Consider the following 288,358-nt stretch of genomic DNA (forward strand, 5'->3'; position numbering starts at 1 on the left):
ATACGCAGTTGGTGCATCATCTTGAGGTTAACTCGGACACTGAAGTTGTAAACAGATTAGTTTAGTGTCAGACAGCTGCCAAGGAAAAGGACAGTGCAGGTAGCTAGAGACCAGATTTTGGAGCAGGCAGTGAAAACAATGAATTCTTCTCAATATTTAATTAAAGGAAATTTCTGCTACTCCTTTATTGGATACCAGAGGAACATTCTGAGAATTTAGCAACAGGGGGAGAGTCAAGACAGGTGAAGGTAAGGCAGAGCTGGCTGCTGTCAGCAAGTTTGTCCAAGTTAATGCTGTGTGTTTAGATGATGTCACAGTCGGGCAACATGGAGATAAGAAGTATGAGGCAGTGAGCAAAATGTTCAGATCTTGACAGGATTCAGTGTAATGTAAATGAACACCTGCAGAGGGAGTACTGGGTCACTGTATGGAAAAACAAAACTTGATATACATGAAGTTTAATGGTCCACGGGTAAGGTTTAAAAAAACTCCAGAAAAGTACAGAATTGAGTTATACTGTAGAAATATTTAGCATCTGAGTTCATTCTAAATGAATCTCTAATGTGTCAATTTGCAGAATAATGAATTCAGTTTGATGGAACACCCTTTTAGTAGCTTTCCCCATTCTGCAGTGACTCTGCCCTTCCCTTGATAGTCAGATATCTGTAGGTATTTGGAACAGATTTTTAAAAACAAATGCATACTTTGATGAAAAATAATCACAAATCTTAGCTTTTCTGGCCTCTCTGTCTTTTTCACCTTTAAAATGATCTTTAAAATTTACCCCATTGAGTGAGCCTTTGTACCTTAATACCTCCTTACTTGGCTCAGTGTCAAATTTAGTTTAACAAAGCACCCAATGAAGTGTGTAAGAATGGTTCATTCTATTAACAATGTCCAATGGTTCAAAATAATTTACGGAATGTCTAATAATAGGTTAATAATGTTGGCGCTATATAAATGCAGGTGAGTTTTTTTCAGTTTCCTTAAGGATAATGCACATTTACAGGTAATTTTAAATTCATTACAAAATATCGTCAGGATGATAACAAAGTGAAGCAGCTTCTATATTTTTTGGCCAGTCTTCTCACCAAAAGTGCAGTCAGAGAAAGTGTGGAGGTTTTATTGTCAGCACACCTGATGGGCTGTCCCAATGTGTTTGTTGGAATGAAGGCTCACAATCCAGCGCCACAATGATTTTGCTTGCATTTGAATAAGCGCCGGAATCATCTTACAAATCAGGACTGTCCAAATAAGCGTGGGTCAAGATTATAAACCAAAAGCATCAGGTTATTAAAGTTAGCCTGTAGCTCCCTTATATACGCTAATAGTCTGCATCTTTGCTTCAGTCGCATGAATTTTCCATTTGCTGCACTCACACTGCTGAGTGGAAATGATCATTTTCTGGAAGACCATCCTGACCAGAAATTGTTCAAACGGGTTTCATGTCAGAACATCAAAGCTGCAGGCTGCACTGCATTCTGAGCTGTAAGAATCTTCAACACAAAGCGCTCAGTCTGCAGTCTCAAATATTGGGATGGCCAATTAAACAGAGTGACATCCACAGCCTTGACTCTGTTTTATCTCTTTTTTATTGATCCTTTTGAACTTCATGCCATACAGTGGGATGTACTTTGTCACTGCAGCTGTATATTGACCAGCAGGAGCCCAAAACTATTGGCACAGCTCATGTTTGTCCCCTTAACACAGTGTTCTGTTGAGCAACTCAGATCATGAAGAAGGAAAGAATGTGCCCCTCTCTCGTCCCTGACACACACACACACACACACACACACAACTACTTGTGACTTGGAGATGTCGGTGTTGGACTGGGGTGTACAAAGGTAAAAATCACACAGCACCAGGTTAAAGTCAAACAGGTTTAATTGAAAGCACTAGCTTTCGCAGCGCTGCTCCTTTAGCAGGTGGTTTCTCCAGTACTTGCTGAAGTATTTTGTAAGGTTCTGGGTTTTTCGATGTATATGTTGCATTCTCTCAGCTCAACAATGACAATGACTTGTTTTTACATCTCACCTTCAAAGCTTCGGTTCAAACACATTTTGACGTTCAATCACACAAGGAGAAACCGGGACAGATGACCAAAGGCTGGGTCAAAGAGACAGGAGTGAGGGAGAAGACAAGAGAGAAATTTAGGCAAACAATATCCGATTAAGGGTCCAGGAAGCTGGAGACAGGTGTGCCACTAATACAATGATTAAGATCAGGGAATGACAAACTATCAGAATTGATGAAGTGCAGACATCTCAGGCAGGAGAAGATTAAAATTACACAGATTGGAGTGAGACAAAATAGATTTTTAAATAAAGTTGAACATTTACAAATAGCGGTATTGCTGAACTAAGAGCCAATGTAGATCAGTGATGATGGTGAATGGGACTCAGTGCAACCTAGGACCAAGGACAGCATACTCTTGGATGAGTTGCAGTTTCTGAAATCTGGCCGCTCAGAGGGAAATTGTCAAGTATACGAGTAATAAAGGAGGGTTTCCCAAGCAGATGAGCTGTCACAAGTGTGGTCAGGTGCTGCAAACTCTTCCCTGGATTGAAGAATCTGCCACGGTCCAATAGTTTGATTCTGCCTCATTCAGTTACAGATAGACAGATGGAATCAGTGGAGTTTACGGTGATTACCAAAGACAATAGTTTCAGTTCTATCAGTACTCTGTTGGAGGATATTCCTGCTTCTTCAGTACTAGATAGATACAATGGAAAGTTTGGCATTCTGTGATGATGAGCCTTCGGATTACATGTGGAAGTGGACATTGTGTTTTTGGATGATGTTGCCAAGGGAACATGTGGATGAGATGTAGGAGGGGGGTGGAGGTGTGGGGGTTGGGGAGGTGGCTGGGGGAGTACGTTGGGGCTCGCAGAAATAATGCAGTAGTGCTGAGAAGGGAAACCAGTACAGGTACTACTCTGGCTGTGACTGGATAAGACTCAGGCATTTTGCAGATGTTGTTGATAAAGTTATTGTGCAAAAGGTCAAAGCATGGTAAGTCTTGGCATGTACAAAGTGAGCCAAGGGGCCTATAGTTAGTGAAGATTGAGAAGTAGAGAAATCGTCCAGGCGCTGCCTCTGATTAATAATCAGGATCTCGATACCTATTCAATGTTTATCATCAGACACAGTAAATAACTGCACCTGAAAATGACCAAATTCCAGACAGCGTAAAAATAAAAAGAGTTAAAATTGGAGATGCTGTCAATATGAAATAAAAACAGTAAATGCTGTGAAGGCCAGATGAGTGAATGGATTAGAATTCACCCTTTGACATGGGAAATGGAAGTCAGTCTGTGACATTGCTTCATTCCACCCGCTGCTTCACCTCACAGCCTCGATTAGGCAGAGAAACGTTAACTCTTGACTTCTCTCACCAGATGTTGCCAGACCTGCTGAGGCCTGACTCCACACCTGCTTCCCCCATGGCATCACACAAGAAGCCCACTCACCTCACCGAACATCTCAAACTCTGTTACATTCAAGTTTGAAGTGGGCATTAATGTGAAAGGTCTGATGTCAGCGTGGGTGTATGGTGAGCTATGACCCACAGTGGTCAGATTGATCCCTGATGAGAATTGCAGCATGGGTAGGTTTGACCCCTCTCCATCTGTGGTTACCTGACCTGGCCTTGACTCATGTTTCGATGGCCTCACAGTGTTGCCTCACAGTGCTGGACAGCAGGGTTCAATTCTGAAGAATTCATTCCTGAAGAAGTGCCCATGCCCAATACGTCGATTCTCCTGTTCCTTGGATGCTGCCTGACCTGCTGTGCTTTTCCAGCAACACATTTTTCAGCTCTGATCTCCAGCATTTGCAGTCCTTACTTTCTCTGACCTGGGTTCAATCCCTGTCTTGGGCAACTGTCTGTGTGGGGTTTGCACATTTTCCCTGTGTCTGTGTGGAGTTTCCTCCCACAGGTGGATTGGCCATTCTAAATTGTCGCATAGTGTGAGGTGCATTAGTCAGGGGTAAGTCTAGGGTAGGGGAATGGGGTCTGGGTGGGCTACTTGGTGTGGACCTGTTTCCATACTGTAGGTAACCTAATCTAAATCAGTTAATACTTTGCTTCATCATAATATGTCAAATGTTTTCATTAGTTGTGAAATGTTTTGGAACATTGTGAAAGGTGCTATACAAATGTAAGGTTTTATTTTAATTCTTCAGAGGAAGAAAGAATAAAAGGAAAAGGATAACTTCTGGAAAATTAACTTGTTCTAAACAAGGAACAATTCTTTCATACATGAAAACAAACAAAAGTTGTACATCTAAACTCCATATTCATGTTCAATTTTACTGTAGGTTGGTAATACCATTGAAGTACATTACTTAACATGTGTAGATAATGGAAACAATGTTGATTGTCTTTTTCTAATCCATCAACTACTCCAATTTGGACCAGTTTGATGCTGAAATACACTGAATATTTCAGGAAAAAGTAACTCTACAGCACACTTTAAAATAAATATACTTTATTCTTTTGCCAGGAAACTTGATGGAAAAGGTAACAGTATATGAACATAGAAAGCATTGTTAAACAATCTCAATGTACAAACTGAGCCAGTTGAAGTACAGAGCAGCCCTAACGCTAGAAAACAACATCCCACTAGTGCTTCAGACACTACAAGAATGATTCAATAAACTCAAATTACTGTACTCAAGAACAAATCTACGATAGACCACGCTTCTGCAGAGAGATATAATGTGTGTCAGCCACCAGATGAAATTTACTTACTGGCTCATGTACAAGCGAATAAAATAACAAAATAACACTGAAAAGTGTTGTGCCTTGGAGGCTATCTTTACTGCAAACAACATGCAGTGCTTTACTTTATCTCTTGATATGTTGCTGAACATGAAACGAATCTGCTCAGCTAAAATAACTAAACAAAACTTTTTTTAACTAGCTCTTTAGGCTAGCACAAAGCCAGTAGGCAATGAGTGAACCCTACCACAAAAAAATAATATGTTCGGACTAAATGTACGCAAAGAATTGCTTTTCTTTTTAAAAAAAAATTCTGTTACTTAAGTGCTTGTGAACTGTAAACATTCATACAAACAACATGGTAATGGGTAGGCTAACTGTGCCAGTGGGAAACGATTATTACCAGCACCAAAGTGCTAGCATTTTTTTTAAAAAAAGTTAAATCTTAGACTTTGTTTATCATTGCAAAAAGAGATGGAAATATGTCCTTGTCTATTTGACAAAATTGAATGCTGGTGCACTGAGGATAAAATCCTAATCTTCAGGTATTTTTTTCACTAAGAAATACAAGAGAATGCAACAGTAACATTGAGAATAATAATGGATGTCCCATGTTGTCTAAACCAAAGAATTCTGTAAGCATAACTCACCTGATTTATGTACTTAGGCTTTGTTCCATAACTTGGTGTATGTGTTTAGACATGATATGCAAGGCAATGAGAAAGCACCAGAAACTCCAGCATAGAAATTTAGAATACATTGAGGAGTAACTCTGCAAAATAAAGTAATAATCAGAGTTCGACATAATTTTCCACAGCTTCTTCCCAGCATGCAATAGTGGACACAGATTAGCTTTACCAGACCGCAGGCTTTGAACATACCGCACGTAACCCGGGAGGCCTGCCTCTGGCCTACAGAGTTTCGGATTCAGCATTCTCATGTCCAGAAGTCCATTGGAGTCCTGAGCCTCCGTGGTGTCAGTGTTGGAAATACACTTATCAACCTGGTCCTTCAGAGCTTGATGTCTCAGAGCAAAGGAGAGAAGAAGCTATCACATTTGGGAATGGTTGTGGTCACTCGCCATTTACTGTGTGTTGGGTACCTGGCTGTTTGGTCCATGGGCTGCACAGCTGGGAGACACACTGGGGCTGGAAGTTGCTTCTAGTGCTAGACCACTGCTCCCATTAGTTTCTGTGCTTGTGTCTGCTGTAGGTGCAAGGGGATCGTGGCCTTCTGAGTTTTCCAGCATTTCTTGAATAAGGGGTGGCATCGATCCAGGGATCTCCAGCTTGAGCGTGATGACACGTTCTGCACCTGAACAGGGAGAGAAATCTCCTCTTAGTTACTCTTGGTTAGTTTACCTTTATGAGATGCTGTCTGAGAATATTCCCAATTGACACTCAATTTACTATGTGAGTGAATTAGTATCTAACAAGAGTACATTCAGACTGTAATTAGTAAACCAAGGAGGAAGAGACCTTGTGCTATTTGTACAGAAGGCAACACTTCAAACACTGTACATAGAACAAACAGATGTACAAGTCAGACACTGGGAAAGGTTTGGGACATTTGACACAGATTTTGAAAAGCTAATGACTGCACTGACTTCAAACGGACCAGATTAAGTTCCAGAAAGACATAGCAAAATTAATATCAAAAAACCTCAACTCCAGAAGTAACATTTAAAATAAAATAGAATAACTAAAAATTAAAGCTTTCTAGTAGCGCATTTTGCAGTTTGACCCAGTGATGACAATGTTGGCTGAAGTGTTCAGATTATTATTCTGTGTGAAGCTGTTTTGGAGGTTAGGTACAGATTGGAGAAAAGTGTTAAGATAGTAGAGAAAAGTTTGTTCAGAATGCAGTAAATGTTCATAGACTATCACTAACAGCAATTTCTAACACATTATCTTGTAAGTGACATTGAAAGGGTTTCATTGCTGTGGTCAGGTACTGTTGTCACCACTTGCCATTAGAGAAACAGGAACCAGAATGGCTTCTTCAACCCAAGGATTCTGCATGGCTACCTTTTTAGTTTCACTTTTTTCCCTTGATATCCTTAATGCCCTAATTTGCAAAATATTATTTGTGTACATTTCATCTGCTTCTGCAGGTTTGTGTCTAAGTCAAAACTTTTTTTTCTCTCTGAACTTGTTTGAACTGGCTTAGCTCCAGATTCCTCTGTTAGTTCCCTTTGTCATTATAAAGACACAGTCAGATCCGCCTTATCACCCCAACTGCCTCACTGTAGCTCAGAGCTGACCGTAAACATCACCTTGGTGTGTGAATCACCACTACATGCTCTGCAAGGGCAGTATGTTATTCCTGAGATGTATTCCTGAGATGTGGAGATCAAAAAACTGATGGCAAATCCACCTCTGTACCTCAAATAACTGCTCCCGACGATGCAAAATTAAGTTTCATGAAAGTCATACCATTAACTTGACAGAAATGAACCAGAATTGAAAAAGATATAACAATAAAAATGTTCTTGTTGTGGTACCTTTTGCACTGATGCTGCGCAAGTCTGTGATTTTCATTAATATCTTTGGGAACATATGGGGTTTATTGGGTCTTCTTTTTCTGATGTAAATCTTTAAAGCTTCCAGAAGTGGTTCCTGTAACTTGTCCACTTTTCCTGCATCCTCTAGATCTTGGCGGTCTGAAAGAAATGAATTTAAATGGATTTGTGCAGTGTCAAAGCCCAAAGCCCAACTCCTCCAGTGATTGATTTTATATTCCTACTCCTCAAAGTACCCACCCTTTGAATACAACTCACTTCAGGCAAAGAATAGGGGGCGATTGAAACAGGACACACCTACTACATAGGGAGTGTATACAGTCAACAGGACCATTGGAATTCTCAAACTATGGGGTCTAGGATTAAAGGGAACACTTAATTAAGTCTGTAAAAGGACTCTACTGAAATGGGGGAGACTGCAAGGTCACTGGACTCACAGGGACAACAACACAACAGGATGGGGGGTAAGTTGTGGGTCACAGGCAGAGCGTGCAAGTCACTGACATGAACATGAGGTGGAATCTGCCATGTCTGATTGAAAGCTGCACAGGAACCACACAAAATGGCTGCCAGCGCATACAAAATGGGTGGGGTGAGGGGTATGTTAGAGATGTTTTCTTTTGGAATAAAGAGCTTAGATTTTGAGGCCTTGCAAGGGACAGACATCAAGTCTCGACTGGTTAAGTAAAGTCACCCAACTGGTTTCAATTTGCACTTCATCGATGGGTTTTTCATTGTTCAAGGATGTAGTACAAATTACCGTAATAAATAAACATGAGTATTACATTGTGCATATTAATTACCTCCTTGGCATGAGAACAAGGAACCCAGAAGTGGAACCTGAAGTTCCTCTTTCATAACCACATTGGAGAGCAAGCAGTGATGTGAACACTACACATCTGTCAGATCCACCCAGTGAGTGACAGTATGGGAGCACAGGGGCTGGGATGTCAAAGGGACCCTTTTCCTGGGCAGCCCACTATGGTGTGGAGGGGCGGTAGGCGGTGGCTTATTAGTGGAATTCTACTCCCAGAGTAGCATGAAAATGTTGGTTATGCAACATTCAACTAGACAGGATACTTCTGAGCTCCTTTCAGAGGCATTCCAATGGCTTCCTTGGGAAACCTCCAGGCCCCACTATGTGAGGGCATGAGTCATTCATCAATGTGATGGACAAGGGTTGAGGAGTTCCTTCAATTCAACTGTGTTGTCTTTCTGATATTTTCCACAGATTATTGGCTCAAATTCTTCCAAGGAGAATACCCTCATTCGAGTCATAGGATCATACAGCACAGAAACAAGCCCACCATATCGATGCTGACTAACAAACACCAAACTACACTCATCCCATTGACCTGCACTTGGTTCACAGCCTTCATGTATCCCATGTCACTGATCTTTCTCCAGAATAACGCCGTTCACCTTCTTGCCCCATGATAACTGGACAGAAGCAGTTGGGGCTGGGGCTCTCCATCATCACTGGTTCTCCTCACCCTCCCCCTGCCTCCCACCCCAACACTTCCTCCTCTCCTTTCAGGGACAATGATGCCCAGTTGAGGTGAAAAGCAAAAGATTGCCATGAATTTCATTCAGCAGCACACTGTAAATGCAATGGGAAACCTCAGCCCAAGGTCCTCTGGTCTTCACCCGACTGGATGAGTACTAAGATTAGACCTTCTGAGTCAGCATTCCCTGAGACTGATCACATATTCTCTGTGAGTGAAATCTAGATGTAAATACATTTGTATTTCTCTCTTGATTTGCAGAGATTTGGAGGTAACATTTCTCAAAGGTTCTCCTGGGCTCCTGCTCTAACATCACTTGTAATTGCTGTAAACCTTTCATTGGCCAGGAAGGGGCGAAACTTCTCACTGGTCAATGATGCCTTGTGACAGGGTTCCCGAAACTGGGAATTTTTACCGCACAATTAGCAGCCTGACTTCGGATGATGTATTCCAAAGCATTGAGGTCTGCAGCCCAGTGGTCAGAGTCGATTCAGTGAAGTACCCAGGTTCCTAACAAAGGAGGATAGCGTGACAGAAACACATTGCCACTTGGTTCATCAGAGGCTGAGGTAGTTAGTGCCATCATGGTGAACGCTGGGCAACTGTCCTTCCCCCTGCTGTAGCCCCATTCTCCAGATAGTGAACACGGGGGAATGACTACAGTGGCGTGGGTCAGGCAGGTGTTACAGGGATGGCACTCACATACCCCCTGCCTCAGATAGAGAGCTGCCATTATTGACCAGCGCAGTCAGTGAGTGAAGTTTGTGATCATGCCCTCAATCTGTGAACACTGTAATCTGCAAAACAGAAATGGACTTTGTTTTCTATATTCATTCCCTGGTGGCCTGGCAAATATTTCTTCCTTGTAAGCAGCAGTGAGGATGTCTAACCTCCACCCCAGTTCTCCATCGGTTCCCAGATGGATGATAATTCCAAAGTGTGATCAGCAGAATGTCACATGTCAGAACTGGATCAATCAGTTCATTGAGGTTATTTGGAGCTTTCTCTGTTCCCTCTGACATCTTGGCTCCACCTCCACATGTTCCCAATAAAGGCTCTCAATGTGTTTGTTGGCTTCTCAAATGAATATTCTCCAGTTTGCATTGTCCCAAGCCAGGAGCACCCGTGAGCTGGCAGGGAAGACTGTTCCCTTCAGGAATGTTTGGAGGACATTCCTAAAACACCTCCATGTTCCTCCTGGGAGTCTCCTGCTGTGACCGAGTTCTGGTTTGAGCATCAGGCATATGACAAGAGCTGAACCTCAGTGATGATCTCTTCGATGCTTGGCAAGTTAGGTTGGGACTACCCTCCTTGCCACTGGTTTTGGAAGATCTTTCAGAGGTGTCTCCCGAGTGATTTAAGTATCATTGATCTGTCCAAGTCAGTGAAGCAGACAGTAGTGTGTGGTCCTTTGCTGCCCTATGAACCATATCCTAAGCCTGGTGGCTGATATTCTGCTCCTCAGTCAACTGAAGGCAGGGCTGACAGGCTTGAGATGATGGCTCCCCTCCATTGAGAGAAAAGATGTCTAAATCATGGGAAATGGCCTACATTTTCCAGGGTTGTGCCAAGAGCTGTGAGTAAAGAGCAGGCAAGGCTTCTCGTCAGGCAAAAACATTCTGGATGTAGGTTTGCTTGCTGAGCAGGAAGGATCATTTCCAGATATTTCTTCACCCTACTAGGTACCATCTTAGTGGGCCTCTGGGTGAAGCACTGCTGATAATTCCTGCTTTCTGTTCATATGTTTGGATTTCTTTGGGTTGGTGATGACAATACCTGTGGTGATGTCATTTCCTGATTTTTTTTACAGTGGGTGGTAGATGGGGTCTAACTCGATGTGTTTGTTGATAGAGTTCCGGTTGGAATGCTATGCATCTAGGAATTCCTCTGTTTGGCTTGTCCTAGGATGGATGTGTTATCCCAGTCAAAGTGGTGTCCTTCCTTAGCTATACGTCAGGATACTATTGAGAGAGGGCCATGTCGTTTTGTGGCTAGCTGATGTTCATGTATCCTGGTGGCTAGTTTTCTGCCTGTTTGTCCAATGTAGTGTTTGTTACAGTCCTTGCACAGTATTTTGTAAATGACATTAGCTTTGCTTCTCATCTGTATAGGGTCTTTCAAGTTCATTAGCTGTTGTTTTACTGTGTTGGTGGGTTTGTGGGCTACCATGATGTCAAGGGGTCGGAGTTGTCTGGCACCATGGTAGCCCACAAACCCACCAACACACTAAAACAGCAGCTAATGAACTTGGAAGACCCCATACAGACAAGAAGCAAAACTAATGTAATTTACAAAATACTGTGCAAGGACTGTAACAACACTACACTGGACAAACAGGCAGAAAACTAGCCACTAGGATACATGAACATCAGCTAGCCACAAAATGACAATGACCCTCTCTCATTAGTATCCTGACATACAGATAAGGAAGGACACCACTTTGACTGGGACAACACATCCATCCTAGGGCAAGCCAACCAGAGACACGCGAGAATTCTTAGAAGCATGACATTCCAACCAGAACTCTATAACAAACACAGAATTAGTCCCCATCTACCACCCCCTGAAAAAAGTAACAGGAAATGACATCACCAACACAAAGAAACCCAAACATATAAATAGAAAGCAGGAATTATCAGCAATGCTTTGCCCAGAGGCCCACTGTAGATGTTACTTAATAGGATGACAAAACGTCTGGTAATGAACCTTCCAGCTCAGCGAGCAAACCTGCATCCAGAACCTCAACCTGAGCTACAAATCTTCTCAAAACTCGCTAAGACAAAAGTGTTCTCCTCATTTCCCTCTCACTTCGACTGATGTGAATCAATGTGATGGAGGGTTATGTTGTATTGTGGGAACTGGCTAGAGCTTTCAGGTGTTTATCAGAAGGCCCGGTTCCCTCTGATGTTTCTGGGGAGGAGTTGGCAATGACCCTGATGCTCAGTCTGTGAGTGAGTGCACTCTAGTGCCATGTGTACACTGCGGCCCAACAACTGAAGCTGGAAAGGTTTTGATTTTGGGCTGAATCCAGCATTAGGTGGAACTCTTCTGCAAAGGATCTCCAGCCTGTGGGTAATATTTGCGATCGTCTATGATCACTCCGCTGTTTGTGGGAGCTGGGGTGCACAGACTAGCAGCTGCATTTTCCTACACTGCTACAGTGAGTTGAGTTTGACCATCTTTAATAAGTGGTGAAGAGCTGCAGGACAGCTTGCAGAGATGAAAACCCATATTGAAGTGTCAGCTCTCAGTTGTGCAGGTTATATATCAAAATAAGCAAAGCTGCCAGGAGGTGGCAGCATCACAGCATAAACACAGTCATGTTTCATACTCGAGGGTTGGTCAGATATTGGAAAGGCTGGGCCACTAAGAGTCAGATTCATACTGCAGTTCCTGTTCACATATGCCTTGATCACTCTGGAGCTTTGTACCAGTCTTCCTCAAAGGTTTGGCTCCCAAATCAGTGGTGCCTCCATCTGGGTCAACTTCATGTGCTACAAAGTGTCTGGAGACCTTCTCGAGTGACTCTGGAAGACCTTTCCTTTGAGGGTTTGGCCAGGAGTGTCACCGCTCTGTTCGGCAGGGTCCACTCAGCGACTCAGTGTATGTGTATACTCCTGGCCAGGTGACACTCCTGGCCAAACCCTCAAAGGAAAGGTCTTCCAGAGTCACTCGAGAAGGTCTCCAGACACTTTGTAGCACATGAAGTTGACCCAGATGGAGGCACCACTGATTTGGGAGCCAGACCTTTGAGGAAGACTGGTACAAAGCTCCAGAGTGATCAAGGCATATGTGAACAGGAACTGCAGTATGAATCTGACTCTTAGTGGCCCAGCCTTTCCAATATCTGACCAACCCTCGAGTATGAAACATGACTGTGTTTATGCTGTGATGCTGCCACCTCCTGGCAGCTTTGCTTATTTCGATATATAACCTGCACAACTGAGAGCTGACACTTCAATATGGGTTTTCATCTCTGCAAGCTGTCCTGCAGCTCTTCACCACTTATTAAAGATGGTCAAACTCAACTCACTGTAGCAGTGTAGGAAAATGCAGCTGCTAGTCTGCTCTCCAGGGTGAGGGTATCCTCTGCAGAAGAGGCTGTTTGCGACCTGACACTTCGGTAAATGGACTGAACTTTACTGTAGCCTGGCTGCAGGTCAGTGCTCACATAGACAGGCTGCAGGCTGGAGGAACCCAGCAAGCCAGGCAGCGTCAGGAGGTGGAGAAGTTCATCGTTTCGGGTGTAACCCTTCTTCAGGACTAGGGATGGGTGTAGGGGGAGCTGCAGATAAAGGGGAAGGCAGGGGTAGGGTGGTGAAGCGGGCGTAGGTGAAGACGGGTAGACGGTACGACCTGATGGGTCAGTGGGAGGGATGACTCCTGCAGGTTGCTCGGGAGGAGTGGAAGGGAGGGGGAGGGAGTCAGGGATGGGAAGGGAGGTCTTTTGAAATTGGAGTACTTAATGTTAAGTCCTCAGGCTGTAGGCTGCCTAGGGAGAAGATGAGGTGATGTTCCTCCAATAGGAGCTGTGGTTTGTTTTGGGAATGGAGGAAGCCAAGGATGGTCATATTAGAAAGGGAGTGGTTGGGAGAATTGAAATAGGTGGTGACTGGGAGGTCCGGTCGGTCCCTGTGGGCCCGGCTGCGATGCTTGGTGAACCGTTCCCTAAGTTTACGTTTGGTCTCCCCAATTGGGAGCATCAGATACAGTAAACTAGGTTGGAAGAGAGGCAGGTGAACCTCTGTCTCACCTGGGAGGTCTGTTTGGGGCCCTGGATGGAGGTGGGGGCTGCTGGTGTATGGGCAGGTTTTACACCTTTTCCGGTTGAGGGTGAATGTACCTGGGAGTTTGGGGGGGGGGGGGGTCAGTGGGGGAGAATGGTGGAAACCAAGGACTGTCGAAGGAAGTCCTTGTGAAAGGCAGAGAAAGGTGGGGAGGGGAAGATGTTCTTGGTGGTGGGGTCTAGTTAGAGTTTGAGGATGATACGTTGGATAAGGAGACTGGTGGGTGGATAGGTGAGGACAATGGGACCCTATCTTTATTGGACTGTGCGGGGCTGTTAGAGCAGTGGAATGGGGAATAGAGGTGGTGTGGTGGATGACTGTCTGGATGACAGAAGGAGGAGGAAAAGCACGTTGTTCAAAATAGGTGGATATCTGGGATGCTTGGGAATGGAATGTCTCCTTGTCTGAGCAGATCCAGTGGAGGCGGAGGAACTGGGAGAATGGGATGGGAGGAGGTACAGTCCAGCCAGGCTTGGTGCTGGGGCAGGGTCTGAGCTGCAGCTCAGGTCCAGTGATGAGGCTTCTTCACCAATGTTGTGCTGCTGCTGTCCCTCCATGCCCTGAGGATGCTGTGCCTGAACAAGCGGATCTTCCAGGTGTCTGAAAGCAGGTGGTCCGATGGGAAGGTCATGCAGACGGAGGTGGGGAGCAGGGGGAGATGGAAGTCTAGCGTCTGACCAGCAGCAGCTTGATCACCATCTCAAGGCTGAGCAGGGAGTTTGAAACAGTAGGAGCGTGCCATTAGGAGATAGCCATGTCCTCCCCATCCCTGCTCCTTCGTGTTGCAGGACACACTGTCTTGCAGGAAGAAGGGGTTTAATGTACGTGACAGCGTGTAGCACTGTCTCAGCAATCTGCCTGTCGTAAGTGGAGATGTACAGAGGCAGGGAGAAATGGGTGTGAGGTTGACAGTCTGGGTATGTGTGTGAGAGTGAGGTGGAGTGTCGGCACCTGGCAGACAGGAGCTGCTGCTGGAGGGGAGACCGGGGTGTGAAGCATTAAGCAGCATCAGAAACTGGTGAAGTAATAGGTCAGAGAGATGTCATGTGAAGGTGTATTCACTGACTACAAACAGCTGGATAAGTTTAGAAGACCCCTCGTGACATCACTGCCAGCTCCTGGATTCCCAGTTCTGGGAATTAATCTCCCTGCTTACCAGTTCCCATGCCTTTTTGATGTCGTTCTTGAGGGTCTCTAACACCCCAGACACTTCTTTTCCATCAAATTGCAGCAACAATGCCCCAGGCTCACATCTGGTCCTCTCTCTCTCTCTGATCTGGTATTCACTTGGCCACTGTTTTACACACCAGCAATTTTCTTCAGGGAGGATTCCCCCCATAAAAAGGAGACAGACTCCCTTTTCCAAACAGCATGTGAACTGCACTCCATACTTTCCAAACAACGATGCCAGGATGTGATGCCGGATGTCCGGTCGGGAGATGAGGCCAGTCGAGGGGTCACTCAGTCGGGGGCATGGCTACACAACATTTTATGGGGAAGGGGAAGTCATGGGTCACAGCCGCGGTGTCCAAACAAAAAAAGAGGGCTATATCAACTCTAACCCAAGGTTACTTAGGATAGCGACAGTATTTCCACCACATTTCTGAGCAAAGGTCTGCAACTTTGACAATAAGCTGTCTTTTCTCTTTTCAAATGTCAGGAGGTCTCCTGTGTATTGTTTAATTTCAGTTTTAATATAAAACAAAAGTATCAGTACCTTGCTTTTGGAAGCCAAAAGCCTGCTTCGTTATTCAGTGAACTACTATCATAACTGGGAAGGGACAATCAAAAAGGTCACCGACTCCCTCCAATGTTGGTACTTTCCAGTGTTCGATTACACCACTGATTTACTCCCTGGACAGAGTGGGGAAGTTTTGAGGTGTCAGAAAGTGACCCACCCATGACAGGAAGTCCTGATTCAATCCAGTCCCTGTGTCAACAGAATGGTCCATCTCTGCTTTCACTCATGGTGCTGGTGCTGGGCCTCTCAGCATTGATCGTGCCTTGGGAAGCAGCAGCTGAGCACTAATATTTCTGACCATCACAGCCTGGCACTGATGTGGCTGAAATGTGACCCGCCACTGGTATGGGGAGTGACCACATCTTGCTGTAAGCTGGCACAGGACGTTTCATTTGGAATAGTGAATGGAGCTGGATACTATAGATTCTTCAGGTGAAAGCAATACACTTGACCTTTGGCTTATGACCTCTTAAACATATTTTACCAGTAATTTTGACTTTACCCATCCAGAAGCAAACACAAAGCTGAAAATGTCCCTCGGCCTCCCTTAGTGTTCCTGTCACACTGGAGCCTCATGCCACAGTGAGAAAACTCAAGCTCGTTGGTGGGAACAGATCTGCAGCTTCATTTATTATGCCCCAAGGACCAATTAACATCTCCGTTTCCTGCTATTCACATTGCTATTTGCTTTGCTGGGAAATCAAAATGGCTGAAGGTCTTGCCCCTTTTGCCTGTCAGTAATTGATTTGCAGGTTGGGTGACTTATCGAGTCAGAAGCCAATGTAAGGAGGTGCAATATTTACTCAGAAAGAAGACCGACCTACCCCCACAGATCAGACAGATGGCACTGAGAAGGCCAGTCTCGGTGTCGTCCATCTCAAGTGGCAGGAGCTGGTTGGCAAAGGTAAAGACGAGGTCAGTGAGGGGGCCGAACCCCGCATTGTGCATCTGAATCCTGTTCAAGGTAAGGCCGTCAGAGAAGGTCATTGTGTCTTGCTCAGGCGTATACCGGGTACAGATTCGGAGAATCTGAAATAAAAAATGGAGTATCCTGCTTTAAACAGTGTTTGTCACACCTCTCAAAGGAACACATTGTCACAGAAAGGAAAAACCAAATGAGAAATTTGGTATTCAAATTTAAAAAACACTTAAATTGACAGGTGAAAATAATGCTGGAGTGAGCGAGGGAAAAAAAGGACAATAAACTACCCTACGTTTGGGCTATAACAATTGGAACAGCACTTGGAATATAGTTCATTGTATGAAGGACACTGGGATATTTCATCTGGTTAAGAAGTTGTCTAAGTAGAAGCTTGCTAGAGCAGATGCCCATCTCCGTTGAACGAATGTTGAAGAAACGGAAAGTATGATGCCAGGATCTTGACCATACATTTGGACTGTAACGCTCAAGAACAGTAGGAATCGTGGCCCAGCAGATCTGCCTCCTTTTGTGCTGACAGGTATCCACACAATGAATGAACCAATTGAATGAACCACACAATGAATGAACCAATTGCATGTCTCCATCCACAAGATGCAACTTCCTGTGATGCTGATGTGCTGGGACATGGCTCTCATTCTAACACACTGCCATTCCTACTCCCAACTGCTCTGAGATCAGAACAAGGTGACCCGTAACTCTGACCAGTGTTCCACCTGTTTTCCTGGGTTTCAAATTATACTGGGAGCATTGATTGCTGGAAAATAAAACACTTTATTCATCAGTACGTTTCTGTAAAGATGGTCACAGGCCAACTACAAAATAGACCCATTTCTCTCAATAAAAGGTCAACTACACTGATGTCAAGGCTCATGTGGCCATAAATGGACTATTAATCTTTACCATAACTGCAGGAAAAGGTGTCACATTTTACTAGGGCAATACTTTTTCATGTTGCCATGATTTCTGAGGGTAATTGAGAAAAATTGACTTGTTCCACAGGGCATTTACTTTTGACTTGATGTATTAGTCCACTGTTGGTTATGAGATTTGGCAGACATCCCTTTTGTAGGCTGGAAAGAATCAGTTGAGTAAACATTTAGAGCACTGGTCACCTTGAAAACTACTGGGAGCGTGGCCCATGTCCTAAAGCTGAAGATCCAAAGGCCTAATGATTTGGGCACTGACTCTGTGAATCAGCATCTCAGGCTGATCTTTCTGAGATCACATACCTGGGCCTGCCAATGCTCAGGTAAAGACAGGCAGTGGTATGAACATTCAAACTAAAAATACACCACCTCCAACAGAACCAGTAAATACAATGGTACGTTTAGCACAAAATTCAGGGTGAAAATGACAGTTATTCTGAACAACTACACTGACCAAAGGTAATTTACTGCTGTGAAACGTTTTATGATAAGAGTGTTAATTGGTTGACAAGTAAGAGATTGTGGTTATTGTCAATGGGAATATTTGCTGATTGGGATCTGAAATGTGTGAGTAAAGATTGTGATAAATGGAATTAAGAGTGGACAGGCGTGGATATCCACTTTGGATTCTGAAAGATAAATCAGATTTTTAAAAATGGTGCTGTTGAGAACCAGAGAAAAGGAATTTAGCTTTCTGCGAACCACGAGATGATAGAGCACAAAGTATAACTGAAATGGAGAATAGAATAATGTCCTTTATCTCAAGTGGGCTGGAGATAAGAAAGAGGACGTGATATTTTCATTGTATAGAACCTGTGGTCAACCTCATTTGGGGCACTGCATTCATTTTGGTTACTGCCCCTCAGGAAGACTATACTGGTCTTGAAGGAAACTAAACAGCAGATTCACCGAAGTGATACTGAACTAAAGGTTTAGATAGGAGCTGTGTTGCATGAAAAAGATGAAGTAAAATTTCTGGATTAAGTTTTCAAATGCGAAGTACACCAATCTTAAAAAGTGATCTTTTCCCCTCCCAACAATCCATTAAAACCCCTTCACATAGTGTTGAATGCAATTGTACAGGTGTTAGAATATTCTTTTAAAAGTCGCTTTCAAAGTATTCTCTGTGAAGCTTAACAATAGTAAGATGGTATGTTTTGATGATGACAACTGAACATCAAATTATTACAAAAATAATTATTTTATATCAGTGCTAATATTCCACCTGGAGTTAACCCAATTTTAAATCTCTGAAGGTGTTTTAATGGACAGAATTAAAATTCTGGACTTCTAAAATATGCAGGATTACTTTCTGATTTGATTGAGGTAAGGTGGTCAGTTCTTTGGTTAATTGAAAAAGAATCAAAACTTTCAAGATGTATCTGTTAATGTCTTAAACCGAAAGGCTCCGGCTGAAGTTTGAGAGTCTCCGCAAAGAAAACACAATTAATGGAAACTGCTAACGATGGTTCATTCATCATGGGGCCTGGTGAACTTTATAGAATGGGGACATTTCTAGCACAATATTTATAAATCTACCGCAAAAGATCGTAGAAAACTGAGTTGCACTGAACTGTACCATCATCAAGAGAATTGTGGTGAACAGACTTCAGCACAACTGTGCAAAAACCCCAGACTTGTGTGTATTCCCTAGAATTTAATATATTGTGGGGGCCTGAGGTCAGGGTGATCTCGGCATACAGTATCTCCATTTGCAGGTGAAACCAGAATAAAGGGCCATAAGTGCAAAATAATCACTTATACACCTCTTCCAGGTTGAAACTTCTTTATTCAGAGAGTGGTTAGAATGTGGAACTGGTTACGACTGGAATTATTGGGGTGCATAACGTAGATATGTTCAAGGTAAAGCTGGATAAATGCAGGATGGAGAAGGCAATAGAAAGGACTTGTTATCAGCTTAAATAAGGAGGAGTGGGAGAAGCCTATTCAAACTTGATACAGTGGCATGGAGGAGTTTAGCCTAATAGATTGTTTGGCGCTGTGCATACCTTGTAAGTGAGTGGGTTAAACTGATAAAGGAGTTTAATTGGTAGATAGAGAGAAACTATGCCCTCTGGTGGAGGAAGCATGGATCACGACAGTACCGATGATGAGGATGGCTGTGTGTGAGAACAGAAACCAGCTCAGCCTGGAGAGCAACACAGGACGGAGACATTCAGTTTGTGGACCTTCGCACTAAGTGTGAACAACACAGTGTGGACTACCTCATTCTAATGCATTTCCATAGCTTATTCTTCACATAAGAGTAAAAAATGAGGTCTGCAGATGCTGGAGATCACAGCTGCAAATGTGTTGCTGGTCAAAGCACAGCAGGCCAGGCAGCATCTCAGGAATAGAGAATTCGACGTTTCGAGCATAAGCCCTTCATCAGGAAGGGCTTATGCTCGAAACGTCGAATTCTCTATTCTTCACATAACTTTGGTTAAGAAATGGTGTCCCTGCTATTTCATCAGGGTCTCTGCTGATCTTCCAACAATCTTATGGCAGTTTGGGAAAGCCACAATGGAAATTCAACTCCTAGGTTTGTTTGTATAAGTTGCACTTTTTGACATGGCTGATTATTGTATCTCATGTTTATGTTCACTATTTCAGAATTAAAATTAATCTGTCTACATTTAAGTGTTGAGGAGCACAACAATTATTTGAAACACGATTTGATCACAGGACACAAGCCTGCACTTAGCTCAGTAATAAAATTGAGAGGGGTGGGAGGGGGATTTGGTTGAGTAGCAGTATGTCTGGTGGCATTGCAGAGGACAAGTCCCTTTGGACAGAAAGCATTGTGGTCCTTCTCCTGTAAGGCCCACCTGGTATTCTTCAATGAGATCAATAAGGAAGCCCTTGTACATAGTGGCTGACAGTGTGGTCTACTCCCCCTGGTGGAATTGGCATATCTCTGCACTACACAAACAAATTTCTCCCTCCACTAGTAGTAATTGGTAGTAATTGGTAGCTCAAGCCTAACAGGTTTCTGTGAAGGAGGGTACAGGTTCTGAATTGTAGAATACAAAGTCCTGTTATGGAAATTCGTGTCAGACCACACAGAGGCAGATCAAAACTAAAATCATTGATTTATAACACTTAATCCATGAAGATTATTTATTCACTTTGCCCCTTTCAAACACAGACTAATGTTAAGCTTATTAATATCAAAAATTATCAATGTTGTACAAATGTCCAAACACTTACCAGTGACTGAGGTCACCTTATAACCTTTACACCCAGCTAGCAGTGGTGCTTTAATAGTGATAATAATTTAATTGCACAGCAAAGATTAAGGGAGGGTGAAACAAACTCCTTCAATAAAGCCTGGCTCAAATTTCTCCAATAATTATGAAACTTATACAACATACAAATAATTCCTACCACTTGTAGACAGATTTCCTGAGTACCCGAGAGCAGTGCTATGAGTACTCACCTTTGGTGTTAAAGAGCCATTGAATAACAAAGTAATCTCACTGATTCTCTTCCTGTAAGTTTCATCTCTACACTAGAAATTCTACTGGGATGAGAGTCAGGAGTCTGTCTTACTGCCCAAAATAGCCATTTGGTGGTGTGACCTGAGAGTCACAACAATATAATCCTTTATTGCATGTACTGAATACTCACATATCCTTCCAGATGGCAGGTGGACAAACAATATGAGTGAGATCAGGTCAACCGTAAATAGCATGATGTTTAATCTACATATTTTATAATAATGAATAAAACAACACTTTTCCCCACTGTTTCTGGGATACAGAAAATAACAAAGTAGATCTGTTTATGTTCAGTTTGTACATATCCATCCCTGAGACCTGTTGGATCTAACCGAAGGATGAATGGGGTCACTGTCTCCAGTAAGTTCCCCTTCCACAGTCAGGACCAACACCCTTTGTCCACACAAAGTAGAAAGTCAAATTTGGGATTTTTGACTGTCCCCCAGAACTCAGTATTAAGGGTTAGATTTTTCAAGTCTGTTATCATCTTGCTGAGTGAAGGATCTGAAGACATTCCATTTCATTGCACTCAAATTAATTAACCTATTCAAACCATTTGGATTCCTTTTAACAGTGTGAGGTAGCCAGGTTTGATTCCAGCCTCGGGAAACTGTCTGTGTGGAGTTTTCACATTCTTCCATGTCTGCGTAAGTGTCCTCCAGGTACTCTGGTTTCCTCCCACAGTCCAACGATGTGCAGGTTAGGTGGATTGGTCATGGTAACTTTGAGGTTGTGGGGATACGGTAGGTAGCTGGGTTTGAGTGGAATGCTCTTTGGAGGGTCGGCGCAGACTCAATGGGCTGAAAGGCCTCTTTCTGCACTGTAGGGATTCTATGATTCTAAACTGTACATGCTGGCTGGAAATGAGGGGCTGGATTTTACACTGCTGTCCCAGGGTAGTGCTCAAATGCAGTGGTGTATTTAAAATCCAGTGGGTGACCTTTCTCAATGTCTCCCCATGTGCTCCCGGCCTGTCTGAAATTTCACAGGGGGCCCGGAGCCATCATGCAATCTTATTGAGCACTTTAATTAATGACCATTTAAATGCCCCGTCTAATAATTTAGCCACAGTGAGCGGGGTCCACATTATGCATCTCTTAACTGTGAAAGCTGATGTCAGGCTAGGGTGGGTGGTACTGCCTTTGGTCTGCTTCCAGACAAAGATCATTGCCACACCCCACCCCCATCTCTTTTAGCCCTAGCCCCAGACCTCTTGAATGAGCTAGGCTTCTTAGTGTGGTGAGAGAGCATGTAGGCCAATATTGGCCATCTCTCTCCCTCTGGCAACGCAGGGACTACCTCCTGGCAGGACCACTTCCTGTAGTAGCAGGCTCCCCTTACAGTAATGAATGCTGCTAGCAGCCTTTGCAGCTGGGCTGGGGCAGCAACTTCAGTCACCTGTAAAATTCAGCTCAAGCTGTGACCCTGACCTCTCCTCTCAAACCACCGACATAGTCTGTGGGCTGATGAGGCAAAATGACGCCCACTAGGCAATGTGTTCAAGAGCATTCAGTAAAACCTGGTCAGAACAGTAGGACAGTTCTCCCTCCTTCGAGGTAAGTGCAGAATTTCCTGTTGCACCTTTGATAAGGTGCCACACGGGAGGCTGCTGAGCAAGGCGAGGGCCCATGGTGTTTGAGGTGAGCTACTGGTATGGATTGAGGATTGGCTGTCTGATAGAAGGCAGGGAGTTGGGATAAAAGGTTCTTTCTCGGAATGGCAGCCGGTGACAAGCGGTGTCCCGCAGGGTTCAGTGTTGGGGCCGCAGCTATTCACATTATATATTAATGATCTGGATGAAGGGACTGAGGGCATTCTAGCGAAGTCTGCCGATGATACGAAGTTAGGTGGACAGGCAGGTAGTACTGAGGAAGTGGGGAGGCTGCAGAAGGATCTAGACAGTTTGGGAGAGTGGTCCAGGAAATGGCTGATGGAATTCAACGTGAGCAAATACGAGGTCTTGCACTTTGGAAAAAAGAATAAAAGCATAGACTACTTTCTGAACGGTGAGAAAATTCGTAAAGCCAAAGTACAAAGGGATCTGGGAGTGCTAGTCGAGGATTCTCTAAAGGTAAACATGCAGGTTGAGTCCGTGATTAAGAAAACGAATGCAATGTTGTCACTTATCTCAAGAGGGTTGGAATATAAAAGCACCGTTGTGCTACTGAGACTTTATAAAGCTCTGGTTAGGCCCCATTTGGAGTACTGTGTCCAGTTTTGGTCCCCACACCTCAGGAAGGACATACTGGCACTGGAGCGTGTCCAGCGGAGATTCACACGGATGATCCCTGGAATGGCAGGTCTAACATATGAGGAACGGCTGAGGATACTGGGATTGTATTCATTGGAGTTTAGAAGATTAAGGGGAGACTTAATAGAAACTTACAAGATAATACATGGCTTGGAAAGGGTGGACGCTAGGAAATTTTTTCCGTTAGACGAGGAGACTAGGACCCGTGGACACAGCCTTAAAATTAGAGGGGGTCAATTCAGAACAGAAATGCGGAGACATTTCTTCAGCCAGAGAGTGGTGGGCTTGTGGAATTCATTACCGCAGAGTGCAGTGGAGGCCGGGACGCTAAATGTCTTCAAGGCAGAGATTGATAGATTCTTGATATCTCGAGGAATTAAGGGCTACGGGGAGAATGCGGGTAAGTGGAGTTGAAATGCCCATCAGCCATGATTGAATGGCGGAGTGGACTCGATGGGCTGAAGGGCCTTACTTCCACTCCTATGTCTTATGGTCTTATAGCCGAGTGGAGCAGCTGCTTCTGTCAATGAACTATCGACTCTGCAATCTTGTACAGAACAAAGGGGGTGTTCTTTAAAAAATATTTTCATTCATAAAACTCCATTATGTAACATGAGAATGATGTGCATTTAAAGAACTAATTTAGTTCTCGAGACACTGCTCACATTTTTTTATGTTAATTGTTCTTTTAACCAGTGTAATTAGCAAACACTCAAAATAATCATGAATTGTCTTATTTTGCAAAAAATAGCATTTTAAGTGGACTCTTGCTGAGAGCACAGCCCTAGTTATTGTCAAAATACAAAAGTCACCACAAAACATTATTCATTTTAATACAATTGGGAGTCTATTTCCTTATCTGCTGACTTTGAATGACTTTAAACATGTGATTTGAAGAACTGAAATGTTTCACTGAAATGTTTTATTTGCAGTCAGTCTGTAGCATGGATTGTAAATGGGATTGCCTTCAGCAATCAACAACAGTGTAGATTATTTTCCCGACCTCGTGATTATTATAGCAAGAGTGAAACAAATTGTAAGAAGTAAATGCAAACTCCATGCTAACAGGGCACGGCCACAATTAATTGTACTTTAGGAACCAAAAAAAGTGGAAATTAAGGTACTTGATTCCTGTTAAACTGGCATTCACAAAGGAAGAGATCATTAGAACATTTAATGACTGTGAGATAGTAACAATCACCAATCAAGATATGGAGACCAGCTACAAAATGAGACATCACGACTTTCAGATAGAGTCAGGCAATCCTAGACAGCATTGAGATAATTGTGGAAGGCATGGCTGAAGAACCTGAGTTTCCGTAGTTCTGAGGTCCTGGAACAATAGAAACATAGATAATAGGAGTGGGAGTAGGCCATTTGAGCCTTCAAGCCTGCTGTGCCATTTCTTATGACCATGGCTGACATCCAACTCAGTAACTGGTCCCTGCTTTTCTCCATATCCATATTTGAAAATCTCTGCATTTGTCATCAAAAGATTCACCAATATCCAAAATCTGCTCTAACATCACAGCTATGAAGCTGTGAAATGAAATCTCATACTTGATCTTATTCTACAAACCAATCTCTGTTATATGCTGAAGCCTAAGATCAGTTTTCATGTTCCTATATTTAATCACCTGCTTCTTCTTTTATTATTTAGTGGGATGTGGACATTGCTCTTTTGGTCAGCATTTACTGTCCATCCCTAGTCGCCCTGGAGAGCTGCCATCTTGAATTACTGCAGTCCATGAGCGGTAGATACATCCATACCACTGTTAGGGAGGGAGTTTGACTCAGTGACAGTGAAAGAGTAGCAATATTATACCATGCCAGGATAGTGAGTCTCTTGGAGAGGAACGTGCAGGAGGCGGTGTTCCTAAGTGTCTGATGCTTTTGAATTTCTAGATGACACGGGTTACAGGTTTGGTAGGTGCTTATACAGAAGCCTTCGAGAGTTGCTGCAGTGCATCTTGTGGATGGTGTACATCACTGCAACTGTGCGTCAGTGGTGGAGGGAGTGAATGTTTGAGGTGATGGACAGGGTGTCAATGAAACAGGCTAGTATTGAGTTTCTCCAGTGCTGATGATGGTAAAGTTGCACAGTTAGACAAGAAGAGAGTATCCATTATCATGCCCAGCCCCTAAGCTGCGCATGTAGATATGATAAGTGTATGATTGGTCCAGTTCAGTTTCTAGTCTGTAGAAAAATTGAAAACAGGACCTGGAGTAAGCCATTCAGTCAATGTGATCATAATTGGTCATCCAATTCAAAACCCTGCACATGGTTTCTCCCTTTGATCTCTTTAGCCCTAAGAACTATATCTAACTCTTTCTTAGATGTTTTGTCCTCAACCTTTTTCAGTGTCAGAGACTCATCACTCCCCAGGTGAACAAACTTCTCCTCATCCCAGTCCAGAATGACCTATCCCGTATTCTTAAACTCTGACCCCTGGTTCTGGATTCCCTGGTCAGTGGGAACATCCTTCCTGCATGTTCCCTGTCTAATCCTGTTAGAATTTTATAGGTTTCATTATTTAGCTGAACTCCAGGGAATATAATTCTGATTATTCAGTCTTTCTTCACATGTCAGTGCTGCCATCTTAGGAATCAGTCTGGTAAACTATTGTTGCACTCCCTCCATAGCCAGAACAGTCTTCCTCAGATAAGGAGATCAAAACTGTATACAATACTTCAGCTCTTGCCTCACCAAGTCCCTATTCAACTACAGCAAGACATCCCTGCTCCTCTCCTCAAATCTTCTCATTATGAAGGTCTATATGCTCCCATTTGCCTTCTTCACTGCCTGCTACTCCTGCATGCTTTCTTTCAATGGCTCCCCATTCCCAATCTGTCGCCACTCAGATAATAATCTGCCTTCCTGCTTTTGCTACCACGTTATACTTCGTCTGCCATGTATTTGCCCACTCACTCAACTTGTCCAAATCCCAATGAAGCGTCTCTACATTCCCTTCACAGCCAGCTTCGTGCCTCCTGCAAACCTGGAGATGTTACATTTAGTTCATTAATATAGATTATGAATAGCTCTGGTCCAACCTATTATCCGTGTGATAACCACCAGTGCCTGCTGCTCAGATAAAGATCAGTTTATTGCTACTCTTTGTTTCCTGTTTCCCAACTAGTTCTCTATCATGTAGACTTATCTCAATCCCATGTGCTTTAATTGTACATGCCAACCACCTATGTGGGATCTGATCAAAGCCTGCGGAAAAGTCCAACTCTACTCGTTACATCCTTGAAACATTCCAGCATATTTGTCAAGCGTGTTTTCCCTTGCATAAATCTACGATGAATCTCTTTGACCCTGTCACTGTTTCCCGCATGCTCTGTGACCGAATCTTTGAATTCCCAACACTAATGTCAGGCAATCCCTCTGTAATTCACTGTTTACTTTCTGCTTTCTTTCTTTCAATGGCAGGGTTACGTTATCCATAGGAATTATTCAAAACTCTGTAGAATTTTAAAAGATGGCCAGCAATACACCCTCAAGTTCTCGGGATGTACTTCCTTAAGTACCCTGGGATATAGATGATTGGATCCAGGGGATTGATTGGCCTTTAATCACACCAATTTCCCCAATATCATTTCCTTACTAACAATCACTTCCTTCAATCTCTCCCTCTCGGTGGACACTGTGGTGCCCTACAGGTTTTGTTTCCGTCTTTGTGCAGACAGAACCATTATGTATATTTAATTGGTCTGCCATCTCTTTTATTCTCCATTGTAATGTCCCCTGTTTCTGATCTTAACTCAACTTATGTTTGGTAAACCCTAAATACACGAGCAAATGGTGCTATTTTACAATTCTAGCACCGTCATTCTCAACATTGAAGTACGAATAAGCCTCAATAGTACAATTTAACATCCCACAGACTTCATTCTGGGACACAGCATCTAAAATGATTTCATGTCAGAACATCAGACTCTTTCACTTCATTCCTTTAAATGTTTATGATTGTTTTGAAAAAAATGACAGTTGTCATTTATCACTATCATTTGTCATAAGTCCTATAAGCGATATTAAATAGAACATGTCTTTGTTACATCTTTATCTCAAAGGAGCAGGAATACAAATGGTGGACAATACGTTTTGTTCATATAAAAATCTGGCTAGGCCACACTTTGCACATTCATTTTCTGGAGACAGTACCTCGAGAGAAGTATTCATGATAGGATTCCCAGAACAGTACCAGAGCAAAAAAGGATACATTCCGAGGACAGGTTACATAAACAGGTTAAGCCTCACAGCGCCAGAGACCTGGGTTCAATTCCCGCCTCAGGCGACTGACTGTGTGGAGTTTGCACATTCTCCCCGTGTCTGTGTGGGTTTCCTCCGGGTGCTCCGGTTTCCTTCCACAGTCCAAAGATTTGCGGGTCAGGTGAATTGGCCATGCTAAATTGCCCATAGTGTTAGGTAAGGGGGTAAATGTAGGGGTATGGGTGGGTTGCCCTTCGGCGGGTGGGTGTGGACTTGTTGGGCCAAAGGGCCTGTTTCCACACTGCAAGTAATCTAATCTAATCTAATAAACGAGTTTTATATGCCCATGGAGAATAGAAGAGCATTCAAGATGATTCAATGATTTAAAAGGATAGCTAGAGAGAGAATCGCTCTGTTCTGATGATAGAGCCAAAAAGAGTGGGGCACAACCTGAGCTGGACCATTCAGGAAGTTGTCATACACAGTGCAGTGGAATGTAGAGCTCTCTCCTCTGGATATATCGGCGAAGCTAGATCAATTGCAAGTTTCAGAATTAAGATTAATTAATTGTGTTAGCTAAAGATATTCAGAGTTATCATTATGGAGTTGAGATACAAATCAGCCATTACATGGCAAAATTGGCTTCAGCAGTTGCTTGGCTGGCCCCTGGCTTATGCTTTTACGCTGTTATACTTAAATGTAAAGATATTTCAGCAGAATGCTCAGTTCATTCAAATCTTGACACCACTTACAAACACCAGCAGAAGAAAACCCTGGGCTCCACTGAAAATTTGAAACTGTCAACTTCTCAAAGATAAGTAACACTTCGCTTGAGTTTTGTTATGAAAGGTTATTGCTATTACTTGCTCCTGATGGTACTCCTTATTTCATGATTTATTTTTATCATAGTTGATATTGTCAATCCACACTCCAATGTGTCCAGCCTAATTGTCCTGTTCTTAATTTGACGAATTAATTGCTCAATAATTTTGGACCCAAATTAATGCATTTTGCATGAGAGACAGCAACCCTCAGCATGGCATTGCCATGTTATTTGCTTTGCTGTGTTTCCTGCCACACTCCAGTTACTATTCCTCCTCGTGTGGAGATGGCTGGACTTATTTACTTTTGGTGAATTGGATAGTTAATGGCTTGTTTGTTCAATGGAGTCACAGCTATTAACCTGCAGGGAGCTGTGCTTTGATAGTTTTTGGCCCCAGTTTGTTTTAGTCAAGTGGCTTGTGAGATTGTTGCTGAAATGCAAAAGTATTGCCAGATTCAGAGGCTAAAATGCCACATGACAGACATTTACTAGACCAAAGCTTTGGTAGGATAGAAGCTGTTATAAAACAAGTGTGTAGAAACGGGAGGGAATTATTACATTAATTACACTTGACAAACTTTTCTGCAATTCTTTCTTTTATGTTTGGTGATGCATTGGGCATCTTGGAAAATTGAATAAAGTCTACTGCAGCATTTTTCAGCTGACTTACATTGATTTTCTTCTCTTTGCAACCACAATAAATTTAAAAAGGTGCTCTGTTTGTTTGGTCTTATTAATTTTCTGTCTCACATACTGGCCATCAGGTGAGCTGCTTGAGTCCAAACTCTTCCTCACCCATCTGTCTGCCAACGAGAATGCTAGTGGAAATGAGGTGCATCCCTAGTGTGGAGGACTGTAGCATGTAGGACAGGTAAAGGAAAATCTAACAGCCCCAAACCAGACAACTTTGAGTTGCAATGCTTCCTCAATAGGAATTTGTAACACAACTTGTAACTACATGGTCTGGCATAACTCTCACTCTGTGATTGCCAATCTAATGTAGGGAAGCTCTGTAGTCTCACCCTATTCAATGTGGACAGCTAAACATCTAAGACAGGAAGGATGTTCCAAGAACACAGACCATAGAACATTACTGCGCAGTACAGGCCCTTCAGCCCTCGATGTTGCGCCAACCTGTCATACCAATCTGAAGCCCATCTAACCTACACTATTCCATGTACATCCATATGCTTGTCCAATGACGACTTAAATGTACTTAAAGTTGGCGAAGCAGGCAAAGCATTGCATACTCTAACTACTCTCTGAGTAAAGAAACTACCTCTGACATCTGTCCTATATCTATCACCCCTCAATTTGAAGCTATGCCCCCTCGTGTTCACCGTCACCATACTTAGAAAAAGGCTCTCCCTGTCCACTCTATCTAACCCTCTGATTATCTTATATGTCTCTATTAAGTCACCTCTCAAACTTCTCTCCAACGAAAACAGCCTCAAGTCCCTCAGCCTTTCATCGTAAGACCTTCCCTCCATACCAGGCAATATCCTAGTAAATCTCCTCTGCACTCTTTCCAAAGTTTCCACATCCTTCTTATAATGCGGTGACCAGAACTGTACACAATACTCCAAGTACGGCCGCACCAGAGTTTTGTACAGCTGTAGCATAACCTCATGGTTCCGGAACTTGATCCCTCTATTAATAAAAGCTAAAACACTATGCCTTCTTAACAATCCTGTCAACCTGGGTGGCAACTTTCAAGGATCTGTGTACATGGACATTGAGATCTCTCTGCTCATCTACACTACCAAGATTCTTACAATTAGCCCAGTACTTTGCATTCCGGTTACTCCGACCAAAGTGAATCACCTCACACTTGTCTGCATTAAACTCCATTTGCCACCTCTCAGCCCAGCTCTGCAGCTTATCTATGTCTCTCTAACCTACAAAATCCTTCATCACTATCCACAACTCCACCAACCTTAGTGTCGTCTTTCTGTAACTTACAACATCTTTCGTCACTATCCACAACTCCACTGACCTTAGTGTTGTCTGCAAATTTACTAACCCACCCTTCTACACCCTCATCCAGGTCGTTTATAAAAATGACAAACAGCAGTGGACCCAACACCGACCCTTGCGGTACACCACTGGTAACTGGACTCCAGGATGACCATTTCCCATCAACCACCACTCTCTGTCTTCTTTCAGCAAGCCAATTACTGATCCAAACTGCTATATCTCCCACAATCCCATTCCTCCGCATTTTGTATAATAGCCTACTGTGGGGAACCTTATCGAATGCCTTGCTGAAATCCATGTACACCACAATAAACAGTTTACTCGCATCTACCTGTTTGGTCACCTTCTCAAAGAACTCAATAAGGTTTGTGAGGCACGACCTACCCTTCACAAAACTGTGCTGACTATCCCTAATCAAATTATTATTTTCTAGATGATTATAAATCCTATCTCTTATAAACTTTTCCAACACTTTACCAACAACCAAAGTAAGGCTCACTGGTCTATAATTACCAGGGTTGTCTCTACTCCCCTTCTTGAACAGGGGAACCACATTTTCTATCCTCCAGTCTTCTGGCACTATTCCTGTAGACAATACGATTTAAAGATCAATGCCAAAGGCTCGGCAATCTCCTTCCTGGCTTCCCAGAGGATCCTAGGATAAATCCCATCCAGCTCAGGGGACTTATCTATTTTCACACTCTGCAGAATTTCTAATACCTCTTCCTTGTGAACCTCAATCCCACCTAGTCTTGTAGCCTGTATCTCGGTAATCTTCTCGGTAACATTGTCGTTTTCTAGAGTGAATGCTGTCAAAAAATATTCATTTAGTGCTTCCCCTATCACCTCTGACTCAACACACAACTTCCCACTACTATCCTTGATTGGCTCTAATCTTACTCTCGTCATTCTTTCATTCCTTAAATACTGATAGAAAGCCAACAACTTCTCATGTCATAATAGAAGATTTCCATCCTCTATTATGACAGAGCTCAGCACAAGTATGAGAGACAAGACTGAAAATGTTGTTGGCAAGGGTAGCTTTGTGCGTGGGAAGTCAAGTCTCACAAACTTGAGTTGAGTTTTTTGAAGAAGTAACAAAGAGGATTGATGAGGGTAGAGTGCTAGATGTGATCTATATGTAAGGCATTCCACAAGGTTCCCCTTGGGAGACTGATTAGCAAGGTTAGATCTCATGGAATACAGGGAGAACTCACCATTTGGATATATAACTGGCTCAAAGGTAGAAGACAGAGGGTGGTGGTGGAGGACTGCTTTTCAGACTGGAGGCCTGTGACCAGTGGAGTTCCACAAGGATCGGTGCTGGGTCCACTACTTTTCATCATTTATATAAATGATTTGGATGTGAGCATAAGAGTTAGTAAATTTGTAGATGATTCCAAAATTGGAGGTGTACTGTACAGCGAAGAAGGTTATCTCAGATTACAACAGGATCTTGACCAGATGGGCCAATGGGCTGAGAAGTGGCAGGTGGAGTTTAACTTAGCTAAATGTGAGGTGCTGCATTTTGGGAAAGCAAATCTTAGCAGGACTTATACACTTCATGGTAAGGTCCGAGGGAGTGTTGCTGAACAAAGAGACCTTGGACTGCAGGTTCATAGCTCCTTGAAGGTAGAGTCGCAGGTAGATAGGATAGTGAAAAAAGCATTTGGTATGCTTTCCTTTATTGGTCAGAGCATTGAGTACAGGAGTTGGGAGGTCATGTTGCGGCTGTACAGGACATTGGTTAGGCCACTGTTGGAATATTGCATGCAATTCTGGTCTTCCTATTGGAAGGATATTGTGAAACTTGAAAGGGTTCAGAAAAGATTTACAAGAATTTTGTCAGGGTTGGAGGATCTGAGATATAGGGAGAGGTTGAATAGGCTAGGGCTGTATTCCCTGGAGCGTCGGAGGCTGAGGGGTGACCTTATAGCGGTTTACAAAATTATGAGGGGCAGGGAATATACAAAGTTTTTTCCCTGGGGTGGGGGAGTCTAGAACTAGAGGACATAGATTTAGGGTGAGAGGGGAAACATTAAAAAGGGACCTAAAGGGCAACCTTTTCACGCAGAGGGTGGTACGTGTATGGACTGAGCTGCCAGCGGAAGTGGTGGAGGCTGGTACAATTGCAACATTTGAAAAGCATCTGGATGGATATACGAATAGGAAGGGTTTGGAGGGATATGGACCAGGTGCTGACAAATGGGACTAGATTAGGTTGGGTTATCTGGTCAGCATAGATGTGTTGGATTGAATGGTCTGTTTCCACGCTGTACATCTCTATGACTCTATGACTGAAAGTATTGCGTGAACTTCTTCACTTTTGCTGAGGTCCCCACAGATACTGGATTCTGAACAATTACACCCACCCAGGTGACAGTAGGCAAAAGCTAATGAGCCATTTCTACATCTTGGTTTTTGTACTGAAGGCCCATGCACCAGAACAAGCTGCTGTCCTACCCTAACTATTGCAGTACAGCTATAATACTGACATCTACTCAGCAATGTGAGGACATTTCCCAGGTATGCCCTATCAAGAAAAAAACCGGGTCAATGTCATAGGGATCATTGTTCTGTTAATCTTGTGGATGGAGTAACAAACGATACTATCAAATGGCAAGAACTAACTCACTGCTCGGTGATGGGGTCAGTTTGACTTCCACCAGAAGCATTCAGCCCCAGGCATACAGTGTGTGAAGCATTACATTTCAACCCAAGTGTGTACCACCAATGAACCCTAAAGAGAAGATCTTCCAGCCAACTGGAATCAGATCTCATGATGTTGTCAAATGCCAGCCCTCACATCCTCAGGAAATCCTCTGTCCAACTACCTTTAAGTGCTTTGGCGATGACTATCCCTCTATCGTAAGGTTAGGAATGGGGCTCTGTTGATAATTCAGTGATGTTCCACTCTATTCACAACTCCTCTGGTAATGTGCTATCCTATAATATTGTGTGGACAGTATTCAGGTTTGAGTGGACAAATGCTGGAAATATCCATGCTAGATAAACGCTGAACACGAGCAATTCCAGCCATTTCCCTCCGACCTTTGACAGCACCCTTAATACTGAATCCACCATCAAAATCATTCTGGAAGCCACTGCTGACCTGAACTGAATACCCATTCACCTGGATTGGTGTGGTAAAGCAACACTCAAAAACCTCAACATTAGCCTGGAAAGAACAAATTGCCACCACAGCAGTCAACGTTTATCCATGTGGCTATAGTTTACATGGTTTACAGGATTAGATTACCTACAGTATGGAGACAGGCCATTCGGCCCAACCAGTTCACACCAACCCTCCCCACCCAGACCCATTCCCCCCTGACTAATGCACCTAACACTATGGGCAATTTACCTGACCTGCACATCTTTGGACTGCGAGAGGAAACCGGAGCAAACCCACGTAGACAGGGGGAAGAATGTGCCAACTCCACACAGACAGTCGCCTGAGGCTGGAATCAAACCTGGGACCCTAGTGCTGTTAGGCAGCAGTGCTAACCACTGAGCCACTGTGTAGCTCACCAAACTGACTTCAACAATCCCAAATTCCATGGCAACGTCAACCAGCAGAAGATTAAGAGCATCAATTGAAGGGGAACAGTGTTACCTGGCTCCAAGATCCTCACCCTATTGTATATCATCCTTCATTGAGGCTGATTCAGCATTTTGCAGTTCAGGACCTAATACCATTGAGGGAGCACCATTGTCACAAAGATTGCAACCTAATACTGTGACCCTGTTACTGCAACCCACATGCTGAGAAAACATAATAAGCAAGACCTTCTCTTCTTCACTCGCATCTGGGTAAACACAAATTTCATCAAAACAAACAAATAAAATTAGAACTTCCACTGTATAGGGGCTTGATCAAGATTAAAAAAAGAGACATTCTGAAAACAAAGTCAGAAAACTTTCCACGATAACAATCAAGGCATTAAAAGCACTGCTTTAAGTAATGTTCCGGAATGGTAGGTATTTGATGGTGTGAAGGGTGGGTCTACAAAGCTCATCTGAAAGGAATTCTCTGACAGAATCTTCTCACTAATTTCAGTGAATTTCCTTCAAGCAGTCCTGGAAGGCACTGCTGGCTGAGGGTTCTTGATGGAACTGTAGGAATTAGCTTGTCATGTTGGAAGAAACAAAGTAGTGATTCCCCGAACTAAAAGGTGGCAAAATTCAGATAAAGCTTTTCAATTTACCGAAATATCAAAATATCAAAAGCAGAATTGATAGTACTGTACATCTTCACATTGTCTCGCCATTTTGTGGATGTAACTTGAATTTCTTTTGATGAATAGAATCATAAAACTTGCCTCTAAACTTTAAGTTTTCTATCTAAAATAAGTCAAGATAATTTTAAGCTCATTCCAGAGAGAGGAGAACTGTAGCAAAATATAAACTACAATGCAGCGCGGATGTGTGATATTGGTCACCAGGAGGATGAGCTTGTGAGAATTGGTGCAGTGCAGGCTGGGATTGGGTGAGAATAGAGGAAATTGAAACAATATTATCATAATTCTGGAAGTTTTTATTTCTGACACAGGATGCAGACATTGAACAGAACTCCATTCCATTCCATAACATACCATGATAACGCCAAAGTATCCCTGGAGGTATCTAACTGGATAAAAGTGAAAGTCTATTTTCTTTTCATAGGAATCACTGAAAGATAAAACCACTATGTTATTCAGGAAGGAAGGTCTTGGACTAGCATTTGAAATGTTCAATATGACTTCAACGATGAAATGGTGATGGAAGCAATTTTCATACAGGAACCTGATAAATACTTGAACGGATAGATTTCCAGAGCTATTGGAAAGAGCAAGATATGAGACTCATTCGAAAACTCTTTCATTGAGTTAGTACAGGCACAAAGCTCTCCCTTTTCTGATGTATAATTTGATGATTCTATTAACATTAATTGAAGAGGTCAATGTGAGGGTAGTCAAAAATTAGTCCAATGTCACAAAACCAGTAAGAAGTGGGCTGCAATCAGGCTTACTGCAAGATAGGCCAACTCTCACACTAACAGCAACCCTCAGCCACACACTTTGACTGAACCCTGGGCAACTCCCTATGGTACAGTCCATTTGATGACACATCAGCACAGTAATCTGAATCAGTCTTCTCAGTTAACAACAGGATTAAGTTAGTTCTAGAATCTATATCAAACTCAAGCTTTTCATGCAGTAGTTTCTAATGTTTTACTGAAGTGCACACGAAGAAGAAAATGTTCTCTCCACGATTAAAATGATATTTTAAAATCTATGCTGAGGAATAGAAACCTGTGGACATTTATGAAGTTCAGCGAAGGTAGTGGCCCTATTCCTGGCAATACATACTCTGGAAATCTACAGACACTTTAAAATGGCAATAAGGAAATAATACAAAGAATTAACACTCATGAAGCACTGAAACTTTGTGAAGGCACTGAACAGTTGCATGTTCTGTCAATTCACCCATTAGCAGCTCCATTAAAGATGAGATTTAATTGGTGCAAATCTAGTGAGCTAGCAGCAAGAGGTACAGATAGCTGAGTGTTATCAGAGGAAGTGACAGCTCCATAGAATTATATGAGAACTATAACGTGAACAAACTGTACTGGTTGGTAAAACAAAAGAAAAGGGCTGCGGATGAAGTCAATGAGAAGTGAAAATTCGATGGTTTCATTAAGCCACAGTTGATCCTCAGCATCAATTTTACATCTGACAGACAGGTTAAAAATGCAGACTGTGGTCCCCACCTCAACCACTGAGTGTATGAAGGGAAAGATCACTAGCATTCCGAACCCACCGAATCTGTTCAGACAAGCTCATTTTCCAAGTCATGGCACGGTGTTTAGCTCAGTTTACTGATGCAATGTATGTACTATTAAACTCATTTTCAGACTGTTTTCCAAAAAAAAACTAACTGTGCGAAATTGCAAAATGATCCTTTAAATATAATTAATGCGTACCTAAACAATTTATTTATTTTTACATGCTAACCAATACTTAAAGTGTTGGCACTTGGAATGAACATTATTCCTTATCCTGGGGCGAAAGTGTTTAGGAAGACTCTGTACCATCATTATTCCTTATCATTTTCTGCTGTTAACCACAGTAAAACAATATGCGTGTGACTTCTAATAGGAGGCAGTTCTTTTCCAGCTGAGAATTCCATGCATAAAGAAGCTCTGAAATCCCTTGAGCAAGGCACAGTTAGTTATAGCTGAATTCTGGGATTTCCTGGATGAACTAAGCTGTCTCAATGATTGAGTCAGTGGCAGGGCAACTGGACTCACTCCATATATCAAAGTCTAAACTCTCGCAGTGTCCTCAGCTGGTTTTGACAAGACCAGGAGGTGCAAACTCCTAAGGTCAATTATAGGCAATATTGTGTGACGGAGAATAAATCTTGTTAATGAATGTGTACCTACCAAGATGTCCAGGCAGGCAGCTTTCAGCAGAGTGATCTGATCTGCAATGGTCAAGCTTGTGAAGCCGGGCAGTCGCTTAGCAAACTCCACTATTTTGATAATGCACTTTGTGGCAAGTTCACTGAATTTGTCCCACAAACCCAGGTCAAGTCGTACCCGGTGGTCAGCACTGGAATTCTGTAATCAACAAAATCAATGAATGTATAATCACTGTCAATCAAATGCAGATATAAAGTGTAGTCCCCAGTGGGGCTCACTGAGTGATGCAATCCCATGAACATCAGTAGTGAAGCTACATCAAACCGGTTATTTTATAAATCCAATCATTTGTCATATAATAGAATTAAGATGTAACTGTTTATTTGAACTGATTTTAAAAGGTCTGCACTCTATTACCATTAATAAAATGCTTTCAGAAAAGTAAATTCTCCAGGCTGGTATATCAGAGTTTTTAATAAAACACTACTGGTAAGCAATTAGCAAAGTTTCTCTTGAGTTTACTCCCAGGGAGGTAATTTTGCGAGTTCATATTGATGGCAAGCATTTCGAACGCAGGCTGTGCAGACTGGAATATCTCTGGGCACGCTGCCTCAGGTTGTCATTATTCACAACTTCCTGCTTTCAGCCTGGACTTGGAAAATTATCCCTGTGCAAATGTAACGTTAATAAATGTAAGCTATTACACACTGGATGCAAAAATGTGAGACGCATGGTTACGGTCAATGGAATTGAATTAGCACCTAGAGACGTAAAGAGCCTCTTAGAGTAACAATGGCCACTTCATTTTCACTGCCAGTCAGGAAATGGTGAGTTTGCTTTTCACAATTTTCAGTCAACTTTCCAATATGTGTTCCAAATGGGCAAAACGCCACGACTGTGTTGGGAAAGTCAGCCTTGTTATGAAATCATGCTTTACATCAAAAATTATTTTTTAAGAATTTGCTGGTTGGAAACCCCTAATTGAATTCTTATTTTAAAAAAAACTGAGGCCACATTCCAATGATTTGAAATCATTGCAGCAAGGCAAACATGGCTGAGTTTTTGCAACACTACTTCCGACATTCCAAAGCCTTTGAAGTGAAGACAACATGTCTGCTAAAGCCTCACTAGGGACAATTATCTTAAAGGAATGTGAATGGGGCTCATCTCGCACCCATGAGCAAACATGCCGACTATCATTTAGATGTTCACCTAAATGGTGTTAAACCATTAGATATAACCACTGGAGTGATGAAAGGAATAGGGCCAGGTGGAATTCAACAGTGTAAACCAGGCAGCTCGAATCCACCAGCCATGACTATATTTGGGTCAAGGTACAATTGGAAAGACAGCAACATGTGACAACCCAACCAACACTCTTGCCCCCACCTTACAAACTCTGGACCCTATATTCATTTTTTTTTACTTTTGTTTACTTTTATTTTTTCTTGGCATTTGGGTTTTAGAGAGGAAAGGTTTCAAAAATCTTAGGGACTTGGAAGTCCTAGTTCAGGGTTCTCTGAAGGTTACATGCAGGTTCGGTTGGCAGTTAGGAAGGCAAATGCAGTGCTAACATTCATTTCAAGAGGGCTCGAATACAAGGTCAGAGATTAGATTAGATTTCCTACAGTGCAGAAACAGGCCCTTCGGCCCACCATGTCCACACCGACCCTCTGAAGAGTAACCCACCCCGACCCATTTCCCTCTGACTAATGCACCTAACATGGTGGGCAATTTAGCACGGCCAATTCACCTAACCTGAACATCTTTGGACTGTGGGAGGAAACCAAAGCAAACCCATGCAGACACAGGGAGAATGTGCAAACTCCACACAGACAGTTGCCCGATGCTGGAATTGAACCTGGGACCGTGGTGCTGTGAGGCAGCAGTGCTAAGCACTGAGCCACCGTGCTGCCCAAGGAGCCGTTGAGCAAATAGCAGAGGATGGCTTCGATCCATTGACCACTGGGTTATGGGCCATGTACTGCTGAGACTGTATAAGGCTGTGGTCTGACTGCATTTGGAATACTGTGAGCAGTTTTGGGCCCAATATCAAAGGAAGGATGTACTGACCTTGGAGGGGGTCCATGGAAGATTCACAAAAATAATCCCGTGAATGAAGGACCTGTCTTATGAGGAGTGGTTGAGGACTCTGGGTCTGCCTTGATTGAATGTAGAAAGTTGTGGGGAGAGCTCTCATTGAACCTTACAGAATAGTGAGACATGAGTGAATTTGGAGAAGATGTTTCCACTAGCAGAAGAAGTTAGGACCCTTTGGAACCGAGATGAGGAGGAATTTCTTCAGCCAGAGCTTGGTTAATTTGTGGATCTCATTGCCACAGAAGGGTGTGAAGGCCAAGTCATTGAATGTATTCAAGACAGAGAGAGAACAGGTTCTTGATTAGTAAGAGAATGAAAAATTATGAGGAGATGGCAGGAGAACGGAGTTGAGGAACATTCCTGATGAAGGGCGTATGCCCGAAACATCGATTCTCCTGCTCCTTGGATTCTGCCTGACCTGCTGTGCTTTCCCAGCACTACACTCTCGACTCTAATCTCCAGCATCTGCTGTCCTCAGCCATGAATGAATGGTGCAGCAGACTTGATGGATAGAAAATCTGTTTTTATGTGTTACAGTCTTATGACTATTTGAAAGTGCACTGGAAGGGATGAGCAGAACTGGAAAGCTTAGCTGGCTGAGCTGAAAGGGTCATGGAGCTTTTATTTAGAGGGATGAGGGGATAGTCGGGCTGATGACCAACTGATACTCATGGTGTAGAGGACAACCTTATTTGCCTTCCTTGATTTCTCGAGTGCGAAATGGGAAATGGCTGCTCCCATGCTTGCAGTCAGTTTGCTCTTCAAAGGTGTGGGCTGCATGTTTGAGGGACGAGAGGTCTTTCAAGTGGCAACTGCATCAATCATGTACCAACAGAGTTCAGACTATAACATTTACAATCACAACATTGTGGATGTGAAATGCATGCAGTTTCCAAAGGTGTGATGCAAATGTTGGTCACAGACAATGTTGATCATGTGACTGGTCCTTGCAGATTGCTGATAGACCTCTCTGTGAAGCAGAAGTAATCCCTGGCAACCTTAAGGCAAGCAGCTGAAGTTAACAAATCACACGGTTCATTCAGGACCTTATAGACTTCACAGAGGCTTTGGATTAAATCCCACTCAAGCTGAACTGTGAGCATAATGCAAGACTCTTATGGAGGCAAATGAGGACTGCAGATGCTGGAGATCAGAGTTGAGAATGTGATGCTGAAAAAGCACAGCAGGTCAGGCAGCATCCGAGGAGCAGGAGAGTCGACGTTTTGGGCATAAGCCCTTCTTCAGGACATTCCTGATGGAGAACTTACGTTCAAAGTCAACTCTCCTGCTCCTCGGATGCTGCCTGCAAGAGTCTTATGTACACTGATGCCTAATAAGGGTGATGTGGATCTAGAAGGAGAAGGGATCAGTGCTCATTCAGTGTGTAGACTCTCCATGACTACATTGCCATATGATTGGATGTCCACTCATCAGAATAAGATCCGATGTTAAACTTCATGGAGAGTCATTCCATGGCCCTCCCTGTCAAAATGGCCCATGTTCCACGACATGGACGGGTATGCTAAACTGTCAATTAAACACCATGTGAATACTAACTGCCCACATTGATGTTTCCTCTCGATCCAGGAAGACTTCTAATTCCCAGTGTTAATGCCTGATTGTACAGCAGCTCATGTGAGTGGGCTGTCCTCCCTTCAGTAAGAAATAGATCAAGTCCTAGAAACTAAAGGAGTCAGTGGTCATGGGGGGACAGCAGGGTGTTGAGATAGACGGTCAATCATCGTCACTTTGAATATTGGAAGGGGACCTCAAGGGGTTGAACGGTCTATTTGGTATCCTATTTTCTACCTTTCTATGTTTAGTGGCAAGATGATTGGCTGCTGGATGGGCCGAAAATGTGGCTGGTGGTGCGGGGGTGGGAAATGGGTGGTCCCGTACACGGTCAAGCAAGGGTTGGCCCAGGCATTCTGAGCCATTGCTAGTTCCCCACAACCCTGATCAAATCTGCTCACTGAGGTGCAAGTCCAACCCCTTTTACTCTGCACAATCTCTGGAAAGCAAACTGCTGTATATTTGCTCTACCTTTTATCTGTTTTTTTTTCACAGCAAGATAAAGCTCCATCTGCAATAGCATTGTTTATGGTAATTTGTAGTAAATCAGAAAAGATATAATGCAAACCAATGGAACCACAATCTGGATTGCAGTGAATGCAACTTTATCTTTTAAAATTGACTTGACTGAGGAAGGAAATGTAAAGTCCTGTTTTTTTTAAACTGTCTGGAAGTCTGTGTGCAGCATGTACTGACAGGTGAAAGGGCTTAAATAACCGACTTGAAGAATTTCAAGAATGGTTGCATAAAACAGAACGCTGCAGTACTGTAAGAAATAGCAAGCTCATCTGGAATGCAGATTGCTTTCAATTCAATACACATGTGAGTAACATCTCCCCAGGAGCATATTTTAACAGTAAGATACAAAGAGTTGAGTTATGATTTCCCATTTCAACTCAGTCTTTAGATAATTTTTGGCATTTACATTTGTCAAACTGACTGCAAAATTATTAGAAATTGATCCAGTCACAACACAAGGCAGTACTGGCTCAAGTTCCTAGTTTCTATAATACACTTCACATTTTCAGAAATGTAATGCATTACAGAAAAAAACAAAGCTTATTCTTCATACAATCGTTGTTTCACTCCATTTATATTCAGGATCTGACATGTTTACAACCTTTAAAGGTCTCAGAATGGAGTGCAGTCAATAACTCAGAACTTCAGCTTGTAATGAAGCATCAAGCAGCAGACATTACTCCAGAGCACATGTTCTTAACTTGATCTCTGAAGTGATTAAATGATCAAACAGGCATTAAAACCAATGCATTTCCTTATGCTTGGCTTTTAATTTCACAAATGTCTAATCCTGTTTTTCATGAAATGATGTTTATTTTTTATTTGACTCACTCAATGTATAAGCTTCAATAAAGATGCAAGAAATCAATTTCTTGGAAACTGTTATTATATCAGATTCATATAAGCCAGAGGCAGAGAAGTATTAAAATGCTTCAGGTAACTTCAATGTGTTTCCACTTACACGCGTATGACCTTTCCCTGAGGTTTTAATGTTCAATTCGACAGAACTGTCAGGTATTAGTATTTTGAAGAACATTGGAAAGATTACTGTTTCCAGCTAGGATCTGATAACCTGAATTTTACAAGCTCAGAGGTCAGGCGACACCAGGTTATAGTCCAACAGGTTTACCTGAAGTCATCAGCTTTCGAAGCATTGCCCCTTCACCATTTCACCTGACGAAGAGGCAGTGCTCCAAAAGCTTGCGATTCCAAATAAACCTGTTGGGACTATAATCTGGTGTTGTCTGGCTTCTGAGCTCGTTCTACCCCAGTCCAGTACTGGCACCTCCACATCATCAATTCTACAACGCAGGCCACCGAAACTGGTTTAAATGGAAAACAGATGGATTTTTTTTGGATGCAGTGGATGACTAATCTGAGACACATGCAGCAGGGCCTGGGAGGAAGAGGTGAGATTGGATTTACCATTTCAAAGTCTTCTCACCACTGAGATTTTTGTGACTTCTGAGTCTGTTGTAGACTAATTCATTAAGATTGAATTTTGTGCTTATCTCTTTATCAGGCGGTTACCAGAAAAGTGGAGGCCAAACTAACTCTACAATTCCGATGTTCATTTGCAATTTTCACCCCATGGACAGAGAGTACTACAAACCAGAGAGTACTCACGGCTCTATCTTACGTTTAAGGAAATCTAACTAAAACTACATGATCCACATGTTGAGATAGCATTGTGACTATGAGCCACAAGAGAATATAGAACTATTTTGCTACAGTTCCTAAAATGGTGGCAGTTCTACAGCAGAAAGTAGACAATCAGTATATAGCTAGCAGTCTTTGAAAAGCACAGAGAAGCACAGTTAACAGCAGACAGCATGACTATAACACCAGTGCACTTTTACAACTGCCCTTCCCATAAGACAAGGACTCTGTTTCATATTTGTTCAGTACAATCTACAATAACTTGCATGTTACAGATTTGTCTCTCCCTCGTCTCTCAGAATTAGCTGACAGTGTAAGAGGTCAGTTCCTGAGACACTGGCAGCTTATGGCAGTTCTTCACTTGTGATTCCAACAGTATGATGCTGACAGGTCATTTGACTGTGGAAAGAATCACAATCTAGATAATTTTGATTGGCTCAGTGATTAGCACTGCTGCCTCACAGGGCTAGGTCCCCGGATTCGTTTTCACCCTCAGGCGACTATGTGTGCAGAATCATAGAATCCCTACAGTGTGGAAACAGGCCATTTGGCCCAACAAGTCCACACCAAACCATTCCCCTACCCTGTTATACTCCATTTCCCCTGACTAATGCCCCTAACTTACACATCCCTGAACACTGTGGACAATTTAACATGGTCAATTCACCTAACCTGCACATCTTTGGATTGTGGGAGGAAACCAGAGCACCCGGAGGAAACTCACGCAAAGTTTGCACATTCTTCCTGTGCCAGTGTGGGTTTCTTCCCACAGTCCAAGGTTGTGCAGGTTGGGTGGATTGGCTATGCTAATGTGCAGGCTAGGTGGTTTAGCCATGGGAACTGTAGGGTTATATGTGGGGAGGTGGGACTGGGTGGGCTGCTTTTTGGAGGTAAAAACAATGACTGCAGATGCTGGAAACCAGATTCTGGATTAGAGTGGTGCTGGAAAAGCACAGCATTTCAGGCAGCACCCGAGGAGCAGGAAAATCGATGTTTCGGGCAAAAGCCCTTCATCAGGAATAGAGGCAGAGTGCCTGAAAAGTGGAGAAATAAATGAGAGGAGGGTGGGGGTGGGGAGAAAGTAGCATAGAGTACAACAGGTGAATGAGGGTGGGGATGAAGGTGATAGGTCAGGGAGGAGGGTGGGGGAAGGTAGCAAAGAGTACAACGGGTGAATGGGGGTGGAATGAAGGTGATAGATCAGAGAGGAGGGTGGGGTGGATAAGTGGAAAGGAAGATAGGCAGGTAGGACAAGTCATGGGGACAGTGCTGAGCTGGAAGTTTAGAACTAGGGTGAGGTGGGGGAAATGAGGAAACTGGTGAAGTCCACATTGATGTCCTGGGGTTGAAGTGTTCCGAAGTGGAAGATGAGGCGTTCTTCCTCCAGGCGTCGGATGGTGAGGGAGCGGCGGTGAAGGAGGCCCAGGACCTCCATGTCCTCGGCAGAGTGGGAGGGGGAGTTGAAATGTTGGGCCACAGGGCGGTGTGGTTGAATGGTGCGGGTGTCCCGGAGATGTTCCCCAAAGCTCTCTGCTCGGATGCGTCCAGTCTCCCCAATGTAGAGAAGACCGTATCAGGAGCAATGGATACAACAAATGACATTGGTGGATGTGCAGGTAAAACTTTGATGGATGTGGAAGGCTCCTTTAGGGCCTTGGATGGAGGTGAGGGGGGAGGTGTGGGCACAGGTTTTGCAATTCCTGCGGTGGCAGGGGAAGGTGCCAGGATGGGAGGGTGGGTTTTGGGGGGGAGGGGGTTGGTGAGGGCCTGCCCAGGTAGTCACAGAGGAAAGGAGGAAATGGATGGGGAGGGAAATATATCCTGGTGGTGGGGTCCGTTTGGAGGTGGAGGAAATGTCATCGGATGATTTGGTGGGGCAGGGTGGACTCAAAGGGCCAAATGGCTTGCTTCCACACTGTAGGATTACGATTCTGTGATTCAGCTGTGTCAATACAGCACTGAACAGGAATTAGGACTGGGAATTGTGGCTAATGAATTCTCTTTGTTTACCCCAGGAACACCAGGAGCGACTGTAGCTCTTCTGCTGCCAGGTTCACTGAGACCAGCTAACTTAGCACAATTTGGGAAGCAAAAATGGGATTTTTTGACACTGTCTTAGTTTGATATTATCTCTTATGATATCTGCACTGCTGCTGAAAATAACAAAGTGGTTAAAGTTGATTCACACTTGATATTTCCTTTATTTGTAAAGGACAATGTATGCAATATCAAGATCTTCATTGCAAAACTGCGAAGGGATAAACAGGGGTCAACTCTTGACTAGCCAAGCTTCTGCCTCCTCCTTGTTCTCAAACATTGCAGATTTCCAGTTGCTCCTGTTAACAGCAACCACACTCTTATTTTAGTAGCAAACCACAAAAGATCCCACATTGTGCTATCAGTTTTCAAAAATGCTGCTGGCAAAAGTTCAGAGGAACGTTTCAAAGGCCACCTGGGGGCAAACAGACTGCTCTTTATGTTTAGAAACAAAAGCAGAGACCCTGCGATGCCATGATTGACATCCCGCAACGCGACTGACAGTCACTCACTCACTAACTGCACCGACACAGTCAATATTGATCTGTCAGTCACAGAAATGCTACGGTGTTCTTTTTCAAACTGAAACATAATGCTTACAAAAAGAACACCACAAGTTTAAACAACCCACTGCTTTTTTAAAACTCCATCCTTGGAAACTTCACTTCTGTGGCAGACTGAGGACGAGAGAAAGTAAACCCATAGGTTTTTGGGGAATTACAGGTGAATCTGTAAGGTTATGTTAAACACCACTTGGAAGAACTGCTGAAGATAGTAACGGGGAAGGGCAAAGGTCACTCATGCTGCTAAACATCATTCTTCAATATCCCAGTCTTTTCATTCCATAAAGCAGCACATTGATACAACGTGGGTGTCTCTCCAAGAGGTGCAGCCCTGGTATTGTTTTGGATAAGCAAGTTTGCTAAGTGGCTCTAGCACCCTCTCCAATAGCAAAACACGTCTTTAAAGGTAAGAGGTGACAAAACAGGCCAACAAGCAGTACACTGCAGGTTTACCAACAACACCGAGGCTTTTTAAGGATTAATCTATGAAGTCAGGCTATAAAGGGATCGGGAAGTCAAGTTGATAAATGGAGTTGAGGTACAGGCCAGCGGTACATAACCTTACCGAATGGTGATTTCCAAGGCCTGAGTGAATCGCTCCAACTCCTACGTAAGTATACACAGACACTTCAGCCATTTCTATCTCTAGCAACACAGCTTGGATAGGTTCCTGAAGCCAATATTGCACTTTTCAATTTTAGTGGTTTTCCTGACTGCCCTGGATAACCCAATGTCTCTGCTTGCTCCTGCCCCACCAAACTTTTCTCTTCATATCTCGACACTGTCCTGTCCCCCTTGGTCCAGGATCTCCCCACATACGTTCAGGACACCACCTATGCCCTCCACCTCCTCCATGACTTTTGTTTCCCCGGACCCCAACACCTCATCTTTACCATAGACATCTAGTCCCTGTACATGTCCATCCGCCAAGGTAAAGCCCTCCAAGCCCTCCATTTCTTCCTCTCCCTCTGACCCAACCAGTACCCCTCCACCGACACTCTCATTTGATTGGCGGGACTGGTCCATATCCTCAACAACTTCTTCAAATCCTCCACTTCCTTCAGACCAAAGGGGTAGCCATGGCCATCCACATGGGCCCCAGCTATGCCTATCTCTTTGTCGAGTATGTGGAACAGTCCATCTTCCACAGCTACAGTTGCATCATTCCCCACCTTTTCCTCTGCTACATTGATGATTGTATCGACGCTACCTCACGCTCCCATGAGGAGGTTGAACAGTTAGTCAAATTCACTCACACTGTCCGAGTTCACCCCAGACATCTCCCTCCCATTCTTGGACCTCTCCATCTCTATCTCCAGCAATTGACTCAACACAGACGTCTATTCAAACCCATTGACTTCCACAGCTACCTGAACAACACTTCCTCTCACTTCCCCTCCTGTAAAAATGCTATGTATTATTCCCAATTCCTCCGTGTCCGCCACATCTGCTGCCAGGAGCAGCAATTCCATTCCAGAACATCTGAGATGGTCTCCGGACCGCAAGTTCCCCTCCCACATGGTCAACAATGTCCTACAGCGCATCTCCTCCACCTCCCCCACCTCTGCCCTTGAACCCCACCCCTCCAACCGCAACGAGGATAGAATCGCCCAGTCCTCAGCTTCCACTCACCAATCTCCAGATACAACACATCATCCTCTGCCATTTCCACCATCTATAATCAGACCCCACCACCAGAGATATATTTCCCTCCCCACCCCGACCAGCATTCCACAGAGACCATGTCCTCTGCGACTCCCTCATTAGGTCCACATCCCCCACCAACCCACCCTCCACTCCCAGCACCTTGCCCTGCTGCTGCAAAGGGGTAAAACCTGTGCCCACAGCTACCCCCTCACCCTGATCCAAGGTCCCAAAGGATCCTTCCACATCCGGCACAGATTTTCTTGCACATCCAAACACGTCATCTACTATGTCCGTTGCTCTCGTTGTGGTCTCCTCTACATTGAGGAGACAGGATGTCAACTTGCAGCACGTTTCAGAGAACATCTCTGGGATACACATACCCAACAACTCCAACACCCTGTGGCCAACCATTTTAACTCCCCCTCCCAGACCACCAAGAACTTGCAAGTCCTGGGCATCCTCCACCATCAAAGCCAAGCTACCCAATGCCTGTAGGAAGAATGCCTCATCTTCCATCTTGGGACCCTCCAACCACATGGGTTCAATGTGGATTTCACCAGTTTCCTCATCTCCCCTTCCCCCACCTCATCCCAGATCCAACCCTCCAACCTGGCACCATCCTCTTGACCTGTCCTACCTGTCCATCTTCCTTTCCACCTATCTGTTCCACCCTCCCCTCCAACCTATCACTATCATCCCCATTTCCATCTATCTATCACCTTCCAAGCTACCTTCCCTTCCAGCACCCCCCTACCCTCTTAAGTATCGCTCATCCCCCTTCCCTCCCTTACATTCCTGACGAAGGGCTTATTCCCAAAACATCAAATCTCCTGCTCCTCAGATGCTACCTGACCTGCTGTACGTTTCCAGCAACACACTCTCCACTCTGATCTCTAGCATCTACAATCTGAACTTTCTCCCAGTTCTCTCATCACCCACTGCAGGCTAAGGCTGACAGATATGTCTTTCAGAACTCACTCAGCTCAGTCAGGAGTGGCATTACCGAAACACTCACAGACAGTGAAGCCGCCAAACAGAATATATTCTGTCCCCTTGCTACCTACATGCTTCCTCCAAATGGTGTTGAAAATGGAGCAGCATTGATTTATCAGTCGAGGAAGGACAGTTGCGAATGAATATGATTCTTTTCCTGTGTTTGACATTACATCATAAAAATTGATAGGCTGCAGAGTCAATGTTGAAGACTCCCAGGGTAACCCCCAATTGTCTGCCACCATGCTGGGTCTATCATGCTGGTAAGACATGACAGTTGCAGTTGGACAACCCAGTTGGATTTCTATCATCTCTTTCTAATACAGTTTGCTAGAATTTTTAAGAGGTTTGGTGGAGTCACATGTAGATGAGGACAGGCAAGGACTACAACTTTCATTCCCTGTAAACTATTTGCAGAATTGTTATGGTGAAGAGGAAGGCCATTTGGCCCATCATGTCTGCACTGACTCTCTGAGCATTTTTAATTCGGTCCAAATTCCTGCCTATTCCCCATGACTCAACATACATTGATTCTCCTCAAATGAGAATCCAACGCCCTCTTGAATACCTCAGATGAACCTGTCTCCCTCAGACTTCTAAAGCAGAGCATTTCGTATCCAGACTGCTTCTGTGACCTAGATTTTTTTTTCTCATGTTTGCGTCCTCTGCAAAACATTTTAAAACAGTGCCCTTTGGTTCTCCCCCTCTACTCTGTGCAGACAGCTCATGATTTTGAACTTTTACCTGTAGAGGTAGAACATTTCAAAGACATTCGGACAGGTGCATGAATTGGAAACATTGAGAGGGATACGCACCAAATGCATGCAAACGGGGCTGGTTGGGTCCTGGAAACCTGGGGGGTATGGATGAGTTGGGCCGGAGGGCCTGTGTAACTCTGTGACCTGTCAGCCTGTTCCTCTGCAAGGCAAACAGTCCCAACATCTCCAATCTATCTTCAGAACTCCTGTCTCCCATCCCTGGAATCATTCCCTGCATTACTGAACCAGATGCAGGTTTTTACGGCAAACAGTGAATATCGGGGTTATTTTTAATAGCAGAGTCATTTATTAATTCAATTTCAGTTTGTCCCAGCAGTGGTGAAACCTCAGCTTATGCCTCTGAGTGACTGACTGCCCATGGTGTAACACTGGGCTGGATTATAGCTGAGGGTGGGCCTCTCTATCACATCAACGTTGGGATGGGTCGGCCTTCCTCTGGGTGACTTGGCCTGCTTTACCTTGACAATCAAGGGCCTTTTTGTTATTGGGAAGTGAGGCTCCTGCTGCCATGGGGCAAGTCTGGCTCTGAGCGCTGCCAGGTACAGGGCTTACGTGGGTGGCACGGTGGCTCAGTGGTTAGCACTGCTGCCTCACAGCACCAGGGTCCCAAGTTCAATTCCAGCCTCGGGTAACTATCTGTGTGGAGTTTGCACATTCTCCCTGTGTCTGCGTGGGTTTCCTCCAGGTGCTCTGGTTTCCTCCCACAGTCCAAAGATGTGCAGGTAAGAAGAATTGTGTTAGGTGAATTAGTCAGAGAGGTGTGGGTTGCTTTTCGGAGGGTTGGTGTGAACGTGTTGGGCCGAAGGGCCTGTTTCCACACTGTAGGGAATCTAATCTAATCTAATCTACTGTTGGGACTGGAGGAGACCCAGGAGGGAGAGCGATGTCGAGGGACCAGCCCAAGCTGAACTTTGGGATCTGGTGGGGTGGACAGCGCTGGATAGGACAGAGTGGGGGGAGAATATATACAGAGAGGGAAGCGGTACAGAGTGAGCTGGGGGCTTTGCACCTTCTCTTTACAGAGCCTGGAGCCCACAGGGGCCAACCCTCACATGGGTGCAGACCTATCCCGCAGTGGAGGGATGAGTGAGTGTTAGTATCCTACTTAAAGGCCGCAAGTGGCAGTCTGGTGGTTCCCCTCAAGCTTACCTCCTGGTTTATAAGATTGCAGAGGGGTGGGTGGGCAGGCAGCGGGCACTGTTTCGTTGGCACCACTCCCTGTTTCCAGGTTCATCACCTGCCTCACTCCCATGTTCCCCAGTGTTCAGCCATGGGTGATCAATAAGCTACCATTCCCTCATTTTAAAAATGGCTCCATTATGGTAATGTCTAACCACTAAAGCACTGATTTAATGAGCCATAAAACGAACAAGTTAATTTCACCCACAGTCTAACTTTTTTTAGATTTCCCCATTATTATTTTTCCTTCCCTTTGAAGTGTTTGTTCACTTGAGGTTAACTTTGTCGCTGTTGCACTGACTCCTTTTCTCTTTCGACTTTGAAAACCAAACTTTAAAATCTTTCCCTCGCCTTGTTTGTTCTTTGCCTTAAGTCTCACTGTCAATCTTGGAGCCAAGGTCAGCTTTTCAAAAGAACTTGCTCTGTTTGATGTGTAAAACATGTTCTATATGGAAGTGGATGTCAGTGAATAAAGCCAATGGGGATCCCAAAACCCAATAATGCTGAGGTCAGGAAATTCACCCACAGCTCCCAAAAGGTTCGCACAGTATTATCAGCTCGACCAATTTAGATTATTAAGGCTCTTCCAGCATTTAAGTAAATATTGTGGGAAGACTAAATTTGGATGGGAAAAGTATATATGCAAGAACAGAAATACACATTTAAAGAGCTACACTTTCAAATGTATCTTTTTTTGAATTTCGAAAATATAGTTTATTCATAAAAATGATTTATAAGTATATACAAAGGTTCTAAAATCTGTTCTGTACGGTCTTTACAGACAAAAGAAATCACTGGATTTTTGACGTTTCTCAGAGCTTCTCGACAGTTGCAAAATAAAAGGCATTTCCGACTTATTTGCAAACTATTTATGTGCATTTTGAGGCTGCAGGGAGGGTCTGATAACTGAATGGACCCTCGTTCTTTTTTGGCAGGAAGAGCTCAGACAGTGGTGTTTCCCCACTGTGCTCTGACAGCAGCTACCCCTCAGTACATAGTCCTGGACCTTGGACTATATAATATTTGGCTTATTTTCCACATCAAAAGTATTCTTGCCTTCCTGAGCGCTGGGCCGCTCATATCAAACTCGTTTTGCACTCATGGTGAGAGTGTGCTTATTTTATTTGGGGTGACTGAAAACGCTGGAAAGAGTGGAGGGGACGCAGGTGGGGTGTATCACAGGTGGCCAATCCAGCACAGTAGATGCAACAATAAGCTGCATTTATGTAGCACCAACAGAGCAGCAAAACATTCAGGATGCCTCAAAGTGACAGATCACAATGAGACTAAGCCAAAGGAGGATACGTGAGAGTAAATGGTCAAAGTGAGAGGTTTTACAGAGCATTTTACAAGAGAAAACAGACATAGAGATGCCGAAAGGTTCAGGGAAGGAGTTGCGGAGCTGAGGGACTAGCTGGCTGAAAGAAAATAAACCAGTGATGGGGTGGCACGTGCTGGGGCTTCACAGGAGTCAGTCATAGACTAAAGATGGGGGATTACCAAATTCTGTTCTTCTCAGTCTAATCTCCTTACCATATGTGAGTGTGAAATTGTGCAACATTGAGGAGATCGAGCTGAATGTGGCAGCAAGAGAGGACCCCAACATCGATAGTAGGCACCCCTCGGGGTGGGGGGAGTAGGAAGAGGGAGCAGGCAGCCACTAGGAGGTGGGGTTGAGAGAGGGAGCTGGGGGTGGGTGGGTGAGGCAGTGAGCAGGCAGCCCCCCGAGATGCCCTGGTCAAGCCCTTGAGAGAAATGCGAACCCAGCATGGCCAGGCGCTTAGGAATGTGATGGTGAAATATTAACTGGTTTTTCTACGTTTTAGTAAGAAGGGTGGTAATGTTTAATTTCTTAACACGCTTTCTTAATATTTCTGGTTTGTACCAAGATTCTGTGCCTGGGTACATTTGTCCCTAAGATAGTGCCATAAGTGGCAGCTTGTAAACTTCTTACTGCACTCATGCAAGTAAATACATGTGACAATAAAGTAAATTCGACTCAATTAGAATTCTTAGGAGATTAAAGAGCGGGGAGATATTATATATAGAGTCAGGAGCGAGGCCATGAAGGGATTTGGACATGAGGATGATGGTTTGAAGGTAGCGAACCAGGACACAGAGGTTTGAAGCATGGGAATGGCAGGAGCTGGTTCCAGCCTGGCATAGGCCCATTTATTCTGTGGGACTCGGAGGAACACTCTGAGACTTTATGATCCCATTGACTGTGGAATTGATCGGCAATACATTACCCAAATGTTGATCTGTTGTCTCGGATAATGACAACGGCTGCTTGCATATTGAAAGGAGCCCATGATAAAAAGCATTTTCGTGAGATCTCACTGTTAAAACACCCATGGGTCAATTGTCAATATTAATGAGGTGATCACTCCTCCAGACCTAGAGACCATGGTCTCCACTAATCCCGATTATAGCAAGTGAAAATTCACCTCTGTATCTTTCCATACCATTTCTTCTGCCCTTTATGTGTCTGTATTTCTTCACTGATGTACGTTCCTGGTTTCCAGTCAGCATTTGCAGGTTATGTTCATTCACATTAGGTGATTGCTGTGGGACTATTTTCTCACTCTCTTGTGAGACATGGCTGTCGTTGGCTGCACCAATATTTATTGCCCGTTGCTAGTTGACCTTTAGAAAGTGTTGATGAGCTGTCTTTTTGAACCACTGCAGTCCACAAGCCGTGGGTTGACACACAATGTGCTGAGGAAGGGAATTCCAGGATTTTGACCCAGATACAGCGAAGGAACACCGATACATTTCCAGGCCTGGATGGTGAATGGTTTGGAGGTGAAATTCCGAACAGTGGTACTCCCATGTATCTGCTTCTCTTGTCCTTTGAGATGGAAGTAGTCATTGCTGTCTATGGATTTCTGGTGAACCTCTGCAGTGCATCTTATTGATAGTACACAATGCTGCAACTGAGCATTGGTGACAGAGGGAGTGAATATCTGTGCCAGTCAAGTGGGTTGCTTTGGCCTGGATGGTGTCAAGCTTCTTGAGTGTTGTTGGAGCTGCACCCATCCAGGCAAATGGGGAGAATTGTATCACACTCCTGATTTGTATCTTGAAGATGGTGGACAGGCTTTGGCGAGTCAGGAGGTGAGTTACACACTGCAGTGTTCCTAGCCTCTGATGTACATTTATAACCGGTGTATGTATGTGGTGAGTCCAGTTCAGTCTTTGATCAATGATAGCCCCCAAAATGTTGACAGAGGGGGATACAGTGATGGTAATGCCATTGAATGTTTTGGAGCAATGGTTAAATTGTCTCTTATTTGAGACGGTCATTGCTTGGTGATGTATGGTGCAGATTTTACTTGCTGCATTTCAATCCAAGTCTGGATATTGTTCCATTTGGATACTGACTGCTTCACTATTTGAGTGGTTTTCAGTGGTTCTGAACATTGTGCAATTATCAGCAAACATCCCCACTTCTGATCTTATGATGGAGGCAAAGTCATTGAGGAAGCAGCTGGAGATGGTGGGGCCCAGGAGTAAAAGGTTGACTATGCCTATAATAGCTCCTTACACACATGCTCAATAGCTATGTCAGAGTGGCCTCTGATCAGATGGAACTGGGACCCACGTCTCCGTAGGCTTCCAGAGTAGCCCTCTTGGCCATCTCTTACAGTCACTGAGTCATAGAGATCAACAGCACAGAAAAAAAGCCATTTAGACCATGCAGTCCATGCTGGTCATACACAACCATCTAACTATTCAAATCCACATTTGCCAGCACTTGACCCTTAGCATATATGCCGAGGCATCACAAATGCACATCTAAAAACGCCTTAATAGAGTCAGAAAGATGTACAGCACAGAAACAGACCCTTCAGTCCAACTTGTCCATACCAATCAAATATGCTAAATAAATCTAGCCCCATTTGCCAACACTTGGCCCATTTCCCACAAAACTCTTCCTATTCATATACCCATCCAAATGCCTTTTAAATGCTGTAATAGAACCAGCCTCCATCACTTCCTCTGGCAGCTCATTCCATTCACGCACAACCCTCTGCATGAAAGAGTTGCCCCTCAAGACCCTTTTAAATCTTTCCTCTCTCACCCTAAACCTATGCCCTCTAGTTCTGGAATCCTCCACCCAGGGAAAAGATTTTGCCTATTTATCCTATCTATGCCCCTTATAATTTTGTAAACCTCTATAAGGTCACCCCTCAGCCTCCGATGCTCCAGGGAAAACAGCCCCAGCCTGTTCAGCCTCTTCCTAGAGCTCAAATCCTCCAACCCTGGCAACATCCTTGTCCATTTTTTCTGAACCCTTTGAAGTTTCACAACATCTTTCCGATAGGAAGGAGACCAGAATTGCACTATTATGAGGGTTTCTGCATCTACCATCCTTTCAGACAAGGAGTTCATGATTCCCACATCCTGTCTAACCCTTCTGCTCCTTTCCTTAAATCGATGCCCCAGTCACAGATCCCTCCACCAAGGATAAATGCTTCTTCCTCTCTATTCTTCTTACTCCCCCCCATAATTTTATACATGTCCCCTCCCCTCAGTCTCCTCCGCTCCAAGAAAAACTACCCTTGTCTTTTCAGACTCTCCTTCTAACTAAAACTGTCTGGCCCAGGCAACATCCTGGTAAATCTCCTCTGCCCCCTCTCCAGTGCTATCACATGTATCTTGTATTGAGTTATGTTCAAAAATGTTGTTTTTTAGTGTTCGCTCAACTATGTGTAGTCCTCATCTTACTACATGAGAGCAAATGATAATCTGAGCCCCAGACCTGGCTGGAAATGATGATGGCCAGCTGAACTGAAGTTCCGTGGCTGTACAGTGCTGTAGATAAAGGATGAGACCAGCCCGAGCATCTGACCACGGAAGTGAAGAGAAGCCGAGCAACAACAGGGAGCAGTTGCTAACAGATTTCAAGGGTGCACAGGCACTGGACTAGGGAGAGGTGAACCCCACAACACACTGACAAAGTATGGTGGCCGCTCAAGGCCTCAAATACAGCATGGTACAATAAACATCAGTCAAACACATTGAACAATACATGTGTGCAAATTGGAGATTAGATTAGATTACTTACAGTGTGGAAACAGGCCTTTCGGCCCAACAAGTCCACACCGACCCGCCGAAGAGCAACCCTCCCAGACCCATTCCCCTACACCTAACACCACGGGCAATTTAGCGTGGCCAATTCACCTAAACTGCACATTTTTGGACTGTGGGAGGAAACCGGAACTCTCAGAGGAAACCCACGCAGACACGGGGAGAATGTGCAAACTCCACACAGTCAGTCGCCTGAGGTGGGAATTGAACCTGGGTCTCTGGCGCTGTGAGGCAACAGTGTTAACCACTGTGCCGCGGTACCGCCCGCTCCGAGAAGGAAGAACAGAAGAGAGGAAACCCACACAACACTGAAAAAGGGCAGAAAAGCAAAGGCGTTTGGTAGGTTACTTAGCAAGAACACCCAGCAGTGAAAAAGTCTTGTCTTTAACAAGAACCCCGAGACCATGTGGAGGGCCCTGATGAGACTGGTATTGATAAACTAGCTCCAGAATGTTAGCACAGACCTCAGTGCCTCAGGCCTTGGATAAAACACCAGACAAAAACTAGGTCAGTGTATCATTGTGAGCCATTCTCATTATACAAGTCAAGACGAAGAGACTGCAAAATACACCAATGCAAGCCTTTGACTCCTATTTTAATTTCAGACATAACACTCATTCTAGGCGGGGCAAAGATTAAGTTCTGCAACCACCAGCCTGGAAAACCATTTATAAATAATTGCACATAACTGCCAATGGAAGTTTGAGGTTTGAGCTCACATGGGAGCACATCAGAATGGGATGCTGGATGAAGCTCTATCGGACTACTTACAGTCTTAAGAAGATCTTGCATTAGCAAATTCAATGCAGTTATTAAGGCAGGCTGAAATTCACAATTAATTCTGGACACAGAGAATTTTCCTGAGATTTGACCATTCACTCCGACTCACTGCTGTTTGTTAATCAGAGTGGTGCCCAATGCCAGTAAGACAGCAGCCACAATGGGAAGAGAGTATAGCTTCCACCATTGCTTCTTGTCCACAGTGTGAGGGGCCACTCTATATCAGTGCCAACCCAGCCAACCATTAATGCATGCCATTAGAAAGGCCATTTTCAGGAGGTTTCCCTGAGCAGCAGTAAGAGATTTCCATCAACAGCACAGAAGTTTAACAGAGACCACTCCAATCCATAATGGTCTAAGGAGTAGATGAGACTGAGGGACTGGATGCTGTCTTCTTGAGGAGAGTAGGAGCTCCATAAGGACCATCTCAGGGAAACAAACATCATGGTCAATGGCTAGAAAACTAACTGTAATTTAGATATGGGGCCAATGTATCCACTGGTTCACATTCAACACTACGGGTGAAGCCCCTGTTTTTCCACTGTCTTCCATCAAACTTGGTGGTGCAGGAGGAAACACAATAAGGGCATGAGGGTGGATTCAAGCTCCCCTTCACTGCAAGCAGATGGTTCATTGATACTCTGTATGTTATTTCCTACCAACATTGTTCTGTATTACACCAAAATGCTGAGCAGCTTCATATTTTCTATAGTCCCCAGCTACATCAGAAACTGAAGTTGACTTATTGCCCTGTGAGCAAGTCTTCATTTGAAGAAATACTGTCAATGGGATCACAGCTGGATATTGCAGGTCCCTCACTTATCTTCAGAGAAAGGTTAGAAGCTGGAACAGACTAATGCTGACCAGCAGTAAGGTGATGTTCCAGTATTGTAATCTTTCAGGAATGAGTGAAAGGTGTAATCTATTTGTTAAAGAGGTCCTGGATCTTGCTACAATCTTTGACTATGATGCCAATGATGATGGTTGTCCATTTGAAGATGCTCACCCTTCTGTTGAACATGGTGAGGAAGAGATGAATTTGCCTGCTTATTTCAGTGAGCCCACCAATGGCCTCCAACAACCACAATAGAAAAACTGGTGAAGAGCTATTCAAGGAGAAATCCACTGCCAAAATCCAAATTGGATCAAATCAGTAATGAATGTTCAGACATTATTAGTCTGCATAAAAGTCATCTGAAATTTCCATCCGGGTGGCATCAGCAAGCCATAGAAGAACTCAAGTTTTCTTTCACTAACAAAGCAAAGCCCCAAGGTACAGGACTGCTAGAAATGAAGTCAAGCATCAAGGTGAGCCTTTCTGATGACATTCCTCGTCATCATTATCTACATCACAGCAGCTTCATACTGAAGACAATGTGGACTGATACTACTGCCAACAGAAAAACAAATACTTACTCTAGAAGTAGTTGGGACGTTCTCATTTTCTTGTCGAACAAACTGTCCCTGGATGATCTTTTGTTCTGTTTTTCATCATCCAGATTCATCCCTGAATCAGAGCGCAAAGCAGGTCATTTTGAAAAAGGTTCGACTGTTCATCCACCAAGGATTCTCTCTTGAATTAGTTATCTCTTGATTTCTAACCCTGTAACATTCAGGTGTTTGGAAGGGTCACAGTCCAGCAACCAAGTGTTACTGAGAGAAGGAATTCTTCCTCGTCTTTGCCTTAAATGCGTGATCCCTCTGATGAAGCCCTCTGGTCATGGACCTTCCCACAAGGGGAAACATCCACATCTACCTTGTCAAGTCCCGTAATAAGCTTGCATGTTTCAATAAGCTTGCCTCTCGTTCTTCTTTATTCCAAAAAGTACAAGCCCAATCTACTCAACTTTTCGAAACAAGACACTCCCTCTATTCAGGGATGAGCCTAGTGAACCTTCTCTGGACAGCCTCCAATGCCAGTGTATCATTCCTTAGATAAGGGCTCAAAACTGCTCAGCATTCCAGCTGAGATCTCACCAGTGCTTCACATAGTTTCAGCAAAACCTCCCTTTGAAACAAAAGCTAACATTCCATTTTCACTCCCTATTACCTGCTGAATTGAGATGCTAGATTTTTGGATTCATGGACCAGGACTCTGAAACCCTTCTCTTCTGATGCTTTCTGTAGTCTTCCTCCATTCGGCTCCTCTATTTTCCCTGCCAAAGTGCCTAATGTCACATTTCCCTCCATTAAATTCCAACCATCAAGCTTTTTACCACTTGCTTCACCTGTCTATATTTCTCTGTGGATACTTTGCATTATCCTCACCTCTTGCCTTCCCACCTATTTTTCTGTTACCCGTAAACCTGCTCGATCATATTACATATTTTGAAATGCTCTGCTATCACAACCCTTATAACAGACTCTAATATTTTCCCAATAACGGATTTTAAACTAGCCAACCAACAGTTAAGTATAAAATAAAATGGCCTACGGGTACTTGTGGTTTTCCTCCACACCTTTTTAATTGGAGCCGTTACGTTGGTAATTTTCCAATCCTCAGGGATTTTTCCATGATGTAACGAGTTTTTGAAGATTACCATCAGTACATCCACTAACTCTATAGCTAACTTCACTTAACATCTTCGGATGCATCCTATCTGGTCCAGGGACTAATTTAGCACCATTACTCTGCCTTGCACTTTTTCCTCTCGTTATAGTTATTGTATTTATCTCCTTTTGCCCCATTTGTATATGATAATTTTGAAGTTCTGTTACTGTCTTCTACAATAAAGACTAATGCAAAGTATTAATTCAATTCCTCTGGTATTTCTTGGTTCCCCAAGACTGACACTGATTTGCTGATAACTTTCAAAAGGGAATTGGATAAATAAGTATGCAGGACCTCAGGAAAAGAGCAGGGAAGGAAGACTAATTGGATAGCTTTTCCAAAAGGCAAGCCCATGCAGAATATGCCTCTTCAATGCTGCACCATGCTGGGATGCTATAGCACAGTGAGTTAGTCTACAACTGACCTTACCAAAGGAAGAAATTAGCCAGCATGCCGAATCCATCAGCGCTTCTTGTAAAATGCATGAGTGCAAAGCTTGGGTGAGAAGGGCATTGGATTTTGTCATTGACAATGACAATAGTTCATTTCCCTTCCCCATTTCAATCAAAGATGACCACTTTGGCCTAAAGATGTGTTTTGCTGCACGAAGTGCAGATATTCCTAGGAATGGAAAAGAATTTAAGAGCAGGGGTAGCCATTTGGCCTTTTGAGGCCATTCTAACATTCCATAATCTGATGGCTGATTTGGTTAGTTGATCCAGTCCACTCTACTGTTGGCACCCCATAGACTCTAACACCCTTGTTTCTCAAAAATCAATCTAACTCAGCCTTGAACAAATCCAAAAACTCAGCTTTATTACCATCTGGGTATCAGAGTGCCACAACCCAATGACGTTCTGAGAGAAAGGAATTCTCCTTGTCTTTCTCTTAAAAGGGAGGTCACCTATTCATAAATTATATCCCGTCATTTTATTCTCCCTCACACTTGGAATCATCGTCAGGTTCTGCACCCTATCTGGTCCATTCAGGATTTATATATTTCAACAACACCACCTCTCATTCTCCTAAAGTCCATCAGATACAAGCAAATCTGGTCAATGTTTCTTCATAACATACCCCAAAAATGAGCTGCGTGTACCTTCTCTGAACTGCTACTAAAGCAGTAGTAACTTATTCAAATAAGGAGACCCAAATCTGTACACAGAATTCCAGATTACAAGGGTAGCACAGTTACACTGCCAGGTTTGTGGAAGGATTTGTAGTTCAGGTGCAGGCTGTCGTAGTTGTGGGTACGTTCACCGAGCTGGAGAGTTGATTTGCAGACATTTTGTTCGTTGTCTAGGTGACATCTTCAGTGTTTTGGAGCCTCCTGTGAAGCGCAGGTGTACTGTGTCTTCTGGACTTTATTTGGTTCTGTTCCTGCTGCTTCCAGTTGACAATTCCAGTAGTTCGTTGCAGTGGCCGGTATACTGAGTGGAGGTCTATGTGCTTGTTGATGGAGTCCGTGGATGACTGCCATGCTTCGAGGAATTCTCGGGCTGTCCTCTATTTGGCTTGTCCTACGATCCCAGTCAAATTTGTGGCCCTTGTCATCTGTGTGTATGGCTACAAGGAACAGCTGGCCATGGCATTTAGTGGGGTGGCACGCTGGCTCACAGCACCAGGGACCTGGGTTCGAATCCGCCTCGGGTGATTGTCTGTGTGGAGGTTGCACATTCTCCCTGTGTTTGTGTGGGTTTCCTCCGGGTGCTCCGGTTTCCTCCCACAATCCAAAGATGTGCAGGTCTGGTGAATTGACCATGCTAAATTTCCCATAGTGATAGGTGTATTAGTCGGGGTAAATATAGGGTAGGGGAATGGGTCTGGGTGATTTACTCTTCGGAGAGTCAGTGTGAACGTGTTGGGCTGAAGGGCCTGTTTCCATACTGTAGGGAATCTAATCTAAATGGTGTTCATGGATGCGGATTGCTATTTGTCTGCCAGTTTGCCCAAGCTAGTGTTTTGTGCAGCCTTTGCATGGAATCTTGTAAATTATGTTGGTCTTGCACATGATGGGTATTGGGTCTTTTGTGCTGTTGAGTTGTTTTCTGAGCGTGTCTGTCGGTTTATGGGCTGTCATGAATCCCAGTCGTCAGAGAAGTCTGGCTGTCAGTTCCGAGACATTTTTGATGTAAGGCAGCGTGGCTAATGAGTCAGGTTGTGGCATGTCCTCATCATGTTATGTGTCTGTTAGGCATCCGCAGATGAAGTTGTGGGGATATCCGTCCTTGGCAAAAAGAGGTGTTCTTCTTCACTTTGTGGGTCAGGAGTGCCGCAGTGTGTTGTAGCCCTTTTGAACAGGGTCGTACTGCAGCTTCTCTTGGGTGTGCTTGGGTAGTTCTTGTTGTAGTGCAGGACCTGGTCAGTGTGTCTGGCCTTTCTGTACACTTTTGTGGTGCATTCACCTTTCTGTGTTCTTTCTACCATCGCATCCAGGAATGGGAGCTGATTGTTGGATTCCTCCTCTCTTGTAAATCTGATCCCCGTGAGCATGGTGTTGGTAATCTGTGTGTATTCTCGATTTCTGTTCTCTTAATGATAACAAAAGTGTCATCCACATATCTGATCCAGAGTTTGGGTTGGATTTGTGTAGGGCTGTATGTTCCAACCTCTGCATCACTTCTTCTGCAATGAGCCCAGAGGTGGGTGAGCCCATAGGTGTTCCATTGATCTGTTCCTATATTTGGTTGTTGAGTGTGAAGTGTGTCGCCAAGAACAGGTCTAGTAGTTTGAGTATACAGGCCTTATTGATAAGTTGCTCGTTGTGTTGTCCACTCCGCCTGTCCAGGAGGATGGCTATTGTCTCTCTGGCTAGAGTTTTGTCAATTGAAGTGAAGAGTGCTGTTACATCAGTTGAGACCATTGCTTTGCCCTTGTCTATGTTTATGTTCTTGATGTTGTCTAGGAATTCCTGTGATGATTATGTGGAGTGTTTGGATCCACTGATAAGATGTTTTAGTTTTTGTTGAAGTTTTTTTGTCAGTTTACACGATGGAGTTCCTGGGAGGGCGACTAGCAGGTTCCGTAGTGTGTCGTTTATTCTATTGGTTAGCTGTGGTGTGGGGTCATACTCCCTCTGTAGGTAGGTGTCGGTATCTGCAAGTAGTTTCTCTGCTTTCTGAATATATTTGGTCTAGTCCATGATAACCATCGTTCTGTCCCTGTCCATTGATACTATGCTTTTGTTCTTCTTAGCCAGAGGTGAGCCAGAGAAGCGTAGCACTCATTCATGGACTCCATCAATCAGCACATAGACTTAGACCCAATATACCAAATAAAGTCCAGAAGACAAGAGTATAGCAGCGCTTCATAGGAGGCTCCAAAACACTGAAGATGTCACCTAGACAGGGGATGAAACATCTCCTAATCAACTCCCCAGCCTGGTGAACATACCCACAACTATAACAACTGTACTACTTTTATGTTCCATTCCCTTTGCATCCAAAATAATAATACTCTGAACAATGGCAATACCAAAAATAAAAAATAAAACTTTTATCATCACAATTTACAGTGATTGAAAAACCAGCACTGTGACACTCTATGTGACAAAACATTTGTTAATATTATCCTTTTACTGCAGTGATTGCATTAAGAGGTTTATGAGATATTTAATTCTGTTGTCATAAAGAACACTGGAAATCTGAATAAAAAAGATAATGGGGGAAGTGAGTGAAAAAAAATTTCTTCCAATTGGGAAGTTTATCCTGTATGTCTTTCCTGAAGCGTACTAAACACATACCTCTCTTTTGCAAGAAAATGACAACTCGTATTGTTAGAACTGCACTTGTTCAGGAAAATCAGCTAACTCCCTACAATGGCTTAGATATGGTGACTTCCTGTTTTGCGGCCCTGCATGGTCATTTGAGTTTAAACTGTAATTATTTTAATTAAAAGAAATGCCTGAAGAAAAGTACGTAAGGATTTTATACACAGACATCAACTTCAAACACAGTGACAGAGAGGAATTAATCTTCCTCTTGTCATCCGTTTTGGCACAAACAGGATAGTAGTGAGTCCTGTGCCATACTCACTGTCCCACTTCCGTTTGGTCCCAGCCTCCCGTGATTATGAAGCAGACCAGGCAATAAGCATCTGGTGCTCCCATCTAAAACCGACAGAAGTCTCATTAATCTTACAGAGTTCAGAATCCCGTAATATAGAAAGGATCCTCAGTGAAATTTTCATGTTCCAACAGGTGGCATATCTGCCTTTGAGGTTTAGTCTGAAAGTGGCCTAGTTAATTTCATTAACAAATTTCAGTATGACTGTCCATGTCACCAAATCAAACTACCTGATACCGGACCCTATGTAACCACCTCAGTAATTTCATGAGTGTCTTCAGGTTATCTATTGCCAGTTTGGTTCCAGAGACAAACAGCTAGATTTTTCAACTCTGAAGCACAAGTACTTGTTCAGTAATGCATTGACGCATTATTAGAAATAGGTAAATGATCAGACCTTCCACTATCATGAAACCAAAAGCCCCATAAACATTAATGCTCCCTTGCTCCACATCCAAAACTAAATGGACACTATCAATGTGCTAATTTTCCTGAACATGTACAACTCTCACCTTGCATGCTCAGCTTTCTAATATTCTTTGACAACTCTCTCACAGAAAATAACTAGTAGCTCATGAAGATTAAATAAATAACTACTTCAAGTTAAAAAAATATACGACATCCAGTAAAGAAGGTTACCTCAGAGTATAACGGCATCCCGATCAGATGGGCCAATGGGCTGAGGAGTGGCAGATGGAGTTTCATTCAGATAAATGTGAGGTGCTGCATTTTGGAAAGGCAAATCAGGGCAGGACTTATATAATTAATGGTAAGGTCCTAGGGAATGGTGCTGAATAATGAGACCTTGAAGTCCAGGTTCATAGTTCCTTGAAAGTGGAGTTGCAGGTAGATAGGATAGTGAAGAAGGCATTTGGTATGCTTTCTTTATTGGTCAGAGTATTGAGTACAGGAGTTGGGAGGTCATGTTGCACTGTATAGGACATTGGTTAGGCCACTTTTGGAATACTGTGTGCAATTCTGGTCTCCCTTCTATCAGAAGGAGGTTGTGAAATTTGAAAGGGTTCAGAAAAGATTTACAAGGATGTTGCCAGGGTTGGAGGGTTTGAGCTGTAGGGAGAGGCTGAACAGGCTGGGGCTGTTTTCCTTCGAGCATCAGAGGCTGAGGAGTGACCTTGTAAAGGTTTACACAATCATGAGAGGCATGGATAGGATGAATAGCAAAAGTCTTTTCCCTGGAGTGGGGAAGGTCTGGAACTAGAGGGCATAGGTTTAAGGTGAGAGGGGAAAGATTTAAAAGAGACTTAAAGGGCAAACTGTTCATGCAGAAGGTGGTGTGTGCATGGAATGAGCTGCCAGGGGAAGTGGTGGAGGCTGGTACAATTACAGCATTTAAAAGGCCATCTGGATGGGTATATGAATAGAAGGGTTTAGAGGAATATTGGCCAAGTGTTGGCAAATGGGACTAGATGAATTGGTCAGCATGGACGAGTTGGACCGAAGGGTCTGTTTCTGTGCCTTACATCTCTATGACTCTATAAAACTTCCGGGGAGAAATCATAGCTCCAACCACTCATCTTTGCAAAATCTTATTGATTAATTACATGCACATAATAGATTATTCACATGTTCCCTCAATGCAAAGCCAATATTGATTCACATTTAAGGTTTGTTACATTTAGTTCAGGTTTATACGACATTCTGCAATCAAACAGAAGAATTTTACCAAATTTATATGTGGGTAGGGGTAGATTTCTGAGACAGTGTAAAATGGACGACAGCAAATCTGCAGCTTGTTTAAAAAGAGCTAAGCACAGTACAGAGATTTCCTGTTTCTGTCACTGTATGATATAAACATGACACAAAATGGAAACAATAGTTTATTGAAACAAGCTTCCCTGAGTCTGGTTTGTGACTCATTTAGAAGCTATCCAGGCTCCACTGGGAAACACTGCTCTGGTTACTTTGTGCAACAATATTTTAAGTGCATAAACACAAGTCTTTTTCTTTTATCATAAAGATTTGTCTTGGTTGGTATTATTTGAAAACATTCTTTATTGATGATTTTTGGAGCAGTACTGACCAGAGGAGATTGCATTAAGTCTCCCTTTAGAAAACAATTCGCAACTGGGTTGCCCTAATTGTACCAAGCTTTCTTTCTGGTATATATATATATATATATCTCTCTCGTGTAGAAAAAAATAACATTGTAGCAACAATTTCCAAATGACGGCTGAGGTAGTATTTAGATTAAGTTTTGACAAACTTGTCTTTGTGACCCATGGCACATTGTGACTTCCACCTCCCCTTCACTGCTTGGCTTCTAAGTGACAATTCTGTTCTTCTCGTAAAGAATAATATTGGGCGCAACTTCAGAGTCTGTCTGAAGCTTTTAGAAGGTGAGGAGGGGGTTAACTTACTTGAGTAGGAGGCAAAAAAGATCAGTTTTGCATGGTGGGTGCTGAAGTTTATTAAGATTTCAGAACTTTTCAGGGGGGGTCGGTCTTCCTGTACATCATGGTCAGGGACCCCTATTGTACTGAGTAAAATGTCATTGATATGTACTCATGAACACTCCAGCCTGAAGGATACACAGAGATGAGCACAATCGTGCTCACTAAAAATACAGAACGTACGTGTTCACAAGGCTGAATACAAATATGGGGCGTGTACTTGTCAGGGCAGACGTTTTTTTTCCTCAAAGCTCCAGTGAGTACAAAATTCTTCACCAAGTCGGATTCTTCAGAATCCAGCTCTTTCTTTGACAGTGTAAGGACAAAAGAGCGATCAAATTCTTGAACTTGACCAAGTGAGGGGAGACAAGTGATGCTCCACTGAAAAGGACCCCAAAATGAAAAAGGGTCGCAAAAAGGGAAAGGATGTCAATAGAAAACCTTCACAGAATAAGTGGGCAAGATAGAAAGGAATGAAAGGGAATATCACTTAAAGGAGATGGTTGTCACAGCAACCGGATGTATCCTGAAAAATGGAGGATGCAAACTGGGATACGGAAGGGACAGTCACAGTGATAGGAGTGAAGGGAATAAGGAGGAATGCAGGTTGCATGTTTTGGACAGGAAATACAATGAGAAGTGCTGATGAGGAGAAACAAGTAAGTGAGCTGAATAAGGGCAGCATTAGGGCTAAGACTGGGCATGGGTATCTGGATAAGTGTGAGATCAGAGGGTACCGCAGGAATATCGAGAGAGGTAGTGACAGGGTGATTAGTCACAGGAGCGACTGAAGAAGGACAAAGAGGATAGCAGAGGAAAGGAGAAGGCCATTTACGGTGACGAAGATCTGGTGGAGAGATGGAGTGTAGAGGGTGAGTAACTTGAAGGAATCATTTATGTCAACATCTTTCTCGAAATTAGTTTTCAGAAAAAGACCTCTCAAAGCATGCACAATGCAAACGGGAGGAGCTGGAAAATGTTTGCACATGTTCCTGTACAATGAAACACATCCAACTGAGGGAATGGAAAGAGACTGAAGCATTCCACAGTCTATCACTCAGTTTCACACTGAGGGAAGTGCTCACTGCAGAATCAAGGTGAAGAGGATCTTACAAGTACCAGGGACTTGGAGGGTGGGGGATTGTGTTATTCCAGATGTAGCCATGCAGGAACATTGACAGGCTCGGAACGGTCAGGACAACGGAATGAAACATTACAAAGGCTGGAGATGCGGAGCTCTATCACAGGGGAGAATGACCACCACCAAGAGTCAGACTGAGCTAATTGCTGCATACAGGAGAAAGCAAACCTCAAGGTCACAAAGATCTTGTGGATTGGCAGAGTGAGGAAGGGAAAACCCAGTCCAGGGTCATGAAGGATACACCTCACCTCATCTTACGTCGAACTGACAGTGTGACTGGCGTTCACCCAGTGCACAAGCAACCTGCTGAGGTTCCAAAAAGGAACATGACTCCATCAAAATCTCCATGGGAACTAAACACCTCATTCCAGACAGCTCTTCACAGATCAGTGCTTCCATGACGAAATACTTAAACATCTGAACCCAGCCGGTGTATTAACTTCATGTTGTCAGATAGTACACCCCCGCAGCTATCTCTCTGTCTTCATCAGTTGGGATGGCTTCTTGTTGCTATCCATAAGGAAAAGAAACTTGCGTTGTCTCTTGGACAGCCAGGAGGCTGGAAGAACACAGCAAGCCCGACACCATCAGGAAATGGAGAAGTCAGTGGGTGGAGGTTGACTGATGCTCCTGGGTGGGAGAGCATAAACCGCTTTGTGAGTGGCCTTTAAATACAGAGGCAGGTAGGTCCCTGGGAAGGGCAAAACCTCCGGCCTACCTGCCTATAAAACATGGCCTTCTCCCCACACAGGAATGAGCAAGAAGAAAGTAATCTTGACATAAACCCTGACACTTTGCCTGGGAAGGATGTCCCTCCCACATTTAGACTTGTCTCCCTTAGTCTCAAAAAAGAAAGAGTCCACCCAAGGCTTTCATTTTAATCGCAGTAGATTCACACTTCACAGATTGTCTGCCTCATTCTGTCAAAACAATGTAAAACACACCTTCAAGTGCGAGAAGGGAAGAAATTCAACACTTAAAGGGTTAAATGTTACATGTGCTGATGAAAAATAAAAACATGTTTTAAGATTACAGTACAAGTAGCTGGAGACTGATGACTAAAATCGAACAAAAGGATGCATTCAGAGGCTATCAACAGAAACTTTGAAATCTTGGCAATGTCTAAGGATCCCAGGACAGCCATGGGAGAGTCAGTCATGACTAGACTCCCTTTATTCATTGTTACTGAATTTAAAGCAGCTCTTAAACTAACCTGTCAATTTTATCCTCAAGCGAAAAGCAACAACAGTACTTAAACCGTCTGAATAAGGGAACAGCTATACAACACTTTTTCTTTAAAACAAGAGAAACCTAGAAACGAGTGGAATAAATCCCAAAGCGGTAGTTAGACAGCAAACAGCATGGGATTAAAAACGTGTAAATTATAGGAGGAAAGAAAGAAGGTGCTAAAATTTCCCACTGTTCAGAGGTCCCTGAGAAACAATGAGTAGGAGAATGACGCTGTGCAGTGAGTTTCAATTTCAACCCAGTGAAGACAGAGGCTAGAGGAGATGTAAAAAAGATCAGTGTATATGTGGCTTGGAAGGAACAAGAAAGGCAAAGTTCAGAGGAGCACTCACAACAGTTGTGAAATGCTCCATTGTCAATAGTATCCTTTTTGAAAGCTGGTTTGGAGAACCACGGGGATTCCTTATGACATACTATGCAGTTTGTCATGCAAGTTTGCAATCTGCAAATATGCTTCAAATTGACCTTGCCACACCTTTACTTGACAGGAGCAAATTTTACGTAGAGTAGCTTTTTAATTTGCCGTGTCTACATATACAACTGATACAGTAAAAACGAGACAGCGTTCCTCCAGGACCAAGGGTGCTACATGGACAGCACAAACTACACAATTTTACACGGCATAAAGTGAATAAGAATTGCAAAACACGCAATTTCTGACGCTGCTGCCTCACAATGTCAGAGACCCGGGTTCAATTCCCGCCTCAGGCAACTGTCTGTGTGGAGTTTGCACATTCTCCCTGTGTCTGCGTGCGTTTCCTCCAGGTGCTCCAGATTCCTCCCACAGTCCAAAAACAGTGCAGGTTAGGTGAATGGGCCATGCTAAATTGCCTGTAGTGTCACGTGAAGGGGTAAATGTAGGGGAATAGGTCTGGGTGGGTTGCTCTTTAGAGGGTCGGTGTGGACTAGTTGGGCCGAAGGGCCTGTTTCCACACTGTAAGTAATCTAATCTAATTTTTCCTCAGAAAAAGTAATTGGATATTCCTTTATGATAGTAACTCGCATAATGTTACAGCTGGAAATTACAGCACTTCCTCTTTTCTGGAATCACTCCATGCATCAGGCACTCTTTTTCAATTAGTCTATTATAGTGGAAAGCTCAGGACAACACCTTCTCCTGCATCAGGACAACATTTTTAGTTCCTGTTCTTGCCTTGCTGTGCTCTCTCTAATTGGAGTTTCAAATTTGATATCAATTAGCATCAAATATGGCGCACATTCTCTGTCCAAGCACATTTTGTATCGAACATCCAACAAAAGACAATAGACATAGGAAGGATGTTGTGAAACTTGAAAGGGTTCAGAAAAGATTTACAAGGATGTTGCCAGGGTTGGAGGATTTGAGCTGTAGGGACAGGCTGAACAGGCTGGGGCTGTTTTACCTGAAGCGTCGGAGGCTGAGGGGGTGACCTTATAGAGGTTTTCAAAATCATGAGGGGCATGGAGAGGGTAAATAGACAAAGTCTTTTCCCTGGGGTCGGGGAGTCCGGAACTAGAGGGCATAGGTTTAGGGTGAGAGGGGAAAGATATAAAAGGGACCTGAGGGGCAATGTTTTCACGCAGATGATGGTGTGCGTATGGAATGAGCTGCCAGAGGAAGTGGTAGAGGCTGGTGCAATTACAACATTTAAAAGCCATGGTGTGGAGGTGTCAGTGTTGGATTAGGGTAGACAAAGTTAAAAATCACACAACAACAGGCTATAGTCCAATAGGTTTATTTGGAAGTACTTCAAAATAAACCTATTGCATTACAACCTGGTGTTATGTGATTTTTAACATTTAAAAGGCATTTGGATGGGTATAATTGCACCAGCCTCTACCACTTCCTCTGGCAGCTCATTCCATATGCACACCACCATCTGCGTGAAAAAACTGGAGGTGTAGTGGACAGCGTAGAGGGTTACCTCAGATTATAGCAGGATCTGGACCAGATGGGCCAATGGGCTGAGAAGTGGCAGATGGGGTTTAAGTCAAATAAATGCGAGGTGCTGCATTTTGGGAAAGCAAAGCTTAGCAGGACTTATACACTTAATGATAAGGTCCTCAGGAGTGTTTCTGAACAAAGAGACCTTGGAGTGCAGGTTCATAGCTCCTTGAAAGTGGAGTCACAGGTAGATAGGATAGTGAAGAAGGTGTTTGGTATGCTTTCCTTTATTGGTCAGAGTATTGAGTACAGGAGTTGGGAGGTCATGTTGCAGTTGTACAGGACATTGGTTAGGCCACTGTTGGAATATTGCATGCAATTCTGGTCTCCTTCCTATTGGAAAGATGTTGTGAAACTTGAAAGGGTTCAGAAAAGATTTACAAGGATGTTGCTGGGATTGGAGTATTTGAGCTACAGAGAGAGGCTGAACAGGCTGGGGCTGTTTTCCATGGAGCATCAGAGGCTGAGGGGTGACCTTATAGAGGTTTACAAAATTATAAGGGGCATGGATAGGATAAATAGACAAAGTCTTTTCCCTGGGGTCGGGGAGTCCAGAACCAGAGGGCATAGGTTTAGGGTGAGAGGGGAAAGATATAAAAGAGACCTAAAGAGTAACTTTTTCACACAGAGGATGGTACCTGTATGGAATGAGCTGCCAGAGGATGTGGTGGAGGCTGGTACAATTGCAACATTTAAAAGGCATTTGGATGGGTATACGAATAGGAAGGGTTTGGAGGGATATGGGCTGGGTGCTGGCAGGTGGGACTAGATTGGGTTGGGATATCTGGTCGGCATGGACCAGTTAGACTGAAGGGTCTGTTTCTGTGTTGTACATCTCTATGACTTCCAAACCATCATTCCAGGGCAGCACCGTGCCTTCTTGATGCCGCATCTACTTCCCAGATGGGTTATGATGGATATGATGGGTCCCAAACTTTAGGGAACCATGGTCTCTAGGTTGCCTGTCGCCCAGATATTCAAATTCACATCATGGTGTTTCAATTATATTGTAACCACACCTCCGCCTGTTTAAATTCCATCTGTCTAACAGCACCCACCCTCTGTGAAAGACCCCTTCCTCTGACTCCACCCTCTTGTGCATTCCCTTTTCTACCTTCACACAATCTTATTTACTGCATTTTCAACCACTTTGTCCATGGAATATGTCACTTCTTCCCCACCTCCATCTCCTTTTAGGTTTTAAACTCAGTTCTTTAACTAAGCAGTTGGTGACTCCTAAACATTCTTTCTTTGGTTCGACTTACCCTTTTGTAAAGTGATCTGAATCATTTTTTAGATATTAAGTATTCTATACAAACGTACCATCACTTCATTTGAATGTCGAACACTGATTGGGATGTGGCTACTTTAAAACTTGTCAACCCAGAATTCAGTGACATGTGTTCAAACGTTTTAATGTGTTGTTTGCTGGAGAATGAGTCACAGAAGCACAGGAGATTATACGGCAATTGACACTGGAAAAATATCAATAAAAAGTTCACATACTTGTGAGCCTTTTTTACGGAGTGCTGTCAGTGGACTGCTTCAATGACAGTTCAGCAGGACACGTGCATGACTGGGTTATGAGGTGAGGGGTATCTGCCTAGCTCTTGTGCTGTTTCTAAGACTGATGGACATCGTTCAGTGTAGCCTGCGAGCGCAAGTAATGTTAGTGCAGTCCTGATGGTTGACGTCGAGCTAGGGGTGTGATTTGAAAAAAAATAGCTTTGAATTATGTTGAAAAGCATGAGATTCAAAGCAAGTTTCTGACGCTCTTCACCAGCTGACTCTTATCAGGAACAGAATCCAGAATGCAACAGGGGCCCTGAGGGAGATGAACGTGCTTGGCCACTGCAACAATTCCTGTTATTTAGCCGAATGCCTGCATTGATTGTTTTGACTATGGCAAACAAGGGCAGGGACAAGAAGCTACCACCAGATGAGCACGTAGCCATGTGTTTTCTTCCAATACCAACAATTTTCACATTGCTTTCAAAAATTGAAAACAGCTTTTTTAAATTGTCCATCTGTGGGAAGCTATTACATTGTTTAAAATCTAAACATAAACACAAAGCATGTGTCTGTATTCCGACAGAATGAAGGTTTTTTAAGCCTCCTAGTAATGTTTCTTTCTTGGAAAATTTATTAATTTGAACTAGAAGAAGGACTTTTCAAAAGGGCACTATATTTAGTAAATGTCATGTGATCCACATTTCCTTGCTCATTTTCAAATAGCACAAATGCCAAGGCAATTAACCCTTTGTGTGCCAACTTATCATGTTGGTTGCTATTTGTTCTATTGTGAAATGAGTTGGAACTTGAAGCAAAGTTCATAAGCTGATAGCTGAAAGAGCTATTCAAGTGATAAAACGCCAGCATTAAAATGTTAGCAATGTATTGTCTTCATCAATACAATAAGGTGTTTTATCCAGAACTGCGCCTTGCTTATGCTCACCCTTTAATTATTTAATATATAGAACATACAACTGGGACATACTCATCTAAGACAAGGTGATAGATGCATAAAACAGTTAACTTTTCATATGTTCGACCTGATGCTGAAGATATTATTAAAGATTCAGACTCATTGGTCTCAATTGGCTATACAATTGGCACCAAATTACAGTTTATCAGCCAATCAAATGTCTTTTTTTAACATTGCAATGAAAAATAGAATCATTTTTAGTGAGCATGAAATGTAACTGCAATGTGAATAATTCAATATATTAGTTTTATATAAAGTCAGACTATATATAATAGTAAAATTTAGGAAAAGCATAAAATAGTGAGAAGATTCCTGAAATTTGTGGGTTTTTTATTCATCATCATAACATTCATTGCAGTTCTACAAATAGTAAAGACTACTGTAATATTATGATATGTTCAGCATTACAGTGTGTTCAACAAATGGTGGCTTGCGGACATATTAATTCCCTAGAGCTAAAGGCCATTGTGAGGGTAAGTATCCTTGGTAGTATCTTATATCTAATGAAAGTTCAAAGTGACACTATTTTAAATAGCTAGCTTTAAAGAACTATAACTTCAGAAAAGACTGTCAGGCCTGTTTAACTTAATAGGGTTCTAATTTCACCAAACCAGACTGAAATAATTCTGGTATTCTTCACCCTACTATCTCTTCTAAACTCCCACATCTCCTCCATTGCTAAAACTGTCTCCAAGAAATTCTATTTTCTTATTTGTGCCAAAATTAAATAACAATTTCCAACTCTCCATGAAACTATTTAACGCAACTCAGTCCAAGATTTCAATAATGCTCCACATTTGAGATGATCATCCAACTCCCTTCTCACACTCTTGTACAGTTTGCAAGTATATTGCAAGTCATGAGTAGCATGCGACAAAAGTTTGCAGAATGAGGTTTAGCAAACAGGGGATTCAGCAGTGATGGTTTTCAATATTGAGACATTGTGGAAAAGTAATCACAAGAGCAAATCAAACGTTGGGATGTGGAGCCAAAGAAAAAGTAAAGATCAAAAGAAGTTGAACTGAATCTTTATACGGTTTCAGCAGACTCCAAAAGAGATATGCCTGTACTGGAGGCAGTACAGAAAAGATTGTTAAAAAGGGGCTTGGTTGTGAGCAGGAACAAGAGAAGTCTAGCTCTATAGTGCACAGAAAGAGAGACTTCATTCAAACATATCTACTTACAGTACCTAGCTGAGAATCTTTCATAACAAGTATTAGTGATAATTTTCCAAGTGTGTTGGAAAGCCAGCAGTTTCTGGAGTGTAGCAAGACCGTGCACCAGAAGTTCTGGCAAGTGCTGTGATTAATTTCCTAACCAATTGTTAATAAACTGGATATACTGACAGTGTCCATCAGTTCCAATTCAATCAATATTGTGACACATTAAAGCTGTCTGCAGGATAAAAATGACCACATTCGTTCAACTAAGCACCGAGAGAATATTTAAACTAAGTCCCACAAAAACAATTAAAAAGCTGTTATTGCAATCAATCACCTTACAGTTCTTATTTGTGAAATGTAATGCTAATATTTTCAATATTTTCTGGCCCAGTTGGATATGTGATCAGCAATATGACTAATTCTATAATTGTATAATCCCACGGGAAATCCCAATCCCAGAACCGGACTGATTATGTAGCAGTTCTATCTGGGAACTGTGTTCCCTTCAAGCAGATTTTCCACACTAGAATCACAAAATTTGCCTGAATATATCTAAAGTCATAAATATAGGGAAAAAAGATTATTGTTAACAAATTGCCCTCACCAAACTTCTACACTATGAGTTATTTCCAGAAACCATGGGCTGAATTTTCCCAGCTGACTTCAGCATTGGCAAGACAGTTGGGAAGATCAGAGTGGTGCTGGAAAAGCACAGCAAGGCAGGCAGCATCTGAGGAGCAGGAAAATCGACGTTTCAGGCAGGAGCCCTTCATAGGGAATCTATAGAAGACAATTGGGAAACTATAGTGACAGCAGAAAAATGAAGTTTTCAACGTTGAGAAAATAAAGTGTAACTCAGCAAGCAGAGTTTGAACGGTGAGATGAGAATCGCACGAGTGAATGGTGAGGTATCTATTAGCATGTCATTCATGCTTGATCGCTCTTCATTACTATGCAGGTTCCAATTCTCCCACGCAATGAACTAAACGATGACAATGCCCAACAGGAAAGTGAGAGTAGGTACCTCCAACATGCCACCTTTTCCTCTGAGCCTCCATCTTGAACATGCTGCATGGGCAGTGACCACCTTCACACTGCATCCGTGGAGCTTGACTCTAGCCTCACCACATCATCATGGTAAATGCTAATCCACTTCAAATACAGTGCTCCACTTCAATGCTGCACTTCACAGTGCACTGGTACCTGGCATTGTAATGCTGCTTTGTGCAGAGACACGAACCTATCTAAGGGGAGCTACCAGGGTGGATTTCAGGGCTCTTCACTTGCTTTCTTAAGCACGCTCTCTTATGCCTACTTGGATGGTCACGGCAACTCTGCCTTGCCTTGCCCCTTTGGACTTTCCTGCCTCATTCAGAACTCCAACGTTCATGGCATTTCTGCCGTGCCTTACCATTTCGAGCAGATACAAAGCCAGGCAGCTTGTCCTGGTTGTCATCAGGTAAGGGAGTGGACATGTTCCATATGGCACCATGCTGCATCAACCTCACAATCACCGTGGCTTCAACAGGTGTGGGGGCTGGGTTAGGGGAGCGGGGAGGGTACAACTTGATGGTTGGTATGGTTACATTATGGAACCGGGCCTTGGTGAGTAATGTTAGTTGAGAAGATTTGAATGAAAGAGTTGGGTGGAAACGTGTGGAGGGTCATCACTGAGGAGGTCAGCATGGAGGGCAAGGAAGAAAAGAACATGGAGATTCAACGAGGCTCCTTGCTCACCAGATGTAGCCTGAGATTCACCGAGCATTGCCTTCCAACCTAACATGAATCAAGAGAGCGTAATCTAAATGTAAAATGTGACCACACCAAGAAACGCTGGAGTAAGTGTGTTCTTTCTGACTGTGCACACTGGCTCTACTTGTGAGACCCTTCAAGGGCAAATGCATTAATCAGGCGCTTTTTTTACTGGGGGTGAAGACATCTGTACTCACAGTACCCTGTACATGAAGTGTATACAATGCGTGGTGTGGCGGGGGGGGGGGGGAGCAAGGTTTCAGTAATTCTACTGCACTTAGAGTCTCCTTCTGTATTTGGGCAGCTTGGCTTGTGCTGCCTATATTGGAATATGTCCCTCTGTCAAAGGTCCATGTAGAGGTATTCTGCACCCTCCTTGTCGGAGCTCTCCATGATGACACTAAAGAATAATTTGTGTGTGATGCAAATGCTGACTGCCCACGTTACCAAGAACCTGCTCTGTTTCCGATATTCCCCACAGAGGTTCACTCAAATCGTAACCAACGGTTCCAGCCCTGGCAGGCGTCATGGCTGCTACTCCATGGCTGCTGTGAAGGTGTAGAGAAATGGAGGAGGAGCAGAGGGGCCAAGCAGCCCAGGTGCAGCAGCGATTGCCTCAGGAGGAGGAGGTAGAGAAGTCCCAGACTCCATCTCCCTCATCAAGGAGTGAGGCACTGTGTCACTGCAGCCTGAGGATGACCCTGGACACTGTCACCACACTATGTGCCATCTGCTGGAGCAGGGCCTGTCGGGTGGGTGACCATCATTACCTGGCGGTTGTCAGGGTGACAGCAGCACTAGCTTTTATGCAACGGGCAGACTCGCAGGTGCCACTGGAGATCTCACAACCCAATGTATCAAGGCTAGATCACATCTCTTTGTCTTGCTTCCCCATTGCAGCTCAGGTATAGACTTTGCCAAGCTAGCTAGATTCCAGGTGCCCACAGACTGTACACACATCACAACGAGAGCATCGCTTGAATAACACAGCAGACATCAACAGAAAAGAGTTGCACTTCATCAGCGCACAGTCTCTGTGATCATTGGTACTACATTTTAGAAGGCTGCATCAGCTACGCTGAGAGCTGCCACATATACATCCCTATAGGAGGATGTCTACATTCCTGAGAATGTTTTGAAGATAGGTGCTTCATGAAACTCCCAGAAATTGACACTTTACTGATTTTTGGTAAATTTCAGCTCCATGTGTCTTAGAAATCTGCGATTAATCTTTTTGTCTCTGCCAGAGTTTTATCCCAAGGCATTTTATTCCTTGTCTTTGCTCTAGTTTAAGTCACAATCATATATTTGTTATCAAGTTGACCTTGGGCACGTTCCATATAAACACATTCCCTTTTGTTGCCAAAACATATTTCTTTTTGCATTTTGGCTGCTTTCATTTCTTTTCAATTCTTTTTCCCTCTATAAATTTCCCATTTATTTTTGCTCTCACTCCAATTTGACTCACTGATGTATTATCAATTATGTTTGACTTCAAATGTCCTTTTTTTTTAAATCCTAGGGCAGCACAACAATAGCTGGGTTTGTAAAGCATTAATTGGTGTAAAAAATATGAACACAGAATATTATAAAGTAAATTGGGTTAGCCAAAATAAAATTGCATAAATTTAGCGTAAATTCAAAATGAATCTTGGTATTCTTTGGCTGACAAAGCTTTGGAATAATGAAGTTATGTCTTCTGTTGGATGAGATGGAGTCTTGTGTCTATCATGTCCATTTCTTATTCCTACAAAGAAAAATGCTAACCAACTTGAAAATCATATCCACCACCAGCCCCCCAAATCTCTTCCTTCATTGCAAACTTTCTGGTTTCTTTCTATTCCAAAAAAGTGAAAGAACCGCAGATGTTGGAAATCAGAACACAAAAACAAAACAAAATTACCACAGAGTATTGAATACAGGAGTTGGGAGGTCATGTTGCGGCTGTACAAGACATTGGTTAGGCCACTGTTGGAATATTGCATGCAATTCTGGTCTCTTTCCTATCGGAAAGATGTTGTGAAACTTGAAAGGGTTCAGAAAAGATTTACAAGGACGTTGCCAGGGTTGGAGGATTTGAGCTACAGGGAGAGGCTGAACAGGCTGGGGCTGTTTTCCCTGGAGCGTCGGAAGCTGAGGGGTGACCTCATAGAGGTTTACAAAATTTTGAGGGGCATGGATATGGTAAATAGGCAAAGTTTTTTCCCTGGGGTCAGGGAGTCCAGAACTAGAGGGCCAAGGTTTAGGGTGAGAGGGGAAAGATAGAAAAGAGACCTGAGGGGCAACTTTTTCACACAGAGGGTGGTACATGGATGGAAGTGGTGAAGGCTGGTACAATTGCAACATTTAAGAGGCATTTGGATGGGTATATGAATAGGAAGGGTTTGGAGGGATATGGGCAGGGTGCTGGCAAGTGGAACTAGATTGGGTTTGGATATCTGGTCGGCATGGACAGGTCTGTTTCCGTGCAGTACATCTCTATGACTCAATGACTCTACAACGTTGTGGGTCAAGTTCTGAGGAAGAGTCACTGGACTCAACACGTTAAACCTAATTTCTCTCCATAGATCTGCCAGACCTACTGAGCTTTTCCAGCAATTTCCGTTTTTGTTTCTTTTCTACGTTGTAATTAATGGTTTTCTTAACTAAGTTCTGAATCTACCACCTCGTACCCCAGGGGCCATTTTGATTTTGTGATCAAGGCTACAGTTAGTACCTGGCATGCAACCATTGTCACACAGACAATAAATCCATCTGCTTGTGCAGCAGAAAGCTGTACAAAGTCAAAAAGAGAGAACACCACATATAGGTCGCACTTGTTTGAAATCCTGAGTGGTGTTCAGTTTTTGTGTGCATTTGGGCAGTTATAAGATCCTGCCTGCAGCACAGATTCTTTCATAATTTATGACAAGTGTAAGACAACAAAGAACTGCAGAAGAGGGAGATCTGAAACAAAGCCGTGAAGTGTTGGAGAAACTCAGTAGGTCTGGCAGCTTCCGTGGACAGAAAAACAGAGTTAAACATTTCGAGTCCAGTATGATTCTTCCTCATATTTTCCTTCTCGACATTCTAGTCTCGTTCGCCAGCACTTTCGGCTTTTGTCACGACAGTATATATGGTCTGTCATTATTTAATTTATTATTCCTGAAATTATTGCCTGTCTTCTGCATCACTGGGATACAATATGACATGGATGACTGGCGACGATTCATTTTCCTGGTCTTGACCTGAAACCGTTACATTTTGCATTTCTAGTCTCATTAAAAATGAGATATCTTGGCCTACCCAGTGAATCGAGGTCACAAACACAAACAGAAATTGCTGGAAAAGCAGAGCGAATAGGGGTTTCATGTGCTCTGAACACAGATTTATAAATCTGTTACTTGAACAAGATCACCTTTTCCTACCTTGCCCTCTTGTCTGTGTTGTAAGTTACAAAAAGTAGGTAATGCATTGATACAATTTCAATGATTTCAGACTTAGCAAATTCTTCTCATTATAAAATCTGTTTTAATTTCAGACCTGATCCATCTGTCCTGTTTCCCCAACTGTTCACAAATTCTGTTTCTTTCATGCCTTTGTGTTTCCATCCATTAGTTGACATCTGAAGAGCTGTTACATCATCCTATTCTTGCCTCGTCTTTGAATTTGACAGTCCCTCCAAAGATCCCCTCCTTAGTGTTAGCCAGGTTAAGACATCCTCCTAGCATCTGTATCTGAGTCGTGCAGAAGTCCCATACCCAAATGTTAACTGAGCAGGTCAGTCAGTATGAGGAGATGACATGTTTCCAGCATTTTGTTTATGTTTCAGACTTTTTTTTTACTGGTAGCAATGTGAAGTATAAATCTTGTTTCTTTTCGAATATGCCTTATAACCAGAGTTTCTTAGGCCGATGCGTTTTGTAATCACAGTAATCCTCACCACAAGAGATTTGCTGTTGGTACAATTTGTTTATTGCTCTTTATTTTTCTGAATTGTCCAACATTCTTTTGACTCATGAAAATCCTTACAGAAAGTACTTTTCAAAGATATAGTGGTGACCTTGACAATGATTTGAGAATTTAGCTTCAAATCCTTTGAAAACCAGAAACTACTCCAAACATCTTTCCCCATCCCAACAAACATTAAGGCAGCCCTGACTATGGGAACATTCAAAAATGAGTAGGTCCTTCAGCCCATCAACCTGATTCTGTCATTCATTGTCTACCCCATTGCCACTTTCACTCACTATCTCCACATCCCGTGATGTTATTAACTTTCAGAAACGTATCAACTTCGATCTTGAACTCCCTGAATGATTGAGCTTCCGCAGCCTTTTGGTGCGGAGAATTCCAAGGAATCACCAGCCTCTAAGTGAGGAAATTTCTCCTCATCTCAGTCTCAAACGGCGTGCCTCATATTTGGAGACTATGACCCTAGTTTTAGCACCAGGCAGCCAGGGGAAATAGCTTCGACATCCATAGTCTTGTCCTGTACATATTTTCTAACTAAGATCACCTCTCATTGAACTTCTATGGAATTCAAACTCAGTTTTCTGAATCTCTCCCCCCACCTCCCAATTAAAATAATCCTGGGATCTCAGGGATTAATCTGGATAATCCCTCTACAGTATCCTTCCTTTGATAAGGAAACCAAAACCACACACAGCACTCCAGGTGAGGTCTTAACAATGCTCTGTCCAACTGCAGCAAGATATCTAGTCTGTTTTGAAATCCCCTGGAAATGAATGCCAATATGCCATTTGCATTTCTAATTACTTGCTAAAGTTACATGCTATTTTTAATGCCTCATGGAATTATTATGATGTAGACTGAGGCAGTTTGGCCTGTTATGGTTTATCAGTGTTCTGAAGGAGTAGTATGACTTTGTGTGGGTATCTGATGACTTTCAGGATACTTTCAAATAACACCCCACAGTTCCCAACCTCTCACCACTTAAGAAATACTTTGGCTTTTTTTTTTGTCTACTGAAGTGGATCATTTTATATTTATTCATGTTATATTCCATTAGCCTTTGTTCAGCCCATTCGCTTTACCTGTCCAAGTTCTCTTGAAGCATCATTGCATCCTCCTCACAACTTACATTTCCACCCAGTTTGGTTTCATCAGCAAATTTGGAAATATTACAATTAATCCCCACTCCAAGTTATTTATATCGAACGTGAACTGTTGTGACCCGAGCACTGACCCTTGCAGTACCCCCTGCCATCTCTGGACAGGAGAGGCTAAGAAAAAGTTTGATAGACGTTTCCAAATTCATTAGGAAACTGGACATGAGAAACTGCCCAACTCATAAAAAGACCAACAGCAAGGGGGCACATATAATTTGCAAAAGAAACAAAAGTGATGCAAGAAAAAAACATTTTCCCATAACATATAGTTATGGTGTCAAACACAGCGCTAGTAAATGTGGCAGAGGGAGGCTCAACTCAGACATTCAAGAGGGGGCTAGATTATAATTAAAATAGAAACGTGTCTGGGTTATGGAGAAAAGGTAGGAGAGTGCACTAAGTCAAAACGTTCATGTAGAGAGGTGAGGGGTTGAATAGCTTAATACACCATAGCAATCCTGTCATTTTGAGAATTATCCATTTATTCCTGCTCTCTGCTTTCTGTATATTAATCAGTTCTCAGTCCACATTGGTATATTGCCCTAGCATCCAGTGAGGGACCTGACCAGAAATCGTCTGAAAATCCAAATGCACCACATCCATTGGTTCCCCTTTGGCTAATGCAATAAGTGGCATATTCAGAGCAAATGGCGGTGACATTTTTGCCTAAAAAGCAATTACAGATGGCCTGTTTGTTGGGAATCTTAGTCACATTCACGGGGCAGTGGGAATTTAACACAAAGGGCTTTTTCACAAAGAAAGAAAAGCTACTTTTCAAATGGCTCAGCCCACTGTAGGAAAAGATGTCCTGTACACTTGCTGCCAGGTTCTGCCGGAAACATGAAACAATGAGAGCACAGAAGTCACAGGAAAATCAAACTTTAGAGAGCCTGAATCTTAGACAAGGTATGGCACGCAGAAAACTTAGTAGCAAGTGAATTAGGGGCATGAGTAGGCCATCAGCCTCTTTGATACTACACCGCCATTGAATACTCCACCATTTCTTTTCAAGATGGTGGAAGTGGCGGGATAGGAGGAGCTCAGAGTCTTGGCCCATCCCCTCCCTCTCACATGATTGACTGCATCCATCTTTCTTTTTTTTAATTGTATGTTTCTTCATTTAACTTTTGACTCAAATTCATCTATTTTTTTCTTTCAGTGAGTGTAGAAGTGGAGAGAGATTGCAGGGATCTGTTGAGCAATGGATGCCATCCATTCCTCATGGCCATGTGCAAGTCACGACTTGAGCACCTGTTCCGGGTTTGATGAATCAGGGTGCGTTCTTTTCCACTAATGTTTCAGTGGTGTCTGAATGATCAGTGGAGTGGATGATCTCTCGGTCCTCAGGAGTTAACTTGGACGGTCCATCAGTCCTCAGAAGTTGAGATGGGTCCCGGTCCTGGAGAGTTGGGGCAGCTTCCTAGCTATGGCAGTGGCTGTAGTATCAGCGGTGATGAGGCAGCTTTGGCAGAGGTGATGTTCTGGGTCCGCTCAGTGGCAGCAGAGGCCTGCTTCAGCTTGCTTCCTCCTCGGTGTTGTGACTTCAGAGACAGCTTTGGCAGCTGCAGAGTATGGCAGTGTCCTGTAGCAACTTCGGAAATCAAGAAGCCAAGTATGGGACAAAAACTGAAACCTGTCCTAACTTTGTATGATTTATGTCTTCATAAAATTTATGTAATTAAAATGTTACCAGCTTATGGCAACTTATACATGGTTTATTTTCAAAATTAAATGCAACAATAAATTACTGCTACTATTTTTACGAATAGAATCTTGTCCGAACTGATTCTCCACTCTCCTGTCTTATTCTGAGACCCCCCTTCTTAGTCAGGAATCTGTCTACAACTGCCTTAAAAATATTCAATGACCCTGCCATATAAATCATACCAAAAAAAAACCCAATAAACAATTGAACAGAAATAAAGCCAAATGATTAAGAGTTGTCCCGCTTTTGATTTATATGAGCATAGACTGCTTCAGTATCAGGTGTTGCAAATGGAACTGAACGTTTTGGTCAGGAATGACTTTTTTCTAACTAAAAGACAAAATGCAAACTAAAGCATTTTATTTAGATTGGAGGGAAAAGTTAAAGAACTATGGATTTGAAGATGAAAAGCTGTCTGTGAGATAAGCACAGCTTTTCCACAAAAATGTTTTCTATGGATCTGTTAGAATGCATTTCTAATTAAATGAACTTCCACTTGCTGCACAAGGAGAAGATCACTCACTGTATAATGTGCGGCATGGTGGCTCAGTGGTTCGCACTGCTGCCTCACACTACCAGGACCTGGGTCCAATTCCACTCTTGGGCTCTGCAGAGTTTGCACATTCTCCCTGTGTCTGCGTGGGTTTCCTCTGGATGCGCCAGTTTCCTCTCACAGTCTAAAGACGTGCTCATTGGATGGGTTGGCAATGCTGAATTGCCCATAGTGTGAAGACGAGATGGGGTAACCATGGGATATGCAGGGTTATGGGGATGGGTCTGGGTGGTAGACTTTTTGGTGGATTGTGTATGGACTCAATGGGCAAAATGGCCTGTAAGGGTTCTATGAAATACTTTACCTATTTTTCATTACATTGTCTGTATCAAATGACCATGGTAAAAGATTTTTAACAAGAAGGGCAAGTTCGTCTTTCAGATTATCTCATGTGGTAAAAAATAGCAATTTGCCATATTATCTTTCTGTTGTGTTGATTTCTTTCTACAGGCAATAGCTAACATCTAACAAAGAACAGACTGTGATAGCGATGACTTCAGCGGTGGGACAGATACATCAATGAACTAAAATATATGCTGTTTTTAAGGTCTGTGTTTACATTGATATCAAAGCTTCGAGGCTGCCATTGCATTTTCAGGTCCATGACTTCCTTTCCTGACTGTACAGAATGCTGGGCCTGCAGATTGTTTGAAGCTTCTCTCACACTAGTTTGATCATCTTTTACTTGGTGCTGGCTGAAGTCAGGCCACTATTCAGCATGAGTTGAAAGCCTTTGTTTACTTAATGGATATTTAAACTCTATTAACATTCATTAAACATTACAATGGGAAGGCTACTTGACAACTAAAGCAGAACGTTTGACAGTGTTGGAATGAAAACATTATTCTGACGTGTGAAATAAAACATTGATATAACTCAGTCATGGGAAGTAGGCTAGGTCAGTGTTTACTGCCCATCCCAAATCGTGCTTGACAGCTGCCTTCTTGCCCCATTGTAGCTCATGTGGTGTGGAAGCTCACCCGCAAGGAGATAGGGACTTCTGGAATTTTGACATGGTGACATTGGGGAGATATCAAGTCAGGATTTGAAGGGTGCTGTCAAATGTCTCTTGACTAGTTATTGCAGTGCATCTTTTAATTGGAAGGACTGCCAGAATTGGAAAGATGGCTCTGAGCAGTACACACTATTCTTTTAAAAAGAAGTTTTCTTATGTTTAATTTATGACTTTCTAATCTGTGCCCTGTAATCATTCTGATCCATCAACATGTGAATGATTGAATCACATTTATGATTGCTGTGTATAGCATAGGGTATCCCATTGCAGAAAGGATATTAGAATATGGGGAAAACAGAAACTAAGTTCATTGGGATGAGAACATAGTCCTTATGACAGTCTAGATTTCAACAAAGCGCAATGGAAGAATGCATTTAAACATTGCATTATTATATTCTCAGGCTATCATTGCTTCTAAGCCAATTGATTACTTTAGATAGGGAAATGTCACAAAGCCACTAGATTCTTCAGACAACAAGGTATATCATGGACTGTTTTGCGTGATGCTGTTTCATTGATACTTTTCAACCAGAAGACTAGAAGAAACCTCTGCTTTGAAAATGGCCGTCCAGTCTTTGATAACCCCCTCAACAACTGGCCAACATTACTGCATCAGTGTCTCAGTGTCACAGAGATCGACACCATTCTATGTTCACGTTTTGTCATGAAACTTATAAACCTGTAATTTTCTGTGTGAAGAACAAATGAGCCATGTTGACACCGGAAAATAATGAACATTAGAAGATGGAGGTAAAAGTGGTTCAAACAGCTCCTTACAACTGGAGTTAGTTGTGGCACAGACAGCCTGATTCTGTGCTTAAACCTGTTTAAATCCATGGCATGCTGATGAACCTGTTACTAGCAGCAGGCTGACCTGGCAAGCGCGGGAACTTTCAAACTCTCACTGTCGGAAAAGCAAAGCGAAAATCTTCCCAGGGATGTGGAATGCTCCACAAAGCTATAACCTGTTTGAAATGTGACTATATGTAGAAATGTTTAAAGTATATTTAAATCCCTCAGGATTATGTTTCCCTTTTATAAGGAAATACCTGTAAGCAGTCTCAGCTGGAAATTCACAAACTGCACTTCATGTGTGATATCAACAACTTGCAGCATCAATGTTCCTGCGTCTTCCTCAGCCCTGCTATCCAGTTTACATCCCATTCTCCCACGTACCAAATGTTAGCTAAATATTTATCTGATGTGAAACTTGATTTTTTTTCTCCTTGTAAACAATGAAAACATTCAGCATTTAGAGAATCAAATCACTGAGACTTTTGCTGAAGACACATTAAGCCCAACACAGAAATGCTTACGCCAACTGTAACAAACATTTTCCTTCAGCTCTCACAGGTTGGATAAGTGCTTGTGGAAAGCGGACTGATGGCCTGTTTGAATCTCTGCTATTGATTTGGTCAATAGAATCATAGGATCCCCACAGCGTGGAAGTAGGTCATTTCGCCCACTGAGTTCACACCAACTCTCACAGAGCATCCCACCCAGACCTACCCATTCCTGTAATCCTGCATTTCTCACAGCTAATGCCCCCAGCCTTAACATCCCTGAACATTCTGGGCACCTCACCTGCACATCTTTGGATTGTGGGAAGAAACCCACGCAGGCACGGGGAGAATATACAAATTTCACACGCATAGTTGCTTGATGCTGGAACTGAACCTGGGCTCGTGGCACTGTGAGGCAGCAGCGCTAATGAGATGCTGCCTGGCCTGCTGTGCTTTCCTGAGATGCTGCCTGGCCTGCTGTGCTTTGACCAGCAACACATTTTCAGCTGTGATCTCCAGCATCTGCAGACCTCATTTTTTACTCGAAGATTTTAACCTACTGCGAATCCTCTTGCAAGGATGCCTTCCTTGAAGAAGCTCTCTTCCTCCCTCTACAAGGATTTCAGTGAGTCTCTCTCTCACTGCACCCCCCAGGTCATCTCCTCTGCCACCTATCCCACCTCCATCGCCCCTCCCCCAAGTCCCTCCTCCCTACCTTTTATCTTAGCCTGCTTGGCTACTCTCTCTCATTCCTGATGAAGGGCTTATGCTCAAAACGTCGAATTCCCTATTCCTGAGATGCTGCCTGGCCTGCTGTGCTTTGACCAGCAACACATTTTCAGCTGTGATCTCCAGCATCTGCAGACCTCATTTTTTACGCGCTAATCACTATGCCATCCTCAGTTGCTTGACCAATGTTGCTTTACATCAACCTTCCTTTAGGAAGAGTATCTAAAAAGTTCCTTTAAGCTGTGCCCAGTCTTTGCTTTTCTCAACAACACAGCTGAGATTAGCAATTGTTCAGATTGTGGCAGAGGACCTTGAAGTAAGCCTAAAGTAACAAAGTTCAGAAAGATATAAATGGGCCTAAAATTACTCACAGCATACTTGCCAATCGTTAGACTATGATTGCATCTGACACTATCCTCACATAATTTGCAAGGTTTGTCGGAAGTTGCCACATTTGCATGAAGAAGGTCAATATATTGTCACAACTTTCCTGGAGCAGCTTGATACAACTGAGAGGCCTGCTTTCCATTAGAGCTCAGTTAAGAACCAATCACATTGCTAGGGATCTGGAGACGTAGTATCCCAGAGAGGGTAAGAACGGCATATTTTCTTCCTTAAACAACAGTAAAGAACCAGATAAGGTTTTCTTTTCACAATAATCCAATAGCTACACAGTCATTTTTATTGATCAATGATTAGTTTAAACTCCAGACTTATTAAGTTAATTGATTTTAAATTTCTTAGCTCCCATGCTGGGATTTGAACTCACATCTTTAGTGTTAGCCCTGGCCTCTGAGTTATCTCTCACATTACTAAATTGCTATCCCTTATACCTTGAACACAGAGCTCTCCATCAACTTATGGCCTGCACTTTGTAAAATGTAAGTGGCCTGGTACACCCTGACTGGGCCAGTGAGTGACATTGTCGAAAAGTGTGGTGCTGCAAAAGCACAGCCGGTCAGGCTGCATCCGAGAAGCAGGAGAGTCGACGTTTCCAGCATGAGCGTGTCATCATTCCTGATGAAGAGGTCATGGTTGAAACATCAATTCTCCTGCTTCTCGGATGCTGCCTGACCGACTGTGCTTTTCCAGCACCACACTTTTCGACTCTGATCTGCAGCAGCTGCAGACCTCGCTTTCCCCGTGTCTTATATTGCCCTTATTTATAAGTTGTTTCTCTATCAAGGGCGTGTGAATTAGGATAAGGTTAGCCTCAGAGGGACATCCAACCAGTAGTGTAACAGTTTTGCTGGTGACATTCTGTTACAGTGGAGGAAGTTATACATGTAAGTAATTCCTACTGAGAGGATTGAGTCAGCGAACCAGTTCACCAGTTTACAGTGTGAAGGGTTACTCAGAGAGCCAATCATTTCAGAGGGTGGATAGTTTCTTTGGCATCCGTGGCAAAAGAAGGGAAGGAAGCTTGCCTAGCGTGTTATCTTGCCTGACTTCATTAGGTCGTTAAACCTATTTTGACACTAATCAGTAACTTGCAAACTAAGAATAGTATTTAGTACCACATCCCTCCATGTGACATGCATGACCCTTTTCGCGACATTTCCTTCAATAGTCATCCAGCTGTCATGTTCTGCGTTTCATATCGAAAAATCTGATGATCAGTTCCAATAAAGTTTCTGAGTGCTTCTTTTCTGCCTCAGCGATGAGAGAAGTGCCAACTAGTGAATGATGAGCAATTTATTTATTGTTACCCGCATTTTACAGTGAATAATACATTAGAATACAGTGAAAAGTTGCAACAGGTGCCACAATCGGACACCATTTTGAACAGTTTAAGAATAAAAAGGATAAAAGATGTAAGAGAATCATTTAAGAATAATATGTCATTTACAATTTAATTAATCTAGAATAAAAGAAGATTTGACCTGCAACATTAACTGTGCCTCACATTCCACGGCTGAGTATTTCTGGCATTTTCTATTTTAATTAGTTGGTACTCTCCAATACCTTACCCTAACATTTATAAATTGACTATAACCTCACAAACAGTAAGAACTGCAAACATGTAGAGAACTGGAATTGGACTATTTTTTCCTAAACTTAAATCTATCGTTTTGAAAAGTTATATTCAGCCGTTTTGGATATTTTCAACAGTGTAGTACAATATTCCAACATGTACTCATATTCACACAGGTTAGTATTTAATAGCAACCGTTCACTTAAGTATTGGAAATTACACATGATTTGAAGGTAATTTGTGATGTAACTTTAAGGGATGTGAAGCATTCATTTAATGAGTGTACATAGTGAAAATGATTTAAGAATCAGAAATAAACATGTTTTGCATAATTTTGAATTTGGCTGATATCTAATCATCAAGAGATAAAATTGAAAGTCGGGAGAGTTATATAAAAGACAGGTCATTTGAAAGCTTTTTGTACAATATCACTCAAGTCAAAATTAACCCCCATTGAGTGAGCGGCCTGCACCTATCACTATCAATGTATGGATTACATTAGTGTCTTCCAATGCATGTAGCTGTATAATACACTCCCTGTATATGATCTAAGTTCCTAACTACATGTTAGGTTCCACAAGTAGCTAGAAAATCCTATCCAATAAACTCGGAATTCAACTATAAAACAATTTAGAATTTCTCATTTCTTTTACATGCAATTAACTAAACCTACTTAAATAACTTCCCTTTAATGCTTTGTATTATTTACCAACCTGACATCCTTACCAAATGCATTTTGAGATTATTGTGACTTTTAAAAGTACCTTAGGTTTAAAATCCTTTGAGGCATTTTTGAAAATTCAGACTGAAGTTATATTTCTCCACCACGATTTTACACATCCAACACTACCAGCTAGTCTGCTGGGCTATGTGCTTGTCAACAACTCAGGAAGTGATTGGTCCTGCAGTTAAATGGCCTGCTCATAAGCCAAGGCTTAAGCAGCTCTCCTAACAGAAACTGAGTGGTGTGTCAGAATGGACTGAGTGGACCATCTCACAGTTTCCCCCTGAGCTAGGTGAGGAAGCACTTTCTGCTTAGTGGGTTCCACCAACTGTTTGGATTGGATTGAGAGTTCAATTTGTAACACTCTCTAGACCAAACACAACTCCATGTAACGCTGAATGCATGTTATAAGTACAATTAACAGCTGATTTGTAAAACTGACAGTGTGCATCTAAATAAACTGATAATTGAAGAACAGAGAGCATAAATGATTTTTTTTATTTATTAATGGGATAATGATTACATTAGTGGTTTCCAGTACGGACTAACAGAGATGTGCAGGATTGCTTCTTGAAATTCAAAAAACAAACAAGAAGCTAAATAGCAAGTATGTAAAACCTAAATTATTTAACATGGGAACAATTTGTTAAAATTACACGAATATGATTACGTTAGAAACAAAAAAATGGTGATGGTATAAAACATTAGCGCTGATGCAAGTATTTATAATACAAACAAAATCCAATAGACATTGATTGATTCTCAGCTCTTGTAAACACACTGTTTTCAATCTGTATCTTTTGACTTTGGTAATTTTCCCATAACTGTGTATTAGGGACATCCAAGCAGCTTAAATCATTTTTAAAAACTGTTTAGTTAACCAAATCTATTTAAAATAAATAAAGAATTTAGGATGGCTGCAAGTAAATTATGTAACTACACACAGAGGACTTGGAGGCATCAAACTGTAAAAGTGGAACTCAGGAATCTGCACAGCCATTTGGACATCAAGGTTTAGAGCTACTTTGGACATAATCCCAATGGTAACTGCAACCATCATTGGTGCCTATTTACCCATGCTGCTTCTCATCTCGCAATATGAAGGAGAGATACTTTACAATGCAAAGACACTTTACTATGGTTGGTCAACAACAAAGGATTACATTACAATAAACCTTCACGCGTCCCTAAAAAGTAATGTACATCTAGTGCACATTATACAACAATAACGTGACAAGTATTTTAAGAATGGTAGAATTAGAGAGGGAAGAGTATTGTCTAACTTGTCGAATCAATGACTTCAAAAAATAACTCTCATGGGTATGCTTTAAATTATGTTTGTCCATTTTGTTTAATATTGAAGTAGATTTTCTGGGAAGGGTGTGGACAGAATTGTAAGAGTGGCACCCAGTCCAAATACAATAATTTGTCCAGAATTAGCCATTGTTACTTTCTCATTATGAGCTCAGTTAGTTGGAGATTATTAGAATGGGGTATTTGGCACGACTGCAGCTATTTGAAGATTGCAGCAGCTCATCAAAGAAAGGAGGTTGATTTGCTAAGCAAGGAATTTAGAATTGCTGCAGTATTCAGGTTATAATTTGGAGTAAATTAGTGATGGAAATTAAGCTTTTGTCCAATCCTACTGGTCGATTAAAGGTAACATTTTGCTTCCTAAATTCCTGAAAACAACACACATATTGCTGATCAAACCATGCCCCAATTTTATAGTTCTTATTCTTGTCTTAAATGATTCAATGGCCCACCCCTCTCTGTCCCTATCATTCTCCTTCAGGCTGCAACCCCCTGAGCTCTCTGCACTCATCTTAATTCTGACCTCTTGAGCAATCCCATGGTAATCATCCTGGCATTGCTGGGCTTGCTTTCAGCTGCCTAACGTTACCTTTTTGATCAAAATTTTGACACGTATCTCAATGTCATTTTTTTCCTGTGGCTTGGTATCACATAGTTATGGACCAAGTGCTGAAAAATGGGATTAGAGTAGTTTAGTGCACGCTTTTAACCTGCACAGACTTGATGGACCAAAGGGCCTTTTTCTATGCTATACATCTCTATGGATCTATGACTCTACAGTAAAATGCTCCTATGAAGGCCTTTAGAACACATCTTCTATCATAAAGGTGCGGAATAGATTCAACTTAATGTTTATATTATACATTAGTCAGCATAGTATAACTTCGACAAGGCAAAGAGGAACTGGAGGAAGTGCAGTCCCAGCATGGCTAAGCACTTTTGAAAGACTAATGTCTTACTTTTAGCTTTATTTTTCTACTTAATTCTTAGAAACACTATAATGTTTAGCTTTTAACGCTGTTCTTTCTTTCTTTCTACCTTGTTCTTATCACCTAGGTGCTTGTATTTAAGATGGCACCTTGTGTGGCGACATTGTACACTTTTCACTGTAATCCTGTACTTCTGTACTTGAGCTGAAAATGTGTTGCTGGAAAAGCGCAGCAGGTCAGGCAGCATCCAAGGAACAGGAGATTCGACGTTTCGGGCACAAGCCCTTCATCAGGAAAGGATGCTGCCTGACCTGCTGCGCTTTTCCAGCAACACATTTTCAGCTCTGATCTCCAGCATCTGCAGACCTCACTTTCTCCTTTTCTGTACTTGAGTCCTCATGACAATAAAAATCTAAATGTAAAAAGCTAAATCTACAGATAACAGTGTGTGATAAAATGAATAACCACTTAGGGACATATGAGTCAAACCCAGACTGCCAAAAATGATTTGAAAAAGGCAAGTTTGACTTGGAAATTCTCTTATACTCCTTTGAAAACGTAATGGCATGTACTGAAATAAAGGAAATGTGATGGATGTGACCTATATGTATTTTCAGAAAACGCTGCCTGTGCGGCTTGTTGAATAAGTTAAGGAAATACAGCAGCATGGTTAGAAAGTTAGCTAAAGGTCAGAGAGTAAGGCTTATTGTACATTGGGGTTCAAATTTAATTTGGACTTTAAAATCAGGGACATAACACCAAAATCTGCAGACTCAACAAAAACAAGAATATAGTTAAGTGCAAACTTAGAACAATTAATTAATTGAGCAGATGAAATCTCATGTAGATAAACTGTTTTGGAGGAAGACTGAGAGGAAATATCCTAATGTAAAAGTTGTCAGAGCAGAAAAGAACAGTGACAGTCAATGGGCCTGATTAAATAAATCTATGAAATTATACAGCTGTTAAATTATGAAAATAAGGTATTTAGAGTGTTATGCATAGAGGCATCAAAAGCAAGTAAGTATCTATAAATCCTATAAATCATGGTCAGGGCTGTTGTTAGAATATTGTGTCCATTTTTAGGTACTCTGCAATAGAACTCGGAGACTGTCAAGAAAATACCAATTAAGATGATACCAATAATGAGCAGCTTTAATTATGCTAGAACTCTCCTTACTGAAAGAATAGTGGTTAAGAAGAAAACTGAAATATTTTCAACATCATAAAAGATTTTGATTTAGAGAACTGGGTAAATTATTTTATTGTTTACTGAATATATGATTAAGGGACATAAGTTTGCGATTGTTACCGAGATCAGGAAAGGAAGAGGTAAGGGGACATTTCTTTGTCCAGAGGGCTGTTCAGATATAGAATGCTCCACCAGAAACAGTAGTGAAAGCACAATCTGTCATATCTTTTGAAAGCTAAGTAGATTAACATTTCAAGAAGAACAATTTGAAAGAGTTTGAGGAAAGGGCAGCGGAAAGGAACTGAACAGATAGCTCTTTCAAAAGAGTCGATTCCACTTCAATGAGCTGAATGGCCTCCAACTGAGTTGCAAGACCCTTCAAATCCTAACAATAGTGCACAATACTCTTAGCACTATGATACTATTCATAAGTGAACAGCCAGTCTATATCTCATAAAAGATCCTTCTTTTGAAATGGTCACAATGTTTAATATGAAAACAGAACTGTAGAATTATATTTCTTACTGCTACTTCTCATATTCTTTATAATGCCACTCACTGGTGGAGGATCTCCCAAATTTTGGAATCTCACAATTCATTGGCACCTCACAACTTTATTTTGCCATCACAAACATTAATTGAAATATGGAGCAGAGTCTTAAGCCATCCCTGTGGCCAGTTCAGTGGCAGAGAGGGCATTTCGTCAGGTGAAGTAATGGAGGGTCCACTCTGTTACCATCTGATGCTCTTAATGGAGCAAATAATCCTGTTAGGGCCTTTATCCCACTGTTGTTGGTACCATCTTAGACAATAGACAACAGGTGCAGGAGTAGGCCATTCTGCCCTTCGAGCCAGCACCACCATTCATTATCATCATAGCTGATCATCCTCAATCAGTATTCTGTTCCTGCCTTATCCCCATAACCCTTGATTCCACTATCCTTGAGAGCTCTATCCAATCTTAGCAGGGGCTGCCTGAGTATGTTAACATGTGGGCTCCAACAAGAGTCCCTCTTTCAAAGTGCCTCATTGGGTGACGCAGTAACTGGAAGGAAGGGTCCACTGAGCCATCTCCTTGTCCTCGCTACCAGCCCCTTCTGCCGGGACGCCCAATCAGAGATCCACCCTCCCACCATCACTTGCTTCCAGCCTGGGATCCAGTGATGATCCTTGTTGCCAGCTGCAAGTGGTACAGGCAGCAACGTGCATCTCGCTGGGGTGCTTCCATTCAATCGAGTTGGCAGACACAGGACCTGTCAAGTGCTTTAGCACAACGAGATATGGTAGGGCTTCCCAAAAAATGACGATGTGGAGTTCTTGTTTGTTCTTAAGCCAACAGCTGGGACTCCCTTTATCCCTACGAGATTCCGGCAATGAAATATAAACCGGGAAAGGATCCAGCAAAAGATCTGTAGCACCTTGCAGATGTGTTCAGCACTCAGGAAGCCTGGTCCTTTCCTTTCTGACTGCACAAAACGTGGAAGTGTTTCTGCATTTTTGGAACACTTCCTCTGGAGGCTCCTTTAAGGACCCAATGGTCAAGTTGCTGAGATCCTGTGATTTGCAAGCTCCTTGAATGTAAACAAGTTCCAGAGTCTGGATCTGAACTGAGTGCAGGAACCTTATTTCGAGTTTGAATTGAGCCCTGTTCTCACTTTGGTCATCTCAGAATAAAAAGACCAATCCAAACCCTGACCAAAACAACACTGATTTGAATTGAATTGATTTGAATTGATTGTCACGTGTACCGAGGCACAATGAAAAGCTTTGTCTTGCGAGCAATATAGGCAGATCGCAGAGTTAAGTAGCATAGATAAATAACTAATAGGTAAACAGCAGCAAAAACACAAACACAGGTAAAGAATGTAGAACGATTGTAGGAAATAGGAAACTTGGATCTACATGCAGGAGCTCACAAGGAGTCGACCATCTCGCATCCAAAATTGCCCAAAATTGAATATTTGTGTTGATTGGACACAAGGAGTCTGCTCAGCTAACTGATACCTATTTTAGGAACATAAAATGCATTCAATAAAGCTAAACTAGGATCTCGACATTTTAAACGACATGCAAGTGAGCATGCCTCTGCACAGAGATATGGACATATCAATTAGGAACAGGAGTAGACCACTCAGTCACGTGAGTCTGTACCAGTGTTCATTAAGATCATAGCTGATCTGGGTTATTCCATATTTCCACACTCCCATGATAACCTTTTACCCTCTTATCACGAACCCATCTTCTCGTGCCCTAAAAAAAATTCAAAGACTCTGTTTTCACTGCCTTTCATGAAGAGATTCCAAATGATACGCTATAGGATAAAACTCTGTTTTAATAGATAAACCCTTGTTGTTAAACAGCGAGTCCTAGATTCTCCCACAGGAAGAAGCAAGCTTTTCACATGCACCCCATCAAGACTGCAAAAGATCTTATGCGTTTCAATCAAACTGACTCCTACTCTTCTGAACTTCAGCAGATGGAAACTGAGCCTGTCCAATCTTCCCTCATAAGTCAACTTGCCCATTCCAAGTGCCAGTCCAGGAAACTTTCTCCCATCTGCTACCAATGCATTTACATCTGTCCTTAAATAAGGAGACCAAAGGCGTACACAGTACTCCAGATGCAGTTTTCCCCGTATAACTGACATATAGCAACCCTTCTCTGTATTCAATACCTCTTGTAATTAACAATGTTATCTTACACTTTCTAATCACTTGTAGTACCAGGTACAGTTTCAGAGCAGACTGTCCAGTAACACCTCATACCCCTGTTTCAACTCTTCTTGAAGAACGTAATTACTCTTTCTCATCTGCTGGCAGAGGCTGTGTTGAGCGCTATAAACTCTATCTTTTGTTTGCAAATAGGACATTGCTGAAGGCAGTCAAGAAGCAGCAAGTGCAAACACTCCCACATCTGCTGGAGAAATATTTCCTCATCACATTCAAAGCCACTAAACAACTGTTTATGCCAGATTCTCCCCTCTCAATCAGCAGGCATCCATTTCATAATACCTGGAATAAGAAGACTCTCACAATCAGACAATTATTCTTGATTATCATTCTTAACACTGCACTTACATGACATGGTTTTCTGCTATTACTTAGCACCATTGTGGTGCCCAGTTGACATCTTTCTCCAGGACAGTGTGTAGGAGAACCAAGAGTCTGCCTGACAATGTCAAGCTGCCAAGACACTTACTATCACAGTGTGACACAGCAACATAGAAACAATTACAGACAATCAATTCAAGACAGCTGGGAATAGCAGTGATTGTCATTTTTTTTTTACTTTTGGCTGCCATAACAGATTTAACTACCTTCAGTTATTCAGAATTAGCTGACAAAATCTTTTTCCAAACAATTAGGCTTCAATGTGCAGCACAAACCAGTGATATCAATATAATTCCAGCACGAGGTTTTTCAATGTGATTTCCCCTTTAATGGTGCTGCTGCCCTTAAACGGCATAAACGGTGAACGTGTCGACACATATCCACTCCCGAAGGTCACGCACTTAGAAGCACCCAGAAGCATATAGATAATTGACCTTTTAATTTCTGACAGGTATCACAGGTTATAGTTTATGTATTGTTTACATTCTCCCATAATCTGAAAACTTTGCTTGTATCAACATGATCACTGTTGAGCTAAATCCTTATTAAGTTCTGATGAGAAGCCATCTACTTGAAATGCTAAATTTTTGTTTCTCTCTCCAAAATGGCTGTTTGACTTGCTGAGTATTTCCAGTTTTTTTGTTATAATTTCAAGTTTCCAGTACTTTTCCCTGGAGATGTATATGTGGTTTCTCAATTAGGATGATGTATCAACCATTCAATGCACGGTTCAAAACACCAAACATCTGTGGTCCAATACTTACTGTAGTATATTTCCCCAGCTGGCAAAGGGAAGGGAAGGTCTCCTGGTGAGCTTTGCGAATCTTTTCAATAAGATCCTCCAACTCTGCTGTCATTGTGTAGCTTTCCGAACATTCTTGCTTCGGTGTCTCCTTTTTCTTTTTGTTTCTGTCATTTCTTACGGCTAGAAGAAGAATGCATCACAATTAAGCACCTGTAATACAATTTATACAGCGCCTTTCAAATACTGAACATTGTGAATTGCAACAATTGCTCCTGCCAGTCAATCGTTTTCTGTGGTACACAACACAAGTCACTTTGTGAAGCAACAAAGTGGCAACAACATTGCATAAGCTCTCCATATATAAAAGGCAAACTTAGAGTAAAACAAAGGAAGGCTCTATAATATTTTGTGTGGGCATGCAGTGCTTATGAAAGACAAAACCAAATGGTCGAGCTCTGTTTGTACTTGCTCTCAACATATTTATTCCTGGCATTTCATTGCAACATTCACATGATGAGCTATTCTGTAACTCCTGTGAAGGCTGCTGACAGAGGGCTTGGTGAACCAGTTCCACAAAACAGCTCAAATGCGATGGTGAAAAGGAAATAGCAAACAGAAAGATAGCAGGAAGGAGTTAAAATTGATATATGATAAATGGCAATGAGGACAAAGAACCATAATAACAAAGGGGAATGTCTTTGACAAAGATTCTTTCTTTTATTTGTCTTCCAAATAAATGTACATTGGATAAGATTCAGTACGTCATTTGGTAAAAATACACAAAGATTTTGAATGGGGTCAGCAGGCGGCAGGCAGTAATTGCACTTAATTCCTTGAGGGACTCCTGCATTTCTAGATAATACCATCACTAATATTTCACAGGAAGCATATTTTGAAAATGAACCTATTGGTTCAAGACAACTAAGCAACAAGGGACAAGAAAGGAAAAGCGATTCAACTCAACGCCTGCCACTTTGTACCTTAAAATTGGAGTGTTACCTTAGTCCGTTGCCTGCTCGATGCCATATTCAGGTTAGACTTGTAAATGATGAACTGCCCACCTTCCTGGACCAATTATAAAGCTATTTAAGTGTGTCACACATGATCCTTACACAGACCACAGTTGGTTGTTCAACAATACAAGGAGGAAATTCTGAGTTTTTACTTTTCTGGGTGTAATAGAAGCAGGAGAACTCTTCCCTGGTCAACTAGCATGTCTGAGCCTGCGGCCTGCCCAAATTGAGATCTGCTCCAAATTCATCTTGCAATCACCAGAACCAGATAACTGTCAGCGAGAAAGATACAGATGCTGGCTGCTTGGCAAGTCTCTATGGCATTCAAATTGAATACAATTTTGTCCTGGAGGAAACGTAGGGTGTTTTTATCCCAGTGCCAAAGGAAAGCAAGAATTTTGTGTCAGCTATCATTCTCCTCAAACCAAACTTCCCAAAAGAGCAGGTTTCCTAGCCTCCCTGATCTGATAGTACTTCAGATAAGTAAGCATTTCAGACTGTTTCCCTGGTTAAAATGAGGGTCTAGCTTTGATTTCGATCCAGAGCTGTTCAGCCTAAGGGAGACACAATATCAGGTGGTTGTACAACATTCTATATCAATCATACCAATGACTTTTTAATCCTGTTTTACAAGCCAACAAAGAAGCAGCATTAATTAAGACTATGGAGCAGTTCATGGCTGGATCCTGCTTCACTTCTGTGGTTAATTGTCAAAAGAGGAAGAAAGTCACCAATTCAATGGGGAGAATTGTAAGTCTATAATGAATGTGAATTTATTATCACACTTAAGCTCTTAGTGTGTGTTACATGTTTATGGCTTTTCAAACCTTCTTGATTTACATTAAAATGTGCCCTTAAGAAATAATAGAAAAAAGGTTCATTATCAATAAATAATGGTTAATGGACTTCAGAAAAGTGAAGGGACTTAAAGTATTAATGTGCCACTAGGGAATGAACACTAAATGGAGCTTAAAATTCATCATTTTCAATAGTGCATTTCCTTGTTAGTGATGTAATTGCATCTTACATTTTTTTTCAAATTGACACAATAAACACATGTTTCACACACTTAATCAAATCCAATTATTCCAAAATTACATGAACCAATTCTTCATTTCAAAGGCTGATTTTTTTTTTTCCTTCCTGACATTTTTGTGCTCATCAAAGTGAGGGATGTTCTGGAAAACACAGCTCAACGTATTTCAGCATCAAGCGCCTCAGTTCGATATAGCGCACGTGAACACAGTGAAAATTCCTCTTTATGTTTCCAAATTTAAAAAAAAGCCCTAGTGGTCTCTCTCAGTGACACCGCAAGTGTGCTGCCATGTTAGGTAGAACCATTCAGTGCTCTGGGGGGGGGGAGGGGGGGGGGGGGATTGGAAGTCTGGTCTGATGACGTAGGAAAGCTGCTGGGTTCTGATGCCTGATGGCCAGAAGGCCTGTCTCAGGGCTCCAGCACTTTGTCCAAAAATTAAAATAAAAGAATAAAACGTAAAACATTCCCCCCATACTCCACCAACACACTCCTCATGCCCCACCTATGCAAAGCCAAAACAATGACCTCTCCCCTCACCATGGTCCTTCATACCCCATATCACCCTATGCCCCATCTGTCCATTCTCCATGGCTCCTCATACCCTCATGACAACTTGGGACCTACTTTCACCCACCATCCTTTCCCCTTCACCTACTAGACTAACTGACTTAATATCCAGGAGCATCCATGCACACAGGGGAAAAACAGAAGTTCCATCACTTAAAATTCTATATTCCTGAATATATTTGATTGGGGAATGCTCGCTTATTCATAGACAAAGCACATTTTGACAGTTCTAGAGAATTCGACACTTCCTGACAGTTCTTGATTCCAAAAGGTTCTGCATCTTTTATGTACAATCTTTTGCCCAGTTGACAACCCCAAAGGACACCTGATAACTCCAAAAGAATACCTGACGTCTCCCCCAGAGGACCCCTGTCCTTCCCCTGAAGGTTTCTCTCCCACTTGTAAAGAATAACTGATCTAACTTCACCACTTCTGCCCACTCCTGCTCACTGCAATGGATAACTGAACCCACGGTTAAGCTGTTCTAGTTTGCATCCGCAGGGGTATCCCAGCTCTCCAAAAGGATAGCCAAGTTAGCCAAGAGAAAAGCAGCAAAAACACTGGCTCTTCCCTGGTCTGTTCTACACCCTCCGTGTTCCATGCAGCAAACATGGGATTTTTATAGACAACTGAGCATTTAAATTTCCAGTCATCTACCGGAATCCTGCACACTGAAGCCTCAGCCACCTCCATTCCCATCCATGTGGAAATGAGAAAGGCTCTAGGTTCAGGGCCTGGATTTGTGACTTTGACCCATTTCCATCATCTTCCATACGGGGTCTCTGGCATGTCGAAAATCAAGGTTACCAAGTCACCTGCTTTCTCAAGCAGTTCGTCTAAAGTTAAGTTCTGACTCATTTCCTGTCACAGTCAGTGTACAGATTAGTTCTTAAATACAGCAGGGCAGAGTGGATGCATTTTACACCCTCACCAGAAAGGAAATTCAACAGAAGAGTCTCCCAGAAGGTTTTGTGCATATTCTAGCAGCAGGTTTTGAAGTAGCAATGGCAGAACTGATTACTCTATCGCCCACATACTGTCTTTCTGACAGTGGGTATTGCAAAATCTGGAACCATTTTATTTCTCTAGTAAATTGGGTAGGCATAAATACACAGAATAATCTCAAAATGTAACAGGATTGCTATTTTTGCTCCAAGAAGCTACAAATATAGTTAGCACAGGAAACAATTCAGTCAAACTAGTGCAATCAGAATCCCATAAGGGAATAAATGGGATATTCTTCCATGATTCAAACATGGAAGCTTGTCTGTCCTAGTGCAAACATACTCACAATGTTGCTGTAAGAAAATTATTAATTTATACAGCACAGGCCCACAGCTCCTGCTTAGCAATGCTAGAAAGCTGCTGCCTGTGTAACACAAAGTGAAGAGGGCACTCTGTTACATACCTCTGCCAAGCTGTGTTAACCTGATATGATTACAATTACACTGATTTCCCTGAAGCTTTTCTCTGCCTGGTCGATACTCTGTAACTACAAAGCTAAAAAAACAAACTTATTAAGAAGTTTCAAGCCAATCCACACTAAACAACCTGCTCTAAAAACTCTGCTCACATTTTGACAGCTGTAACAAACATCTCCCAGCGTCTGAGTCAATCCACAACATTCTAAAACAATCATCAACATTCTCTGTCGGTCTAAAAGAAAATCTATTTCCCCTATCACCCAATGTTAGCAGACCATCTAAACAATTGCAGTATCTGGATTTTCACCAAAAAGTCAGCAGTTTTTCTTTGGACCAATATCGAATTTGTGCATCAGGTTTCATGGAGATCCATCTATTAGTTTTGAGATATAATATTTACAGAACAAAGTACATTTGCAAAAGAATTACCTCCACTAACCTTCATAAGCTGAGGTAATAAAAACCATCTGGACAGATGGGAGAAGATTAAGATTGTTTTCTTAATGCTGGCAATCCTGATTATATGCTTAACAAAATCGAAAGCTGATTTGTATTAAGATCAGTTGAAAGTTAGTCTGAATGCAAAAACTAGAGAGTGATTTTTTTTAAAAATGGGCTTTTGTTCCCAGCACATTTTGAACCTGCACATTACTCCTTTCACATAGTTTTTTGAAAGAAAACACAGACATTTGGCATCTTACAACATAGCCGACCCCAGATTTCTTAACGTTAACTATTACCAATGCTTACATGATTATTCCAAAGCAGACCAAAGATTCTGTCATTATTCTGCCATTAGATTAGATTATAACCTCACACTGATTGGGTACATTGGCGCATAATACTGTGGTGGCATTCAACATGGTGTCAGACAATAGAAGCAGAAAAATTTGTTCAGCTAAGGGCTGTTATCCACAACATTATAAACACCAGAAATACTGGAAACCGAAACAGCAACTGCTAGAAAAGTTCAGTGTGTAACACAGCATTTGAAAGAGAATTTAAAATCTTGGGGCAGAGTTCTAATAAACTAGTTCTACAATTCAGTGTCTGTATTCACTGGGCATTCCAAACAATGTTCTACTTGCATTTGAGAAGGTGCTAATTGAAGGCAGCTCCAGGATTTTGTCACAGCGATATACTTCCAAGTCAGGATGGTACCCAGTGATTGGGTTAGGGTTGGTGATGGAAGTGTGGGTGTTTCCATGGATCTGCTGTCTATCCTTCATGATGGTGGAGGTTGTGGGTTTGGAAAGAACCTTGGCAAGTTACCGTTGTGAATCATTTAAAGAGTGCACATTGCTGTCACTTCCAGGTGAAGCTGCCAGTGGTGAATGTGGTACCAATTTACTGGGCTGCTTGGTCCAGGATGGTTTTGAGGGTTTTGCACATTGTTAGAGCTGCACCCGTTCAGGCAAGTGGGGATATTCCATCACACTCCTGACTTGGGCCTTGTAGATGGTGGGCTTCCCTTTGGGAGTCAGGAGGGGAGTTACCTGGTGCAGTATTCCTAGCCTGTTCCTCTGGCCCATAGTATTTATATGGCTAATCTGGTTAGGTACAAAAACAGAAATTGCAGGAGAAGCTCAGCAGATCTGGCAATATCCATGAAGAGAAAGTAGAGCTAACATTTCGGGTCCAGTGAGCCATCTTCAAAACTGACTGTAGCGAGGAAATAGTTGGTGTATATCCTGAAGCTGGGGTGAGGGCAGGGTGGGGGAGTGAATGATAGGTGGAAATGAAGCCCAGAAAGAGAGAGAAAACAGCAACTGGAAGTTCAATGTTGAGTTCAATAATGTTAGAGCCTGAGTCCCTTCTCCCATGTGCTGACCCCAAACCCCAAACACCAGGCCTTCTCATCACAAGAGCTACTACCACAATGAAACCACTGTCAGCCACTAATAATCCCCTTTGCAGCTACTGATTCCCTCAGGCTGACCTTTATCCATTCCTTTATCTATCCACATCTCTCTCTGGGCTCCATTTCCATCTATCATTTACTTCCAACACCTCCCACCTCCCGCACCCCATACATACTAACCTTTTCTTACCTACAATCAAATCTGAAGAAGGGTTACTGGACCCAAAACTTTTAATACTGATTTCTCTCCACAGATGCTGCCAGACCTGCTGAGTATCCCGATCAATTCTGTTTTTATTTCTGATTTCCAGCATCCATAGTTCTTTGGTTTTCTATTTATTCAATTAGGTTTCAGGTCAATGGTAACGCCAGGATTTTCATGGTGGGAAAATCAGCAATGATTACACTGAACACCTAGACTCTAGATTCTTAGTCAGTGGAGGAGGACGGTGTGGGTAACCATGCCACAGGCTGCAAGAAAGTTGAGAAGGATGAATCCTAGAATAGAATCCCGACAGTGTGGAAGCAGGTCCCTTGTAACAGTCACATAGGATGGGAATTGATAAAAGTTGTTTCAGATTGTAGCAAGGAGCAAAAACATGATTAGAAAGATCGGAAAAAAGAGTCTGGGAAAGATGTAAATGGATTTAGGAGATGAAGGAAAGGGAGGATGAAATGGTAATTTACAAGGATGCAGAGTCCTCTTGCTCTGCTATTCCCAAATAATTCCACTCATAATAACAATATGGCGCCTGACGCATTTCACCCCAAAAGCAAGTTTTGGACAATATCCAATCCCAGGGCTTGTTCAATCAGAATTTCAGCTCCTACTATTCTTTAAGAATGTACACATCACAAAAACAAAAGGAAATGTACTTTGTGTTACTAGTATCACTCTGAAATCCTGCAGCAGAATACTTATGTGTTGCTTCTCGCCCTGAGGAGAAAAGGAGGCCTGATGCCCCTTGACAACTTGCTGCCTTGAAATGGCAGCTGCAGCCTGACAATCTTGACACCCAGTTACTGAAGGCACAGGAAATGGGTCATAACAGTGAAAGGTTGGGGGGAGGGAGGCTTCACTATTTCAGTTGTTAGACGGGGACCATCTCTCCCTCCATAGTGGACCCGAATGCTCAAGCGAAGGCTCCTTTTAAACATGTTACTGCCCTTTTTATGTGACCCTCCACCTGGGAGGATGGGTTGGATGGATGGAGTCAGTGGATACAGGTCCCACTCCAAATTCACCCCCTGCAGCAAATGTACCCTTGAAACAAATCCACACCAAAGTGTCCAAGCCTTGTCATAGAGATGTACAGCAGAAACAGACCCAAACTCACCCATGCTGACCAGATATCCCAAATTAATCTAGCCCCATTTGTCAACATTTGGCCCATATCCCTCTAAACTCTTCCCATGCACGTAGCCATCTAGATGCCTTTTAAATGTCGGTGCCTTGAACAATGTAAAATTCCAATGCGAAACAGAAAGCATGTCAAACTTAATTGAAAATAAGGGAAGTATCTAGCACGTGAAGCAAGAATTGTAAATATCTGCCTTATGTTGATTTTTATTTTGTCACAAGCTTCTTGAGAAGGTAATGAAGTGTAATTTTTAGATTAATTTATCATTGCTAGTGAATTGGAACTGCATGCATTCTTGAGGTTTGGTGTTTATTTATCACGGTGAATCGGCCATCCAATCTTCATCGCAGTCTTCAATTATCTGCTGCATGGAAAATTTACTGTAGCCATCATTAAGCCTTCACACATCAGCAAAGAAGGAAAAAAAAACCCTTTCCAGAAGAAAGATACATTTACCTACATTTTAAGGTTGGATGACAGATTTGTTTAATGTTAAAACACATTGGCTCTTTTGCTCAACAGCTTTAAACTGTCTGAGCAACACAAACACATTGTTATTTACTGTAGTCTTATGAACCGTCGCCAAGAACTCCAAGATACAAGAGATAATTCACACGGGAATCAGCATGCTCCTTCTCCAGTCCTGGCTCTCTTTGCCTTGCAGATTTTGTATTTGCATAAAATAGCGTATGTTGTGTTCGGGAGTGAGACGTAAAATAAAGTTTAAGATTTGCAAATTGGTTCTGAGAAACCCGAAGATGCCCTTTGTGAGTAACTTGCCAGACACCATGATCTTATCTCTGCTCTGCCGCTGTTTGTACAGTTGAGTAGCCAGAGCCATGGATCATGGTGCAACATTGGAAGTGCGGAAAAAAGAGGGTGACATGAATCGAGAAAACCGTCATCAGGTCACATCAAACTTGGCTTTTAAAATTTTGAAAATCACAGCAGCAGAACAGGAGATAAGGAGCTCCATTTATCAGATGTCACAAAAAAAGGGGGAACAGAAATGATGAGGTTTGATGCTAATACATTTGGAACCGAAGCAAAACCAATCAGCAGAATCTGGTTGACACCTGAGTGACATGGCTCTGATGTAATATGTGACACGATCAGGTGACAAGGACAATGAGGCTTTTCTCAACATTAGGAGCAAGTCATGCCATCTTTTACATTTTTTACAAGTGGTAGAGGGGGATTCTTGCTAGGCCATGATGAGTCTGATTGTTAACTATCTTGCTAACAGCCCAACTCACCTCATTAATATTCAGCTTCCTATTTTACCAAACTTGCTTGACATTGGAAAACCCGATAAGGAAACTGGAATGTGTAAGGTGATGAATTCCGCTCACCTCTTGTCTCAAATAACCTCCATGTTGGAAACTGGGCATGTTCCACGGGCACTGGCCACATGTACCCGAGGTACATAGACATTGGCGTTTGACATGTGACAGCCTCTAAGAACCTTATTGGTACATCTATGATCCACTCACAGGATGGTTCCTCACTTTAATGCTGGTCCCCAGGCTGCACTGGCTACTATCAAAGTAGTGCAGCAGCTAAGACACCACTGTGTGCTCACAGGCACATACACCCCAGCTCGGGACTACAGCAGGCTGTATCTCTGAGTTCTGAGCTTGCTGTCATAGTGCTCAGTCTACCTGGATACTCATAGCATCCCTGCCTTGCCGTGGCTGTTTGCACTTTGCCCCCTCAGCCAGAGATACTATGCTCACAATACTTCTGCCTTGCCTTGCTGTTCAGGACAGACACAAAACCAGGAAGCTTGGCATTGTTGTTAACAGGCCTCATCCAAGTCGAGGAGGATAGCTTTCACTCAGAGGATCTTGGCCCAGTAAGTCAGTGTGGCCTCCAATACCATGTCTGGCCCTGCTCAGGGCAAATGGAGGACATCGATCTTGGGCAGCACACCACCCGCCTTGACACTTGCTGCTCGGCAATGGTCTGTTTATTTCCTGGAAAGAAAAAGGCACTGGCATTCAGGGAGATGAAAATGGGTGATACGGCTGGTGCAGGTGGTGTCTTGGTTGGCAATGCGGAGGGCATGCTGGGTAAATGCTGCCAGGGGTTGGGATGGATGACAGTGACTGAGGAAATATGTTGCAAGTAATAATGAGAGTGGGAGAGCATGAGATTTGATGGGAGGTGGGTACTGTGTCAGAAATAGAGTGGGGGTGAGGTATTGGCGAGAATATGATGGTTTTTAACACTGGTGGACTGGGGAAGGTCAATGGCTGTCTTTCTACAGACCTGGGTAGCCCCCAGATGGATGAGGCTGCTTTAATCCAGGCGACAACTTGGAAGGATCTGGTGATACGGTCTTCACCCCTAGACCTGGGGGAGTGGGCCTGCACCACCCGTTTCTGGATCCAGTCCACTAGGCAGACCATCAGTATCCCCCAGTCTGACACGCATGTGGCTAACATCAGCAATGGTGCAGGGCAGCTGTGGACTGGCAGTGCTTGTCCAGGTGCACAAGGGGATTATAAAGATGGCATCTGCGCAGGGGATACTGGTGAACTCTGGGATATCCGCTGAGTAGCGAGTTGTCCGGGGAGCGGTGTATCATACGATGGGGTGGAAATGAGATGTGAGAGACCCCATTGGTAATTAATGAGGCAAGTTTGGTAAGCAATGGTGGGAAAATCTCACTTGGCCCCTTGGTAACTATCCTCTAATCAAACGTGACACAACGCAGACTTATCCAAGAAAATGTAGCATTTAGCCCAATGAGACTGAATTGCTGCAGTCTAATGCCTATTCTGCCACCATATCTGTAGCAGAAGAACAGCAAATACCCCGTTCATGTGTTGTCTGAATTTTCATTGACATCACTTTAGCAGCGGTGGGGAAGTGAGAAGAATATCATCTTACCTTTGAGATGTTTGTTCAGAAGGAACGAGAAAGAGCTTCACAAAAATTAGGTTGGCGAGAAAAGGAGGAGGACAGGTGACCTACCATGGCCTCAGAAACCCATCTATAAAACCTTCCACCATTGCCCAGCATGAATCGTGATGGCAGGATCCCTGATAACCACACCCTATCTGGCCACCTTTACACGTTGGTCGGATGAAGCAAGGAAAACTGAAAAATGGCCCTGCCTACCTAGCACAGGAGCTGTGATCCAGCTGTGAGTGCTCCAGCAAAGGGAGTTATTTGAATGGAGCAGTGGTGGGAAGATTACTGATGAGTCTGATGAAAGGAAAGGGCCTGAGAATGACCAACCCTGTCTCCTGCAATCAAAACGCTAACTCACTTTGAGCCTTTCTACAAATCAGAAAGTACTTCCATCTCCTTTAACGGTGGTTGATATCTCTCCTAGTGTTGCAGTGCATAAGCTCAGTTTTATTGCCTAACATTCATGGGCTGTCGCTATGCTCTAACCATGGGCCAGGGATTTGCCCTACGCCATTGTGTAAGCCCAACCCATGGCCATTTAGGCTCACAGAGGGGTCAGCAGCAGCTAAGTTGCCTGCTGTAGCCCACCTCTGGCAGCAGAATCATCCCAGAGGGAGTGTGTTGCGTTTGCGTCTTTTTTTCACATGTACGAAAGGCATTGAAGGCATCTCCCCAGCTTTCAAATCTAGAATGAACTCCTGAGGCCAAAAAACTTTCCAAATGCAATGCTGGTCATGAAGAAAATGGGAGTTTCATTTGTGGGAAAAGGTCAAAAAGTCAATTGTTGAACAAGGACAAAGAAAGGAGTCATCCTGGATACAATCTGCATTTGTGCAGCACCCATAGTGTCAGAACAAATTCCAGAAAGATCTAGACAATTGAAACAAATGGTGGACAATCAGGAAGACACATTCAAGATGGTAGCTCATGCAAAGTTCTTAATATGGAAGGTAAAGAATGTTCAGGGTGGGATCCCAGTGCGTGGCACGAAGAGAACTAAAAGCTCGATCACAAAATAAGGAGAGCCAGGAAAAGGCTTTGCATCCACAGCATTCCAAGAGAAGTGTAGGTTATAGTTTGAGATGTTGGGCTGTAGGAGGCAGTAGGAGGGAAAAGAAAAAGGAGACAGCTGTAAATAAAGAGTAAAGAATTGGAATTTGTTGCATTAGCAGATAGGGAGCCACTGGGGAGAGATCTGCAACAGCATGGCTGATGAGTGAGCAGAACATAAGAGAATGCAGATTGTGAGCTAATGACAGGTCAGGGTTTAAACAGGGGAAAGCTCCACTGGTTGAAGAAAGGCAACAAACAAAGAAGCAAGGTTTTCAGCAGTGGCCCTTGTTTGCTCGGAGTTGGATGTAAGGAGTGGCCTTCAAACATACACGCTTCCAGTGCCACTTCTCCTTTTCAGCTTTCTACACTCTCTACTCTTCACTGCTGATATCCTCCCTGTGAGGTTTGCTCATTTTTAAATCTCTCTTCCCCTCATGATTGCTTACTGTCAGATTTTGCTTTAAACAGTGCTAGTTCCTTTTAGTTAGTTGCTAAAGAAGGACTGTAATTTTTATTTCTTATTTACTAACTTATACTGAGAAGAATTTTAATGTTGAAGTGTTAATTTTTTCCTTATTTTTCTACTTTTTAACCTAAGTTTTTGTACTTGGGTACCTTGTATTTAAGATGGTGTCATGAATGATGACATTTGTAAGCTTTTCACTGTACTCTTATCTCTCTGTAGTGCAGTGCAGATGACAGTAAAGCCTAATGCTAATTCAAATTCAAAGTCTGTACATAGCTGAGTCCTTTCTCAATGTAACCAAAGATACTTTCTGCTTCTCATGTTTGTCGCTGGTTCTTTCATTGCTTCAGCTGTGAGGAAAGGAGGAACTAAATAAAACCAATCAGAACACATAAAATAACAAGAGAGGACACAAAAAAAAGACGTAAATGTACGGGTTTATAGAAATGGTTTTGTGCGCCCAATTGGTAGAATGCTGGATAAGAGTCACTAAAGGTCTTGTAACTAAAATGCTTTATGCTCCTATCAATCCCAATACTCTTATTTAATTCCCAAAGGAAGAGAATGGGGCTTAGCTGCCAACCTTGGCACATTATTAGGAATGGGATTTTAAGAGCAGAATGAGTGAGACAGATTACAAGCCTAACAAAATATACAGCAGTGTGTCCTTTTTCAAAGAATGGGGTGTATTGAAACAGGTTATATTTTCCAACCTAACATTCTGATACTTGGCAAACCCGAGATATTAGAACAGGCCCACTGTGTGCTTTGATTTAAAAACGAAAAATAAAACTTGGCTTCAGGTGTTGTATTTTATAGACTTGGAGTCAGACCAACAATCCAGTATTTCAGCAACCAAAATAAATTCTTCTTCAAGTTAAAAATGTCTCCAAGGCTCCAGTTTGTCTATTTTGGAATGCTAATTCCATTTTCTCATTTCGCATATTCATCGTGAGAGCTGCACGACATTGTTTTCATACTTAAATTTACAGTCTGATGCTAAGAGTAGGAGACACTTGAACTATCCTTTTTTTCTCATGAAACTTTTCCAGTCCACTTCTAAAGATCAGGCCTTCCTTTATTTCTTATAACAGAAGATTCAGTGTTGAGGAGGAACAATTTTATCACTTACTGTAAAAATAGTGAGCAGATTTAACTGCTTTCAAATATTTACCACCTACAATTTAACATCCTTCACAGCTGAAAGCATTGATTGTCACCCGTTAGAGCACATCAATTAAACAAAGGATTTTTTGCATTATGAACCATCAAATTTGGTGGAGTTTGTTAAAAGCTCAGGTTGTGCTTGGCACATTTCCTGAGTAGAATGGAGTTCCTTAATCTGTTAATCTACTGCACATAAATTATGCAGCTAGTACATTAAAATGAATACAAGCTGCTTTTCTATGCACCTACATCTAAATTGATGAACATCACGTTTTTAAAAGCAGCGCAAAATTGTTGTCAGGTGAACCCTTCCTAACTCTGTATGTGATTGCTGGATTATTCATTATATAAACAATTAATTTTATACAAAATCCTGTCCATTATATTGCAATGTCCCTTGGACTACGCATGAATGGAAATGAAGATTACAGCGATAATAGAAATATACAGAAATTGAATTTTTTTTGTTGGTGAAAAGCACAATTTGTGCCTAATATTAATCAATGGAACCAGTGTCCATTCAATCTCACTTTAATCATGGCTTTTTAGCTCAACACATTTTTTCAAATGTCATCAACTGCAGCAGTGAGTAATTTTGGCTTGCAGGGTTTAAAAGTCATGCAAGTGGAAAGTCTTGCTCCAAAATTCTATGAGTTTTTCTTGTGATTAGTAATAGTGTTAACTCTTTAGCATACTTTCCTCAGAACCTTTACAACTTAAGCAAATGACAGTGACAGAATGTTAATGCCAGAAGTTTCATTCATGGCTTGTTACTGCACAAGCCACCATTTACACTATTGTCCGTATGCATGAAGTTGCAACTTTAGACTGCACAGGAATGCACAATTTCTGCATCCTCCATATGGGTGGGCATTTCCTGTTCTTTTTCCTGGCCTTTTTAACTGATTTTTTTTTGTTCAGAATAGAAATTGAAAACCCAAAGGAACTCATTTTGACCTTTAACGAGAGCACAGGACCAGTGACTTTAACCAAACCGAGTACCAACTCTCCCCCGTTTTCACTTCCATTGACTACAAGATGTAAAGCTAGCCATCGATTTGCTCTGACTCAGTCTGCACTCTCATAAAAAAAATACAAATTACCCCCAAAACCTCTTTACAACTTGCAAAATAATTAATGAAATATGAACAATTTCAATAGGTTCATCACAAGTTAGTGGGGGAAAGTTCACTGGGCAAAGCACTCATCCTGAAGAAATTTTGGCTTCACTTCCTAACTTCAAGGAGACCTTTGGAAAATATTTAACAAGGCGGCTTTTCTTGAAAATACAGGTGTCAGGGTAAGGGCAAAGGATAATGGCTATGGGCATGCGATGGCATAGGAGCTATAGAGAACCACAGGGATGGGTGGAAGATCATTTGGTAATATAGAATGTTGAGAGGTTCTGAGGTCTGGGCACCGGGCATGAGGTGGCATATATCGACAATGCATGGACCATGTGCATGTGTGTATCTGTGTGTATGTCTCTGTGTGTCTGTGTCTGTGTGTGTAGCTGTGTGCGCGTATGTGTGTATCTGTGTGTATGTCTCTGCATGTCTGTGTATGTGTGTATGTCTCTGTGTGTCTGTGTATCTGTGTGTCTGTGTATGTGTGTTTGTGTATGTGTGTGTATCTGTGTGTATGTCTCTGTGTGTCTGTGTATGTGTGTATGTGCATGTGTGTATGTCTCTGTATGTGTGTGTATCTGTGCATCTGTGTTTGTGTGGTTGTGCATGTGTGTGTATGTCTGTATGTGTGTGTGTCTGTATGTGTATTTGTGAGTGTGTGCATTTGCGTCTCTGTGTGTTTGTGAGTGTATTTGTGTGCGTATGTGTGTGTGACAGTGTGAGAGTGTGTGTCAGCGTGCATGAGTGTGTGTGTGCATATGTATGCATATGTGTATGTGTAGGGGGTTATGAGGGCCTGAGGATGTTTTATTCTTCCTTTTTGAAGTTTGGATACAATGCCACATCCTTGAGGAGTGCCTTTTGCCAAGGCCACCTTTTCACTCAGTGTCCTCAGTTTTGAATGTGCCAGTTTTCTCAACTTAATTATAAAGAAAATTAATCAAAAATATAGCACTGAATTGATGGAAACATAAAGTGAAACAGCTATATATCCAAAACAGATCCAAAAGATGACCTAGTGAACTGACCAGCCTTTCGATAGGCGGTTGGGGGAGCTCAGTTGGCTGGACATTTGGTATACGATGCAGAGTGACGACAACAATGTGAATTCAATTGCTGTACCAGGTGAGGTCACTGTAAAGGTGCCACCTTCTCAACTCACCCCTTACCCGAGGCATGGTGATCCTCACTGCCAGTCCCCCGTTACCCCCCACCCCCGCCACCTCTTTCTAATGAGAGAGCAGCCTCTAATTCTCTCGGACTAGGACAACTTTACTTACTTACTTTCCTGCAGAAAGCCACAAACTGGCTGCATATTTTCACAGGAGAATCGACGTTTCGAGCATAAGCCCTTCTTCTTCCTGAAGAAGGGCTTATGCCTGAAACGTTGATTCTCCTGCTCCTTGGATGCTGCCTGACCTGCTGCGCTTTTCCAGCAACACATTTTCAGCTCTGATCTCCAGCATCTGCAGTCCTCACTTTCTCCTCCTGCATATTATCACACTTATACCGACACACTAATAGTGTTTATTAATCCGGATGGCAGGCTGAGTTCAACAGTGAACCTTTACCTTTCAGATACAAATTCACCTGAGGTTGACTTGTTGAAAATCTCTTCAAATAAAGAAGCTTAATAGATTTTAAGACAATTGCGTATCAACCAACTACATTAGTCGGCACAGAAGTGGCTAACTCCCTCAGACGGATATAAAGATATTGATGCCGGAACTCATCCTCGTGGTAAAATTTGGAGGAAAGAGGTAGGCTTGTGTTGCAACTCACTCTTATCTAAGATGGATACATCTGGTTTGGATACTGGGTGGTAAAATTGGTAACAGAAAATTTCATTGCCCAAAGCGGTGGGTTGAAAATTAGTTCCCTATTATCTCTGCAAAAGAATCACTCGAAACTAAACAAAACACTTAAATGTTATACAGCATAATTACAGGAAAAGGGAGCCACAATGATAAAATGGCAATTTAAAGACTGCTCTGATCAGATTTAGTCACCGTTATTAAAGAAGCTTCAATCTCTGTGTGTGTATAAGTGAGTCAAAATGGAAGTTTCAACTCACTTGGAATCAGAAGGCCTCTGCCCAAACTCCTTTCAGAATCTCCTTTGCAGCATTGTGACGTCACATCGCCAGGTCCCTGCTGTCTGCTTGCTGAAATAGCGGGAATCAATACTTCAAGTACAGAACTTTGTGAAACACAGCACTGATTTTACTTACAAAAAACACACCTAGAGTATCCATGTGATGACGTAAAGAACAAACCAAGGCTTACACGGTTTTTTTTTGGATTTGCTTTAAGGTCACACTCCTCCACTGACCCGATTGCCAGGCACCCAGCACTGATTCTGCAGTAACTGGTGCACTTGTGCAGTTAGAAACAATACTTCCCATCAATGGGCCTAACATTCTGAATGCAACGGTTTGCCGGGATGGTAAGTGGTATGTAGTACCAGACTAGTTAATGGTATCACATTGACCCATCTACAGGCTCAGGCTGATCATATATTCATCACTGTATTTCTTTTGGTTTGCATTTGGGAATCTAGGAAGAATCTTGCAAATCAGCACGTGCATGAATTATTCATGATGTGGGATTGAGACAGAATGTCCAATTTTTTTTTGTAAAAATCCAAAGCGACAAGGAGGAAAATCACATACAGTTTAGATTTTGGAAATTCAAACAGAATGGTGAATTTGTGGAACACAATATTCATGGACAAAAGGAAGAAGGTAGCATGAGATGATTCAAGAGGAAATAAAAATAAGCAATGTCAGGATAATGAGACTCTGTGTGGCATTTTTGGAACATTGTAAAGCGCCACATCATCCGCAAAATTATTTTATCATGTGACATATTCTTCTGTATATTTATAAAAATGTGTATATTGTTAGCTTCTTCATGATGCAGTATGATCCTATTAGGGTAAACTTTCTGCTTTGTGCAAATGGCAAACCAGGGGCTGCTCACAATGAGGTTTCCAATATGTGACCATGATTCCATGCTGCCGTGACAGGAATAAAGAAAGCATTCTTATGTGCAGTGTTCACTGTCCTGGTGCTTCCAGCTAGATCAGGGAGTGCTTCCCTTTAATACTAGATCCACCTTGGTTGCAAATCCCATTTGATTATTCAGTTCTACGCCCCTAATACCCGATATCCAAGCTGGAATACCAAGTTGCCACTGCATTAATGACACTGCCATCTTTCAGATCACTTGTTAAGGTCAGGCCTCTTCTGGTTGCTCAGAAAGGTGTAAAAGAATCCACGGTATTATTTAGGGAAGAGCAAGGAGTTCTGCTGGTGCAAAAACAAAATTCTCTGGCTGGTGGACATCTGAGATAGAACACTTGGCACGTTAGTTTAACAGAGTTTGAGCAAGTACAGTGCATCTTGACAGAATTCCCTGCTCAATTCCCAGTCTGACCTCTCTGTCGTTGGCCTCCTACACTGTTCCAATGTCAGCTCAACCACCTGGACTCAACACCAAGTTCAACAACTAAGGATCGTAACCTTCCCTCCCATTTCGTTCTGTGTTTTGTTTGTGTTCAGGCAGCAGCTGATGGTGTGAATGTGATTTCCCATTTACAGTCCTCGAGACATTTTTTTTTGCTTCCTTACTTGTTCTATTACCCTTTGTTATTGCCTCACACTATTATCTTTCTATTATTTAAAAACTCCCGTCTTATGATCAACCCCTCCTCTTAATCTTTCAGGATCCTTTCCCTTCCTCTGCATTTATTTAAAACCTGCCACATCACAAACCTTTTCCAGCTTGATGAAAGCTCATTGACCCAAAACATTTAACTTGTCTCCTTTTCCACAGATGTCAGTAGACGTACATATCTAAACCAACATCAGTAAAAATACATTCACCAATCATTAATCTCCTCTGGCTGCTGGCTGATATTTCCTCTGTAAAACTGGGGCTGTACCGCAAATAATTGAGTGTGAATCAGAAAATCTTACAGCTCTGAAGAAAGTTGGTGCTGGTCCTTTCAAAGGCCTATCTAATTAGTCCCACTTTCTTGCTCTCACCCCTTGACCTGGAAACGTCTCTTTTCTCAATTCCCTTTTGAAAGTCATAATTGAAACTGCTTCTATACTTTTTCCGGCAGTGAATTCCAGATCATGTTAACAAGCTGCATGTAAAAAAGCAACTGTCCATCTCCCCCCCTGCGTCTTTTGCCAATTATCCTAACCCACATTTTCTGGTTCCTCCTCTCTCTATCCACTCTATTAAAACATCACATAGTCTCAAGCGCCTGTCTTGATTCTCCCCTTAACTTTCCCTGTTCTGAGATAAACACCAGCTTCTCAAGGTAAAACGTCATCAACCTCAGAGTTGACTCTATTTTTTTTAACAGAAGTGCTCCCTGCTTTCATGGCATTTCCAGAATTTTCTACTGTATTTGCAGCTTCTCTGGTCTCTCCATATCACTGAAGTTCTTCATTCCAGCTACATTTTAATAAATCCCCTTCACACCCACTCAAGATGTTAACATCTTTAGTACGTAACATTTTTTAGGTCAGCTCGATGCTATAACAAAGTGATTCATAAATACTAATTATTTATTAGCCCTTTTTACTCTTTTCATACTAATTAACTAACATGCCAAAGAAATTGGGAAAATAATTCAGTGAATGCAGATCTGAAGCTTGCTAAATAAGTTATGAAGTTTGTCCAGTCATCTCAACTTCACAGATATCTTATCAGGACGTTCTTAATCCAGCTTTTAAATTTGCTTCTAATTCTTTGATTTAGGCTGCTTGTATAATCACAGACTGGCTGAGTGTCACATTTTCAAGAGATCTAAAATATAACCAGAGACAATCAAATACTCAAGACATTTACTCCTCCAACTCCAACACTTGTTGCTTCACTCCCTACCATTCAAACTGCAGCTTTTGCAAAATTCTTCAAGCCTAGCCTATAGTTTAGGATCATTGGGAACTTTTGCAAAATTCGACTTTGAAAATTCTGGATATGCTTGTATTTTTGTCAAGTAGATCCTGAAAGGAATTATAGCTGTAGCATTCTGATTCTTGGTGGATTGAAAATACTTTGTGATGGCTGGTTGAGAACGTAAAACTTAAATTAATAACAATAATGAAGTACAATAGCCAACTCAATCTTAAAGAGTTATTTTGGGGGACTTTTTCTTTTAATTGTGAAGTAATAACATTTGGTGTGGAAATGAATAACAAACTATGATATGGGATCATAGAACATAAATTAATCTAGTAAAATATAGCTAATGATCATCAAATAAGACTTTTGTTTTGTTCCTTATGTATATTGTTGGGATTTTACAATATATACTTAGTCTGGACTTTGTAACGAGCAGCATTAGAAGGTACAGAACAAACCATAATTTAACTTGATAGAACCACTAGATAGCATCATCATGATGTGAAGTACTGGCCTGGAGTTGATGGCACCAGTCAAAGCAGGGATCTTTTAATCTCCTTCAATGTAGTCACATCATGGATCGACACATTACACTATAATGAAGGAGGAGCTGACAGGTAAATTTCAGCTAATGATACCTGAACAGCAACATCATCAAAACTGATTTGCATATATGTACAACGCTATGTTCAGCCACACACACAAAAAATATACGGACTGGACAAGAGAGTTTTCAATAAATTATATGCTAACAGCTTGAACAAGAAAATGTTTCTTACACTGATACAATTGCCATGTATGGATCATTCTGTTGTGTCCCTCTGCACATCTTAATAACAAGGACACCTACATCAGGCTTCAACTAATTGACTAGAGCTCTGCCTTCAACACTATACTCCCAAACGAGCTCATCTCCAAACTCTGAAACCTCTGCAACTGGATTCTCAACTTTCTGACCCAAACACTGCATCGGTGAAGACAGACAGCAGCACCTTCTCCACCATAATCCTCAACACCTCCCCCACATGAATGCGTACTCAGGGCCCTACTACACTCCCTGTGCAGTCATGAGTGTGTAGCCAAATTTCATCCGATCTCCATCTACACGTTCGCTGATGACACCATTATTGTAGACCGGATATCAAACAATGACAAGACAGAATTTAGGGAAGAGAGAGAGTCCTTGGTGGCATGGTGTAAAGATAACAATCTGTCCCTCAGCAAAACTAAAGAGCTGATCAATGACTTCAGGAAGCAAGGAAGAAAGCATGCCCCATCAACACCAATGGAGCTGAGGCGAAAATGGTTGAGAGTGTCAGGTTCCTAAGAGTGATGATCACCAACAATCTGTCCTCGACCACCCACGATGATGTGTCGGTCAAGGAGGCACAACAATGGTTCTTCCTCAGGAGGATAAGGAAATTTGGCACATCCATATGATTCTCATCAATTTTTATAGTTGCACCATAGAAAACATGCTTTCTGGGTGTATCACAGCTTGGTATGGCAACTGCTCTGCCCATCAGAAATGATAGAAAGTTGTGAACACAGCCCAGTCCATCACACAAGCGAACCTTCTATCCATTGACTCCATCCGAACTTCTCGCCACTTCCAAAAGGCAGCCAACATCATCAAAGATCCCTCCCACCCCAATTCGAATCCCTTTTTAAACATATGTACCAACAGGTTAAAGAACAGCCTCCTCCTGCTGTTTTTACACTTCTGAATGGACCTCTCAAATTTCAGATATAATGTTGATCTTGCATTTTGTGCACCTTCTGTGCTGCTGTAACTTTGTATTCCTCACCTTACGGTCTGTGTATGGTATGGTCTGCCTGTACTGCACTCAAAACCAGACTTTTCACAGTACTTAGGTACATGTGACAATAATAAATCAATTCAAATGAAATTAATGGCAATTGCAATGCCAGCAAACGTGGTAAAACAGTGTTAACAAATTTACGTGGTTCTCTCACCAACCTCACCAAAGTAACTGAGTAAAGTACCAGTTCATAATTGTAACATTGGGTCGAATGTAGCCAGATGGACATGTAATCAGCTGCCATTTTCCTGCCTCCACCCTGATCAGGCCCATGGTGAGATGGTGCATCAGGGCCTTTCTGTTCTGCTGTTAATTGAAGTATCTAAATGGGCAATTCACATCTGGACCAGAGCCACACTCTGCTGCTGCTGTTGGAGCTGATCCATGTGAGCTTGCTTGCAGGGCCCTGGAGATGGGGAACCTCATTTAAAGTACTGAGTGCCTGATTGAAGGACCCAGCCTGGGGGTAGAGGGCGCTGAGACCCAAGCCCATCCATTCCCCATCGATGCCCATTTCCCTCGACCGATTCTGGAAGAGCAGCCAATCCCAATTGATCAGCAAATTTCAATGAGCAGCATTTCCAAAGAGTCACACCTGCCCCAACATCCATATCCCCACCCCCGCTCCCTCCCTGGGTCCTTGTTGTTGAGGGAAAGCCCAATGCCGTCCGGTTACATGCCTGCATGTCAAAAGATGCAGCAAACTTTCTCAATAAGAGGCAGTGCCTAAACCCCCAGCTCTCCAGGTGGTGGCTGGGACTCTCACCACCTCCATAAGAGTTTGCCACCAACACTCGAAAATCAGCTTTGCCTGCAATGTGTAATAAGCAAAAGAAATGTGCAATTGTGTCGTAAGTAAGAAAAGTAATTTCAGCTCCTTCAATGGAATTAGCTAAGGAATCTTACCGTACTGCTTAACTTGTACTGCTTAAAAATCAAAACTCAATAGTGTGGCATTAAAAATCCTTTGGAATAATCTTCATTAATAACAGATTGCTTGGTATTTAATCAAATTCCAAAAATCCACTGAAGAGCATCTGCTACTATAGCTCTGCCTTGAATGGTTGATAGTTATGCATTGTGCTAATCTCACACTGCTGTCCATTTACTGCCTGCTACTGAGCTGGCACCCATCCTTGAACAATAAGGACTTTAACAGCAGTTGGCTATCCATCAAAGAAGACCATGTGTCACCATGCAGATTTAATACAAAATAGATTTAGTACCAGAATAGATTCGTATGGGTGCTGGTTTCCAGGAAATGATTGTTCTTATTAAAATGGGATGTTTGAACCTCTCGCCAAGCTGGAGTATGTATGCTTGATGTTAAAGCTTTGAAGAAATCAGTAAGAATTAAATCCCCTTTTTAAAAAAATGTTTATTACACCAATACAGAGACACCGCCACTGACAAATTATCCTATTATTATTTAATGACGCTTTGTAAAGATTCTATAGACTTTAGAATGTAATAATGATGAGCAGAGAGCAAATTCAATGTATCAAAGGGTTAACACCTAACCTTCAACCCACCCCTCTCCCCATTAGCTTTTACCACACAAGAAGTCTGGTCCCAAGCAACAGAAGGGAAGGGCTCTATCCTCTCCACAATCTTTTTGTGTTTACAATGTATTTTATTGGCTACAACAGATTCGGCAGTTGCATCAGCTTGAAGTTATGCATATTAAACTGAGGTATTTGTTTGCTGGCAGTTACTGTTTTCCTTACTGGAGTTTATGTTTAAACTTGCCCAGTAAATATCGAGTTTCCATAAGGCTGGAGCACAGAAGGAACGCACACACACATTAGACGAACACTTTATGGGCAATACAGAGAAGACATGCATGTGTCACATTAAAAAGCACAAGAAGTAAAGAGTAACCACACATAAGTAACACCTAAAACCAGACAGAGTTGAACAAAATTAGACCTATCTTAGGACCATATTTTACAAATACTGTTAAATAATTCACCTGTGGAAAGTCTACCCCATTCATTAAATGTCATTCAATCACCATTTACTCAAACTGCTCCTTTCACTGCTATTTTTGTAAGTTAAGCAAGCTATTAACTAACAAACTAAACATCATTTTGAAGCTCTTGACGTAATGCATGATTTGAATAGTTTTTGACAGGTTTATTTTTCTAGAGCTCTGCTTTTGGATATTTTGATGCATCATATAACATTGTCCTGGAGACATGTAGAAACTCTGTCAAGAGTCTAATGCTATGTGATTTTAAACCTCACCTCCAAACCAATGTAACAGCTATCCAGTTGAAAGTACATGATTTGATCACTATTTCCATCAAATTAATGGTTTTCCATCACTTTTAAGTTCTTTCTCTCTACACTGGTCTTCATAATAATCCCATCCACTTTGTATCCAAATTTATCCACACATAAGACTATAAGTCATTCTCACCTCACTTTCTTTTCAGAGTTTACTTTTCCATGTAACCTTACTTTTTAAATCCTTTCTGATATTTCAGTTTCCCCTTAGATAATGTGTCACAAGCCTCATAGTTTATACTGTTTATTCAAATTGGCATTTAAATCTTAATCTTTTCTGTGATCTTCAGTCAGATAATGCAAATCGTGTTCATTTTTATGCATCAAAATACAATTTCCCTGTACTGCTTCCAAAGCAAAATAACAATTAGCCCACCTTACAATGATAGTTCAGCGTTTATACGTCAAAAAATATTAAGTATTAATGTCTGCTCTGAACCTAATTGAAATTTCTACTTTCCTTCCACTGCTGTAAATGTTTTAAACCAAGGATACGTTCTGAGTTCAGCAACTCTCAACTTTCTATAAAGTTCAATTTTGACAAATGTTGAAGAAAATTACTGTGTGACTGTATGTTGGAGGGCCCAGCAATGAGAATATGGGCCCTTATATCAAGGGCTTGGTACTCACCAGGATTGAGTCATAGCGTGGCAAGCATGGGTCATTCAATAAGTATTTTACATATCTAAGTTGTAGCTGAAAATGTGTTGCTGGAAAAGCGCAGCAGATCAGGCAGCATCCAAGAAACAGGAGAATCGACGTTTCGGGCATGAGCCCTTCTTCAGGAATCAGATTCCTGAAGAAGGGCTCATGCTCGAAACATCGATTCTCCTGCTCCTTGGATGCTGCCTAATCTGCTGCGCTTTTTCAGCAACACATTTTCAGCTCTGATCTCCAGCATCTGCAGTCCTCACTTTCTTCTAGAAGATATCTAGGTTGTAGTCAGGATGATGGTAGAAGTGCACTGACAGATGCCATGGTGAATGGTGCTGCATTGGGAAGATTTTAGTAACTATTACACATCCATCAAGAACTGAAACTGTGCTTGCCAAAGAACAGTACAGCACAGGAACAGGCTCTTCAGCCCCAAGTTTGTCTTCAGTTTCCTAAACCTTATATATGCCCCTGTCTTTTTTTGACTAAGTTCTCAATTTCTCGTCATCCAAGGTTCCCAGGTCTTGCCATCCTTATCTTTCATTTTCACAGGAATATGCTGGTCCTGAACTCTAATCTAAAAGATTCCCAATTGCAGTCTCAAACAGCCTCCCCCAATCGACAGTCCCAGAGTACTTCCCTAATCTTGTCATAGTTGGCCTTTCCCCAGTTTAGTGCTTTCACCCAAAGACCACTCTTATCTTTATCCATGAATATCTTAAAACTTACAGAATTATGGTCACTGTTTCCGAAATGCTCCCCCACATGGCCAGGCTCATTCCAATTATGGCCCCTTTCTGAAATAAAACCTGGAAGAGCTGTGGATGCTGTACATCAGAAACAAAGACAGAAATTGCTGGAAAAGCTCAGCGGGTCTGACAGCATCTGTGCAGAGAAATCAGTGCTAACATTTCGAGTCCGGTGACCCTTCCTCGGAATTTCTGTTTTTGGCCCTTTTCCTGGTTGGACTATTTACACAGGATTCCTGGACACAGCTAACAAATTCCACCCCAATCCCCAACCCCTGGCACTGAACAAGTCACTTCCCCCAGTCAATGTAGGGGAAATTAAAAATGTTTTTCTACATTCCTTTGTAATCTGTTCACATATCTGTTCCTCTATAAACCACTGGCTGGTGGGAGGCCTAGAGTACGATCCCATCAAAGTGATTGCACCCCTCCTATTCCCGAGCTCTACCCAAAAGGCCTTGCTGGATGAGCCTCCAAGATGTCCTCCCTCAGTACAGATGTGATACTCTTCCTTAATGCAACTCCCTCACCTCTTTTACATCTCTCTCTATCTCACCTGAAGTATCTAAATCCTGGAACATTAGGTCCCCAGTCTTGTCCATCCCTCAACCAAGCCTCTATAATAGCTTCAGCATCATAGTTATATGTATTAAACCAATCTCAACGTTCATCTGCCCCACTGGGCATACTCATCACATTAAAACAAATGCACCTCAGACCGCCATTGTGGCATGTTCAGTAACATCTCGCTATCATACTGGCCTTAGTCTCTGACTACTCCTCAGTCATGTTACTTACTGGCCTACTGCTCTGGTTTCCAGCTCCCCATCACACTAGTTTAAACCCTTCCGAGTGGCACTAGCAACCTCCCAGTCAGGAGGTTGATGCCTCTTCAGTTGAGGTGCATCCCGTCCTTTTCTTACAGATTCCATCTGTGCCAGAAGGCACCCCAATGATCCATATACCTGAAGCCCTCCCCCCCTACACCAGCTCGTTAGCCACGTAGTACTATCTTCCTATTCCTAGCCTCACTGGCATGTGACAAAAGAAGTAATCCTGAGATTACAGCCCTAGAGCTCCTACTTTTCAACTTACAGCCTAACTCCCTGAACTCCCTTTACAGGACCTCAGCTCTCTTCCTGTCTACGTTGTTAGTAAGCGTCTAGGAAAGAACTGATGACAGTCTGCCTTTGTGACGTGTGTGTGTGTGTGTGTGTGTGTGTGTGTTGTGTATGTGTTTGTTTCTGTTCCTTTCAACATGAATTTCCATATATCCAGCAACCAAACTGTGGAATGATGCATGATTCCAGGGAAAATTATGTGAGGATATGGTGTCAGCCTATATGTTCAGCAGAACAAGATTAAACCTATGGCAATTTTCAAATATAAAACCACACTGAGGAATACATTTCCTGCAGGAATTTTTGTGTCTGTCCATGACAACGATTGGATAGATGTGTTTTTGACTGAAAATATGTAAGAAATATATGCCAGTGGTATAAAGAATGCAGTTTATTACTTTGGGACAGAATCAAATTTTGGTGAAATAACACCCATACCCCTGTGATACCAGAAGTTTAATACCTGTCGTTCAATGTTCCGAATGTGTCTCAATTAGCTATTCAAGGATTGTAATGAACTGAATTAAACAAATGTAAGGTTGACAGTGAGTAATGCTTCACAAACAGAGGAAACAACTATGCTGCACCATTCAATCATTTGTGCAGTTTCATAATCAAATTCGTTGATTTGATTTATTGTCACGTACCCAAGCACAGTGAAAATCTATGTTTGCGAGCAGTACAAGTAAATCATAGTAAGCAAGGACACACAGATCATAGGTTAAAAAAAAAACTAGACAGAGGCCTACAAGTTATATCGCATAGGGCATGTGCGAGGCAAGATCAACATTATTTGAAGTGAGAGAGTCCATTCATCAGTCTAATAACGGCTGGAAAAAAGCTGTTCCGGAACCAGCCGGTGTGTGTGTGCTCAATCCTCTGCACTTTCTCCTGAATGGAAAAGGTTGTAGGAGAGTATTGCTGGGGTGCGATGGGTCTTTGATGATGTTGGCAGCTTTTCCGTGGTCAGGAGAAGTGTAAATGAAGCCCATGGATGGAAGGTTGGTCTCCATGATGGTCTGGGCTGTGCACACCACCTTCTGTAGTTTCTTATGGTCCTGGGCAGAGCTGTTGCTGTACCAGGTCATTGTGCACCTGGACAGTATGCTTTCAATGGTGCATCTGTAGAAGTTGGTGAGGGTCCTTATGGAGAAAGTGAGGTCTGCAGATGCTGGAGATCAGAGCTGAAAATGTGTTGCTGGAAAAGCGCAGCAGGTCAGGCAGCATCCAAGGCACAGGAAATTCGATGTTTCGGGCATAAGCCCTTCCTGATGAAGGGCTTATGCCCAAAACGTCGAATTTCCTGTTCCTTGGATGCTGCCTGAACTGCTGCGCTTTTCCAGCAACATTTTCAGAGGGTCCTTATGGACATGCCAAATTTCCTGAGCTGCCTGATGAAGAAGAGGTGCTGTTGTGCCTTCTTGACCATCACATCTACGTGGGAAGGCCAGGACAGGTTGGCAGTTATCATCACTCTGAGCAAGTTGACTGTCTCCACCCTCTCAAACTCAGTTCCATTGATGTAGTTGGGGGTGAGTTCTCCCCCTTTCTTTTTGAAGTCAATGATCAGTTCTTTAGTTTTGCCAACGTTGAGAGAGAGGTTGTTGTTCACATTGCACCATGTCCCAAAGCCGTATATCGCCTTTCTGTATTCTGATTCATTGTTGTTAAATATCTGTCCCACCACAGTGGCATCATCAGCAAAATTGTAAATGGCATTCATTCAGAATTAGGCAAAACAATGGTGGGTGTAGAGTAAGGGGCTGAGGATGCATTCTTGGGGGCTCTAGTGTTGAGTATTGTTATGGAAGAGGAGGTGAAGTTGTCTAAATTCATTGATTGTTCTGTAGGTCAGAAAGCTGAGGATCCAATTGCAGAGGCTGGAGCTGACTCTTAGGTCTCTGAGACAGGCAGACAGCATCACTGGGAGGGTTGAGTACACTGAGACAGGCAGAGAGCATCAGTGGAAGGGGTGAGCCATTGAGACAGACAGAGAGCAGCATGGGAAGGGGGAGCAAACTGCGACAGGCAGAGAGCATCACGGGGAGGGGACAGCACACTGAGACAGGCAGAGAGCATCACTGGGAGGGGTGAGCACACTGAGACAGGCAGAGAGCATCAGTGGAAGGGGTGAGCCATTGAAGACAGACAGAGAGCAGCATGGGAAGGGGGAGCAAACTAAGACAGGCAGAGAGCATCACGGGGAGGGGACAGCACACTGAGACAGGCAGACAGCATCACTGGGAGGGGTGAGCACATTGAGACAGGCAGAGAGCATCAGTGGAAGGGGTGAGCACATTGAGACAGACAGAGACTAGCATGAGAAGGAGAAGCAAACTGAGACAGGCAGAGAGAATCACGGGAGGGGGAGAGCACACTGAGACAGGCAGAAAGCATCATGGGAAGGGTGAGCATACTGAGAGAGGCAGAGAGCATCACTGGGAGGGGACAGCACACTGAGACAGACAGACAGCATCAGTGGGATGGGGGGTCACACTGAGACAGGCAGAGAGCATCTGTGGGAGGGATGAGCACACTGAGACAGGCAGAGAGCATCACTGGGAGGGGTTAGCACACTGAGACAGGCAGAGTGCATCACTGGGAGGAGTGAGCATACTGAGACAGGCAGAGAGCATCAGTTGGAGGGGTGAGCACACTGAGACAGGCAGAGAGCATCACTGGGTAGGGTGAGCACACTGAGACAGGCAGAGAGCATCAGTGGGAGGTGGGAGCACACTGAGACAGGCAGAGAGCAGCACTGTGAGGGGTGAGCACACTGACACAGGCAGAGAGCATCAGTGGGTGGGGTGAGCACACTAACACAGGCAGAGAGCATCAGCGGGAGGAGTGTTCACACTGACACAGGCAGAGAGTTTCAGTGGGATGAGTGAGCACACTGAGACAGGCAGAGAGCATCAGTGGGAGGAGGGAGCACACTGAGACAGGCAGGGAGCCTCAGTGGGATGAGTGAGCACACTGAGACAGGCAGAGAGCATCATTGGGATGGGGGGTCACACTGAGACAGGCAGAGAGCATCACTGGGAGGGATGAGCACACTGAGACAGGCAGAGAGCATCACTGGGAGGGGTTAGCACACTGAGACAGGCAGAGTGCATCACTGGGAGGAGTGAGCATACTGAGACAGGCAGAGAGCATCGGGGGCGGGTGAGCACACTGAGACAGGCAGAGAGCATCACTGGGTAGGGTGAGCACACTGAGACAGGCAGAGAGCATCACTGGGAGGGGTGAGCACTGAAACAGGCAGAGAGCATCAATGGGAGGAGGGAGCACACTGAGACAGGCAGAGAGCATCAGTGGAAGGGGTGAGCCATTGAAGACAGACAGAGAGCAGCATGGGAAGGGGGAGCAAACTAAGACAGGCAGAGAGCATCACAGGGAGGGGACAGCACACTGAGACAGGCAGACAGCATCACTGGGAGGGGTGAGCACACTGAGACAGGCAGAGAGCATCAGTGGAAGGGGTGAGCACATTGAGACAGACAGAGACTAGCATGAGAAGGAGGAGCAAACTGAGACAGGCAGAGAGAATCACGGGAAGGGGAGAGCACACTGAGACAGGCAGAAAGCATCATGGGAAGGGTGAGCATACTGAGAGAGGCAGAGAGCATCACTGGGAGGGGACAGCACACTGAGACAGACAGAGAGCATCAGTGGGATGGGGGGTCACACTGAGTCAGGCAGAGAGCATCACAGGGAATGGTGAGCACACTGAGACGGGCAGACAGCATCAGTGGGAGGGGTGAGCACACTGAGACAGGCAGAGAGCATCACTGGGAGGAGTGAGCACACTGAGACAAGCAGAGGGCATCAGTGGGAGGGCTGAGCACACTGAGACAGGCAGAGAGCATCAATGGGAGGGGTGAGCACACTGAGTCAGGCAGAGAGCATCACTGGGAGGTGTGAGCACATTGAGACAGGCAGAGAGCATCACTGGGAGGTGTGAGCACATTGAGACAGGCAGAGAGCATCACTGGGAGAAGTGTTCACACTGACACAGGCAGAGAGCATCACTGTGAGGGGTGAGCGCACTGAGAAAGACAGACAGCATCAGTGGGAGGAGGGAGCACATTGAGACAGGCAGAGAGCATCAGTGGGAGGAGGGAGCACATTGAGACAGGCAGAGAGCATCAGTGGGAGGAGGGAGCACATTGAGACAGGCAGAGAGCATCAGTGGGAGGAGGGAGCACACAGAGACAGGCAGAGAGCATCAGTGGGAGGAGTGTTCACACTGAGACAGGCAGAGAGCATCGCTCTGAGGGGTGAGCGCACTGCGAAAGACAGACAGCATCAGTGGGTGGGGTGAGCACACTGAGACAGGCAGAGAGCATCAGCGGGAGGAGTGAGCACACTGCGACAGGCAGAGAGCATCAGTGGGATGAGTGAGCACACTGAGACAGGCAGAGAGCATCACGGGGAAGGGTGAGCAAGGTACAGGCCCCTACAATCTGCTCGAAGGAAAAAGTAACCCTGAGGATTGGGGTCATTTCAGAACTCAACAAGGAACCAAGACGTTGATTAATAAGGTCATAATGAGGGAGTGGGCGTAATACAGCAACAAACATAAATAGAGATTATGAAAGATTCCACAAATACAGTCGGTTCTGATGATAACGAGTTAGTCCCGTTCTTGTGCGATCTCACATTATGAGAAGATCATCCAATAGTCCACCAACTAAACTAATGGGACGGGAATTGCGTTGTAGCCAATACAGGGAAGGAACGTTCACGTTCTACAAATAACAACCGAAACTCTTCAACCACGTTAAAGCCAATTTGCATTGAAGAAACACGCGTTATAGCAAATCGACTGTATATAAAAACAAATAGATTAATGCGACCAAATGGCCCCTCCATACAGTTTGTAACAGAAGGTTTGAAAATAGAGAACCAGGAAATGGTAGAGCAATTAAACAACTACTTCTTTCTTCATAGATGACTCAAACAATCTCCCAGAAGTGCAAGTGAAGCAAAGGTCCTTTGGGAAGTAGAAATTTGAAGAAATTAGTGTTATTAAAAAAAATTGTTGGAGAAACTAATGAGACTTATAGCTGATAAATCCACCTGGTATATTCCCAAGGTCAACGGTGGATTTGTTGGTTTTCATCTTCAGAAATCTTGTAGATTCTGGAACAATTCCACAAACTGGAGGGTGGCAAATGCGACATGACTGTTTAAAAAGGAGGGAACGAGAAAACCAGGAATTGCAGCCCGGTTAGTCTAACATCAGTATGAGGAAAATTGCTAGATTCTATTATGAGGAATACGTTAACAGGGGCCTTAAAAAATACAAAGAGAATTACACGAGGTTAAGATGGATTTATTCAGGGGAAATCGCGTTTGACAAACCTACTGGAGTTATATTGAGGATGGCAGGTTTGTTCCATGAGGAGAGACTGGGTTGCTTGAGCCGGTATTCACTGGAGGTTAGAACACTGAGGAGAATCTCTTTGAAATGTATATGTTTCTGGCAGGGCTGGAGGGATTGGATTCAGGATGATATTTCTGCTGGCCAGGGACTTAGAACCTGGCCTCGTGCTGTCAGGATATGAGGTAGGTCAGTTCGCAATGAAATGAAGACAAGTTTCTTGTGGAATTCTCTACTGCGGAGATGAGGTCACTGAATATGTCTTAGAAAGACATTGATAAATGTTTAATAAAAGTTAAAGGTTTCAACTGTCTGGGAGTAATGGCATTGATCTCGAGGGTCAGCCATACTTATGTTGAATGCATAGTGGACTTGATGGGTCAAATGGTCTAAAGCTGCTATAAATTCCTATGTTTGTATTTTCTACTCTGTGTAGAGATCAAGCATGATTTCTGAGGCTTCAAAGATCAATTTACACACAGATCTCACGGTGACAAGTATTTGTGCCACACAAGTGCCAGATAATGACCATCTCCAACAAGAGAGAATCTAAGCATCGCCAGCTGACATACAATGGCATTACAATCACTGAATCGCCCCACAATCAACCTCCTGGGAGTTACCATTTACCAGAAATTGAAGTGGACTTGCCACATAAAGCGCCTGTCAAAAGCTAGGCACACTGAGGTGACTAATTCACCTCCTGAGTCCCCAAAGCCATCTACAAAACAGAAATCAGGAGTGTGATAGAATATTCCCCACTTGCTTGGATGGGTGCAGTTCCAACAACACCCAAGAAGCTTGACACCATCCAGGACAAAGCAGCCTGTTTGATTGGCACCATAGACTCAAAGAGTCATAGAGATGTACAGCATGGAAATTGATCCTTCAGTCCAACCTGTCCATGCTGACCAGATATCCCAACCCAATCAAGTCCCACCTGCCAGCACCCGGCCCATATCCCTCCAAACCCTTCGTATTCATATACCCATCCAAATGCCTCTCAAATGTTGCAATTGTACCAGCCTCTACCACTTCCTCTGGCAGCTCATTCCATACACTCACCACCCTCTGCATGAATAAGTTGCCCCTTAGGTCTCTTTTATATCTTTCCCCTCTCACCCTATAAACCTATGCCCTCTAGTTCTGGACTCCCCGACCTGAAGGAAAAGACTTTGTCTATTTGTCCTATCCATGCCCCTCATAATTTTGTAAACCTCTATAAGGTCACCCCTCAGCCTCTGAATCTCCAGGGAAAACAGCCCCAGTTGTTCAGCCTCTCCCTTTAGCTCAGATCCTCCAACCCTGGCAACATCCTTGTAAATGTTTTCTGAACCCTTTCAAGTTTCACAACATCTTTCCGATAGGAAGGAGACCAGAATTGCAAGCATCATTCCAACAGTGGCCTAACCAATGTCCTGTACAGCGCAACATGACCTCCCAACTCCTGTACTCAATACTCTGACCAATAAAGGAAAGCATCACAAACGCCTTCTTCACTATCCTATCTACCTGCGACTAAACTTTCAAGGAGCTATGAACCTGTACTCCGAGGTTTCTTTGTTCAGCAACACTCCCTAGGACCTTACCATTAAGTGTATAAGTCCTGCTAAGATTTGCTTTCCCAAAATGCAGCACCTTGCATTTATCTGAATTAAATTCCATCTACCACTTCTCAGCCCATTGGCCTATCTGGCCAAGATCCTGTTGTAATCTGAGGTAACCCTCTTCACTGTCCACTACACCTCCAATTTTGGTGTCATCTGCAAACTTACTAACTGCACCTCATATAAGACCATAAAACCATAAGACATAGGAGTGGAAGTAAGGTCATTCGGCCCATCGAGTCCACTCCGCCATTCAATCATGGCTGATGGGTATTTCAACTCCACTTACCAGTGTTCTCCCCATAGCCCTTAATTCCTTGTGTCATCAAGAATCTATCAATCTCTGCCTTGAAGACATTTAGCGTCCAGGACTCCACTGCACTCTGCGGCAATGAATTCCACAGGCCCACCACTCTCGGGCTGAAGAAATGTCTCCGCATTTCTGTTCTGAATTGACCCCCTCTAATTCTAAGGCTGTGTCCACGGGTCCTAGTCTCCTCGCCTAACGGAAACAATTTCCTAGCGTCCACCCTTTCCAAGCCATGTATTACCTTGTAAGTTTCTATTAAATCTCGCCTTAATCTTCTAAACTCCAATGAATGCAATCACAGGATCCTCAGCCGTTCCTCGTATGTTAGACCTACCATTCCAGGGATCATCCGTGTGAATCTCCGCTGGACAGGCTCCAGTGCCAGTATGTCCTTCCTGAGGTGTGGGGACCAAAACTGGACACAGTACTCCAAATGGGGCCTAACCAGAACTTTATAAAGTCTCAGTAGCACAATGGTGCTTTTATATTCCAACCCTCGCATCCAAATCACTTACATAAATGACAAAAAGTAGTGGACCCAGCACCGATCCTTGTGGCACTCCACTGGTCATAGGCCTCCAGTCTGAAAAACAACCCTCCACCACCACCCTCTGTCTTCTACCTTTGAGCCGCACCAGACTCACTAACATTCACTCCCTCCACTCAGCAGTAGCAGTCTGTACTATCTACAGGATACATGGCACAAATTCACCAAAGCTCCTTAGAAAACACCTACAAACCGACAACCACTACCAGCTGGCAATGTAAGGGCAGCAGCTACATGGAAACACCACCACCTGCATGTTCCCTCTATGCCACTCACCACCTTGATGTGGAAATATATCGCTGTTCCTTCACTGACACTGGGTCAAAATTACAGGACAACCATCCTACCAGTGTGGTGGATGTACCCACACTCTTAATATGGCAGCTATTCAAGAAAACAGCGCACTATCACCTTCTCAATATCAATTAGGCATGGGCAATAAACGCTGGCTTAAATATTGAAGCCCATATTCTTGAATGAATGAAAGAACAGTTCCAGCACCATATTTAAACAGCACCCAGCCAGGTTTCCATTACCTGTATATCAGGAGCATCATCCTGCTGAGAGACTAATACTGAATTTATACTTCAACCATCCACACCCCACCGACCACACTTGCTTTCCTCGTGCAACAAAGCATCGTGGTACCCCTTTCGCAGTCATCTTTGACCTTGCCCCCATATCACCTTTGACTCTCCCTCCAACAATGTGGCCTTGCCTTCTGTGACCCTTGAATAAGTGTCTGCCAATGTGGAGCTGCCTGACATCACACCTTCATCGGTGAACTGTCATCTTTGAGCCACCTTCCCTCACCCTTAATCTCCCCTCCGGTAGCCTTCACTCTCCCATCACTGACCTTCTTTCAATCAACTGTTATCTCCTGTCCTTGCATGGGAGATGCCTTAAGCAGAGGTCGTCCTTCCCTCTACCATCATGTTCTCACCCACTGATCCCCTGAGCCTCTTTCAGGCTGCCAGACCTCCCTGGGACATCCGGGCCCTGAGCTCCCTCCCTGGGACAGCCAGCCCTGACCTCCCTCCCTGGGACAGCCAGCCCTGACCTCCCTTCCTGGGACAGCCAGCCCTGACCTCCCTCCCTGGGAAAGTCAGACCCTGAGCTCCCTCCCTGGGACAGTCAGCCCTGACCTCCCTGCCTGGGACAGCCAGCCCTGACCTCCCTCCCTGGGTCTGCCAGCCCTTAGCTCCCTCCCAGGGACAGCCAGCCCTTAGCTCCCTCCCAGGGACAGCCAGTCCTGACCTCCCTCCCTGGGACAGCCAGCCCTGAGCTCCCCCCCTGGGTCAGCCAGCCCTGAGCTCCCTCCCTGGGTCAGCCAGCCCTGATCTCCCTCCCTGGGACAGCCAGCCCTGACCTCCCTCCCTGGGTCAGCCAGCCCTGAGCTCCCTCCCTGGGTCAGCCAGCCCTGAGCTCCCTCCCTGGGTCAGCCAGCCCTGAGCTCCCTCCCTGGGACAGCTAGGCCGTGACCTCCCTTCCTGGGAGAGCCAAACCTGACCTCCCTCCCAAGGACAGCCAGCCCTGAGCTCCCTCCCTGGGACAGCCAGCCCTGAGCTCCCTCCCTGGGTCAGCCAGCCCTGACCTCCCTCCCTGGGTCAGCCAGCCCTGAGCTCCCTCCCTGGGTCAGCCAGGCCGTGACCTCCCTCCCTCTATCGATCATCTAGGCCCATGCTGGTGAATCTATAATTCTGGATTCCTTTTCTCTTTATCCCCTTTATCTACCATTTCTTTTGCTGTCTTCATTCTTTCCTGAAAGTCCTGACTTCTTCTGGGTTCTATACCTCTAGGAACCCTTGAACATCACGGGGCCCCTCTTTGCTTGTGAGTTTAGGCAGGGATTATTGGGGTAACATGGTGGCTCAGTGGTTAGCAGTGCAGCCTCACAGGGCCAGGGACCTGCATTCAATTCTCCCCTTGGGTGGCTGTCTATGTGGAATTTGTACATTCTCCTTGTGTCTGCACGGGTTTCTTCCGGGTGCTCTGGTTTGCTCCCACAGTCCAAAGATGTGCAGGTTAGGTGGACCGGCGATGATAAAGTTAGCATTTTGGACCAACGATGTGAAATCTTGACCCAAAAATGCAGGGTTGCAGGGATGGGGTGGGGAGAGGCTCTTCAGAGGTGTAGACTTGTTGGGCCAAATAACATGCTTCCACACTGTAGGGATTCTCTGATTGTAAGACAGAGCCCAAAGGTTATGTAACTGACTCCAGTCCTGTCTTTACCCATTGTCCACACACAAGTCCATGCACACATTGTCCACACATCCAGCAGGAGTCAGTGCATCGTGATTCACAGCTCCAGCTCCAAACCAGACTCAGGCCATTGCTTGGTCCTTACAGCTGTCCATCCTGACTGAGATCAGCTTACTGTGTACAGACAAGGCCGGTGTGAACTAGCTACTAACTACTTTAACCATCCTCAGAGGGGCCGTTTGATCATCTTGCTTGATGAAAAAATTGAAAGCACTTTCTGTAGATGATTTTTTCGTCTCCACCCACCCGCTCACATCTCCTTCACCCTTTCAGGATAAATCCCACTTTTCCCTAGCTGCTATCAAGTTCTGATGAAGAGTCACTGGCCGAGAAACATTTAATTCTGTTTTTTCTCCACAGATGCTGCCAGACTCACCAAGTTCCTTCAGCAATTTTGTTTTCATTTTTGGTTGGTTTTGTTTCTGAACTGAATGACAGTGGGGTGGGCTGTAAAATCTGATTGGCCGTGGAGCTGCCTGATCAGTGATTAGTCCCTGCCTGTGAATGGACACACTGCCTGTTGTTGTCCACAGATAGTTCATGCTGACCACACTGCTCTCTGGCTGCGTGCCCTGAGCAGTGGGCTCAGGAGCTGGGCTGTGGGTGCAGCAGACACTCAGAACCCTTTTGTCAGCTTGAACCCAAACTCGAAAATACTAATTAAATACCAATATCGGAGAATGAGGTGTTCAGATGCAGCACAGACTGTTCTCATATGAAAGACGAAGGGAGGGAAAAATCTCCCCAGTCAGCAGGGAGACATATTCCAGACACATATTCCAAGGCGATGTGAGCTAATAGCCACAGAGAGGTCAGTGACAGGAGACCCTCGATGCAGTGCCAAAAGATAATCAGTGACTTCATATGAGTGGTCAAAATTATATATCAGAGCTTATACCAATCACTAAGATGGTCTTTTCCCACCTCCATAACATTGCTTGGCTTCACCCCTACTTCGGTTCATCTGCCTCTGTTACCTCCAGACGTGACACTCCTGCCGTAGAGTCCTGACAGTGTGGAGACAGGCCATTCAGCCAACAAGTTCACACTGACCCAAACTCATCCTCAGGTTAATCCACCAAAACTAAACCAACAGGCAGTGTGCCTTTCACATGGAACCCACATTGCAGTCAACTAATCACACATCCCTGGACACTACGGGCAACCTAGCATGGCCAATCCACCTAAGCAGCACATCTTTGGACTGCGGGAGGAAACCCATACAGACATGGGGAGGATGTGCAAATTCCACACAATTAGATGCCCAAAAGCTGGAACTGAACCTGGTCTCTGGCACTGTGAGGCAGCAGTGCTAACCACTGACCCACCATGCCATTATGTCTGACCTCCCACATTCCACCCTTCATAAACATCCAAAACTCTGCAAAAAATCCCGTTCACTCAGTGAACAGCCTTTGTTTATGGATCCACCCTGGCTTCCGGTGAAGCATTCTGTAACATTCTCAGCCTGGCTCTCAAATCCATCCAAGGCCTCACCTGTCTCTATCTCTGTAATCTCCTTCATCTTCACTCCCAGTGGAGATAGCTGTCCTGCTTGACTTCTCGTTTCATGAAAACCTTCAATTGCTTTGCTATTGACAACCATCCCATCAGCTGTCAAGGTCCTGAACATTGGGATTTCTACCTTAAACCCCTCTTTCCAAAACCTCCCTCCTATAAAGTGGTCCCTAAACCAATCTCTTCATTTAACCTTTGAACGTCTGTCCTAAGGTCACTCTGTGGCTCAGTGACAAATTTTGCATGTATGATGATCCTGTGAAGCACATTTTATTATCAAGGCACTTTATAAATGAAAGTTGCTGTCAGTGAATGCAGGCTGGAATGTCAATTCCTATCCATCCTACTATCCTCAGTCACTAGAATTATCCCATCACTCACCGATCAACAATCCTCATTAACCATAGCTCAGTATTTCAAAGCTGCATCCGAACACTGCAGCAATCCTCACAGCTCCATCTCAGATCCTTGCACACTCTGGCAGCTACTTACACATCCAGGGTGAAACATCCCTGCCTCTTGCAGGACAAGGTGACGTATAAGCAGAGGCAGTGGAGACTGACCAGAAAGGGCAGGAATATCTGTATGACCTCACACCCATAAAGGGGATGGTCCCTACGATGAGGAAGATGCTCACTGCTAAAGGTGTGAAGGAACAGCAGAGACCATGGAAGATGACAGCATCCTCAGTTTAACCCTGCCTCTCATAACCCCCTTACCCACACCCCGGTCTGTACTGATTAACAAGCAGTGCAAAGCACAAGCATAACACCTTTCCTTTCCTCCCCTCTCCACAGCCTTGTCCTTGTTCCTTCCTCATTCCAAATTGCTAAACACCAGCTGGACAGTGGGAGCGACAGGAAAAGGGGGAGGATGAAGACTTGACAATCTTACTGAAGGTCGCATTCCCAGCTACCAGCTCGGATACTGGTGCTGCACATAATTCAGAGCTGGCACTTGGTAAGGGATGGTGGCCAAGTGAATTCTGCCAAGGTCAGGAATCGAGGGAAGTCAAGGTGCAGGACTGGTGGTGATGGAGCAATTGGGCTGCGGTTAGCGGTGAACCACTCCCAAAGCTCGGGCAGAAAACGGTGTGTTGGTTGCCTCACCTCTTCAGCCTTCTCCTGAGCTTCCTGCTCCATCTCCCTCTCACGTTCCTGCTGCTGAGCTGGTCCCTCTGCTGGCGAGAGCTGTGTCCTCTTGATGGGAGGATGCATAGCATGCAGTAGACCTCAGTGACGTTTTACAGCAAATGTGCCAAGTGCTGCAGGGATCAAAGCAGTTTCAACAACTCCAATTACTGCACCATCACATTCGGGGTGGAAGAATAGCTTTTGGTATGTGCATGCATGGATTACACTGGGTGTCACATGGTGCCAGGCATTGAGCTGATGTCTCTTATTGCACATTAGCCACTTGCCGTGGAGTACAAGTACAATTGGCACAGTGCAGTGCCACAGACTGAAGGCCTCATAATGACTGCAAGGATACTGGGCATCGATTGGCACAGTGCATTGTCACACACAGGCTGCTCCTTGAGGGAAATGAAACCTCTTTTGGTTGTGGCATGAAGCCTGCAATGATGTTAAAACTGAATACACTGTGAAGATCTGAAGGTCTCTCCTAATGGATCAAGCAAACCCTTTCATCTGAAAAAAAATCTGTCCTTTGCAAAAATGGGTCTAACCAATGCTGATTTCCAGCCATGAATGTCAAGGAGGTTCTCAAAATGCTCATCATTTTGTAACTGCATTGTATGAAAGCAAAAATATGGGACCTGCAACTTTATAAATGAGCTACCATCAACAACAGCATCTTGCATTTATATGATACTTTTATGGTAATAAGATGCTGCTAAGTGCTTCATATCAAATGTATCTTTCAAAGAAGACTTTACTCAATGCTACAAAGCCTATTCAAATACAGTATAGTTCAACTGAAGAAGGCAATGGGAAAAAAATCATATTGCAACAATGAAGTGTCAAAGTTAAAATTGCAGGTCATAAAGATGATTAAAGCACATTACAATTGCAGGTTGTATGCCATTTAAAATTTAACTGCAAGCTGGATAGTCTGCAATGGATAGGAGAACAAAGTCTCTTCCCATCCAGATTAGCAACAGTTTATTTGCAGTGGGAGAAAGTCAGTTATATTTTCCTTGCATTGATGGTATGTCTAAATAACCCCATTAAAGCTGTCACATAACAGACCAAACCAGCTTAAGTGCAAACATGTTCTCTATTACATTACTGACTGAGGAAATACAACAGACTTAATAGTTTAAAAAAATTATACTATTCATTATAAATTTTCACCAAACTGCTGCTCAGCCTTCTATTTTCATCCCGCATTTTTATTTAACGTGATGTAGCTGGACGCACAGAAACAATTTTGTAACAGTGGAAACCGTGGTTTTCATGTCTACGGATTATATTCCCTAGGGCACCAAAGGTTGAGTTCAGCCTGAGTACTGACGAGTGAAAAAAGTAAGATTACCATTTCAACCTTATCTTGATACAATGGATTTAAGAATTATTCTCCACCCTCAGACTGAACTCTGAGCCTATATTTCACCTCAAGCATTGAAAGATCCCTGCACAGTATTCACTTTTGAGAAAATTAATTAGGAAATGCTGTACAATTGCACGCCTTTCTCTAAGTTTCACAATGCTCAGTATTTAGAAACCTTCCAGAAAATCAGTTGCTTGGTGTTGCATGAGCAGAAGCATGTATGTGCTTTGAAAGGCATACTCCAGGGATTATGTAACTTCTTGTACTAGGTTTCAGTAGAACAGCTTTATAAATGTTTAATGGACTTTTCATTACATTTGAAATAAAATATTAAGAGTACACACATAAAATATTTACAACGTAGTTAATGGCCAGCTTTTGAAGAAACTGGATGACAAAATAAATAAAATGTTTGAAAAACAAACTTATGAAAATATTTTTAAAACAAAATCAATAAACTTTAAGTCTGCACACCAACTTTGTAACTTATCAAACATCTATGATGCATAATGTATGACTAACTGCGGCACTGTGTATAATGTTTAAAAGATTAATAGTTTCAAAGTGTGAACATTTTTGCTTTGCTGTTGTGGCTTTGACATTTTTGCTTCCTTACTCTTTTGTCCCCTGTAATGAATTTCTCTACCAAATGTTTCTTAGCTGGTCTTTTTCTTTCATTCTCTTCCTCTGTCTGCCTTTTCTTTATATTTTCATGCAATTTGACAGAAACATTAAGCAATATGCTCAAACTGTCATGTATTCCAGTAACGATGGTAAAACACGAATTTGGGGAATAATAATTATGTTGATTACAGTTTAGTAAATTCCATGTGAATGGATTAAGTTTCTATTTTAATTTCTGAAAACCGAGATGTCAATCTTGTAATGTGTACTATAAACTTAAATATATCTATTTTGCATATTAATGCATATTGTATCATAGACGGGCTGCAAAGAAACTAATTAATTAATAAATTCTAAACCATTTTTATAATACTGCACCATTTCAGTGTAACATGAAAGTGAGGTGCATGTCATTTTATTAGCTTAAAAAGAATCAACATTGAATTTTACTTGGGTATTCTGATTATTTCCTATTTTTCAGTTAAGGTTGGTTGAAGTTCCCAATGATCATTCATTTACATAGTTCTTCGAAGAGTTACAAATCTTTCATTGACATTACAGTGGTGGATTAGGAAAACTGCTACAATTTTTAGGTGTATGTACTAATGGTAATAAATTTTAAAATTAAGAGAAAAGGTTACCTGAGACCTTTTGTTTTATTTATAGAGGGCACCTGAGCATGGCTGACTGAACCAGCCTTTACTGCCTCATCGAGTGACCTTGAGAAGATAGTGGAGAGCTCTTTTCTTAGAACTGCTCCATCCATTTGTTGGAGGTAAACCATAATCCCTTTAGGGAGGGAACTCCAGGATTTAGACTCAGGTGGTATATTTCCAAGTCAGGACGGTGAGTGTTCAGATGGACAGTGTTCCCAAGTGTCTGCTGCCCTTGCCTTGCTAGATGGCAGTCATTGTGGGTTTGGAGGAGTCTGTCTAAAGAGCCTTGGTGAATTTCGGCTGGCTTTTGTTCTGTCCATTTCAACAGACTAGTGCTGAAAACTGACGACATTGGTGGGAGTGCTGGTTTGAAAGGTTTGTTGAGCTGAACATTCTATAGAACTTGAACTGACAACCATGGATGATGGTGAAGCACCATTTGGAATTGATTTAATGTTAATTCAATTCCCTTACCCTGTCAGTGTCAGTGATCCTTTCCTATCAGTACCCACAATAAGGCACTTTCACTTCTGACAACAATGGATAGAAACGAGTGAAGAAAACGCAAAACAGCACTGAAGCGAATTGTAATATTGATGTCATGGGAGTCTGAGAGTCCGAAATATCTTTAGTTACTGCCATAAACTGCATTCACTCACCACCAACTTCCTCCCCCTTTCCAATCTCAAACTGAACCAGACTATTCACAATCTAGAGATTCGGTCCAATCCAGAACTGAGTTTTCAATGAATATTCTTTCGCTTCACAAACTTAGCCTACTCTGTCTCTACTATCACCAACCTTCACTTCTATCTCAGTTAACCTGCTTTCATTCACGTCTTCAACTCCGGACTTAATTATCCAATGCAATCCTGGAATTTAAGGCAATCCTCCGCCCTCAGAAGCAAGTCAGCTCATCTGACATTCTGTGATCATGTCTTAACCTGCCCGAGGACGGAATCACTTTCTGCTCCAACTATAATCCACCCCAGTCTGAGGTGCAGGTTAGCCTCTCACCCCAGAGCTCCACTGGTTCTCATCTCTTAACACCTCAAATTTAAAATTCTCACCGTTGTGTGTAAACTTTCCTAGGCTTTCACACAAGTCTCCCAACATCTTACATCCTAGAAATCTGAATTCCTCTCATCTGTGTATTTCATACATTAGCTCTACCTTTTGTCTCACTGGGAGCAATTATTTCTTCAAGCAATTAGGACCCAGTGTCTAACAGCCCCATTTCGAAACACTGTGCCTCTCTGATTCACAAAGGTCCTCTTAAAGCCCACACCTTTTACTGAGGGCTTGGTCAAACACCAGCCACTTGTGCGCAATGATTGTTTTTCCCAAGTCTTTGAGAAATAACTCTTGAAATGTTTCAAAGCTGGAGGAACAAAGTAGATTGCAATTATGATTGTTACCTCACATTATACAACCCAGGCATGGCATTGATTTCATTTCTTACTTTACTGAGTAGGGCATTTGCAAAAAGATCGGCCGGTTGACTTATTTTCAATGCCCAGTATTCTTCTACCCACACGATAATTCTGAAAGTTCTACAATGCTGAAATACTGACCAGGTTCAGTTGAGCGACAAAGCTTATTTCAAAACCACTCGCCTCAGTGAAACTGAATATGCTTCAAAAACTGCATGCAAATAACATGAAGAAATGCAGAGCAGAGACATCACAGAACAATTCTAAGATGAAAGAATTACTCAGGGAGATGATGACTGCAAATGAGATATGGCTCAATATTCGGTGTAGGGATTGCAATTCAAGATTATCCTGAGCCCATTGCTTCCAATGCAAGCAGAACACAAACTTCGTTCTGCTCACTAATTTAAATATTGACAGCAGGCAGCCAGCACTAACCATCATTCACTGGCTACGCGACTATACAGGGGGCTCAAGTCAGGAGAGGATAGTGTTAAGATTAGAGTGGTGCTGGAAAAGTACAGCAGGTCAGACAGCATCCGAGGAGCAGAAAAATCAATGTTTCGGGCAAAAGCCCTTCATCAAGAAGGCTTGAAACGTCAATTTCCCTGCTCCTCAGATGCTGCCTGACCTACTGTGTTTTTCCAGCACCACTCTAATCTTGACTCCAACCTCCAGCATCTGCAGTACCCACTTCTGCCTCATGAGAAGACAGGATGAGTTCAAATGGACCCGGGCTAAAAACTAACCTGCACCTCAGAACGGAGTGGATTGTAGCTGGAGCAGGTGGTATCATGTCTCTGAAAGTGATTCCGTCCTCGGGAATACACAAGAATGGACCCACATGGCAGAGAATGGGCTCAAAGATATTTTCAACTGTTGAACATAGGTCTTGGTTCGTGAAGTTTTAACTGAGACTGTTAGTTCCCTGATGGACATCCCGTGTCTGCACTTTTACAGCCTCATGGTGTTCAGCGCTGTTCCAGCAGATCTGTGTGTGAGCGCACTGGACAACAGCTTAAAAGTAAAACAGCACTTTAAGTGCCAAAATGTCAGACAGCAAGAGGCCAAATTCCGCAGCTAAAGTAATTGCGGCACGTTGAAGCAGTGCAGTGATGAAGATATTCTGAAAATGAGTCAGAATGAGTCAGTGAATCCATATTGTGGCCTTACAATTTTAATTTTCTCCAGCATTCTCCGTTACCTTTGGATTTAATGAAAGCTAAACTGAACTTTGCACAAAATGGAAAAAGATAAAGACCAGAAAGTGTACTTACACTCTTTAGACATGCCCACTTCAAAGCACTTCTGCAAACGGCAGTATTGGCAACGATTCCTGGTAACCTTGTTGATGACACAGCTTTTTTCTCGGTGACATGTATACACCATATTTTTCTGGATGCTTCTCCGAAAGAAACCCTGGAAAACAACAAAATAGAAATGAAAGAGTTCCCCCCAGAATGCTGCAGCACATGCCTTCTTAAACCAAAATACAATATCTGCGTGCATAGGAGTCACATTTTCAGACATGAAAATTAATTCTCTTTCATCCCATGAATTCAAATGGAAGTATCCTAAAATTGCACAGTCTGCAACAGTAGGGCAGAGGCAAAACTGGATAAGCTTCAGTATCTCCAGCATCTGCAGTACCCACTTCTGCCTCATGAGAAGACAAGATGAGTTCAAATGGACCCAGACTAAAAATTAACCTGCACCTCAGAATGGGGTGGATTGTAGTTGGATCAGGTGGTATCATGTCTCTGAAAGTGACCTCTCCACCTTGGAGGCTTCCTGCCTCTATTCCTGATGAAAGGCTTTTGCCAGAAATGCTGATTTTCCTGCTCCTCAGATGCTGCCTGACCTGCTGTGCTTTTCCAGCACCACTCTGACCTAAACTCTGGTTTCCAGCATCTGCAGTCCTCACTTTTGCCAAGCTTCAGAATCTGTCTTTCTGGAACTGGCATTAATGTTCTGTTAAAAGATGACCAAACTATAAGTTTAATTCAACTTAGTTTTCCACCATGGATGCTCCCAGATTTTATGAGTATTTTGTGGGGTTAGAGGGGGAGGCTGCTCATTTATTTTTCTCTGGAAGGACATTCCCCTCATTTCATAAAACAGCCAAGTGTACCTCTGTTGTAATGCACCCAAAATCCAGCAAATCCTTGCTTCAGTGAGGATGCCAAAGAATATCTGGCTTCTCCAGGCTACATGAAAAAATATTCACTTCACTGATATTTCATACTTTTTAACAGTCCCTTTAAGAACCAGTGGCTGGGCTGTTCAAGAATCGAGAAAGCTAGGTGAGGTTCGCACTGTGCAATATGGCATTGGATGGATTTCAATCTTCTGGTCATAGTGTCATGAATTAAAGATTTTTCTCCCTCGTTTGGTGTCAAGGAAGTTAGTTTAAAAAAAACTTTATCCTTTTCTTAATTCACCCGTGGGACCTGGGTGGGTGTCACTGGCTGACCAGCATTTATTGCCTGTCCCTAGTTGCCCTTGAGGAGCTGATGGTGAGCTACTTTTTGAACCACTGCAGTCCATATGGTGTAGGTAGACCCACAATGCCCTTATGGAGGGAATCCCAGGATATTGAACCATCAATGGTTGGTAAGGAATGATGATATATTTCTAAGTCAAGATGGCGAGTCGCTTGGAGAGGAACTTGATGGTGGTAGTGCTCCCATGTGTCTGCTGTCCTTGTCCTTTTAGGTGGAAGTGGTTGTGGGTTTGGAAGGTGCTTTCCAAGAATCTTTGGAAACCTTCTGCAATGCGTCTTGTAGATAGTACACACTACTGCTACTGAGTGGAGGGAGTGAATATTTGTGGATGTGCCAATCAAATGATGGTAACACCACAGAATGTCAAGTTCTGGTGGTTAGATTATCTCTTATTGGAGGTAGTCATTGCCCAGAATTTGCACAGTTAATTGGCACTTTTTAGTCCAAGCCTGAATATTGTCCAGGTCCTGCTGCATTTGGATATAGACTGCTTCAGTATCTAAGGAAACGTGAATAATGTAATCATCGGCGAGCATCGCCACTTCTAACACTATGATGGAGGGAAGGCCAACAATGAAGCAGCTGGAGATGGTTGGCTCTAGGACACTACACCAAGGAACTCCTGCAGAGATGTTCTGGAGCTGAGATGACTGACCTCCCACAACCAGCTATGCCCAAACAGTTGATACCTCACACCTATAGATGCCAGTTTTGCTAGGCAGAACCCAAACTGGGCGACAGTGACCAGGTTGTTGCTGAGCTGGTCTGAAGGTGGATAAATTACACAGACCAGATGGACTACATTTTAGAGCTCTGAGGGGATAGCTGAGGACATTATTGAGGCATTGGTGATGATCTTTCAGGAATCACTGGAGTCAGAGAGGGTCCCAGAGGACTGGAAAATGGCTAATGTACAAATGATAAGCAATGACCACCTCCAATAAGAGATAATCTAACCACCAGCACTTGACATTCAGTAATGTTAAGAAGCAAGGGAGGCAGAAGCTAAGAAACTATAGACTAGTAAGTCTGATCTCAGTCGTTGGTAAGATGTGAGAGTCCATTATTAAGGATGAGATTGCAGAGTACTTGGAAGTGCATGGTAAAATATGGCTGACTCAGCATGGCCTCACCAAGGCGAGGTCAAGCCTGATAAATCTGTTAGAATTCTTTGAGGAGGTAATGAGCAAGTTAGACAAAGGAGAGATAGTGGATGTGATCCATTTGGATTTCCAGAAGGTTTTTTGACAGGGCGTGACACAAGAGGCTGCTAAATAAGGTAACAGTCCATGGTGTTAGGGGAAGGGTATTGGCATTGGTAGAGGATTGGCTGACAGGCAGAAGGCAGAGAGTAAGAATAAATGGGTCTTTTTCAGGATCACAGCCTGTGACTAATGGAATTCCACAGGGTCTGTGTTGGGGCCGCAACTATTCACATTGTATATTAACGATCTGGACACAGTAACTGAGGGCATTTTTGCTAAGTTTACAGATAACCCAAAGGTAGGAAGAGGAACAGGTAGTGTGGATGAAGTGGGAGGATGCAGAAGAATTTGGACAGGCTCAGAAAGTGGGCAAAGAAGTGGCAGATGGAATACAATGTGGGAAAGTGCGAAGCTATGCACTTGGGTAGGAAGAATAGAGGTGTGGACTATTTTTGACGTGGAGAAGGGCTTCTGGAATCTGAAGCACAAAGAGATTGGGTTTCATTCATTTTGAGAGGGCAAGAATATGAGAGCAGAGGTGTGCTGCTCAGGGTGCATTAGGCTTTGTTCAGACCACATTTGCAATATTGTGAGCAGTTTAGCACTCTGTATCTAAGCAAGGATGTGCTCCCTTGGAGGGGGTCCAGAGGAGGTTTACAAGAATGATCCTGGGGAGGTGCAGTTGAGAACTCTTGGTCTGTCCTTAATGACGTTAAGAAGGAGGAGGGGAGATCTGATTGCACCTTACAGAATATTGAGAGGCCTGGATAAATGAATGTGAGGAAGATGTTTCCACTAGTAGGTGAGATTAGTGCCCAAGGGCACAGTGTCAGAGTGAAGGGTAAAAACAATGACTGCAGATGTGGAAACCAGATTCTGGATTAGTGGTGCTAGAAGAGCACAGCAGTTCAGGCAGCATCCAAGCGGCAGTAAAATCGACGTTTCGGGCAAAAGCCCTTCATCAGGAATACAGCCGGTGCAACCCTGAGATGAGGAGGAATTTGCAGCCAGAGAATGGTGAATCTGTGGAACACATTGTCACAGGAGGCTGTGGAGGTCAAGTCATTGAGTATCTTCAAGACAGAAATGGATAGGTTCTCGATTACTAAGGAGATCAAAGGTTACAAGGAACAGGCAGCAGAATGCATTGAAAACACTTCAGCCATGACCAAAAGTCAGAAGACACAATTCTGCTCCTATATCTTATGGTTTCATGAGCAGTTGCTACATGATATCACAGTTGATGACACCTTCCATCACTTTACTGATTGTAGACTGACAGGGCGATAATTGGTCGGGTTGGATTTGTTCTGGTTTTTTATGTGCAGGACATACCTGAGCAATTTTCCACATTGTCGGGTAGATGCAAATATTGTAACTGTACGAGAACAGCTTGGGTAAGGGAGCAGCAGGTTCTGGAGCACAGATCTCCACCACTCTTGCACGAATACTGTCAGAACACCTAGCCTTTGCACTTCACAGTGCCTCCAAGCAATGTGCAATGTTTCAACATTGTTAAACCAAGTTCAGATTCCATCTGAACAAGAAATTACAGCCAACTTAGAAAATCAAACAACAGCTTATCACACACTGAGCTGAGCTAAACATTATCAGTGGTTGCAAATGGAAACACCCAATTTCACTGATTTATTCTTTTCATTGGACGTGGGCATTTATTGCCGATCGCTGGTGTACCTGAGCTGAGAGCTCAGAGTCAGCCCCACTGTCTGGAATCACATGCTGGCCACACCAAGTAAGGATGGCAGACTTTCCTTCTTGAACGACGTTAGTTAGCCAGATGGGTTTCTAACAACAGTGAGTGATAGTTTCGTGGTTACCATTACCGAGATTAGCTTTCATTTCCATGTTAATTAATCAAATTTAAACTCCACCAGCTCCAAGGGTCAGATTTGAACTCAAATCACCAGAGGATTAGTCTGGCCTTTAGGATTACACATCCAGTAACATTACCACTACAGTCATCTCCCTGACCACTTAATTCCATAAGAGTAGAAACATCAACCAGTAAAACTGAAACCTCTTTAATATTGTACTTCTGAAGGAAAGAAAATGGCAGCAGTTGCTATGACAAATGACTTGGCCGATTTTATGTGGTGCAAGGATCGATTTCGAATGCACATGGGCACTATTATCTGGCCAGTTCATTGTGCCGCATCTTGAACAAGAATGTTTCATCCATCAATACTAGCAGTAGGAAATATTCTTGGATAGGTATGCATAATGAGTGGAATCACATTAATCTGTTTCCTGTACTGCCTCAGATTCAGTTCAATTGAAAATAATGGCACCAAATGCCGGGCTGGGAAAATAATGAGCAGCTAATGCATAACCACTAGTCTGCTCTCCTCTCTGGCCAACTTCCTACTTTCGCTGAATTAACTCTCATGTTCCAGTGCCATCCAAAACATGTAATATCAATCCATAATTTTACATTCCTGCTGGTTAGTGTGCCTGTATTGTGAATAACTTATTAATTTCATTGTACCTTTAGTGCAGAAACAAATTACTTGGCATAGCTAATCTGTGTTGGTGATTATATTCCTCAGGAGTATCCTGCCATTCCATCAACCTCATCTCAGCCCTGCAGCATACCTTTCTCCTACCTTTTCTCTCATCATTTTGCCTAGTTCCCTTACGAAAGTACTGAAGCAATTTGCCTCAGCCACCTCCATGTGGTTATGAGTTCCACACTCTCTCCATTCTGATTAATTACTCCTTACTGGATCTATTCATATCCATTTTGTATTGATTTGTCCATAAATAAAAACACCAACCTCTCCAAACCATTAATATTTTAATAACCTCTATTAGGCCCCTTACAAATCCTTAGAAAACTCAAAAGCTCCAACCCTGTTGAATCTTTCACAATAGCAATAATGAGACCATTGCTCAAATATGAACTCTCGTGACCAACGTGAATTTATCTCCAACGGTAAACTTTATTCAAGGGCAATGCCTTTGTATGAAATGAGGCTGTGACTTGCTTTTTATTTGCTGGCCTTCTCCCTACGTGGATTTGCCACACTGAACCCGAACTAGGTTCAGGAGGGTTCTCTCAGTTAGCAGGCACTGAATGACGCCAATATGAGCCTTTACATTTTGAAGGAAACAGTGGATCTGGGAAAGTTATGGAAAGTTACATCAACATGGCTACCCATGCAGTCCCAGTCCTGTGGGAGGTTCCCCAGTGCTGGGATGGGATATTGGAACATTGTCGGCTAAGCACAGGAAGGCAGCCAATTTTTCAAAATTAAGATCCCAACTGGGGCCAATTCCTCAAGGCTGCAAGGAGCTTGCAGGTGGTAGAACTGCCTGTCAACATGTGGCAATCCCTCCAGCTTCAATGCTGCCAGTTTCCTGTCGGCCAACTCAGGGGACCATCAGTGCCAGAGGCTATGTGTGTGTGTGTATGTCTGTGTGTGTGTGAGTGAGTGTGAGTATGTGTGTATTTGTGTGAGTGAGAGTGTGTGTGTTAATGAGTGTATGTGCATGTGTGTGTGAGTGAGTGTGCATGTGTCTGTGTGTATGTCTGTATGTGTGTGTAAGTCTGTGTGTGTGTATTTGTGTGTGAGTGAGAGTGTATGTGTTAATGAGTGTGTGTGTGAGTGAGAGTGTGTGTGTGTGTGAGAGAAAGTGTGTGAGTATGAGTGTGAGAGAAAGTATGAGTGTGAGCATGTGTGTATGTATGTGTGTGTGTGTGTGTGTGAGAATGTGTGAGAGAGAGAGTGCGTGTGTGTGCGAGAGTGCATGAGAGTGTGTGTGTTTGTGAGTGTGTGTGTGCTCAAAGTACTTTCAGTGCTGACAAAAGTAAGCAGCTCACTTTTAATTCTTAATTGTCATGAAATCTTATCTTCAGTGAAGAAAGTGGAACATGATATGTGGAATCTTGAGTACAAAAGGTATTAAGTAGGCAATTTACCGGTTGCATTATTTAAACACAGAATAGCTTACAGTATACCTTGTGTAATATTAACTCTTCAAAAGAATGCCAGTTACTGTTATGTTAGGGTCATTCAGTGCTAAGGAGTGATCAACTCTACAACTAGTCAGAAGCCCACACTGTAAATGTACAAATTATTCTTTAAAATGTGAGACCATAACTTTAAAGACAATTTTTTGGCAAGCTCTGTTTGTCTTGGGTTGTAATTGGTGAAGTTGTTTATGTTGAAACTTATCGTTGTGTCAACTTATCATTTGAGTCATTTGTGCATAATGCCACGATAAAAGCAATGTGATTTTTCCAGATGTTCCCCTCCTCTGCTGAAAAACACACTACCCGAAAGTCACCTCTGTTTAAGGAACACTATACCCACCAACAGAATTCCATTCTGTCCCAGAATTTAAAAAACATATATAAAATCATTTGAAGATGATTATATACAATAGTTGCACAGAATTTGAAATATCATTGGTTTTCTTGTTTCGATTAGATTACTTACAGTGTAAAAACAGGCACCTCAGTCCAAACTGAAGAACAACCCACTCTCCTACATTTACCCCTTCACCTAACACTATAGGCAAAGTCCACACAGATGGATACCTCAGGTGGGAATTGAACCCAGGTCTCTGACACTATGAGGCAGCAGTGCTAACCATTTTGCTGCCCATGCTGTTGCATCGAAAAGTTCCAAGACAGACTTTATACCTTCCCTGCAAGAACCATATGCCAACAGTATGAAATTTAGGTCAATGGGTTTAGACAGAGCAGACAGACAGTAAGTATTTCTGTTGAAAGATGGGACAGGAACCAGAGACTATCCATTTAAGGTACAATTACACCATAGGGGAAAATGTTATTTATCCAGGAAATGGTTCGGATTCAGAATGTACTGACTGAGGAGGCAGTGGAGGCAAATTTGATTGTCACTTTGAAACAGAAAAACAAAATTGCGTTGGAAGGGTGGGCAAGTGGGAGTGTCTAAGTCCTTGCCACAGACATGAGGCTAAACAGCCGCTTCTATGTTGTAACCATGAGTCAGACATGATACTGAAGATGAATCAGCACACAAATTGCAATTATAAAATCACTGCAGTATCCTAGGTTGAAGTATATAGTTATTAATGTTAACTCAGCTTCCTCCGACCAGTAGATTCTTAAACACTGGTCTCTCAGTAAGGTTATCATCAAATGGACACAGTAATAAATATTTCAAGTAAAAAAACACAAGGATGGCTAATTATAAAATAATTCTTTGTAAATGATTACCATTAAAAGGAACTCATAATGAGGCTCACTCTTTAATCTGCCAATCAATTAAAAAGTCAGAGGATTTCAAATTTAAAACAGGCTTGATCTGAAGAGGCAGTTGTTTTTATTAAAAGGGTTGTCAGCCTTTGCTCCAATGCAGCACTGAAACACATTCCTGATTTCAGCTTCCATTTTTCTTTGAAGTTTGGGGACATATAAGGAGTATTTCTGTGCTTCTGGCAGGGAGCCATGCCCACTAGTCACACGCATTAAACATTCAGGTGAGCATTACATGCAATCCTCTCATTACACTGCATTCAGTCAAATGAAAAATCATGCAAGAGTTTATGACTAAATTTCCAATATACACCAAAATTACTCTTTAATGTATTTTTGCACCAACTTATTTTATTGTAACAGAAGTGTTTAAATTACAGTACTATATCTTCAATGTAATTGCTTAAGTGTCGAGAGTTGTTACCAATTCTAACTTGGAATCTAATTGGTTTTGAAGCATTATTACAATGGCTTCACATGCCAAGGCCATGGTTCCAAAGTTTTCCCTGAAGGTTGAAGTCTTTCAAAGCTGGTGACTATTTGATTAAAAATATGATGCATTATTTGTAAGGTTATTCTCAAATCACAGCTTATTTGTACAAAGTCAAGAAGGGTCTCAGCCAGTCTTCCTGATGCACTTCCTAGTTTATGGAACAAAGTTCCTTGAAGCAGAAGACAAAAGGAGGTTCAGCCAAAGTCCAGTGATGTGCAAGTCAGGTGAATTGGCCATGCTAAATTGTTCTGCAGTGTCTAGGGATGTGTTGGCTACATGAATTAGCCATGATAAATGCAGAGTCATGGGAACAGTGTGGAGTGGGTCAGTAGGTTTTGGTGGGGTGCTCTTTGGAGGGTCAGTGCAGACTCGATGGGCTAAGTGGCCTCTATCTGCAGAGTTGGGATTCTATGACTCCATGAAATAGTCCACATTCAAGCTGTTCTATGAAGAAAATGGTTACTCATGAATAATTTGTGACAAACAAGCCCGACATCGAATTCCTGGCTATTGAATCCTCAACTGTAAGATCTGCAGAAAGATTTTAACTTCAGTGACGAGTGAAGTCAGGAGCCAACGAACATCAAATTTTCAATTGGAATACTCTTTCAGTGTCTGTACAGCCCATTTATAATTGAGACGTGTTTATTAGGAGAAGATTATGATGGATCCAACAAGCACCAGGGGAAAAACATCAAAAAACACAAGAAACATCATGTCTCAGATGGGCTTGAGACTCAAATTAAGACTTGATCCTTATCAATTACGTAAACTGAACCACCCATTTCTGACAAGTTAGATATCTTCTCATAAATTACTGCTGGCAATACAAGCGGACACACATACACTATACTTGGATGATCATCCCCTTTCTGCTACTTTAATTGAGACATTAACTTGTTTATTTTAAATGGCTTATCTCATTCCTTAACATTATGGACAGAGGGCTATCATATCGATGCATTAAGGACTTGCCTGCTGATATTGCCAACAGTAATTTCTCAGGCCCAGTTTTCTGAAATTCTGAATAAATTGGCCAATTACTGTTTATAAGAAAAAAATTATACTATTTGAACACACAAATGTAGACAAATTAGTTAGTGCCACATTGGTCAATGTGCATTACTTCATGGAAATACCTCTTAAATGTAGTTTATATTGTCAGTCAATTGATATGTGTTGTCTGAAGCAACACTGCATTAAAACAAATTAAAACAGCATAGAAAATGCAACAGTTAACGACGACAATTTAAAATCCAAAAAATTGCTCAAGAAGGATTCTCCCAGAAACTTTCCAGAGTGTGAAGTAACTAGCATCTGTATAATGTACCATAGCAAGGCTCGAGACAGCCTTTCAGTCCATTGATTCGATAATGGTATGGGCTAAGAAGAGAATTAAAAGGGAGAGAAAATAACAAAAAAAAACCTTGAAGGGAACTAAACTAACCTCAGTGCATAAGGAGTCAAGACAAGCTCCTCTAAACTTTAGTGCATTTGCCTACATCGTTTAATTTATGAAAATGAAATGGTTTGGCAAATACAAGCCATGTCACTTCAAACTGTAATCATTTCAAGCAGATTTAGAAACATTCACTCAAACTGCATCAAGTATCTTTCCTGATCATTCAGGGTGAAAATATAGTAACTTATGTTTAACGTATTCCACCAAAGGCATGCACATTGGGCAAAGAAACTGTAAATAGAGCTAATATTCAGAGCTGGAAAGGCAGCCAGCTCAAATTTTGGGCTTGTGAAGCCTGCAGTTTGGATATAATGACTAACCATAGAGCTCATAAATGGTACATATCTGGTATGGGTCACACCAGACGCCGTATTGATGATGGCATTAGTATGAATGTCTGCTGAAAATATGTGGGTCATCAATCAATACTCTAATATCAATCTGACATCAACACTGAGAGTTTGCACTCCTATGTTCTAGCTAATGTCTTTTTTAATCACACAAAGCTGAACATGTGTTGAGCAGCAGAAAGGACTCCCACTCCACCAAAACTCATTAACTACTTTCTTGTTAGTTGCTGAGTGATTCCTACCGGCTGTAGTAATGACTGTACTAGAATATGCTTTTTATAGGAGAAAGTGAGGACTGCAGATGCTGGAGATCAGAGCTGAAAATGTGTTGCTGGAAAAGCGCAGCAGGTCAGGCAGCGTCCAAAGAGCAGGAGAATCGACGTTTCGGGCATAAGAAGGGCTTATGCCCGAAACGTCGATTCTCCTGCTCTTTGGATGCTGCCTGACCTGCTGCGCTTTTCCAGCAACACATTTTCAGCTATGCTTTTTATAGGTGTTGAAAGTTGTAAAGTCTACAGGAAATGGTTTGACAGATGATGAAGGTCTTTGTCCTAACCTCTCAAATGAGAGAGGACAGCCAGACTTTCAGAGTCTCCTTTGAGTACGGACATCCACAGCAATGATGGGGGCAGTCAGTGTTTACATGGCAGTGAGGTGACTTTCCAAGAAAGAAGTCTGAGCTTTCCTCACCTACTGTGGGGCTTCTGATCGTACAGCAATTCTGGCAGGCCTTCAATGCACCAAATGTAGTGCTCACTCACTTGCTACCCTCCAGCAAAACCTGCACACACCCTTACCCTTTACGGAGCTGGCCCCCACACTATTCTGCAACAGGACTTCTGGCTACAGGTCCCTCACCTTCCTGGCTCACTGTCAGTAGAGATTCCCTCTAACTCACACACACTGATTCAGTGTCAATACTAGTGGCTGGTGGAATGGGAACATGGGATGGTCTCTAATCATCATCACTGCTCTCCCATTCTCATGGTCATACTCTGAGAAATGGCTACTCCAATGATGATAAGCATCTTCTCCTCTCTGGAGCTAAAAATACAGAATATCTCTGCTCTCAAACAATAAAGTACAGCTGTATTTAACTGTGTGCTATATTATCTAGTAAGAGAGGAATGTGTGTTGATGAATGTGCTGTGATCTGTTTGGGTGACGTGAGTTGACAGTGTGTGAAAACTGGGAAAAGTGAGTGTGAGGCGTGCAGGTGTTCCATGTGTGAGGGTGGATATTTTTAAGTAACCTGTTCATGACACAACTCAGGAGCAAGTGGGTTTTGAAACAACCACTGCACCACAATGTCCTTTGCGTTTGTACATGTGTGAACGTGTGTGTGTGTGTGTGTGTGTGTCTGTGCACCTTTACATGTGTGCGTCTGTGTACATGTGTGTTTGTGTTTGTATCTGTGCATACATGTGTGTCTGTGTCTGTACATCTGTATGTATGTATGCCTGTAGGCATCTGTGTACTTGTGTGTCTGTGTATGTGCATGTGTGTCTGTGTGTGTATATATATATATATATATATATACACACACACACACGTGTGTGTATGTGACGACGTTCTGAAGATTAGGTATAAGTCATGAATAAAGATTGTTTGCAGCAAAGTGAGGATGTTTGGTACATTGAGCTGCATGTGAAGCTAATGGTGCAGTTCATAGACTCATACAGCACAGAAAAGGGCCTTCAGCCCAACACATCTGCACCAACATAACTACCACTAAAAACGCATTGATCCCAATTTCCTGTATTCCCTTGTCCCACATCCTTGAATGTTACGATATTTGAAGTGTTCATCCAAATATTTTTTAAAGGTTGGAAGGTTTCCGACCTCCACCACCTTCCCAGGTAGTGCATTCCAGATTCTCCCAACCTGCTGAGTGAAAAAGTCTTTTCCTCTATACCCTCTAAATCTCCTGGACCATTTCCCTAAAACAATGCCCTCTCGTGATGGATCCCTCAACCAAGGGGAACAGCTGCTCTCTATCCACTGTGTCTATTACCCTCATAATCTTATACACCTCAATCATGTCACCCCTCAGTATTCTCTGCTCTAAAGAAAACAATGCAAGCCTATCCGCTGGCTACATCTGCGGGAAGTGCACCCAACTCCAGCTCCTTAAAAACCGTGTTAGGGAGTTGGAGCTGGAGCTGGATGAACTACGGATCATTCGGGAGGCTGAGGGGGTAATTGAGAGGAGTTACTGGGAATTGGTCACTCCTAAGGCTCAGGACAAGGATAAATGGGTTACAGTTAGGGGGGAGGAAAGGGGACAGACAGACAGACAGACAGACAGCGTAGAGATCCCCTGTGGACATTCCTCTCAGCAATAAGTACACCGTTTTGGATACTGCTGGGGGGATGACCTACCAGAGGAAAGCCATAGTAGTCAGTTCTCTGGCACTGAGCCTGACACTGTGGCAAAGAGGGGAAGGAGGCAGAATAGAAAAGTACTCGTGGTAGGGGACTCGGTAGTTAGGGGAATCAACAGGAGATTTTGTGGTCAGGATCGGGATTCCTGGAAGGTATGTTGCCTCCCTAGTGCCAGGGTCGGGACGTCTCCCATCGGGTGTATAAGGTTCTAAAAGGGGAGGGTGAACAGCCAGAAATCGTGTTACATATTGGCACTAATGATATAGCCAGGAAAAGGATCGAGGATATAAAGTGATTTCAGGGGGTTAGGATGGAAGCTGCAAAGCAGGACGAACAGAGTAGTGTTCTCTAGTTTACTACCGGTGCCACGAGTTAGCGAGGCGAGTGTGTTTGCTTTAACGCAAGGAGTATCAGGAATAAAAGTGATGAACTTGGAGCATGGATCAGTACCTGGTGCTATGATGTTGTGGCCATAAGAGACATGGGTTTCTCAGGGGCAGGAATGGTTGCTGGATGTTCCAGGGTTTAGAGCATTTAAAAAGAATAGTGAGGGGGAGGAAGGAGGAGGAGGTGTAGCACTACTAATCAGAGAGGGTATCACAGCTACAGAAGCTTCCATTGTCGAGGAATATCTGCCTACCGAGCCAGTATGAATGGAAATTAGGAACAGCAAGGGAGCAGTCACCTTGTTAGGGGTTTACTACAGGCCCCCCAATAGCAGCAGGGAGATGGAAGAAAGCATGGGTCGGCAGATTTTGGAAAAGTGTGGACGTAGCAGGGTTGTTGTAATGGGTGACTTTAACTTTCCCAATATTGATTGGAACCTCCTTCGAGCAGAAGATTTGAATGGAGCTGTTTTTGTAAGGTGTGTTGAGGAGGGTTTCCTAACTCAGTACGTTGACAGGCCGACGAGGGGAGAGGCCATTCTAGACTTGGTGCTCGGAAACGAGCTGGGGCAGGTATCAGATCTTGTAGTGGGAGAGCATTTTGGTGATAGTGACCACAACTGCCTCACATTCTACATAGCTGTGGAGAAGGAGAGGATTAGGCAAAATGGGAGGATATTTAATTGGGGAAGAGGAAACTATGATGCGATTAGACATGAGTTAGGAAGCATGGATTGGGAGCAATAGTTCCATGGTAAAGGCACTATTGACATGTGGAGACTGTTTAAGGAACAGTTATTGCAAGTGATGAATAAATATGTCCCTCTGAGACAGGTAAGAAGTGGTAAGATAAAGGAACCTTGGATGACGAGAGCGGTGGAGCTTCTCGTCAAAAGGAAAAAGGTAGCTTACATAAGGTGGAGGAAGCTAGGGTCAAGCTCAGCTCTAGAGGATTGCAGGCAGATGAGGAAGGAGCTCAAAAATGGTCTGAGGAGTGCCAGGAGGGGGCACGAGAAAGGCTTGGCAGAACGGATTAGGGAGAATACAAAAGCATTTTACACTAATGTGAGGACTAAGGGAATGGTCAAAGAAAGAGTAGGGCTGATCAGGGATAGCATAGGGAATTTGTGTGTGGAGTCTGAGGAGGTAGGGGAAGCCCTAAATGAGTTTTTTGCTTCTGTCTTTACGAAAGAAACAAACTTTGTAGTGAATGAAACCTTTGAAGAGCAGGTATGCATGCTGGGATGGATAGAGATAGAGGAAGCTGATGTGCTGAAAATTTTGTCAAATATTAAGATTGACAAGTCGCCAGGCCCAGACTAGATTTGTCCTCGGCTGCTTTGGGAAACGAGAAATGCAATTGCTTCGCCACTTGCGAAGATCTTTGCATCCTCGCTCTCCACTGGAGTCGTACCTGAAGACTGGAGAGAAGCAAATGTAATTCCTCTCTTCAAGAAAGGAAATAGGGAAATCCCCGGCAATTACAGACCAGTAAGTCTCATGTCTGTCGTCTGCAAGGTGTTAGAAAGGATTCTGAGGGATAGGATTTATGACCATCTGGAAGAGCATGGCTTGATTAAATGCAGTCAACACAGCTTTGTGAGGGGCAGGTCATGCCTCACAAACCTTATCAAGTTCTTTGAGAATGTGACTAGAAAAGTTGATGAGGGTCGAGCTGTGGATGTGGTGTATATAGACTTCAGCAAGGCATTTGATAAGGTTCCCCATGGTAGGCTCAATTAGAAGGTCAGGAGGAATGGGATACAGGGGAACTTAGCTGTCTGGATACAGAATTGGCTGGCCAGCAGAAGACAGCGAGTAGTAGTGGAAGGAAAATATTCTGCCTGGAAGTCTGTGGTGAATGGTGTTCTACAGGGCTCTGTCCTTGGGCCTCTACTGTTGGTAATTTTTATTAATGACTTGGATGAGGGGATTGAAGGATGGGTCAGCAAGTTTGCAGATGACACAAAGATTGGAGGTGTCATTGACAGCATAGAGGACTGTTGTAGGCTGCAGCGGGATATTGACAGAATGCAGAGATGGGCGGAGAGGTGGCAGATGGAGTTCAACCTGGATAAGTGCGAGGTGATGCACTTTGGAAGATCGGATTTGAAAGCTGAGTACAGGATTAAGGATAGGATTCTTGGCAGTGTGGAGGAACAGAGGGATCTTGGTGTGCAGGTACATAGATCCCTTAAAATGGCCACCGAAGTGGACAGGGTTGTTAAGAAAGCATATAGCTTTCATTAACGGGGGATTGAGTTTAAGAGTTGTGAGATCTTGTTGCAGCTCTACAAAACTTTGGTTAGACCGCACTTGGAATACTGCGTCCAGTTCTGGTCACCCTATTATAGGAAAGATGTGGATGCTTTGGAGAGGGTTCAGAGGAGGTTTACCAGAATGCTGCCTGAACTGGAGGGCTTATCTTATGAAGAGAGGTTGACTGAACTCGGACTTTTTTCATTGGAGAAAAGGAGGAGGAGAGGGGACCTAACTGAGGTATACAAGATAATGAGAGGCATCAATAGAGTCGATAGCCAGAGACTATTTCCCAGGGCAGAAGTGACTAACACGAGGGGTCATAGTTTTAAGCTGGTTGGAGAAAAGTATAGAGGGGATGTCAGAGGCGGATTCTTTACACAGAGAGTTGTGAGAGCATGGAATGCGTTGCCAGCAGCAGTTGTGAAAGCAAAGTCATTGGGGACATTTAAGAGACTCCTGGACATGCATATGGTCACAGAAATGTGAGGGTGCATACATGAGGATCAGTGGTCGGCACAACATCGTGGGCTGAAGGGCCTGTTCTGTGCTGCACTGTTCTATGTTCTATGTTCTAGTCTCCCCTTAGAGCTCAATTTCTCCATCACAGGCAATATCCTGGTGAAGCTCCTCTTTCCCCCATCTCGTGTTATCACACCCTTCTTGTAGTGAGGTGACCAGAACTACACAGTACTCCAGCTGTGGCCTCCCCAAAACTCTGTACAACTCCAACATTACCTCCTCGCTCTTGTACACTATGACATGACTGATTAAAGCAAGTGTTCCATACGCCTTCTTAACTATCCTCTTCATGTGCTCTGCCAACTTCAAGGATCTGTGGACAATTTTCCCAAGATCCCGCTGTTCCTCTAAGCTACCCCATTGTCCTGCCATTCTATCAATACTCCCTCATCTTGTTTTTTCTTCCAAAGTGCACCATCTCACGCTTGTCAGGGTTAAACACCATCTGACCATCCCATTTAAATCTTCCTGTAACCTACATAAATTTTCTTTGCTGTTAACCATTCTATCAATCTTGATGTTTCTACAAATATGCTTAACAGTCGCCCCCCCCCCCCCCATTTTAATCCCCATCATTTATGTATATAACAGACAATAAGGGTCCCCGTACTAAACATTGTGGTATGCTGCTGGACACCGACCTCCAGTCACTCACACAGCCTTCTACCATTACCCTCTGTGTCCTATTACTAAGCCAGTTTCTGATCCATTGTGCCACATTTCCCTCAATTCCATGTGCTTTAACCTGCTCAATCAGTCTTGCCATGTGGGACCTTGTCAAAAGCTTTGCTAAGATCCATACAAGCTACACAAACAGAACTTCCCTCAACCACACGCTGGATCGCATTTTCAAAAAAGTTCTAACAAATTTGTGAGGCATGGCCTCCAGTTGGTGCGATATATGATTTGAAAATGCGTTCACTGACGTTGACTGCTCAGGCAAGGTCATTAAAGTTTTACCTCCAGGTCCTTCATTGGCCATCATTATCTGAGGGTCTCCCTGCCTAGTCTTCCTGGCTAGAACACATTTCACTTCTTCTGCACCACCTTGAGTAAGGCTCCAGTACACGGTGTTAAAAGAACTTGCAGCCTGTCCTTCCAGTGATTTGTCTTTCTTTAAGTTAGCAATAAATTGCAGAATAAATTCCAGCATCTGCTCCAACCATGACCCCCCCCCCACCCCACCCCTTCAATCCCACTTTGAGAGATGATTGGCTGTAAGAATGACGCTCACCCCTCACAATTCGGGCTTCCTCCTGAGATTTGCAGCCCCTCAACAGTGTAAGTCATGCCAGCAGCATGCTGTAATCATCTTAATTAAAAGGCTGCTTAAAAACCCAGTGCTGATCGTGTCAGATGCAATGGTTACTAGCTAGTCCTGCATCTCAATCCCCACACTTCTTTTTTGGAGGTTACTGAATTTTGCCCCCACTGAATTTTGCAGAAGTTTCCCTTCCTTTTTAAGATGAAATTGGAAAGATGTCAATTGCTGAGATGTACACAGCACGCTTATTATTTTGATACAATGCAATGACTTTTACTGAGCAGCAACATTTGAATTGATTGTACTAATAAGCAGACTGCACCAGTTGAGCAGGCTGGCAGCACTTATAATTAAACAGAATAGATGAGTGAGATCAGAAGACTAAAATTATAGGTTTATTCTTCTCCCCATTCTGAGATATGACTGTTAAAATTACACAGTTCCTTTTAAATTAAGAGCTCGTTATCCTACATAAGGTGCATTATGCAGCATTAGATTGTAATTTTAAGATAGCAGCTGACAATCCATCGAGAGAAAAGGATATTTTATTTAAAGAGTCATGTGATGAGATTCCTTGATGACTCAGTGTGTGATCATGCCCCATGTAACAGGAAGGACTGTTTCGGTCACTGCCTACTAATAGAGAAATTGAGTTTAAAAAGACAAGGTTTATGAACTGGGTTGGAATTAGGAATGCTTATTGCGCTCTCCCTCTACTGCTGAGACACTTCACAATGTTTTGCCAACTCCAGAATAAAGTTTTCCAATGTCTTGCTCAGTGGATTCCCATCTTTCATTCTTCTGGAAATACAATCCATTGAAGAGCCTGATGCCTATATCTGTGCCATATTTCTTTCTTCTGTACCCTCCCTCCTTACTGAGATACATTGACTGCCTGTTACTCAGAAAGGACAAATTTAAACCTCTCACCTGCATCTTGAACTTCCTCCATGTTGTCTTTCCAATTTCTTCCAGCATTATATCTGATCCTATATTCTTGAGTTGTCAGACTTCTCTTTGTCCTTTGTCCCACTGCTTGTGGTAATGTCTTCAGCCAACTCCAGTTAATTCCCTGGAAATTTTTCCCTAAGGTTTTCCGCTGTTCCAATTTTCAAACCATCAAAAGCTGTATCTTTGAACAAAATTTCAATCACTCCTCCTAACCTCTCCCTCTTTTACTTGAAACCTGTACCTCACTATATAATACTCCAGGGACATTAAAGAAAATACATGAATGCAAGTTTTTGTTCTGTTTATTGTTATTCTTAAATATTGTTGTTCTTAAATATTGTAATAATAACTATATATATAAAGAGTAAGTAACCATCCTTGATTTAACACAGCTTGTCAGTGTTATTGATCTGATTTGATTTATTTATCATCACATGTATTTTGTCATGAAATACAGTCAAAAATGTTGTATAGTGTTGCCACTCTTCAGTGTCACCTTAAAACACGAAGAAATGAACCAAAATGTAGAAAATAAAGGCAGAAAAATGAAGAAATAAAGAAAAAGTATTCAACTTTACAGTCATTCTTGTCAAGTGCTCAATCATGTGCCTTGGGCCTGGTGGTCAGGCATGAATCCCCAACACCACGTGTGCTACGCTGGAATGAAAGTAATGCTTAAATCCTGATTGAAATATAATCAGCCGCCACATACTGCAGCCTTAGCTCCAGATATCTGGGGGAAACAGTGAATATTGTGCTTATATTCAGCTTGTGTTCACCCACAAGTCATTTGAAAAAGGAGGAGGAGAAGGAGGAGGAAGAGATGAGTTCTCAACTGAAGACCATATCCAGCCAGGGTGTTCAGGGAACAACTCTCCAACTGAAGCTCAGAGGGGAATATGTGTGCATGTCCATCAGAATCCCTTCACTGAAACCCACCAGCTGCTGCAGCCATAACTGTAACTTCCCAGCAGGGCAGGCACTGCATTACCAGTGGCTGGGAAGGTTGCTATGATTAGAAATGTTTATATGCTTGGCTCCTTTTGGGCTGGAGCAGGAGATATTTGCAATGTCTGCCAGTTTGTCATCCACTGTTGAGTAGGGGAGGTGACTGAAGCTTTCTCTGTTCAAGGATAGCTAAGTATGCTTCATTCTTCCAACGCTTTCTAAGCACTGCTCGTTACCTTGGCTTTGTACTGTGACCGAAAGGGATTCCAGTTCCAATGCCTAACCAAAGACAGTGTGAATCGCACAGGTCAATGCTTGGTTTCCAGCAGCTCTCATGATGATTTCACTCTGGGGCAGTCTGCTATGCTAAGTACAATTCAGCCACCAAGGCACTAGTTACTGGGCAACAAGGGCTATTTGCTGATAACGTGATTGATAACTCTAGTATTCAATGCACACACATCTCATGCACATCATGAAAGAGATGCTACCACACAATATACGATGCAGCCAACTACTCATGTTCTGATTCAAGAATTGCACTGCCTAGAACTCTCTGGGAAAGCTCTACAATGCTTCCCAGTCTGCTGCATGCTGCCAAAACTCAGCAGGAGGAGAAGCCACTGTAGCCAAACCAGACAAATGCAGAGTGATTGAGAAACAGCAGCTAGTGGAGGAGAAGCTGGAGCAGGACTAGGAAGGGCAGGAAGGGAGGAACCATGGCCCTTTCTGACAGCTGAATGTGACACTAAACTTAAACATAAATGTCCCCCTGTCATAACCTTCAATCTGTCAATGCAAAAGTAAAAGTCACCACAAAGTTAACAATCTATACCAAATTTACACATGAAAGCCTTCCATATTGAGACAAATGTAAGCAAGTCATCTTTGTCTGTTCTCTGAGTGCTGGTCTTCCATGTGGCTTTGCTTTCCCTATTGTTCCAGTGCATTGCTACCCCAACAGCTGCAGCATTGCTGGTGAAAGGTTGCTGCCTTGCAATGGGAACAATTGTAGATGACCTTGGAGGATAACTATGGGCAGCAGTGAGCTAAGGAAGCCAGACTGTAGACTGCACCATCTCAGCAGCAGTCTGGACTGATTGGTTGATAGGCGACAACAAAGAATGCCGACAGAATGGCATGTGTGCAAGCAAACATTCTGTTTTTCTAGAAAGTGGGCAGTAGATTGAGGCTGTGTGAAACCACTGCTATTCCCTCAGGGTGTCACTTCTAAAATACTCACCTCCATCCAGGGCCCTAAACAGTCCTTCCAGGTGAGACAGAAGTTCACCTGCCTCTCTTCCAACCTAATTTACTGCCCCTTATGTGGTCTTCTCTACATCAGGGAGACCGAATATAAACTTAGGGAATGATTCACTGAGTATCTCAGCCTGGCTCGCAGGGGCTGACTGGACCTCCCAATCACCGCCCATTTTAATTCCCCCAACTATTCCCTTTCCGACATGACCATCCATGGCCTCCTCCACTGCCACAATGAACCAAACCGCAAATTAGAGGAACAACAACCTCATCTTCTGCCTGGGCAGCCTACAGCCCGAAGGAGTCAACATCGAGTTCTCCAATTTCAAATAACCTCCCTCCCAATCCCCCAACTCCCTTCCCAGCCCCTCCCCTCCTTTCCACTGCTCCCTGCCAACAACCGGATTCATTCCTCCCATTGACCAACCTGGTTATACCCTCGACCTGTCTTCACCTATCTCACTTCACCACCCTGCCCGTGCTACCCCCTTTATCTGCAGCTTCCCATACAACCACACCCAGTCCTGAAGAAGGGTTACACCCGAAATGTTGACTTCTCTATTTCCTGATGCTGCCTGGCTCGCTGTGTTCTTCCAGCCTCCTGCTTGTCTGTTTTGGATTCCAGCATCTGCAGGTTTTTTTTATCTCTAACCACTTCTGCAACACTGGCAATCTGCTGGACATAGAGCTCAGGTCACGCACGTGTCATTCTCTTGCTCTATCTGCCTCCTAGTGTCAAGAGAAGGGAGGGGAATGTATCAGTGAGTGCTCAACAATCTGCTTGAGGTTGCCATCACAGTTGAACAGTGTATCAAGCTGAGAGGTCTGACCATGAAACTTAAGGCTGTGCTTGGTGTAATGCAGCACATGGATGCTAATTATGAATCATGGTTGAGAGAGATTGTTGGTAACTAAGTGTTGGGGTTGTGGAAGTGCAGAGCCTGTGTTGCAATTGGTGAGAGACAGCATTTCAAGGTGTGGTCCAGATCTTGCCAATTGATGTGAGATCAATGAATTTACATCACCGCACCCATATCCTTGGGGCTGGACTCCTGGTATTAACCTGCATGCTTCTCACTCCCATTAACCACACAGCACATATCAGGAAGGCTTCTTCCCCACTTCTTCCACTCAAGCCCTGAGTCAGAGACACAGTGAGGCAGCTGTTGACCCTCTTGTACCAGTATGCAATGTTTCACAAATCGAGTTACTTATAGTACAACCCTCAGCACCTGCTCCAGCTCCTGCACACTTCAGAAGGTGAGTATAAGGCTGCAGGCTGTTCAAGATACTGGTCACATGCTGAAAGCCTCCAGTTAGTGCAGGTTGGGAGCTGAAGCCATTCCAAACAGTGTGCAATATGATGTCTTCCCAAGGGATCCTCATCGAGTGTGAATTCATTGCATGATCCCCTCACCTTTTGCCGGGGGTTTCAAATTTGTATCTTTGGAAAGAGATTCGAATCTGTGAGATTGACCCATTTCAGGATATCGTTTGGGCCCTCTGCTGTGAAACCTAGGTCAGCCAGTGAGAATGAATGTAATTCACTCCACCAGCCATTTTCGTGTTGTGGAGGCGCTGGTGTTGGACTGGTCTGGACCAGTCAGAAGTCACATGACACTGGGTCACAGTCCTACAGGTTTATTTGAAATTATAAACTTTCGGAGCAGTGTTCCAACGTCAGGCGACGTGATGGTGAAGAAGCATCACTCTGAAAGCTTGTGATTTCAAATACACCTGTTGGACTTTAACCTGGTGTCGTGACACTTTCATACTAGTATCTGAAAACTGAATATCCTGAACTTTTCCTGTTGACTGCTGGGGACACCTATATTCTCATCATCAGATTCTCAATGGACACTGAATGGTAGCACTGATCATTTCCTTATTTTGTTAATTTGTAGAATCAACAAATCCACTCAAAAGCTGAAAAGTGTGCCACTGGAAAAGCGCAGCAGGTCAGGCAGCATCCAAGAAACAGAAGAATCGACGTTTCGGGCATAAGCCCTTCATCACAAAGGACTTATGCTCTAAATGACGACTCTCCTGCTCCTCGGATGCTGCCTGACCTGCTGTGCTTTTCCAGCATCGCACTTTTCTGATTTCCAGCCCCTGCAGTCCTCACTAAATCCATTCAACAGTCATATGTAAAGTAAGAACAAGTGAAAGCATTCCAATTCTTAAATCTGTCCCAGATTTCTCAGACCTTGTATCATTTGTAACGTTTTGACTGTTCCGTCTGTATTCTGTAATTAAACCAAAAATAAAAGTTGATGCTGAGAAGCATTAGTGAAACAGGCTGAGTGATCTATCATGGGAAATGTATTAAAACATCAGAGGAAAGTCACTGCAAAAGTAAGAACAGTGTGATAGGTGTGAGAACAGCTGATTGCTATTGGAACACACACAAAGCTTCTTAATGACTTTAATGATGCTTCAGTGCAGAAAAAAGCCAGCATGATTCAAATGGAATGTTTGATATGCAACTATTAACATATTTGTTCAACAATTTTGTTTCTTATAAGATAGTTGAAAAGCTAAGCTCCAAAATCCTGGGAAGCGGCAGTTTGCATTGGGTTCCAGTTATGTCAGGATTTCACCCTGCTCCCAATGACCTTTTAAACTGCAAAGGACATTTCAGTGGGTCTGTCCTTTCGAGTCATAGTGACCCGTTAGGGGAATCCCCAGGAATCTCAGGAAATACCTTAAAACTTCCCGGAAGCTCTCAATTGGGGATTCATTCCCTTGAAAATGCCCACAAGTTGCTCGGGGAATCAAAAAAATTCCAAGGATGGTTCTGTTTCCATTCTGGTTCAGGCAGGTTCTGGTAGGAGGAGCTGAGTGCGTCATATCTCTGACCAGTCATCTGGACCAACAGCCTTTGATAGGAATTGGAAATGCTTGATGATGATAGAATGCCAGGGTCTGGCTGGTTCACTTTCCACTACAACAACAACTTGCAGCACCTTTCATGTCACCAATGTTAGAAAGCGTCCCAATGCTTGACCATCCTGGCAGATGTACGATACAACTGTAGTGAAGTGTTGACTTATTTTCACAACCAATCTGCAGCAATTCATCTGCCACATGTCCAGACACCAGGCCCTGAAACCTTGTCAAAGATGGATACAAAGAATTTGTACCTGCAGTTTCTAAGTACTTGATCCTTCAAAGAACACGACACTTTCACTGATTTCGGTCTCAGATTGCCCACAACGTTGTGTCTGAAAGTTGAATTTTCTCAAAGAAATCGATCTAAATCTGCTTCCAAACTCTCCCCACAAAGCCTGGACCTTGGGTCTGCTGTACTCCCACTGACATAATGATCCCAGTAATACGAAGGGGCAGGATGTCACTGAGATTTTAAAAGGTCGGCAAATTTTAATGCCAGGATCTCCTTAATGTCTGCTAGCTCTGATTTCTGCCTGATAGCCAAGATTTTGAAAGCTGGATCTTTGGGGCTGGTCGTCAACAAGCAGGAGGGCAGAAGGCAGATAACTGGGGCAGGCAAGGTGAAGGCCTGCACTGTAGCCAGCCATGCTGAGGAGGTGAACAAACAGACCATGAGGATGGTAGGCATAGGGTTGGGTAAGTCACCATGATGGTCACGGACAAGGTTGGCAGTAAGGTTGGAGAAAAGGCATGAGATATGTTCTTTGGGGGGGGGGGGGTTTGGGTCCATGTTTAAGGCTCTGCTGAAATGATGGAGAAGTCAACAATGAATGGGGGCTGGAGGATAAGAGGCCTGTAATGTGAGCTGAGCTGTTGAGGATAAGACTTGGAGTGGAGATCATAGTATCATAGAATCATATAGTACAGAAACAGGCCCTTTGGTCCACCAGTCCACGCTGACCACGTTCCCAAATGAAACTAGTCCCACCTACCTGTGCTTGGCCAATATCCCTCCAAATCTTTCCTATGCATGAACATATCCAAATATCCTTGAAACACTGTAACTGTATCTGCATCAATCACTTCCTCTGGCAGTCCATTCCACAAACGTGCCACTCTCTGTGTAAAAAAGTTGTCCCTCATGTCCTTTTTAAAACTTTCTCCTCTCACCTTAAAAATATGCCCCTGAGTTTTGAACTCCCCCACCCGAGGGAAAAGACACTTGCCATTCACCTTCTCTCTGCCCCTCATTATTTTATAAACCTCCAAAACGTCACCCCCCTCAACTACCTACAATCCAGTGGAAAATGTCCGAGCCTTACCAGTGTATTTTTATATCTTAAGCCCTCCATTCCTGCCTACATCCTGGTAAACCTTTTCTGAACCCTCTCCAGTTTAGTAACATCTTTCCTATTACCAGATGACCAAAACTGCACAGTATACTCCAAAAGAGGCCTCACGAACATTCAGTATAAACTCAACAGAGTCGCAAACAGGTGCAATTAGGAGTATTGGGGTTGACTGGCAAATGAGACAGACAGCAGTAGGTGGGAGGCAGAGGGGGAGGCCAAAGGCTTTCTTGAGGGATGAGACAAACCAGTCCTGCTCATCCTGCTCCATCAGGGACTGCTGCTGAAGGTGTAACTTACATCTCCCTGCTCTTCCACCGAACCCTGGGAAACACTTGCACATGAATGCAAACCATATTTAAAATTGCGCAACTGGAGGCTGATTAAATCTATCTTTCATGGATTTGCCATTCCACAGTGACGGGGTATATACAGACAAATACGTGATGGTTTAGGATTATGCTCCATGTTGTTTATCTCTTAATCTGATCTTCAAAAATGCTCACCTCAATATTAACCCCTCCTCCCACCACAAACCCTCTTCCACCTCTGATATGAGTCAATATTTTTCCATTAGTATCGATTTGTTTGGAAGTTAGCCCCTTTTCGCTGCAGGTCCCATTCTCCAACTCTGCCCTGCTGGAGAAGGTGATACCATTTGCTAGACATTCTGAAGATCCTCTTAGATTCCTAAAATGCAACAAAACCACTTTGCATCTTCCTCTTTTCTTGCGGGAACATGCTGAGTTTGTGGGCTGGGTTTTATCAATATTCTGGGGATAGGCTGGGAGGAGAGGGGAGGTCCGATAACTGGCAAAGAAAGATGAGGAGTGCTCACTGTGTCCATGCCACCATACCATGTGAGCAGCAGACCTTCCTGCCCTGAGATTGACTAAGCCACTTAAGAGTACAATTAAGAGTCTCCTCTCCCTACGTTTTAGTGTAAGGTGCTCTGCTGCCTAAACATCCCCCTATTCAGACACTCTATGATTCCTGTAAAGACCAGCCTGCCCCATAGCCCTCCTCACACACTGTCACAGAGCAGGGACCCCAGACATTGCTTCCCTGGATGGGAAGGTGACTGGTTCCAGAACAGCCTCAGCCGGGAACACTGCTCCCAGCGGATCCACTCTCCCTGGAGATGGCCACCCATCCTTCAGAAAGTCCGGAGCGCTGCTCGGAAAGATTTGTTTGCCTGACCGTCATAAACTGTTAGTGGGAGGGAGGGGATCCCAGAAATGGTAGAGGCTGGGTTTCTCTGATGGCCAGTGCCCACCCCTCACCCCTGTCACACAATTTAAGTGTCTGCTTGCCGGCCCTTCAGCGAGGTGGACCCAGCGACGAAGAGATGGCAACTGTAACTGCAGGGCAATGACGTTGGTGGGGCAGGTGGCAGAGGCTGGCACTGCAGCTCTCATCAGTCAGCCAGCTCAAGGCCCATAGCAGAGGCAGCAGAAATAAGATGCACTTTCTTTCAGCTTTATCTTTTTATTCTTAAATTATTCAAATCGCACCGGATTATGGTGGCAGTTGAAGGTTTTCACTGAATTTTACTATGTTGTTTATTGTAGAGTACAAATGAGCAGCATGCCTCACAGCACCAGAAACGCGGTTTCAATTCCAGCCTTGGGCGACTGTCTGTGTGATGTTTGCACGTTCTCCCTGTGTCTGTGTGGGTTTCCTCCGGGTGCTCCAGGTTCCTCCCACAATCCAAAGATGGGCAAGTTAGGTGGATTGGCCATGATAAATTACCCATTGTGTTCAGGGATGTGTAGGCTAGGTGCATTCGCCATGGTAAGTGATGGGGATGGGTCTGAGTGGGATACTCTTCAGAGGGTCAGTGTGGACTTGATGGGCTGAATGACCTGTTTCCACACTGTAGGGATTCTGTTCCAAATCATCATTCATTGTTCATCATGGAATCTTTTAGGTAACTTTTCACAATAGCCACAATCTCCTCTATATGCTACAGCAATTAGAACTCTGCTTGACATTGTCAGGGCCATTAAATCAGTGAGTTATGAAGTAGCAGGATTATCTCAGCTCAACATTGATCTTTTAATTTATTATAATTGGTTTCCTCGCTATTATTGAGCATTGTTATGGCAGCTTGAACATATTCTTAGTCAGGACCCCAGAATCCCATGCACTACTTTCTTCCCATGGAACTGTCACTTGCTGGATTATTTTTTGCTCACGTGGAGCATTTCTCGAAATGAAATTTTTATTTGCTAACTGCCTGCCTAATCCTGTAACACATTCAAATCCAACAGCAGCTTACTTATTCAGCTTCAGACTCTACCACCTTCATTCTGCTGAATATTCTGCAACTTTAGCCATGGCACTTTTTACTCTAAGCTTTGGTTATTTGTAAACATTATTTTAAAGAAGTCCCAAAACAGATCGGCCTTTCTCCAGTCTCTGGCTGGGTCACTTTATAAGTTGTAACTCACTGATGTTATTATGATACCAAGGGTACAACACATTTCTAGCTGAAAATAGTACATCATCCCAATTAATTAGAGCATGTAAGTTCATATTTCTGCTGTCTTAAAAGCTTGAACTTCACCACATCTTTGACAGCAGCAAATGAAAAAAACCTCATACGATGTAAACTATTTTAAAATAGATTCTGGTATGTGATCACACGCAGTCACCAATCACAGAGCTTTACTCATGGGCTATATCTTGTCATCAATCAGATAGTTACCCATAAGTAGTTGGCAGTAGGAGCAGATATTTTGAAATCTGGAGGGTGTGCAATTTGCTCCATGCATTTCTTTAAATGACAAAATGAAGTGTTAGATATTTCCTAAACAACCTGTTCAGAGATGTTATGACACATCTATCTCTGGGGTAGGTGGGATTTCAACCCAGGTCTCCTAGCTCACTTATTGGAATATTTATATATAGTTATCCAGTAACTAATATCTGGTGCCTCAAAAGGTTACTAGCTGATTCTGCATCATAACTGGGAGATCCATGCAGTCAGAATAGATTCACACATGTACAATACAATTTGGATGTTCACTCAACTAAACACCAACACAGGGGTGTTTTATGCCCATGTAATAAGACAAGGATTCAGAGCAGACAGAAGTTAAAGGAGACACTTAGACAAGTGGAGTAAGTGAGAATAACACCAGAACATATAAAAGGCTGAGCAGCGTGACAAAGACAGCGTCACAGCCAAAACTCTCACAGGAAACTATCCTTCAAACATAGTAAACCGATGCAATCCGTCTGCTGTGGGTTGACCTGCAATGCTAATAGGAAGGGAATTGCAGGATTTTGACCCAGCAATAGTTAAGGGAAGGCAATACGCTTCCAGGTCAGGATGGTGAATGGTTTGGAGGGGAACTTGAAGGTGGTGGTGTTCCCATTTATCTGCTGCCCTTGTCCTTCTAGACAGAAGTGGTCATGGAGTTGGAATGCCGTCTGAGGATCTGGTGAATATTTGCACTGCACCTTAAAGGTAGTGCATAATGCTACTACTGAGCGTCGGCGGTGGAGGAAGTGGATGTTTGTGGATGTGGTGCCAGTCAAGCAGGCTGCTTTGTCCTGGATGGTGTCAAGCTTCTTGAGTGTTGTTGGGGCTGCACCCATCCAGGCAAGTGGGGGTGTTCCATCACACTCCTGACTTGTGCCTTGGAGATGGTGGACACGCTTTGAGGAGTCAGGAGGTGAGTTACTCATGCAGTATTCCAAACTTCTGACCTGCTCTTGTAGCCACTGTGTTTATGTGGTGAGTCCAGTTGAGTTTCTGGTCAGTGATAACCCCCAGGGTGTTGACAGTGGGGAATTCAGTGATGGCAACACTGTTTAATGCAAAGAGACGGTGGTTAGATTATTTCTTATTCATGATGGTCATAGCCTGGCAGTTGTGTGACACAAATGTAACTTGTCACTTGTCAGCCCAAGCCTGGATATTGTCCAGATCTTGTTGCATTTAGTACCTGAGGAGTCACAAATGGTGCTGAACTTTGTGCAATTATTTGCATACATCCCCATTTCTGACCTTATGATGGATGGCAGGTCATTGATGAAGCAGCTGAAGATAGTAGGGCCAGCAGATCACCCTGAGGAACTCCTGCAGAGGAGATGTTCTGGAGCTGAGATGACTCACTTCTCACAACCACAACCATCTTCCTACATGTCAGGTATGACTCGCTCCACCAGCGAGTTTGTTCCCTGATACCCATTGGCTCTAGGCTTGCTAGGGCACCTTGATGCCATGCTTGGCCAAATGCAGCCTTGATGTCAAGGGCTGGCATTCTCACCTCACGTCTGGAATTCAGCTCTTTTGTCCATGTTTGGACCAAGGCTGTAATGAGGTTGGGAGCTGAGTGGTCCTAGTGGAACCCCAAACTGGGCACTGCTGAGCTGGTTGATAGTACTGCTGATGACACCTTCCATCACCTTACTGATAATCAAAAATAAACCGGTGGGGCGGTAATTAGCCAGGTTAGACTTGTTATGCTTGTTAGGCACAGAATATATTTGGGCAATTTTCCATATTGTTGGGTAGATACCAGTGCTGTAACTATACTGGAACATCTTGGCTAGGAGAGTGGCAAGTCCTGGTGCACAAGTCTTCAGTAGTATTGACGGAATTGTCAGGGCCCACTGCCTTTGCAGTATCCAGTGTCTCTAACCATTTCTTGATATCACATGGAGTAAATTGAATTGGCTGAAGACAGGCATCTGTAAAGTTAGGGACCACTAAAGGAGGTCGAGGTGCATCATCCACTCAGCACTTCTGGCTGAAGAGTTCTGCAAATGCTTCAGCCTAATCTTTTGCACTGATGTGCTAGGCTCTTCCATCATTGAGGATGGGGATATTTGTGGAGCCTCCTCCTCCAGTGAGTTACTTAATTATCCACCACCTTTCACGATTGGATGTGGCAGGACTGCAGAGCTTCGATCTGATCTGTTGGTTGTGGGATTGTGTAGCTCTGTCTATCACTTGCTGCTTAAGTAGCCCTGTTTGGTGGCTTCACTAGGTTGACACCTCATCTTCAGGTGTGCCTGGTGCTGCCCCTAGCATGCCCTCCTGCATTTTTCATTGAACCATGGTGGATCTCCTGGTTTGATGGTAATGGCTGAGTGGGGGGAATGCCAGGCCATGAGGATATAGATTGTGCTGGAGTACAATTCTGCTGCTGTTGTTGGCCCACAGTGCCTTATGGATGCCCAGTCATGAATTGCTTGATCTGTTTGAAGTCTGTCCCATTTAGCACGATGATAGTGTCATGCAACAAGTTGGATGTTAATCTCAATATGAAGGCAGGACTTTGTTTTCACAAGGACTGTGCAGTAGTCACCTTACCAATACTGTCATTGACACTCTGAACGTGGTCAATTAATGATGATCTAATGAACTCATCCTGTCATGAGCCCAATTAACTGTGGTCTCAGCAGGTGAGAAAAGTAACTGCCTTCCCAACTAGTAGCATGGAATGGGAGAGGCCTCAATCTGTCCGATCTGGGGCACGGATGGACATCACAGAGAGCTGATGGTTACTGTCTGTCACTTGTAAAGCTTATAGTGGTTTATAAAATCATAAGTGGTATAATGACTAGATTGGGTTGGGGTATCTGGTCAGCATGGATACGTTGGACCGAAGGGTCTGTCTCCGTGCTGTACATCTCTATGACAAGGTGAATGGTAGGTTCTATTCCTTAGGGTGGGGGATTTCAAGAGCAGGGGGCATATTTTTACAGTGAGAGGAGAAAGATTTAAAAAAGAGATGGGGCAATTTGTTATTACATAGAAGGTGGCTCACATGTGGAACGAACTTCCAGAGGAACATTTGGATAAGTACATGAATAGGAAATGTCTGGAAGGATATGGGCCTAAGCGCAGGCAGGTGGGACTGATTTAGTTTGGGATTCTGGTCAATGTGGACTGGTTGAACCAAAGCTGTTTCCATACTGTATGACTCTGTGACACTAAGTGCCTGTAAATGATAGATAGTGATAAATCACTCTCGTATTCATGTGAATGAGAAAGGGATTATAAATATCAGCTATTGTGAGATCCCAGAGTAAGACCCAATATCAATGCTCATCAGGGACAAATTTAAGTGGAGCTGTAGAAGTGACTGTAATGGCAATGGCTTATTCAATCAATGGTATCAAATCCCACTTGAAACATTTTGAAACCCACCTTGTGTGTACTGCAATTGGGTCTTTATCTTTGTGAACTGTGCAGTAAGACAACAATAAATAACAAGAACACATTTGCAGTGGCACGTGAATAGATTGCCGTGGTTACACTGACTTTTCTTTACTGCAGAAAAGCAGCAAATATTATTTATCTCAAACCCAATACAAGTCAGCCGGCACATTAGAATGCAGTACTCTTCCAATCAAAAATCAATTTCCTTTTTATTAGGCCAGACATGGGGGGCAAATGCAGTTCGCAGTTTTTGATGTCAAGGAGAGGATTCTGATTCTGAATTGGATGTAGCTGGGGGAACCACAGTTGGGACTGAGGGCCAACAATGTGTAAAGTGAGACTTATTATCCAAGTCTAATCCATAGAAAGAGTCGTGTGAAACTGATAGTAGTTTGGTCTTCATTGATTTTATTTATACATTATGTATCTTACTTAGCATACCTGCAGAACAGAAGAATTTCAAGAAGAGTGGTGATTTTTTGTTTAATGTTGAAATAAAGTTACGGAAGTTAATTGAATGTATTTCACTTCATATAGGAGACATCCAGTTATGTCCATTTGCAGTGGTACACAGTAGGAAAGCTTTAACTGAAGATAGTTGGCAACATAGCTTCATAGTCATACAGAGTGGAAACAGACCCTTTGATCCAACTAGTCCAATCTGATTTTGTTCCCAGACTAAACTAGTCCCACCTGCCTGCATTTGGTCCATATCCCTCCAAATCTTTCCCACTCATGAACGTATCCAAATGTCCTTTAAATGTTGTAAGTGTATCTGCATCCACCTCTTCCCCCGGCAGTTCATTCCACACATGAACCACTCTCTGTGTAAAAAAAGTTGTCCCTCACGTCCTTTTTAAAACTTTCTACTCTCACCCTAAAAATATGCTCCCTGGTTTTGAGCTCCCCTATCCTAGGAAAAAGACCCTTGTTATTTACCTCATCTATGCCCCTCATGATTTTATAACCCTCAATAAGATCACCCCTCAACCTCCTATGCTGCAGTGAAAAAAGTCCCAGCCTATTCGGCATCTCCTTGTAACTCAAACCCTCCATGCCTAGCAACATCCTGGTAAATCTTATCTGAACCCTTTTCAGCTTAATAAAATCCTTCCTATAGCACAGTGACCAGAACCGAACATAGTACTCTACAAGCCACCTCACCAACGTCCTGTAAGACCTCAACATGACATCCCAATTCCTATACTCAAACGTCTGAGCAACAAAGGCAAGTGTGCTAAATGCCTTGTAAATGGCCCTGTTTACCTGTGTTGCAAATTTCAAAGAATTATGTACCTGGACTTCTAAGTCTCTCTGATCAACAACACTACCCAGGACCCTACCGTTAATTGTACAAGTGCTGCCCTTGTTTGTTTTACCAAAGTGCAATATCTCACATTTATCCAAATTAAACTCCATCTGCCACTCTTCAGTCACTGACCCAATTGATCAAGGTCTCTTTGTACTCTTAGATAAGCTTCTTCACTATCCACTAGAGCACATATTCTCGTTGAAACCATTAATATAAATGACAAAAAAAAGGGGACCCTGCGGAACACTGCTGGTTACAGGCCTGCAGTCTGAAAAACAACCCTCCATCACCAACCTCTGTCTCCCACTGCCAAGACAATTTTGTATCCAATTAGCAAGTTCACTCAGAATCCCATGCAGTTGAGAGAACTATGACAGAAATCACAGAGGCAATGCAGTTAGATAGAGGCAAACCCTTTTAAGGGTAGATGAGGCAGGAAGGTACTTGACTATTTTTTTAAAATGAGATCAGAAACTATTAGTAGTACCCCAGATCCAACCATTTTCAGTTGCTTCATCAAAACTAGAGGGCATAATTTTAAGGTGAGAGGAGAAAGATTTAAAAGACACATGAGCGATATTTTTTTTTACATAGAGGGTGGTTCGTGTGTGGAATGAATTTCCTGAGGAAGTGATAGATGTGGGTACAATTACAATGTTTAAAAGTCATTTGGATAGATGCATGAATAGGAAAGGTTTGAGGGATATGGGCCAGGAGCAGGCAGGTGGGATCAGTTAGTTTGAGATTATGTTTGGCATGGACTGGTTGGACTAAGAATCTGTTTCCATGTTCTATGACTCTATGAGTCTGTAAAGTCAGAAATGGGGATGTTCACTGACACTACACATGTTCAATACCAATCACTATTCCTCAAATGTCCAGCACATTCAGGCTAAGGCTGAGAAGAAAGAAATAACATTCACACCACACAAGTGCCAGAAAAATGACCATCATCAACAAAACAGAAGCTAACAGTCTCTGCTTTACATTCAATGGCCGAATCATTGTTGAATATCCCAGGTTAAAAATCACATAATACCAGGTTATAGTCCAAATAGGTTTATTTGGAAGCACTAGCTTTCGGATCACTGTTCCTTCATCAGGAGGTTGTGGAGTATAAGATTGTAAGGCACAGAATGTACAGCAAACTTTTACAGTGTGATGTAGCTAAATTATATATTGAAAAAGAGCTGGGTTGTTTGTTAAATCTCATCTTTTAGAATATGAACTTGAGAATGTAAATTTTAAATGTTCTGCGATTTACATATGAAAGAACTGAAACCAACATGTTCATTCTAAAAGATGCGAGACTTAACAAACAATCCAGGTCTTTTTCAATATATAATTTCAGTTACATCACACTGTAAACTTTTGCTATAAGTTCTGTGTCTTACGAGCTTATTCTCTATAACCACCTGATGAAGGAGCAGCACTCTGAAAGCTAGTGCCTCCAAATAAACCTGTTGGACTATAACCTGATGTTGTGTCATTTTTAACTTTGTACACTCCAGTCCAACACTGGCATCTCCAAATCCTCAATATCCCATAACAACATAGTGGGATTTGCCATTCATCAGAAACTGAATTGGATCAGCCATTTAATTGCTGTGACTACAAGAACAAGTCAGAAGCTTCTACACTGCAGTGAGTGACTCACCTCCTGAATCTCCAAAGCACATCCACCATTTATAAAACACAAGTCAGGAGTGTAATGGAATACTCCCCACCTGCCTGGATGAGTGCAACTCTAACCACACTCAAGAAGCTTGACACCATCCAGGACAAAGTGATTCACTTGACTGACACTCTGTAAATCATCTTCAACATTCACTCCCCTCATCATGGCAACAGTTTGTACCACCTACAAGGTTCACTGCAGCAACTCACCAAGACTCCTTGGTTTTTTTTGGGGGGGGGGGGTCGGTACTGGCATGAAAGTGGGATCAATCACGATGGAGCTGAATTGTACAGTAGGTTCAAAGGGCCAAATGGCCTACTGTGACTTCCTAGTCTATTTGCTATGTTCCTGAGGTAAAAGAAGGTGACCATGAGCCAAGTCAAGTACACAAGAATGGGTGGTAGAAACAGGAAAGCAGAATCGCCACCTACAGCTTATATCCAAAACAAAAATAAATTAAGCATTTTACAAATAAACCATTTTACATGTCAAACCTGACCAAAACATTGAACATGCTACCATCAACCAGAAACTGTTAGACTGAATTCAATAAAAAGTAAGCAGCAGATAGAAGGTCCTGTGGCAAATGTCCATACGTTTTACTGCCCATTTACTGACTTGCATCTTGTTCTGTTCACCATCACCTCTGGACTCAATGAGCTGTACTAGCTCCTTCTCCAGCAAAAGTTCAAATTTTCAATTCACACTTTGTGTTAAAATCCTTCCATTGCCTCTCCCACCCCCATGTGTGTAACCACCTTCATTCTGTGATCTCTGCACTCTGCTTCTCTGAGTATTGCTGATTTCCTCTACCCCACTATTGGGCTTTCAGTTGTTGAAGCTCCGAGGTGGGAATCTTTCCCTAATCCTCGCTGCTTCTTTAGAATCCTCCTCAAAACCTACCACTCTGAGTGCTGAGGAAGGGTCTTCTGACCCGAAATGTTAACTCTGATTTTGTTGCACAGATGCTGCCAGAGCTACTGAGCTTTTCCAGCAATTTCTACTTTACTACCACTCTGAATTCAACTTTAGTCACCTGTCCTATTGTCTCCTGATGTGACTTCATCAAACTTGATCTGATAGCCACTCCTGTTTGAGGTATTTTACTGAGTTAAAGATACCATCGTCACGAGCTGCTGCTCATAACAAGCCGTACCTTTGGAGAATGGAAACGTCTGAGACAGAATGAAAACAGCCTTTTCCCAATATCAGCAGGAAACTGTAGCTCACAGCAGCATTCTTATAAGACTCTCTCTATTATATTTCCACCCTTGTGAAACATATTGGTTTACACACCCACACCTGCAACTGCTTAAACTATGACAGTTATGAGCTTGCTTTGTAAGAGAAGTGGTGTTGTGGGTATGGACCCTGTCCTACCACCCAACATACTACATGGGACAACTGACATGGATTCATATCCAATCACTGAAACTCATGGAGGTCTGGTTCCTTCAGCGTTTTATACTTTTGATAGTCAGCTCTGACCAGCAAGTCCATTCTTAGACTGCTACTTAATTGCTACTTAAATTAGTAGCCAATGCACAACACCATGCACTCCGCCATTAAAACTGTAACTACACATCGGCAATACAGCATCAGTGAACATGAAAAGCAATGGAAGAAAGCTTCATTTATTTGTATGTAAACCCTGTTACTTCTACTTCTACCCTTGAGAAGATTAGCAGTTTATGTTTTAATTCTTAATCAGTTGAAATGCTATCTTGGTAAAGAAAGTGAAAAGTGATACACAGCAGCATGAACACAAAAGGTATAGGAAAAGTAATTTACCTGTTGCATTATTTAAATGCAGAACAGCATATGTTCAGCATGCCATGTAAAGTATGGCATTCTTCATTGAAAAGGTGCAGGAAATAATGACCACCGTCATTAGTTAATCAGTTTTTTTTTTAGAAAAGGTTATTTGTCTTGCCTCTTAACCAGAGGGCCAAAAGACACAAGAGGCAAATATTTAACAGAGGGTGGTTCGCATGTGGGATAAACTTCCTGAGGAAGTGGTGGATGCGGATACAGTTACAATGTTTAAAAGACATTTGGATTGATACATGAATAGGAAAGGTTTGCAGGTGGGACTAGTTTAGTTTGGGATTATGCTCAGCGTGGACCGGTTGGACTGTAGGGTCTGTTTCCATTCTGTATGACTCTATGACTTGAGCATATATTCTAGGCTGACATCTGAGTACAAAACAAAGTTTAGCACCACACAGTTTTAGGTGCCACCTTTCAAATGAGATGTTAAACTGAGGTTCCTATTGCTCTTGCAGGCAGAAGTAAAAGTTCTTATGGCACTTTTTGAAGAACAATAGATTTTAACAACTATCCCTCAATCACCACCTAAAATAAATTGGACTACAAACTGGAGGCAGTCCGTTTGAAGCTATGATATTGTGATGTGCCTGGTCAAGATGAGGCAGACAGTGTGCCAATGTCCCTCTATCTGCTCTTCTCTCTTCTTCAGAACTGAATGGAGCTGAAAAATGATGGGTTTTAAGTTACTGACGTGAGGGAGGTAGAGGAAAAGCCAAAGGTGGTGCTAATGGTCATAAAAGACAAATACAGGTGCAAAATTAATGTAAATGTAAGAAGAAAATGGGTTTGTTCTGCTGCGAGTAAATCCGACAAGACTTCCAGCATCTGCAGGACTTTGCTTTTTCTTCTTAAAGAAAGTGGGAGTCAAATGCTAAGTTCAATGGCTGGTGGAAATATATGCAATAGTGCAAATCCTTCCCTCAAAGCCTATCAATGGTGCAAAATATCAAAGAGAGGACTGAGAGATTCTCTGAAGTGCTTTGCAGATCCTTTTGCAGGAGATAGAAAAGGACAGAGGTCCGTTTCTGTGGAGGTCAGGAGGACATTCAAGCATATGCCTTGCAGGGAATGGAAACAGAGAGCTATTGAGATCCATCCCAGGAGTCTGGCCTCATTGCAGCGGCTGCAAAGGTTCAATAATCTCAAACAAGTGTCTCCGCTTAGTGAATGCATCTGTAAATGACATCTCCCTTCCCATCACATCTGTACTCCTCTCCCACTGTACAAAGCAGCACAAACACCTCACTCAATTCTCAGCCATTGTTTGCCATTAGGATTCATGCCGAGCATAATAGGAAGTAACAATCGAAAACTAAGAGGGAACAGGGACAAGTGCATCTCCTTAGCCTGTTGGTAGAGACACTGTTTCTCCTACATCCACAATGATGGGGATACGGTGTTGCAACTTCCGTTTCCAAAACTATTGAGGATTACAGAATGCTCCTGTCTTCTCAAATCCAACGTCACCGACATCCTGCTTTCGCTCATTCAATTAATGCAGGATGCAGATGGAGTGACTATAGACCCCTTGTTTATCAGCTGTCTTGCCTTCCCTCCCTTTCTGCACTTCTGCTTTCAGAAACCTAAGAGGTATTACCTGGTCAGCCTGTGCAACCTCACCATGATGGACGACAGCAATGTTTACCGAGCGAGCAATTTGACTTGGTCTGGGATGGTCCCTGCAAACTCCAGCTCACACACTGGCATTGCACATACTACAGAGGGAATGACAGATCTCTGGTCTGCCTGCGCTGAGTTATTAAACCTGAGGAGACTGCAGGCTGGCAGGTTGTAAGGAGAAAGCTGGTATTCATGAACATAGAGAGGCTTGATGCAGTGGCTAACCTGTCACAGAGCTTAATGTCACTGTCAAGGAGTAGGGAGGAGTCCAGCTCCCACTTGGCTCAGGGCTTTGCACAGAGGCTGGAGCCTGTGCTTCTCTCTGGGTAAGATCATTGCTTTTCTATAGTGGCCAGAAAAGAGCTTCTGCTGTCTCCTGACCACCAGAGCCTGCCAGAAGCCAGAATTTAGCTGCTGGTCTCAGCCACTGGCAAAATCCTAACACTGGCACAAAAAAGCCACCTAATAGGCATCTGGACAGGAGGTCATCTGCCATCATCCCCAGTGTGGGCAAGGTGGCCTAGCAATGAAAGGACAGTGAGCACCTGCAATATTTTACAGCTCTCCCGTTGCACTAACCATCTGCAGAAGGCTGGTGAAAGTTCACTCATGATTGAATATATTAATTAGTAAACAAAAGCTGTTTATTTTAAAATACAGAGAATGTTTCAGGTCGTTACAAATGTCACATTGTATGTGATGGCTGTAAGATCAGGCATCGTTTCATTCGAAGTGCATTGGTGGGACACGGCTGAAGGTGAACGGTTGGGGGCATCAAGGTCACAAATCACCGGAGACAGACTTGACTGGCTGCTTGGTGGGTCAAACTATTCACCTCACAACTTTACAGCAAGGCTTCCCCGTTCTGTCTGTCAGAAACAGTGAGCTGCATCCAGTGACTGGAGGACAGAAGGAGTGAACTTTGAATAGTTTAGCGTTATTGTAGGTTAAGGTGCGTACATGCACACGAAAAATGTCAAAACAAATAAACTATTTGTCTTTTGGCAGGACTTCTAAATTTCCAAAGAGGGGCAAGATATTTACAGTAAAGATTCTAGTAGAGTGTGAAGGGCATTGATATTGGTACTGTGACCTCTGCTTAAGTCACTGTATCTATTACTGTTTGTTGCAAAACAGAATCAATAGAAGGGGACAGTGAAATTCAGTGCTACTGTAAAATACATGGCCTGTTTATTGTATTAGTTACATAAGCCAGCTTTTGCTTTTGTTCAGATCTGGATGGCAAGCTGGTTAGGACAAGTGACCTTTTTTGAGATAAAACCACTTTTGTTGACTGGCCTTTTCCTGATCGGCTTCTCCTTTTCTTAGCTGCTGGTCCCCTCCTATCAACCTGTTCCACGGTCTCGGGAGCTGGTTACAAGATGTTCAAGAGGATCTCTCAACAATGGCAGGTTTACTCAGTAACCTTACACAGGGATACAGCACACTTGATTCGTGCACTTAATTGTGTTTCTTTTTACAACTGAGTGCCACTTCGACTTTGGGTGTATTTAATAAATTAAAGTAGAAGAGATTCAATTAGGGTCAAGTAAGGTTTTGCTGCACTGGGCCTTTCATGGTTATCTAGCTAATTACTGGAACCATTTAATTCACAACACAGAATCAGGAGTGCAGCATCAAACCACAGGGTCTGACCCAGAGAAAAGGAAGAGAACCTTCCAGGCTTGTGGAAGTGGTGGGCAAAAGGAATTTAATTGAGCAGGAGGCAAAAATTGTGTTTTCTGAAAGCATGTCAATGTCTGGTATGAAGTGCTCAGAATGTTTCAGACAGGTCGGCCTTCCTGACTGTGATGGTCAGGAGGCATTTTTGCATTCATTGAATATTCATGAACACCCTGTCTACTGGAATTACATTCACAGGTTCAATCTTGTTGGGATCAGTAGGAAACAAATGCACTCACAAACCTGACTCCGTATGAAGCATGTAACTGGCAAGGTGGACTTTTTCCTCCAAATTCTGTTGTACGAATCTTTGCACTAACAAGACTTCTTCATAACTGGGCCTTTGTTTGCTCAAACCTTTCTTGTATTAGGCCAATAGCAGAGTCTCAGATAATTAGTCTCACCATTTGCCTAATAGGGTAGAGGTCTCCCTGGTTCAGGAGTTCGGAGCAGGCTCCAGACTCAATTTCAAAGTCCAGACCCATAGGCTGAGCTGAGGCTCCTGGTCTGTGGTTAGGCCTGGCTCCCTCCCAGCGTCAAGTTTGCTCCCAGCACTGGACTCTGCGGCACCAGCTGCACTGGTGAGGTCGGCCTAGCATGAACTCATAGCTGTGGCAGGTGGAGGTGAAATGGTGTCAGAGAGTGGCAACACAGTGAAATGCAGTGTCATCGGTTTAGCGTTAGGGTGGAGGAGCCTGGATCCAGGCCTCTGCCTGAGCTAGAAATAGGAACTGTCCCAAAGACCATCTAACACTATTGATGATGTGGAGGTGCTGGTGTCGGGCTGAGGTGGACAAAGTTAAAAATCACAACACCAGATAATAGTCCAACTATGATCGGACTATAAGATGAACTTTATTGTTTTATGTTTTGGCCTTATATTCTGTGTTTTGGTTCATTTTCCATATTTTATGGTGGCAATACTAAGCAATACATTTCACTGTATTCATAATATATACACGTGACAATACATAAATTAAATCAAATTAAATAGCCAGTGATGGACTGGGAGAAAGTAAGGACTGCAGATGCTGGAGATCAGAGCTTAAAAATGTGTTGCTGGAAAAGCGCAGCAAGTCAGGCAGCATCAAAGGAACAGGAGAATCGACGTTTTGGGCATAAGCTGAGGAAGGGCTTATGCCCGAAACGTCGATTCTCCTGTTCCGTTGATGCTGCCTGACCTGCTGCACTTTTCCAGTGATGGACTGGGCACAGGTATTCCAAAATTGGGTTGTACTTGACATTGCCCATGTAGTTTCACTCTGACTCAGACAGAGGCATAAAACTCCAGCACGCAATCATTGAAAGTATGATTGCAGGTCAATACATTATAGAACTGTTTGGTTCTATAATTGAGGGATAGACGAAAAGACCAGATTTTACAGTCAGAAGCAAAGGAAGGCACTCATCACTGTGTTGCCACTTGCTTCAAAGAAAGTATGCTGCCAATCGCTATGGTGCGGATTCAGTTTATCAGCTTGAGTCTGGTAAAGATCTCCAACTGTTCAGCAACAGGAAAATCTTCTAATTTACTGAACACCAAGCACATAGACAAAGTCCCACTGACAGCAAATTGTGTCAATAAAAACAATTATCCTTCAGCTTTTAGTATAATTTTACAGAAAGAAATAGAGAGTGAGACGTACTTGAAGAAGTAGCTAGAAAAACACTTTAATTTTTTTATTGTAATTGAGAAATTTGATAGTCTCCACATATTAAATTAGTTTATCAGGGTCTGAGAGGCTGTTCATTAATAAATTATGATTAACACCATTAAAAACCCAACTGGACCTCATTTAATAAGATGCAACGTTTTCAATGGTTTTTATTACGGGACCAAAAGCATAAAGGTGGAAGCTCTCATTAGTTAAATGATTAATAACTGATTCATTTCCAGACATCGGAAGTGTGAAGAGACACAGAAATGGCAGAAATGTTTGGAACTTCACTTTTACCTGTAGGCATGCAGATCCTGATTTCAAAGGTGAAATGATGTCAAATACCACTGCTACCGCAAAATCCAGGCCAACAATTTCAATGATTTGGCCCCAGTGAAAGTTTTTTGCGAAATTTGACTTATTCCAGTATATAGAAAAAACACTGAAGCCATTGAGAGTGTGTTGATTCACTATGTTGACATCAAAAATGAAAAGCTACACCTATGAGGAAATACTTGAGACACGGTGACTAACTCCAATGGAACAGAGAATGCCAAGAGCATAATATATACAAGATTTACAGTTGTAAAGTATTTTGATAGGGCAAAAAGACTGGCTATTTTCTTTGGCGTCACTGTCAATAAAGTGCGATCATGAATAAATGAATGAATGATTGATTTATTGTCACATATATCTAGGAAAATACAGGGAAAAGTGTTCATCAACTTAAAGCAGTCATGATGAGTTTGAGTACAGGAGTCGTGTTCAAGTTGTACAGGACTTTAGTGAGGCCTCTTCTGGAGAATTGTATGCAGTTCTGGCCACGCTGTTCCTTGAAGGATATTATTTAACTGGAGAGGATTCAAAAAGGATTTACTAAGATGTTGTCGGGAATGTAGAGTTTTAGACAGGCTGGATAAGCTGGAACAAAGAAGTTTGAGGGGTAGCCTTTTTGAAGTTTATAAAATCATGATGGGCATAGATTAGGTGAATGACAATGGTCTTTTCTCTATGGTGGGAGAGTTCAAAACTAGGAAGCATGTTTTTTTAAGGCAAGAGGAGAAAGATTTTAAAAAGGACATGAGGGGCAACTTTTTTACACAGAGAGTGGTTTGTGTGCGGAATGAACTGCCAGAGAATGTGGTGAATGCAGATACAGGTACAATGTTTAAAATATACATTTGGAAAATTCCATGAATAGGAAAGGTTTAGAGGGATATGGGCCAAGTGCAGGCAAGTGGGACAACTTTAGTTTGGGAACATGGTCGGCTTGGACTAGTTGGACCGAAGGGTCTGTTTCCGTGACTCTATGGCAACTTCCTTCGTGCAGCAAGATATCAAAGGATTGTAACAGGGAATGTTTGAGGCAGACAACATTGCATCTTTTGAAGGGAAGGTATATGAAGGTTTTAAACAAAGGATGAGACAGGACTCTGACGAGTGGGAAGAGCAAAAGAATTTTTTTAAGCGTGTCCAAAGGCCAGAACAAACACAAACCCTTCTGTGTGAGACTTATAAGACTCTGTGTGTCAAAAAGCAAGTTGGTTTCCAGTGTTCAGTATCTATTTTGCCATATTCAACAATTGATATTTGAAGGGTTATCCAGGAATAGTAACATTTACACACGACAGAGGGGGGGAACCTCACAATTAGCATTGCAACAGTTTAAAGCTGGATCATAATTCTCAGTCAGTCTTAACAATACTGTGAATTTTCAGCGCTGCCCCTTGTTTTTAAATTTTTTGGAGTTTCCTTTCTGCTTTTAATCCTTGTTATCAGCAGACACAGTGGCACCATTTCAGTTTTAATTATCCACATAAATGGGTTTGTCTTAAGTGCTGTTAAAATGCCACCAAAGTGTTTCACATTCTGCCTCTTGCTGTTTATGCCGATAAAAAGCCCTAGGCAACTGTTCTACCCAGGGCAGCACTGGCCAAAAAAGGCTCCCGGCCTACCGCTGGCCACAGAATGTCTTCTTTTCAGTGAAAGTACAACAAGACGTTAACACACAGCAGAATCTGCCAAGGCACCAGTTTCTCTCCACCACGCACAATACTGGCATTGTTCAAGAGTCATCGCACAGGCCATATTAGGTTTTCAGACGTTTGTTACAAAGACCATGAAGTCACCTCTCTTTGCTGCTTTCAAAAAATAAAGGTCTTTTTACAAACTGTTCCCACATGACCGAGAGCTGCTCGCTCTGCAAACAGTTCTTAGTCATAGTATGAGAAAATGTAAAATACTGTACCCCTCCTGTATCATGTCAGAGGATGGAGGGAAGGTGATAGAGAGCAGGAGATTCACGTCAATAAGATGCAGAGATCAATTAACAGGAAATAAACCAGCAGATTGACATGAGTGTTACAAATTAAACCAAAAAGTGCCAAATTAAGTTTGTTTAATGAGGGAAAAGCAGGATAGTGTCAATCGACTGGAAATTATAGGAAGGTAAACAGCTGACATAAGATCATAGTGAAAATGGATTATCAATACTCAAATTCATCATTCCATTTTAAAATCTGGGACTTTCATGCACTAAAAGTGGTTTCAAAAAATATACTACCGACAAACCAAAGCAATGCATATGGAATATATAAAACCAGCTACATCAGAATGACCATCTTAATCAAGAGGCACTGAAACTCAACGAGGCATCAAGAAACTTGCATCTCTTGTTTAATTGCCCATGTATAGGAAATTTAAATATTGAGAGATGAAACGTCATCTGTGGAAAAAGACAATGCAGCTAGACTGGCAATAAACTAATGGACCACTTTCAGAAGTTTGCTTTTGAGCAACAAAACATAAAGCAATATGGAAAGATAACAGCAAATGTACCAGGTGCTCTTCTCTCCCTCCTTCTCTCTCAATATCAGAAATCACCATGTGAAAAAGCAACGTGGAATTAAAAAAAAACCTTCATCAAAACGTTAGGGTTATGAGCAGTGTTGCATTGTATAGAATAGTTGTCTAGGGCTATCTTCGACTCTTCTGAGAAAACAGGTCAACAGCTAAACATTTGGGGCTCAGATTTCACTCTTGGAACTCAAAACGTCTAAGTACTTTAAACTGCAACTGTGTTTACATTCCTGTCTATATTGGAACCTCCCTTGCTTCTTTTCTTTCTCAATACTTTATTATCGGTGTTTGTTGTTGAATTTTTTTATTTTTCATAGATAATACAACTCCATCCCCTTAATGCAAGAAAATTTTATCATTTGACTCCCTCGTTTTAATCGAGCTAATTACATTTTAATTGAAGTGTGATGGCTGCATGCTAAAAAAAAATATTTTTCATGATCAACCAAGGATATTAAAATAAGAGAAGTCCGTTACATCTCCTCGCCTGTTCACATCAGGATCCTGAATAGAAAACCAATAAACACAAACAATTGCCAAAGTGCGAGGGGGAACATATACTGGATTGCCAATACATATTTAGCAAAGCCCATGGAGTCTTAAAGATGCAAATTCGTGTACTACAAAAGAAAATTTACAAGGTATTGTATATGCTATGTATTCAAAAACAAGGTGCCTTAGAATCAACAAATACAATGATCTGAGTTTCATTGGGATTGCAAGAATTCACTGGTAGCCAACAGGCCTAGCAGAGGCCCTCTCCACAGCAATAATATGATGCCTGCAGGTTAAACAGGCCAGGGGTGACAGACAGGCATACTCTTAAGAGCTATTGGACAGCACTCCGCTGTCCCCACTAGACCTCCATGATGGGCATAGCTACAGCTTTGGGCAGGCCTAGGAAGACAAGATGGACCACACAGTCAGGCAAGTAGGGTCTTCCTGGCCAGGTTGGGGGGGGAGCTGAAATTGGACTGAGGGGTTGATGGAAGAGTTTTGAAAGCCAGGTGGGTTGCAGGGGGTTGCTGTCCACTAATCATGAGGTTACCCTCTGAATCCAGTTCTAATACTAACCCTAGATTTCCCACTTGCCTGAACAATTTATTTATTTTTCCAGAAGTGGCCCGCCCACTCTGCCCTGCCAGTACATGCCCACCTGTAGTGTGTCACGGGCAGCGTGAAATATGAAGCAAGTGGTTGGATAACAAGTTCAATTGCTCATTAAGTTTTCAATTCAAATTGGTGGGCAGGCTGCTGGTTTCAGCAAAGGACCATAACATCCTACCCGGTAAGTTTCGGCAGCAAGATCATCTTTCAGATATCAGCCTGACTGATCACAATCCTGAGAAATACCCTTAAAAGGCAGAGGTGGGAGTGTTTTGTGCTCATTTAGAATCAACAGTGATAAACATTTTCCTACAATCAGGAGGTGTGCCCACGGGGGCTCCCAGTGACAGGTGCCCAGATTAAGACCACTCAGGCCTCACTTACTCATGAGGTTCCAATCGTCAGCTCGAGGGTACCACACATACCCCTGCTTTGCCAGGAACCTGGCAACATGCCGGAGACAGGGTCAGGATTGGAGGTCAAAGTATCACCTGACGATCTTGCAGGCTCACATGTAAAGAAGCAGAAAGCACGTCTGCAGACAGCTGGAGCTGTTTCTCTCGCACGCTGATTCATGGGAGGTCCTGGCAACTACTTAGGGAATGCATTATGACTTTTTGATGAGGGTGTCCATCTGTGGTGCCCCTCTCACTGTCTGTCTGCACGAGCTGCATCACCTTTCTCAGTGAAACTGCTGGCCATTCCTTACTTTCCCCTCTCCCAAGCATCCTGTCCTACCTGTGTGCTGTCCCTAACTGGAAGTGGATGGAGGAGCAGTCTGTTAACTGGCTGCCTCCCTTGAGGTCATGTACTTGGACATAGAATCATAGAGATGTACAGCATGGAAACAGACCCTTCAGTCCAACCCATCCATGGCGAACAGATATCCCAACCCAATCTAGTCCCACCTGCCCATATCCCTCCAAACCCTTCCTATTCATATACCCATCCAAATGCCTCTTAAATGTTGCAATTATACCAGCCTCCCCGAACAATTATGAAGTCTCTAAGTTTCAAAGATTCCAGCAGCTATCCTCATACCCCAATTTATGATATTACATTAACACACTATTTAAAAATGATTGATTTACAAAAAGCCTAGCAATTAAGCCAAATACAATGGAATAGTCAAATTATTTTAAGTCTGCCAATTCCAATACTGTGAATCTCAAATACCACCTCAATACAACTGAAATTCAAACCAGTCTTTTGCTATTTACCAACATACTTAAGTTAATGCAGTTAATTGTAGCTTTATTTAATGCCTGAGAAAATTTGCAATGTAAAGTAGGTATATGATTTATCAGGAAGCAAAACCAATAATATTTTTCTGACTTTGGTAATTACTTCAAAACTGGCACTGAAAGCTATTAGTCTGACACCATGGTAACCAAGTGCTTTCAGTGCATACTTAGTGAAAGTTTACAATTGTAACATTTTTCTGGAGAAATTTAATTGTTCCAAGGTGCACAAGCACCCTCCAGATGGGTACAGCATTGGTCAGGCTTGGAAATTTGTTACACATACATTGATTTTCTTTGCTCAGGAAGATGATAATGCTTGCAATACCTTAATGATTTATTGATTCTGCACTATTTTAATATGGCCAATTCAATTGGCTGACTGGGAAGGAGAGTTTCTCTCTCTCACTATTATCATGAATCATGGAGATTAAAGTAATGCAAAAACAATAAATCATTCAGACATTACAGGTTCAGGGAACATTGTGAGCAGAGAAATGTTATGGATTTTTCACAAAATCACAAGTGTTGATGAAGCTTTGTATATAGAATACAGTGCCTGAAGATAAATTAGCACTGCATGTAATACAAATTCTAATAATCAACAAAGGCTTACATTGTGTCTATACAAAATAGGAGCAGGCAAATTGTAGATAGAAATAGGGAAATAGGCACAAATTTTCAGACAAATTAGTCATCTCAAAAATACACAAATAAGATCTCTATTCGTAATGCCTTTTGTTGTCACTCACTGGCCTTTGGAGGAATTGACAGAATACCAGCCACATCCCTAGATATATACGTTTCCAGTTTGGCTTATTTTAAATGTCAGTTCTGCATTTTATTTTTCGCAGCCAAGTTAGCATCATTGTATTCGTTATTGTAATGAAATAAAAATATCAAAATTATATTTCCAGGAAACTGGTGAAATGCACCAGTTATCTATTAAAAAGCAGGAAACTAATAAGAAAATTGACTGTTATTCAAGAATTAAATGGAAGTAAACATGGTAATGTTATTATATATCCTTATGAAATTTATATCCCTACATGATATATAGAACTCTATACTCACTGATGGGGACAAAAAAAAACGTTAATGTAATTATGAAACATAGAAATTCATTTTCAACTCTTAACATTCATTTTTGGTGCTCTTTCTAGCTAATTTACGTAAACATCCACTGTTAATAGTCTTTTACAACAAACTGATGTTGAGCTCTGAAAGAGCCTGATACAGAGTCACCATCCTGAACAAACTGGCACCATGCCCACCTTGTGAATACAGACTGCGCCGATACTCAGTAAAACACCAGAAAGCTCCAAATACTCAACACTCCAGAGCTACATAGAGCAGACTGACTGGCTTCTGACTAATTGGTCAAGAGATTCGCTGCACTAAGTCAATGTACTGTGATGAAATGTTACTGTATATTTGTGTTATATTAGATTGGACAATCACACATTCATTAGTCTGAAATTTCAACTTGATTCTTATGTTTATAATGAGTGTTTGGTGAGGATCATGAAAGGCCAAACTAATCCATTGTGGCTAGTGCGATCCTACTTGCCAGAGAAGAATATCCTCCAGCTTTTGATTGACCTTCAGAGGAAGAGAGGTGTTACACCCTCCCAGGCAGCAATAACAGTGTGCAGGTTGAATTCCATATCCTTTGTATTTGGCCTTGTGAAACACCGATGGGTCATTTTTTTCCCCTCCTTCAGGACCAGATGAGGGTGCTGAAGTGGTTTCAAAGTTACACATGTAGAGGAAGCATCTGTGAAGACTCGAAATATTTTTTTGAAAGTGACTTTAGACTCTCTATGAACAATCATGATTTTTACATTAAGTTGTACCCCCCCAAAAAAAAGCTGAACCAACACTTAAAGCATTTATATCAAACAGAGGCACAATAATAAATTATGTTCATATCTTTCTCAAGTAACTACAGAATTTCAAGGGTCAAAAGGGCTGATGTTGTTTCCGTCATCCAGAATACAGCACAGTTTGGCAATGTTGGTTTCTACTCATGTCAACCTTCTGCACTTTGAAAACTATCACCTTCTTCACAGTGACAGAAGAACAGGTCTGCCCAGTGGAAACAGAGTCCTCAATGACTCCATGTCCTGCATTGCTATGGATAATAAAGCTTGGGAAGTGTTCCATGCCAAATTTAATGTGATGTCATCATCATTCATTGTGAAAACAAAAGACAAGTTGAGAGATCCAGGCAGTAAAGAAGAAAAGAATGTCCCAGATAAATGCAAACCTTAAAATAAATTGTGTCAAATTTCAAAATTAATTAAAGCATTAAACGTAGAGAGTCTGAGTCATAGAGATGTACAGCATGGAAACAGACCCTTCAAACTTGTTCAAACAGCAACTGGTCTAAGTTGTTGCTTTGATTTAGCCACTAAGAAAAACCTAGAGATGGATAAGGATTGACTGAAAGAGGTTCAGCAGAAAATATTAATTAGGGCAATAATATCTAACTGGGGAAACATATTCAGTGGCATATTTAATCAATCAGTGTGTGGGCCCCTTTAGGTCCTGGTCTCTATAAACTTGAACTAAAGACGATAAAGAAAATTAGTCAAATTTATTCTGTGAGTAATATTAAACTGGGAAGGGAGTGCAATAGATCCTGAACTGAGGATCTAGAAAGAACCTATTAAGCAACTGTAAACAGTAAGAATGAAGGTAGACAGAATTCTGCTGCTGGAAAGAGCTGATGCAAAGGAGGTCTGGAGAAAGATGCAGTGGTGTTTGTCGAGGTTCATCCTGAGCAGCTCCATGATGTGGGACTCTGTGCTCTACAATCTGTTCCCCTGGACACACACAAAGACAAACATCAATTGCGCCTGGAGGACCACCGACTTGGTAAAAGATGCTCCTTAGCCTGGCCGAAACTTGTTTGGTCTTCCAGTGCGAGGAGCTGACCTCGACTGAGTGTTGCAGACGTGCACATTTCAAGGTCAAAGTCAAGAGTGTGTTGCTGGGAAAGCACAGCAAATCCGTGGAGCAGGAGAACTGACCTTTCGGGCATAAGCCCTTCATCAGGAATTTCAAGGTCTAGGACCATGTGCTGAGGGTTACACTAAAGCCTGGGCCAGCTGCTGACATGTGGGGAAAGACCACCAGCTGAGGTCCTTCTACTGAAGTTAAATGGGGATCCGTTCTGTCGTCAGACCCTCCCGCTGCCTTAAAATCAACATAGTTTCCTGCATAAGTAGAAAATACCTTTGTATTTGCAACTGCAAAGAAACTCTGGAAAATGTCAAAATTCCATTTTTTTTTACTCTGCAAAGCCAGCACAGAACTGATTTTGAATCTTTGTAGGTTCTTATAGATGATTTTTATGAATAACGTATATTCCCGAAATAAAAAAAAAATCACCGCCAGAGCTCTACACCCTAGTTCCAATCAGTATTCTGGAAGTTACCACTGACCGAGAAAAATGTGGGTAAATGTTAAGTTATCCACCCTGGGTGAAAAAAACAGGAAGGCAGGTTGTCATCGGAATGGCAATGGATTGGGAAAGGGGGTGGTACAATGAGACCTGAGTGTCCTTGGACATCAGTTGCTAAAAGTACCTGGTGTAGCAGGTATTGGATATGGCAGATAATATATTGGCCTTCATAATGACAGGGTTCGCACACAGGAGCAGGGATATCTTGTTGAAATTGTACAGGGCCTTGGTAAGACCACGCCTGGAGAATTGTGTGTAGTTTTGGTCTCCTTAACTGAGGAGGATGTTCTGGCTAATGGAGCGATTTCAACAAAGGCTTACCAGACTGATTCCTCAGACAGTAAGACTGACGCCTGAAGAGAGAGAGACTGCATTGGCTCAGCCTATTTTCACTGGACTTTAAAAGAAAGAGTGGGGATCTCATACAGTCCTATAAAATTCTAACAGGACTAGACAGTATAAACACAGGAAGGATGTTCGAGATGACAGGGGAGTCCAGAACCATGGGTCACAGTTTACAGATATGGGATAGGTCATTTGGAACTGCAATTGGGAGGAATTCCTTCATCCAGAGAGTGAGCCTATAGAATTCTGTAAGGTAGTTGAGGCCAAAACATTGAATGTTTTCAAGTAGGATTTAAGTCTTTTTCTTAGGGCTAACGGCATCAAAGGGTATGGGAGAATGTGGGAACAGAGTACTGAATTGGATGATCAGCCATGCTCCTATTGAACAGTGGTGTAGGCTGGAAAGGCTAAATGGCCCACTCCTGCTCCTATTGTTGATGTTTCTATAACTACAAATTGAACTGGATTAACCATATAAATACAGTGACTACAACAGCAGGTCAGAGGCTAGGAATACTGCAGCGAGCAACTCCCTTCCTGAATCCCTGAGGCCCATCACCATCTACAAGGCACAAGTCAGGAGTGTGATGGAATACTCCCCACTTGCCTGGATGGCTGCAGCTCCAACAACACCCATGAACCTTGACATCATCCAGAACAAAGGAGCCTGTATGTTTGGTGCCACATCCACGAACATTCACTGCCCCCACCACCTATGCTCAGTCGCAGCAGTGTGTACTATCGACAAGATGCATTGCAGAAATTCACCAAAGTTGCCCTCCAAATGCATGACCACTTCCATCTAGAAGGACAAGAAGAGCACACAGATGGGAACACGACTGTTTGCAACTTTTCCTCCAAGCCACTTACCATCCTGACATGGAAATATATTGCCGCTCTTTTATTATGCTGGGTCAACCTTCTGAAACATCTTCTCTAATAGCACTGTAGTATTTCAAGAAAGTAGTTCACCTTCACCTTCTCAGGATCAATAAGGGTGGGCAATAAATATAGCCCTTCTTTAGGACTTGATATGGAGGTAGGGGGGAGCTACAGGTAAGTGGAAGGTGGGGGGGATGGGGAGAGTAGCAGAATGGTGAGGTAGTGACAGGTTGTGGTTGGTCGATGGGAGGGAAGAATCCGGTTGGTAATTGGAAGGAAGAGTCGGTAGGTGGAATGGAAGGAAGGAGGCGAGTCTGGAAAGGATGTCAGGGGGATGGATGGGAAGGTTATTTGAAATTGGAAAACTCAATGTTATGTTCCCCGTGGTGCAGGCTGCCTAGGCAGAAGATGAGGTGGTGTTCCTCCAACTTGCAGTCTGATTCACTGTGACAATGGAGGTGGTCGAGGATGGACATGTTGGAGGTGCTCTTCTCAGTGTCTCAGCAGATCCTCCCTCTCTCAATGTGGCACTGCCAAGACTACAGACCAAGCAGCCTTCTGATTGGGTCAGCGAAGTGGAAGGCCTGTTCCTGAACTGGCCATCTCCTTACCCATCATTTGTTCATGCGGTCGGACGGCCTTGAGAATGCTGCTGTCTCACTCCTGTCATTGTCTTTGTGCCCTGGTTCAAGGACAGCATCAATCTCATCACAGAGATCTCAAACCATTCAGTAGATGCCAGATACTTTGATTGATCTGCACCTCAATTATTGATTCAATACCAGTCAACAAGACCCAAGGAAACATCTGACCCTGGAATTGGTGCTGAGGAAAGCTACGATTGATCAGCACTAGTACTGAAGAAACGAAGAACAACTGGGAAAAATCAAACTTCTCAACCTTTAAGAGAGAAGGTGGAAAGAGGAACTTGTAAAGGCATGTACTCAGCGTAGGTGAAAGTGCTGATGATTGTTTCCAAGTTGAAAGCATGATTGCGTCCAATTAGACAAATTGTAACAATATGGGAGGAGTAATCAATAAGTTGAATTGCAATTCTGCAAAGGGAACAGAAGAAAGATATCACACTCATTCAAGAAGCTGAGGTGGGAGCTGTATATTTTAAAGGAACAAACCTTGAAGGTCCAAAAGTCATCACTCGTTTGTGCTTCTCTTTGTAAACTTTATGACTTAATAAAAGGAAATCCAATCTCCATGAACAGGAAACCTGGCAGTTTTCTTGAAGATTCTGTTATTTTTATTATCTACAAATGAAACCTGAATACAGTGATGTTTAAACAAAGAATCAGACTCACTGTTTAGATTCTGCGTCCAAGTGCAATCTATCACGCTTTCACATTTTCCAGGAGATTGGAATAGTGTAATGCTGACTCCCATGAAAGTTTGAAATCTTGAAAACATTACCCTGACTGATTACCGTGAAACAAATAATCACTGCCACTCTGCAAGTAAGTCTCACTATTGAATGGAATCGTTATAACGGCTGCCCTGACTTTACAAATCTAAAGGGTAATGAAGCAGTTGTCCAAAACTGGTCAGCCTCATTTCTTGCTTTTTTAAAGAAAAAGCATCATCGGCATCCTAAAAGAACCCAAAAGACAGACATTAATTGAAACCAAATGCACAGCTCCCACTAGTTAACACTTGATGGGTTGTAAGGACACAGTTAAAGAGGAGCACAGAATCTTCGCTACATACCTCCTATCACACATTTCAGATTTATTAAATGCTGTGCTTTGGGCAATGGATTAAATGGTGACCATCAGTGATTGACATGAACTGATGTGTTCGAGCAATGGGAGCTAATGAAGACAGGTTACAGGAAGTAATGTTTTCTGTAATGATCGCAGAGTATGCAGTTTGAAAGGATAGTACAAAGGGATTTGTTGAAGTTTAGTCTAAAGGTAACACAGTAATGAGCATTTTAGTGGCTATCAGGACACTATGTATGGAGGCAGTAAGGGCATGGTTTAAAATACAACACATTGTCGAAAAAAAAACACCAAGGTTCCAGATATTGAGTTTAAATTGCAAAAGCAGGAAGGAGGGAATGTAATTGGGAGCTACAGTCCGGAGGCTTTAGCAGGAGCAGAATCAGATGATTTTCATTTCCTATTGTCTGAAAAGTACTGATGTACCTGGGATGTCCATCAAGAAGCAGTTATGGATGGTGGGATGTTACTGTACGTATATCACTGAGCTTGTAGATGAAGGGGGAAAGGACTATTGCTGCACTCCTGAAGCTACCTTGCGGAATGGGAAAAGTAGTGATTATGTTCAGACAGTTGTAATAATTAATATCAGTCAGTCAGTTCTGGACCAGCTAAATATCTTAAACAAGTGCTAGTGGTCACGTGCTGGGTTCCTGTCACATGTCTGCAGCAGCAGCTTGTAATGGGTGTGCCTGGAATGCTTACATGTTAGCACATTGTTAGCTTCAGTTCCACAGACAAACAATAATGATCAAATGAGGGGAGGCCATGGTGTAGTGGTAATGCCACTGGACTAGTAATTCACTAGTAGTCCACGTTAATATTCCAGCTCATGGGCTTGAATCCCATCATGGTAGCTGGTGAAATCTGAACTGAGTAAAAAAGTTAGCCCAGTGCTGGGTATTTAACCACTGTTGATTGCTCTTTGACATAGAAAATCTGCCATTCCTGCCCAGTCTGGCTTACAAGTGACTCTAGTTGACTCTAGGCTGCCCTCTGGGTAATTAGCTGCAAATGTGTTGCTGGTCAAAGCACAGCAGGTTAGGCAGCATCTCAGGAATAGAGAATTCGACGTTTCGAGCATAAGCCCTTCATCAGGCTTATGCTCGAAACGTCGAATTCTCTATTCCTGAGATGCTGCCTAACCTGCTGTGCTTTGACCAGCAACACATTTGCAGCTGTGATCTCCAGCATCTGCAGACCTCATTTTTTACTCTGGGTAATTAGGAATGGGCAATGAATGCTGACCCAGCCAGCAACACCCACATCCTGTGAACAAATGAAAGCTCTGAAGCACAAAGCAATTTCTCTTCACAGCATTAGGCAGCCTTACCTTGCAGCCTTCACAGGCACTGACTCCATAGTGATAGCCTGATGACTTGTCCTGACACACAAAGCAAGGTTTGTATACCCGTGGAGGTGGAATCGGAGATGGTGGACTTGGTACAATCTCTTCAGAGCTGGTACTCTGTGTTTCAATTGCTGTAAAATAAAACAAATCATACATTCATGTTTTGTTAAAGTAACATTAATATTGATAGAGAAAAATACTGCAGTTAAAAAAATCACATAAACCACCTTTTTCAGAATCCCCTCTCCCATCAACAACCCCACAGTGAGAGTGACCAAAGTAAAAGGAATAAATAGACAGAATACTACGTCATCTTAAAGATGATAATTATGAGTGTGACCCTATGACTACAATGGATGGTGACCTAACCTCAAGTGCCATTATCCCTCAGACCACAGCCAATAAAATACAACTTTAATGTGACATCCACACACATACAACATTAATGCCAATCTTTGGTCCTGTAAGAATTGTGAACACAATGCAGATTGGAAGTTTGGCATGAAAATATGAGCAGAGGAGATTAGTTGTTTCCCACTCCTTTCTCAGGAATGTTTTCTTTCATAAAGCAATGAAAATATTTGGTGAGGAAACACTTGGACAAGAATAATAATGACAGTTGAGCAAACAATTACCATTGCTATAAATGCTATTTAATCATTATTTTATTTTTCGTTTAAGAGCTGACGTTTGCAGATACAATCAGTCAACTGGATTCCTTCTGGGCTTTAGATTCCAGGAATCTATGGGGTTGATAATCTAAATTCATAGGATTCCTCTGTGAGTGAGCCAATATATTTTCCAGTTAGCAGATGTCGCCAGCAAAGAACTGTTCACAATTCCACAGAAATTGGCAGGATCAATCAGAACAATGGCTGATGTGGAATATTCAACAGTTCACACAGATGCAGTCGATTTTGGCCTGAAAGCACATTGCTGGGGCAAAGTGTGGGGAAGCTTTATTCATCTCTCGTGTGCTAGACCTGGGAGCGCTTGAATTTGTCTATGCTGGCTGCCGAAGTAAAGAAATGCCCTCGTGTCCAGTACTACTAGCTTTCAGTTTAAATAACAATACTTTATCAATTGAATTAAATTAATGCTTAGGGTAGAACGTTCCTGTCGTTGGTGTGGCAAGATTAATGGCGAGCCAAGGTGAAAGATTCACAATGTCAAAAAACTCCCCCTCAGGTATCCATTAGATGGTGAGTTCCAAATCTTGCAGTCAAGTGGCAGCAAGTTTATTTTGATGCATTTGGACCTCACTGATAGCTGCGCCCATTTTATGAACACTATCCTTTTATTCTGCCTCTCCTCCACACAGAAGAGAGATGATGCAACAGCTCGACAGGGAGCTGCTGATTTGTCTGCGTTGACACTGTCTACTGCAGCCCACGGACTGGCTTCCCCAGACGTCTAGCCTCCCTTCACATGGCTCCGCTTTGTCTGCATCAGGTCCCTGCATGGTCCGAGGCCACCATCGTCCTTGACCCTTCATGCCCGCAACTTGGCACAGGCAAATGCAGCCTCACAACATCGCCAAGCCTGCTTGGAGACCAACTCGGCCAACACGGCTTCACCCATCTACCCTGGAGCTCAGTGAAAACTAGGAAACACACACTTCTGCTGGGTTGCTTTGTGCTCAGGAACAGCAAGGCATCACCTGTAGCAAGGGCAAAAAATGAGGTCTGCAGATGCTGGAGATCACAGCTGAAAATGTGTTGCTGGTTAAAGCACAGCAGGTTAGGCAGCATCCAAGGAACAGGAAATTCGACGTTTCGGGCATAAGCCCTTCCCAGGATTTTTTCCTCTGACGTGGAGCCAGGCATTTTTTTGGGGTCTTAGCTCTCCTTGTAGCATAAAAAAACTTTTAATGTTTACTTACAGGCCTGCAGGGACTGTGAGTTACATTGTTCTTCTGTATACTAGGCCTTGAGGACTGAGTTATTAGTAGGAAGCCTCTGTGGTTGAGCTTGTTGTTTAGCAGTGGAAGATGCAGGCAGCTTCTAGCAGAGGGGTGCACTGCAGAGTGAATGTTCCAGTCAGACAGGGGATGGACATGTCACTGACCTGCCCAAAGCTGTGGAAACATCTGGCTTATCAGCTTACATGGCAAACACATGGCACAGTGGTTTTTGGGGTAAGTGTAGACTCCAGTTAGTCACAGAGCACCGCAACAGTCAGTCAAGGACCTGGGCCCATTACAGTCCAGGGGCTCGGCCACAATCAGACGATCATACAGTCACAGAGATGTGCAGCACGGAAACAGAACCTTCGGTCTGACTCATCCATGCTGACCAGATAGCTTAAATTAATCTCGTCTCAGTTGTCAGCACTTGGCCCATAACCCTCTAAACCCTTCTAATGATATAGCCATCCAAATGCCTTTTAAATGCTGTAATTGTACCAGTCTCCACCATTTCCTCTGGCAACTCATTCCATACACGCACCACCCTCGGTATGAAAAAGTTGCCCCTTACGTCCCGTTTAAATCTTTCCCCTCTCACCCTAAACCTATGCCCTTGAGTTCTGGACACCCCAACCCCAGGGAAAAGACCTTGTCTATTTACCCTGTCCATGCCCCTCATGATTTTGTAAACCTCAGCCTCTGGCACTCCAGGGAAAACAGCCCCGGCCTATTCAGCCTCTCCCTATAGCTCAATCCTCCAACTCTGACAACATCCTTGCAGATAATTTCTGAGCCTTTTCAAGTTTCACAACATCCTTCCTACAGGAGGCAGACCAAAACTGCATGTAGTATTCCAAATTGCTAAGCGCTGTGCGAATCCATGGAGGTAGAGCTATTACACTACAGTGTCATGGCCACTCCTTAAGGTCAAGTTCAAGCAGCCTATAGATTAGACACGGGTCAGTCAGGATGCTGTTCAGAGATCACTCCAGGGTTAGTCAGAGTTGAGCTGCCAAATCACTCCAGGGAGATGATGGGACATGATCAAGTCATAACTGGCACTTGGAGTGAGGGTTCAAGCAGGTCACGGTTACTCTTGCTTCTGTACGATAAGGTGGTAGGGTTAGCAAGGCCATGCAACCACCCGAACTATGGGCATTGGAGGTAAAGCAGGACCATTAGTGATGATGACGTAAAGCAGCTTAACTGAGGGAGGCTTCATGGTTATTCGGGGGCTCAGGGACAGCAACACGAAAGGTAACATGAAGAATGGGGGGAGCTTGGTACACCGCAGGAGGAAACCTGCAAGTTTGAATCTCACCATGTCAGACTGAATCTCAGCTGTGCAATTACTTCACAAAATGGCCGAAAACAAGCATAATGGGAGGAGTCAGTTACTTCTTCCATTTCAGGGGCAGACTTTGTTTTTGTGGCTTTGCTAAGGGCATTTGCAGCACCTTTATTGATGAAACAATACTGTCCATCTACATTTATCCTCACCTCACTTGGAGGGTAGTGCTTTTCAAAGACTGCAGAGAACAAGGTATAGTCATAGGGGACTGGATGCATTACACTGAGCGTGTCCTGATTGCTTCCTCATCGTGTAAGCTCAACAAGTTTTATTCTAACAAACAAGTTATTAATGATGCTTATGGCATAATGGTAGCGCCCCTACCTCTGAGCCAGGAGGCTGGAGTTCAGGTCCTGCCTGCTCCAGAGAGCTATGGGGATATCTCTGAACAGACCAAGTAGAGGAAAATATCTACAACAAGGAACTTGAATGCAGAACCTGAAGCTCCTCTTTGATAGCAACATTCAACAGTCCAATTGGAGGACAACGCATTTCAGCTGCATATCCTCACACAGAAAGTAGTTCCATAAAGGTAGGCTGTGATGGGAGCCACTTTACAGTGGAGAGGGATGCATTTAATGGTGGGCTACTGGCAGAAGTCTAATCCCAAAGGAGCATGGACACTTTGGATGTCCATAGTGAAAGTGGGTAAGGTCACATAGTTCAGAGCTCAAGCCATGACAGTGAGTTCCTTGTGTAGACTGTACAAGGGTATAACAGTGATTGCTCAGGATGTGAGGGCTCAGGGGTCCCTTTCAAAAACATTATGCGATCTCTCTGACTTTCCCCACTGAGCTAACAGCCTGCGCCTGGCTTCATGATGACCTTGTTCCTGATCAGAAGAAACCAGAGATGGAGGGAGGAGCTTCCGCAAGCCTAGCAGCAACAACCTCCAGAGGAGAAATAACACAGCAAGATCCACAGAGCAGGCACAGACAAATGGTGAGATGCGGAGAATTATTGGCTTCACTGCAATTCCTGTCAGAAGCCCAAACGACATTGCCAGTGACAATTACATTTAGCCCACTGTCTCATCCCTTAAAGTGCTGCCATCTTCTAGGAGCAGGGACAAGGTGGCATTCCCATCTCAGTGGCCATGTCACAACTGCCCTTAACCTTCCTGCTGGCAGCTGGAGCAACTGGTCATCTCCATGACATCTCCCAATCCTCCAGCCAGATGTGCATTTTTGCCAAAGGTCACCTCTTCATTTCCTTCCCCCTTGGCAATTATGATTGAGCAGCCAGGATACTGGGATTCATCACCACTGCTGGAACCTCTTGGTGCTGAGTGATTGCTCTGAGAATACTCGATCATAACCTGCAGCATTTGTGAACTGGAAAAGTTTCCACTCCACTTATAACCATCAAAGGTCTACACCAGGTATTCTGGGAGCTGCCAATGATGTGTATGTACTGGAGGACTCACAGGTCTGTGCCTCTTTATAAGGTACCCAAGGCACATAGGCTGCTCAGGGCTGTGCCTCCAAATATGACACCGTAAGAAACCCAAGGATAGACGCAGAATCAGGCTCCAACACCAGGATCATCCTGGAGACTATGTTTTGATGATGGGTTCATTTTGGCGGGGTCTTGCATTACAGGCCGGAAACAGTGTGCCCCATCATTGTAGTGTGCTGCATCCCTCACAATTGGAGCTGATAAAAATGGAAATGTCTGGGAGGCAGACACTTTGGGGGAAAATCGACAGTATTCGTCTGAGGGTGAAGATGTGGCTGAAGATCAGGACACTGAGCAAGAGAGATGGCCGAGAGAAGGTGACACAGCAATGCAGGGTGTCTGAGGGACCTGAGACAGCCCCACTGTGACCCACTTCCAAAATTATTGAGGTCGATTCCAAGTTCATTTGATCGGTTGTGAACTTGTTGCTCATCTGGCAGACAGTGCTCTGTCTAGTGCAAAGGAAATGTCAGGCATGTCTTTCTGCCATACCTCACCTTCTGGAATATGCCTCTGGACTGGCTCAAGTTTGTTGTGGTGGTGGGCTCAGTGGCTCCACATCCCTGAAAGGAACGGGCATCTGTAGTGGGGTCAAGATCCCTGCCTCCGCTCTCACCTTGCCATTGACGCTGAGCACCCATTGTTGAAGTGATAGACTACAGGTCTGAGTGCTTTGCTGGGGTCTCCAATGTAACCAATGCCCTTTCCCATGAAGTACGTTCTCAGGCCGTAGCATCAGCAGTTGTGTGAACATTGAAGACTCTGCCATTCTTCATTTCAGTTAGTGGTGATGCAGGCACAGGAGAGTGGTGAGGAGGACCCCGTGAGTGCAAACAGCAAGAAGGGGGAAGAGGCAGAGAGGATGAGCTGGGTGTGACCTCTTGAGTGGACATGATGTACATAATGCTGAGCATTGTGGTTCATCAGTCTTGGTGAGACGCTTGCTCATGGCAGAGTTAGAGTGAGGGTGAGCTAGCAGAGAAAACCCACACAACCTCATGGAGCGCAGAAGACCTTTGATCTTATTCCTGCACTTCTGACTGCCCATTCTGATGTGAGACATAGCACTGTGCTGCTATTTCTGACAGTGGCTGACAGTGTGGCCTCTTTCTATGCTCAGATGGGAAGAGGACTGACCTCTCTCCATCACCTCGTCCACCAGCACTTCTCTAGTAAGTCGGGGGGGAGTGTGGCTTCTTGCTGCACCATGTGTCCACAGTGTGCGAGCAAATAGCCCACATGTTCCTGGCTCGCAGCATCGAAAGAGCTTTCAGCTGGGCTTTAAAGATGGCACCTGGGGCTTGGAAGCCAGTGGGTCCCAGCAGTGGTGTACATTTCTGCCTCGTTCACAACGTAATTCACCAAGCAACACACCCAACAGCGCACTTCTCTTGTTAATGAGGTGAAGACAGAAGATCACCCAAAATCACCCGAGTCTTTGACATCATGAAGCTCACTCATCACTGCACCTTATCAGGAAATCCAGCCCTGAGTCTTCACAGATGCATTGCTAATACTGTACAAACAAAAACTGAACAGAATTGAAGGTGTCCACTTCAAGTCACAATTCGTTTTCACTTGAACTAAAGAAAATAGAATAAAAAGGAAATAAAATATAAATGGCGATAATATTTACGGCATTTCAAATTGCCAAGAACCAATCAGAATAGCTCTTACTCATTTAATTCCTAGTGTTCTTGTTCAAATTGCTTCGTCAAATTACTTTCATATGCAGCAACTTACAAAATGCTTACACATTTTCAAAATCACCTATGGAGTACACAGACATGCAAATGGCCCCTTGAAACTGCATTTCCTGAGCATAAACATATCGACTTTCATCTAAAAGAAAATGTCATCTCAGAAAAATAATTACAAAAGAATGAATGCTGAGGAATAGATTACAAGGGAAATCTTGGGTATACAAAGGATTTGACAAGATTTGGAATTTGGTGGTAATACAGTTTTGCTGCCACCAAACAAAAAGAACTTATAGGAGCCCACTGGTAATTTAGACCACATTTCAACTGTCTATCAGATTGTACATCAAAGAAAAGACACAAACCATGAAATGTGGTCTAATACCTAATCCCTTTGCGAAACTCAACAGTCAGTCGTTCAGTTCTCAATCTGGAATTATCCAACTATGCCCGAACAGTTAGAAAATGATGGGAAGGGGATGTTTTTCGTTAACCTTGATTCCAGCCCTATATAGTGTAGTAAAGACAAAAATAATTCAATTGTAAGAAAGAGAGGGTCGTTGAAAAGATGGAGCCATGGGAACGTCAGAACATACTCATTAACAAAACGGAGGGATAAGGCAATGGGATCACTCAATCTGCATTTGGTTTGATAACAAGAGGTGGAAGATACAAACAGAGGAAATTAAAACTTGGCAAAATAAAAAGGCCAGCTATAGAGAATTAGGTTGGATATTATTCTGTAACACATTGTGAAGAATGTACTGCTAATTTAAAAATAAATAACACAATGGCTTTAGGTGCATTTAGATATTTCCAACGATGTATAAAGAAGAAACATGGGAAATAGTAGAAATGTGGAAATCAAATAATTCTGGCGGATAACTGCATTAATAGTGTGAGAGGTGAAAACGATCAATGCAGATCCAAAATAGGGTAAGAGTGAATTTCAACAGAACTATCATTCAATCTGAATAAATAGTATTTTGGCAGGTTGTCTCCTCCGTTTCCGTGCACAGGCATAGAGAGGACCTTGGTGGTATTTTCGCCCCTGAAATGTCAGCTGAAATCTAACCCAGCTGATGTGTTCAATACCTCAGGATGAATCTTACATTTTATTGTTTTAGTAAGGCCCGAATTACGTTGGACTTTTTGGATCACATTTTTGCCATAAGGCAGAGAGCTTGTTCTCTCACTGTATTTTACTAAACACATTACATGAATTACCTCCTCTGACCCTATGGAATCTCTCATGCCTGATAAAGAACTACATCTTGTGTCACATGCTGTTCTCAGATCAACTCGCCACTCACGGGCTATCCCAGAATTCACTGGCACCCCTGTGCCCACGCCATCTTGAAAACCCAGACATGGCAGATGGGCAAACTGTTGCCCTTCTATTTGGGCAGGGTCCTGGAGGTCCTTCTGGACGGGAGGATGAACAGAGTGATGTGGGACTTGCTCTTCCCCCAGGTCGGGCAGAGGAGGCCATGATACCCTAGTCATGCCAAGCCTGCTCCAAGTTTGCTGCCCAGATCAGTGCAGTCCCAACTGTCTGGAGGGAGGCACAGCGAGGGTAGGAGGACAGTCAATGCCCTTCTCTGTTCCGCCTTCTCTTCGACACCTCACATCCTGCTATTATAGCCAGGCTCAGGCTCTACACTCTCACTGCTGCCTGCATCATTCTTCCCATTCACTCTGACCACCTCAACCCCCTGACACCACTAACCCTGCATGCCCTCCGCACTGCACACTCACTCACTTCCCAGCCACGCCAGAAGTAATAACTGTGCCACTCACTGTCATCTCTTTAAATATCTGCCTCTCTCTTATTCCAGGGGGAAAGATTAAAGCGAGTGGTGTGTTGCCTGACACTCAGCTCTTCACTGCTCAAAGCATCATGAGACTGACCACCTCGAGTGACCGACTGACTATGTCCAAGTCCCCAGGCTGTTCTTGGAGGCTGCTCTTGACAGTGTTGGGACCCTTCGATTTGACTGCGGTCTGCTGACAACTATGCTGAAAATGTGTTGCTGGTTAAAGCACAGCAGGTTAGGCAGCATCCAAGGAACAGGAAATTCGACGTTTCAGGCCAGAGTTCTTCATCAGGAATTCCTGATGAAGGGCTCTGGCCCGAAACGTCGAATTTCCTTTTCCTTGGATGCTGCCTAACCTGCTGTGCTTTAACCAGCAACACACTTTCAGCTCTGATCTCCAGCATCTGCAGACCTCACTTTTTATTGCTGACAACTATGGCAAGCTTCCTGCCTTTGTACTTGTGCTAAACGGCAAGGCAAAACAAGTAAAATCGGCCTGGTGTCTCTGGCTGAGGGGTTAAAGGCTGTGCAACATTGTGAGTATCAGGTAGGCTCAGAGTCAGTGAGTGCTGAGACATTGAGTGAAGAGCCCAAGCTGCAGCTTGGTCCAGTCGGTGAGCTGGGGTGTGTTTCTGAGAACACACGATGTTTTTGCTGCAACATTACATCGGGAGATTGTTGGTGCAGCCTGAGGTGTGGCACTGAAATGCAGAGGTCACCCTGTAAGTGGATTTGTAACGCTTTCGTGAGAGTCGTTAGAAGCTGCCACATATCGAGTGCCAATGGTCATGGGGGTGTGTGTGGAAGGTCACAGTGGAGTGCTAAGATGTTCGCCCCCCTGGTGTCCAACATGGTGAGCAAGCGGCAAGTTGAATTCGCAGGTAGCTGCTGTGATTTCATGCTGAGTTTTCGCATTGTCCACAGCCTCTGGTGAGATAGGAAGTTGAGTGATAATGAGGAGCAAAGAGCCATCGTCAAGTCCTTTAGCAAGCAATAAACCGCTTCACTGGCAACTTACTGCGACCCAGCGAGAAATTTGCCTTGCCATGTGTGTAAAACATGGAAAAGGGAGCAAACTGTTTTCAAAGTTGAAAACCTCAGTCTTGCTGGACTTCCCATGGCAGAATAGATATATCCTTCTGTATGTCTGTATCTGTACACTGGTGCGTGATACCAATAAATGTCAGTTTGAATTTGTACTGGGAAGTGCACATATGGGAGATTTAATTAAGTCATGCTGATTTGACAGACTCTGTATTTGGTAGTACGCTTATTGACTTTAGCTTTTACACTACAGCCAAGAGAGCACCAGCCAGGCAACAAGCCAGCTTTCTGGGCACTCCAATTTAGTTGCACTTGATGGTAATTTTCATGCCAACTTTGGGTCTTAATTCGGCACAAAAGCTTTAATAGAAAACGTGCACAGGACCTAAAGTTTGCATGAAAATTGGGATATTACAGGGACAATGTAGTCAGTCTGGAACTGGTCATGCTTCACCTGACTAGAGGCCATTTTATTGCTAACTATGAAAAGGGCATTACTTCAGCACTGACATTCCTCATTTCGATTCAACACCATTAAATATTGAACTTAATATTTGACGTTCCTGTAAAATACAGATCACAAGCCGACTTGCACAAATGCAATATATTTTATTTTGTGTATTTGAAAAGGAAATAACTGGAGAACTGTGCATAAAGAGATACGGAGTGTGGCGAATTGAATCAGCATCTTGAACAGCCACCACAGGTGCAATGGGCTGAATGGCCTCCTTCTGCCGGAGACAGTTTGATTAATCCCATTATGTTACACTATTATGATTAAAGGACCAGTGTCAGTTTTTGTAACAATGACATCATTTACTTTCATGCATTTGAAATATTCAGAAGCATTTTCTTAAGATATCAGGAAAATATATTTTCCAAAGCTAGAAATTATTTCCATTGATTAGCAGTTTACTGAAATCCTAAAAGAAAACAGCACAGATACAGAGGGGCAGAAATTCATTGCAGAATTGTGAACAACAAATGGCATCAGATCAGTCACCTTTTATATACAGTGCCAATATTTCATTCCATCAACTGTAGTGGATCTGAATATTACGCAGCTGATTCAATGATGCCCATTTTGCAACAAGGCCCAGAGCACATTTCTATAGTTTTGAACCTACAAGCATAAAGTTAAGGGAAGTGTCCTTAAAATGTTCCTTACAAGAAGAAAACGTGTGATCCAACTGGAGTTCCTCTCAAACACAACTTGGAAGTATTAAAACAAAATCTACAGGCCATAATACAGTCTTGACGCAAAACTCAATGCCAGCAACTTCAGCATTTGAACCATTATGAAAAGACTGATTCATTCCTAAAATAAGCTCTTCTTTTTAACAGAGCAATACTGAAAGGAAAGGCAATAAAAATTAAGACAATAGGGGTGATTTTGAACTTTGAAGTCACATGATATTAACAGTGGCACTGCAAGCGAATAAAGTTGTCAAGAAGGCAACGTTGACAGTATTGCGAGAAATACAGAATATAAAACCATAAGCTAATTACAGGCCTATTTAATTCTTAATGGCCTGGAATTTGTGATTGTATGGACGATGAAACAGTTAATATTCATCACCATTACAACCGTAAGATTGGCTGCAAATTCTAGCATTTGCAAACGCACAGTTAGGAATGGAAATCCAGCAGTGGCTGCCAATAATTTCCTCACTGCTTGACAGGGTACGCTGTTCATGTCATGCAGTCAGAAATCTTCCAACAAGACAATGAACTGATGAGAATCTCCCCTTTTACATTGTAATATCGCTTTTATAAGCTCCCCAAAACACTACTGCCTTTTCATGAAATGTAAGTTTTTTCTGACATTTTACTGAGCCATAACTATAGTGGAAAATGGCTCTGGCTCTGGAAAATTGGTTTTATATTTGTGTTATGTCAGTATTTTTTTCAAAATGATAAGATGAAAATTCATTACAGTAAAATGTTTTTAAATGTAAGATATTTATCTTTTAATGTGCACACCCCAATCTATCTCTCGCTCTCTGTAAATTTCCTGAAAAATGAGGGGTAGGTAAGTATTTTGTTTCCTAACTTGCTGTCTGTGAAAATCCTTCAATGTGATTGGCTTGTTATGCTCCTTGATGACATCACTATTCCTGGACCTTTGAAAATCTCCTTGATATAGTGCCACAAGCAAACTGGCATTGGAAAAGGAAATAGCAGAGGATGGTTTCGATCCATCGACCTCTGAATTATGGGCCCAGCATGCTCCCGCTGCGCCACTCTGCTGCCCGAATCCAAAAGACCGTCCACCTGCCAACTGGCACCCGTGCTTCCCCCACCCCCCCCCTCCCGGAGGTCAACCTGGCGCCAGGTGAAAGGGCAAATGAAAGAGATCACTAGGTCTTTATGGACAGCCTTCTTAAAATTCACAATGACTACCATCACTGTGCCACTGACCACAAAATCCAAACTGCTAAGTCCACAGTTATCCTCTTCATAGAATTCATATGGTGTGGAAGTAGGCCATTCAGCCCATTGAGTTCGCACTGACCCTCTGAAAAACATCCCACTCAAACCCAATCTCTACTCTAACCTGACATTTCCCATGGCTAATCCACCTAACCTGTACATTTTTGGACTATGGGAGGAAACCAGAGCACCCAGAGGAAGTCCACACAGACACAGGGAGAACATGGAAATGCAACACAGATAGTTACCGAGGGCTGGAATTGAACGTAGGTCCCTGACACTACGAGGCAATAGTGCAAACCACTGAGCCACCATGCAATACAGTATTGGACCCAACGCTATCAAAAGAATTGAGGCGTTTAAAGGATATGGACATTTTAATAGAAGATTCACTAGGAAACTGGTCTAAACAAATAAGTGCAATTTAGTTGGTAAAAAAAGAGCAGATTGTAGGGTAATATGATTGAAAAGTGTCAAAGTATTAAAGATGGAATAGCACAGACTATTTCCTGCAGTTTTAGAGGTCAAGAGCAAATGATCAAAGACACAAGATCAGAACTTGCATTGAACTTGTGGATGTTGTCGCCGGGATCTAAGACATAGCTCTTTCCCGGTCTTCCTCCCACCCACAATTTGAATGACTGTAACCAGTACTAATATGATTACTTCATCTAGTCGGGGCCTTTGCCATGGTGCATGGCTCTAGGCAATCTCTCCGGTTGCTTGTCCCTTATTTGCACTGTACGAGATTATACGTAAGCAATTTACAGCAGGGGCCAAGGAGAGTTGTGTGACTGTGGAATTAGTTTCTCGGATTAGTGGTCAAGGCAGAAACTATGTCAACATCCAAGATTACTTTGGATAGATGCACGAAGAGAAAGAAGGTAAACAGTTGGCGTGGTTGAACACGATTGTGCAGATTTGCTGGCACCAAGGGTGAAAGCTGATGCAGGTGCTTGGGCTGAATGGCCCTTGTTTTAACTGCCACTGAAGTATTTGCCTGTTAAAGCTTTGCACGGAGCCACTTGGTACAGTTCCAGGAAACACGGCCAAAAGGTTTATACGCTTGCATGCAATTTCTTAAACGAAACAGGTTTCTTAATTCGGAACTAGTACAAAAGATGTCCTTTAGTTTCTGAAAAAAAGGGAGAGGCCAGTTTATCCGACTATTTGCTTGCAAAGCTCATTTTGCACTTCAATTACATAAACAAATAAAAACATTGAATGCATTCCTGTTATAAAAGCAGTGCTCTTTTGGCACTATGTAATTCTGACAATGTGCAGTATCGACAGGCACTGTTAAATTAATCATCCTGAATGCATTTCACAATCAGAGGCAATGTAGAAATGGGCTGCAGTTTTCCATATTTTGGCAAAGTCTCATTTCCATCAAGTTTCGTTGAGGGTTTCTCTCATGGAGGACTTGCAGATTTTCTTGCACTACCATTCCAAATCTCCCCCCCCCCCTCCACTGTGCACCTCCACCCACCAACCCGTGTTAACTACCGACCAGATCCCTATGGCATCCCTCTTGTTCGATGCTAGCCCAGTTTGCCCACACATCATTGCTAGAAGTACTCAGCCCTGCCTGGCTTCCACTGACATTCCTGGCACCAGTGTTGGAGTTAAACATTATGTACCCTTACCTGGTCAGTCCGGAACTGCCCTGCACAGTTTGTGGCATTAGCCCTGGACATGACAGGTGAGGGGATACTGGTGCCCTATTCTGCCAAATGGAATTTCTACCAGACGGGATGGCACAGGGATGGGACAGCCTCTTCATTCACAGCCAGCAGAGGAGGCCATGACACGAGACCATACCAGCCTGGTTCAAGGTTGCCATCCAAGTCACTGCGACTTCAGTTGTCCAAAGGAATATCAACAATGTAAGAGGAAAGTCAATGACCTTCTCCACTCCAGAAGATTAGAAGATACCATCCTCTCGCTGCCATCTTACTCTACCTCTGCTCCTGCACTCACCTCCAATCAAGGCTCATGTTCTCCTGCTCTCACATCGCACGCAATATCTTCTCTCCTTAACTCTCAGCCACTCAATTCCTCCAAACTACTAATCCTGCATGTCTTCTGTGCTGATTGCTCATTCACCCGGGACACTTCACCACCTGCACTGGCACTGACACCTGTGCCACCCTCTTCTGTCTAACTCAATCCTCTCTTGCTCTCATTCAAAGTCCACAGTAAGACATAAAGAACCCAGACAGGTGATGGGGTGCTCCAACATTCTGTGTCTCACCTTCCACAAGAAGAGGATCCTAACCCTGACCACCAAAGTGGCCAACTGACTCTGCCCCAGCTCCTGGACTGATATCAGAAACTATCGCTGACAGATTGTGCCCAGAATCCCTGACTGAAGAGAGGTTCCCTTGACTTGACTGAGCATTATTCCCCTTATACTCGGTGGCTTACCTCGTATATTGCTGGCACAGGGTGAAGGTGTGAGACTGTGCCATACAGCAATATGCCCACACTCCTGGCTGATCATTGAAGACAACCATGCCAAGCTTCCTGGCTTTCTGTCTGGTATTAGAAGGCAAGTCAAGACAGGAGTATTGCATATCCATTTATACTGGCACAGGGGACAAAGTGCTAAAAGATAAGGCCAGGCTGGGATGCTGTGAGCATGCAGGTAACATGTGAGAACTAAGAAAGCAAGTGACCAGGCTTGAGTTGCAACCTGGCCAAATCTATGAGTTGGGTGTCTGTCCCAATGAGCAAAGAGTCCTTTAGGTAACATTCCAAAGAGAGGTGCCAGTGCACTCCAAAATGCAGCACTGAAATGCAGAAACACGCATCGGGTGTCAAACCCATGTGGACATGGGATCCATGCAGCACTTGCCCTGGACTGTGCCTTGGGCCATCGGCGCTGGGTGCCCAAGATAGAACTTTGTAGGAGCAATCAGTGAGCTGGGATCACCAGGTTCCACTATGGCTTCCATATTCAGAATTCTCAGTGTCCAGTTTCTATATGTAGGAATGGGAACAAGGATTTTAATGAAATTTGATTAGGCAGTAAGAAGGGACATAATGAGCAATAATTCCCAATAACATACCACTCACTCGAAATAAACTCAGCTTGACATCTGAACCTTAGTTGGTCAGTGTGACTTACTGTTACCAATGTGGACAAAGGGCTAACTCAATTTCTCATGGGATTCTCCTAAGGCCTCACTGTAGGCCACCTTGCCTAGGACTTGGAAGATTCCACTCAAAATCTCAATACACAAACCAGTAGCTGCACAAGGTGTCCTCGATAGGTCATATAGACAAATGTCTTCCTGGCTGATGAGGGTTTGCAAACAAAAAATGTCATGTCAAATGACAGCAAATTGTTGCTGACAATCTTACGGTAAATAACATTTACGTTATCTCTTCCTTCACGTCTCTCCTTGATCCATTTGATCCAAGTAGGTTTTGGAATATAATCGCACAAGTTACCAATTACCTGTTAATGCAGGTGAAAGGTAATCCTCTAAATGGCTAAAACTGCCAACAGGAGGTGCAAATCACAGTCTCATTCGAGGCAGCTGGCTGTCAATAGCCATATACACGGTCTCAACAATGGTGACTGACTTGTGTTCAGGGGATGGTACTTACAATGCCAGGGGGTATGGAGACAAAGTGGACTGATGGTTAAAAGATGTCGGGAACTGTCAGGACAGAAAGAGTGAAAAGGAAAGACTACTGACAAAAAAAAGAGAAAATTGTAATCTCCAGAAAAGAAAGAAGTTGTAAAGCAAAAGGCATTTCCTGTATAGCCCCAGGGGGAGTTTTGAGTACTAAGCTGTAAGCCGCATATGGAACGGAACAATTTTGTTTAATTAGGGTATATAGCAAAGTGTTGCATTTGGTCAAAACATTCTGTTATCCCTCATTTTTGTTGGCACAGAAAGGAGTCAGACAGGACTTTTTTATGAATTCGCTGTTGGAGCAAGAGACATGCAGTTCGCATACATTAGGCAGTATGTCAAAGGAAACGCTAAAGTTCAACTAAAGTACAAGTAATTAGGAACAGATTTGCTACATACCTCAGTGTACATTCAATACTGCATTTATTTATAAGACACCTCAAGTTAGGAAACAAAAGCAGCCCTTCTTTTAATTCTCAACTACAGAATCAGGACAGGTCTGCTTTTTATCAAAACAAACTTCAGCAGTTTTCAGTTTTAATGTGAATTTAACTCATCCTGATGCCCTGCCTTATTTTTCACTCGAAGACTCGCCAGCTAGTAATTGATAGTCGCTTTTCAGAAACCTCCAAATTTACTCCTCCTTATTCTGAATAACCACCTTAAAGATGTTCTAAGCAAATACAGATCAGAACAAGTCTTCTGTAGAAATAAGTCTGTTTAGTATTTTGGGGACAGATGTTCTTTAAATAAGAAAAAGCTCAGTTAGAAAATCAGAGAAAATGAATTGGACGAGGGACTTTCTCGGATGATTTTTACCCTATAACTGATCTCTGAATGTTTTCCTTTAAACTGAATGTCAGATCAATTGCTGTGGTGCAATGTTCAACTCTCCAAAAAGAGGGCTACAATCAAATCTTGGTGAGGACTAGATTTTGCAGTCTGTGTTCCCATTCGCCAAGTCAGACAAACAGGGGCACCACCAAAATGAACATCAGCACATATGTGTTGGTTCAGCAGGGTCCCCAACAAGATGGCAGGCCGGTCTTCACACTGCACTGCACTGTTGTGCTATTGCAAACAAGGGCAGCACTGATCCAGATATTATTAGATGAGGGTGGTGAAAATGGATGAAAAATTAAAACCTGCTGATCTGAACCAGGAATGTAAATGCTTCCAAGATAAGATGAGAAAATAACTGAGGCATTCAGGGAAGAAAAACAGATCCTTATACCATGTCTTTCACATAGACCAATATCGCAAGGCATTCTACGGAGAGGGACAATGACTGTAGCTTCCATTCACTGAGGGTGAGGAGTCAGTGATAAGCAATGGAGATGAGTTGGATGAAGGATAGAATGTTTTGGGTGAAATGAGGATGGTGACAGACAATGGTGCACTAAGGATGCCAGTAGATTTTCCTCTTCCAAAGACCATGGACAATAAACTCCTGAAACCCTCCTATCTCATTAATGTCCACAATAATTCCTCTCTGATCATACATTCGAGGATTTTTTTCCCACATCATAGTACTCAAATCTCTTCTACCTACTGAAGGGGAAACCTGGTCCTTTGTGCCAACTAATCCTTCGAGTCACTGGTCTCCAGTATGGAATTGCCTGGAAGGCTTAAATATCTGATGGGAAAGTTCCTGTTGCCTGGCACCCAATGTGAATGTCTCCAACTCCAAACTAGAGCTGGTCTCTTAAAACAAATGCAAAAGTGGTTTAAAACTTGCCACTGGGCTAACTCCGTAACTGACCACATCAAATCATCCACCCAGACTGTTCTTCCAACCAGACCCATGTATTCCATGGACATTCAAAAACCCATCCACTTGACACTACTGACTCAAATATTTGACTTACCTTGACCCAGGTGCCCCCTGACAATCCAAATACCCTCCCATCCAGAGCCAACCACTCCACCAATCAAACCATTCTTGACCGCCTGATGACCTCCCAATTATCTGAAACCTCCCAACAATGACCCAACTACCCCTGGCCCAATCCCATCCAGCCAGCCTCAAAGACCTGACTGCCTTGGCTAGACCAAACGACATCCCTAGACCTGAATAAGCCTGGCACACTAGACTACCCTCTCAGCCCAGTAGGATAACCCACTGCAGGCTGACCATCCCCACCTCAACCTCCTTACTATTCCCCTGATGTACTGATCCAAACCATGTCCATCATCAACAACCATTCATCAACTCACTCAACTAGTCACTCTTCCACTCACTCAACTCGTCACTCACTCATTTACTCACATGTCCGTTCATTTATTCACTCATCCACTCACTCACTCATCCACGCACCCACCTATTTACTGGGCTAGAGATTTAAACACTGACCAGAATAGGGTAGGTAGTGCCATTAGAGATGGGCTTGTTCTCTGCTCTTGTCTCTACCACAATCTGATGGGTCTCTCAGGAGATGGCGCATTACACATTTCCTCTTCAGTGTGAATTGGAAGAACCCAGAAGAAATGCACATGGAGGTCGAGTTGTGAGAATCTTTGTGGGCAGCAAGAATACATACAGCAGTGTTGGCCCAGACTAGTAGTTTCAGGCCAAAGAATCCACTGGAACAATGGATTATCTCAACAGCTATTGTAAAAACATACTGTTGGAAGGAGGAAAGAAAAAGGAAAAAATGTAAAGGAAGAAAACAAGGTAAAGAGTTGCAGAGTTGTACGGAGCGTATTCCAGAGTTTGCAGCCGAGGAAACTGAAGGCCCAAACTCCAAAGACAGAGCAAGGTTGCAGATTTTAGAGAAGCATAGATACCACCAAAAGCTATGGGACTGGGGGGGATGACTGAGATGGGGAGGGTAAGACCATGGAAGGATTTGAAAACAAAAATAAATCTTTTAAAGTCAAGATGGTGCCTGACTGGGAGTTATCAGGGGAACAAGATTTGGTTAAAGTTATGATACAGGAGCAGGCTTTTACATGACCTCAATGTGCAGAGGTGGGGACCTCAGCAAATATTCAAGTCTATTCACAGATATTCAGGCAACTGTTTTTGAAGGATATGATCCCTATTTTCTTGCATGGTAGTTCTTTGTAGCAAGGTTACCAGTCAGACAAGGTAGTCTACAAATGTGAGTGAGCATGTGATAAATGTAAACAAATGTACTATAATGATTATATTTATGTGCACATTGCTAAAACTCCTCTTGGGACCAAAATCAGTTTAAAGCTTTCTTTGCTGTGTATGAGAGCTAAATAACCTGTGAATGACTGGACGTTTTATGCTCTATGGCTTTATGCAAGAATACATAAATGTTAAGAATGTTGGTTACAGAAAGTTTGCAGGAATAATTGAGAGAGGCCAGCCAAACGTATTGTGCTGTTTCTGTGTATAAAGGTAGTCCATTCCTCAATTTATTCAGTTGCAATTACTCATCACTTCACCTTTTGATTCTGCTGCATTACTTCGCAATCTTATTTATTATCTTACTTAGAGTTATTTAAAATGGCCTATTTCTAAACCTGTTCAATTCAGATTATGATAAAGCAAATTTGTAAAACAGCATAGCATTTCAAGATTAACATACACCAAAAAATGTGATGCATTTTATTTAGATTTATCTATTGATTTTCTCAGTCCTCCCATCAGCACTTTCCTTCAAATCTGTCACTTTCTTCCAAATATCCTTCCATTTCCCTGGTGCAATTGCCTTTTGTACGACAGTCTCTCACGTTTCCCTCACTGTGTAGCTGTTGTTGGTTTGGTTCTCTGCCTGTAAAAAGCAAGTTACTGTGCCTTCACGCCTCCTAGAATGATCTCAAGATCATGATATGTGAATCTTTGTTTATATCTTTGGCGCTTATTCTCTTAGAAGTCACAGATTCCACAGCTACCTCAGTCCCTTTTGCCTGCTAAGCAACATTTTTTCATGTGCCTTCCATTTGGGCTGAGTTGTGTGTTTTGTTTTTAACCTTTGCATTACTGAGCTGCCAAGAAATACACAAGCTTGCCCAGTCCTGCAAATGCGTTTCAAAACAAAAGTGACAATTTCAGTCCCAGAACACCACAGTAATTTCACTCTGACCTCTCTGGAGGAGAGTGTGGAAACCGAACAAGAGGAATTAATTCTCTTCAGGTAAGGAACAATGGATTTAATGTGGAAGAACCATTTGATTTGCTTAAGTGCATGCTATTTTTAATGATACCAATGTAACAACAAAAATAAAATCCTTTAATAAATACCCACAGACAACTTTGGAAACCAATATCAGGCACTGATTTCATTCTATTTTGGTCATACGTAAGAGGAAACAATGGAACAGTGACAATGTGATAAGTTATGGGTTTCAAAACTATAATAGAAGCCCTCAGTTTATACTATAGAAAATCACAGCTGGTGTAGTTTCTAATTGCATTCCCGGGTTTGAAGTTTGATTACTAATAACTAATTAGTATTTTTATTAGTAATAACTAATAAAAAAGCCTCCATAATTCAGATCGATACTTAAGAGCAATATGATTGACAATATTACTGGCCAGTAAGTAGACAGCACATTGGAAACACCGAAATATTTGATTTAGATGACAGTTACCTATGGATTCCAGGATTTACAAAAATAACACTTTTAGTTTCGGGGTAAACTAAACCAATTCTTCATGCACCCAAACTTTGTCATGAGTGGCACTAAGTCACAGAAAGTTGGACCACACGTTGGCAATGCCTATGCCTTGCCTCTTCCCTATACCAGTGAGTTTCTCCTTTGACAGCACTGAGAGACTGGGCAAAAATCAGATCCTCACAGTGAAACTTACTTACAACAGCTGCCAGTTTCAGCTTCCAACAGCAGAAACTCTGCTTGCAATCACCACTGGCAGAGAAGACCACACCCAGAAGTTCTCCTTTACTTCAGAGTGAAATAAAGTAATCACTTATATGAACCTCACAAAACAAAAGCTACTCATCAAGGCTGTCAAAAGTGGTTGAACTTGATTTCTGACACTTGGGCTGAAAGTACATTTCTATGGTCATTTCTTTCTCATTCTTCCATTGCCTTCTTTTCTTGGCGATAGATTGATGGCTTTTCCATAGAACTGTCAGCTTACACTGGTGTCTCTCATTGAAATCAATGGAAATAAAATTCTTGCAGTTTCAACAAGAAGCTAATCCGGAATTCACAACTAGGTCGGAAGTTGAAAAGCTACCTGAGTTACTCACTATCCTGTGTAGTTTCACAGGTTGATGATCAACCCAAGTGACCTTCTTCAACTCAGCACCGCCCTCCTAACCTGCAATCTTCTTCCTGACCTCTCCGCCCCACCCCACTCCGGCCTATCACCCTCACCTTGACCTCCTTCCACCTATCACATCTCCATCGCCCTTCCCCCAAGTCCCTCCTCCCTACCTTTTATCTTAGCCTGCTGGACACACTGTCCTCATTCCTGATGAAGGGCTTATGCCCGAAACGTCAAATTTCCTGTTACTTGGATGCTGCCTGACCTGCTGTGCTTTAACCAGCAACACATTTTCAGCTCTGATCTCCAGCATCTGCAGACCTCACGTTTTACTTCTTCATCTCTAAGCTTGGATGGTGATTATCAGAGTGTTAGCAGACTGGACATATCAGATGTGAGCTTAGCTCTGTCTTTAGCTATCAACACTACTCACTTTCCAGTAGACATCTGGCTGCTTTTTTTTTCACCTAAGATGGAAGAATGGAGTTGTATTTATACACCATCTAAACATCTTAGGAAGTCCCAAAGTGCTTCATACCCAAGGTGCTTTTGAAATGTTGTTACTCTTGCAACATGTGGCAAGGTGATTTGCACACTCTGCTATCATAGATAAACAATCAGATAAGATTCTATAATATTGTTGTTTTAGCAATAAATGTTAGTCAGTGGTCTGACCACAAGAGATAAAATCTATCAATAAACTTAAGGCACTTGTAGACCTCTCTACAGTTTATCCCAAATTAAGCCAATCCAATCCAATCCAGTGAAAAATTCTGGGATCCTCCTGATCTCTGTAGCCTGGATTTTTAAAACACTGTGGACATTTAAAAATGGAGGTGCAACCTGGATGTAGTAATCTTTCCCCCATTTCTGATAAGATACAACCTCCACTAGTGGGGAAAGAGAACAGGCTAGGACTCACTCAAGAGAGAGACTCTAACTCAACAGGGCTGTCTATACTCAGTGCTGAATATAAACAAATGCCAGTTTTACTGCAGTAAGGGCCTTAACCCCTTTTGTCAGAGTTACAAATTTTTAGCATAGATATAAATGCTCTTGAGGGACAGATAAGGTCTGTATAACTGACATGATAGGAAGCTATCTCCTGAGCTTTAAAAGGTAATTTCAAAAACAGACTGCCAGTACCAATGAGAACTTAAAAACATTGTTCATTGCTGTGGCAGTTGCAATAGCTGTTCTTTGCCATCTTCCCAAGTGCTAACATTCTAACTGGATGAATGCTTAGTTGCTTTACACCGTCTATAGTTGTATCAGCAGAAGGTTATTAACGGCAAGAGAGATCTAACCATTGCCCCATGACAGTCAATTGTTTCAGCTTCACTGACGTCCACACTAGCAACATCCTGGGGTTACCACTGACCAGAAATTGAACTGCACTAGTCATATGAGTATTGTGGCAACAAGAACTGGTCGGTGGTTAAGAATTGTGCAGTGAGTAACTTAGCCCCTGACTCCCCACTATCTATAAGACCCATGTCACAAATGTGATGGAATACTCCCCACCTACCTGGATGGGTGCAGCTCTAATAAAGAAGCTTGACACCATCCAGGACAAAGCAGCCCACTTGCTTGGTATCATTTCCTCAAAAACAATCACTCCCCCCATCCCCAACATTCAGTGGCAGCAGTGTGTACTATCAACAGAAAGTGCTGCAGACATTCACTAAGGCTCTTTAGAAGGTACTCTCCAAACCCGCAAACTCTATCATTTAGAAAGACAAAGAAAGCAGATACATGGAAATACCACCACCTGCAGTTTACCCTCCAAGCCACTCATCACTCAGACTTGAAGACATGTTGTCTTTACGTCAGTATCTCTAGGTCAAAATCCTGGAACTGCCTACCTGAGGGCATTGTGGGTATACCTACACTAATGGACTGCAGTTCATGAAGGCAGCTTTCCACCCACCTTTTCAAGGGTAACTATGAAAGTCACTGGTCCCAAGACATTAACTGTGTCTTCTCTCCACAGATGCTGCCAGACATGCTGAGTTTCTCCAGCAATTTCAGTCTTTGTTTGTTTCAGAGCACTAGCAACTGCAGTTCTTTGTTTTATGTTTATCTAAATGCAAGCTATTGTTCTCCTCACATCTCATAAATTTTCCAAAGACTTTCATGTGGAATGCATTATTTTTGCAGTCATAGCTACATGGAGAAACATAGTGGTCATGTTGCACATAGGAAAATCCTACAAAAGGCAACACAATGGGCAATCAGATAGCTTTTCTTTTCATAACTCTGGTTAAATCTCGCAGCTAGCTCCAAAGCAATGGTGCATACCATGTATGATAACTGAACACAAAACCTTAGCAATCGCTGAGGCACAGATTTCCCTTTCTTAGATAGCTTAAGTCTGGTACTAAATCAAAAGGGATCTCCAAGCACGCAGTAACAGTGACATCAGCAAGCAAGGTAAGTAGCCAATCACATTGAAGCAAACTCATAGATCACAAAACAGGAAGTTAAAGTCACTGAATTTCCTCTAAATTTTAAAATTCAGAAAACAAAATATATTTTTATAATAGGATTTAAATAAAAGTTCAAATATAAATACAAACAAACACAGAAAATGAAAATTTGTAAACCTTGGTATCATAATGGAGAAACTTGACATAAAAAATAACTTTTCGGAGTTAGTAAATTTGTTTAGCAGCAATTATAATATGCTGTTAAACGACGTTTAAAGTTCATCCAGCAAGGTGTGACCTTTATTAGGGTTTTTGCATCTAGATCAACTGTATAAAAGTAGCGCTTTTTGAGAATTCATGGATTACTTAGGGAATACATCTGGAGGGACATTGACAGTGCGCATTAAGGAAGAGTGAGAAACCACTGACAGCTCCTTTTGGATTTCTGGGTTTGACCCTTACATTTGCAGATCCCTGACGTTGCTGCCAATTACAGCAGAATAATGATGACAAATGCTAACAGTTACACCTTCATTGGTACGATAAGATCCAAGTCATTAACTTAAGGGAGGACATCAAAAGAACTCCTACTCTGTTCCAAATATTCACTTGAACATGCAATTCATGTCCAATTCAAAAGACAGTAGCTGACAACACAGCAAGTGTTCTTCAGTTCTGCACCATTAGTGTTCAAGTCAAGAAAAGGTACTTGAACCTGTAACCTTCCAACTCAGAGGTGGCAATGCCATCAATTAAGGCAGAGTCACATTAAAAAGGACAATAAAACCATTTGAACAAAAATGTTGAACAGAAAATATTGATGGAATCTCAGACTAATTAAGGCAGTCAGCTCTCACAACACTCTTTCATTCATTAGCCTAAATCCTATTAGTTCATTCACTATAAATTGCATGTGTGTGTGTTGCTTGAAAGAGAACCATACTTAGTTCTGACACTGCAAACCAGTTTATAGTTTCAAGAAGTGTTCAGGTTTCATTTTTGTTGGGAGAATGTCAAATTTTCTGAGCAAGCAGTGAAGGAGCTTAAACTGTTTAAAGCAGTAAGTATTCACTGCTTGCCAGACCTGACTCAGTGAACTGCCAATGACCCTTATTCGGTATGTTTGACCCAGGCATGCACACAGGTCTGACTAGGCAGTGCTGCTGGGATCTGACTCTCTACAATACGTGGTTCTGAATTGTTTGTGAAACAGGTGCACACAACATGACTCTGAATTTAGCTTATTTGTTTTGATCAAATGGGAACGCTGAGGAAACTGACTGAACATGACTAGGAGTAAAAGACAGGAATCTCTACTGTTCTCCCTCAGCATATCAACCAGTGAAATGTTTGCACTGTCATAAAACTGGGAATGTGAATGAAGTAAAGTTCGTTTAGCCAAATCAACACCGCCTTGACACATCTGCTCCTGAAGACAACTGTTTCCCTCATTCAATATATAAATTTAAGCAAGTAAATGAATACAATAACAATACAAGTAAGATTCCGCACATTTGTACAGAGTGAACCACATTTTAGGAAGTGGGGATGAGAAAATGATGAAATTATCCAAAGAGGAAGTGATATAGGATCGCATCAATAGGAATACTAGTTCAGAGTGCTTCCCAGCTGGCTACAAGAACTGAATGCTGAACTTCAGCAGAAAGAGCTTGACATGGAGTCTTGAATAACATTTGCAATCAGACTTCCGAAAGGGTTTATAGAGTAATGAAGCTGTGATGAGACATCTGGCCGGAAAGCTGCCGGGGTGGGGGGGGTTATAGGAGAACATTGGCTGTAAAAGGGATCCTTTACCACATCGTTAAAAACCACCTTCTTGGTGCAGCACTCTGTAATGTTGTGAAAGTGTTGATAGTCTGGACCAGTCCACCTCAGAAGAAACGAGGCTGACTTGAGGAAACACAGCAAAGTAAAAGATCGCACATCAAACAGAAAAGCAGTTATTAATGAAAGAAACATTTCTGGAAAATAAGAAAAGAAATGATGAAATTGTCTGTCTACCCTAGCAAAGGACTCCAAAGTTTTAAGATGGGGAGGCTCTATGCTTTAGTCAGTAGGGATCATTCAATAATTCAGATGCTCATAGGTCAGGACAATGCTGATGCTGGCATTGCTCGCTTCATACTGAGTCAATTGGCAATGTCAGTTGTCAGCCCTGTAACAAGCTCTGTTTGATCACACTTGTTACCCTGCTAGTATGGCTAATTCCAAACAGGCACAGGCTGCAGCTTGAGTTGATAAACATCAAAAGCCCAGTATTACAAAAAAAAAGAAAATTAAATATTCATAATGTGAAGCACTCATTGCTCTTTCTTGCATGCTTATTCATTTAGTCCATCTGTACGCAAGCATGGAGAAGCTAAAATATCAATCCATCTGTTCACCATAGAACTGCACTCAGTTTGGCCAAACAGAAATGTATTTTGGGGTTCTGAAATCAAGATCAACATATATTCAGCTGAAAAATAATATCCATCTGCAGATTGCTTTCCATCTTGAAGCGTTTTTGACTAGGATTTGGGCTTTTTGTTGAAAAGTAGATTGTTAACATTTGGATATACACACGTACTGTATGTATGATTGTGATTCCGACAGATGATCACATCTAAACTATGTGCAATCTATTTATTTTAAAGATACAAACCAAAAATATTGCAATGTATCTTTTCTAGAAAAATTACACTCTTTACTTTTTTCTGAGGTTTAAAATGCAAACTCTAAATCAGCTTAGCAAAGTTAAATATCAGCCATTTTGTTCAAGAGATTAATTTCAACATTATTTCTATCCAAGTCACCAGATCCCCATTATTAAATGATATAAGAAACAACCAGAAAGTGAAATTAAGGATTATAAGCGCTTCACAGACAGAATTTTGAATTACTATTGGAATTGTCAATACTAAATCCACTACTAATATAAATGTCATATTTGAATATTTCATTTGTCTGGTAGTTTTTCAACCATCTTGACCCGAAGCAAATTAACACCTTACAATTTTAACTGTAGCAAACACCACAACTATAAAGTGACTTTTAATATACAGAAATATTTCATTTAAAAATATAGCAAAAGACAATTGTCTGTAAAATGTGTTTGCCTTCTGGTTCATTCAGAAATACTGTTCATACATGTTGTAACAGCCATTAATAACCTGATTCATGTATCAAAAGATACTTTTAATGACTGGAAAAGGTGCTTACGGGGTGAGCTCTCGGGAGTGTATCCGGCTCCCACGGCCCCTCTCTTTTTGCTCCGAACCAATTCTAAACAATATTACAAGAGCAGCCTCTATCTGTCTTGAAAGTGCTTCCACGTGATGTCTTCTGACATGGCTAATTCTTTGAAATTAAGCAAAATTCTCATAAAAGATACACTCATGTTAGAAGTAGATGTTTCCCAGTGCAATTCCACAATTATAACACAATACCAGTATTGTCTTTACAATTTCAGTAAAGCGTAATAGTGGGCATGTCAATTTTTCATCCTATGTTCCACTTCAGCTGTGAAAACTGCCCAACAATGTAATAATAAACTTTCTCCTCCATTGGGTTGTGTCTTTGCATCATTTTACATGAGGGTAAAATACTAGAGATTGTCATCCAGTGTTTGGAGCATTTAGAGGCAATGAATTTGACAATCGATGCTGTTAGACCATAATTGTCACACATTGGAGCAAGGCACATTCACTACATGCCAATGTTACTGCACAAATGTGTCTAATTCTGGTGTCAATCGAGGAAATCACCTGCTTTAGTTTGGAATAAACGAGACCTTCATAACCAAGTTCCACTTGAACTTATGGCACATTAAGGATTTGGCTTCACACTAAGCCTCAACTTGTGAAGAATAAATGCATCTTAAAGTATTTCCACTTCAATTTGATGAATAAATCTAGTGACAATACTGCAGAAAATATACTGAAAAATATCCTGAGACAAGCCTGTTCTTTGGTTGCCTTTCTTCTTGATGCCATATTTAAGTAAGCAAGAAATTAACTCAAGGTAAAATTTAAATATTAAAAGTTAACACTTAACTAGTATACACTTATTTCCATTGACCCACAGCACTTATAATTAATCATGAGCTGGGGCTATTTAAACACGTTCCATACACTAGCATTAGGTTGACCGGAGTGTCAAAGCATTCAATCGGTAATGGAAATTCACACCAAGGAACTTTGTTTGATTGTTGCTATTGTAATTGAATGATCTGGACCACTTTTACCAAGCAAACAGCTTGGCTTTACCTTTGAAACTTGAAGGTGAAAATGCTACCACACACTTCTGGGCTTGAGAACATAAGTAGCTATTAATATTGGTGCCACCCAAGTGCCAGTCAATGAGCTACTCCAACAATGAAAAGTACAACCACCTCCTGTTTAATTTACCATTGTCAAATTCCATCAGCATCGACATCTTGGGGTCACCATTGATCAGGAACGTGAGTGAACCAGTCACATAAACGCTGTGGCTACAACAGGAGTTCAGAGGCTGGGATTTTCTGTAACTTATAACTCACCTCCCAATCTGTTGGAGTCCTATCTGCTTGTCTGGATAAGCACAGTTTGAAAATCATTGCAGAAGCTTGACAACATCCACATGACAAAGCAGCGCATTTGACTGACACCCTACGCATTTGTGGCCCTTTCTCGAGCATGTGGCTGAAATAGTTTCATTCCCAAGCTGTGCTCAGCAACTCTCCAACAGCACTTCCTAAAGCCACAACTTCTATTTGGATAAGGAGAAAACCACCACCTGCAAAATCCCCTTAAGTCACATCCCATATTTGCTTGGAGATATATCACCATTCTTACATTGTCATTGGGTAAATATCCAGGAACCCTACCCAACAGTTTTGTGGAAGCACCTTCATCACACAGACTGCAATAGTTGAAGAAGACAACTCACCACGTTCTCAAATGCAACTCAGGATGCAAGTAAAATGCCAACTCTATCAGTGACAGTGAAATCCTGTTAATACTTATTCCAAAAAAATCAATGAACAGACCAGAAACAGCAAAATCCAATACTTTCCTTCCTTTCCTTTATTTTAACTCTTGCATTTTTTTTGTGTTAACAGGTGTGACTGACAATCAATCCATTGCAGCACATCCATCCGTCACTGACATTGCTTGTCTACTTTATTATCTGGGTAATGTGCATGTGGTTAGTTCTAAAGGAGAGCTGTGACTGGCTCATTGCCAGTAGTTCCCTGCATTTTCATAATTAAGTATCAATGTCCAACCAGTACGTTGATTTTTTTTAAAAAACTCCGCATCATGGCCATTTGACATATTTACTAATGATTACTTTGTATGCATCCCAGAATAGAAAGCATCTAAGCTAATGAAAGCATGACAATTTCCATTGACGTTACTCTCATCCAAGCCCAGCAGTTTGCTCATCTAAAACATATTCTGGTCTGTGATGCACAATGCGCAAGCTTCCACAACAGTCTTCCTGCACTTTTATAATGTGAAACATGTTTGCTTTAGAGAAACAATAACCCTTTGAATATTAATCATCTCGCACACATGCTTTCTGTCGTACAACAAGCACATACTGGAAGCTATCAAACTAAACAATGAAACAAACCAATTCTTAATCCATAAGGGCTACTGAAACACAAAAAAATGCAACAAAGTTAGCACTGCAGTCCTTTATTTTGCTGGAAGGTTTTCTCCTGAGGTGCAACGGTAATATACTTAAAAATTTTTCATACTTGGCTGACAAAGCATGTGCTTATACCCGTTCTGCTAGTTTTTGTAGGGTTAGGTTGCCAGCCTATCAGCAGAGACTATTGCTTGAAGAGTGCCACTTTGGTGAAGCATTGCTGACCACTCTTATTACTTGTCACAGGCATATTGAAAGGACTGACAGACTGATATTTATTTGGCCATGTTGTGAATACATAATTTGTAGACATCAAACTAGAGAGTGGAACTCAAATGCTGAGCTTCTGTCTCACAGCAAGGAGATTAGCCAATGCCTCAAGACCTTACTTAAGATATTACGCAGTCTGAACTAAATGCAATGGGGTGTGCCACTGCCAACACCTTGTTGTTTTTATGGTTACAAAACACTGGAAATTGCATTCTCCTTCCACTTTGAAACTAATACAGTCATAAAACTAACAACCATTGAAGTCACTGGCTACCAAAGATGAACTGAGGTCTGTGAAAAGCAGCATTTGAAAACGTTACCTCATAAATTGCCAAAAAAAGATCAGAAAGACTAGAACAAAAAGCACACACATTTCATGATGATCTTCTGAAACTTTTTCTGCAGTGCACTCCCAAATCATTAAGTTTCATTGAACTTCATTTGCTTAAAGTTGCAACCCGAAATTTATTTAGGTCACCTACGAGGTCAACTGAGGAATTAAGATGGTTGTGTTTGTACAATATGCTGTCAAAGCATTTAAAGTTATGAATTTGAATAATCAGGATTTGGGAATGGAAGAGGGATTAAGAATTTACAAATGCAGCACCTTGTGCTTACTCAATTCCACAATGAAGGGTCTGACGCAGAGATTAGCAACGTTGTTACAATATTAAATAAAATTCAATTTAATTTCTCATAAATACTGGTAAATTTTTTTGATTAATGGTTATTAAATCTTTGGAAGGCAGCTGTACAAATCTCAAAATTTGGTAATGTTAATAATTATTAATAGAAATATACTGCTATTCATTAATCATTTCAGTAATTAAATTCCACATGATGCATGCCATTTCAACATAAAGGATTTCCCTAATATCACTGATGGATTACCAACCACTCAGGGAGCAGAATTTTGTAATGTATTCATGCTGGCTCACTCAGTCAATCCAATTGTTCATTTAATTTAATCTATCTATTGATGACCACTGGCACAACAGTTACCTGGTTTCACCCACAGGCGGAGTGAACATACGAACCACCGCATTCTTCCACATCAGTAAGTATGGAATCATGGAAAAAAGATTAAACATGCTGCCACACAATAATTTTTGTGCCGTATTCTTACTTAGAAACACTTAATATTGCAGCAACTCATTGTTTTGAAGCCCCAAAAATGTAGTCACCCCAAAGTAATCTTCTAATCATCTGTGATAACCAAATGCTGACTAGTTTACCTTATCTTTCCGACCATGAGAGGTTATGGCAGCAACCAAACACTTAGCCACAGATAAGAAGGATAGATCTGTGGGACAGTCACCTGGCCTAGATCACACACCTCCTTGTGGATGGTTTTTGAGTAACATTGAGAGTTGAGTTTTTTTTAACTCCATGCTACCAATTCATGATTAAAATCCAATATAGGTAGGGAAGAACTTTCAATTGGAGATTAAACAGATTTTACCTAAGGCTTTAATGTCCACTGACTGTTCTTATATATTTATATTTTCTTTAAGTCTGAACACAACAGGATTAGAATGTTGTGGTGGCACAAAGCAGTTTTACAAACCAAGACAAGGCTGAGCTAATGAAGAACAGCAGACCAGGAAATACTAGGGTCTGTGGTCACTGGTATGCAAGAAGCAATATTACCTCCAGATTCACTCTAAATAATCTGCTCTGATACAGAAGGTGCTCCTTGTGCGTTAAGTCACAATAAAACTATTATTCTGCAGAACAGTTGTTTGGATTTTATCCATAAATTTGAAATTGTAGTTCCATCGGTATTAAATGTAACTATTACAAGCAACTGATTTAAAACTATCCACTTTGTGCCCTTGCCCAAGTTATATTTATGCCACTGTCTCATTTGCATCAGATGGCCACGTCATTTGAGTTATATGCAATACTTATTCCAGTTTGAATGACAATGCATAAATAGTTACAACGCCAACAAAATTAATAATTCGACATAGAGAAGCATCAAAACGTAAGCAGGGGTTGTTTCTGCAGGCAGTGATTTTCGTGTTAATAAATTAATGAAACCTTAAAAACATTGAGCTATGCCCATGAAACTTTGAAGTGAAAAGTGCTTAAGAAAAGCAGTGTACAGCTGGTATCAGCACACAGGGGACAAGTTACTGTACCATGGATTGATTTTCTTCCTTTAACAGCCGAAATTACTGAATGTACATCAAACAGGTAATTTAAGTGTCTCTTACAACATTATTACATTACTAAAACCTTAGTATTGTCAGCTCCCTCAATCTCCTTTTCATTACACTGGCACAATCAAAAAAAGGTTTTTCAGATATGTGGCAGGTCAGCGCAATCAATCTGCAGTCTCTGCTAGCCATTAATAAACACAGAGTCACAAAGTGCTTAATGAGGAACAGCAGACCAGGAAATACTAGGGTCTGTGGTCACTGGTGCTCATGAGGCAATATTACCTCCAGATTTACCCTACATAGTCTGCTCTTGTATTAAAGCTGCTCCTTGTGCGTTAAGTCACAATAAAATCATTATGCCATAGCCCAGCTTTGTCTTGCTTTGCATATCCCGAAATGCTATCTGCAAATTTCAACATAAGCGCGTCAAATTTTGTTTGTTGATTTGCATGTAAAAGCATCAAATTTCCTGAAAAGGGAACCTCGAACGATGAAAAAACGAAGAGGTTGAAGATAGAATGCGATTTTTTTAAAAAAAGCGAGTACAGGCAAAATCACAACAGCAGATTTAGACCTTATTGCAGTGGGATGTCGAGAAATCAAATAATGCAATATTTTGATACGAACAAACGAAAGAACCTCTCGATAAATGTGAGAAGTGCCCTGCCAAATCTAACTAAAAATAAAAACCACGCGTTCGAGTAAAGAAGCAGCAATCATAAAAACAAAATCGAGGTTTGTCTGGTTATAATTGGGAGTGCAATGAAAAGATTTTGATGGTCTGATATTAATCTTTTAACCTCAATCCCCTGTTACCTGGCCACAACACACACAATTTGTCTTCTGATAAAGTCCTTACTTGTTTTCCTCGTTAAGAGCGGTTGCTGCTTTATTTATGTGTGTGTGCTTTTTTAACATGAATGTTTGATGTTACAAGAGGCAACACGATCGCGATAAGGTGCTTCACTGAAAACAATAAAGATTGAACCTTCAGCTAACCCGAACTGAGTGGAGTGCAAAAGGGAACTCGCTCCTAATCTGTTTAAATAGCGCTCCAACAATTAAAATAAAACATCGAAATAATAACCGGTGGAAATGAGTGAACAGAAGTGACACTTCCCTGGAAAATGTGCAGGGTAACTGCAGACAGACAGCTTGAGGAGGGACCGCTGGAGATTTATTGGAATCACTGGCCAGCCACAAAGTCAGCCTCAGACTCAGCTCCTGCCCTGCTCAGACAGCAGAACAGGACCAGGGTCAGCTTTGACACTCTCGTCCCTCTTTGCAGCGCTGGTGGCACTGTACTCCTCGGTACATCGCGGTGGTCGTGGGCTGGGGTGGGGTGAAGGTATGAGCCGCACAGTTGAAAGTGACAAAAAGTATCCAGTTACTTTTCAACTCTTGTCAGCCTGCCATCCACGGAGCAGCACTGACGGAGATTAATACCGGTCACCACGAAGCACAGCAAACAGTACTGTACAGTGTATTTTTTTAAATTTGGGGTGGGGGGGGTGCATGTGACAGGAGGGAGCTGCATTTAGAGAATAAAAAGGAAAGAGAGATAAAAAGCCGCAAGATTTTCTATCATAAACATTATGAATAATAATGATAAAAAGACCTACATTGAGTGCTGTGCCTCTGTTGCCAGTCCCTGTGTGTCAGTCCATTGAAGCATGCAGTCAGAGCTTTCTCCTGCAGCATGCAAGAGGACGGGCTCGGAGTGTAGAAATCCAGCATTTGCCCAGGGCTGACTGCGAGCACATCCATACAGTCAAACATGACGACAGGCTGTCCCCAACCTGGCGAAGATGTGTGTGTGTGTCTCTCTCTCTCCTCTCTCTCTAGGTGTGGGCAAATTCGCACAAAGAGAAAACAAAAGTTGCTCCAACTCCCATCCAAACTGTTGCCCCCTTTCTGTTTTGTTGTGGGGTTTTTTTTGGGGGGGTTGGTGGTGGTGGTGGTGGTTTGTTTTTGCTTTATTTCCTCTGTCCTCCCCTCTTTCTCTTGGCACGTGAGAACTGCTGGTCTTTTTCCCAGAGCGGGCTCATGGATTGTGACAGACAGCGCAGCCCAGAGGCTGTCATTGATCCAAATGATCATTTAGCATTTTCGAGCCCCCCCCCCCCCCACCCAAGTTCCACACAACAACACCCACCCACCCCACACACAAACACAAGAGAAGGAGGGGGGGGGGGAGTCAAGAGAGAGACGGCGTTCAATTCAAAATGAGGAAGGGTTTGCAAGGGAAGGGGGGAATGCAGGAGGTGCCTGCCCTGCAGCTGAGTCTCTCTCTCTCTGTCGCTGTGGGCTCAGCGGGACCCGCGGAGATCTCCCGATCCCTGGCACACTCTGCACAGGAAGCAAACCCGTAGCCGACAGCACAGCACAGCTCACCCCCCCTTCTCCTCCTCCTCCTCCTCCTGCCTTCCAAAATGGCTCACCCTCGTCTTTTTGACCAGCTTACTTCTTACTCCTTATGTCACACACACACACAGTTTAAAAGGGAGGAGGGAAAACAAAAAAAAAGATTGAATTGCCTAATGTATGCGAGTGAACTTTCTCTGAACCCTACCCAGGCTGCTAACCTTCAAATGACCCAACCCAGCCTGACATCACCAGCTCCCAGGATTCCCACAGCAACTTCATATATATTTGCAGAAGGCAGAGATACAAAAAAGCTGCATCTAACATTCCCGGAGGGAGAGAGCAGCGGGCGGGCTGCGATCCGATGCATGAAGCTTGGAGAGGGCGAGAAAGTTTCACAAGCGAGCCCCTTCCAAAAAAACAGGCGCACACTAAAACTTGCAACATTGATTAGTTTTTTAAATATATTTTTTTCTCTCTCTGTCTCTGCACCAGCGATTCAGGGAATCAAAACCGAATGTTGGATTTTGGAAAGAAAAGGGTGCATTGGTATTCGTCTGACTCCCAATTCCCCCACCCCTTAAAACACTTGAACGCCCTGCCTGCCTGCCTTCTGTTCCAGCGGGTTAGATAATGGGTCCCCCACTAATTGTGGGTATCCTGCACAACCATTCCGATAAGCTGGCGTCAAAATAAAGTCGCAGCAGTCCGGGTACCCGATTTCTGGAGCTGCAGTCTTTTGCTTTTAATCCAAATCTGACATGTCAGGGGTGCGTCCGTGGTCAGCACTGCTGCCTCGCAGCGCAAGGTTCGACTCCAGCCTCGGGCGACTGACTGTGTGGAGTTTGCCCATTCTCCCCGTGTCTGCGTGGGTTCCCTCCCACAGTCCAGGGGTGTGCAGGTTAGGTGGATTGGCCATGCTAATGTAGTGTCCAGGGATATGTAGGTTGAGTCATGGGATATGCTGGGATAGGTGTGGGGGTGGATCTGGGTTGGATGCTTTTCAAAGGGTCAGTGTGGGCTCGATGGACCGAATGGCCTCCTTCCATCCTCCGATTGATGTGATTCTATATAAGCATGACAGCTTGGAGTGCACACTATATTAAGGATTTCTGGCCGATCGGTTTGAATTTTACACTTTGATGTTTGTGGTCAGTGGTTGATGATGCTGTTGAACTTCTATACAAGCTTCTGCTGGATGTTAGTTAGCAGAAGATGAATAGAAGCTTTATAACGCAAAAGCTAGATACTGCAGATGTGGGAAATCTGAAACAGAAACGAAAGATGCCAAAGATAATCAACAGATTGGATGGTAAGCGAATGTGTACTGCTTGGTAACATTGCACAACTGCTGGCGCTAACTATCACTCTTCACAAGAACAAGACCAACCAGGCAAACCTCTTTTGACAAATGCTCAGATGTTTTGATTATGTATAAAGTGATGTAGAAGTTACTTTACTTTTGAGAAATTAAGTGATTTTAAATAGGTTATTCTCACCTGCAAGTAAGCACAACACATACATACAATGAATGGGTAAATTCAATCCTGTTTTACCTCACCCATTTCCCTCCAGCAACCATTAAGGCAGGACCAAACGGTATCTGATGAGTGATGGGCATTCATTGCTAAAGTGGGAACAATACCAGGCCAGCATTTTACATCCAGGATAAGTGGGTCTCTTAGACCTCTTGGACACACTTTACCTGCTGCAAAGAAATGTCTTTATGCTAACTACTGGGAGAATTAAACAGAAGAAAGGAGCAGCAACAACAACAGCAAAAGCCTGTTACGTAAAGGCTTTCATTTCAGTGCATTATTTTGTGATAACTTCAGAGTTCCTCTGATAGTTACAAGTAACCCTCACTATTTCAACACTGAGCCAAAACATCACTGAATCCAGCATCTGAAGCAGGTACACCAGTCATCTTTTAGTATCCGAATGTCACAGAAACTGAAATGCAGCACATCTTACAGGTATGATCAGCAGATGAAAGTAATCATATGAAATTTTCCAAGATATTCAGACAGAGGCTTCTACATACAGAACTCTTGAAACCCTGGCATTATTGAGGAATTTAACAGCATCTTCCACTCTTGCTGTTATGTTGCTGCGATTTTATTGGAAAATAATGCAATTGTTGAAAGAACAATACTGCAATATGAAATCTATGTTTTTAAATCAGATATTTTGTTCAGTATGAAATCATAAATAAACCTAATGTTAAAAAGTCAATGCTAGCAGAAAGAAAACGAAGCAGTTCACTGAACACAAAAGTGCTTTTTCTGACCAAATAATATGCAAGATAAATAATTGTACTGAATTGTGAAATTCCTGCTTCAAAAAAAATCTAATTTTTAAAAAGAACCCTTTAAATCATAGTTGCCTAGTTAACTGAAGAAAGCTTTATTCTGAATAAATAACCAAAGAGAAGGATGAGTAGTTAATATTTTGAACTTACATATATCTGCCTTCAATATATCTAATCAATGAATCAAAATGTTTGTCAGAACAGACTTAATTTTCATGGCCTAATATTGACTTACCAGTAATTTTACTGACTTCCACCTACCTATGCACATATTCTATTCTTCTCTGAAAACATTGTGGTGCTGGGGTGCAACTCAACAGTCACCAGCAAGCCTCAAATACCTCAACCAAGATGCCATTATTCATGTGTGAGGCGAAAACATGAATGCCAGCCAGTCAGGGAATCACAGCAGAATCACATTATGTGCCATCATCAAAAGTTTGTGAATGAACACCTCCATCAAAGTGAGTCAATTCCCTCCAGTGATTTATTCTCTCCCCAAGAAATTTTCACTTGATAGTTTCAAAAAGCAGTAAATGGACAGCAGCAGGGGATGTGGCACAGAGTTTTTATCTGCCTCCCTACGTTTTGGTGCCAGTTTCAGGAGAAATGATATAGGATTTTGCATGCACCCAACAGCAGTTGTGCAGGCATTTTCAAATGATAAGCTATTGAGTTGAATATGTCATCCAACATTTTTCCATCATTTCTCCCTTTGCATGCTCAGCACTCTATTTTAGCCATGTAATAGAGAGGGAATTTAAAAATTAAGGACCATTTTGCTTACAGCAATCGATTTTTTTCCCAATCTAAAAAATGGTGGATGCCACACTATTTCAGTGTCCATAGCCAAGCCAGTCAATTTTACGGCAGCATCTGGGGTCTGTTAGAAAAAAAATGTTTGAGAGTGACAGTGGCACAAGAGGAGTAGCTTGGTAAAGTAGAACTGTAAAAGGTGATGAAAATAAATTTCATATCCAACATTTAGCACTTTTAAACCACTTCATCTCATCGCTCTGGTGACTTCTTTTCTCATAACAAGGCTTTTCATAGGTACTTGACAAGCTAACAATACAGTGACGAAAGAATTAATGCACAACAGATCGTTTTGCAGATGCGCAAGCATTTACTCATCTCCTACTACTTGTGTGGTCTGAAAATCAGGGGATACTTTTTTTCATATCTTTGCCCTTGGATTGTAAAAACATATTAAAATATCCTATTTGAAATGTGTTATACAAATCGAACACGTCATATGTGGTGATGTGATAATGATCTCAACTACAGGACTGACTATAGTCCCCACATGACTTTCTTGCTCATGAGCTATCTGAGTAGATTCACTCGTAGAGCTATTTATCATTTGTTATTGCTGATCACAAAATAATCTTAACTCCATGTTATTTCTATAACCACATTACACCACAGCCCAGGATGTTTGGTTGAATTCGAACAAATTCTTGTAAAAGGACTAAATGACTTCAGTTTCCAACTTTTTTACATTACATTTTGTATTTTACAATAAGATATTTGATCTAGTACATTATAACGTTTGCTTTTGAGAACTCTGCTATGGTATATTAAGGCACCACTCAGAATTGATGGTCATGTTAATGTAATGACGTGGCACAATACAAAGCTGTACCCAAAATGAACAGTTTTGCAATGAAAACAGCTTGAAATGTTTTCTCAGTAGGGGTAGGCATTAAATTGAAAGATCTGTCTCTGTTTTGTATGGCTCTAACGTGGATAATGCGAAAAGGTGATATGACAGCATGTAAAGATGCAAATAAGAAGGTGTTGTCACAATTGCTATTTTTAACACTTTTATTACTTCTATTCTAGAAAATTACCAATGCCAAAACATTTGGCAGTAGTTCTCGTTCAAGTGTTAATATATTGTGTGAGCAATTTGTTAATAAAAAGAAAGAAAGACTTGTATATTTCCCCTTTCTCATAGCCAATATCTGAAAATATTTTATAATCAATGAAGGGCTGTTGAAAGTCAGTCACAATTATAATTTAGGAAACATGGTAGCTAATATATTGTTTCTTTGATTTGGCCTCTGCTTAGTTCTTCATGGAGATATTTTTCCAACAAAGGTGTTTTTTTTTTAAAGCAAGTTGTCAGTATTGTGACCATTGCATGGTTCTGCAAATCTTCCTGGTGCCATGCTTCTAACGGAATGCTCTGTTAGCCAGACACTTCTCTGACACTTTTAGCTCAACATATTTTTCAACATAACTTGCTAAAAGTGAAAATGGTGTGACAAACAATACAGAGGACCTGGGACCTCAATGATTACAGATATACTCCAGTACGCCCAACTAATGTGATTTAAATACTGCTCAGAGGAATAATTGAAAAGGAGGATAAATCACATCTAAACCAGGTAAAAGAAATAAAAAGAGGGAAAGAGAAACTGAATCGAGAAGGAGAAAAAAAGACAGAAGGAAAAGCAAAAGAGATGTATGTTAATAAGTTGACATTTTCTAAACCTCCAAAAGCAAATAGCTACCTGAAGGAATATGTATCCAGTTTAAACTTTTCAGTTTCTGGATGAGAAAGATTGATTGACTTTATATAAAAGCACTTCACCCTGTTAATTACCCAACTTAACATTCTATGGAGAGTTTAACAGGATTGAAGTAAATTATTTAAAAAACCAGGGAGTTTAAGACGCTGATGCAAAGCAAACAGTGGACTTCCAAAAATGGCCTGTGCATTGTGAGGAATCAGTAACATATATCTCTTAATTCACTGAACTTCCGGGCCATTTTGTACATTAATGACAGTGTGTTTCTGTAACATGCCAGTTCTTTTCCAGCAAGGAATGGTCCAATTTATCCAACTAAAAGCTTTTCATGAAACAGTTTCATTTATTGCTTTTTTTTTAAGTCCAGAAATCCACTTTTCATTTTTTTTTAACTATTGTCTCAATGACTAGTCTGGTATGTACACTTGCACCATGTTTGGCCAAGAAAGTGCACATTATGACAACTTCAAAAATAAATTTATTTTGCTTATTTTCTAAAATTTGTGTGGATTAGTTTCTATAGTGGGAGATCATAACACTGGAAAACTAAATAAGCAACTTGCAAAATACTTACATTGCTGAAAATCCAATTAAAATTCAGATTTGTAGCATTGTTTGAATCAGCATTTACACAGCGGAAAGTTGCAAAAAAGTTCATGAAAACTGCATGCCTGTATGGTAATTCAGTCTATAATATTAATGGTCTAGATATTGAATTCAATGGTTAAGCAGTGGTATATGATCCTGACCTTGAAGGAACATGCAAGAAGAGGGTTAGTAGATCTTCCTCATTCTGCAAAGATAAGTGTCACCATCACTTATGCTAACTCATACTCTAGGCCAGCATTCTAACTCTGCTGCTAGACACACATTTCACTAAAGTGCATAGACCACAACTCTCAACATTGCAAGTGACTCTCGCCTACCTCATCCTCTCACACTATTGGCCCTTCTTCTCTCCTCTGTGTTTTCTGTTCATTCATTGGGGACACTGTTCCTGTTCCTGCAACATCACTAACTGCTCTCTCATTCACTTCCATTATACTCATTCCAGCCCTTTATCTTATTGCAGGACCAATTAACCCAGATCTGCACAGAGAGGGTAAAGACTGGCAGCCAGATGGTGGAAATTTAGCTCGTCACCTCCATTGAGGGGTAAGTTCTTGAGTCATCCAGAGAACAGCACATTCGTTCCTGTGGGAATAGGGAGACACCAATGACCAACCATCCCAGTAAGCTTTGTTGTGCTATACTGCTTTACTAATTCCCTCTTAAATACTAAAACCAGTACTAATCAATCTTGCAGGAGTTTGAATCCCTCTTAGTCAACTAATTCCCTCTTCTCTTATGTAGGTTCTCATGGCCCTCAATTAATCTCTGCCAGGAGACCAGCGCTGAAGACCCTCAGCTGCATCTCCACCTCTGAAGATCCTTATTTTTTACCTGCACCTTCCCCCAGCTTCTGTCTTTCTAGATTCGATTTGGGAGCACAATCAGGTGAACACACCATTCACATGTCTCTGCAGCTAATCGCAGAAGAAACATCCCAGCTCAGAGGACTGTTGGAAATCAAGCACTTGCTCAACCTCAAAAAGACAACATTCCCACGGTCTTGTCCATTCATGACTTTGTGAAAAAGCACAGACAAGCAAAAGGACAGCAGCGAGGCTTGTCAGGGGCAGTTGGTAAGCTGCATCGAGTGGTACAGTTGTCCGGGAATGTTATCAATACACTGCTGGCTCCAGCATACATGGGTCTGGACAAGATGGTGACTTTCATAAAGACACTGGTGCAGTATAGGCATACTGGCTGCCAGAATGCATATGGGTGAGCACTCCTTCACTGTAACCATTGTTGCTCAGCATCTATGGAAAGGCAAAGGTAACTTGACCTCATTCCAAGTGCCCCTTCCTATCAGGGAGATGGGTGGCGCCAGTAGGTATCACAGGGAGAGGGAGCCACATATAGCACCCTCAGTAACTTCCTCTGAATAGCTGCCCAGCCTCTCCGTCTTCTGCCTATAATCCCAAACCCTGCGGAGGTTCCAGCCCAGACAGTGAGGCTGTATCTCAGGAGGACATTCCCAGCAGGCTTGGCCCCTCAAGACCTAACGCTCTCCCATGGATGACTATCTGAGCCTTTCTGTCCAATAGTGCCAACTACAAGACAGGCTCCCTCCACCCCAGTTGCAGAAGTTGGCACTTTCCCTAAACATAGTGGAAGAGAAATGAAGCAAAGTACTTATTGAAAGCAATGGTGGCCATAATTGTAATGGTCAAGATCATTTCCCATGAATAGCAGACTCCTGTAGCCTCAGCTATCAAGGACCGTTGAACTGTGATGGTGATGACTGCAACCAAGGAGTTGTACTTTAAGATGGACAATGCTGAGGCTAAATACACAGGTTCATCAGTCTGAGGATCTCATGAAGATATCATGAGCAATGTTTGGATGGGATAGCCCTAGTCTTCGAGTAGTCAATGGCCCAATAGAAGAAGGAGGGAGCCTGTTCTTTAGAATATAGGCATCATGGAAACTTCTTGGGAATCTATCCCAGACCTCCAAAACCTGGCATCAATGACAGAGAATTTGAATATTGATGGAATGGAAGCCTTCTCCATTGAAGAACTCTGCAGGTTGGTGATAGGGAATTCTCAAAGCAATATGAGTTCAGTCTATTATACCCTGTACACTGGGGAAGTCAGTGATGGTGGAGGATCCCATGTCTGAGCTGCTGATTCTGCTTGGCACAGGGGAGGGATACAAGTGAATTTTCTGGAGAAAATGCTATCAGTGGCATCCTGGATGCATTTGTGGGTTGAGGGTTGGGCAATGCCACACAGGTCCCCAGTTGTTCGTTGAAACGAACTGCTGGCATAAACATTTGGGCACTTGTGACCTTGGCAGCCATTGTGTTGGGATGGTATCCAGTTCTTGTGAACTGCCCAGCAGTTAATGCAGTTTGGTAAAGATGCCTTAATTGGCACAATCATTGTGAACCTAGTAGAAATTAAGAGCAAGACCAGTGGATATGGGGTCTCATCCCATTCGCCCCTGTCTGACTGGAATCTCTTCATCTGCCTGATTACCCCTCTGGGGGTTACTAGGCAGAGGATGCTGTAATTTTTACCTACTTCTACGTTGCATTAACATTTTAAGCAATACCACAGTCACAGCCATGTCAGTGTCAAAAATGTGAGCAGATAATCTGTGAGGAATGTCAGAAAGGAAACACCATTTTATTAACAACACTCCTGAGCCCCCATGTCCATCAATGTCATACCCTCACACAGTGTGGCCTGGAGGCTTCCTGAGAAGGTCAATCTTATGTAACCTTATCCAAATGCATATTGCAGATCCAAAATATTCATGTTATATTGGGGACAATAGATTTATGAAAGTGATAACTTGCCCCCGCAAAGAAAAGACACCCTTGCTCATCATAGAACACGTCCTTTCCTATTACAGCTCATTATAAGAGTGTGGCAGCTGAAAAGCATTGTCTTTTCTTTCAATGTGATAGCTATGGAATGTGTTTCTGAAATGCCATGTCCTGCCGACACTCATAGGTTCAAATCTAATTATATTTGATTTGCTGACATGACAAGGAGGCAATTAATGTGCTCAATGCAGTGGGTCTTTATTGCTTGAGGCCATGATTTGTAATGTCCATTCTTAGATGGTGAATGATCTGCCAATGAAGGGAAATTTGATATCACAGAGGTGGTATTACTGATTCAATAGATGCATGATTAATGCAATTGGTCTAGAAGGGCCTCCATTTCAAATTATTTGACACTGCCCCTGAAGAAATGAATAGAACCTTACTCTGCCTGCTCTGTATGCACTAACGTTTGGGTTGCACACTTGACTTTGGATCAACGTTGGCAAGGTTTCAATCTTGACTTTTTGTAAGTGAGTTGTAGACTCCACCAGAGATGCTGGATGGTTCCGCCACATCCTTTGTGATGCTGATCCTGAGTCCCCAAAGACCTTTCAGACTCTCCATATTTCCATTTGGCCCCTTTAGACAATCATTAATGTCCTCAATTTATCTTCATATTCCATGGCTTTGCAAATTGTCATGCCTTCCTGGCCCTACATTCTCCCCATGAAGAGACCAGAATGGCCATAACTTGTGACAACAGCCCTTCTGGAGCTCCCTATCCCCTCCTTTGCCTATGAGACCCCACCCTTAATTCCCTATATGACCCAGTCCAATAAACCCGGTCCCCAGACACAAGTTGCCTTGCTCTCTAAAGGAGTCCATGGTAAGCTCCCGATTGTGTTGAGAAAATCCCAGGACTGACCATAGTCTACATCCGCAGACAGACTTGGCAGGACAGCCCTGACTGAGTACAGCCCACTCCTGAGCTGATGTCTCCACAGCACTCTGATTGATGCACTTGTAATCCCTGGATTGGTCACATTTGATCTACAGGACTGACTGAGTCCCCATCCCTGGATTGCATGCTATGGATCCCCTGACTCTGGTGGGACCAAATGTTTGGCTGAGCATGGCCAATTCCCTGGGCTGGAATTGAAAAGGCTCTTTGACTGATTATAGGCTCCTTGCCGCTATGAAGGACTGCTCCTCTTTGACTTTCAGACATGGTCATTCTGTTGAAGCATGTTTAGAGTAAACCATTGGCACATGGTGCAGGGGTGATGTTGATATTGCATAGCCCATAGTGTTAGGTGAAGGGGTAAATGAAGGGGAATGGGTCTGTGTGAGTACTCTTCGGAGGGTCGGTGTGGACCTGTTGGGCCGAAGGGCCTATTTCCACACTGTATGTAATCTAATCTAATCTTGTGTTGTACAGTAACATGTCCGCTCCCTTGATTGAGTGTTCCCTGACAAGCTGCTTGTCTATCACTCTGCACTAAAGAGCAATGCCAGCCACTGAGACTACCAGTGACCAAGTAAGCACAAGGTGAGTGAATTCTAAGAAATAACGTTAATAACCAAATGATGCATCCATTTAGGTGCATGCATGTGTGCATGCGCGTGTGTGTCCATGTGTGTGTGTCCATGTGTGTGAGCCTGCATGTGTGTGTGGCTGTCCGTATGTGTCTGTGTGTGTGTGTGTGTGCCTGAGCGTCTGTCCATGTATATGTCTGTGCGTGTGTCTGTATGTGTGTGTGTGTGTGTGTGTGTCTTTCCATATGCATGTCTGTGAGTTTGTCTCTGTGTCTTAAGTGTCTCTGTGTGCGTGTATCTGTATGCGTGTGTCTCTGTGTGCATGTGCGTCTCCATGTGCATGTACGTCTCTGTGTGTGTGTATGTGTGTGTGTGTGTCTCCATGTTTGTGTGTGTTGTGTGTGACCCTGCATGCAGAACAACTTGGCAGAAGCCTACAAGTCATGGGTGTCCCTGAGCTCCACTATAGAGTGTTGAAGGGCTGAAGTGGTGTGTGAATTGAGCCAAGAGCAGGCCTGATGAGGTGGTGAGGCTGGCGGTTTGGCACTGTCAATATGTGCATGAACAAAGGGCGGAAGAGCATGGTTTCCATGGAGCATGCAGACACCTTGTGCTGAAGACGCAATGGGATGATGGCTGGGGTAAGTAACCAACAAGCTGCAGCTACCAGGTACCAGCCCTGATTTACATTCGGGAGGAGGCACTGTCCAGGTTCCTGGGGAAGGAGAGGTAAATCAGACATGGCGTATAGATGACACCAGTTGCGCTCAGAATGAAATGTAAATAAGGTAGCCACTGCTTAATAGTGAGATTCTGAAGTTGCTGTTTAAAACAAAAAGGGGAAAATTAAGACTTTTATTCTCAGCATCACGATTCCAATATTTTCATTATCGCAGTATTTTCCCAGCTTTCTTACCATTGTCCGTACCAGTCTGAGCTGGAGTTGGGGGGTGGGGTGGGGGGGAGAGGGTGGATTGTATAATTCAGGTGGTCAGGAAACAGAATGGATCAGTATTATACTGCAGGACTTAGCAAGCTCAGGAATTACTCCACTGTACAACTAGCAATGCAACAAAAATTTCACAAGACTTTGAATAAATGTTCCGACTTGCCCACTCTCAGCATGCCGACTACACTAGTGTTTATACAGTTTGGGGCAGTGACTTTCCCAAATTAAGTCGCATATATAAATACCCAAGTACTATACAAATAATTATGGTGCTCATGAAGTTCTTTGCTGCTTACCAACTGTCAACAGAGAAGATACTCAGGAAGTCCTTTATTGTTGCTCTGGACTGTTTGAACTCACAGCTATAATTAACTACAACACTCTGTAACTTAAATAAATCTGCAACAAATATTTTGTTTTAACCAGAAATCTATTCATAGATTCCTAACTGGAATATATTTACTAGCATGCTATATTACACTTCACAACGTCTTGGTCAATGAGCACTGTCAGGGTTTAGAGCTCTTCCTCCAGACACAGGACTACCCAGCAGACACACCTCTTACTTCAACATTGATTTTCACAATGCAAAGCACAGAAACCCAGCACAGCAAATGGGAATGAGATTTGGGCCACCCACTTACAGGAGAGACTGGAAGGAACATTGAAGCTAACCTTTATAACCTCCACCTGCAGCAGACTCAGAGGCAGCCAGCCTTCCATTGCGCATACCCCAACTCACAGACTCTCTGGAATTTCCAGCTGAACTCATAGACGATTGCTGGCAGAACTATCATCCAAAGGAGAATTTCCTGCACATGTTCCGATCCTGGGACTGTCTCCAAACCTACTGGACACACGAGGCCAGATTCTGCATCGGTACTTGTCAGTTCTCCTCACTATAAGTGTGAGACTGACAGCCCCACTTGCAGAGTTAAAAGGGGAAATCCAGAATGTGCTGTCACTGATTTCCCACAACCCACCCACCCCCCACCTCCCCCCTCCCCCCCTCACCACAACCCCTCCACCTCCATAGGGGTGAACTGTTGAAATCACTGCAAATGGAAATTTTATGCATCATTTGAATTGATGGGAAATTCCATTCAATTTCACAAAAAAAAACTTGGACAACGTTTTGCCATGTTTAATGAAGTGTTAGTGAGTTTTAAAAGGAATACTAAGTTCATAATTACAGAGGAATAACTTTTCTGGCCCTGAAGAACTAATTTTATGTCAAATCACTGTTGACGGATCATGGAGAGTCTACTGAGCCAACATTGGAATTAAATTAATGTCGAGAAAGGTGAAATCCATGCCATAAAGGTTGGTGGATCTTCATGGGCACTTGTCCTTGAGATCAACATAGAGCACCACCACCACCCCTGCTGACTGCCAAATTTGAGCTATATTCTCTATCACATGGTGAGACACGAGATAACAGAGTAATTCACCATAGTCAGATACTATTTCCCAAATGCAATCCTAAGCCTATATGATTTGCTGCCAATGGAACACAATATCTGAACTGCCCACAAATTTCTGAATCTGTTTCCCTAACAGAAAGAACGTGAAACTGCTGATCAGAGCAGAGCTTGATGCATGCTGCAGAAAATGTAAAATAAGTAGTTCTGTTTCCTCGCTCTGTTGAAATAGTGCTGTGCAAGTCATGACAAGAAATAGGAGCACCTCAGCGGGGTTTTCTACATACATACATACTCCGAATACTTGACAGTCTGCACTAGATATTCCTAGACCTTGCCTCCCAGCTACAGGATGCAACATGATCAATCAGAACCTAGTAAGGCCTCAATACCTTTCTGCTCTTCAAAATCCCTGAAGAGACCATAACTAATTTTGGATCTCTGAAGCTCATTTGTTGACATAGCCATTAACTATTGTCACTCAAATGGTAAGGACTACATAAGACCATAAGCTCGAAGGTTTGTGGGTACACTGTAATGTTTAATGTACCATACCTGCCAGAACAAATCTCGACCTCAGACAGTGATAGTTGACCAAATGGAAGAAGTTCATCAAAGACTCCACTGCGTTAGTTTTCTTCACATCATTGAAGCAAGTTTTTGACTTCTTATTCAAATGCTTAATTTAGACAAAATGAATCCTATCTCCTCACAAACTATTCAGAGTCTTTTCATATGGTGCGTGAGTTCTGGAGATTGATAGAATCTATCAATATTAAGGGCTTCTTCGGTATAATCATGCTCACAATCAGATCCTCAAATGCTCCAATGCTGCTTTTTTGAGACACATATGCCATATTCCAAACATTTCTGCCAACATTATTACCACGTGGCGGCTTATGGGGGTCAAGTGCCTGATTTCCTGTTTGCTTAAATACTTCAGTATAATTATTGCAGCTGTAGAACAATTGGTCATTTTAACTCGTTGCTGTACACTGGGATCTGCAACGTTAACCACTTGGAAACATTGTATGCATGATCACCAGAAAATACATTGAACGGCTAAAACACCTGCAGGCCCCATGACGCTGTGTTTATTTTTATGAGTATAACACAAATACATTATATTTTAAACCAAAATGAATGATTTTCCATCCAAATAAATGATGCCTGGCCAAATTTGAACGAGCAACCCAAATTCAAAGCAGCTTGTCATCTGATTCACATTAGCCTGCGAAAGTAATGAAATAATCTGTCTTATGTTAAGGAACAAACACAATTACTTATCTGTCAAAAGGCGTATTCCTTTTGGGTAATTTAGTTCAAAAATGCAATGAAATAATATTGTTTCCAAAACAAACATTAATCTTGATCTACATACTCTGCTCACCTATAGTTTTGCAAAATTTGCAACTGTCCAGAACAGCAACAATTGCCACATTGTGGAAAATTTTAGCATCGACATGGTGGAAATAAACTTGCACATCTGTTTGTTTTGTGCTTCAATTTTGATTAACTTCAATCCCAATAAAAGTTTATGAAGTATGAAATCTATATATATTTGGAAAACAGCTCCTACGTTGATCTGGGAGCCATTCGTAATTTCAGCACATCCAGTATATACCATTAAATTGTAATCTAATCTAAATGAATTAATACATGTTAAAAGACATTGTAATTTTTCCACACTAAAACAGGAAGTGGTTTCTGACATTACCAGCACTCTTCCAGAATGCTATGCAATGCTTACATTCAGTGCAAACTGTTTTAACATCAGCAATTCCAAAAAGCTATACAATAACATTGGCAAAATCTCTTTATCTTAGAGTTATAGAGATGTACAGCATGGAAACAGACCCTTCAGTCCAACTCGACCATGCCAACCAGATATCCCAACCCAATCTAGTCCCACCTGCCAGCTCCTGGCCCATATCCCTCCAAACCCTTCCTATTCATATACCCATCCAGATGCCTTTTAAATGTTGCAATTGTACCAGCCTCCACCACTTCTTTCGGCAGCTCATTCCAAACACATACCACTCTCTGCATGAAAAAAATTACCCCTTAGGTCTCTTTTATATCTTTCCCCTCTCACCCTAAATCTATGCCCTCTAGTTCTGGACTCCCCCACCCCAGGGAAGAGACCATGTTTATTTATCCTATCCATGCCCCTCATGATTTTATAAACCTCTATAACATCACCCCTCAGCCTCCAACGCTCCAGGGAAAACAGCCCCAGCCTGCTCAGCCTCTCCCTATAGCTCAAATCCTCCAACCCTGGCAATATCCTTGTAAATCATTTCTGAATCCTCTCAAATTTCACAACATTCTTCCAATAGGAAGGAGATCAGATTTACACACAATATTCCAAAAATGGCCTAACCAATGTCCTGTACAGCCGCAACATGACCTCCCAACTCCTGTACTCAATGCTCTGGCCAATAAAGGAAAGCATATTAAACGCCTTCTTCACTATCCTATCTACTCTACTTTCAAGGAGCTGTGAACCTGCACTCCAAGGTCCCATTGTTCAGCAACACTCCGTAGGGCCTTACCACTAAGTGTATAAGTCCTGCTAGGATTTGCTTTCCCAAAATGCAGCGCCTCACATTTATCTAAATTAAACTTCATCTGCCACTCCTCAGCCCATTGGCCCATCTGATCAAGGTCCCTTTGTCTTAAAGATAATAAAATGGTCGACTAACTGTGAGAAGTATATTTTCCAGGGCTAATACATTCCTTTCCTTAATATGATTAGGCCTTTTGTTTCATTTCCATTTTAGCAATTTTTTTGTGCCATGTTGTTGGAATAGTTTTCTCCTGGGTAGCTAATGCACAATATAATTAAGAGGTTATCAGGCACATTTTCATGCAGACTAATTTTATTGGTGATATCTCAAAGATGATTAAGCACTCTGAGGAAAGTTCAGCATTGTGATACTCAAAAAGAAGATTCCCTCCATGTGTTAGCTGCAGCAAAACTGGGAGCGTGTTCTTCAGGAAACATTTGATGGTTTCCTTGCAGCCATTGCACATGAGTTTCTGCCCTGCTGAATCTATTATTTTCCTATGCTACACCGAACTACCTTCTATTATGTTAATTGTGGACATGAGGGAAATACTGAAGCACATCTCTCTACAAGTGAACCATAATGAATCACTTACTTTCATAAAAGAAAAATAGTGCAGATGCTCTAAATATGAAATAAAGAGAAACAGTCCTGGAGAAACTTAGCAGATCTGGCAGCATCTATGGAATGAGAAACCGAGTTGATGTTTCAAGTCTATTATGACCTCTTCAGGAGTTACTTCATGGCTTTTCCTGATAATGGTAATGGCAGCATATTTGTGCAGGTGAGATAAGCAATATAATTTGATTGACACCAATATTCCTTATGGTCCTTAAACATTTTTTGGGATGGATTGTCTAGAATCTGCAAAAGCAGGAAACATGCCATGTAGAATGAATTAGTCAGTTAGGTGGGCTGTGAAATCTCAATTCCACAATAGCAGGTTGAAATGAAGAGATTAAGACAGATGCAGAGCATCATGTGTTCCCCGATCAGTGATGGGTTCATACTTGTAATACATTCACATGAACGCTCATGAGGGTAAAGTTGTTATTAATTGTATTCTCCCGTCAAGATAAAGTCTATGCGACACAAAAATCTCATGGCACCCAAATCATGTGTATTTAAAGGTGGCATTCATCTTTCAGCTTTGTGCAGTTGGGACTATTTAAGAGCAGGGAGGATAAGCTGGAGCTATATAAACTATTTATTAGGCCACAGCTGGAGTATTGTGCAGTTCTGGAAACCATCTTATAGGAGGGATGTGCCAGCACTGGAGAGGCTGCAGAGATTTACCAGAATGTTGCCTGGGCTGAACAGTTTTAGATATGAAGAAATTGGACAAACTGGGGTTTGTTTTGGAGTAAAGGAGATTGAGTGGGGATCTGATTGAGATGTTTAAAATTATAGCGAGGAAAAAATAATTTCGCCTTGGTGGAGGAATCAATGATGAGGGGCATAGATTTAAGGTAAGGGGCAGAGGGCTTAGAGGGGATGTGAGGAAAAAAGCTTTTCACTCAGAGGATGTTGGAAATCCAGTGCTCACTGCCTGAACGGGTGGAGAGGCCGAAACCCTCATTACAATTAAATAGTATTCCCATCTGCATTGCAATGCCAAGTCATAAAAGGCCTAAGTGCCATGGAATTAGAATATTTAGGTGGTTGTTTTTGACCAGTAGATACTTGATGGGAGAATGGGCCTTTTTTCTGTGCTGCTAGATCTCTATTAGTCAATGATGACTATGACGATGATCAAGTCTTCTTTGTTTAGCTGTATAAAAGAGGAGAGCAGGAGAAAGGTAGGGTGAGGCTTTTGTAAAGAGAGGACATATAGCGCGATCGGATCCCATAGACTGATGAGTACAACACTGGACATTAACATGAACATTCAAAGAGTGAATTTAAAACGTGATAAAGGAAAGATCTCTAAAACCTCCACAGCCATCATTTCTACCAACCATAAGACCAACCAGTACATTGATCTTCTAACTAAGCTAGTCTCAACAAATAATAATGATTCATTTCTGAGCAAAATTAAACCAAAGTAATGAAATATTTATAAATGAAACTTAGTTTTGAAAAAACACCAATGTCACTTTTGTGCTCTCAAGTCATATATTAATGGCAGTCGAGTTAGCACGAACTTTTGCCCATGATTCTCTCTGTCTCATCAGTAAGTTTCCTCATTGTCCACCTGTAGGTTTAGGATTGTCAGCTGATAGTGGCCTTCATCCGAAAAACATTACCTTTTGCACAATCATGTGTCTCCTGTACATTACATTTTAAGTGCACTTGTAAGGGAACCAGGAGAAAGCAAGGAATTGGAAGTGGCGCACATTTCTAATTCCACTGGAGGGAATAGCATGCTGCTGATAGAATTCCACCCATTACTTTCTTTCCAATGAATTGAGCTTCTCATTAAAGCTGGTTTATTTTACAAAAGATGAGGTGAGTGGGTTAGTTATGAATCTCTACCAGTAGTTAACCATTGTCCTAAATTCTGTTGATATGACCTCAGAAACTGTTTCCCAATATTTTCTGAATAATAACATTGTTCTTAAAATGACAGCATCAAGATGATCTACTGACTTGTGTATTCTTACGGTGAGTCTCGCCGGGCAACGACAGGTATCCATGAGTGGGTTTTGCAGCATTGCCCCACAAAGGGCAGCAAATGACAGAGGGCTGTCACATCTGGGTGATGCCAGGTACCCTCTGGCAGCTGGCAACAGAGGGTTGCCGTGGGAGTATGGCACACTCAGACCCTCTTGACTGTGTTGCATTTAGGTGAGAAGACAAGAAAAAAAGCTAATGTTAAAGCCAAAAAGACAGGGAAATATAACCAACCCAAAAACAAAAGTAATGCTTGATTTAAAATCACGCAACAGGTTAAACTGAAACATCCACATATTTTTGAAGACTGGATGTTCGGCTTGGGTTGTGGAGTAATGGTATATTGTGAATTCTTAAAGGTCAGACATTCGATCCAATCTGATTTTACAGATGAACATGATCCCATTACTCAAAGTAAAAAAGGAAACCTTGAAGGATCTGATCCCATGCACCAAGCCTGTCTCGGAAAGAGATTGTTTCAACACTCAGCACTCACGGTTCTGCACCCTTCACCATCTGCAAATCACAGCAGCATCCTTCCCATTGAGGCACCATAACCTTGACCCTTTCCCCTTCTAAATTAAAAGGCATTGAGTCAGACTTAGATGGTATCTTGTGGTATTCATCAGAAAAAAATGTAATTAAAGATGCTTGTGAGCTGATAAATGTAGAAAATAAATATCATATTCCCTCTACAAATGCATATCTCTATTGAATCTGATTTTTTTTTCGTCTCTCTGATTTATGGGTAAATTCGCCAATGCCACTAGGAAGCAGGCCTTAAGGCAACACATGAGGAAAGTATGGGACTGTAGTTCCACTTTTGTCACCTATGCACCCTTCAGCTTTCAGCTGAGAGTTGAGGACTTGTAAACACGCTTTATTTCCCTCACAGAAACATCCACACACGCCTTGTTTTGCTGTGACTCGCAGCAGCATAGCCCACAACCAAAGAGGACGTTTGTGGACTATGGCTCTAACAAAGTAATAATAAAACGGTACATTGTTGCTTACATTTGAAAATACAGTCAACAATGGGGTCATTTTAATTTGATCTTGAAATGTGGAGTCACTGGCAAGGGCAATATTTATTACCCATCACTAGTTGCCCTTTAAGTGGTTTCCTCAGCCTCTGAGAGGGCAAGTTAAGTGTTAACCACGCTGCTGCAGAGTTATGTATCAGAGTGAGGATAGTACATTACATCCCCTGAAGAACATTCATGAACCAGATGAGGTTTATGACAATCTGGTGGTTTCCTGATCAGTTTGTTCCAGATGTATTCATTAAATTTAAATTCTGCCAGTTGCTCTGCCGGGATTTGAACTCATGTCTCCAGAACATTATGCAGGCTTTTAGTTTAGTGGACTCATAAAGTATTATCACTACACTTCTGTCCCTCTATACTGAAGCGTTACTGAAAATTCATATCTTCACTTGTTTGTCAGCTTAATATGCCTAACACTGAGCTCTTCCCTTCCTTCAGGTGTGGGAGTGAGGTGATCTTTTAGCCAAGGGACCAGGATGCTATTATGTTTGAAATTTGTTATGTATTGCTTCTGCAGGTTCCATTTGGTACAAATGTGTGACTTAAAAAGGAAAAAGTAAACCAAATAGTTACTGACACCTAATAAAAGCCAAAAGAACTGCGGATGCTGGAAATCAGAAACAGAAATAGCTGCAGAAACTCAGCAGGTCTTGTGGCATCTGTGGAGAAATCAGAGTTAATGTTTCGGATCCAGTGACACTTGCTCAGAACGTTTACAGTTACTTATGCCTAATTAGCTTTTAACAAGTTCCCCAGATAAATTGGGAATGTGAAAGTTTGGTGGCAATGGGATCTGACTTTGCTGTGATTCATTCCACGATGGAATAGTTATGTGGCATTTGTAGTTTATCTTCACACATGCAAATGGTCACTTAGGTGAAATGAGGCAAAAGTGAGGACTGCAGATGCTGGAAACTGGAGTCTAGATTAGAGTGGTGCTGGAAAAGCACAGCAGTTCAGGCAGCATCCGAGGAACAGGAAAATCAATGTTTCGAGCAAAAGCCTCCAGGCTTCGAGCAAAAGATCAGGAATGGAGCCTCCAGGGTGGAGAGATAAATGGGGGTGTGGTGGGGGTGGCTTGGGAGAACGTAGCAAAGAGTACAATAGGTGAATGGGGGTGGGGATGGAGCTGACAGGTCAGAGAGGAGGATGGTGGGAATGTCCTTACGAAATGATAAGAAAAATGGTTGGTAAATCTGGATACCATGAAGATATGGATCTTTACATTCTAAAATTGAGTCACTTTACAAAGTAGAATTACAATATGGAAGAGTCCCATCTATTTTATTTAATCCTACCTTTAAGTTTACATATATTTAGGTTTTTGATGCCATTTAGAAAGTATGTGAATTCTATTCATAGCAGTGTAGGTAAAGTTAATCCCTTTCCTTTAACTGATCTCACCAGATGTCAGCATTATCTTTGATTGTACCTTCATCTTTACTGCATGTTCAGATTGAACTTCCCAAGAAATGTCTAAGCTTCTCTGCAATCTCATTCCTCCATAGTTCTTAACTGTTTTCAACCGATAACCCAACTCTGCTTTTCTCCAACCCTGGCCTTTTGTGAATTCTGGTCTTCCTTCAGCCACTATTGGTGACTGTTGTTTATGCTTGAAATAAAGAGGAAATAAACCTTTTTGTATCTCAATTTTTCTCTCTGACTTAAGGTCCCCTTAAAATCTACCACTTTCTTTCAACTGTCTTACACTTTCTTATTTTAAACTCTTGCTTTAATGTTGCTTTGTCTTGATGCCTGTTTCTTTTGTTGGGTTATCCTGTCTTTGAGTATCTTACTACATTACAGATGATATATAGAAGTTATCAGCAGTCTGAAATTTATAGACACTGCATCATCCTTCACCACTTCCGCCACCTCCAAACGGACCCCACCACCAAAGATATATTTCTCCTCCCCACCCCTATCAGCGTTCTGGAGAGACCATTCCCTCCGTGACTTCCTCGTCAGGTCCATGCGTCCCCACCAGCCCACACCCCACTCCTGGCACCTTTCCCTGCCACCGCAGGAAGTGTAAAACCTGCACCCACACCACTCCCCTCACCTCCGTCCAAGGCCCCAAGGGATCCTTCCACATCCGTCAGAAATTGACCTGTACCTCTACCAACGTCATCTACTGCATCCCTTGCACCCGGTGTGGTCTCCTCTACATCGGGAAGATAGGACGCCTTCTTGGGGATTGTTTCAGAGAACATCTCTGAGACACCAACCCCACCGCCCCATGGTTGAACACTTGAACTCCCTCTCCCACTCCATCAGGGACATGCAGGTCCTGGGCTGCCTCTACCGCCAAACCGTTACCACCCAACGCCTGGAGGAGGAACGTCTCATATTCCGCCTTGGGATCCTGCAACCACACTGGATCAATGTGGATTTCAACAGCTTCATCATTTCCTTTCCCCCACATTATCCCAGTCCCAAGCCTCCAACTCAGCACTGCCCTACGCTCTCATCCATCAATTCCCCCTCTGACCTATCACCTTCTCCCTCACCTTCATCCACCTATCGCTTTCCCATCCACTTCCCCCCAACCCCACCTCCCCTCCCTTTTATCTCTCAGCCCCGGCCCACAACCCTCATTCCTGAAGAAGGGCTTATGCCCGAAGTATCGATTCTCCTGCTCCTCGGATGCTGCCTGACCTGCTGTACTTTTCCAGCAACACACTCTTGACCAACCCCCCCAACCTTTTCACCTCCAAATTTGACCTTAACTTTGCTTTCCTTACTAGCTTTCATAAATACATTTGATACAAGTTACATCATGTCCAAAATTCTACCAGCCACATTCTACTTTTCATGAAGTCCTATTTCTTTATCACCTTTATCCTCATTAATGCCCGTTGATTTCCCATTTTCTACACATTGAATTCAGAATGACGGGTCTCATTTTTAAATCGACCATAGGTTACTCCTCCCTAACTTTACAATTCTGTCCTGCCCCTCCACCGTGCATCCTGTTATTATGCTTCCTGCTTCAGAAGTCTTGTTGGTAGGCAAAGTAATCGCTTCATTTTTCTTCTCGTGAAGCACTTTGGGAGGTTTCACTTCATGAAAGGTGCTAGAGTCCTGATGAAGGGCTTTTGCCCGAAATGTCGATTTTCCTGCTTCTTGGATGCTGCCTGACCTGCTGTGCTTTTCCAGCACCACACTAATCTAAACGCTCAATAAAGGCAAGCTGTTGTTATTTCATAATGTGATTTGCATTGTGAAAGTCTACAACAAACATAGATCAACACTCCAAAGTGTAAAATACATTTCCTCTTTCATTCACAAAACTGTAATTAAAAGGAATAAAGGAACCAAATTGAAGAGTGTCGCAATGATGTGGTTGAAGAGATTAAAAGGATTTCTGTTTGGAATGCAGGTCTGCAATATATATTGCATTCCTAGTCTGATTTTGTTCTTATTTTTGGCAATCTTGCTTTTTTAGTAGGAGAAATGGCACGGTGGCACAGTGGTTAGCACTGCTGCCTCACAGTGCCAGAGACCCAGGTTCAATTCCTGCCTCAAGTGACTCTCTGTGTGGAGTTTGCACATTCTCTCTGTGTCTGTGTGGGTGTGCTCTGGTTTCCTCCCACAATCCAGAAATGTGCAGTTTAGGTGAATTGGTGAGGCTAAATTGCCAGTAGTGTTAGGGGAATGGGTTGGGCTGAAGGGCCTGTTTCCACACTGTAAGTAATCTAATCTTATAAAAAAATGAGACTTTTTAAATTTCATCATCCAAAGTTCTGCATGTGGGAGATTTCTTTGTATCATACTCAGTTACAGCTATATGTTCCAACTTAATTTAGATTCCAGTTTACTACACTGAGACAGCCATTTGGAGGCATGTTTCTAGTAGACTTGTATAGTATTATGTTATACTCAAGATGAAACATCACCAGCCCCAGTCCTGTGTCGATGAGCTGGTTATACTGAATGGAATACTTCAACAACATCATTTCAGTTGCACTCACAAAAATGCCACTGGTGGTAAGGTCGTGATATCATAACTGAGTTTTCTGCATAGAACAACAAAATGATACTCCTTTAATTATTGATGAGTCTTTATGTTGGCAATGTTTTTGATTAAATATAGAAAAGAAAATAGAGAACATGTTTGTCTTGTGATGACTTGCTACATAAGCCAGCCTTCCATCATGTAAGATGATGGACTGAAGCTAATGAGCAACTGAATGCCACAGGTTATGTTGAGAGGAGTGGTAGAATTGGGAGAGATGATTATCTCAACATCAAAATCGTCTCTCCCTTTGTTTAAGCAATGTGGCAAGACTCACGTTTGGTAGCGGATTTCTCAAATAACCTTCTTTATTATTTGCTCAGCACCTTGCTGATATTGCAAACCACCATGGGTTACAGTCTTACTGAATGCACCATATAAACTAGTTTGGAAGGAAGTTCAAACTCAATGTGAAAATCGAATCAGGTTCCTGGGGAGTTCAGCTCACCATTTGTTCTGACCAACCTCCATGTGGCTCATGGTGAAATTGCAGAGTAGGACATGACCCTCAAGTGCCAGCCACAGGCACCCTGTCACCTTGGACACTATCACCAGACTTTCAGGGAGTCATCACCATCATCCTGGCATCTATCCAATGTCCTGGTATTACACCCTGCAGTCCCACTGATACACTGGTAACCACCACAACATGGCTGCTTCAGTTGCAGTAGCCACAGAGGGACAGGCTTCCTCACTGAGCACTGCTGTGCAGCACTCCCACCTGCTTGGCTGTGCCACTGCACCAGTGGCCAGCGCAAAATATGCCAGGGCAAAGGCTGAGTGCTGCGGACATACCAGTAGGCACCAGGAGAATGTGCCCTAAATGAGACTGGTGGACTGAGACCCTGTCCCTGTGCAGCTACTGTGCTTGCTGCAGATGTCACTCATCCACTTCCTGTCACCATCAGGAGCCTGGCAGGTGCCGACACTCCTCCAGGAATATTGTGGGCTCTGGAAGATGGCGCTTCTGCAAAGGATGCTGGTCTTACAGCAAATGGTGAGCTTTCCTGGGAATGGAGGTGGCAAAATTGGATGGAGATACGACCTGATATTGGGTCAGCAGTGACAATTAAAGCAGCGAGTTTGCTCAGGTACAGCAAGAAGACTGGCTCTGTCTCGCAGGTGAGTTTCATTTCACCAAACTCAATATGCTCCACACTCAGGCAAAAACAAAGGAACGTGCAGGATGATTCATGCCGTGGTGCTCAACCTTGTGTTGAACATTGCCTAGTGTTGCTGAGGAGCCCGTTCTGGCCTGATAGTCTCTGCCACATTTGCTACAGAAGAAGACAGTGTGCCCTATCAATAAGGAGATCAGAACATCAAGCACATAATCAGTCATTTTGGGTTGGTAGCAGAACCTTCAAGAAGAAGACTAGAAGTAAGTGGAATGAATCCAAAGTCACACGAAGTATATAAAGGCCACGATCGAATCATGAGAATATCGGTTGAAGTTCAGTATGACTATGTTAAAAGTCAAATTAGATACTGGAAAGATATGTCAATGGTAATGGTGGTGAAATCTGACTTTGTTTGCTGCTGCTGTATATCAGGAAGACCATTGCAGAATTTGCTGCATGGACCAATGCAAGGATATCTGATGCTCGTGTTGGAAAACTGGGTTTGATGTCCTGTACTCACTTAGATACTTTTCCCATCCTTCTCCAACTGTTAATTTCAGGACTAGCACTGTGCGAACCATATTGGAAAGGTCCAAAAATTAGCATACGCCCAAACCAGCACTGTTCTCCCCCAGACAATGGTTTCCCCCACCACCCAGGATGTAACTTGAGTCCCTCATCTCCACCTGCCAATTCTCACCCCGTCACACTCCCTCAGCAAGACTTACACTCTGGTAACCCCAATCCCCGGGCAAGAGGATGGCGGTACCAAATGTACCATCTGAATCTTACACCACAGTGAGCTTTGGTGAGAATCCGTCTCCAATGTGGAGCACTGTGTCTTACAACTCGCTAGCGAACAGCAGGGGGTCTGAAGGATTTTCAGACACAGCTTTAAGAAGACTACTTGTGCTGACAGAAATAAGCTTTCAAATTCCCTGCAAAAGAGCAATACGTGGCAAGATTCCACAAGGCAAAATCGACAGTCGTCAGGGACTTGGTGAGAGGTGAGCCACAGTGGGAGTGAGCTTCAAACTCCCAGGAGCTGGTGTGTAGGGCATTAGTCACTGCAGGGGAGACAGAGACTACATCAGACATTGACGATCTGTAGGAGTGATCCTAAGTTGAGGTTTGGCTGGTGGGCAAACAGACATTTGAGCTTTTGTGAGTAAAGTTGAAATTTCAAGCAGGCAAGGGAAATACTTTAAAATCAAAATGTCACAGTCTGGAAATCTACTTGCTTTGCTCTTTGCCTGCCTAAGAGTTTGAATAAATTCCCTATAAGTTTAGTTAATTTGATTAAAATATTTCACATGAATGGTTGGTAGCCACATAAATACTGGTGACAAAATCAATCACATTTCCATGCCAATCATATCTTCTGCTGTTTGGGCATAATTAATCCACTTCGCTGGTTTTTCTGAAATCACCGTGAGAACTTAGCAGTATCATAAATCTTTCAGGAAGGTGTTGTGAATTTGGACTGACCAGGAGTCAAACTTTATTTGTTTCTTTAGCCATTCTGGTAACTGGTAAATATAGCTACACGGCCTTATTTCTTCAACTTGCCCTACTTCCCTTTGGCCGTGTACTGCTCTCAACTGTGTGCTGTGCTCCAAAGGCATCACTAGGATTAGTGCTCTGGGACATGATATAGCAGAACTTATTGAATAAGTCACTCTTTGACACCATATCATCATGGTCTAGATTTTCCATTAGTGTCAACGCCTTTCATAGTACTAACACTTACTTGCAGACTTTGAATGCATTTCTGGGCCAGGATTTGCAGTGATTGGATCCAAAGCAGCAGTCATTCTCTAAGGTGACCTGGCCCTGTATGAAAAGGATAAGCAACGGCATGTCTCCTGAAACAATCAGGCTACAGTACTCTGACTGAGGCAAGCAGTCTGAACCAAAACGTGTGGGTACTAACATTAAACTTGATGCATAGAAAGCAAATAGGGTAAAGAAAGAAGGAAAGAAAGTTCGTTTTTTTAAAAAAGAATCTTACACAAAAATTAAAATCCGATGGATTGAGATTACATCTTTGTGAAAGCTGGTTTTCAGTGCCAGTGAGGGCACTGGGCAGCAATTAAGTTATTAAAAATTCCCTTACTTGAATGGACAAGTCACATTTGGGTGAGTTTATTGAACACCTAACACCGAGGTACCACAACTTTAGGCTGTTGCGTACGATTTTACTTGCAAATCTCTTAGTAAAATGCTGTTAAAGTGCATCTTCTAGGATAGGAGGGAAACTTGAACATTAAGTTCCTGCTTTAGGCTTTAATTATTCACCTGTGGTTGCAGGGAGCTACTGTTGACTTCACCCCTTAAGAAAGGTGAGAACCAACAGCCTCATTGTGACTTTGACCAGAAAATCCAGCCCAGTGCCAGTTTCTCCATGACATTTTTGTCATCTTGTGAAAAGCACTGAGTCACTTTCAATTTCAACCTATCAACAATGTGGGAAGTGTAGGAGCAGCGCTCAATAAGTTTGACAAAATGATGAGTGTTGTAACAGATTTTCTGGATGGTGTTTAGGTGAAAAAGCGCTTCATGATGTCTTTTGATGAGCCTGTGACTTTGGCAGACAGCTTGTTTGCATGCTGTATCCAGGACTGCTTCTAGTTTCCCACCACATTTATAGCAAGGAGAACCTCAGAGGAAATTCCCAGCAGTTTAGTGTGCTTTTGGACCAGCAACTCAAGGGGTCGTAAGTTCAAATCTACCTCAGCAAATTACAAAGTAGAATTTAAATCTGGTAAACAGTGGGCATATCAGTCCTGGAAACTCTCACATCCCTCAGGGCAACTAATCCTGGCTGGCCAAATGTCACCAGGATCTCAAGCCTTTTAAAAAAAAGTCTTTAAGTGAATCATTATTTTGGTTGCATTGAAAAAGATAGGTCGAATAATTAGATAATTCGCATCCAGCATCCCTAAGAAGATTGCCTGATTGCCTTTAAGAAAATTCCAAATTAAAGTAACACTGGCTTGTTATGAATGCAAGTCAAACAATCTGGTTCCAGTTTCAAATTCAAGGGACAAATATCTTTTCTGGGATATGTATGAATGTTTCAGTCTTTTTAAAATAAAAAAAAGTTAATTTTACCATTGTGCTAACTGGCTATTTATTTTACAAGGATTGATTTCTTACTACTCAAACAAATGTGCTCTTTATTCCTTTTGGATGTTGAAATTAATTTAATTTTCTAATACAATTTTCAACAGATTTATGAGGATTCCCAGATCAAGACTTCATTTGAAATTTTTACAATTGAACAAGACAGGACAGAGTCCGGAAATACTGACTCTACAGTGGTTGACAAGTTGCTCCTTAATCAACATGTTTCAACAATGTCAGTGCTCATCACAGTATCATATTTGTCCAACAGCCAACTCACAGACTCTCAGGGGGTATGTTGAAATAGGTTGTTAGTCACCTTCACGAGAGAGAGAGAGAGAAAAAAAATCAACATTGCTGGAAGGAAAGAAAGATTATACACCCTGTAATTTCTTCAACAAGCCCAGGTGTTGTCAGGCAGTCCAATAACTCCAGCTGAAACAAAAGAAACTGATTGAAATGTGTTTAAAAATATTTTCCTCAGAACACCTCAACAGAACTTCCATCACATTTCCACTAAAGTTATGCAAAGGAATGGAAGGTGCTCTGAAGAAATATCACAGTCATGCAATTTTTTGTTTCAAAAACTTTGCCATGAAGGGGAAAAAACTGTGACACGAAATGCCTCCCATTTCAACACCCTCGTTTAACATCAAGTGCTTCTATGGCAGGAACAGTGTGGTTAGACGCTGATTATATTCAGGCGAAAGTGAGGACTGCAGATGCTGGAAATCAGAGTCGAGAGTGCAGTGCTGGAAAAGCACAACCGGTCAGGCAGCATCCGAGGAGCAGGACAGTCAGTGTTTCGGGTAAAAGCCCTTCATCAGGAATGAGGCTGTGAGCCGAGGTGGTGGTGAGATAAACGGGAGGGGGGCTGGAGGGAAGGTAGCTGATTACATTCATTCAACTCCATGCTCTCCAATGTGTCAAACCTCCGACTGCAAAGTGGGGAGGGCAGTGGGTGCTGGGGTGGGTTGGTTAGCTCAGCACCTTGGAACAGGCAATGCAGGGTAACACCAACAGCTTGGGATCAATATTCCTGCCATGAAGGACCTGAATTCTCAACCTCACCTGAGGTGTGGTGACCCTCAAGTGAAAAGCACCCACCGGTCATCTCTCTCTATTGAGTGGTCTTATGGGAGTAAAGTGACTTTACCACACCTTCCTGTGAAGGAGTGTCATTTTCTCACACAGCAACCATCCCAAGAAACTGTTTGTTAGTATTTATGCAGCAACATGAACATACGGACTAAGAGTATGAGTAAGCCATTGGGCATACTCCTTTATTCAGTAAGACTGTGGTTAATTTGATTATAACCTGTATTCCTGCCTAGTCCTGATGATCTTTCAGCCCTAGCCCACTAAGAATCGATCTGTCTACGTCTGCCTTAAAAATATGCAAGGACACTGCTTTCACCACTATTTCAGGAAGAGAACTCCAAAGACTCATGACCCTTTGAGAGAAATTTGCCTCAAGTCTGTTTTAAAAGGGGGGATACCTGATTTTTAAACAGCGACTCCTAGGTCAAGGTTTTTCTATAACAGGAGGCATCCTCTGCACTTATACCCAACTTGTTCCCAGGATGGGAGGACTGTCCTCTGAAGAGAGAGTGGGCACCTGGGCCTGTATTCTCTGAAATTTTAAAGGATGCAAGTTGATCTCATTGAAACCTACAAAATACTTAAAGAGGTAGATAGGGTCAGGTAAGATTTTTCCCTGGTTGGGAGTCCAAAGCCAGTATGTGGCTATATTTAACAATAAGGAGGATGTCACTTAGGTCAGTGATAAGGAGAACTTTTTTTACTCAGAAGATTGTTAACATTTGGAACTCTCTACCACAGAAGGTCATAGAGGCTCAGACTTTGAGTATCTTTAAGGTAGTGACTAACAGATTTCTCATTACCAGCAGCATACCTGCTGGTAATTAAAGGAATTAAAGTGTTCTCTCAGCCATATCTAGATGAAATGGCAGGGCAGGCTCAATGAGCTGAAGGACTAAAGTGAGGACTGCAAATGCTGGAGATTACAGTCAAGATTAAAATGGTGCTGGAAAAGTACAGCAAGTCAGGCAGCATCTGAGGAGCAGAAAAATTGACATTTTAGGCAAAAGCCTTTCTTCAGCAAGGGCTTTTGCCCGAAACATCAATTTTCCTGCTCCTCGGATGCTGCCTGACTTGCTGTACTTTTCCAGCACCATTCTAATCTTGACTGAATGAGCTGGATGGCCTACTCCTGTTCCTATGTTCCTCTCCTATCACTATCCCTCAGGATCGTATATATTTCAATCTTATGGTTCTAAACGCCAGTAAAACAAAACTGGCAAGTCTAACCTTTCCTCATAAAACAACCATTTCATTCAAGGTATTCGTCTGGGAACCTTTTGTGACAGTTTCCAACAAATTTAGATCCTTCCTTTAATAAGGTCAGGACCAGTACTGTGTACAGTACTCCAGATGTGGTCTCACCAGTGCCCTGCTTGCAGAAGCAGAACGTCAACACCTTTATATTATGTTCACAAGCATGGTTTGAATCTTACATTTACACTCAGATTTATGACAGCATATAAGCCAACAGCTACAGTCAGGCAACAACTCACCAGAGCAAACAACCTAATACCCATCACGTGCAGGACAAACACAGCGTACAAGATTCCATGCAGAGACTGCACGAAATTCCACATCGCACAAACAGACAAGACAACTGGCGATCTGAATTCATGAACATCATGCCATCAATCCCTAGTATCTATATACACTAATGACAAGGACCACAAATTCGACTGGGACTAAACAACTATAATAGAACAAGCCGAACAGAGGACAGTCAGAGAATTCCTAGAAGCATGACACTCATTCACGGACTCCATGATTAAACATATGACCTAGACCCAATATACCGGCCGCTGCAATGAGCAACCAGAACATGGCAATCGGAAGCAGTGGGAATGAAACCAAATAAATTCCAACTGACACAGTACAGCACTGAGGATGTCACCTAGAGAGGGGATGAAATGTCTGCAAACCAAGTTCACAGCTCGGCGAATATACCCACAACAACTGCAACTGGCTCCCGAATTACAACCCTTTACACAACCCTTGTACATTCTTTTTGGAGAAGTGTGAGTTGCATGAAATGTTTTTTCCAGGGATTCATGCTGCAAAGCCTGGCAAGAGTTCCCGCATACCTTACCAAACCTGGCCTCGTTAATTACCTACCCTACACTGACGGGGTCTCTCACATCCAATAGGAACAGTTTTGTCACTCACTTTCTTTCCTATAACAATCACAATAAAGTGGCCCACAATCATGCAGAACAAGGTAAAATTGGTTATGGGCTGTCCCACATTATTTGAGGAAGGATGTAAAGACACTGGAAGCATTGCAGAGATGGATTACCAGACTTACCCCTGGAATAGGCAGACTGTCTGATGTGGACTGGTTGGACTGACCAGACTTGCTTTACTGAAGTTTAGAAGAGTAAGGGATGACTTGATTCAACATAGAAGTTCCTGAAGGATCTTGACAAGAGAACTGTGGAGAGGATATTTCCTCTCAATGGGAGAATGGAATCCAGAGGTACTGTTTAAAAATTAGATGGTGCCCATTTTAAACAGAGGCATGGTGAAGGTTATCTCAGCGGGTCACTCTTTGGAACTCTCTTCTTGAAAAGGTGGTGAAATCTGAATCCTTGAATATTTTAAAGACAGAGCTACATAGATTCTTGTTAATCAAGGGTGAAAGGTTAACAGGAGTAGGCAGGAATATCGATTCAAGGTTCCTATCAGTTCATCCATGATCTTATTGAATGGTGGAGCCAATCCAATGGGATGAATGGCCTACTCCTAATGTTTGGACAAAGATTCAACATGGAGGAGAACTGATTCATCAGCAGAGTGGCTTGGGAAGGGGTCACTTGGCGATAACCAGCAGAAGGTTGTTTTGTGCACATTTGATCCAATGCTATGAGAGTACATTGGGTCTAAATTCAATATCGAGGACTCCCAAGGGAACCTCCTCCTGACTGTGGTCTGATCTGTTGTTGGGACTGGACATACCTAGGGATGGTGAAGGTACTGTCCAGGACATTAATTCTAATGTATGATTCAATATGAATGACTATACCAGGTTGTTGTCTGAATAGCCTATGGGACAACTCTCCCACTTTTACCAGACTTTAGAAAGGAGAACTCAGCAGTTCCTTGTTTGTCCTTTTTTTTCTGACACCTAGGTCTATGCCAGATGGTTTGTCTGGTTTCATTTTTTACATCAGAGAGCAATTAAAATTCTTCCATCTTATTGTGGGTCAGGAGTCCTATGTCAGCCAGACCAGGCAAGGACTGTAGATTTCTATCCCTAAAGAGCATTAGCAAACCAGATGGGTTTTTAATCACAAATCACAAAGATTGCATGATCCTTGTTCGACTACTCTTTTATAGTTCCAAATTTACAAACAAATTCAAATTTCATCATGTGGTATGGTGAGAGTGTCATGCCAAGTCACTGGAACGCTAACTGAAATCTCCGGATTGTGTTCAGTGAGAATTCCAGTGTGCTGTCACCATGCCCTCAATGATGAATATTGATAAACCCTTCATGATCAATGGTGAACAGCAATTGGTAATCTTGTAATTGACGTAACATAAAGAGCAGTTTCCATCATTCAGTATATGTTGTTAACTAAAGGTTGAAAGGATATATAGAGTTGACAACAGGAAGAAAGCAGGGATGATTCAACCGAAGTTGTCTTCAGTAAGCACCTGAAGAAGTCTGGGCAATGGTTAAATACTAGTCTCCTTCCAATGCAGAGGGGCATTGGATCCCACTGCATTGATAAAGGAGCTTCTCAGTGAGCTGAGATAGAGTTCAACGCCAGGTTGGAGACCAGCTATCTGAATCATGAGCTGAATTTAACAGTTTTTTCCCAATGCATTTGATGGTGAGGAGGTGAATACAGTTTGTAGAATTCAGCACGTGACTTTCCCACTGCTTTCCCAATGAATGGCCATTTAATGGCCACATTCCAGCTCCACCACATTGTTTACCAACTGCAGTCCACAGACACAGCCTGCCTGCTCTTGGGCAAAAAGCGGGGGGGCCTTTTTTGTGGAGAACTGTGCTCATCAGAGGAAGGCTCCCTAAGATTGTATTTCCCCACCTCAACCCTCCCTAGAGAGCCTTTTTTTTATTTCAAATATATACTTTATTCATAAAAATTATTTGGATCTGCATACAATTGGTCCTGCCATTCTTGTGCACACATTACGTTGCTTTACATACAGACAGCGACATTTATTTTTCCTACATACAAGTCTGTACATTTACTGTCCAGCTTTTCTGCTGAGGCGTCATCAGACCCCAAATGACTGGGTGGGCCCCCTGTTCTTCTTAGGCAGGCAGATATTACACGGTGGTCTTTCCCCACCACGCCTTGGCGGCAACTGCCCCAAGCTTCAGCTTTGTCCTGGACCTTGGAATGTGCCAGTCTGCAACACTCAGTCGGGGTCAACTCCTTCAGCTGGAAGATCAACAGGTTTCGGACAGACCAAAGAGCGTCTTTCACTGAGTTGATGATCCTCCAGGCACAGTTGATGTTTGTCTCAGTGTGTGTCCCGGGGAACAGACCGTAGAGCACGGAGTCCCGTGTCACAGCGCTGCTCGGGACGAATCTCGACAAACACCACTGCATTCCTCTCCAGACTTCTTCTGCGTAGGCACATTCCAGAAGGAGATGTGTGACAGTCTCGTCCCCCCCGGAGCCACTTCGAGGGCAGCGTGCAGTGCGGCTGAGAGTCTGGTGTGCATAAAGGATCTTGCAGGCAGAGCCCTTCTCACCACCAGCCAAGCCATGTCTTGGTGCTTGTTGGAAAGTTCTGGTGATGAGGCATTTTGCCAAATGGCTTTGACAGTCTGCTCAGGGAACCGCTCGATAGGATCCGCCCTCTCCTTTTCCCGAAGGATCTCAAGGACACTACGTGCTGACCACTTCCTGTTGGACTTGTGGTCAAAGGTGCTTTTCTTCATAAACTTCTCTCTTAACCCAGTCCCCACCCTATTCATTCCCCAGTCAGGCTGATCCAAATCCCCTGACTTATCTTGAAGTTCAGACTCCATCACCTCTTCTCCCTCAGGATGATGACTGACTTTTCAGTTGGACAGCGGATTAAGCAAGGTTGCCTGATAAAACTTAGTCCATTGCTCGAAGACTCTAATGGTCTGTTTAATGAGTATTCAAGTCAAATGATGAATCCAGTTGTTGCACTGCCCAGAATGGGTTCCTCAGAGGCAGGAATGCAAATGATAATTCTGGCTTTACAATTAGCCAATTGAAAACCACATTGGACTAGGTCAAATAGTGGAGGATTAATCAATTACCACAGTCTGCAAAAGGCATGATGCTAAATATCAGGAAAGTGAGCATTTTCATCTTGTTTTAATTGACCTTGCCCTCACTCACTGACCTTGTAAAACACAATTAACCTGCTCAATGTGCTGCTGGTCATCGTGTATTGGTAAAACATCAGTGAAGTATAAACGTGATGACATTTTCAGAAGAGGCTTGCAGGGTGACAGGGTATAAGCAATGATGCCTTGGGGGATGGGAGAGGATCCTGTAATCTTTAGGAAATCTCTGAGCTCTATCAAACAGTTTTCTGGAGAAACTGACGGATCTGCTCCAGCAAATCAGACATTAGACACCTTAAATATAGACAGCAGATTGGCCAGTGTTGTTGTAATCACAACTGTCAACATAACTGGAGTTGGAGATAATGTGTTAAGGGCTTCAGTGGCTGTTAGTTGTAACACGTAATGTCTTGCTTGTTTTGAAAGTTGGTTAAAAGTTTTCTTGCAAGATTTGGTCTGTGTGGTAAAACAAGGCAGAGCCAGCACAGCCTGATCAAGGAGAGGTCAGGTTGGAAAATCTGTTAGAATTCTTTGAAGCAGTAATGAGCAAATTAGACAAAGGACAGCCAGTGGATTTGATCTGGTTGGATTTCCAGAAGGCCTTGGACAAGCTATCTCAAGAAGACTGCTAAGTAAAATAAGAGCCCATGGTGTTAGGAGTAAGGTACTGGCACGATAAGAGATTGGCTGACTGGCAGAAGGCAGAAAGTGGGGATAAAGAAGTTTTTTTCAGGATGAGTGGTGTTGCATGGGGTCCATATTGGGACCACAACTAATCATGTTATACATTACTGATACGGATGAAGGAACTGAGGGCGTTATTGCAAACCTTTCAGATGACACAAAGACAGATGGAGGGACAGGTAGTGTTGAGGAAACAGGCAGGTTGCAGAAGGATTTGGACAAGCTGGGAGAGTGGGCAAAGAAGTGGCAGATGGAATACAATATTGGAAAATGTGAGGTGATGCACTTCTATATGGGGAAAAGCTGTGGAATCTGAAGCATGAAGGACTCAGGTGTCCTAGTTCAGATCCTCTTAATTTTAACATGCAGATTCAGTTGGCGGTTAGCAAGGCAAATGTAATGTTTGCCATTTTGAGAGGGCTAGACTACAAGTGTAGGGAGGTACTGTTGAGGTTGCATAAGGCTTTAGTCAGACCTGTGTTTGGAATATTGTGAGCTGTTTGGGCCCATATCTAAGGAACGATATGCTGTGGAGGGGTCCAGAGGAGTTTTACAAGAATGATCCTGGTAAGGAAGGGCTTGTCATGTGAAGAGTGGCTGAGAACTCGATAGAGTTTAGAAGGATGAGAGGGAATCTCATTGAAACTTGAATACTGAGAGGCCTGGGTAGAGTGGACGTGGAGAAGATGTTTCCATCAATAAGGGAGACTAAGACCCAAGGGCTGAGCCTCAGAGTGAAGGTATAACTCTTTAGAACTGAGATAACAAGGAATTTCTTTGGCTAGAGGGTGGTTAATTTTTTAAACCAATTGCCACAGAAGGCTGTGGAGGTCAAGACATTGAGTCTATTTACTCAGAGATAGATGGGTTGTTGATGAGTAAGGGGATCAAGGGTTATGGGAGAAAGAAGGAGAGTGGGGTTAAGAAATAAAACAGCCATGATCGAATGGCAGAGCAGACTTGATGGGCCAAATGGTCTCATAAGCACTTTGTTCATGGAACTATAAACCTTCTTGGGAAGATAAGCATCATTCTTTCTACTTTCTATGATTCCAGACACAGCTGTTGTTCCTTCCTCCCCTCATTCTTCAAGAATGGAATTCTCAAATGTGCTTCCATGAAAATATCCCCAGCCCTTTCATAATCTGGGCTGAAAATGTGTTGCTGGAAAAGCGCAGCAGGTCAGGCAGCATCCAAGGAACAGGAAATTCGATGTTTCGGGCATAAGCCCTTCATCAGGAATGAGGACACACTTTCCTCATTCCTGATGAAGGGCTTATGCCCGAAACGTTGAGTTTCCTGTTCCTTGGATGCTGCCTGACCTGCTGCGCTTTTCCAGCAACACATTTTCAGCTCTGATACTCCAGCACTGCAGACCTCACTTTCTCCTTTCATAATCTGGGGCCTACACAGCAAATAACAAGCTTTATTCAACCTCATAAACAAGTTAATCACAGGTTTGAGCAAGAAAATGGATCTAAAAGAGAATTATTGACAAGAACAAGGTGTACAGATAAAAGACTTCATAAAGAGTTTGCAAACAAGCCTGCCATGCTGTTTACATTTTTGACTGACACAATTTCAAATGAAGTAAGAAATCTGCTTTTCTCAATAAAATAAACACTTTTTGAAGCACATATTCCAGAAGTTATTTCCATACTCTATTGCTGAGGTATGAAGTAGTTACCTTGACATTCAGAATATCTTCCACCAAGGAAGCCATTTTGAGGTTGTGCAGGACGTTGGAGAAGGTTCTTCTGGAATACTGTGTCCAGTTCTGGTCGCCCAGTTCTAGCAAGGATATTATTAAGCTGGAGAGGGTTCAAAAGAGATTTACCAGGATGTTGCTGGATATGGAAGGTTTGAGTTGGGAAGAAAGGCTGGATAGGCTAGGACATTTTTCACTGGAGCGTAGGAGGTGGAGAGGCAACCTATAGAAGCTTATAAAATAATAATGAAGGGTATAAAGTTATGAGTAGTTGTTGTTTATGTAGGATGGGCGACTTCAAAACTAGGGGCACATTTTAATGTGAGAGGAGAGAGATTTATCAAAGACATGAGGGGCAAATTCTTTACACAGAGGGTGCTTTGTATTTGGAATGAACTTCTAAAAAAAGTGGTGGTTAAGGGTAAAATTATGTTTTTAGTACATTTGGATAAGTACACAAATAGGAAAGGTTTGGAGGGATATGGGCCAGGAGCAGGCAGGTGGGGCTAATTTTGTTTGGGATTATGGTCGGCACGAACTGGTTAGATCCAAAGGTCTTTTTCTGTGCTGCATGACTCGTTGACTTCATAACAGGGATTTTCTTTAAAAGCTGATCCGTTTGGTAGTGATGATCAGATGAATCACTAAGAATATTATCAACCAATTGACGTGACAGGACGAAGATGGCTACCTGTATCTGTTGGTAAGTATCTCAAAGAGTGGCACAGTGGCTCAGTGATTAGCATTGCTGCCTCACAGCACCAGGGACCTGGGTTTGATTCTAGCCTCAGGTGTCTGTGTGGAGTTTGCACATTCTCCGTGTCTGTGTGGGTTTCCTCTGGGTGCTCCAGTTTCCTCCCACAGTCCAAAAATGTGCGGGTTAGGTGAATTGGCTGAATTGCCCATAGCATTAGTCAGGGGTAAATATAGGGTAGGGGAATGGGTCTTGGTGAGTTACTCTTCAGAGGGTCAGTGTGGACTTGTTGGGCCGAAGGGCCTGTTTCCACACTGTAGGGAATCTAATCTAAAATCCAATTGTCTAGGCAGTTTGACACAATTTTAACTCATGTGAGACATTTTACCATGTTTTGTTGAAAGCAGTTTTAACTGAATTGATTCTTCCAATCATAAGCAAGCAGCATCTTCCAAAGCATCCATGTTGGAGGGGTTACATGGTCAGTTCTTGTTATACACTATCTTTCAACTGATGCTCAGGAAGCATAATCATTACATAACTCAACAAGTAAGATTAAGATATGCTTTAATATGCCACAAAAGGTGAACTTAAACATCATTAGAGCAAGTGACTTTCATTAAGCTCATATTCTCAAAAGGAATCATGGAGCTATGAAATTGTTATAAAGTCTAGCTATTTTACTAACATCTTTTCAGGAAGGAAACCCACTGTCTTTAATCAGTGGAGTATCAATATTTTGACCTAGTTCTCTTCTTAAGTGATAGAGTAATACCACTCAGTTGTAATAAACTCTTCCAAAGAATAACTTCATTCTTAGATTAGATTACTTACAGTGTGGAAACAGGCCCTTCGGCCCAACAAGTCCACACTGACCCGCCGAAGCGCAACCCACCCATATCCCTACAAAGCTGAAACATTAGAAAACATGGTCCATCACCACCTTCTCAAGAGAAACTAGGGATGTGCATCTTACGTGGCTATGGCAGTGACAAACATTCCGAGGTTTAATAAATATTGACTTTACAATCAAAGCTCATTGAAAAATTGTGTCCCTTATGTTGTGACAGTAGACACTCAAATTCCGATTAGTTCGATCCATCAAATGAAACGTGGCAGAGTTGGCATACTTGTGTCCAAGTGGGGAGGTCTGCACCACATCCAGAACTCAGTCAGTCACATACAGATTCTAAGCATATGAATCAGGAGCAAAACAGGCCATTTTGATGATCCCTCGAGCCTGCTTCACAATTCAGGAAGATCGTGGCTGATCTGTTTCTGTTTCATACTCCCATCTATTCCTGGTAACCTTTGATTCCCTTGCCTAACAAAAATCTAACGTTGTCTTAAAAATATTCAAAGAACCCTTCTCCTCCACTTTCTGAAATATGGAGTTCAGAAATCACATAACCTTTAGTGAAACAACCCTCACCTCTGCTCGAAAATTTTGACAACAACAAAAACTACCCTGAGGAAGGGTCGCTGGACCCGAAATGTTAACTCTGATCTCTCCCCACAGATGCTGTTAGACCTGTTTGTGCTTTTCCACAACTTCTGTTTTTGTTTCTGATCTTCAGTATCCTTAATACTTTTGGTTTTTATCCTTAATTTTAAACTAGTGCCCTCCCCCCAAAATCCTGGACTCACCCATAACAGGAAACATCTTTTCCATGTCTTCCTTGTCAAGACTATTCAGAATCTTACACACTTCATTCAAGTCACCCCTCACATATAGAAACCAGGTGAAAACAGGGCCAGTCTGTACTATCTTCCCTCAAGAGGCAGCCTACTTATTCCAGGTGAGTACACGAAGCACAACTGACACTTCAACCCCAGGGCATCAATGTGGACTTCACCAGTTTCCTCATTTCCCCTTCCCCCACCTTACCCCAGTTCCAACCTTCCAGCTCAGCACCGTCCCCATGACCTGTCCCATCCGTCAATCTTCCTTCCCACCTATCCGCTCCACCCTCCTCTCCGACCTATCACCTTTACCCCTTCCTCCATCCACCTACTGTACTCTTTGCTATCTTCTGCCACCCTCCTCTCTGACCTATCACCTTCATCCCCACCTCCATCCACCTATTGTACTCTTGGCTATCTTCTCCCGAGCCCCCCCCCCCCCCCCCCCCCCCCCCCCGCCACCATTTATCCCTCCACCCCGGAGGCTCACTGCCTTCATTCCTGATGAAGGGCTTTTGCCCGAAATGTCGATTTTCCTGCTCCTTGGATGCTGCCTGACCTGCTGTGCTTTTCCAGCACCACTCTAATCTAGACTCTGATTTCCAGCATCTGCAATCCTCATTTTCACCTTCTTATTCCAGGTATCAGGAGAAAGTGAGGACTGCAGATGCTGGAGATCAGAGCTGAAAATGTATTGCTGGAAAAGCGCAGCAGGTCAGGCAGCATCCAAGGAACAGGAGATTTGACGTTTTGGGCATAAGCCCTTCCTGAAGAAGGGCTTATGCTCAAAACGTTGAATCTCCTGTTCCTTGGATGCTGCCTGACCTGCTGCGCTTTTACAGCAACACATTTTCAGCTCTATTCCAGGTATCAACCAAGGAAAGATCCTCTGAACTTACTCCAATGCACTTACATCTGTTCTGAAATATGGAGACAAAAATAGTGCATAGTATTAAAGTTGTGGTCTCCTAATGGCTTCCAAAATTTTAGCATAGCATCTTTACTTCAATGTTCAATTTCCATCTCAATAAATTAGAATCCACATACAACTCCTAACTTATTGAGACTTGTGCTGGAATCCCTCTGGGAATTCTGCAGTCATTTTTCATTTAAGTATTATTGTGCCTTTTCATTTTTCCTACCTAAATGAACAATTCATGCTGTTCAGAGCACGTCAACTATTTTCAACCAAACTGCTGACATATCGCCCTGCATCTCTGATGGACAAAAGGAAGGATTTACACTAACTTAAACTGCAGGTCTGAAGTGAAATGAGATAATCACTTGCTGTGAAAGTCTTTAGGCTTTTCCTAGAGCTTTAGCTGGACTTATTGGAAGCTGACAAAGTTTCACTTGAGGCCTTTAAATAACGAACAGAATGGAATTCAAAGGAACATTTTCCAACAATACACCCCCGTCACAAGGAGTCCTGCAAGTGGAATACTTTCCTGTGATTCTCCCATGGAAGGAATCCACAGAGCATAAACAAGTCTAATTCCTGGCAAAAATGGATTTTATTTCCCCCATTCCTATTCCCCTCCATTGATCCATTCAGTTTCTGCTGGGGTTCCATTCTGAATTGCAGAGCACATATCTGCATGAAAACATGCTGGTGTATAATAATTTTAACCATGATGTTTCAAAAACAAAATTGGATTGAAGGCAGGGGAACCTATTACCAAACCATTATCTTATGCAAGAGTTAAGGTTGAAGTGCCCTTCAAGCTCCACGTAATCTGAACATTTTGTATAGTCTTTGGATGCAAAATAGATGGGCCCTTCTCCCAGCATAGACAGAATGATTGCTGGCAGCCCTCTAACCCAGCCATCAGTGATACCATAACAATGAAAAGAACCTCTTATTGCCAATCATTGTGCAAGTAGACAGCATGGTATATCAGTGGTTAGCACTGCTGCCTCACAGCACCAGGGACCCAGGTTCAATTCCAGTCTTGGGTGACTGTGTGGAGTTTGTACATTCTTCCCGTGTCTGTGTGGGTTTCCTCCGGGTGCTCTGGTTTCCTCCCACAGTCCAAGGATCTGCAGGTCAGGTGAATTTTCCATGCTAAATTGTCCATAGTGTTCTGGGATGTAGAGGTTAGGTGAATTAGTTGGGATAAGAATAGAGTAGAGGTATGGGTCTTGATAGATTACTCTTTAGAGGGTCAGTGTTGGCCTGAAGGGTCTGTTTCCATGCTCTAGGGATTCTATGATGATGATTTCATCCACCTCCTGATACTTTCACATGCAAAGTGAAAGTCTTCTCATTATTACTTAAACAGAGTTGGATTGTTTTTCTCTGATATTCAGGTGAATCATGAGTAATATATCGACCATGAACGAAAGTGGTTGGGCATACATTGCATGTCCTTCTTGTGTGCATTGTTTGACCTGATGTTAATCCACTCCTTCACACAAATTTATACACCTGCAAATATTTCTTAGTGCTTATCAGTGGATGAATATTAAAAGCTAGGCTTTATGTCAATTTAAATGTAAAAACAAATAAGTTCCAAATTCCAACTGTCAATTTCTTTGAATACAGTTTTTGTAAGAGGTTTTTCATTTTTGTCACTTCTACTTAATGAAAGGGTGAAGACTGGCTGGGCCTAGGCTGCTGACAATGTTCTTCACATGCCCACCCTGGTATGATTGTTTTCTTATTTCTGTTTCTTCTCTTTGCAATTTGCATTCAGTGCCTTACATTTCTCAGAGTATTAGCTTTGAAATACAATGAGGATAATTTAAGGTGACAAGGGTCACACCTCAATCTCAACATATAACTCAGCTGATAGTAACCCTTGATCTTCTACATTACAAGAATTGATCCACCTTGGTGTTTAAAATATTCAATTACTCTGTCGCCTTCTGGGACAAAAGTTTCAAAGTCACGCAAACCTCAGGGTATGGTTTTCATCCAATGAGAGGAACCACAGATATGACCATCATGGTGTGTCAAACTTAAAAGAAATGCAAAACAACACCAACTGGTGGACATTGCCCTTTTTGTCTTGACAAAAGCATTTAACTGTCAACCGGTGAACGCTGACAGTACCCTCAAGTGATACCATCATCAAAATTTGCCCATCATGCTTAACCTACTCTATAACATCCAATTTGGAGATTAGATTAGATTACTTACAGTGTGGAAACAGGCCCTTCAGCCCAACAAGTCCACACCGACCCTCCGAGGAACAACCCACCCCCCTACATTTACCCCTTCACCTAACACTAAAGGCAATTTAGCATGGCCAATTCACCTAACCTGCACATTTTTGGACTGTGGGAGGAAACCAGAGCACCCGGAAGAAACCTACACAGACACAGGGAGAACGTGCAAACTCCACACAGTCAGTCATCTGAGGCAGGAATTGAACCTGTGTCTCTCGCGCTGTGAGGCAGCAGTGCTAACCACTGTGCCACCGTGCTGCCACCATGTCAGTGTTGGACTGGGGTGGACAAAGTTCAATATCACACAACACCAGGTTACGGTCCAACAGGTTTAATTGGAAGCACTAGCTTTGGGAGCACTGCTCCTTCTGTGTCTTACAATCTTAGAGTCATAGAGTCATAGAGATATACAGCAAGAAAACTGACCCTTTGGTACAACCCGTCCATACCGACCAGATATCCCAACCCAATCTAGTCCCACCTGCCAGCACCCGGCCCACATCCCTCCAAACCCTTCCTATTCATATACACATCCAAATGCCACTTAAATGTTGCAATTGTACCAGCATTTGGCAGCTCATTCAACACAAGTACTACCCTCTGCATGAAAAAGTTGCCCCTTAGGTCTCTTTTATATCTTGCCCCTTTCACCCTAAACCTATGCCCCCTAGTTTTGGACTCCCCAATTCCAGAGAAAAGGCTTTGTCTATTTACCCTATCCATGCCCCTCATAATTTTGTAAACCTCTATAAGGTCACCCATCCGATGCTCTTGTTTCTCTGTTTTCCAGGGAAAACAGCCCCAGCCTGTTCAGCCTCTCTTTGTAGCTTAGATCCTCCAATCCTGGCAACATCCTTGTAAATGTTTTCTGAAACCTTTTAAGTTTCACAACATCTTTCTGATAGGAAGGAGACCAGAATTACACGCAATATTCCAACAGTGGCTGAACCAATGTCCTGTACAGCCGAAACATGACCTCCCAACTCCTGCACTCAATACTCTGACCAATAAAGGAAAGCAAACCAAACGCCTTCTTCACTATCCTATCTACCTGTGACTCCACTTTCAAGGAGCTATGAACCAGCACTCCAAGGTCTCTTTGTTCAGCAACATTCCCTAGGACCTTACCATTAAGTGTATACGTCCTGCTAAGATTTGCTTTCCCAAAATGCAGCACCTCGTATTTATCTGAATTAAACTCCATCTGCCACTTCTCAGCCCATTGGCACATCTGGTCCAGATCCTGTTGTAATCTGAGGTAACCCTCTTCGCTGTCCACCACACCTCCAATTTTGGTGTCACCTGCAAACTTACTAACTGTACCTCTCATGCTCGCATCCAAATCATTTATGTAAATGACAAAAAGTAGAGGACCCAGCACTGATCCTTGTGGCACCCCACTGGTTCCAGGCCTCCAGTCTGAAAAACAACCCTCCACGACCACCCTCTGTCTTCTACCGTTGAGCCAGTTCTGTATCCAAATGGCTAGTTCTCCCTGTATCCCATGAGATCTAACCTTGCTAATCAGTCTCCCACGGGGAACCTTGTTGAATGCCTTTCTGAAGTCCATATAGATCACATCTACTGTTCTGCCCTCATCAATCTTCTTTGTTACTTCTTCAAAAAACTCAATCAAGTTTGTGAGACATGATTTCCCATGCACAAAGCCATGTTGACTATCCCGAATCAGTCCTTGCCTTTCCAAATACATGTACATCCTGTCCCTCAGGATTCCCTCCAACAACTTGCCCACCACCGAGGTCAGGCTCACCGGTTTATAGTTCCCTGGCTTGTTTTTACCGCCCTTCTTAAACAGTGGCACCATGTTTGCCAACCTCCAGTCTCCCGGCACCTCATCTGTGACTATTGATGATACAAATATCTCAGCAAGAGGCCCAGCAATCACTTCTCTAGCTTCCCACAGGTACACCTGATCAGGTCCTGGGGTTTTATCCACTTTTAACTGTTTCAAGACATCCAGCACTTCCTCCTCTGTAATATGGACATTTTGCAAGGTGTCACCATACATTTCCCTACAGTCTATATCTTTCATATCCTTTTCCACAGTAAATACTGATGCAAAATGTTCATTTAGTATCTCCCCCATTTTCTGTGGCTCCACACAAAGGCCGCCTTGCTGATCTTTGAGGGGCCCTATTCTCTCCCCAGTTACCCTTTTGTCCTTAATATATTTGTAAAAACCCTTTGGATTCTCCTTAATACTATTTGCCAAAGCTATCTCATGTCCCCATTTTGCCCTCCTGATTTCCCTCTTAAGTATACTCCTACTTTCTTTATACTCTAAGGATTCACTCGATCTATCCTGTCTATACCTGACATATGCTTCCTTCTTTTTCTTAACCAAACCCTCAATTTCTTTAGTCATCCAGCATTCCCTATACCTACCAGCCATCCCTTTCACCCTGACAGGAATATACTTTCTCTGGATTCTTGTTATCTCATTTCTGAAGGCTTCCCATTTTCCAGCCGTCCCTTTACCTGCGAACATCTGCCTCCAATCAGCTTTCGAAAGTTCTTGCCTAATACCGTCAAAATTGGCCTTTCTCCAATTTAGAACTTCAACTTTTAGATCTGGTCTATCTTTTTCCATCACTATTTTAAAACAAATAGAATTATGGTTGCTGGCCCAAAGTGCTCCCCCACTGACACCTCAGTCACCTGGCCTGCCTTATTTCCCAAGAGTAGGTCAAGTTTTGCACCTTTTTGAGTAGGTACATCCACATACTGAATCAGAAAATTGTCTTGTACACACTTAAGAATTTCCTCTCCATCTAAACCCTTAACACTATGGCAGAACCAATCTATGTTTGGAAAGTTAAAATCCCCTACCATAACCACCATATTATTCTTACAGATAGCTGAGATCTCCTTAAAAGTTTGTTTCTCAATTTCCCTCTGACTATTAGGGGTCTATAATACAATCCCAATAAGGTGATTATCCCTTTCTTATTTCTCAGTTTCACCCAAGTAACTTCCCTGAATGTATTTCCGGGAATATCCTCCCTCAGCACAGCTGTAATGCTATCCCTTATCAAAAATGCCACTCTCCCTCCTCTCTTGCCTCCCTTTCCATCCTTCCTATAGCATTTGTATCCTGGAACATTAAGCTGCCAGTCCTGCCCATCCCTGAGCCATGTTTCTGTAATTGCTATGATATCCCAGTCCCATATTCCTAACCATGCCCTGAGTTTCCACAATCACCTGAAGAAGAAGCAGCGCTCCGAAAGCTAATGCTTCCAAATAAACCTGTTGAACTATAGTCTGGTGTTGTGTGATTGTTAACTTTATAGTGTCCAAGTCGCCATCTTTACCAACAGAACCAACATGGACCCCAATTCAGTGAAGATGAAGAGGTATAGTTAGTAAGTTTGCAGATGACACCAAATTTGAGGTGTCATGGACAGTGAAGAAGCTTACCTCAGAGTACAACAGGACCTTGACCAGATGGGCCAATGGGAGAAAGTGAGAACTGCAGATGCTGGAGATCAGAGCTTAAAAATGTGTTGCTGGAAAAGCGCAGCAGGTCAGGCAGCCTGAAGGAGGGCTTATGCCCGAAGCGTCGATTCTCCTGCTCCTTTGATGCTGCCTGACCAGATGGGCCAATGGGCTGAGGAGTGGCAGATGGAGTTCAATTTAGATAAATGCGAGATGCTGCATTTTGGGAAAGCAAATCTTAGCAGGACTTATACACTTAATGGTAAGGTCCTCAGGAGTGTTGCTGAACAAAGAGACCTTGGAGTGCATATTCATAGCTCCTTGAAAGTAGAGTCGCAGGTCGATAGGATAGTGAAGAAGGCATTTGATATGCTTTCCTTTATTGGTCAGAGTATTGAGTACAGGAGTTGGGAGGTCATGTTGTGACTGTACAAAACATTGCTTATGCCACTTTTGGAATAGTCTGTGCAACTCTGGTCTCCTTCCTATCGGAAACATGTTTTGAAACTTGAAAGGGTTCAGAAAAGACTTACAAGGATGTTGCTAGGGTTGGAGGATTTGATCTAGAGCGCGAGGTTGAATAGGGTGGGGCTGTCTTCCCTGGAGCAATGGAGGCTGAGGGGTGTCCTGATAGAGGTTTATAAAATCATGAGGGGTATGGATAGAGTAAATAGACAAGGTCTAATCCCTGGGGTGGCCGAGTCCAGTACTAGAGGGCATAGGTTTAGGATGAGAGGGGAAAGATGTAAAAGAGACTCAAGGGGAAACCTTTTCATGCAGAGGGTAGTGTGTGTGTAGAAAGGGTTACCAGAGGAATCTTGTACAATTGCAACTTTTGAAAGGCAACTTTTAAATACTCATTTGGATGGGTATATGAATAGGAAAGGTTTGGAGGGCTATGGGCCAGGTGCTGGCAGGTGGGACTAGATTGGGTTGGGATATTTGGTTGGTATAGACGAGTTGGACCGAAGGGTCTGTTTCCATGCTGTACATCTCTGTGACTCTATGATTTGGATCAAACAGATATTCCAACAAACGTCCCTCACCTTCTTCATTGCAATACTGTAGCTCATGTCCAGCCAATTAGCCAGCGATGGGCAGATAATATAGAGAACAAACGGCAGGCAAACTGTATCACCTAGACCACCTTCAAAGCAAAACCAGTTCAACTTCAGTCACTTAGTTCCAGTATGCAAATGGAATTTGTGCAGAAACTGAGCTCCAGGTCATTGTCCAGTAAATGGCAGGAAAACTACGGCTTTGTTGCAACCAACTTTCACAGCACAACACTACCCCTCCCCCTCCATTAATTTCAGCAAGGGTCTGATGTACTTCTGAGCTGGGTGGTGGATAGATGTGGATAAAGTCATATTCGATCCTGAGGGACTGTCTAAGAAGAGAATTGAACACCCCCATCCACCTGCCACCCTACTCCCTCATTTACCTTCTCTCAGCAGCTATCAAAGGGGCTCTAGGCTCATTAGAATATAGCAGCTGCTGCAACTGACCTACTCCACCATGCCTGTACGGACTCCTGGACTTGATCGAACTTCAGCTGGGAAGGCCCCGAGCTCAGATGTTTGCATGATAAGGAAGGGTTCCAACATGTGGGTCAGGTGATTCAAGTCAATGTTTCAATTTTGTGATTTTTCATGAGAATTCCACTGTATTGCAGCATTTACAAAAAAGATACCGTCAGTTATAACAGTGCTCATTTCAAACTGTAACCCTTAAAGGAAGCAATGAGAAGAGATAAAACTGTTGCTGTTGATGGTGTTGGTCTTGTCTCCTCTTAAATATATCATTACTATGAAACACAATAACTCTTTGTGGCAACATATTTCACATTCTCATCTCTCACTGGGATTCCAGAGAAGGCTTTCTTCAGACTCTTTAATCTACTGTAGAAGAACTCATTTGAATGCATTCCCAATGTAACTTATATATACTGTAACCACAAAGAAACTGCTGCACGCTTTTCTGCCATAGACATTTATTAACAGGTTAAAATGATGGTTTCATAGTATTGTGCCATTGTGTACAGATTTTTAATGATTAAGATCATAACATGAGCTCTACTATGAGGGATTAAAAACTTATGAGGTGCAATTTCAACTATCGAATCTCTACCGGGAAGAATAAAGAATATCCATATTTCTCTGAGATTCCCAAGGTCCAATTCAGAATGACTCGTAACTACTCGTCCCGAGTTGCAATGTGGACTGAATCACTGGGGACAAAATAAATGGTTTTCTTACTTTCAAAAATAAACTAAAATTGAGAACAGGTGGCTGTTCATGTTCAACAATATGTGTGTCACTATGAGGCACTGACTAAAAGTAGTTATTGTGGAATTTATGTCAAATCATAAGGTCAATTGATAAAAGAGGCAGAAATAAATCACTTGGTGGGTTCCCCCTCAGGGTCTGCTTTTTCTGCTTTAAGCCAGTGTTTAATTTGAAAGGTAATTGTATACATCTGCAAATGAGTTGGTAATTAGGAGGTAATGATTCCATCCTTCAAGATAAGGAATGTGTTTGTTCAGCTCTGTGCACACAATGGATTTAAACCAACTTCAAATCAATTCAATTTAGGTGTATTCCACTCCCTGAGGGATCAAATCAGTTCAGACCAATATTTAGCAAAGTTAACATGTTACTGTGCCAGCCATGTAGACTGTTGAGGAACAGTACAAATTAAGCTGATCTCCTTGCGTTAATATTGAGAGGAACTAATCACACAGTTTCACAAAGTATGACTTTTACAAAAGGCAACCTCGATCAATTCCACTCAGTGAGAAAAGCTAATTGAGGTGCTGGAGTCACAGATGCAGCTGCAGTTATAATTTGTCATTAATGGGTGCACTTTAGTGTCAGGGTAAATACCAGGAATGGTAATAGTTACCCTCGATAAGTCACAGCTGTTTATTAGACTTTAAGCACACAAAAGCATATCTAGAATATTGAAAACAGTAAACCCACAAGCCAATCAATGCCTTTAATAACCTGGTACCTCTGGAAACTTCTATTTAAAATGTTGCTTTTATTCTTTCTGATTCTGCATCTTTTTCATTGTTTTCGTGTAGCTGTGTAATTGTTTGGTTGCATCTATTATCATTTGAGTGGTCATCCTCTTAGGTACCAAAAAAGGCTTTTTACTAGCACTTAGAGAGTCATACAGCATGGAAAGGGACCCTTCGGTCCAACCAGTCCATGCTGACCATAATCCCAAACTAAACCAGTCCCTGTGCTTGGCCCATATCCCTCCAAACATTTCTTATTCATGCACTTTTCCAAATGTCTTTTAAACATTGTAATTGTACCCACATCCACCACTACCACAGGAAGTTCAATCCACACATGAACCATTCTCTGTGTAAAAAAATTACCCCTATTTCTTTTAAAAATCTTTCTCCTCTCACCTTAAAATTATGCCCTCTAGTCTTGAAATCCCCCACCCAAAGGAGAAGACACCTGTCATTTATGTTATCATTCATGGTTTTATTAACCTCTACAGGGTCACCTATTGTATAATACAAATTCCGGGGAATAGTATCAGTAGTGTTAACATCACCAAAGCTGCCTTCCTTATTCCAGCTTATCCTGAAATTTTGATCAGGTCTTTCTGCAGAAGAAAGTGCAATGGAGCAGACTGCAGGTGACCTAGCAACTTGGATCTGAATGTGGCAGCAGCAACTGCTAAGCCACAGTGACCACATGTCAATCAAAAAACAAAATGGACTCCTGAGAAGGGAACAATTAAAAAGCGATTTGACTTCTGCTCGATATTGTTGATTCCCTCCTTTTCTGGGACTTCAGTGGGACAAAATCTACGCTGATGTGGTCTGATGAGGTCCATAAGGAACATTGAGTGGAATTCCTGTGTTAGCCCAGGATCTCCTTCTGAAATGTCCCATTAACAGGCCAGTGAGAGCCTAAAGGTTATCGTTAACCCACATACCCATTGTCAGAATTTCCCAAACTCTTTGTCAGGCAGTGAAATACTGCTGGCACTGAGTTCTGTCCCAGTTGGTGGTCCTTCCCCTAGTAGACCTGCCAGAGATGTGGCACATGCTGTTTTAAAAATGTAAGGCTTTGTGAGTGCTGTGGATGTTGGTTTTCTGATCCCAGAATAAAACAAAGTCAATATTAAATCAAACGATGTTGAATTGGGCTTATAGAACATAAGGACCAGCACAGTGGAACTCTACACTGTCATCACTTGACATGGGAATGTCTGACATGCCATTAACTGGGAAAGAAAGGAAAAATCTTGCATTTATATCATAGTTGTTGCAAAAATAAAATTACTTTATAGCCACTGTGTTATTATTGAATTGTTGTCACTGTTGTACTGCACGTAGCAAACAAACATGGTAATAAAAATAGTAAATGTTTCAAATACAGGGCAGGTACTCTAATAATTGAAAAATGAAAAGACAGTTTAATGTTTCAGAATGCTTTGTGAGATCTGATAAAGGCCCACACCTGATATATACCCCAGCCTTTTCCTTTCTCAGAGGTTATGGATTGGTGTTCTATTCCCAACATTTTCTCTTTTTACGGCTCTAGGAACTTCACTATTTGTATCCTTCCCAGCTCAAAGGTTCCGAGCATTAATTTTGTTCATTTCTGGCCCAGCTATGATCAACTGCATGTTTTAACACAGGAGAAATCAAATCTACCATCTCACTAGAAATGATTCCAGTCTCTTCCTAGCCACTGCCTCATTCGTGGTAAATCTTTCATTTGCATCCACACCCTGCGAAGGGTTTCTTAAACCACTCTGCCCACCCTGACTTTCAAACATATCTTTAAAACCTACTTTTACCCATGTCATATCAGGAAGTTGCTGTAACTTGTTCTGAATCGATGAATTGTCTGGTTCACATGTAACACTTGGGTCATTCCCTTATGAAGAGAAAGTGAGGACTGCAGATGCTGGAGATCAGAGCTAAAAATGTGTTGCTGGAAAAGCGCAGCAGGTCAGGCAGCATCCAAGGAGCAGGAGAATCGATGTTTCGGGCATGAGCCCTTCCTGAAGAAGGGCTCATGCCCGAAACGTTGATTCTCCTGCTCCTTGGATGCTGCCTGACCTGCTGTGCTTTTCCAGCAACACATTTTCAGCTCATTCCCTTATGAGTTGATTTTACTATAAAGTAGGATTCATTAAATTGGATAATGTTTAAACAAAATGGAAGTGTTTGAAGCTCCACATTTCAGCAATCTGAGCAACTAATGGGTTTGAAGGCAGACAAGTCCCCAGGACCCAATGGTCTGCACCGTAGGATTTTAAAGGAAGTGGATGCAGAGATAGTGGATCCACTGGTTATCATGTTTCCAACACTCCTTGGGTGCTGGAAAGGTTCTTATTCAGAAAGGGAGGAAGGCAGAAAGCATGAAAATATGACCAGTTAGTTTAACATCTGTCATTGGGAAATTGTTAGAATCTACTAACGCACACAGCATTAGTGAGATCACACCTTGGGTATTGTTTACAGTTTTGAGCAGTGATCTAGTTGCATCAAAGACAGCTCAGAAGAAGTTTACCAGATTGATTCCAGAGATTAGGGTTTTATCTTATGAAGAGAGATTGAGCAGTTGAAGCCGACACTCTTGAGTTTAGAAGATTGAGAGGAGATCTGATTGAGGTATATAAAGGAGATTGACAAAGTAGTTGTAGAAAGGATGTTTCTTCATGTGGGACAATCTAGAATGAGAGGTTATATTTTCAGATAAAGGGTGACAAATTTAAGACAGGGATGAGGGGAAATTACTTCTCTCAAAGATTTGTGAATCTGTGGCATTCATTATCCCAGAGTGCAGTGGATGCTGGGACATTGAGTACATTTAAGGAAGAGATAGACAGACAGGTTTTAATTCATAACAGATTGATGGGTTATGGAAAATGAGCAGGAAAGTGAAGTTGAGGCTGAGATGAGATTCGCCACAGTCCTATCAAACAGCAGACCCATGCTTGAGGGGCTGAGCTAGCTACTCCTGCTCTTAGTTCTTATTTTCTTAGTGATCAACAATTTAACTGTAATTTGACTTTGCCATGAAACACAGTGAGAACCCAAAACAAAGCATCTCTGGTTTGATCTGATTCTGTGGTTTGCTGAAGAAACCTGTGTGCACTAACAAACAGTTTAAGTTAATCAATTGACCTTGTAAGAAGGCTCACTTTTATAAATATTAAAAGCAACATGTATTCATTCACAAGGAACTGTTCTCTGCGAACCAGAACAATATGGTCAAGCCTGACTCCATTTTTCAAATGATTTCTAAGCAGTGGGTGCCTATAATTTTCAATTGTTGTCTCCATGCAATGCAATTGGAGTTAATTTGCCAATCAGTCAGCAAGCCTTTCTCCCCTGTTGTATAAATCAGTGTGATCATCTGAAATTTGGCATTTGCTCATTTGGCCTGATGACTATTAAGTTGAAAAGCTTTGGTAACATGGCAGTCTTTATAGCAATAGTCAATATGACACTAACATAGGGCTGAAAATGTGTTGCTGGAAAAGCGCAGCAGGTCAGGCAGCATCCAAAGAACAGGAGATTTGACATTTCAGGCATAAGCCCTTCTTCAGGAATATGCCCGAAATGTCGTATCTTCTGTTCCTTGGATGCTGCCTGACCTGCTGCGCTTTTCCAGCAACACATTTTCAGCTCTGATCTCCAGCATCTGCAGACCTCACTTTCTCCACTAACATCGGGCTGACATGTTTGTCCCACTCTGCAGGTTTAGAAGCTGTGTGTGGACATCATGTTATTTCTGCTCAGGGATGTGTCAGCTTTACTTGTGTGATTACACAATTACCAGCTCCTTACATAAGCATGTTTGAGGAGCACAGTGAATCTTGTGGGCAGGCAGGAGGTCAATGTCTGCGATGTTACTGAATGAGATCAGAATTTATGGCACCCTGCTCAGGCATTCATTCCCTGCAAGCCAGAAGCATTATCCAAGCTTTCATGTGATACCTGCAGTTAAATGTTCTCACCCACAGCAATGAGGTTGAGTTTTAACTGCCCTCTGGGCAATTAGGGATAGGCAATAAATGTTGCCCTAGCCAGCGATACTCTTATCTCATGAATGAATTAAGAAAAATAAATTTTACAAATAAAGAAGTAAATTTCATTTCAAGTAATTGATACAACATATGATATACACAACCAAAAGCATTTAAATCATTCCTGTGGTGTCAGCTACAGTTCCAAAGATCCCTAACCAGATCTCTGGAAGTAGGATCTCTCCATTTCCAAATTTCTGAATTCAGCATTCAAATCATGTTCACCAACAGCTGGGATCTATCCCAGGTCTCTGGAAACATTCATTACTGGAGTGGCGTTTGCCCAATGAGCCTTATCATCGAGTGCATCACAGTCTTGATGACATGGATTTCTCAGAAATTCCTTTATCGTACCCCGAATAAATTGGGTCGACTGGACTAGTCTGCTCTGACAAAACTGAAAGATAACCAGGACCTCATTAAACCCTGTTCTTCGCTCTCTATTCTGTTCAACTGTGTAACACGCACACACCTCCTTGTAAATGTCCCTTCTCTGATCTCTGCTTTACCACAGCTCTTTGTCTGGAACTCTCCTTCTCTGCATTTGGCTATATGGCTTTCATATGCTAACCCCCTTCCTTTTGGTATTGCTTCCAGGTTAAGTGTTGCTTGGTCATCTCAACTAATATTTCTTATATTTCAAGAAAGTTACTGTTGATCCATTCATAAAGAATGGCAACTTTTCTTAGTTCTTTTCAAACAATCTTAAAACTAATAAAAATAGAAAATCTGGTTGAAGATTTGTAGCTCGGGTGTCTGTTGTTGTGGTTCTGTTCGCCGAGCTGGAAGTTTTTGCTGCAAACGTTTCGTTCCCTGGCTAGGGAACATCATCAGTGCTATTGGAGCCTCCTGTGAAGCGCTGCTTTGATGTTTCTTCCGGTATTTATAGTGGAATAGAAAATAGAAAATACTGGGAAGACTGAACAGGTTTGGCAGTATCAGTGAAGAGAGAAATAAAGCTGACATTTTTGAAACCGAATGATTTTCTTCAGAACTGAGAAACTGTTTCTCCCTCCACAGACGCCATTAGACACGATGATTTTTTTTTTCCCAATATTTTCTGGTTATATTTCAGATTTTCATATTCACAGTACAGTTAATATAACATGATTACTCTGTTCCCACGCTCTAAGACAATCATGGGATAGCCGCTCCATTTAAAATAATGGGGCCGGAATCATGTTATAGCCAACACAGGTTCACATTCTACAAGTCATGGTCTAAATTCTTCAACTGCGTTAGAGCCAATTCGCACTGAAGATGTAGCAGAATTGACTACAGTTTGCATTTATTCTTAAAACTAATTATGATCCTACAAAGCACATTTCCTTACTTTGCTGCTTCCAGGTCAAAGGTCAACAACCATAAATTAAATTCTGAATCAACAATGTTTGTCAACAGTAACTTTTATGGTTCCGATTAGAGATCTTCAGATCTGACCCAGTTATGGAGTTTTGAAGAGTGGTTAAAACATAACACAGAAAAATATTAGCAAGTAATTCAGACATTTTCAGAGTCTGATCACATTGGAAATTGTTATCTTCCCAACTTGTTCAATATGCTACCTGTGAAAGAATGGTAGCATAAGACCATAAGACATAGGAGTGGAAGTAAGGCCATTCGGCCCATCGAGTCCACTCCGCCATTCAATCATGGCTGATGGGCATTTCAACTCCACTTACCCGCATTCTCCCCGAAGCCCTTAATTCCTCGAGCAGTGTGATTTAGATCTGCATTCAAGTTGAATTGATTTTTCATTGTTTGATTTCCTCCCTCTTCTTCTGAAATGAATGCTGGGAAAAGATCCATGGGCTTTATCTGGTAACTCATTGAAATGGTGATTTGTCACTGAATCAAGACAGGGAGTGTGTAAAAACTGTGCAACTGCAAACTGCCAAACACAGCCCTTTCTTCTTCAAGCGCCTGGACTTTACGATGGCTAGACAGTCATTATTTCCAATGCAGATGGGACTTCTATGTGGGGATGCTGAGGAATCTTCATCGTAGTACACTCCTCAGGTGTTACATGAGATATTGAAGGCAGAGCTGAGCAATTCCCCTGCACCTGGATCCCTCTAAAAGCCTCCATTGAAACTACATAATTCGGAGGATTCCACTGAAGTTAATGGTTCATCAGGAAAAATGAGTAAAGGTTAGATCACTTGGAATCCAGGGGGAGTTAGCAAATTCGATAAAAACATTGGCTTGAAGGTAGGAGACAGAGGGTGGAAGTGGAGGGTTATTTTTCAGACTGGAGGCCTGTGACCAGTGGAGTGCCACATGGATCGGTGCTAGGTCCGCTGCTTTTTGTCATTTATATAAATGATTTGGATGTGAATATAAGAGGTATAGTTAGTAAGTTTGCAGATGACACCGAAATTGGTGGTATAGTGACAGCAAAGAAGGTTATATTAGATTACAACGGGACCTTGATCCAATTGGTCAATGGGCCGAGAAGTAGCAGAAGGAGTTTAATTTAGATAGATGCGAGGTGTTGCGTTTTGGTAAATCAAACTAGGTCAGGTCTTATACACTTAATGATACGTTTCTGAGGACTGACGCCAAACCAAAGGACGTGGGGTTGCAGGTGCACAGATGCTTGAAGGTGAAGCCTCAGATAGATGGGGGGTGAAGAACGTGTTTGATACACCTGCCTTCATTGGTCAGTGCATTGAGTATAGGAGTTGAGATGTCATGTTGCAGCTGAACGTGACATTGGTTAGGCCACTTTTGGAATACTGCATTCAATTCCACTCTCCCTGTTATAGGAATGATATTGTTAAAATTGAAAGGGTTCAGAAAAGGTTTACAAGGATGTTGCCGAAATTGGAGGGTTTGAGCTATAAGGAGAGTCTGAATAGGCTGGGGCTATCTTGCCTGGAGTGTTAGAGACTGAGGGGTGACCTTATAGAAATTTATAAAATCATGAGGGCCGTGGTGAAGGTGATTAGCCAAGGTCCTTTTCCCCAGGATAGGGCCATCCAGATCCAGAAGCCATAGGTTTACAGAGAGAGGGGATTTAAAAGGGATCTAAGGGGCAACTTTTTCACGCAGAGGATCATAGACTCATCGAGGCATAGATAAGTACAGCACAGAAACAGACCCTTCAGTCCAACTAAACCATATCCTAACCTAATCTAGAGTGCCAGCACTTGGCACTCTAACCCCTTCATATTCATGTATCCATTCAGATGCCTTTTAAATGTTGTAATTGTAGCAGTCTCCACCACTTCGTCGGCACTCTCTGTGAAAATGTTGCCCCTTAGGTCCCTTTGAAATTTTTCTGCTCTTACCCTAAACCTATGCCTATGGTTCTGAACTTTCTCAACCCAGGGAAAAGACTTTATCTATTTATCCTATCCATGCCCTTCATGATTTTATAAACCTCTATAAGGTCACCCCTCAGCTTCCAATGCTCCAGGGAAAACAGCTCCAGCCTATTCAGCCTCTCCCTATAACTCAAATCCTCCAACCGTGGCAACATCCTTGTAAACCTTTTCTGAACCCTTTCAAGTTTCACAACATCTTTCTGATAGGAAGGAGACCAGAACTACACACATTATTTCAAAAGTGGCTTATCCAATGTCCTGTACAGCTGCAACTCTGACCAATAGAGTCATAGAGATGTACAGCATGGAAACAGACCCTTCAGTCAAACCCGTCCATTCTGACCAGATATCCCAACCCAATCTTGTCCCACCATGCCAGCTCCCGGCACATATCCCTCCAAACCCTTCCTATTCATATACCCATCCAAATGCCTCTTAAATGTTGCAATTGTACCAGCCTCCACCACTTCCTCTGGCAGCTCATTCCATACACGTACCTCCCTCTGTGAAAAAGTTGCCCATTAGGTCTCTTTTATATCTTTCCCCTCTCACCTTAAACCTATGCCCTCTAGTTCTGGACTCCCTGACCCAGGGAAAAGACTTTGCCTATTTACCCTATCCATGCCTCTCATAATTTTGTAAACCTCTACACAGTCACTCCTCAGCCTCCGACGCTACAGGGAAACCTCCATGGTCTCTGTTCAGCAATACCACCCAGGACCTTACCATTAAGTGTATAAGTCCTGCTCTGATTTGCCTTTCCAAACTGCAGCACCTCATATTTATCTGAATTAAACTCCATCTGCTAGTCCTTGGTCCATTGGCCCATTGGCCCATCTGATCAGAACCTGTTGTACTTCGCTGTCCACTACACCTCCAATTTTGATGTCATCTGCAAATGTACTAACTAAACCTCTTACATTCACATCCAAATTATTTATATAAATGATGAAAAGCAGTGGACCCAGCACTGATCCTTGTGACACACCACTGGTCAAAGGCCTCCAGTCTGATAAACAACCCTCCACCACCACCCTCTGTCTTCTACCTTTGAGCCAGTTCTGTATCCAAATGGCTAGTTCTCCCTGTATTCCATGAGATCTAACCTTGTTAGCTAGTCCACAATGAGGAACCTTGTCAAAGTCCTTACTGGAGTCCACATAGATCACGTCCACCATTCTTTCCTCATTTGTCCTCTTCAGTACTTCTTGATTTGCCATGCACAAAGCCATGTTGACTATCCACAATCAGTCCTTGCCTATCTAAACACATTTAAATCCTCAGGATTCCATCCATCTACTTGCCCACCACCGATGTCACGCTCATTGGTCTATAGTTCCCTAGCTTTTCCTTTCCACCATTCTTAAATACTTGCACCACATTAGCCAATCTCCAGTCTTCTGGCACCTCACCTGTGACTATCGATGATACAAATATCTCAGCAATCACTTCCCTAGCTTCCCACAGAGTTCTAGGGTACACCTGATCAGGTGATCTATCCACCTTCATTTTAAGACATCCAGCACTTTCTCCTCTGTAATACGGACATTTTTCAAGATGTCACCATTGATTTCCCTAAATTCTGTATCTTCCATGTCCTTTTCCACAGTAAACACTGATGCAAAATACCCATTTAATATCTTCCTCCATCGCCTGCGGTTCCACACTAGGGCTGCCTTGCTGATCTTTGAGGGATCCTATTCTCTCCCTCGCTACCCTTTTGTCCTTATTGTGCTTATAAAAATAATCTCTTTGGCAAATATGATTAAGGAGAATCCAGTGTAAAATCTGACTCCTGAATGACTGTTCAACTGAACCGCAATGTCTGTCAACCCCACCACCCATACCTACACCTCCCCCCCACGACCCCTTATAACCCCAGACCATAACCTGACCCCTTCCCCCATTACAACCCCCACCTTCGGAATGGAAGTATGGCTCCGGATTTCTGGAGGAGCCTTGATTGGAATTTCCTGTCAGAAATGTGGAGCGCTTTCATGACCAAAACAAAAAGAAGGAATCTGTGAGAGATTGCCATTCCTTGGAAAATCCAGACCAATGTCTCGAAAATTAATTTTCCATGTATCCGTGCGATCTAAAAAGATTCATTGGAGAGCCATTCTAATCAATTTGTTAGCCCCGACTTAAACCAAGGAAACTGAAGCTGGGTGTAGTCTCCAAGCTGTTACTGAGACCAGACAATTTTGTGCAAAACTAAAATTACACCAGTGAGGCTCTGGTCTCGATAATTTAGTCCCACATGTTTTAAAGGAATAAAACACAGTTATAGCCTACCAAAACACCTCACAGCACTTCAAGCAATTAGTTATTTTTTTTAAAGTCAGTGACTGCTGTTATAGACAAAGCCGTCATTCTATATCAGAATTGTCCCACAAGCAGCATAAGACAAGTGACCAGCTAATCTAATTTAAGGAGCATTGAATGAGTGAAAAATGTTGGCTAGAGCTCCCTGCTGCCCAATATTTCAACAAATAGCAATGTGGGATCTTTATTGTCCACATGGATCACAGCAACAGACAGATAAGGCCTTGGTTTAAAATCTTATCTGATGGATCACATCTTCAGCAATGCAGCAAATTTTTACAGCTACTCAACAGTGTCAGCCTGGCTTATAAGCTCACATACAGGAATGATGTTCAAGCTGGCAAGTTTCTGACTCTAAGATGAATAGGCAATAATTGAGCTAAGTCATTGGGGGAATCTTCGGTTTAATGTTAATCTCAGCTTCACAGCTCCTTATTATGCTGAATCTCTAATACTGAAACGCTACTCATAAGAAATTTCAAATTGGAATTGACTCAGTGAATTCATACGAAATACAGAATTCCTATAATCAGTTCAAAATCGCCTTTATTATATTTTAATGGTTTTGTTCAAACTAAATCATTTGGTGATGGACGTGGGGCCCAAATCTTCTGATTATGGTCAGAATCCACACAAGCAGTAGCGAAATGACCAACACTGGAACCACATCATCCATATTTTGTCTCATTGGCTGCAGTACTCTGTGGTTCAAAGGTCCTATAAATGGCAACTGGGAGAAGGTAAATGTCTAAGGGAGTGAGTGGTAAGGTGTTAGGTTGGAGGGCTGCAGTGTGAAAGGTATGTGGCAGATGGTTGTGGTGGGCAGAGTACAAATACCAGGTTAGGTTGGTTGGACGAGTTTGGGCAGGTTTGGGGGTGCAGTGGATGGGGACAATTGGGGTTTACTGGTGGGTCCATTCTGGGATGGAGTTGTGTTCTCAGGTTGGGGAGGTGATCAGGGTGTGCATGTCAGTCCGGGAGGAGGAGGGTTTTCATTGCCTGTGGGAGTGTTGAGTATTAGTTCTTATGGGGAGGTTGGACTGTAGCTGGGATTGGGAAGAGGTGGTTGGGTTCAATCCAGGGTTGAGTGTCTTTGAGGGATCATTGAGGTAGTTTTGGCGGTTGTCTGCAGTGAGTTGGGGGGCTCAGTTTTATAGTTTGGCAGCAGCTAGAGCAGGCTTTGATTCTTCTAAGAAAAGAAAAATACTGCGGGTGCTGAAAATCTGAAGCCAACACAGAATGTGCGTTTCAGTTTAAACTGTTCACGAGAACAGAGTTTCATTTTCTATTCCTGACGTTTGAAAGATTCTTTTCGAAACATTAACTCTGTTTCTCATTCTAGAGATACTGTCTGACCTGCTGAGTTTCTCCAGCATTTTCTGTGTCTGTTTTTGATCCTTCAAACTTTTCCTGGCCCTGAATGTAAGTCGGTTAGAGCCCTCCAAAGTCTCTAGCTCTAAGACAGCATTGGAGACTTTGTTGAAGGGTTGCAGACAAGTTCCAATGTCTTGGGAAATCTCATGGACTCAGGTGGGCCAGGACTTCCTTATGGTCCCGATCCGTAACTCCAATCTATACTTAGGCATCGACTATTTTCCCATCGGGGCATCTGCACCAGGTTTTCAAACCGTACCAAGTGCTGGAAAGCAACAACAACTTCCCGATGAAGAAGGGCTTGTGCCCGAAACATCGACTCTCCTGCTCCTTGGATGCTGCCTAACTGGCTGTGCTTTTCCAGCACCACCCTCTTCAACTCTGATCTCCGGCATCTGCAGTCCGCACTTTCTCCTAGACAGACAACTTGCAGTCAAATTGAATTAAAAGTCGCAAGTGTTTAAAATAACTTCTGAATCGCAGCTCAAAACGTCAGCTGGCCATATGGCCCGAGCTGAGAGATTGAAGCAACAGCAGACTAGTCTTTGTTGAGTTGCAGAGTCTTTACATTCAACAGTGTTAATTGCCAAAGAATGCATTATCTGTTATGTTTATAAAGACCTTGTGTAATCAGGTGTTCTACTTCCAAAAGTGAATTTTGATGCACAATTTCAATCTGCTGATGCTCCTGTTGAATTGGCCGTTATGTACGGCTAAAGATGGCAATGGACAGTTTGAGACTGTTCCAATGCTTACAGTAGATATTATTTTGACATTTCAGATATTTACCATCACTAAAACTTGAAAGACTAAATTGTTTCTTAAAAAGTAAATTATTGTGAATTTGAAAAGCTGAAATTTGCTTTCATCAACTGGAGTTACAGATGCACTGGATTTGAAGGAAAGATGAAAGAAATTCATTCTATACCTAGAAAAAAATCTCCAAGGTTGAGTTGGTGATCTATCCTGGAGCTGGTATTGAGTATTATAGAACATTTGGATGCAAATTATGTCCTGGCCAAAACCTGTGTTTTGACTAAAGCCACCAAAAACAGATTAATTCTGTACTTACCTCACTGCAGTTTATTAGACTTTGCTACGAACAAATTAGCTGCCACTTTTCTTCACAGTGACTGCACTTTATCTAGCTTGTGAGATGTGCATTGAGATATTTGAGGTGTTTTTGGGAACTATTTAGAAACAAGTTCTTCTTCTGGTCTCATTTACATTTCCAATGGCAGGAAATGAGGGAGGTTTGGGTGTGTTTGATGGGATTTAATGTTCATGACGGTATGCCTATCTATCAGGTAGAGAGGCAGTGATACACTTACTGCAGTTATTCCAGACCCCTGTCTCAATGTAACATCAATCAGACACTTAACTGGTCGATGAAGGTGTCCTTGTAGTCTGCAGAGTGGATACCATGCCTCAGAATGCTGCTGGCCATTCAGAGGCTGTCAGCTCTTGAGTACTGCCAGCGCCACTGGGAGAGGTGGTATCTCTGCTGGTACTGCTGTGTGCTCAGGCTGAGGGTTGTCACCAGTGTCCAGGAAGAAATGTAGATGAGGCAAACTCCCAGGGGCTAATCAGAGTGGAATGGGGTTCCATTTATAGCACAATTGGGGTCTTCCCACATGGGTGGCCTTTGCTGCCTCTTGATCGGTCCATCAGACTTCATTAGCTCAAGTAGAAGGAAGCCCCATGTCTACCAGACCAGAAACATGCCCTCAGGGTTCATCACATGACATGTCCTGTCTTCATTTGTTTACTACTAATAGTGGTGGGGTAAAGCCCTTAAGTGGCCTCTTAAGGCCTCAATTGACTCTTCCATTACGACCAAGAGGAGAGGCGTCTCTAGTTTCCTTCTCTATATTGAGGTCCTTTCTGCATCCTACCTTGTCTCCAGGGGTACAGAAAATTCTGTTCACTGTGTTTGTTTCACTGCTTTTGCGTGTCCTTTACGAGCTCCATAAACAATGCTTTAGATGGAGACTGGGAACAAACCATTCAACTTAGCTGTTGGAGGTGATATATAATTGAAAATAGGAAGAAGCAAAATTCAGAGAGAGAAAAAAATTAAATGGTCACAAACATACTTTTTAGTTTAAAAAACAGGCGTTTACTAAAATTACAATCCTAAGAGAACACATACCAGCTGTTCCTGGCTGTATTAAGAAACACAGCAGTGTTATCAAATCTATCATCTTTTCTATCTATACTTAAATTTCTCATGAATCCAGCAGCTGATAAACCATAAATGCCTCAGGTTGTATTTCTCTATGTCCTGTGCAAGCCAGTTCCCTTATTTTCTCGGAGAATATGATATTGACTATTACATTTTAAAGCAGCATTTTAATATACCAATAATTGCATTCAATAAGGTTATGGTACCCTGCAATCAATCATTCTAACCACCATGGTAAATAACACACATTTAGCAGAATATTAGACCATTTATAATAGGAGCATTAGGAAAAACAACCCCAAGGAACCCCAGCAATGTTCACATACAAAAGCAGTTGTGTTTTAGATATGTCCTTTTGCTACCAATTATACAACAGTTGAAACAGTCATTTGTCTTTCTGTATAAATCAAAATTACATGGCAAAAAAAAAATCAATGCATCCATACCAATGCACACAAATCTGCAGCGTTTTACATTTAGTAATCAACAAAAATGCATTTTAGTAACTGTAGCTCAACTAGACATCAAAAAGTGACAAAAATTAAGCATGAATGAGAATGTTTTATGTAATTCTGTGTACAAGAGTATTGCTTAGAAATTTCCATTTAGTTATCAGTCTGTAATTTTGCTGTCTGATGCCAACAAAAAACGAATAATATTTGCTTTTAATATGTAAATACGAAGTAAGTATAGCCTTGCTTGAGAAGGAAGACTGAGTAGCCCAGAGAAAGTATGTTTTTAAATGAGGGTTACATATTGAGTCTGCAAGTCACCAGGAACTCCAGGTACACTGAGAGGCCCAAGTGCAATGCTGTATAAGCAAATGGATTTTGCACGAGTTATAATTTCACTTCTGAGTCATATTATATTAGAATTCTTAGAAGGGTATTATGTTTGAATATTTTCCCTTTTATGACTATTGAATTCTACACAGAGTAATTGATATATAGGGTTAGATACAGTCAGGTATATTTTAAAAGGTTCTACCATATTAATGGTATTTGATATTTTTCATTCTTGACTAAACACTGACATATAACATTGCTTGCAACATGTTTTTATACATCCATTACTCATAGTAATGACATAAATAAAAAGCGAAAATGTTTATAATTTGAAGAACAGAGTTGAGTGGTAAGCTCTTGAATGTGAGAAAATAGATGGATAAAAGACAGCTGCCAAGGTAACAGGAGTATATTGTATGATTTAAACTACGGTAATATGAACTTCTATTTGATTGAATGATACTGGAAAATAATATACCTCGTGCGTCTCAGAGTTAAATAACAGCAAGCAACACTCACAAAAGATATTGTCACTGTGAACTTATAAACTTGTCTTCAGAGTCATTTTCTGCTAACAATACCACAATGAAAGAAAAACAAAGCATCCTTGCCCTGGGTGGAGTCACCGCTCTGTGGGAGAACATACTTTTCTAATTTTAGACCTGTCTAAATTACATACCTCTGCCCTTTCCGAAGGAAAATTTAATTATCTAAAAATCTCAATTTACTTCTTAAACATTGTTGTGAATGCCTTTTTATGTAAAGTAGTATTCTACCTGCAAAAATAATGTTTTTCTCTCAGGATGTACGTTACCGAGTGAAAGTAGAAAATGATTTATGGACGGGAGATGTTGCCTCTGACTCAAATTTTATTGACTTTCTTTTCTAGAAAAGTTAAAATAAAGAGCAATAATCGAATCTTTCATGAAATCAATCCCCATAGGGCCTGGAGATAAAACACAGAGACATTGAAATGCTTCCTAAATTATAGCTTTCTTGGGGTAAACTGAACCAAAAAAAAAAGAATTTTAGCTTTTGATCTTGTTACTGAAATACTCAACCTTCTTTGGACCCTGTCCCTGATGGCTTTTGAGTTCTAAAAGTAACTTTTAAAGCAAATAGTATGCATTGTGTTTGTTCCCAAATAGTGCACCACAGTGACTGCCTCGTTGAAAAAAAATCAGTTTCATCACAGTAGAGCGTGACACTGAACTACATCTGAACCACACAGCAGTGAGGGCTTCAGCCTCATACACTTGCGTTTCTAATCTGAAGAAGTCAGATGCCAGAAAATCAATATCTTTCAGTTATGCTCTTCCAGTGCAATTTTCTATATGTAACAGGATCTTTTTTTTTAAGTAATGAATTTCCAGGCTGCCTCCCAACCAGATGCATGAAGTCATCAATAACACATTACATGTAAACAGAAAAGGAACAAAAAAATCATTCAAGGCTTTTCAAATGCTCCTCTTTTCATCAGCCCTATTACAGGTTCCATTCACATTATCGGATTGAACCCATGCTGCATAACCAAGGTGCTGACAACTCTTGATTACCCAATAACTCCTGTATTCCTTTTTCAGGCAGGTTCACCAAAAGGACAGGAATGCAAGGCCTTCCTGTGGGGCAGACTGCCTTCCACAGCTTTCTGTCAAAGAAACAAGTCAGTCTCCCCTCGCTCAAACCGGCCCTGCATTTCCTGAAATTTAATTATGCCTTTTCCTCCTTGATTATCAACCGTTCCAGATAACAACAATTTATTGTACATCAGAGAGGCCAATCTAAACATTTTAAACAGTTTTCATAACACTTGAAGGGGATGGCTGAACCATCTATCTAGTAAATCTGTTGTCAGCCCTTTCCCATGCCGTAGAATCAACAAATCAGCTTCTTATTGAATGCAAACCCTAGAAAAACAGTGGAAAATAACTGTGAATTTGGAGCCAAAATCAAAAGACTCCGAAACAGTCAGCTGTGCAGTTTTACTCATAAAGAAACTGTCCAGTCCCTTCTTAGCACATTGTTGACAGACGCATAGAACTGCCCTATCAGTCTCTGCTCATTTCTGATTATGTTCATTCCCTGCTACATCTAAATGAATGTATGAAGCTTGTTTTGTGTGTGTCCTGTCAATTTGCAATGGGGGAATTAATAGAAAGAACTTGTATGCTCTCTTCATATGGTTTAGCTTAATTTGAGCATTACGGACAAAAACTA

The 288,358-nt window shown here is 42.6% G+C and overlaps 1 protein-coding gene across 2 annotated transcripts; it reads right to left on the reverse strand.

The window, feature by feature from the left end:
• Positions 1-4,481: 4,481 nt before the first annotated feature.
• LOC132815655 (retinoic acid receptor beta-like) lies at positions 4,482-224,726 on the reverse strand. Of its 2 annotated transcripts, XM_060824643.1 has the most exons (9): positions 223,899-224,726; positions 191,199-191,347; positions 138,052-138,193; positions 110,434-110,523; positions 94,385-94,545; positions 36,341-36,517; positions 16,102-16,306; positions 7,227-7,385; positions 4,482-6,037 (listed from the first exon to the last, which is right to left on the reverse strand). In XM_060824643.1, exons 1-9 carry the CDS (start codon positions 224,374-224,376, stop codon positions 5,808-5,810), a joined length of 1,791 nt encoding a protein of 596 aa, XP_060680626.1. In that variant the 5' UTR covers positions 224,377-224,726; the 3' UTR covers positions 4,482-5,807. The 2 variants fall into 2 exon arrangements, with proteins under 2 accessions (XP_060680626.1, XP_060680627.1); XM_060824644.1 differs by lacking the exon at positions 110,434-110,523 and having other exon boundaries at positions 223,899-224,722.
• Positions 224,727-288,358: the final 63,632 nt, after the last annotated feature.

This window comes from Hemiscyllium ocellatum, chromosome 5, assembly GCF_020745735.1.
Source record: "Hemiscyllium ocellatum isolate sHemOce1 chromosome 5, sHemOce1.pat.X.cur, whole genome shotgun sequence".
NCBI classification, from domain to species: domain Eukaryota; kingdom Metazoa; phylum Chordata; class Chondrichthyes; order Orectolobiformes; family Hemiscylliidae; genus Hemiscyllium; species Hemiscyllium ocellatum.

Excerpts from the sequence above, each read along its gene's own strand:
- LOC132815655 (XM_060824643.1), bottom strand. The coding sequence starts at position 224,376 with ATGATCATTTGGATCAATGACAGCCTCTGGGCTGCGCTGTCTGTCACA. Across the intron at positions 138,194-191,198 it reads GTGCCTGTGAAGGCTGCAAG|GGTTTCTTTCGGAGAAGCAT; the intron begins GTAAGGCTGCCT and ends GTTGTTTTCCAG. Across the intron at positions 94,546-110,433 it reads CAGAGGCCTTCTGATTCCAA|CCGTAAGAAATGACAGAAAC; the intron begins GTGAGTTGAAAC and ends TTCTTCTTCTAG.